General features: G+C 44.8%; 1 protein-coding gene and 1 long non-coding RNA gene across 3 annotated transcripts; one reads left to right on the forward strand and one right to left on the reverse strand.

Annotated features, from left to right (window-relative positions):
- Positions 1 to 13,427: 13,427 nt before the first annotated feature.
- On the reverse strand, positions 13,428 to 219,967 carry RFTN1 (raftlin, lipid raft linker 1). Of its 2 annotated transcripts, none has more exons than XM_059920383.1 (10): positions 219,675 to 219,967; positions 196,260 to 196,412; positions 135,858 to 136,044; positions 108,229 to 108,337; positions 77,536 to 77,881; positions 68,624 to 68,827; positions 58,083 to 58,198; positions 25,785 to 25,888; positions 23,332 to 23,413; positions 13,428 to 14,802 (listed from the first exon to the last, which is right to left on the reverse strand). In XM_059920383.1, the coding sequence occupies exons 2-10, from the start codon at positions 196,402 to 196,404 to the stop codon at positions 14,410 to 14,412; spliced, it is 1,686 nt and encodes a 561-aa protein (XP_059776366.1). In that variant the 5' UTR covers positions 196,405 to 196,412; positions 219,675 to 219,967; the 3' UTR covers positions 13,428 to 14,409. The 2 variants fall into 2 exon arrangements, with proteins under 2 accessions (XP_059776366.1, XP_059776367.1); XM_059920384.1 differs by lacking the exon at positions 219,675 to 219,967 and adding an exon at positions 219,317 to 219,406.
- Positions 72,759 to 74,511, forward strand: LOC132364594 (uncharacterized). Its single transcript, XR_009502846.1, has 3 exons — positions 72,759 to 72,832; positions 73,289 to 73,348; positions 73,925 to 74,511. It is a non-coding gene; the product is annotated as an uncharacterized LOC132364594 (long non-coding RNA).
- Positions 219,968 to 288,358: the final 68,391 nt, after the last annotated feature.

The raw sequence follows: 288,358 nt of genomic DNA on the forward strand, positions 1-288,358 counted from the left end.
GGGCGGAGTGCTCAGAGGAGCAGAGCGTGATGAGATTCAAGGGTGCGGGAGCCCCGAAGGGCTCTTCTGCCCACTGGCCAGGGCAGCTGGTAGGGAGGAGACGCCCCGGTACCAAGAGGGAGTCCGCCCCAGGCCTTTCTGTGTTGGGAGTGGAGGTGCAGGGGGAGTAGCTTCAGTGCAGCATGGGACAGGGGCCTGTGTGCCCGCTGTTGTGTCATAGAGCAAGGGCCACCCGTCCTGGAGATCCCAGCTCTGCCCACCACCCTGCCGGACACTGTCGCCATCTGTAAATCGCTGAGGGACCAGGTCAGACCTTTGCCTAGACTGTAGCTCCTTCCAGCTCTGTGTTTTCTGGTGCTGAGCGCTGAACAGTATTTCTGGTCCACTGGCCAAGGATGTCCTTTTGCCCTTGCTTGCTGGGCCAGTGAGAATCTCTTTGGTCCTCAAATTAAGTCCAGCCACGGTGACTTGGAATTTATAGCATGGTGGCTGAGAATGTCCACTGGAGAGAGCCTGTGAGCCAGGCTGCTTGGGTTCAGATCTCAGCTCTGCCACGTACCGGGTAGATGACCTGGAGCACGTCACTGACCTGCGTGATGCCTCAGTTTGTAATTACACACACGTGGGCACATACGTGCCCCTGCATGTGAAACAGAGGTAATAATACCCCCTCCCTCGTAGGGCTGTTATGGGGATTAAAGGTGATGAAACATACGAAGTGCTCGGTAGAGCAGTGCATGAGTGTGAATATGTTACTACTTTGCTTTTCCTCATCCTATTCAGGAAGGATGTAAGAGGCTGGAGGGCACAGGTTTAGTTCACCTGCCTGTAACCTGCACACGGGTAGGGCTCTGTCTTGTTCAGCGCTCACTTTGGCACATGGTAAGTACTTAGTAGATACTTCTTACATGGGTGAGAGGACCTGCCCAGAGCTGATGGGCTGTTTTAAAGGCATTCTTAAGGATCCTTCCGGCCTTATTATGAGTTTGTGAAAGGATGTTTCTTCTTGGGACATGAGACCCTTTCAGAGCCTACTCAGAAGATAGGTTAAGCTGATGTGTGAGTCTTCCTCAAATTTTGTGTTAGAATGAACGCTAATGCTCACCAGAAAATGGATCAAATACCTGGCCTTTCCCAAATAGTCTGCCGTTGAAAGGGCTTTCTCTGAGGCACGGGCCACTTCCTCATCCACAGGGTGTCTGTAGGTGGACGTGGAGCTCTTAGATAAGGATGTTCCCTGGGACCCTGTTTCTGGTCAGTAGCCCCTACTCTGAAAGAAAAAAAAAAAAAGGTCTTATTATGAAAATGTTCAAAGGTACACCAAAGTAGAGAAGACAGTAGAATTAACTCTTATACATCCATCACCCAGCTTCACTGATTACCAACATTCTGCTGTTTATTTTTGTCTGCCCTCAGCTTCATTGTGTTTTGATGTTTCCGGAGTATTCTGAAGTAAATCCTAGAAATCATATCATGTCACCTGTAAATTCTTCAGCGTATAACAGCCATATCACCTCAATGTGACCACCATGCCATCATCATACTCAGCACAAGTAACAATGATTCCTTAATATCATCATCAAAACAACCTTCCTGCATTGTTTTCTCCTCACTGCCTCAAAGTCCGCCTGTTGCAATTCGGTTGATAGGTCCTTTGAGCTTCTTTCAACCCATGGTCCCCTCTCCCCACCCCACACACATATCCATAGACACTTCATTGAAGAAACTGGCGCATTGGTCCTATAGACTTTCCCACATTGTAAACCCAGCCTACTGTATCCTCAAGGTGTCATTGAACATCACCCTGTATCCTCTGTATGTCACATAAACTGGTAAATAGATCTAGAGCTCATTTAGATTCAGATTCAAGATTTTTTTTTTCTTTTGCAGGACTACATCGTAAGTGGTGTTATGTATTTCTATTGCATCCCAAGGAGGCACCTAATGTCTGTCCCACTAATAGTGTTTTTAAGATTGATCAGTGGGTTCAGCTTTTGTCAGCCTGATCCCCCCAATAAAAAGTTCTCTATCAGCCTTTCACCTAATTATCTTAGTAGCTGTTGATCATTGTCTATACCTACTATTTCATTAAGGATTAATTGCCCATCTCTATCATTTTTCCTGCATTTATTACCCGTGACTCTCTAAAAAGAACTTTCCCTCATTGACTTTGCCCTAAAATGAGTCTGAATTGGAAAGACAGGATCAGTGCTTGATTACCTTTATTCATCAATTAGCCTATTAAGAGTTGGTGTCTGAGCAACCTCCGAAGATCAAAGATGACCAGTGAGATTATTTTTTTTAAGTATCATTATGCACTCTTTGGCTTTTTGTACATTTGATTGTTGGCATCCATTGTGTTCAAAGTTTTCGATGCTTGGCTTGTTTGGGGATGCCCCGGCTGTGTTAGGGGCCCCCACTAAGTCGTGGGGTGTTGATGAGGTTTGGGGCTATTAGAGTTGCAAAAAGTGCTTGAATAAACAGAAAAGAGGAAAAGGAGATGAGTGTGCTGTCAGAAACCCACATGAAGAAAGTGTTTCAAGCAGGATAGACTGGGTCATTCTTCATGCAATAGGAGAGACGTTCTCATGAGCAGCCATTGATGTAGCAACTGGAAGGTCACCAGTGATCTTGATAAGAGGGATGTTAAGAGTGAAACATTGGAGTGGGTGTGGGCACAACTGGGAGGAAAGAAATTGTGATGAGTGTAAATCGTTGTTTCAAAGAATGTTATTGTAAAGGGAAGGGAAAAGATGGGATGGTAACTGGAAAGGGAAATGGGGTCAAGAGAACTCCATTTTTTTAAACTCATTTAAAAAAAATTTTTATTGAAGTATAGTTGATTTACAATGTTGTATTAATTTCTGCTGTACAGCAAAGTGATTCAGTTATACATATATGTATTCTTTTTCACATTCTTTTCCATTATGGCTTATCATAGGATATTGAATATAGTTCCCCGTGCTGTACAGTAGGACCTCATTGTGGATCCATCCTATATATAATAGTTTGCACCTGCTAACCCCAAACTCCCAATCCATCCCTCCCCCACACCCCCCCTTGGCAACCACAGGTCTGTTCTCTATGTCTGTGAGTGTTTCTGTTTCATAGACATGTTCATTTGTGTAGTATTTTAGATTCCACATATAAGTGATATCATATGGTATTTGTCTTTTCCTGTCAACTTCACTTAGTATAATAATCTCTAGGTCCATCCGTGTTGCTGCAAACAACATTCTTTTTTATGGCTGAGTAGTATTCCATTGTATATATGTACCACATCTTCTTTATCCATTCCTCTGTCGATGGACACTTAGGTTGTTTCCATGTCTTGGCTATTGTGAATAGTGCTGCTATGAATATAGGGGTGCATGTATCTTTTTGAATTATGGTTTTCTCCAGATATATTACCAGGAGTGGGATTGCTGGATCATATGGTAACTGTTTTTAGTTTTTTGAAGAACCTCCATATTGTTCTTCATAGTGGCTGCACCAATTTACATTCCCACCAACAGTATAAGAGGGTTCCCTTTTCTCCACACCCTCTCCAGCATTTTTTATTTGTAGACTTTTTAATGATGGCCATTCTGACCAATGTGACATGGTACCTCATTGTAGTTTTGATTAGCAATGACAAGTGCCTTTTCATGTGTCTATTTGCCATCTGTATGTCTTCTTTGGAGAAATGTCTATGTCTTCAGCCCATTTTTCAATTGGATTGTTTGTTTTTTTGTTATTGAATTGTATGAGCTGTTTGTATATTTTGGAAATTAATCACTTGTTGGTAGCATCGTTTGCAAATCTTTTCTCCCAGTCTGTAGGTTGTCTTTTCGTTCTGTTTATGGTTTCCTTTGCTGTGCAAAAGCCTTTAATTTTAATTAGGTCCCGTTTGTTTATTTTTGCTTTTATTTCTATTGCCTTGGGAGACTGACCTAAGAAAACATTGGTACGATTTATGTCAGAGAATGTTTTGCTTATATTCTCTTCTAGGAGTTTTATGGTGTCATGTCTTATATTTAAGTCTAAGCCATTTTGAGTTTTTGTGTATGGTGTGAAGGTGTATTCTAACTTCATTGATTTACATGCAGCTGTCCTACTTTCCCAACACCACTTGCTAAAGGGACTTTTTCCCATTGTATATTCTTGCCTCCTTTGTCGAAGATTAATTAACCGTAGGTGTGTGAGTTTATTTCTGGGCTCTCTGTTCTGTTCCATTGATCCATATGTCTGTTTTTGTGCCAGTACCATGACGTTTTGATTACTGTAGCTTTATAGTGTTGTCTGAAATCAGGTTGTGCCTCCTGATTTGTTCTTTTTCTTCAGGATTGCTTTGTCAGTTCTGGTCTTTAATGGTTCCATATAAATTTTAGGATTATTTGTCCTAGTTTTGTGAAAAATGTCATGGGTAATTTGATAGGGATCGCATTAAATCTGTAGATTGCTTTGGGTAGTATGGCCATTTTAACAATATTGATTCTTCTAATCCAAGAACATTTACTCATTTTTTAATGTTTGTTTTTTAAACTTTATTTTGAAATAAGTTTAGATTTATAGAAGAGTTACAAAGATAGTACAGGGTTCCCATACAACCTTTACCCAGCTTCCCCGAGTGGCTGCATCTTACATATACATGGTATGTTTATCAAAACTAAGGAATCAACAGCACAGTTAAATTGGTACAGTACTATTAACTAAACCAAACTCTGAAAGAATCATTTAGTGGGAGTCCAGGTGGCTTTTTCTAGAGGATGCTAAATTAGTTAACTGTTATTTTCTGAGCACCTACTATGTGCAGTCACTGTCTATAGAAATTCAAGATAAGAAAGTATAAGACAAAGTTTATCTTGAGGAGCAAGTTTAATACTTCGGGAAACTTTTTTTATGATTGAAAGTGGAAATGCTTTGGGGAAAAATGTTTTTTTGCAACTCTGCTTGAAAGAGAGGTGTAGAATGTGGCTGACTGGATGAATCATTGAAGTGATGAGGAGGTGGGAGGGGGCAGTGGGGAAGGTTGTACCCATTCTGGCAACAGTGCTCCGGAGAATTTTTACTACGGGATGCAGAGCTGCAAGTGGGTACATGCACGTGTGCAGGTACCAGTGTGTGGGCACAAGCACTGATTGTCAAACAGCATCCAGTGTCATGTGCCTCCGCCTGAGATTTTGTTTTTAACTTTCTGAATGGAAAACAGCAATTTCCTTCATTCCTGGGTATTGTAGACGATCATGTCCTGATAATTCAACCTGAGAGCTGTTATTTCATTTTATTTTAAATGAAACTCAAGTATACTGCTCTCATCTTAGAGAAGTAGTGAGATGTCTTGTCTTTAATATTACTCATTCCTAATATGCACATATTCAGCAAGCATGGAGATGACATTTAAAGATACCTCCTAACCCACCATCAGATCAAGACGTGCATTTTAAAATGCTTTGTGCTTAGGAACCCAGACTGTCCTGGATGTTGAGCAGCTATCTTGATCCAATCTGAGCTCTTACAAACCCTGCAGGGGCCCGTTAGCCTAAGCTGGTCTCTTCCGTCTCATCCCCGTGTCCCATTTTGCTGTGCTCGCGTGTACCAAGATTCTGTCCATTTCTTTTTAATCAATATGATTGTGAAAAATCAAATAATACAAAAGCATGTAAAATAAAAAGCTGAAGTCCCCACCACCACCACCCCATGCCACTCCCTCACCTAGAACGAACTTCTGTGTAAAAATCTTGCTGGGTATTCTTTTAGACAGTTTACAGTGCGTTAACATGGAATACATATGAAATATGTGTGCTTGTGGATTTCATTCTTTTAACACACTCCAAATTATGAATATATATCAGAATGTACTTTACCGTATCTCTATGAATGACATCTAGATTGTTCCCAGTTTGGGGCTGTTACAATTTGCAGTGAACAAACTTGTTCATTTGGTTTTTGTGCACATAATCCTGTACAATTGCTAGAATTGTCATTTCTGGATCAAAAATTGACTGGTATTGTCAAACTGCTTTATAAAATGCCTGATCGATTTATAGTCTAATGGAGTATGAAAGTACCCATTCCCCTACCTTCTGGCTAATACTAGATATTCTAAGTCTTTCAACTGTTTTTCCTAGTCAGTTGGGTGAAAGTTGCTTTTTTTTTTTTTTTTTAAACTTATTTCCTGATTGCTCTCTAACATTTTTTTTTTTCCTTGAGTGTTTTAGCTACTTCTCTTCTTTGGAAAATGGTGTGTTCACGTTTTCTGTCCATCTTGATATCTGATTTGTAACTCCTTATAGAATGAATGTTAATCCTTTGTTACATGTATTGCAGATATTTTTCCCTGTCTATTAATTGTCCCTGAATTCTGTTTCTTATAATGTATACCAGAATTTTAAATTTATATATAATCAAATATATTTTCAGTCAGTCTTTTCCCTTGGTTTTTATGGATATACTTTCTTCTGATACTTTTGCAGGTCTTTAATCCCCTGGGAATTAATTTTGTGCTGGATGAGGGATAGGGGTCTGACTTTTTCCATATGGCTCTCCAGTTGCTCAGCACCATTTATCACACTTTTCCCCATGATTTGAAATGCCTCCTTTATCACATACTGAGTCCCCTTACTACTGTTTCCTAAGTCTACTTATTTGTTCCTGCTCTGAAATCACACTGTTTTCATTACTCAAGTTTTTAGTATATTCTGTCATTTCTTTACCACATCTTTTTCATCTTCAGGTTATTTAAACACAAAAAGGTCTTATCCATAGCAATATAACTTCAGTTTCACAGGTAAAGTTATAAAGGGGAAGTGACGGGGAATAGAAACTCTGGGGTTAACCTGAATTCTATGGTGGTCTGGATTTTGGTGGGCGCTCCAGTATCAACTGAACACTACAGAAGTACTTGGCATTTGACAAGTAGTTTGTTTTGTCTCAGTAACTTACAACATTTCTGTGAAGTAGGCAGTGTGAACAATGCTGTCCCATTTACCTACAGGGGAAGTGAGGGAGAGTGGTTAGATGGCTTGCCCATGTACACTGGGAGTGTACAAAGCCAGACGTGTGGGACTCAGCCTCCTTCCTCTACTCTTGGAGGACTTTCCTCTCCACAGACTCCGCCTTGGGTTTGTTCCCAAATCCTCCCTGCCGCTAAAGGGTGGGCTCTCCTCCATCTTTTGAGAGAGACTCAATTAACCAGAATACCCCATCACCAGAGCATTCCAATTGGTGAGATTTTTAAATCCCACTACGCCTCTCTGTTGTAAGGAGCCTAGAGAGAAGAAACACAGAATGAGAGTGTGGTTGGCTGTGTGGTCTGATGGAAAGAACATGGTGCCCGGCATCCAGAGACCTTGCTTCCTGCGTGACTCACCCCACCTTTCTCCGTAACCTGCTCTCGTCTGTCAAATAGGTGGGAATGTGCAGCTTAAGTCCCTTTCAGCTTTACCATCTACAATTTCATGATGGAAAAACGGGCCTTAGGGATCAAGGGGCGGTTGAGGTTGGCCGTTGTGATGAGCAATGAGCAAGGAGTGTCTTAACTGTCTTCAGATATTTGATTAATTGTTGCAATGACTATTGTTTGCATCTCCAGTGTTGACAGAAGAAGAAGAAATTGCCTTGGACTGAAGCAAGGGAAAAGTTTGGTTTGATGTAGAGGACTTTTGCACTCTACTGGTGATTAAATTCTGGAGTTGGGGCTCAAGAGAAATGGTGGAATCACCATTAATAAGAAAGAAAACTGACAACATTGGCCTATTGGGGCTCCAGTGGGCTGGACTGAGACAGGGGGTGAATTGATAGTTCCCTAGCTTCAAGAAAGGGAAGTTTTAGACAGTTAGCAACTTAGGCATTTTGTGGATCCAGAAACTGGCAAGCTTGCTGGTTGTCCTTCCTTCCAAGATGAGTTTCTTGTTATTTTCATTGAAAAATCAACAAGATAGATGGTACCTAGCACTGAAGGTTCACAGACACAGAGGTCCATTACAAGAAGCATTTTAATACTCACTCTGAAAAGTGAAGTCTATTTCTTACCGTCATTGAGCCTTTATGTTATTTAGAGGCAGCAGAAAAATCCAAAGCCATATTGGGTTTGATGACTAGCGAGCAACACATTTAACTGCGGAAGTGTAGATTTTACTGCATTAGTTAGAGGGTGGAATACTTTTCTTCTTTCACCAGTCAGCCAACATGGGGTCTGCGTTTTTAAACCATCTTTGGATTGAATGAATCCCTTTACCCCGTTTCTAAGACACAGTTGCCAGCCATGGCTGTAATTGCCAGCATCACCATTAGAATCGTTTCCAGGCAGAACTTAGGCTCTGCCCCCAGACCCAGGATAAATAGTTCCCGTTACACACCCCTCACCTGTGATGTCTCCCCAGCCAGCTGCTTCTGGTTCCCAGCAACTCCTCTCTCCCCAAATTAAAGATGTGTTCTCTGGGTCTTAAGGAAAGGATCAAGATTTACATTTCAATGACTTTGTAGAATAATGTTGAAATTAGTGGTTCAAATCCTGAAAATGAATCCATGAGAGAGGTTCTAGGAAGGTCCTAAACAGGACAGGGCAGGATCACCGGAGTGTTCATTATTCTGAGGAAATGCCTTTGACAAGGACAATACTTGCTTGTTTCCGGCGTGACTGGTAGTTTCAGCACCTCTTCATTCCCCAGTCAATTGCAAAATCTTCAGAGCCCGCCCTCAGCTTCCTCCTCCTCCTCCTCAATTCTTGCTCCTCCTTCTCACTAACATTTATGTAGCACCTACTGTGTGCCAGCCAGTCTCTAAGCACTTGGCATGCATTCATTTGATTCTCACAGCTATCATCCGCATATTACACAGGGGTAAGTAACTTGCCCGAGGCTTCATGCCCGGGACTGGGGTCAGGCTTCTAGCCAGCAGCGTGGCCCCAGCATCCATGCCCTTAGCCACCAGTCACGCTGCCTCCCCGGGGACAGCTCCCCCGACCTTGGCCTTCAGGTCTCAGCCTCAACGCTGACCTCCTCCGCAAAGCCTTCCCAGCCGGCTGCACCCCCCCCCCGTCCCACGCCCGCCTTCACGGCCCCCTGAGCTTCTCCACGGCCCATGTTAGTGCAGTTACCACTCCTGTGCAACTGCTGGGTGTCTGCTGTGAGCTCCAAGGGAGCCGGGATTGGCTCCGTCTCCCCAGCACCTGGCACAGTGGATAGGAGTTAAAGCCGCAGGTCTGGGGAGTGAGAGATCGGACCCCTCGTGCCCATGTGAACGCACAGGGGCTGGGGAAGCCAGCACCTGCCGGGTGCAGGGGCCAGCGGCCTATGGCCCGTTAGCTTTGGTCTGGCCGCAGAAGCGATGCCTGGCAACAGGAACCTGTGGGGAACGCTGCCTTACTTCCTCTTCTGGGGACAGCCACCTCAGAAACCCAGTCGAAGGTTCGTTGGGTCCTGACCTTGGATCTGACGGGATGCTGTCACTCTGGGGCAGGTACGGGAAACCCGGACTCCCCTGGGAGGCCGTCCCGTGCTGCCCACGTGGTGCCAGCACCTCCAGCAGGGCCGCGGGAAGTAGGGGTCATGCCCAGCTGCCTCCAGCCCGTCCCCTCACCAGCCCTCTCATGTCATCTTTAATCCCATCTGCTGCTCTCGACCTGCTCAGGGGAGCCCAGCAGGACAGTTCCCAGGGCCAGCACGGCCCTGCACTGTGTGTGGGTGGTGAGCTTTGCGTCAGCGTATTCCTACTACTAATAATAGCCCACTGATTGCTTTGAGAGCTCGTCCTGAACTAGGATGATTTGTGGTTTAGAATGGGCCGTGATTAAAATGTTTAGATTACAGATAAAACATGCTTCAGGGCTTCCCTGGCGGCGCAGTGGTTGAGAACCCGCCTGCCAATGCAGGGGACACGGGTTCGAGCCCTGGTCTGGGAGTATCCCACATGCCGCGGAGCAACTAGGCCCGTGAGCCACAATTGCTGAGCCTGCGCGTCTGGAGCCTGTGCTCCGCAACGAGAGAGGCCGCAATGATGAGAGGCCCGCGCACCGCGATGAAGAGCGGCCCCCACTTGCCGCAACTGTAGAAAGCCCTTGCACAGAAACGAAGACCCAACACAGCCATAAATAAAATAAATAAATAAATAAAAATTAAAAAAAAAAAACAAACCATGCTTCATAAGAAATGAATTAGAATGTCTCCTTCTAATGTTTTCTTGAAGCTGGTCCCATCAAGCATAACTCTAAAGTATGATCCAGTTAGAAGTCTGAAAAAATTCAGACAAGGATTGGACTGACGGTCAGTGTTTTGTTACTTATAGGCCACTAACTTTAAGACTCTAAATGTTATTACAATGTTTCTGTTAGGATGGGGTCCGCTATACTTTGTAACAGCCCATCGGGCTGCACAGTGGTGGCCACAGTGCCTATGGCAGCTGCTTGGATCCCCACCTCTGTAACCTGATCACCCCTGAAAACGCCCCATTCCTTCCAGACCCACTGTGACAGCTGCAGCCCCAGAGACTAATGACCACATGCACAAGCCTCACGCCAAACCCTGCAAGTCCTCGCAACTTTGGTCACTGGGGCCTTGTCAGTGCCAACGATAGCCTTTTTCCCTGTCGGCAACCACGGCAAAGTAAAATTTCCTTCAGGAATCCCCACACTTAAGAGGGACATGCAGGATGTAGGAACTGGGATTTAGGGGCTTATTTATTTTTTGTTAACAAGCATTTGATTTCACACGGAACAAGCTGTGATTCGACTCATGGCTGTCGTGCGGCCGTGGGTCTCACCCTTGGCTGCACCGTAGAATTCTGGGGTGTTTTACAAATCCCGAGGCCTAGGCCACTCCCTAGGGCAGCCACCCACAGTCTCTGCTTATTGAAAAGTATATCCAACTCTGGGTGATGCAAGGTATCCACCTGAAGGGTGCAGCTGGGCTTCTGTGCTTTTCAGAGTTGAGAGGTGGGTGTGGTTTTTGTCCCAGCCTGCTGCCATATATGGAGCCTATTTTTCAAGAGTCGTGATCCTTTAAGATATGGGCTAAGAGGTAATATTTGTATTAAATCAAAACGCTATATAGATGTTTCTGAGTATAATTGTGGAAAATGTCATTTTAAAATAACTTTAAAAAAAACCATCTTCTTTAAAACTATCTTTATTTAAAAAAAAAACTGTCTTAAAATACCTAGAAATAAACCTGCCTAAGGAGGCAAAAGACCTGTACTTGGAAAACTATAAGATGCTAATGAAAGAAACTAAAAATGACACAAACAGATGGAAAGATATACCGTGTTCTTGGATTGGAAGAATCAATATTGTCAAAATAACCATACTACCCAAGCCAGTCTACAGATTCAATGCAATCCCTATCAAATTACAGAACTGGAACAAAAAATTATTTTAATTTGTATGAAAACATATATACATATTCTTTTACCTTCTCAAAGCAATCTTGAGAAAGAAAAGCAGAGCTGGAGGAACCAGGCTTTCTGACTTCAGACTATACTACAAAGCTACAGTCATCAAAACAGTGTGGTACTGGCACAAAAACAAATATAGATCAATGGAACAGGACTAAAATAAACCCATTCACCTATGGTCAATTAATCTACCACAAAGGAGGCAAGAATATACAATGGAGAAAAGACAGTCTCTTCGATAAGTGGTGCTGGGAAAACTGGACAGCTACATGTAAAAGAATGAAATTAGAACATTCTCTAACACCATGCACAAAAATAAACTCAAAATGGATTAAAGACCTAAATAAGACCAGATACTATAAAACTCCTAGCGGAAAACATAGGCAAGACCCCCTTTGACATAAATCGCAGGAATATCTTTTTGGATCCGTCTCCTAGAGTAATGGAAATAAAAACAAAAATAAACAAATGGGACCTAATTAAACTTAAAAGCTTTTACACAGCAAAGGAAACCATAAACAAAACGAAAAGGCAACCTACAGAATGGGAGAAAATATTTGCAGACTATGCTACTGACAAGGGATTCATTTCCAAAATAAACAGCTCATACAGCTCAATATCAAAAAAGAAAAAACAAAAACCAAACAACCCAACTAAAAAAATGAGCAGACCTAAATAGACAGTTCTCCAAAGAAGACATACAGATGGCCAAACGCACATGAAAAGATGCTCAATGTCGCTAATTATTAGAGAAATCCAAACCCAAACTACAATGAGGTATCACCTCACATCGGTCAGAATGGCCATCATCAAAAAGTCTACAAATAAATTCTGGAGCGGGTGTGGAGAAAAAGGAACCCTCCTACACTGTTCATGGGAAAGTAAATTGGTACAGCCACTATGAGGAACAGTATGGAGGTCCCTTAAAAAACTAAAAATAAGGCTACCATATGATCCTGCAATCCCACTCCTGGCATATATCTGGAGAAAACCATAATACAAAAGGATACATGCACCCCAATGTTCATTGCAGCACTATTTACAATAGCCAGGACATGGAAGCAACCTAAATGTCCACTGACAGATGAACGGATCAAGAAGATATGGTACATATATACAATGGAATACTGCTCAACCATAAAAAAGAATAAAATAATGCCATTTGCAGCAACATGGATGGACCTAGAGATTATCATACTAAATGAGGTAGGTCAGATAGAGAAATACAAATATCATATGATACCGCTTATATGTGGAATCTTTTTAAAAATGATACAAATAAACTTATATACAAAGCAGAAGTAGACCCACGTAGAAAACAAACTTAGGGCTACTGAAGGGTAAGGAGGAAGGGAGGGATCAATTAGGAGTTTGGGATTAACATATACACACTACTATGTATAAAATAGATAACCAACGAGGTCCTACTGTATAGTACAGGGAACTACTCAATATTTTGTAATAATATATAAGGAAAAAGAATCTGAAAAATACATATACATGTATAGCTGGAAAAAAAAAAAACCTATCTTCTCTTCGAACAGAGCCTTCAGCCTTTCTGTAAGCTCGGGGGCTTGGGTGTGACGTTTGCTCAAAAATCCAAAGGAAAACGACTGTACAATGTGGCCGTGTAAGGGTTTTCAATTCTGCCCTATAAAAATATATTAAAATGTGTTTTATTTTAGCAAATTTGCAAGCAGGGAAAAGACTTACCTCATTAAATAATTTCCTTAAAAGCTTGGAGACATGTTTAGAAATTGACGTGGGGCTTCTTGTTTGTTTTAAAAAGGTACTTGTCTCCACCACCCCGGGGTGATGGGAGGTGGCCGTGCCCTGACTTACCTGGTGGCACCTGAATCCCGCTGTCTTCTTTCTACAAATGACGAGAAAACAGAGTATGCTCAGCTGGCTCCGCTGCTTCCACAGAAGCTTCGATCTCTCCTCCAAAGTCATCCAGCTGCTGCCAGGAGTTAGAAACTTAGGAAGCGTGCATGGGGGACACAAGGCTATAGGACTTGTCGCTGCAACACGATAAATACTCAATACTCACAGTGCACTAAACTCATAGATGATTTATTGCTTTAAGTAACTAAACAAGAAAGAGAAGAGACAGGATGTTGGTCAAAACGGTTGACACTCTCTCCAAGGTTTGCCAGCTGCGTCTACTTAAAGCCACATTCTGGACGATATAAACACATCATAGCATACATGGGAAGTGACTTGGCTAATGACATGATTAAAATAGCACGTAACAAGGGCTCGCCGCCAGTCGGTTTGCCTTGAAATGACAGAAAGAACGTGTGTTCATATGATGTGCTGAATACAAAATCTTTAAAAAAATTTTTGGCATTAATACTAACAAAGAATACTTTCTTGGACATTCTGCAGGAGTGGGTACACACACAGAATTACCTCTTCATTTTCAGATTACCAGTATCTATGGGAACACTTGGAGAAAAGCCAGGAGGTGGGGCACCTCCCCTCCCAATGTTATTTTCTTTGCCAAAGCAGTGGGGTCCGGGGTGGGGGGGGTGGTTAGATGGAGAAAGGCAGCCGACTGGGCACCAGGGGTTGTTACAATCACCAAGTAGCTGCAGCAGACAGCACGGGCTGGACACAGCCATCTCGGGGTGTGGGGATGAACAACTCAGCCTTGACTTGTAGGCAGGGAGGCCCGGGGATTGGGCCCGAAGGCCCCCTGGAGGCTCTGGGTGGGGGTGGGCACAGGCACTGGATGGGCCAGCCCCTCCCTGGAGGAGTGGTGTGGAGCCGGGGCTGGGCCTCCAGCCCCCACGTCTGGAAGCAACCTGCCCTCTTGTGTTCTAACACCAGGGCCTTACGGCACATTTCAAATGGATGTGCAGAAACCAACACTGTCAGGGACCCAGCCCTCCGAGGAGGGCTCAGGTAAGCTCACAAGGAGAGGTCAAGCCAAGCCGAAGGGTAACACGTGACACCAGGGCACATCAGCCCCCAGCCCAGCCGGCACTGTGCCCCAGGTCTGCCAGCTCTTCACGCCTCAGCGCCACCTGCCGAGCCTCAGTTGTCCTCTGCTGCTGCGGGCTGTACAGCCGCCTCCTCGGCATCCCCTCTAGGATCAGGACCGGGGTGCCCAACGCAGCCCCCCGCCGGGGCGGGGCTGTGGCCGAAGGGACCATTCTGCACGGCCCCAGCCTCCACCCAGAGCCGGCCGTCAGGACGCAGCTTTTCTCCCGGAACCTCCGCCTGCGCGGGGACCTTCACCTCCGCGGAGGCCCAGTCCTCCTGCTGCAGCCCCGGCACACGGTTTTCCACGTCTCCGGCTTTGGGAAACTGGTCTTCTAGATTCCTCTCATTTTCCTCTGCTTGCTGCTTTCCTCTGGCACCGAGTTTACCTCTGGATTTCCTCATCTGCTTGTTGTGTATTTCGTCTCGGGAGAATCGCCACTGAAACTAGAAATCAGAGAAGATGGGGATAAATACATGCAGCCTCTGTGAATCTAGAGCTTCCCCTGGACGTTTGTTTGCATTCACGCCCACGTCACTTCTGGCAGCAAGATGCAATGCCCGGTATTCCCGGAGCAGGGCATTCCTGGCACTAAACCGAATCACAGCCCAAACGTCACACCCACCAAGAGCCTGTCGATCCTGCCATGGCGTGTATTTTAGATGTGGATTTCAGGGTTTTGTGGGGGGCGAGGGGCATTTCTTTCAACTGGCCCCATACCAAAGGCCTGGGAAAGAAGATGCTGAAATACTATCGTTTGGAGGACCAGGATGGGTGAGGGGACACGGGCCTGTTCTTCCTAAGTGCCAGGGCTCCGGCCACTCCCTTCCACTCTGAGCAGCTGTAGGTACCCCGCGCTGGCCACCCCCTCATCAGATCACCCCAGTCAGAAGGGCACAGAACCCGGGTGCTCAGGTCCCCCTGCAGGACGGGCAGGCTGACAGCCCCCAGCCGAGCCCCTCTCTGAGTCTGGCCACCTCTCCAAAGGTCTCACTGCCTTCCGGGGGAAAGCTACGACCAATGACCGGTCCAGGCACGGACAACGGCCCATCCTCCTGTTTCCAACTCTGGGCAACTCTAAAAGGCCATCCCTGCTCCAGAGCTACCATCACAGCCCAACATCTCCCTCTGCCCACTCCTGCGCCCTCCTTCCCCAACAGGTGTTATTCCCAAGGGCGCTCCCCCTAAAACCACATCCAAATCCATCTCAGATGCCGCTTCCCAGGGAGCCCCACCTGCATTTCCCTGTGGGACAGGGAAGTCTACGGAGCTCAGAGAGGACCAAGCACACGGTCAGTAACAGAGCTGGGCAAGGACGGGGTCACATCGAAGCCATGGAGGGAGACCTCGCACGTGAAGAGTCCACTCCCCCCCCCACTGGCCTGTGTTCTCATCTATACAATGCGGGGAGTAACTCTAACTTAAATCAGGGTCGATAACTTTTTCTGTACAGAGGCAGGTAATAACTATTTTAGGCTTTGCAGGCCTTATGTTCTCTGTTGCAGCCATTCAACTCTGCCATAGCACAAAAGCAGTCATGGGTAACGCGTGAGCAAACGCGCATGACTGTGTTCCAATAAAGCTTTATCTACAAAAACAGGCAGTGGGCCGGATTTGGCCTGAGAGCCGTAGTTTGCCAAACTCTGCCTTAGAGGGTATTTATTTCGGTACAGTGACGCCATATCCACATAGCAGGCTTAGCACTGTGCCCAGCACACAATATACCAGGTGTGTCTGCTGTTACCACTACTGACAAAAGATGTGTTCAGAAGGTCAGGGATGCCATGTGTCCTCTGCGCCCCTGCCTCCCTGGGATACAGCACAGAGCCTGGCACACAGAAGGTGCTCAAAACCTTTTGTGAGATGGATGAATGGAAGGACGGCGGAGCCCGGCCAAGCTAGCCAAGCTCCCTGTTTCAGGGGAGCCGGTCCTGAAATTTTAAGAGTCAAAACACAGCTTGGGGCTTAGTGAGGAGTTACTGGTGCATCCACACATCAGGTCTGGCTGATCTCCAGAAAGAGAAATTAATTTGAGGAAGAAAAGAGGAGGAAAAACTCAAAAAGTCCTGCTGAGTCTGCTGACAGCAGGAGCTGCTCTGGAGGAAGACAGTTTGGGAGCCTGTGTGCTTGGAATAAATCCGGGCGAACGAGCTGGAGCAGACACAGAAACGTGAAGGGTGATAAAGGAAGACTCGGAGAAATGGGTCCCTGTGTTTACAAAAGAGGGATATGCTCCTGGGTAACAACGCAGCGAGGACTGTGGCCTTCTTCCCCTCTCCAAACATAAGGGGTCCCCCAGTCTTCCTGAGCAAAGGCCCCTCTGAGCCCTGCCATCCTGGGGCCCAGGTCCCCTGTGCTCAGAGTCAGAGGCCGGGAGCTGCGTGCTGCACACCTGGGGTGACGCCAGCCACAGGGTCCTGGGGACGTGCCAGGCCCAGCTGTGAGAGGCACGGAGAATAAGAGCGAAGCCCCGAGAGGAGAGCGCTGGGTGCGGGAGGACTGGAGTCAGGAGGCCCCGGGGAGAGACGGGTCTCGCTGGGAAGAGAATCGGGGGCCTGGTCCCCGGGCAAGGGCCTCGGCCACCCCGCAGGTGCAGCTCCGGGCCCCAGGGTCACGCGGTTGTGCTTGAAGTTCCACTTCTTTCTTTCGTTTCATTTCTTTCCACTTGAGTCACAGCACACTGGTTTCACCAAATATGGACTTACATCTAAGCCATTCTATGACTGAAAGAAAAATAAAGGGAGCCATCCGCTCAAATGACTTCTGGCGAGGCTAGAGAGGAGAGCCCAGGAGGGCAGTTGCACCATCAGTGGAGAACCATTTCCTAAGGCTTTACCATGCATAGATAAATCTGAGTACTTTGCTAGGAAGAAGCAAAAATGTGCTATGTAAATTCTTAAAAATCTGCCAACTTTGTGGCGCTTTCGGTGGTAGAAGTCTACTTCCTCAAATAAGACATCTGCCGAAACACACTCAGGGCTCCGAGACTGAACGCATCCTGGGGTTCGTATGTTGAGCCCCTTTTGGACAAGACTGGTAAATTTGAATATTCCATCAAAGAAGAGGAAAAGGAGTGAAGTGCGTGCTGAGGTTAGGGTTTAACATTTATCCTGTCTTCCTCCACCCGCCCTCCCCGCAAATCCCAAATGAGTTCACCTACAATGCTGGCTGGGTTTCCCCAGGGCACTCCTTTTTGGGGGTTCTCTTGTACGATGGCTGATGGACTTCCCTCTGGGGGTAGTTTGAGCTTCTTCCACCCAAGTCATGAGTTTCCAACAATGGACCCCGTCTGCAGGTGAAGTGGTGCCTCAGACCCCCCCCCCCAAAGGCACCCACTTCAGTAGACACTGCGAAGCAGGCATCTTGGGGCCCCCTAACCACCAGTGCAGGACCAGGACCTCTGACCTCAGCACAGATGCTGCAGACTGCAGCGCCAGCCCTGCATGGCTCTTGGGTACCACACAATCATGGTTCATAACTGCTGCCTCGTCGTGTGCAGAAGCTGCTGCATTTTAATTCCAGCCCAAATGGAAGAGCCCTTTTTTTTTTTTTTTAATGGATGTCTCCAAACAGACCCTCTGCATTTTGCATGTTCTTAGAAAAAAGCCAGTCAAACTGGCCTATATACAGCGATCTGAGAGGCAGTCAACTCTCAGAGAAGCTGGAGGAAGTTTTACTTTTGCCAAAAAACTGGGGAGATTGCTCCGGCTGAACGACCCTAAATGCTAAGACACCAAAGCATTACACGTAGTGTGGTGGCTAAAACCCCAGTTCAAACCCCCAGTTCTGGCATTCGTTAGCTGTCTGTCTTTGGGCAAGTTATCAATCTCCAAAAGAGCTGCCCCTGCCCCCAGGTCTGGGTGCACACCCCGGGGGCCAACTCACACCATAGTGGATGGGCACAGCACCCTCTGCGGGTGGGCGATGTATAGCTGTGCCCATTCTACCTGTGCCAGACTCCATCCTGGACCCTGGCTATTTTCTAATGCAAACCCGATGTCCTCTCAGAGGCTGCTCTTGCTATAAATAAACAACAGACTCATGGTTCCTCGGGTGCCTGGCCATATCCAGTTTCCTGTAGAGGATCACACTGCATTGATCTCCTGATATAATACGACAGAAGGACACAGACTGGAAAGGGCCTGTGGCGGGCACACCAGCCACTTTCTCCAGGACCCTGCCTGGGCTGCTGGGAAGAGAAAGATTTGGGACTGTCCAGGCCGAGCTGGATGGGAACTTCTCCAGCCAATGTTTTTCTGTCCTTCGGAGTCATCCCAGAAAAATCTGCCAGGCCAAATGTCTTCGAGCACTGCACCGTTTTCTGTGTCCTCAGATGGGGAGTGGTGATGTCACTGACTCCCCAAGCTGCCCGGGGTCCCCAAGCCACCACAGCTGTCCCCGTGCTGCAGCCAGGTCACCCGGAGGCTCTGGCTGGACTCTTCTCCTTTCCTTCTCTCCTTTTGAAGGGGGCATTCTCATGAAGCAGGGAAGTAGCAGTGGCCAAAACTCAGGGTCTATATAATCTAAAAGCTAAATGTTCTGAGTGTCTCACACGGTGACAAGCTTTCCCATTTCCCTGAATCCCCAAAGCGGTACTCTCATTAGGCATTGTTAGCACCATTATTATGATGAGCATGTAGAGGGTCAGAGGGGTTAAGTAACTTGCCCAAGGTCACACAGCTAGAAAACAGCAGAGCTGAAATTCAAACACAGGTTCTCTGGCTCCACACTAATCTTCCATCTGCTCCTTCTTGGTGGGTGAAAAGGCTTTCGGCTCATGTTCTGGAAGGAAGGGAGGAGAAGGAGCCAGGGGGAGAGGGCACACACCTTCGGAATAGCTCAGCCCGTCCCCTAAGTGCCTCAGCTTTCAGACTTCATGGTGTTAGGATTCATCTGCTAGGTCAGGTGCTTGACTCATGAAGCCAAGTGGTCAGCTAATGGAAGTCCAGCTATAACTGCCATGAAAGACGCTTTGGTTTGTCTTACTAAAAACAAGTATGTACACTGAAGGCTCCCTGACAGGCCCATTTTTTAAAGATCAATAATAATAAAATTTGAATGAAGATCCACAGAGTGAGCCTGGAAGGGGCCCTAAACGATTCAACTCAGACACTGGCTCTCAGACTCGAGCGGGCATCAGAATCACCTGGAGGGCTCCTTCAGACACGGGTCCCCCACCCTGTCTCAGGGGGCCTGGGGAGGAGAGGGAGACTGGCATTTTTAACCAGCTCCTGGGCGATGCTGGTACTGCTGGTTCACGGGCCACAATGTGAGAACCAGTCAGGTAAGAACAACACCTGGGCAGGGCTTCACCGTGTGGAACAGGGTCCCCGGTCCTCGCACAGCCCCAGCCCTGCGTCCCTGGGAGGGCCTCCTCCACCATCGCGCCCGCTTCCCTTCACCAGCAGGCGTCCCTTCCTCCTTTGCTGCGGACAGTCACAGTCTTCACGGAACAACCGAAACTACAGGTGGCCCTTGGACGATGCAGGTCCACTTACACGCGGATGGTTGGCAAGAGTAAAAACTGCAGTGCTGCTCGGTCAGTGGTCGGTGGCATCCTCGGTTCGGGGAACCTTGGATACGGAGGGCCCACTACAAATTACACTCGGATTAACCTCCACGTTGTTCAGGGGTCGACCGTATTTCAGATCCGAGGCGGTAGAGCTTTCCGTGCGCGGGCTCTGAGGGGAGAACTGCAGCATCCACAGCCTGAAGGGTGCATCACATTCTGAGCAGTTCCAGGGCGAGTCTCTGAACCCAACCAGCAGCTGCAAGTTGAACAGGGTGGATGGGCCTTCCTGAGCCGGGTGTGTGTGGCACGTGAGTGTACTGCCGGTACCTAAACTGAGAAAAACCCCGACTAGCTGTCCATGCCAGAAGTAAGTGCAGAAGAGGAAACATCCTCCGCTTTACAGCAGCGTGTGTGTCCAGAGCTCCACGTCAGCAGGGCTGGTGATTTAATTCACACATTAAGAAACTGTCCGTATCTGCCCCTACTTCAAGTAATTTAGTGGGAAGGCAGACTTCTCCCGTGTCGTAGAAATCACCTGCTACCTTCCAAGGAGGTTAATATTTGCTTTGAAAGCCACACTCAGAGGTACACAGAGAGGTTTCTTTCAAACGCTGAAAAGTCTTGACTGGAGGAGTTTGTCCGCTTGGCTGATTAAAGAGGACTACATATGCTGCATCCTTGATGTTTGAATCTTGAAATCTCTTGTCTGAAATTTCAGTGCTAGACAATACTGTGCATGTCCCAGGCTCAGAAGTTTGATTATTCACTCATTGATCCAGCAAGTATTTGTTGAGTACTAACTAAAAGCCAGGCACTGGGCATACAACAGTGAGGACAAAAAGGGTCTGCTCTCACGGAATGAACATCTGATTCTACTGGTGGAGGAGTGATCACAAATAATTAGAAACGGAGAGGAGAGGAACGTGGTTCTTCCCAGTGAATCACAGAGGAGCCTGGCTTGGTCTAAAAGGAGAGAACACCATCCCCCAAAAAATACAAAGGAAGAGAACATCTGGGGCAGAGGAACTGCCCAAGCAAAGGCCCTGTGGCAGCGAGGGGCATGGACGCGCATGAAGGCCAGAGTGGCTGGAATGCAGAAGATGGGGGCCAGATCCCTCAGGGCCGTGTGGACCACCGTACAGGCTTCCATCTTTATCTTAAGAAAAACCCAAAGCTTTAGAACCATTTTAAGCAGTGGGGTGACACGATTCAATTTACTTTTTTTGAAAGTTCACTTTGGCTCTGAGTGGAGAACAAATCTGCAGGGGAAACCTGTCATCAGGAGATTGGAGTAGTCCAGGCAGGTGGTGATGGAGAGAAGAGGGGGTTTCAGAGTGTCTAGGACCTAAAACAGATGTGCCTTAAGGACAGACTGAATATGGTGGGAAGGAGATGGAAGCACCAAGGGCAACCTCTAGGTGGGTGGGAGCCTCTGGGCCATGGAAGCGCTGTTCCTCTAAGGTCAGGGGGTGGGGTGACGGCCGGTGCGGGAAAGGGCAAGGTCACGAGTAGCCGCAGGGCAGGTGGAGCTGGGCTCCCAGGGGAGAAGCCAGGGCTGAACATGCAGAGGTAAGACTCGTTGACACAGAGGTGGTGAGTGAGATTTTCTCACGCTGGGGGTGGATGAGATTTTCTAAGGAAGAGGTGAGAGAAAATGGGGAGAAACGGGGCTAGAAATGAGGAACTAGGTGGGAAACCAGGCGAGAGTGGTGGGACAGCCGAGAGAAAACGGTGCTTCGAGGGATGGAGGGCACGAACAGTGTCAGTGACGCGGGGGGCTAGGGCACGGTGAGGATGGAGCCATGGCCACGGGGCGGGGGGCACGGTCTCCTGGGAGCAGGACGATGACCTGTCAGCTGAGTGAGGAGTGGATGACGGGGGTGATGGGATGGTACAGTCCCCCCATCTGGGGCTCTGACAGTGAGGTGGCCTCCCCAGGTCACACAGAGAACAGTGCTTGTCACCCCAAGCCCTGGAATGAGCAGGGATGAATAATAAGCCCTTTCATGAGAAAGTCTGCCCGGGTTCGTGTAGCTCACTGGGGGTGGACGTCTCTACTGACCAGAAAAGGCTGACTCCCACCTCCCTGGATCTTCCCTGAGGTACGCTGTTCTACTTTCTTACAGCAGCCTTAAAGCTCTACCCCTAACATCTCCCTGCCCTCGGGTTTCCACTGGCTTGTCCCCTCGGTGAGAGGCGCAGGATCAAGCCACCTGTCTGTCCTTTGGGATCTGCTGGCATCACAACCAGGACGCGCTGGCAGGAAAAGGCAGCACCACGTCCTCCTCATCAGGGCAAACGCTGGGCTTTGCCTGGCGTCTGGCGGGAGACCTCGGCGGTGCTGCTAGAATGTCACCGCGTGAATGCACGCGGCTCCGCAGCCCAGGCCAAGCTGTGGCTGGTGGCAGCCCGGGGCCATCCGTCTTCCAGCTGGTGGCTGACTGCTCCTGGTGGGTGATGGTGGCTTCGGTGGCTGCCCTCTGGTCCCCTGCTGCTGTCACCTGTCACACGGGCGTCTCCGGGCTTGGAGAGCTCTTCCTCTGCACCCCACCCCAGCTGCCTCTGGGGCTACTTCCTTGGAGTTCCTCCCACCAGCGGTCCCCCCTTGGATTTGTTGGCTGCTCCAATCTGTTCACTCGCTTGGTGCTCCTGTCCGGGCTCCGTGTCCCAAGAACACGAGGAACCGCGGGTGGGGAGCTCGGGGATGGTGCCAGGCGAGGGGATGGGCGGGTCCGGTGGGCTCTGCCCCACAGTGTGGCCTTGTCCGTCACAGGGGGAGCCAGCGGGCTCCAGGGACTTGGCAGGTTCCCTCGACTCTCTTTCCGAGTGACCGTGAACACCCACGGGAGGAGGACCCAAGGGGGCAAAGCATGGGGGTGTGAAGCCTCGGAATCATGTCACACAAGGGCAGGACTTGGCCTCAATCTCAGGAAACACGGGAAAAACTCTGGGAACGGCCACGTCTCTCAGTGCCACCGTGTTCTGGGACAGTTCACGTGACGTCCAGGGAGAGGGGAAAGGCCCCTGGCCATCCCAGGACAGCTGGCCTGAGGACTCACTCCACAGGGGAGATGCCCTCTGTCTGTACCAGCCGTTGCCACTCAGACCTGCAGGGCGGGGCCTGGGGGGAAGGTGGTCCGGCAGGTTCTCTCTGCCAAGATCCCCAAACTTCTGATGTCCCAAGGGACCCACGGGCAGGGCAGGGCGTCAACCAGCTCGTAAGGAGATTAAGTGATACAGAGAAGCTGGGCGTGAGCTCAGCCGTCCCAGCCGGAGTCAGACTGCAGCTGCCTTCCCACTCCCCCTTCAGCCTCGTGAACGCCGGCGGCCTGAGCGTCTTCGCGGAAGGAAACAAGGCCCTCTGGTGCCCTCACCTGCCCGGATGTGACTCACGTTGCCGAGCGGCTCAGGTGTCCCCGGGCTCTGGTGAGCAAAACCCAGGAGGGCAGCCAAGGTCACTCACCTTTGATTCCTTCTTCTTGATTTTCTGAGGTAGACACGGTCTCTGAAGAAAGACAACCTGCTTGGTCGATACGTTCCCCTCCCTGTAACACAAGCAGAGCTGAGAATGAGTCCTTTATACCCGGAGGAGCCCCGCACCTCACACGGAGGCCGCCGTCCTGAACTTCATCCAGGCCGGCTGCCCGTGGGAAGGAAGGTGGCCGCCGGAGAGTGAGAGGTCGGAGGTCAAGAAGCCCCCCACCTTCCCACCCCCAGGCCACCCACCCTTGCTTGCTATCTCGGGGTCCCAACTAAAGCTTTGTGTGCACCCTTGAAAGGCAGCTTCCTGGCTGAAAACCCCTTTTCCCGTGATGTGAAATGACAGCTGCCATCTTGGCCAAATGATGACAAAGTGGCCTCAGTGACTATCAGAGGGTGGAGGCCTCTTCCAAGTCTGTCTTTGGGGATGAGGCCGAGGAGGGACCTGATTGGCCTGGGATGGGCGGCCAGTGAGGACCTGAGCGGTCACAGGAGCATGGGCAGAGGGCCTGGCTGTGCACGGGTTCCGGCCACCACCCGAGTCACCCGAGTCACCCTTGTGAGCAGCCGGAACTGGCATTAACGAACGGGCTGGGGGCACTATTCATTTTTATGGCACAGGGGGTGCGCCTTCCTCCCAGGAAGGCAGGACCTCAAGGAGCTGCCTTTAAAAAGATGCTAGAAATATTGTGACGGAGATCATTGTTTTCTGGCCACCCCGAACCCCGCGCCTTCGGATCACTTTCTTAAACCTCCATTTGGCAAATGTCTTCTCTGCTGAGGTGATGTGTCACTACATGGGGTGTTGGAGGAAAAGGAGGGAGGGGACTAGCATTTTCTGTTTTGTGCCCGGGCCGGGCTGGGCGATTGCACCCGGCCCTCCCAACAATGGGACCCCTACTTTCACCAACGGGACAGGACAGGACAGCTCAGCTTGGTCAAGGAGCAGGCCGGGGGTCACACAGCGGGGACTGTGCCCCGGCCCACGCACTCTCCACTGCACCGCAAGGGTCACTTAAGGCCAGGAAGGTGGAGGATCACGGAGGCTTATTTAGAAGGTGGGCCTGCTTGAGACAGAGAGACCGTCCCCGCCCTCCGGGCTGCGAGCGCAGAGCCAGCGGGGGCTTCACGTTCAGATACATTCTCAGGGCGGCTCTCGTCCTCTGGAACAGAAGGCAGGCAGCATTCTTAGTTGCACGGACTAGGAAACTGGCTCAAAGCAGCTGCGTGGACTTGACCAAGGTAGACAGCAATTGGCCGACTCGGGACTTGGGTTCAAGCTCTGGGTCACAAATCCGGGGTTCCTTCCCCTCCATGACACCACCCTGTGCCCACAGAAATCTTGGCCAAGAAGCAATACGGAAATCTCCCGGTGGCCCAGGGCCCAAGGGCGGCTGCAGACTGGCTCCTGCAGCTGCACAGACCCCGGGGGTGGGGCACGCGGTGAGGGCCCAGGAGAGGCAGTGATGGGCGCCCACGCTCCCGCCTCCGTCTGTGCTCTGGGGCTGCACCGCCTGCCGTCCCCCAGGTCACTAGCCTTGCCTCAGGCCATCCATCACCTGCGGGCGTGAGCACGCAGCAGGACTCAGGGAGCGCGGGGCTGAGGGCCATGGGAGGGGGCACCCCCAGAGGTCAGCAAAGAGGTGGCCCGTTGTAGACTGAGGGTCTAATCACGGGTTCTGCCACTTCCTGGCTGTGTGGCCTTGGGTATGTGATGGAGCCTCTCTGAGCCTGTTTCTTCATCTGTAAAATGGGAACCATATCTATGCTTACCACCCCACAGGTAGTTAGAAGGACCAGCTTGATAGCAAACCCAAATGACAGATGGAAGGGCTTTTAGGGTTGGTAAGACTAGGATAAGCCCACGGGCTCAAGGGATGGCAGGCAGAGCTGAGGGTGGACAAACGACCATGAACTTGAAATCGTAGGGAGGGCCACAGCCAGGGGTGAGACTCCAGGGCCTCACGTCCCCTTGGTGGGGCTACTGACCAGCGCCATGACCTTGGGCTAGCGCTTCAACCTCCCCGGCCACACTTTCCTCAGCTCTAAAATCGATTAAATACAACCAAAAACATCCCACCTCACCTCACAGGATTTTTTGAGGACTAGATGAGACTTTGCATGCAACGTGCCTGCCTAGCCCAGCACGGGGCACACAGCAGATGCTGAGTTTCTTTTGCATCTGAGAGCCCTGGGTCCCCTCAGCCCAGGTGACAGGCTAGGCAGCAATGGCTCACTGGCCGAGGCTCCCCACGTGGGAAGAGGGGTGCTCCGGGTGGGGGGGTAGTTAAGACTCTGAAATCCTGGCCCTGCCGTTTCCCAGGTGGAGAACTGATGTAACAGCACCAGACTCACAGGGATTCAATAAGTTACGCACGGAAGAGCTTATGGGGAACAGTGCAAGTGTTCAGTAACAGTAATGATGGTTATTGTTACCTTGTTGTCTTGACGACAGGAGTTGGCAGCACACAGGTGAGTTGCCAGCCGTAGGCGGCCAGCGAGTTCAGCAGGGGCACGTAGTCTGTCTGCACCTCGACACCCTGGGGGGAAAGGCCACAGTCAGGGCTGCAGCTGCCTCAAGCCAATGACGTCTGAGGGACGGAGAGGGGACCGTCCAATCCGCCAACCCAACAAAGCAGAAAGGGGCGGAAAGCCCTGTAGCCTGGGGCCCTACCCCAGCTCCGAAGATGCTTCGAGAGCTTGGAGCCCAACTGCCAACATGGGATTTCTTTCCAGCCCCGACTCAGTCTGTGCAGTCGGCAAAGAGATAGAGCCAAAGGGTTGATCCATTCATTTTGTTTTATTCTTGTCTGGACAAATAGCCTCCTGTGAGTTTCACTGAAGAAACACCATCACTTCTTCTCCAAGACGTAGCTAAGCCCATGACAACACCCGCTGCTCGGATGGTTTCAGAGCGTCTTGTGGGGAGTTAAATTACACTTGACAAACGATCGAGTCATCTGCATCCAGCCACAGCGGCAACACACACACACACACACACACACCCTGCACGTGCACACAAACAGGGAGCTCCACCTGTGTTACACATCCTGCCGTCAAGGAGTCGATGAAAGCTGTTTCATTTGAAATCAGGGAGGAGCGGCGGGAGGGGACTGACGCTTGCCTTTCCATTTAAAACCCCAGTCCTGCTCCCACAGGGAGACAATCCCACTGTGAGGCTGCCAGCCCGGGCCTCACACCCTGCTTTCTCGAGAGGCAGGCTAACTTCCGACTCCAGCCCCACCCCTCCCTGCGTAGACTCTGCGCCCACTCTCTGCTCGGTCAGCTCCTGGTCGTGGCTTCAAACACTGCTGACACGTGTGTAGAGTCCTTCCAGCGGAGGCCGCCGCAGGACTCATTCAGCAAGTACCTCGGAGCCGAGGTGGGTCGGAGGTGAACGAAGGCACAGTCCTGCTGCTGGAGTTCAGTCCAGCAGAGGCCACGGCACAAACACGCAGGTGACCGAAATACAAAACAGCCCGCTGGCAGGGCCACGAGGCTGTACTGTTAGCAGAAGGGGGCGGTGCGATCGTGCTCAGGGAGGGCTTCCTGGGGCTCAGGGGCTGGGTGGAGATGGGCAGGCGGAGCTGGGGAAGAGGCCTTCCGGGGGGGGCCCCAGCACAGACAAATGCCAGACCGCGAGGGGCCTGGAGCGCTGAGAAGAGGCTCACCCGGGGAGCGGCGCTGCTCAGAGGGGACCACCCACGGCGAGGGGCTGTCCTGCTGGAGGCCTTTTGGGGACAGAACCCGGGGCCAGAAGAGAGATGAGGGAACAACCAGCCCTGCCTCTCCCAATGGCTTTTAAAACTCCTATCACTGGGCAACCATACCAGCGTCCCGGGCAACCAACGTACCCTCGGGGAGCCTCAACTATATAAAGTAAGTCTTGGCCTGTGTCAGTGGTTCTCAAAGTGTGGTCCCCGAGCCGGCAGCATCACCTGGGAACTTGTTAGGGTCTTGGGACCCCCCCCCCACAACCTGCACAATCAGAAACTCTGGGGGTGGGACCCAGGGCTCTGTTTTTTTTCTTTTCTTAATTGAAGTGCTGTTGAGTTACAATATTATATTAGTTTCAGGTGTACCCCATAGTGATTCAATATTTTTATAGATTATACTCCATATAAAGTTATTATAAAATATATATTCCCTGTGCTGTACATTACATCCTTGTATCTTATCTATTTTATACATAGTAGTTTGTACCTCTTAATCCCCTTTACCTATCTTGCTCCTCCCCCCTTCTTTCTCCCCACTGGTAACCACTAGTTTGTTCTCTATATCTGTGAGTCTGTTTCTGATTTGTTATATTCATTCATTTTATTTTTTAGATTTCACATGTAAGTGGAAACATAAAGTATCTGTCTTTCTCTGTCTGACTTATTTCACTAATAAGCATAATACCCCCCAGGTCCATCCATGTTGCTGCAAATGGCATTATTTCGTTCTTTTTCATGGCTGCATAGTATTCCATTGTATATAGGTACCACATCTTCTTTATCCATTCCTCTATTGATGGACACTTGGGTTTCTTCTGTATCTTAGCAATTATAAATAATGCTGCTATGAACACTGGGGTGCATGTATCTTTTCTAATTAGTGTTTTCTTTTCTTCGGATACATACCCAGGAGTGGAACTGCCCGATAATATGGTAGCTCTATTTTTTTAAAGAGTGCTTCCAGTAGTTGAGATGCAGCTAAGTCTGAAAAGTACTGCCTAGATAATCAATTAGGTTTCTTCAGATGACAGAAAAGAGTCTACAATTTTGTGGCCAGAAACGATCAGCTGTTACTTTCGAATTTCCTCGAAAGGAAAGCTGTTACCTTTCCTTTCATCCTCCACGAGAGGAGAAGTCGGGGGACTTTGAAAGGCTCAGCTCTGTTACTAATACTGGTGCAGCAGAAAGCAATGGAGGGGGGAAGGGGAGAAGGTGGGGGACAAAAGAAGGGGGGTGGGGAAGGGGCAAGAGAAGGAGGAAAGGAAGGGGAGTTAATGAAGGAGGGGGAGCAGGAAGAGACGGAAAGAAGAGAGGAGAGACAGGTACAAATACAACCAACTGACGCGAGAGGGTTAGGAGGCAACCCCACTCTGGCCTCGTCCCTGAAGCCCCCATTCAGGCCAGAGGCGGCAGCGGATGACCCAGCCACCCCTGTCTCTGCTGGCCCCCTGGACACACGGGACCTCCCTTCCAGACCAGTTACGGCCAGTGTCCCTCGTGCTGGGCAGGGCCCTCACCACCTGCTGTGGCAGCTTTATCCTGAGAGCCCGTGCCCCCATCCCTGCATTCCTGATTTAAAGAGAAGAGAGAGAAAATGGTACATCCACACTCAAGCTCTGCAAGGTTAAGATTACTTGGGTCTATCAAAAATAACCTTCCCATTTTATCAAGCACTCTGACAAACCAGCCACAATCAGGCAGTCGCCATGGCAACCAGGACAAGCGTGGTGCTCACAAAGCCTTGAGTGGCAGGATGGAGTCCTATTATTTGTGCCTGTGCCCCGGCCGGGTTTTCTCCTCGGGCACCCAGCGCTGCAGGACAATGGGCACCCCCGAGGCAGCCTGACCCGCCTGCCCAGACAGGCCTCGCAGGGCTGCTTCTGCTTTGCTCTATTTTATTTCCCTCATTCACCATCTTAAAGAGAAAGATGGCAGGATTTCTCACCAACAGCTTTTCCCCTCAAGGTAGGGGATGTCAGCCAGAGGGTACAGAATCATAAAGACTAAAAGGAAAAAGCGAAACCACAGCAAAACATGACCCTGCTTGAGAGAGCTGAGAGTTCAATCACAAGTGTTCCCAGCCGGCTGTCACAGGACGGGTTGAAAAGTAAAATACAAATGGTAGGGGGTGAGGTATTTCATTCTGCCAGACTCTCCCACTCCAACTCTCTGGGCTGGTCTTGATTTAATTAACGGTTAATGTGGTTTTCCACAAGCACCTATCAAAGCCGGTTTGCGTATTATCAACAGAGTCAGAAGACGACATTTCTAAAATATGACATGAGCTCCGTGCAGTCAGTGGAAGAGGCTTTCAAGTCCATTAGCTAGGAAAGGTGGTCGGAAACGCATCGGATGGAAGGCTCTCTTTGATCTCCTTTCCTGTGACACTCCAGTGAGGAGAGAAAAGCACAAACAGCACTCCAAAGCCAGCCCTCTTATCGAACGAAAAGACATTTCTTTCTGGGAACAGGTGCAAAAATTTTAATTAACTCTCCACTCTCCTGTGTGGATACGTAATCTCCGATCACACCTGGAGTGTTAAAAAAAAATGAAGCATGTCCTGTGGTTCTTTGACTTGTATAAAAGGGATTCATTTGTATTTATGGCTCTTTTTCCTTTGTTCCCTGTAATTTCTCCGTGGTTGCAAATCCACTAAAGAAACAGGCATCCGACACAACTTTCCTTTACCCTCCAAAAACAGAACAACACGATGTAGAGTTTACTAAGAAATGCATGTGTCTTTTGATCCTTTCAAAGATCCTTTGTGCAGGGGAATATTAGGAAGTAACACATCGGTCCAGTGAGAAAGTTTGTATCCTGATGTCCGTGTGCTCTTCTCTTCTTCTCCTTGTTTCCATTCTGGAAGAATCTGGGAGAAAAGCAGCTTAAAAGGTGATACTTTGTTCCTTATTCATGACTGTGAATGAAGAGAGGAATTCAATTTCCATGTCTGAAAAGTATGCAGGACTTCTGGGCTGGTCTCCACACCTGAAACAATGATTGGAGAGAGCCACCAGCTGGGTCCTTCTCTTCCCTTCCCTTCCCTTCCCTTCCCTTCCCCGAGAGGGCATGTGAAGCAAGAGGCATGCAAGAGTCTTTTGTAAAATTGCTACCGAAGCACTAATGCCTAACACAAATTGGTAGGGCATGTTTATATACTGTTTCCTTACTTATCAATTTTAGGTATCTTTTGATTTCCTACCATGGGAAATGAAGGCTTAGAGCTCCCATTCCCATTTCTTACTTTCTCTTTCCTGATGCCCCAAATGGTTATAATTTTAATTAAATCAAAAGTCTGTGTTTGTGTTATTGCAAATATTGCTGGGTCAAGTAATGTACTGTGACCACACCTTCTTTTTTTTTTTTTTTTAATATAGTCCTTTATTTTTCCTGGAGTTAACTGTGGCCTCAATTTCTTTCATCTGTGTGGTTGTACGTGAACCCATCACTAATTCATTCCACATGTTCCAACACTTCTTCTTCCTGCCCATCAATAACTATCCCATGTACCTAAATATACTAGTTCTACTTTTTTCCACTCGGAGACATAACCTCTGGAACTTTCTGTACCCTTGCTTCAATCTGGTGTGGATGCTTCCCAGGACTGTGTTCTCCCTCCACTACTGTCTATGGCTGGTGTCTTCTCTTTTTTGATTTCCTCCTCATTTTGCTGGAGCACATCCTCTAGTGGCTCCCTAGGAAACAATGCCCTGGAAGTTATTTGCATCCCTGCACTCCTAAAAATGTCTTTGTCTTCACTTTTAACTAACAGTTTGGGTACAGAGGTCTAGGCTGAAATCTGCTTTTCCTTTAACACTTTAGAAGTATTGCTCCACTAGCTTCTAGATGTCAGTATTGCTATTGTGATATCTATTTGGATTACTAATACTTTGAGTGTAACCTGTTGTGCTGCTTTGGAAGATTTTAGGATATTTTTCCCCATGAAGTTCCAGAATTTCACAACATGTCTTCGTGTGTGTGTGTGTGTGTGTGTGTGTGTGTGTGTGTGTGTGTGTTAAAGGGCTGTACACTCAGTGGTTTTGCCCTCAAAGGATTCTTGGCCTTTGGCTCTGAAAAGTGTTTTGGTTTTTTTTTTTGTTTGTTTTGATCATTTTTCTCTCTTCCATTTCTGTCTTCTTTCTTTCTGGACTTCCTATTAGTCGAAACGTAGGACTGATATTTTAATTTTATTACCTTTCTCTCCCCCTGTTTTCTTACTTTTTAAAAATTTTACCTTCTGAAAGATGTCCTTTATTTTGTTTTCCAGTCTTTCTGTATGTTTTAAAATGTTCTGCTGCCCTATTTTCAGACCCCAAAGCTCTTTCTTCTCTTTTGATCATTTCTTTTTTATAGCATCTTGGTTTTGTTTCACAGATACATATGTTCTATCTCTATAAGTCGTTGCGTCTGATCCTTGAATTATCTCCGCAGTCACCAGGTTGCACAAGACAGAGGTGGGAGCCAGGGATCTTACCACACTGTGTAAGGACTTCACCCCAATGCCCCAGTTTCAGCTCTGCAGTTCACATCCCACCATCCTGCAGTGATTTAGGCTTTGAAGACCAGAGCTTTCCTCAGGATCCCTTCTACATCCAGGTGCGGCTTCCTCTACTTTGCTGAATTAATCCGCCTTCCTCCATGCACCTTCCATCTTCTAAAAATCTGTTGAAATCACACATCTTCCACTTTCTCTTCTTCCAGTCTTTTTGTTCTTGTGGGTATCTATCCATCCATCCATCCATCCATCTACCTACCTGTATATGTCTATCTATCTATCTATCTATCTACCTATCTATCTATCTATCTATCTATTATCTTCCTATCTATCCATCCATCCATCCACCTACCTACATACCTATCTGTCTCTATCTATCCATCTATCTACATATCTATTTATCTATCCATCCATCTACCTACCTATGTCTCTATCCATGTCTCTATCTATCTATCAACTATCTTCCTATCCATCCATCCATCCACCTACCTACTTACCTACCTACCTATGTCTCTATCCATCTATCTGTCTATCATCTAAAGTCATTTTTCATTATTTGTGGGAGTTCTGTTCTATAATGTCGCCACAAACACTGAATTAGCAGATACTGAACCACTGTTCCTGGGGAAATACAGGGTTAGCTTCCTGTTAGCCTCTGGTCAGATTTGTAACTCACGCCTGAACAAAGCTTACCTAACACACGTATTTGCCCCATAAGGCACATCTCAGCCCTCCTGTTCTTAGGAACACAGGACAGCACTGCACCACTATGCTTGGGGGCAACTTTATACAGTGAAATCACCAACAAAAAGCACAAGCATGTGAAAAATGTGGCACTAAGTGAACTGCGAACAGGGCACTTGTTTACAGCATGACAGCTGAAATGAGAAAGCTTAGCTGGGAACATGCATGTCAGCAACATAATTTTTTTTTTGCCACTAGGCATACATCTGCAAGTGACTGTGAAAGCATCAAGAGTACCAATCTGGGGATTACAAATAAATTTACAAATAAATCCATCATTCTTTTAGTATCAGTTCACTGGGATTTTTCAGAAGAGAGAAGAAATAGCTACCTATGTCCAACTCCCCACATTTAACACAATTTTATTAATTTTTAAAGGGCCTACTGGAAGCCATTTCTAAACATCTTAGAATCCAGAAAGCATAAAGAAAAAATAATAAATTTGGTGTCATAAAACTCCTACTGCGTGACAAATGACAAGCTATGCAAAGGCAAGAGACAAATGACAAGATGGGAAACTATTTGTACTCAAATTACAGTCAAAAAAATAGCTCCTAAAAATTGATAAGAAAAGAAATCCAGTAATCCAAATTTTAAGATGGGATGAGGCTAGGAAGAGAGTCACAGAAAAGGAAATTCTAATGGCCGTAAACCAGAGGAAAATATACCAAATCTCACAACAAGAGAAGTGCAAATCAAAACTACCTTGTGATATCATAGTTTCACCTCTCATATTGGAAAAACCCCAAAGTTTGAGAACTACTTAGCTGACAAGGCTGTGGGGAGGCAAGTATTCTCATACATGGCTGGCAGGAGGACAGATTCAACCTCAGGGAGAACAATTTGACAGTATCTCTCAAAATTACAAATACATTTACCCTCTGCCCAACAACCGCACTTCTGGGAATGGATCCTGTATATTAAAAAATGACAAATGTACAGAGTTATTCACTGGAGAACTGTTCACAGTAGCAAACCACTGGACACCACCTGTGTCAATCAATGTTGGGCTTGTTAAATAAATAATGCTGTATAACAACATAATGAGTAATGGCTGCTCATGTACTGAACCAAGGCATATGGGTCAAGGACCACAATGAGAGGGAATGATTCCTATGGTAGGAAGAATAATGCCCACTCACTCCCCCCAAATATGTCTACGTCCTAAATCCTGGGGCCTGGGAAGAGGTTGCCTTCTATGGTAGAAGGGATCTGGCGGATTGATGAAGTTCAGGATCATGTGATGGGGAGATTAACCAGGTGGGTTCAATGTGATCAAAAGGGTCCTTAGATGGGAGGCAGGAGGTGGGTCAGAGTCAGGTAAGGAGACGTGAGGATGGGAGCAGAGGGCAGGGTGCTTGGCCACCAGCAGGTTGGCCTCTAGAAGTTGAAAGCAAGGAACAGATTCTCCCAGAAAGAATGCAACTCTGCCAACCCCTTGATTATAATCCCTTACAACCCATTTTGGATTTTTGGCCTCCAGAACTGTTAAGAGAATAAATTTGTGCTGTTTTCAGTCACTAAGTTTGTAGTAATTTGTTACAGCAGCAATAGGGCACTCATACACAGTCTAAAGCCAGGGAAAGGTTAGATGAAAACGAAGACTTGGAGGCATTGGCCGATATGGGCGGAGAACAACTCAAGGAGGGGTGAGGCTGGCTGAGGCCTGGGTCTCCTGGGGAGGGGAGAGCAGAAGATGATAAAAAGCACTGAACTGGGAGGAACTGGCCGGAGGGCAGCCCAGGGTAGGAAACACGTTTAAGAAGAAAGAGCCACATCATCTAATGTCTTGAGAGGGCAAACAACATGGAGCCTGAAAAACCATCTCTGTATAGACCTTGAGGTCTCAGGAGACCACAGCCAGGATGGTTCAGGAGGGAAGTGGCTGGTATGTAAACATGTTCTCAGGAAATCTGGGGTCTGCCTTGACTTTGCCACGGCCAGCAGAGACCCTGGCCATGATGGCACACAGGGAAGATAAGAGTCATGCCCTCAGGTGATAGAAAGTAGAGATGCAAGGGCAGGGCAGGAGAGGGGAATGCCAAGCTGGAAAGAAGGAACATTTCATCTTCGTCTATCAACTGGAAAGTAGGGGCTGTAACACTGCGGCGGTCTTGCAGAAAACTCCGTGAGTCCTTCAGTATCGCCAAGGGCACGGCTATACCAGGTGTGCCACTATTCACTTATGAATCTCCACATCCAGTCAACCTGGTTCTGTGCCACGCATCTGGGAAGCGAAGATGTGTGAGCCTCTTCTCCTGCTGTAGGAGATCCCGGTCCAGGGGGTGCGGAGAGCAAACGTACAGTCCCGCCCCAGATGCAAGCCACCATGAGGTGTGCTGGAGGGAAGGAGAGAGGAAGGAAGGCTGTGCCACTCGTTCTCTCTGGGGAAAGGGCAAATCCATCTGAGGCCAGTGGCAGCTGCAGCGGCCCTGCCTTCCTGGCCCCCATCCCCCCAAGGCCTCCTGCAGGACCACTGCCTCTGCCAGCCGAGGGAGGGGCAAGGATGCTGGGGCCGGCTGGAGATGTTGTTTTCCTCTTTGTTTTACACACAATGCCCCAGAAAAACATTTTGCTGATATGTAATTAGGCCAACATAATAGAGCCTAAGAAAGCCGTCCGTCTCATTTTAGACAACTTCGGCTTTCATAACGTTCAAAGAGAATACGTTAAAAAAAAAAAAAGCTTAGCTCTCAGATGTAGAAAAGGGGGCAGAGGAAAATACATGCAGTGCGTGGAAAGCTTCCTTTCCAGGACTCTTTACCCACCCCTGCTGGTTAATCCACATCTTTGCCTGATTTTCTCTCCCATGCAAGAAAAGCAACAAACTCTGCAGCCCTTTGAGAGCCCAACAAAATAATAATAATGACTGTTATTATTATTTGAGATACACTGTTTGCAAAAAAATGGCCTCAATGATTACTTCCCTGCCTCTAGGCCTCTTTACGGCATTCTGCAGCTCCTCCCATAAAGAGGCAGAGTCCCCTTCTCCACCCCTTGAGTTCGGGCTGGGCTTGTGACTTGCTCTGACCAACAGATATGGTAGATGTGACATCATAGTTGTTCTAAGCCTAGGCCGCTAGTGACCTTGCTGCTTCTACCTGCTCTCAGGGAACCAAGGACAAGCCCAGGCTGGCCTGTTGGATGATGAGAGTCATGTGGCCCAAGCAACTAGCAGACATGAGAGACGCCATCTTGGACCAGCGAGACGCCAGTCGACCAGCCAGTGACACAGAAGCAGAGTGAGGTTAGAGGAGCTTAGCCCAGATCAGCAGAATCACCCAGCTGACCTGTGCACTCACTACAACCATAAAGGCTGGTTATTTCAATTCACTAAGCTTCGGGGTACCTTATTCCACAGCAGAAGCTGATAGATTATGATTATTCTAGGGAGAGACAAATAACCCAGCAAATCTCTAGGAGGAAAATCGGAGTGAAAGTCACCTTATCTGATTAGAGAGAAATAGAATGTAATAGCTACTACTGAATGGAGCTCGGGGTTGCTCATTTCTCACCACTCTCAGAGCTGGCACACCACGCCCTCATCTCCTACATGCCAGACACATTGTGACCTGGCATGACATCACAGCCATGAAGTCTCATTTATGACAAGCTACCGCGAGGCCCAGCACTGCCACCAGCGTACCCTGGGAGGGAGAGATAAAAACCCACGCAGGGGGAGAGCGTGCTAGCTCGAGATGCTGTCTGGGCTTCTCCCAGAGTACCACGCATGCCCGGCTGGCAGGAAAACCAAACCTGCAGTGCAAGATAACACTCTTCTAGATTCTAGGCCGGGCAGGTGATTTGGTCCTGGGATGTGCAGCTTCGGGAGAGGGGTTAGGGGTTATGGGGCGGAGGGACAGGAGATGCATGCACACATCAGAGCTGCCTGCTGACACGCGCCTGCTCGACACAGAACCACGCCAGGTGAGTGACAGCAAAGGGCTCCCAGATTACGCTGCAGGCAAAGATGCTGGACGTGTCAAGGTTAAGGGGGCACAGCTGGGGCAGACTCTGACCATTAGTAGGAGAAGATGCTGCTGCCGTTCTGAGCGCAAACAGTTAAGTGACTCAAAGCCGTTACATCCTGTGGGCTGCTCTGCGGAACCTCATACTGGGACAGCGCGAGCCTTGCATCCTCCAGAAGCTGACATTTCGCACACACACTGAATGCATCGGGCTGCGTGCATCCTCTCCGGCAGGCGGGCTTGGAAACTGCTTAGTCTGATAACAAACAAGAAACACTTTCTCCATCCAGGGACTTGCCAAGTCCCTTCCACTTGCTTTGAAGAGCGAGAGGAAATTAGGGAATAAGTGGGATCTGTCACTTTACCTTTAGACAACATGAGGTGAATGAGGGATCATAGTTTTAGCCTTTCTTTCTTATTTTTTCACCATATCTACAACCTAGAAAAAAGAGGATTTAAAAAGAGCTTTCCCACAGTATATAATTAAAAGGGATTTATTCTGGAGTGGGGAGGGGGTGGGGACGTGTGTCAGCAAAAACTCTTGAACTTAAAACTACATCAAAGTTATCACCTTCAACTACAGTGGATTCCTGACTGCTTACCAATAATCATAAAGCGTTAGCCCAGATGATGTCCCTGAACAAAGGCTGCTTCAAAATCCTAGCAGTGGTGGCAATGGAAGTTAAGGGTTATTCCACTGTCGCTGGGCAGGCCAGCAGCAGTCGGAGCCACAAAGCACGGTCACTCTGAAAAGACAGTAACGTTGTAGAACATTCAACGCAGCACATTTTCCCTCCCTGACTTTCTCCATCTGGTAAATTCAAGGGGCCACGTTCCCACTTCAGCATTCGGTCAGTATTCTCTCTGGTCAGTATTCTCTCGATGGTGACCCAATTGTTAGCCCCTTGTTGCCATGGTTACCAGGGTGCTAACTGGACCCTGTCTCCTCGTAGTCCCCTCTCCCTCAAGCCAAATTATGTTGCACGAGTCCCCAGCGTGTCCTCTGGGGACCCTGCTCCTGGTAAGGGGACTTCTACTAGGGCTTCCGAGGTGCTGGGAACCACTAGCGGGAATATCCAGCCTTCAGGACACGTCAGACCCCTGACTGTCAGCTCCCCTGTCACCAGAGTTCTTCCATTCTCTCTGGTTTCCTGCTCCACTACAGCCTGGAGATACACGCACCAGAGCCTGTCAGAGACGCACTGTTGGGTTTCCATCAGCATCTGGGTTGTGACCCACCAAAGGAGGAGCTGATGAACTAGAAAACCAAGGTCAAGAAAAGGAAAATGGCCTCAGAGAGATCAGCCAACTCTACGTGGGGTCCTGAAGAAAACCCCCCCATTACCCTCTGTCCCCTGTACTACCACTTCATCATATTGATCACTTCTTAACACCGATTAGCTTATCTATTTACTACTATCTCCTTCACTGGAATGCATTCTCCACAAAGCAAGGGGTTTGTCTTATTCTCAATGAATCCCAAGCAACTAGGGAAGTGTCTGGCACAAAATGAGTGAGTGAATGAATGAATGCACCTTCCCTAGCATTTCTGGGGTAGGTTCTGCCACCGCTGTCTTATATGCTCAAAATCTTATCAAAATTGCTGTAAATCACATCCAACACTAATGAGACGTGAGTTTACCATTAAAAATGGGAGTGAATCTGCCAGGATGTTGTGGTACCATCCTTCTGACCTTTCTGTATGTGGAAGGTGGAAGTATATTCATGTATGAAAATTAAATGCAGAACCACATTGGTCACCAACCACTAAGGCCACTGGATGCTTTAGCAAAGATTGGTAAAATTACTAAACTGGCCACACACAAATCCATCCCCTTTCTGTATCTGTGCCCCTGCACTGTAATGCAGATGGTTCTACCAGGAGATAATATCTATCTCACCACCTCTTGAATCTGAGCTTGGTTTTGTGACTTTCTTTGGCTATCAACAGGATATTCACAAATCAATAGGATATTAACAAATATGATGCAAACCGAAGCATGAAATAAGTAAGCTAGCACACTGGGGCTCTCAGGGACCCTGTGACTTCCCTCCTGTGAAGAAGTCTGGGTGAGCCTACTAGATGTTAAGATACACAGGGCCATCTGGCACCAGTCAACAGCCAGCCAACTGTCAGACACGTGAGTGAGGCCACCCTGGATCCTCTGGCCATCACCTGATGTATGAGAGAGCCCAGGAGAGGTCAGCTAAACTGCTTCAGAGCAGAAGAACTGCTCAGCTGACCCAAAGAATCATGAGCTCAATAAACAGTCATTTGAAGCTGTGAAGTTTGGAATGGTTTGTTATACAGCAAAAACTAACTAATACAGACTGGAAAACAAAACATCTAGCATTTAATAGAGACAAGTCTACCTGCTTCTTTCAGTGTGACTTTGTCTTCCTATGGGAGGGTGACTGCACAATTTTGGAGCCTAAATCGGTTTTAAATAGGGTGATATCTTTGTGATGATCCCGCCCCTTACATTCTTGACCCATGTCCCTTTCTGGACAGCATCAAGCATTTTTAAGGGGAAATCAAAAGTAAAACTTGTCTCCATGGGATACAAAATAGCTAGCTTTAAAAAGTATGCACCTTTAAGCCAAAATGTGATATGAAGCACAATGATAAAGCTAGAGAATATTCATGATGTACAAGAGCAAAAAATGGAAACCATCTAAAATCTACCAATAGAAAACTAATTAAATAAATTAAAATACGATGGCTCATATACCAATATTCTACAGCCATTTAAAATGATGAGATAGAAAGAGTGTGAACAAAATAATCCCATTTTTAAAAAATATATGCAAATGTAGACAGAATATATACTAGAATATACACCAATATGTGACTATCTTCTCAGTTATGATGAAAGTGGGATGATTTTTGCTTTCTTTTCCTTATTTGTATTTTCTAAACTGTCTTCAATTACATGTATCAAATTTTAAAAACACCTTAAGATATAATTGACATATCTAAAAATTCACCTGTTTATAGTACACAATTCAATGGTTTTTAATATACTCACAGAGTTATGCAACCATCATCACAGTACAAATTTAGAACGTTTTCATCACCTCCCCCCAAATTCTTGTCCCCATTAGCAGTCACTCTTTCTCCCCCCACCCTCACCCCTAGGCAACCACCAATCTACTTTCTATAGATGTGCCTAATCTGGATATTTCATATAAATGGAATCATTCAATATGTTGCCTTTTGTACCTGGCTTCTTTCATTTTAACATAATGTTTTCAAGGTTCATCTGTGTTGTAGCATGTATTAGTACTCCACTCCTTTTATTGCTGAATAATATTCCATTGTACATATTTTATTTATTCAGCACTTGATGGGCATTCGGATTGTCTCTACTTTTTGGATATTATGAATAATGCTGCTATTATTTCCCTTGGATATGTGCCTTAGAGTAGAATTACTGGGTTGGTCATATGGTAACTATGCTTAACATTTTGAGGAACTGTCCATGCATCACTTTTGCAATAAGAAAAAAAAGTTATAAAAATTTAAGAACAGATGTCTTGGCCTCATTAGACTAGCTTCTGAGCCTTCTTGTCTAATTTGCCAAGTGAATCCCCCCTTCCACCATAGTTGAAGAGGATGTTTAATAATTTTGCCTCAAAGAGGCCACTGACTTACAAGCAATAGTTGACCCATGCATCCCAGCTTATTAAAGCTGGAAGCAATCAGGGTGTTTCTCCGTTCAGTGGCTCCTGGTTGGATTTTTAACATGCGGATCTCTAATCTCCACCCACAGACCTACTGACTGCCAGGGCTGGTGCTGGGGAATGTGTATTCGTATCAAATCCCCAGGTGATTCTGAGGATCAACAAGGTTTGGGAAGCACTTTTCTAGTGCTTCCTGCCCAGAACAGGAAGGCCACCTCCATCACCCCTGAGAGATGGTAAACTGAACATGTGAATCACCCTGATACCTGGGGGTTGACAGCCTCATGTGCCACCTACTTCCACTGCCAGATGGTTCCACAAAACTCTCCAAAGGATCCTGGTTTTCCCCTTGCAACTAAGGAAAACAGAGTCTATCCCCTTTATCAGAGGTTTGCCCTTCGAAGATGTGGAACCAGCTTCCTGACTGCCCTTGTTTGTTCCTCCTCCAAAATAAACACACCCACTTGTTTTCAACCATTTCCAGGCATGTCCTCCATCGCTGACCACCCCCCAACCCGTCTGTGTTTCTCGTCAAATACAGCAGTGTGGTAGGCATAAGACTCCCAGTCAACCGGTATCACACTGGAAAACAGAAGATAAGCACCTCCTGTGTGCATTTCATAATATGGCCAGTTATCTTTTACCCATAGCAATAATCTCATGTTGTTTCATATCCACCCAACCAGTGTTTGATGAAACTTGTAACACGAAAGGAATTAATTTGGATCCAGGGAACATGAACATTAGAAACAGCTAGTCCCTGACTTGAGGAGTTCACAGAGCAATTAAAAAATTAAATAACTCTATGCCATATGATCCAGCAATGCCACTGCTGGGCATACATCCAGACAAAACTATAATTTGAAAAGATATAGGCACCCCACCGTTCATAGCAGCACTATTTACAATAATTGCCAAGACATGGAAGCAACCTAAATGTCCACTGACAGATTAATGGATAAAGAAGAAGTGAGATATATATAGATACACACACACACACACACACACACACACACACACACAATGGAATATTACTCAGCCATAAAAAAGAATGAAATAATGTCATTTGCAGCACCATGGATGGACCTAGAGATTATCATACTAAGTGCAGTGGGCCAGACATAGAAAGACAAGAATCTAAATTATGAAACAAATGAACTTATCTATGATACAGAAATAGACTCACAGACATAGAGAACAACAGACTTGTGGTTGCCAAGCGGGAGGGGGTGGGAAAGGAGGGATGGATTGGGAGTTTGGGGTTAGCAGATGCAAACTATTATATATAGAATGGATAGACAACAAGGTCCTACTGTATAGCACAGGGAACTATATTCAGTATCCTGTGATAAACCATAATGGAAAAGAATATGAAAAAGAGTAGACATATATATGCATAACTGAATCACTTTGCTGTACAGTAGAAAACCACACAACATTGTAAATCAATTATACTTCAATAAAATAAATTAAAACAAAAAATTAAATAGCTCTAAGGAAGGTGGAACATGGTGCCAAAAGTGCTGAAAGGAAGGGAGCGCAAATCCAGCCGACAGCATCAAAGATGATGTCACAAAGAGTTGGGCCAGGAAGGGCAAGGACCTCAGACGTCGAGGGGGGACTCAGCAGAGGGCAGGAGAGAACACAATTGGAGGGACAAGTAACCAGGGTGTGATCTGGAAAACCCCACTCGGTCACAGCTCAGAGCGTCTGGAGTATTTGGAGAGGAGTAGTGGGTACACTGTTCACCTGAATTAAACTTATTCATTACAATTGCTTTCAAATCAGGTATTCTCCATGCTGTGTTATTGATTTTTTTGCACTTAAATACAATTGATTTTTTTATACTTAAATGTATCCCATTACATTTTATTGGGATGGTTTTGACCTAACATTGATAAACTAGTAGATAATGAGATTGGAAGGAGTTTAAGAAATCAGGGAAACCTACTCAAAAAAGAAGCTGGATTAGATAAGTAATTTTCAAGGTTTCTTGTTTTGTTTCTTTTCCGTTTTTTAAAAAGTAGTGGGAGGCTTTCCACAAACATCAAGGTAATCTAATTTAGAAGCCCCATATGTAAAAGCAGATAGATTCAGAAAAAGCAGCTCTGGTTCCCACTGACATGGGTGGGTTGTCCAGAATCTTCCCCACTCCCCGCTCTCAACGATTCCCTCAATTCTTCCCTCCCCCACCCACTCCGTGCCCAACTGAAATGTTCTTGTGGAGACCAAGGGCATTCCTGTTCTTTGGCTCTTGACAGCCATCCAGTATACTCCACAGCCTCCCACAGGTTCCCCCATCACCTCGGTCTCTACACGAGGCACTGAAAATGACGTGAAACAGGACAAGGCACAGGATGGCATCATAGGGCCCACGAAGAAAGACCCCCATCCAATTAAAGATGTTCATACTGAGTGTAGCCCCTTAAGCAGTTCCAAAGGAAGCAGGCCCTTCCTTTGTATTTCATTTTACTAAAATTCTTGCCAAGTGAATTTAAAAAGGACAAATTCCAAGGAAGGGTGATGAATGATCACTTAATTACAAGAACACCCTCCAACCCTCTATACTCATTAATTTAATATACTAAGTTCTTGCAGAACCATTTGCCCTGTCCTCACCTGTGGCTCCGAGGCTGTCTATGCATTTAAAAAATTATTATAGGGGTCATGAGAAGGAATGCAGGCAGTTCTCAGGAGCAAAGACCAGCCCTTGGCTGGCAGCCAGCAAGGAAGCAAGGACCTCAGTCCTACAACCACGAGGAGCTGGATTTGGTCAACAACCTGGATGAGCTTGGGAGCAGATTCTTCCCCCAGAGCCTCCAATAAGGAACACAGCCCTGCCAAGCCCTGATTTCAGCCTTATGAGACCCAAAGGAGAGGACCCAGTTGAGCTCACCCTGACTTCTGACCTTCAGAAACTGTAAGACAATAAATTGTGTGTGTGTGTTTAAAACTCTTATAGAATCATCTGCCACCCTTCTAATCCCAAACACATTGGGAAAACCTAAAGATAAAGCCCTTCTTATCACATTGAGGGTTGCCTCTTTTTTGTCATGCACTGGATGTTTTAAAGCATACTACTGTTTAAAAAATGCATTTGTCCCATGATTCTGAAAACGTGATGATTTCCTTCACTCTCTCTTCCTCTGCAGCCAGGTTCTAAATTCGCTTTGCCCCATGGTCTTCACCAGACCACACACTTGCCTCTCCCCTCTCATCAGCCTTAAAAGGTTCCCGGTGATTTAGGGCCTCTCACCACCCCTCAGGAAGCCTGACAAGGAAGAGAAGTTATTTATGGGTGTGGAAAGACCAGGGGGTGAGCATTCATTTTTAATGACTGCACTTCTTCCCCCCAGTTAAAAGAATCAATCCTTCCTGCCTGGATTGAATCCATTCATCACATTTTCACAGTGGCTGACACACAGTAGGAACTCAATATTTATTTGTGTTGAATCAATTTTTAAAAGGCCTAACTTACTTATATGACTAAATTTTGCATAGGAAGTGAAATATGGGAATCTGAGAAAACAGGACCATTGAGTTTATGGAAGAAAAAGAGTGCAGATAGAGAGTAAAAGTCAAATTCTTCCTTTGTCATCCCACTCTCCAAGCTGTCACCAAGTCCAAGTTTAGTCTTCTTTAAAATACTTCTAGGAGCATCCCTGCCTTCTGTCCCACTCAGTGGCAAACTGTTGGTTGCCAAGGCCAATAGTCCAGGTCCGCCTTCCTGGCTGACACCCTCTCCAGCCCAGCTCACCATGATCTTGACAGTGACGTGTGTCTGTGACCCAGCCAATGGGACAGAAGGGAAACTCTGCTTGGGAGTTCCTGGGAAAGGTCTTACTTGCTAATAAAAAAGGGCACATGGCAGGAAATGCCCTCTTCTTTCCAACTGTCATCATGTTCCCATGAGATGCTTGGGAACTGCTGCAGCCACCTTGGGATTAGGGTCCTAAGGGGAGACCTAGCAGACAAGCTGAGGACCGGGATGCAGAAGGTGACAGTCCCCGGGTCCCTGATGATGTCCTCAAGCTGCTGAAAAAGATGACGCTGCAACCCCCCACCTTCCTCCAGACTTGCTGCCTGGTGAGATGCGATGACAAATCCCTACTGTTCAAGCCACTGCCAGGTGGATACTCTGCCTTGACAGTGGAAAGCATCCTGATTGATACCCATGACCACCACATATGACATCACTTATATGTGGAATCTAAAAAAAACGATTCAAATGAACTTATTTACAAAACAGAAATAGACCCACAGACGTAGAAAACAAACTTATGGTTACCAAAGGGGAAAGTGGGGAAGGGATAAATTAGGAGTTTGGGATTAGCAGATACACACTACTATATATAAAATGGATAAACATCAAGGGCCTACCGTACAGCACAGGGAACTACATTCAATATCTTGTAATGACCTATAATGGAAAAGACTCTGAAAAAGAAAATATATATAACTGAATCACTTTGCTGTACACCTGAAACATTGTAAATTAACTATACTTCAATAACAAATTATGTTCAAAACAAGAAGTTGTACAAGAAAAAAAAATATGTGGAAGACAACAGAAAGTGGAATTACTCAACTCCTATTTTACTTTCTTTTCCACAAGGAGAAAATAAGCACACCTAAAACCTAAGAGAAGAAAGGCTATGGAGAGACAGAACTAGCTATCATCTAAAAACTAACTTTTACTTACCCAAGTAAAAGGAATATTTCTCTACATAAAAATGAAAATATTCCAGATAAAGCTGCCTTCCACCCTTCCATGCCAAGTCACATGTAGCCACCATCATCAGCTTGGTGGCCGCTCGTCCTGGCCTTTTTCTGCATTTACATATTCCCACACAATATACATCATATTATTCTGTGAAGTGTTTTTCCCCATTAATGGCATCACACTGGTGAGGGTATCTCTGTACTGGTCAGGGTTCTCCTGAGAGACAGAACCAACAGAATGGATAGAGAACAGAGAGACAGACTTTTAGACAGATAGATAGCGACAAAGAGACAGAGACAGAGAGAGATTGATAGATTGATTTGGAGGAATTGGCTCATGTGATTGGGGTGCTGACAAGTTCAAAGCCTGCAGGGCTGGCCCTCTCTTGATGTCTCAGCTGACTGGATGAGGCCCACTCGCATTATGGAGGGTTAGTCATCTGCTTTGCTCAAAGTCTATTGATTTGAATGTTAATCGCATCTAAAAAAACACCTTCACTGCAACATCTAGACTGGTGTTTGACCAAACAACTGGGTACCACAGCCTGGCCAGGTTGTCCCATAAAATTAACCATCACGGTTCTTCTGCAACTTGTTTCCCCACTGGACAACATTTCCTGGAGTTCCTTCCGTGTCAGTCTGTACAGAATGACTGCATGCATAGTAAGGGTGCACCATCCACTATTTAACCCTTCCCCTACTGATGGACGTGCACCTTGTTTCCTTTTTCCTGTTACTAATAATGCTGAAACCATGTCCTGGTATCAGCATTCTTGTGAACAAATGCCTTTGTTTCTCCAAAAGAGATGGATGTGAGGTGTGGACTTGCGTAGGGGTGGGTAGGGGTGGGCATTGAAAATTTTTCATAGAGGTTGGCAACCTGCCCTCCCAAGCAAACCTCAATTTTTTAAATGACGAATTTAAAATTCATCAAGCCGAGAAGAATTCCATTTTAAGGAAAAGGTGCTCAGCACACTGGCATGTCACTATCAAAGGTAGATGCAAGGAACTTGATCAAAGTGAAAGCTGGGAGAATAGACGTTCTGTTGTCCCAGCCACTGGCAGACTCATCTGAGCTGCGGTTTGCTCTGGGTCGGAAGGAGTGGGGTTACCACCTGGGAGGGCGGGCCTGGTCCTTTCACGGCAGTGACCATCCACGGGAAAATCTTCTGTACCACAGAAACAAGGCAGAGACCTGCTATCTTTGGCACTAAAGGCTATGATCTCAGAACCAAAATAATTATCTTGGAGAAATTGTGGCAATGAAAAAAAATGCCAGATGGTTTAAAAGGAACAAATATTGACTCCCTTGTAGGAGCAGAAGGTGGTGAATTCTAGACACCGCAGACACTGACGTTACTCCCTGGCAAATCACAGTGTGGACCGTTACGTGGATGGTCGGGAGCCCTTGGAAACAGAAGATTGATGCCCAGAAGGCTGCGGATGTCCATGCAGAAAAAGGGGGACGTATGAGTTGTTGGATAGGGTTGTGGGACAGGTGGGGTGGAGTGTACCTCAGAGTGGGTTCCAATTACACAGATGCGTCTTATCAAGCCTCTCATGAGTCCTTCAGGGACAAGATGGTGACCGCTGGGTGGAATGACAGGGCCATCTGAAACCTCTGCAGATGGGGCTGGGGCCACATTAGGGCCTGGGGGAGACATTCCCACAGCATGCCAAAGGACCGTGTCCTCCATCCACCTGTTGGACACTGGATCAGACAGGAGTAACCCTACGTAGGAAATGCTCAGAGAAGCCAGGGCTGGGACGATCCCCCAGACGCAAGATGATACTGTCATGATCACAAATGTCTCAGCAGGCTGTAAAAATGGGCAGAAACCAATGGGAGGCGATTCAACAGCAGACTGAACACACAGATGGAGGATGAAGACAAAACCTGACAACAGCGCCTCACGGGATGAGAACTGTGGGTGTTCACAGGCTGTAACAGGTGCCCCCAAAGTCCATTCAATCTCCAGCTGCACTAGCAGAAGCCCAGGTCCAGCTGTAGCGAGACCAGGTCCTTGCAGGTAGTGGGCTGCCCTTCACGATGCCCTTTGGATCCCAGGATGCTGTGCAGGTGAACACTTCCAGGGTAAGTCTTCCATGCTCCCACACCTGTTCAGGTCAGTTAGACCCATGATCACAGCTACGTGTCTTAATTTAAATTATTTAAAACGGATAGGAAGTGCAAAGAAGTTGTTTCTAGGAAAACTAGATAGAATGCTTTGAAGAGACCTGACAAAGGACAGTTGCTTAAAAATAACAACTGTGGCCACTGTCTGGCGGGGCGGAGCGGGCTGGAAAAGACCAGGAAAAAAAATCTTGAAAACAGAAGGATTCTGCAGTCAAATCCCTTTGCTACACTTTAAAGACACTAACGCTGGCCATCAGCGACTGCACACTTTGGTTTATAAAAGAAGAATGAAGTGGGATTCTAATCAACAGACTCCAAACTCAAAAAGATTGGCACACGGATATGTACTTACATATTATATATTAAAATGTGTAAGATGTGAATATGCTTTTTTCTCTTTTAAAAAAATTTAATTGAAGTATAGTTGATGTACAATGTTGTGTTAATTTCTGCTGTATAGCAAAGTGACTCAGTTATACATATATATATTGTTTTCCATTATGGTTTATCACAGGATATTGAACATAGTTCCCTGTGCTATACAGTAGGACCTTGTTGTTTATCCATCCTATATATAATAGTTTGCATCTGAACTTGTGGTGAGGGAGACTTTCAAGATGGTGGAGGAGTGAGACATGGAGATAACCTTCCTCCCCACAAATACATCAGAAATACATCTACATGTGGAACAACTCCTGCAGAACACCTACTGAACGCTGGCAGAAGACCTCAGACTTCCCAAAAGATATATATTTTTTTTTCCTTTTTCTCTTTTTGTGAGTGTGTATGTGTATGCTTCTTTGTGTGATTTTGTCTGTATAGCTTTGCTTTTACCATTTGTCTTAGGGTTCTGTCTGTCCTTTTTTTTTTTTTTTTTTTTTTTTAGTATAGTTTTTAGTGCTTGTTATCATTGGTGGATTTGTTTTTTGGTTTGGTTGCTCTCGTCTTTCTTTTTATTATCACTTTTCAATTTTTTATTTTTAATAATTTCTTTATTTTTTATTTTAATAACTTTATTTTATTTATTTTCTTTCTTTCTTTCTTTTTTTCTCCCTTTTCTTCTGAGCCATGTGGCTGACAGGGTCTTGGTGCTCTGGCTGGGTGTCAGGCCTGTGCCTCTGAGGTGGGAGAGCCGAGTTCAGGACATTGGTCCACCAGAGACCTCCCAGCTCCACGTAATATCAAACGGTGAAAGCTCTCCCAGAGATCTCCATCTCAATGCTATGACCCAGCTCCACTCAACGACCAGCAAGCTACAGTGCTGGATACCCTATGCCAAACAACCAACAAGACAGGAACACAACCCCACCCATTAGCAGAGAGGCTGCCTAAAATCATAATAAGGTCACAGACACCCCAAAACACACCACCGGATGCAGTCCTTCCCACCAGAAAGACAAGACCCAGCCTCATCCACCAGAACACAGGCACCAGTTCCCTCCACCAGGAAGCCTACAAAACCCACTGAACCAACCTTAGCCACTGGGCAGGCACCAAAAACAACGGAAACTACGAACCTGCAGCCTGCGAAAAGGAGACGCCAAACACAGTAAGTTAAGCAAAATGAGAAGACAGAGAAACACACAGCAGACGAAGGAACAGGGTAAAAACCCACCAGGCCAAACAAATGAAGAGGAAATAGGCAGTCTACCTGAAAAAGAATTCAGAGTAATGATAATAAACATGATCCAAAATCTTGGAAACAGAATGGAGAAAATACAAGAAATGTGTAACAAGGACAGAGAAGAACTAAAGAGCAAACAAACAATGATGAACAACACCATAAAGGAAATTAAAAATTCTCTAGAAAGAATAAATAGCAGAATAACTGAGGCAGAAGAACAGATAAGTGACCTGGAAGATAAAATAGTGGAAATAACTACCACAGAGCAGAATAAAGAAAAAAGAATGAAAAGAATTGAGGACAGTCTCAGTGACCTCTGGGACAACATTAAACACACCAACATTCGAATTATAGGGGTCCCAGAAGAGGAAGAGAAAAAGAAAGGGACTGAGAAAATATTTGAAGAGATTATAGTTGAAAACTTCCCTAATATGGGAAAGGAAATAGTCAAGTCCAGGAGGCGCAGAGAATCCCATACAGCATAAATCCAGTTAGAAACACGCCAAGACACATATTGATCAAACTATCAAAAATTAAATACAAAGAAAAAATATTAAAAGCAGCAAGGGAAAAACAACAAATAACATACAAGGGAATCCCCATAAGGTTAACAGCTGATCTTTCAGCAGAAAATCTGCAAGCCAGAAGGGAGTGGCAGGACATATTTAAAGTGATGAAAGGGAAAAACCTACAACCAAGATTACTCTACCCAGCAAAGATCTCATTCAGATTCTACGGACAAATTAAAACCTTTACAGACAAGCAAAAGTTAAGAGAATTCAGCACCACCAAACCAGCTTTACAACAAATGTTACAGGAACGTCTCTAGGCAGGAAACACAAGAGAAGGAAAAGACCTACAATAACAAACCCAAAACAATTAAGAAAATGGGAATAGGAACATACATATCCATAACTACCTTAAATGTAAATGGATTAAATGCTCCAATCAAAAGACATAGACTGGCTGAATGGATACAAAAACAAGACCCATATATTTGCTGTCTACAAGAGACCCACTTCAGACCTAGGGACACATACAGACTGAAAGTGAGGGGATGGAAAAAGATATTCCATGCAAATGGAAATCAAAAGAAAGCTGGAGGAGCAATTCTCATATTAGACAAAATAGACTTTAAACTAAAGACTATTACAAGAGACAAAGAAGGACACTACATAATGATCAAGGGATCAATCCAAGAAGAAGATTTAACAACTGTAAATATTTATGCATGCAACATAGGAGCACCTCAATACATAAGGCAAATGCTAACAGCCATAAAAGGGGAAATCGACAGTAACACAATCATAGTAGGGGACTTTAACATCCCACTTTCACCAAAGAACAGATCATCCAAAATGAAATAAATAAGGAAACACAAGCTTTAAATGATACTTTAAACAAGATGGACTTAAATGATATTTATAGGACATTCCATCCAAAAACAACAGAATACACTTTCTTCTCCAGTGCTCATGGAACATTCTCCAGGATATATCATATCTTGGGTCACAAATCAAGCCTTGGTAAATTTAAGAAAACTGAAATCGTATCAAGTATCTTTTCTGACCACAACGCTATGAGACTAGATATCAATTACAGGAAAAAATCTGCAAAAAATACAAAAACATGGAGGCTAAACAATACACTACTTAATAACCAAGAGATCACTAAAGAAATCAAAAAATGCCTAGAAACAAATGACAATGAAAACATGATGACCCAAAACCTATGGGATGCAGCAAAAGCAGTTCTAAGAGGGAAGTTCATAGCAATACAATCCTATCTCAAGAAACAAGAAATATCTCAAATAAACAACCTAACCTTACACCTAAAGCAATTAGAGAGAGGAGAACAAAAAAAAACCCGAAGTTAGCAGAAGGAAAGAAATCATAAAGTTTAGATGGGAAATCAATGAAAAAGAAATGAAGGAAACAAAAGCCAAGATTAATAAAACTAAAACCTGGTTCTTTGAGAAGATAAACAAAATTGATAATCCATTAGCCAGACACATCAAGAAAAAGAAAGAGGAGACTCAAATCAATAGAATTAGAAATGAAAAAGGAGAAGTAACAACTGACACTGCAGAAATACAAAGTATCATGAGAGATTACTACAAACAATTATATGCCAATAAAATAGACAACCTGGAAGAAATGGACAAATTCTTAGAAAAGCACAACCTTCCAAGACTGAACCTTGAAGAAATAGAAAACATAAACAGACCAATCACAAGCACTAAAATTGAAACTGTGATTAAAAATCTTCCAACAAACAAAAGCCCAGGATCAGATGGCTTCACAGGCGAATTCTATAAGACATTTAGAGAAGAGCTAACACCTTTCCTTCTTAAACTCTTCCAAAATATAGCAGAGGGAGGAACACTCCCAAAATCATTCTAGGAGGCCACCAAAACCAGACAAAGATGTCATAAAAAAAGAAAACTACAGGCCAATATCGCTGATGAACATAGATGCAAAAATACTAGCAAACAGAATCCAACAGCACATTAAAAGGATCATACACCATGATCAAGTGGGGTTTATCCCAGGAATGCAAGGATTCTTCAATATATGCAGATGAATCAATGTGATAAACCATATTAACAAACTGAAGGAGAAAAACTATATGGTCATCTCAATAGATGCAGAAAAAGCTTTTGACAAAACTCAACACCCATTTATGATAAAAACTCTGCAGAAAGTAGGCATAGAGGGAACTTTCCTCAACATAATAAAGGCCATATATGACAAACCCACAGCCAACATCGTTCTCAATGGTGAAAAACTGAAACCATTTCCTCTAAGATCAGGAACAAGACAAGGTTGTGCACTCTCACCACTATTATTCAACATAGTTTTGGAAGTTTTAGCCACAATAATCAGAGAAGAAAAAGAAATAAAAGGAATCCAAATCAGAAAAGAAGAAGTAAAACTGTCACTGTTTGCAGATGACATGATATTATACATAGAGAATCCTAAAGATGCTACCAGAAAACTACTAGAGCTAATCAATGAATTTGGTAAAGTAGCAGGATACAAAATGAATGCACAGAAATCTCTTGCATTCCTATACACTAATGATGAAAAATCTGAAAGAGAAATTAAGGAAACACTCCCATTTACCACTGAAACAAAAAGAATAAGATACCTAGGAATAAAGCTACTGAAGGAGACAAAAGACCTGTATGCAGAAAACTGTAAGACACTGATGAAAGAAATTAAAGATGACACAAACAGATGGAGAGATGTACCATGTTCTTGGATTGGAAGAATCAACATCATGAAAATGACTATACTACCCAAAGCAATCTACAGATTCAATGCAATCCCTATCAAACTACCAATGGCATTTTTCACAGAACTAGAAAAAAAAAAAAAAAACATATGACCCAGCAATCCCACTACTGGGCATATACCCAAAAAAATTTCACAAGTTGTATGGAAACACAAAAGACCCCGAATAGCCAAAGCAATCTTGAGAAAGAAAAACGGAGCTGGAGGAATCAGGCTCCTGGACTTCAGACTATACTACAAAGCTACAGTAACCAAGACAGTATGGTACTGGCACAAAAACAGAAGTACAGATCAATGGAACAGGATAGAAAGCCCAGAGATAAACCCATGCACATATGGTCACCTTATTTTTGATAAAGGAGGCAAGAATATACAGTGGAGAAAAGACAGTCTCTTCAATAAGTGGTGCTGGGAAAACTGGACAGCTACATGTAAAAGAATGAAATTAGAACATCCCCTAACACCATACACAAAAATAAACTCAAAATGGATTAAAGACTTAAATGTAAGGCCAGACACTATAAAACTCTTAGAGGAAAACATAGGCAGAACACTCTATGACATAAATCACAGCAAGATCCTTTTTGACCCAGCTCCTAGAGAAATGGAAATAAAAACAAAAATAAACAAATGGGACCTAATGAAACTTAAAAGCTTTTGCACAGCAAAGGAAGGCAGAAACAAGACGAAAAGACAGCCCTTGAAATGGGAGAAAATATTTGCAAATGAAGCAACTGACAGAGGATTAATCTCCAAAATTTACAAGCAGCTCATGCAGTTCAATATCAAAAAAACAAACAACCCAATCCAAAAATGGGCAGAAGACCTAAATAGACATTTCTCCAAAGGAGATACACAGATTGCCAACAAACACATGAAAGGATGCTCAACATCACTAATCATTAGAGAAATGAAAATGAAAACTACAATGAGATATCATCTCACACCAGTCAGAATGGCCATCATCAAAAAATCTACAAACAATAAATGCTGGAGAGGGTGTGGAGGAAAGGGAACCCTCTTGCACTGTTGGTGGGAATGTAAATTGATACAGCCACTATGGAGAACAGTATGGAGGTTCCTTAAAAAACTAAAAATAGAACTACCATATGACCCAGCAATCCCACTACTGGGCATATACCCTGAGAAAACCATAATTCAAAAAGTGTCATGTACCACAATGTTCATTGCAGCTCTATTTACAATAGCCAGGACATGGAAGCAACCTAAGTGTCCATTGACAGATGAATGGATAAAGAAGATGTGGCACATATATACAATGGAATATTATGCAGCCATAAAAAGAAATGAAATTGAGTTATTTGTAGTGAGGTGGATGGACTTAGAGACTGTCATACAGAGTGAAGTAAGTCAGAAAGAGAAAAACAAATACTGTATGCTAACACATATATATGGAATCTAAAAAAAAAAAAAAAAGGTTCTGAAGAACCTAGGGGCAGGACAGGAATAAAGATGCAGACGTAGAGAATGGACTTGAGGACACGGGGAGGGGGAAGGGTAAGCTGGGACGAAGTGAGAGAGTGGCATGGACAAATATACACTACCAAATGTGAAATAGATAGCTGGTGGGAAGCAGCCACATAGCACAGGGAGATCAGCTCGGTGCTTTGTGACCACCTAGAGGGGCGAGATAGGGAGGGTGGGAGGGAGATGCAAGAGGGAGGAGATATGGGGATATATATATATATACGTATAGCTGATTCACTTTGTTATAGAGGAGAAACTAACAAAAAAAAGTCTTTGGAGACTTGGAAAAATTATATATGTATTTGAAATTAAAAAAAAAAAAGTTTGCATCTGCTAATCCCAAACTCCCAATCCTTCACTCTGAATATGATTTTCTTGGGTTCTTTTTCAGTGACTTTTTCAGTTAACCCACCAGCTCCCAAGACAACCGCATCAACTCAAAGCACTTTCCCTACTGTCTTATGTTCAGTTCTGATGGCAAATTTCACAAGAAGCACTTGTGAGCTAGAAGACACTCCAGGGAGCAGGATGAGGACGGAGAGGCTCTATGGCTCACCAGCTCCTGGTGGTCCTCCACGTCCACTGGGCGGTCAGGCTGAAGGATGTGCAGACAGAGAGAAGACGATGGTCCCTTTCTCTGCCTCTCTCTTCCTCTTCACCTATTTGTCTATGTAGCTTCCCCCTTTCCTTTCAAAGAATCACCGTTTCTGCTCACACTCTAGACTGTAAACTCATAGAGCATAAGCCAAATACATGTTATAAATGCCCTATGGATGGACTTTCATCCCATTCACAACTGCCTTTAATTTTAGGCCATAGCTTTCCAACTGAGAAAAATGCAATTATTTGCGTTTGACTCCACATGTTCCCTAGCCCAGCCTCCTCTGTGCTTTTAGAACAAGATCAATGCAATAGGCAGACGATCTTTCTAATTGATGATCCCGGGTGACCGATACAAGAAAACAGTATTTACTTACTCTATGCCAAGTACGACGTTCACAACTTTTAAATACGTTATCTCTTTTCCTTCTCATCGACTTCGAGAGGTTGTTACCCGTGTCTCCATTTATACAATTGAAAAATGGAAAAGCAAAGAGGGGGTGGTTTCCTTTTCATACACTCAGCAAGAAATAAGAGAGCAGGAAGCCTACCCGGGCCAGACTCGAGAATCCACATTCTCTTTCCAACATACCGCACTGTCTGCAGAGCTGCAAAGAGCCAGGTAGGTTGTCTTGCGAAAGTGTGTGTGTCTGTGTGTGTGTGTGGTCTGGGGTGCGGGGGAGAGGAAAGCCAGGAAGATGTGGCCGAATTAGACTGGCACATCTGCACACGGAGCTTGAGGATATTAACGGGCAGAGGAGTAAAGGGGCAGGAAAGGGACACGTCAGTCCCAATTGTGAGAAAAGAGAAAAAGCTGGTTAGAGATACTTTGTGGTCAGAGTCCTGGGAGGCTCCGGGAGGAGAGTGGCTGCCAGAAAAGCAGGATCAACCACAAGCCAAGAGGGACCTGCCCAGGGCTTGAACAGGAAAGGCCTTCCCCAGAGGCCATAAGGGTGGGGAGGAGAGGAAGGGGATGGTCTCGAGGATAGAGGTAAGGGAGCTGGACTCCCCCCCCCGCCCCCCCGCACAGCCAGAGGCACGTGCAGAGGAGCAGCTGTCTGTGGGTCGGACAGAGCTCTTCCAATTGCTGGGCCAGGGGCAAGCCCACCCCAGACTGGACCCTGCTGGGCTGTGCTGGTAACAGCTGCATACACGTGGCTCCTCTAAGGCAGGGATTGATTCTCACAGTGGGCTGAATAGGAAACTCGGGGGCAGAGCCTGGACGTGTGTCTTTTAAAAAGCTTTCCAGATAGACACAAGCTCAATTTTGAGAAACACTGGTCTACCCTTGGGCTGAACCAAAAGGCTTTCAACCCGATTCAGGAAGCATTTACTGGATGCCTTGGGAAACAAAGATGAACATCCATCGACAGAGGAATGGATAAAGAAGACGTGGTGTATATACACAATGGAATATTACTCAGCCATAAAAAAGGATGAAGTAATGCCATCTGCAGCAACATGGATGGACCGAGAGATCATCATAGTAAGTGAGACAGACAGAGAAAGACAAATATCATATGATATCACTTACATGTAGAATCCTAAAAAAAGATATAATTAACTTTAAATATAAAACAGAAATAGACCCACAGACATAGACAACAAATTTATGGTTATCAAAGGGGAAAGGTGGGGAGGGATAAATTAGTCGTTTGGGATTAACATATACACACTACTATATATAAAATAAGTAACCAACAAGGACCTATGTGTAGCACAGGGAACTATACGCAGTATTCTGTAGTAGCCTATAAGGGAGAAGAATATGAAAAAGAATATATAAGTATGTAGAATATATATATATATATACTTTATATATTCCACATACTTTATATATACATAAAAAACGGAATCACTTTGATGTACACCTGAAACTAACACAACACTGTAAATCAACTATACTTCAGTTTTAAAAAAATAACAATTTAAAAAATTGACAGGGGCAAAAAATGACAACCGTGTCCTTACTTGAGTTTGTAACCATTATCTCCCTCCTGCAGACATTTTATTTTTTAAAATATTTATTTGTTTGGCTGTGCCGGGTCTTAGTTGCAGCACGCGGGATCTTTTTAGTTGCGGCATGCATGTGGGATCTAGTTCCCCAACCAGGGATGGAACCCGGGCCCCCTGCACTGGGAGTGCAGAGTCTTAGCCACTGGACTACCCAGGAATTCCCTCCCACAGACTTTTTAGATAGTAGGCGTTCCCTCCAGTTACATATCAAGGTCACATGTTAAAATTTCAATATTTCAAAGGCTGAAGAAAGACGAATCATTGGGGTGCTTTTCCTATCACCCTTTTCATCAAATATCACACGACCATAGACATCTGGGCAAAGTGGCATCTGTACCGTTCTTTCAGACACTAGTTCCTAAAACTGAGGAAGCTTCAGAACCACCTAGAGAGCCTGTTAAAACCCAGATGGCTGGGCCCACCCGCAGGGCTTCCCATTCAGTAGGTCCAGGGTGGGGCCCAAGCATCTGCATGTCTAACAACTTCCAGGTGCTGCTGATACTGGTCCTGGGACCACACTTTGAGAACCACTTTCCTAGGCAATTTTGGATCACTGCCATCAAACCATCTTTATTGAGGAAACCACAAAGCCTGCCTTTCACAGCCACTTTAATGTGCAGACAGCAAGGGATTTTATACACGTCCCCATGGCCCTGTGGCCGATCACACGTGCAAAATCACGCAACGTGTTTCTGGTGCAGCCACGCATCGCTTGCTGATACAGCCCTGTGTCACAGAGCAAACCGAGTGCTGCAGCTCGTGGGTACAGGGCAGCCAGCATGGGCTTGTCCGGACGGGGTCCTTGAGACCCTGCATCTACCACACGTGGCAGGCTGGGTGAACGGACCGCCCCATCTTACAGTTGTGGAAGTTTAAGGTCCCCAGGGGGGACATGACGTGCCCACACTGGACTCTGCATTTTCGACAGAGCCTCACTTCCTCTGCACCCCGTTTCCAGTTAGGGGTACGGAGGCTCACTGGGACCAACGGTGGGCGGAAGTCACTGGCGGAGCCTGACGGCAAAGCAGGTCATCACCTACCTCCTTACCTTCCTCACTACTTATGCCTGCAGGACCCCTGGCCTCCAACCTAACTGGCCCTGGATGCTGTGATTTTGGAATTCCTGTTTCTGATTATTACAGTTTTTCTGTGGCCTCTGTTCTGTCACATTTGCAAGCAGCTGTTTCCCATCCCTACTCAGATGCAGGCTGCCCCCCCGCACCCCTGCTCCCCACATCAGGCCTCCTCGGAACGGCTGCAGGCTCAAAGGCTAAGCAACGGTGCCCGTGGGGCGCTCCACCCCAGCTCCAGGCGGGGGACTGGCCACAGGCTGCAGTGCCAAAGGGCACAAGGGTGTGGCGGGTCCCAGTGCCCCGCACTCTGCACCAAGAGCTGCTTCCTCATCTGTCCTCCTCTGGCACAGAGACCCCCCTGTCTGGCAGGGCCCCTCGGAGCGACGCCAACCCTGTGTCCTTCTAGGGCCAACTTGAGAGCATTCAGAAATCAGTCCCCTATCTTCAAACATCCCAGATGCTGCGTGGACAAGAGACTGGTCTATAAAGTCCACGTTTCAACAGTTGCAGAAATGCCTTTAAAATACACACCAGCAAACCTCAGAAAGAAATCAGCTCTCCCCTTCCCAAATCCCAGCGGAACACAGCTTGAGGAATTCCTCTGCCCACAGCAATCTGGTGGCCTTGCGGGTCAACGTTTCTCAAAGACCGCCTTCTACACTTAATGGGCCAGGGTTCTAACCTCCCTGTGCCTCAGTTTCCTCATCTGTAAAATGGGAGCAATCACAGTACTCAGACTTATTGTGAAGGTTAAGAGCGCAGGTGCATATAAATTTCTTCTGGCATATAAATTTCCATGGCCCCCTGTCAGAGGGGGCCATAGAGTCTAGCTCCAGTAACGATGATGCTCTAATTATTATGGGGGCCGCAAACTATGCGTTTGCCTCACTTATGTCACTTAGCGCTTTCAAATTAATGAAAGAAGAATCTTTTCTACCCGGCTCACACAATGTGTTTTTTCTACAGAAAGGGAAAAGTGGGGCCCATCCCCCAACTGGGGGTGGCATAGGAGGGGCACCAAAGGACGAAAGGGGTCCTCACAGGGTGTATGGAGGTCCAACTGCCGCTCAGAGGAAAGCGACATCCAGCAGCAGCCACGCTCAGAGGAGCGAGCGGGTAAAACAATCACTGTCCAAACAAGAAAAGCACCACTGCCAATCCCAACACTTACGTCCAGAACCGTCCATTGTTCCACTACAATAGCATCGTAGCCCTGCATGGTTTTGCTATCTTCTGTGGAAACAGCTTCAAAGATGAATACTCCATCTGTCAAGCCGCGTAAGGAATCTGTGGAAAAAGAAAAGGCGGGGCGGGGTGGAGGGAGGTTGCTGTAAACCGTCTGTGGCAGAAGCCTTACAAGCAGCAAAAATTTTCACTGCATTCATTAATAATCCCAATCAGAACATCTTTTCAGCATGTTAATTAAAGAAGGCATACACAACCATAGAGTCTAGCCCCATCAGAATGAATGAGACTAATTTACCTCGCAGTTTTGAATAATATCCTTGATTTTATGAGCCCAAATTTCATTGTTAGCAATCACCATTTGATTTCACGCGTTTACCTTCCTTTTCATGCTCCAACGTCAGGATGCACTGGGGAGAACTTATTCGGGGGAAATGCAGTCATTTAGAGACAGTTTTTAGAAGAAAACTATATTGAGGTGAGAGAAATTATTTTGAAGTGGGGATAGATGCAACGCAGCAGCTCTGGGCTTGCAGACGCAGTCCAGATGCGCTGATTCCTCGACATTTGTGTGACGTGGGTGCAGTACATGGGACACTTCACGCAGCTCTTGTCAGGAGGTGAAATTTGGGGGAAGGGGGAATTTTTCAAAATGATTTACCATTGAAAATGTTTCCCTGGGCACTGCTATAGTTAATGGTAAAGTTCTGAGTTCCGTATAATTCAACAAACCTACATCAAACATAGCATGATTCAGAACTGTCTCAGGCCGTGAGGATGTCAAGAAAAACACAACAGGCTCCTTGCCCCTGAAGAAGACTTTCAATGAGGCACTTTCTAAGTTAATGGGTCCTAAATACCCTAGATTCACTTAGATGAGGGACTGTGGAACAGAGGAATGGACTCAGAAGCAGGTGGTTTGGGCCCATGCTCTATCGGAAAAGGGATCTGACCCTTTGAGGGGTTTGGTTTCTTGTCTGTGAAAGGGGGTTGTAGACAGAGAATTCCTCCTGGTCAGTATCCTACAAATCACTGCTCAGTCGCACTGTTCTGGACTGAACTCTGTCCCCACCCACCACCCCCGATTCATGTGTTGAAGCTCTATCCTCCAAAGTGAGTACATTTGGAAACACATCCTTTCCGGGGGTAATTAAGGTTCAATGAGGTCATAAGGGTGGGCCCTAGTCCAACAGGACTGATGTCCTTACAAGAAGAGGAAGAGACACCAGAGCACCACCCACCCCAACCCCCTAACCTTGCACAGAGGAAAGCCCATAGGAGGACACAGAGAAGGTGGCCATCTGCAAGTCAGGAAAGGAGGCCTCACCAGAAACCGAATTTGCCAACTCCCTGATCATGGACGTCCAGCCTCCTGATCTATGAGAAAATAAATGTCTATTGTTCAAGCCAACCAGTCTGTGGTGTTTTGTTATGGCAACAGACATAAAAATATGTTTAGTGATGTAAAGGACAATTCACACAATAATGTGATCTTTTCTTCATCAGTAAGGGAAGGGAGACAAACACAGAAAGCCCCCTGAGTCACACTGGAGTTCAGGAACTGCCAGCACTTTCCAGAAGTCACAAAAGGACAGACAGATGGAAACATATAGCAACCTTCAGCTTCTGTCTTCCAACAGACCTCACAAGCACAGTCAAAAAGCCCTCAGAATGAGAAAATTATTTGCAACAACAAAAATAAGTAATAAATAAATGGCTACGCTTAACACCCTTTATTGTATGTAAAAAGTTTCCAGGACTTCCCTGGTGGCGCAGTGGTTAAGAATCCGCCTGCCAATGCAGGGGACACGGGTTTGAGCCCTGGTCTGGGAAGATCCCACATGCCGCGGAGCAACTAAGCCTGTGTGCCACAACTGCTGAGCCTGTGCTCTAGAGCCCAAGAGCCACAACTACTGAGCCCACGTGCCACAACTACTGAAGCCCGCGTGCCTAGAGCCCGTGCTCCACAGCAAGAGAAGCCACCGCAATGAGAAGTCCGCGCACCACAACGAAGAGTAGCCCCCGCTCACCGCAACTAGAGAAAGCCCATGCACAGCAACGAAGACCCAACATAGCCATAAATTAATTAATTAATTAACTAATTAATTAATTAATTTTAAAAAAAAGCTTCCAGGGCTGAAGGGAATTTTAGCTGCACAACCTTTCCAGAGAACAACTTAACAACATCTCAAAAGACTGAAACACAAAAGTCCATCCTCTTTGACTCAGAAACCCTACTGTTTTCAGTCCATTCTGAGCACCCATTATGTGCCAGGTACTCTCGTGATCACTGGTGACAAATGAAGACCCCGCCCCCATGGAGCTTCCCCTGCCCTGCAGGGGGAGAAAACATAATGTCCCAGGGGATAAATGCTATGAGAATATAAAGTGGGCTGGGGTGGGGGTGGGCGGGGTGTTGCATGGAGGTAGAGGCAATGGCACGGCTGTTTCTGAAAGAAGTGCTCAGGGTAGGTCCCCCCACTTTGAGTAGAGATATGAACTAACTGCAAGCCAGGCATATGGATCTGCGGGGTTTGAGAGTTCAAGGTAGAGGACACAGCTTGAATAGAAATGCAGAGTGAATGAGGGGCCACCAAGGACCAGACAAGCAGCAGAATCATGAGAAGAAATTCAAGACTAAGACAATGGTGGGGAGATAAGCCAACCAGGGGCTTATCCACGTGACTCGCTTGGCCAGTGGGATCTTAGTGGGGGTGACACAAGCAGGGGCTTGCGAAGCACTGGCGTGGTTGAACTTGATCTCACATCTGTGCCACCACTTCGAGAGCACATGCCCCAGCTAGCCTGTTGGAACAGAGCTGCCCCAGTGGAGCTTAGCCTAGATCAGCTGATCCACAGACCTGAGAGTGGGCCCAGCTGCCTCAAAGAAGCTGCTCCAGGCAACCTACAAATATGAGAGAATAAATTATTACTGTTTTAAGCCAGTGAGCTCTGGAGTGGTTTGTTACACAGCATCATCCTGGCAATATCTGACTGTTACAATGCCCAATTGAAACTTAAGAAATCTGAGACCAGTGTACTTCACTTAGCCTGGGGAATATTCCTGATTGTTCCAGAATGATAGAGGGGCCTGACCAACTCAACAAACCACAGCTCTGAGTGGAATTCCTGGAGTACAGCAGCCTCATCCTAATATTCTTCCTACTGGACAAGACAATACTCCATTTCAAATAAGATCCCTGTGGGTTAATCAATACTATGCTCCATTTTTGTATTTGTTTCCTATACCGAGAGTCTGTTACCAATCAGCCTTAGCAAAAGTGCTAAGCTTGCCTCTCTCATCCGCTCTGCTAAAAAGTTCCCCCCAAGTGTTTGTTCAATGTCCTCCTAAAAGACATTTTACTAAGGTGACCGAGGAAGGACAGAACTGCTCTTTGGCTGAACCACATTTAAATATTTTGGGCTCCAGGACAAGTACGGACCATAGTCCAGCTCACTTAGCAAGTTCTGGGTAACACAGGTCCAGCTGGAGCCCCTGCCACAGTAGGGATGCCCTACGGAAACCCTTTGAATAAAGCTTTCCCAAGTCCTGACCTGGTGATGCTTGGGACACAGAAGATACTCACTGATCCTTCAGTAGCATATGATCCCAGCACACATTTCTTCAAGGCTTCTACAAAAATATGTTATACCCAATTTCCAAAGTCTCTGCCTACACATCTCCTGACTGGAAAGCCTCCAAGCCCTTTAAATGCGCCTACCGCATGCTCTAAGTATTAGAGTACTCAGCATGATATAGAGAGAGTTGAGGTCCACCTGGGGAAGGAGACGGCGCAGCCCATCCAGAATTTCTTTCCTACCCCCTGCCTGGCATCCCCTCCTTCGCTCCAAGTCACAAGCCTGGGAGGAGGGCTGTGTGGCCCAGGCTTGGGGCCGTGAAGCAGGAACAAACCAGGTCCTTATTTACCACCTTCCTCATTCAGTCCTGCCTGCAGCATCTAGGCCCGCTGCTCTGCTCTTCTGAATCCAGAGTGCTGATTCACCCACTTAACTACACAGCAAGTTCAGAATGGCTGTCAAAATGTGGTCATCTGTAACAGCAAAAAAAAGTCAATGAACCACAGACAGCAGACAGCTGGGCTTTTAAAGAGCCCCTTGTTTTGACGGCCTCATCCACCACCCGTCTCTTCATCACCTTCCTGGCTCAACCTCGCTGTAGTGTGCTCCGAGCTGGTATACATAGGTCTCTCTCAGAGTGCAGCTCTCCATGCAAAAAGGTTAAATCGTCCTCCATCTATGGAAAACATTCCATTATCACTGCATTTTTTTATTAAAGTAAAGATGCTTCCCTACTGTGCACAGAAAGCTATTTGCCCTGGCATTGTATAAATATTTGATGCCGGTCTTTTGGCAAAAGGCCACCTTAACTTTCCAAGCTTATGCTTTACAAGAAGGATGTGAGAAAAGGAGATTTGCCCTATTATCCCAAGAGGTAAATTCTATGAGAAAACTGCTCTTCCCCTGCAGCCTCTGGGACACGAAGACTCCACCTAGCAAGCTACCCTTCAGGCTCACCCTAGGTGCTGGTCCTCTCCCAAGTCCAGCGTGAAATGCACACGCCATAGCAAGGGGTCGATGCATGTGGTCTACTAGAAAACGTTACTGTTCTCCTTTTAACGAGCTAGGATGGTTTAAATGCCCACACTGGGGTCACTGGCATAACAGATGTCCTTGGCCCCCTGAAACCCCTTTTCCCCACCAGCATGGCACTCACGGCACCACCTTGGTTCCAGGAGTGGCCTGTACCAACTGCATAGCCATAATCGCCCGTGTTACAGGGACGCGCAGCCGCACTCAATCAATCGGACAATGGTGTGTGCAGCTCCCCCATCACCCCACAGCTAATCTGCTGACATTATCAAGAGTGGAGCAGGCCTGCTGCTTCTCTTGCTTCTGCAGCCCTCACTTCTGCTCTCGGCCTGCCTGCCTTCCTGCAGTCCCTGTTTGAAGCGGTGAATAAGTTACAGTTAGGGGCAACCTGCAACTTCAGTGTCATTTATCTGACCAGATGACCAGATGGGGAGGAAACGCCCTGATTCGGTGCTTGCCGGCTATGAGGCCCTCTGCCAGGCACGTTCATGGCTTCTCATTGAACCCCTCCCTCCGCCGCAAGTTCTGCAAGGTTATCATTCCCTCTAAGTGGTGAGAAGATGGAAGGAAGCTGTAGGCGTGAAACCATGTGTCCACATTCAAGTGCATACAAGGGCCTATCTCAGTCTGAAATGTAGTTTGTGTGACTCCAAAGCCTATGCTCTTTCAACAGGTGACAGATATTTTATTTTGCTACCACGAGCATGTGCCAGGGGCCGTGCTCCAGCCGGGGGATAAGCGGCCTAGGCGCCCAGCCTCACCGAGCAGGCGTGCTCTGACCACTAGGCTGCTCTCCCTGCCCTCGTGTTTTGGGTGCATCTCAGTGGGGTTGCAGTGAGATGGCCTTACGGCTTCTGTTTGGGGCCAAATCCGTGCAGAGGCCATGCCTTCCTGCATGGGGCAAAGAAAGAACAAAAATATGTGTGCAAATGGATAAGCTGTATCTATCAACACAAGGGACAGCATACAGCAGTGAGAAAAAATGACCTGCAGTGACGTGTAAAAATGTGGATGAATCTCACAAAGAGAAGCCAAACACAAGGGCAGACTCCACCCACATAAAGCTCACGCCCCACCTGTGACGCTTCCAGTCAGGACTGCGGCCGCCCCGGGGGAGAGGCATTGTGAGGCCGTGAGTGGGACTCTGATGGAGCCGGGATGCTGTTTCTTGATCTGGTGCTGGTTACACCGGTGTGCTCGCCTTGTGAAAACCCACTGAGCTGGACCCTTAGGCTCTGTCTTGGTTTCTGTACGTGGGCTGTACTGCAGGAAAAAATTTACTTAAAAGATGTGCCATGGAGAGAAGAGAAAATGCATTTCATGGTGTAAGTGAAATTTACCCCTTATGCTATTCAGCGGCTCCTCTGAAATAGAAGCTACGCCTGCAACCACTAGGCCAACATGCCTGGAGCCTGCGGTCAGACAAGGGAGTGGCCGTGAACTTCCTGCAATCTCATCCTCCCTTGCTCCCCCAGTCTGCAGGGGCCTGGTGACGCACACCCCAACAGCAGCTCCCCCCAGCACTACGCATTACTGAGCGGCGTCCGGAAACCTTTATTGGTCGCCTCCTGTATACAGTGCACGGTGGACGTCCACACTGGGACACTAAGAAGCATAGGAAGCAGGCCCTGCCCGGGGGCCTGCAAACACGTCTGCCTAAAATATGTGTCCCTACGTGTATTCTATTTAAAATACGTACATGTTTTTTACCTATGTATTTTGCAAATACAAGGTAATCTGGTTTATGCCAGGCATCAAAAATGCGGTCTAAATACCAAATGTTATTTGGATTGACGTGAAGCTGGGGCATCAGAGAGAGTCTTAAGGAAAAGCTAATCTTTAAAGAGGTAGGAAAGGAGGGACTTCTAGGTACAATGTGTCTCCTGATGTGACACAGCTCGTCAAACACAATAGCATCTGGAATGTATCCTAGACCGAAGGGCTTAATTTATCGAGGCCTTAGAACTAAATTCCAGTTTATAGGAAACAGAGGCTGGAGAAATAAGATAACATTAGGAGGCCCTGGCCGGACAAATCCAGAATGCAGGGCATTCTAAGAGGCTAGGTTTATTTCAAGCAGTCAGGGTCATGAAGAACGACTCTTCCAGGTAAAGGAGCAGTAAGGACGTGGTCATTGTATGCAGTGCCTGTTGCTGGACTGGATTCTGGTTTGCACTACTTGCTGCAAAGGACATTTCGGAAACAATGGAAGACCTGTGAACATGGGCTGAATAGAGATGATGCTGCCAGAGGCGGAAAGACTGCCCGGCTAGGAGAGGGTGAGGGTGGGGCGAGGGGAGGGTGAGGGCCAGGGGGCAGGGAGAGGGACGGGGAGGGCTAGGACAGGGCCAAGGGCAAGGCCAAGGGCAGAGCAAGGTGGGGAAAGGAGGGGAGGGCAAAGGGCAGACCAAGAGGGATGCAGAACAAGGACGGGGCCAGGGGGACAAGTGGGGTGAGAGCAGGGCAAGGACAGCTGGCGGTGGCCAGTGATGGCAGCAGGGACCCTGCCGGCCTGGAAGCCCTTGGTGGGAAAACAAGCTTCAGAAGGTGGGCAGCCAGCTCCGCCTCGCCCTTACCCCAGACTCCTGGCACCCACCCGAGTGCTCGAGCAACCAGCTCAGCAGAGGGTCTCCCTGCCCGGCCTTTCCCACCCTTGGGAAGCGTAGGTTCTGGCCTTTGTCTCACTGGCTGCAGTGTTTCCGTGCGTCCATCCGTCCTGCTGTCTGAGCATCCCCTGGGCTCGTCCACGCTGCTGGCTGCCACCAGGTCCTGCTACTTCCCTAAGGGTGACTTTCAGCTCTCCCCTCCCCAGGGGCCCAGCCGGGGGCCTCAACCTCTTGCCAGGAGGCCACCTCTTTTCTCTCCTCGAGTCCCTTTTCCCCACGCACACCCTTCTTTCTTCCACCCGCTTTCTTGCTACTTAGCAGCTGGGCACCGTGGCAATGACTTCAGTGCTCTGTGTCTCGGTCTCCACAGACGTAACGACAGAACCCACCTCACTCAGCCTTGGGGATCAGATGAGTTGCTGTGTGAGCTGCTTGGCCGAGGACCAGCACACAGGAGCCGCTAGGGGCGTGTTACCATCATTCTGCTGCCCTTTCACCTATGCCTGAAGTTTACCAGACCCCAAGGCCGCAGCCTGCCCAGCCCAGGACACCTGGGCATTCTCAGGAAAGAAGCCCAGGAGGCCACAAGCAGAAAGAAGCCCAACTCGAGGATGGTACAAGCCTTTCCATGTCCTGGGAGGTAAAGACTCGGAAACATAAGATGGAGTCTTAACTGGATTCTTCGGGCTAAACATCACCTTGTTTATGCGACAAAGTTCTCATGCATTTTATGACCCTGTGGAAAATATTCAGAAGCACAAATGTCTAGTTAAGAAGACTGATGCTTTTCCAGATGTCAAACAGCTTAAAGATGTGCTCCTAGCTCTGCCAGGTTTATTTGGAAGGACACTAATTATCCTACTAGAAATAGGTTCTTTTTATACTGATGATTAGCTTGCTTTTTTTTTTTCCTTTTTTAAATTCTGGGAAAAGAACATATGCATGTTTTCTCCCTGGCCAACGGAAAGCCTGGGCTTTCCTAGAGCAGAAACGCGTTAACCCAGTAAGCCCTTCTCCCAGGTCACACGCTCCCTTTTATCAGAAACGTCAGGGTGAAATCGCATTTGAATTTTGAGTGGGTTCAGATGCATTTTGTTCTGAGAATTTTGCAGCCGTCACCGGGACAGGGATGTACAGCTACGGTAGAGCCCGACGTGTGGGCAGGCCTGCTGCGGGGACGTCACAGGCTCAGCGCAGGCTGCTCGGCTGCACTTGCCAGGGAAAATTTCATGTTCTGTCTTCAAGGCAGGAAGGCTGGATTTCATGCAGCTTAAAGCCAAGGGAGGCTATAACAGCATTTCCAACACTCTAGTCAAATCTGAAGCAAGACTGTATACATTATCTGTGTTTTTGGACTCAAGGTTGGAGAACGGGGTTGGGGGAGGAGTGGAGGTGGTAACAGAGCCTTGGTGGCCAAAGGCAGAATGGCTAGACAGACAACGAATGGCAGCGTGAACTTTCAAGTTCAAGGTGTCCTCCCTTGGGGCTCAGCTCGCCTCTGACACGCGCAGGCAAGAGAGAAAACTTCCCCTTTGAAACCCCAGTTCTCCCAAGGTGGGGACGTGACCCGTGGCTGGCTCGGTGGCTGCCATGTCCAGCGCCTCCCTACCTGTCTTTAAGATGTTAGTGCAACTAACATCAGTTTCCCAGGGAGATATGCAGTCACAGGGAGCCCCTCTGGGCCCAAGAGGAGATAAAAGGAGCTGCTGTTGCCACAGCTGAAGACGGGCGACAGGGTGTCCCTGCAGGAAGCAGGGGGCGAAGGGTTCCTCCCTGGCCCCCCCCCCCAATGCTAATGACGAGGGCTGTAAACATCTGCCCCTAGCACACACCCTGGTGCTGGATGGTGCATCTTCAATAGTCCGGGACGACCCCTGGCTTCCAGGAACTCTGCAGGCACCCAGGGAAGGCCTCCTGGAGCAGGGGGAGTTTACTGACCTTGACGCCAGGGAATGGAACTGACTCTTCCTTAGTTGTATTAATGAAAATATACTCTAGAACTGCACTGTCCAACACACTAGCTATGAGCCGCATGTGGCTATTGATATTTAAATTAATGAAAATTAAATAAAATAAAAATTAAGCTCCTCAGTCGTACTTACCACATCTCCAGTGGTCAGTGGCCACCGATGGCTGGTGGCTACCATACTAGACGGCACACATACAGAACAGCCCCATCGACACAGCGAGTTCTACCAGACCGCCCATCACCTTTCTTATGTCCTTCACCCATCCACAAATAGTCGTGACCCACGATACCGTACAATGCCTGCTGCTACTATATGAACATATTAACATTAGATATCGCTACTAAGATAGGGACAAGGGACTTGTACTGTACAATGTTCTAAGGTTTTGGATGATTTCATGTATGTACATTCAGAATGAAGACTGATGTCTCTTCCAAGGATGTTTGCTAGCATGTCAAGGGTCACAAGTCATATAGCATCCAAACTCTGTTCCTGACTCTGCTAATTTTTAGAGAGAAAACTGCTCAACGACCAAGACGCAGGGCTGTCAGTGCCCCCTGCCATGTTTTGCTGGGATCATCGGATTTGGTGTTACTTTACGGTTCACTTACTTCGGGATCTTGCTGACTGGCAGCCCTCAGCGTCCACACATGCTGGCAGGTTGGCCCTACTCCCCACATTGTCTCCCGGTTTCGACGCCCCTAGCAACCCAACTTGCCTTTGTGTTAACTTGAAAACCCTTTCTTTGCCTGTGACACGTGTCCCCACTTCGGGCAAACTTTCTGCCTTAGAAAAGCTGACACTAATAGTGCTACCCATGCAGCAACCCCCCAGAGAGAACCCATTACTGACAGGGTCACTGGGTGCCGAGAGACCCAGGAGCAGTGTGTATCCCCAGGGAGCTTACAGAAACCAATTCACTTCTCTGCAGTTAATTCCAAGGTGCTGCTATTGTTACTTCAAACTGTAATGGTGTCTACAAACAATTTGCACTTTTGGAGTGGCATGATCCTAGGGGGTAATTAACAAACCCTGGGGAAAATCTTTTTAAAAGTTTTTAAAAGCAACCTAGATCGAGGCCACCATCAATGAAACAGAATTGCTCCCCCTTCTCTGTCATGTTAGAATAGACCTGGCTGACTCCTGCAGGGGTTGGGAGAACATGGGTGGTGAGCTTTATGGAAGATTCTTCCAGATGTGTTACTCAGAAATCACACGCAGCATGTTGATCCGCCGCAGAGCTTTCTGAACAGGGCAGGCTCTGAAGACGGGCTGAGAGGACGAGAGTAGGCAGCAGGGTTCAGAAGGGCCCCCCTAGGGGTGGGCTGTGCCTTCCCTACCGTTGACCAAGCCGAGGGAGAAGACCGAGTTGACCAGGACGCCGCCCTTCCGGAAGTGGTCGCTCATGTGCTCCAGCCAGTTGGCATCCAAACTGCTCACCGTCTGGCCGTTCCTGGAGACCCGGAGGGGAATGGTGACAGGATAGTATTGCCGGCACTTCTGATGGCTCTTCGGTTTGTTGAAAAGGGCGAAAATCTCCATTTCTGTTGGGATTTGTAAAGAGAGTAGGGAGAGAAGAGGTCAAACGGTGACATACTGCCTCACTGGGCCTGACGGGATCTCTCAGGAGCCTGAAGAAACGCTATCAAAGGCCAAAGTTCTGTTAGGTGGCACTGTTACCTAATAATAAAACCTGAATCCAGGGACTTCCCTGGTGGTCCAGTGGTTAAGACTCCGTGCTTCCACTGCAGGGGGCGCGGGTTTGACCCCTGGCCGGGGAACTACGATCCCACGTGACACGTGGTGCGGCCAAAAAAAATTTCTTTTAATTTAAAAAAAAAAAAAAAAACCAATTCTAAGCAGTAAGTTAGGGTGCCTTAAAAGTGACATGGACCTCAAAGGTTGAGTCCTAAGGTGACTGCCAACAAAAAAGGTGGCACTTGCCATCTGCCTCTACAAGGATGAGGTCACTAGCCACTGCAGCCACCGACCTCAACGCACCCTGAGAGGCGTTCAGGGTGGAGATCAGGAAGGAGGTCCTCTGTGCTCTGAGAAAAACTGGCAGATCAAGCCCTTAGATAGTCAGATATTTTCAGGAGAAGACATTATGAGCCCAATTCTTGCATCTCCTTGTATCTAGAAAAGCACTGAAATCATTAACAGTGACACCCGTTCCTCGTGACTGGCAGCCACCTTCTGCCAACATGTGTGCTCCAGTGCACGTCCCCCCTTCACTAACATCATGTGTAACACTGCCCTTCTCCCCACCTGTCTGGAGCAGTTTCCAGAGCTATCTGAGACGCTGTCTCCCAGGCTAGAGTCCTCATTTTGCCCCAAATAAAACTAACTAGCAACTCTCACGTTGTGCATTTTTTAGTCGACAGGACTTAGGTTTTGAATCTGGCATATGATGAATAACTGGGATTCATTTGTACGGTTAGGTGTTTGAGAGAAGGACATAGTAGACAGTTCTAGAAATTCATACAAAGGTGTGTTTTAGAAGAAAAAGCAGACATATTTTGGGGCGAGAGCTGGTCTTAAAAAAAAAAGTAAATGCACAGAGGCACATCAAGACAAAAATACTGCTGTAATTCCTGGAAGCTTGTTCATCCCTGAACTGACTATTTATAAACTGCAGTGGTGTTTCCTGGGGCCAGACTCATAACACTTAATCAAGTACATCAAAAGTACATCATTGATATGTAAAAATAAATATGTTCCAGTAAGTGCAGGTTCCTGCCTGGAGTGGTAGGTCGCTCAAATAGCCAAGCAGGCCCTGAGAGTGAGGCGCTGCTTCCCGTGCCTTCATTTATAGCTCAGTTCTTTAAAAATCAATACTCACTACACCCGGCAGCTGACCCTCGCCCTCCTGCCACACACGCTACTGGCCGGGAGTGAGCAGTGTCAGCTTCCGGAAGCAAATACCTGGAATTTCAATCGAAGTCTGGAGGTCTATTTTGGTGTTACTCATTTAGTCAAGCAATCAGAGTTCACCCAGCTTAAAAAGCTTTGCTTACACGGGCTAGTCAGGAATATGCTTTGGTTTCCAAAAATATCTAATTGGATAATAAGAAAATCCCCACCCTTCTTCCACAGAAATATTTTAAAGGTCACAAACAATGGTTGACATTAGCAAAAAGGACAAAGGACATCCACGCTCCCTGCAGGAGATACCTCGCCTAGACTCACATTCTGGGACACTGCATCCCATATTTCAGTATTTCACAATTCTTCCCGTATCCGAATACATTACTTTTTAAAATGGACTCACTCTGCTTTATCTAAATAAGTGCACTTAAACAGGAAACTCTGCTTCACGACCATAAGGGAAACCACTACCATTTGCTGTAAACAGGAGCGAATGATGAGGCACGTTCGCACCAAAAACGTCCATCCACGTAGCACCTCAAATTATCTCACAGGGCGACTGTATTCTGGGACAAAGGAAGGCTTTCCACAGCCCCATCTGAGCAAGCACCAGCAGAGACCTCCCGGGAGCAATGCTGGGCCACAGACTTTGTCGTCAGCAATGATGAAGCCGACAGGGAGGCCATTTCAAGCTATCCATGGGGTAGAGCCAATTAGGAAGGAGGGGTCCCCATCTTCACAAACGGCCACCTGGGTCTTCAACAACCATCGCTGGCCTGTTCATCGTCCCCAGCCCAAATTACCTTTCTGGGTCCGCTTACCTGACTCAGGAAGCCATCTACAATCCAGCCAGTAAGTGCTTTCGCAGGAGAAATTAGGTCTTGGTATATGGAGCTAGCAACCCCTAGACTATTTCGTGACTTTCAGATACACACTTTAGGAATGGAGTCATGCAGACAGCACAGAAGGTTTGTGAAGGAGGGAAATCAAGCAACGGATTAGAGCTGGGGGGTGGGACAGGAAGTGATTGGGCGTTTTCCAGTCCAAGGTGCCAGTGGTTCAAATAAGACCTGCAGCTACTAAAGGCAAGAGGGTAGGTAAGTCATGCTTTAGCGAGTCCTTGACTTCATTTCAATTTCTCCAAAAGCAGACCCTGTAAGCTTTTGGGTGCAAGTCGTTCATTTGGGAAGTAATCCCAGGAAACAGAACGAGAGAGCAGGGACGAGAAACAGAGAAGAGCTGAAAGCCAAGGAAGGCTGCATTGATGAGCGGGACTGTCACGGCACCTGGGGACCTGAGACACCATATACGCACACCCCACATTGCTCTATGAGGGGCCAGGAAGCCGGGCATTTGTCCTCAGGGATGGAGGCCACTCCTGAGGCATTAATTCCCTGGGACATCTGCCCATTCCAGAGAACAGCTGCAGGCAGAGGCTAGGAAAGCTGTCCTCAGGTGACCCCAAGGTGGGCCAGAGCACCAGTCCCCATGGTCTGCTACGGTCAAGCACAAATGCATACAAATTATCAACAGAAAGAAAAAGAAATCACAGCCTCTGCACGGGAGGATGAGTGGGGAACTCAGAAGTGGCCCAAGTCCAAAAATACATGACAACACTTGATCACACAGGAGGATCTCCAGTCACATGGCAAGACAAAACCACAACTTTCCCACACGCGTGATGAAACAGAAAAAGGGAAGGCAGAAGGAGAAGGAGCAGGCTTGGGGGCAGGGCAGGGGGAGACAGAGCGGGGAGACGAAGGTGGATGGTGGGGTGCTGACAGGGAGGAGGGCCAAAGCCAGGGCCAGAAATAAATTTTTCAGGAAGGAAAAGGAAAGGCTGTTGGAATCGAGAGCCTCCAGAGCATGAGCAGCGATGAAGTATTGGAAGAAACCTGCTTCCAGATGCCCAAGCCTTCAGTAAACTCCTCTGTCCCGCTGCCTCCTTGGCCGCAATCCTCTTTCTACTCACCTGGAAACCAGCCAAGAAAAACTGTCCCCAAACGATGCCCTTTGATGTTTTAATATTCCGACTCTCCAATACATATCCTCACAGGAGCAGTCACCAGGGATTCCAAAAAGAAGACCAAGTTTGTTTACATTTTCTCAGCTGCTCTGTGACTCTGCCATGACCCCAGCTGGAAGATTTTTCCAGACATGGGACAGAAAGTCCCAAAGGAGGGGGAAGGCATTGTTTCTGAGAATGTTCTGAGAATGGCCGCAGGACTGGCCTGGCAGGGCACCCAAGGAGCTTCGAGACTGTTCTGTCTTGCACTTCTATTTCTGTCTCGTCTTGCTGTGTTCCCCTGACGTGGGCGGGGGGGGGGGGGGGTGCTGTCTTGTGTTATTTAGATCCTTTGTATCCAGAAAATGTGGTAGTCCAGAAAACATGGCAGGTGCCATACCTGTGTCTGCTGGATTGACCTGAGCCAGACAAGGGCAAGGAGCTAGGTGGGGAGGGGGAGGAGGGGACGTGGGCCTGGAGCTGGGGCCAGCTGGGCGCTGACGGCCTGCCAGCCAGGTCCACTCAGGCCTTGCCAAGCTCCTCGGGAACAAGGAGGAAGAAGGCAGATGCCCGGTTCTGAGGCAGGTGCCAGGCAGTAGGGACTTAGGCACGGGACGGAAGCCTGCAGTCTGTCTGCAGCTGCGGCCCCAGAGAGGTGGTAACTTGCAGGTAGCAGGTGGGTCCTGGCATCCCAGGGGACCTCCAGGCTGCAGGAAAGAAAGGGTTCAGAGTCTGGCTGAAAGCATGGGGCTCCCAGGGCCAGAGTGGGAGAAGGAGGCTGGCAAGTTGGCTGGGTTGGATGGGACAAGTGGGCGTCAGACTTGGCCTGGGAGCCGGGCTGGGTGGGACCTCGGGTCTGCTGAGGTCACGGCAGGGGAGCTAAGGTGAAAGGTGTCATTGCGAAGGCGAGGCTGTGGCTGTCTCTGGAGGAAGAGAGGGCAGAAGGGCCTCAGGCCCAGCCAGATCCCTGCATCTGGGAGGAGGCCTGCTTGCCAGGCAAAGTGTGGGCCCCGCTGCCTGCACAGCAATCCATGGGGCCCACCTGTAAGGATGTCAGCGGCCCACAGGACGGGAATGTATTAACGAGGGCCATCACCACCGCCATCATCCCACATGACTCCAACCTCCACAGGTGAACGGTGTCCCTTCTATGCCCAGAAGCCTCAAGTGGATCCCCCAGAATCACAAGCTGGTAAGTGGCAAAGCCAAGACTCTTCCAAACCCCCAGTGCTGGGCTGTTTCCCAAATCTAACAAGAGGCTAATTTCATCGGCACGCGGAGAGCGGGAGCTGACAATGACGATGTGTGTGTGTGTGTGTGTGTGCGTGCGCGCGCGCGTGTGTGTGTAATGTGTGTGTGTACGTGTGTGTGTGCGTGTGTGTGTGTGTTTGTGGCCCAGGGAGGTGTTCAATAGCTATTTGTTAATGGACTGAGTGAAAGGCCAGGAAGATGGTGGCAGCTTGGGGGTGGGGGACAGAACCACAGGGTAGAACTATTCTGGGGGCTCCGGGAGGGGAGGACAAGGCCCATGGAGTATCCCCCCAGAAGAAGCTGCCTGCCAAGGAGGCCTGCTGAATAGAATCCCCCTCCAGAAAAGGACACTGCAATTCCTGGCTCAGGTTCCTGGCTGCATCTGTAGGCATTTTAAGTGAGTAGGTGCAGGGAGGAAGGGTAACTCTTGGAAGATTTTGCATTATTATTTCTGTGCCAGTGAGAACAAGTTGACTTTGCGTGAACCTGTGTGGCCTCCTTGTTTCTCCTGCTCAAGTTTCAGCGACAGAGACAAGATGGGAATGCTGGAGGCCGGGAGAGAAGTGCCAGGGGTCCGTCCTGCGACACCTCCCTAACCTTGCCGTGCACTGGCCTTCCTCACTGGCCTGTTTGCGGTGAATGAAGGAAGCTGCCCCCCCAGCACAGAAATGCATGGAGAACGTGGCATGGCAACGCGGTCCCGTTCTTCCCAGGTGCTCTGTGTTTCACCAGGAGGCCGGGGCAAGCTAGATGTGAGAAGGGAAGCAGCCTGCAGCAAGGCTCAGGTGGTGTCTGCACGGCCTGACATCAAACCTACAGGAAATTCCCCAGGACGAGCAGGAAGAAAGCCGGGTGGGCATGGGGAGCAGAACCCCTGGACCAGAGCGGTCCCCGCCGCCCGCGGGGAGCAGGAGGGGCTGCCTGCCCTGTTTCCAGACGAGAGCTCCCTGGCAGCCCTGAGCAGCCTCTGCCTGACCGGCTCCCCCAGGCTCCTATAAAGGAAACAAATTAAAGGAGGAAAAGGGAGGGGCAAGGAGGGAGGCTCCCTCTGGATCTTTTTTTAATTGTCTTGCTGTGATTGCCTATTTAAGCCCACCTGGCAGAAAGAGGAGTAAAAACACTTCACCCTCCTTAGGGGGCCCTGAGAGAAAGGGAGGTGAAAGCTGAGTGAGCAGCGGGGAGGGGGCGTTGGGGACGGGGTGGGTGATGGTGCATGGACTTCCCAGGGAAGGAAAGGAAAGACTTCCCCGGAAAACGATTAGGAGAGAAGCTGGGGTCAGGTGAGGGCCGTGAATGGGGACAGGGTCCCTGGACAGCCGGCCGGCCTTCTGGGAGGCTGAAACTATGCTCAACTAATGCTCAGACTAGGAGATAACATTTAACTCTATGAGGGCACGCGGGCGACTGTCCTTATCTGTGATACGGGTGTAATAATAGCATCTTCTGTCACAAAGCTGTTGTGAAGCTCAGTCAAGACACATAGGAAGAGCTCAGAACAGTTCACTCAGGGGGCTGTCACCATGATGACTTGTCTGTCCGTCCCCTGCAAGGCCACGCCTGTGCACGCGTAACCCCTGTGTGTTCACTGACTGATGAAAAAGATCCAAAGATTCATTTATTCCACCAAAAGAGAAATAAAGGGTAACAGTGAGACCTGTGGCCTCCTGCGCAGAGAGATCAGTGCCAGGCACACGAGCAGACGACAGACACACACAGCTGCCTACCGAGCAAGACTGGGGGGGTGGGTGGTACCATAAGCCCCTCACAGCTGGAGTTCTCATGCATTGTTGGGCTGACCACTTCCAGACACACCCTAACCTGCTATTCCTCAGCAGGCACTGATTTTCTCATAGAGAACAGGGACTTGAGCAAGTGAGATGCAGGCCAAGACACTTGGGGTATCATGGGGTCGGGGAAGGGTGGTCTCTGTGTGCCCAGCGATGGTGGGGGAGTGTCTGAGTGAGGGACGGAACAGTCACAGGACAGCAGGAGGGACCTGGGGCGGAGGGTCCCAGGACAAGTCTCCCCAGTTAACTCAACCCCAGGAGGCACGAAGTCTGGAAGGAATCTTGCAGAAAAGTGGATGCTGGAACAAGGAATATCTGAAAACTCCTGACGGGACCCTCAGTATCAAGAGCCCCCTTTCTCCAAGGCAGGGTTCTGCGCAGAGATGGGGTCATGGTCAGGACGACAGAGCCTGTACCCCAGTCATAAGAACCGCCGCTTAGGAGTGCTTTAAATGCATCTCTCCTTTCACCTTTCTACAAGAAACTATTTTTTTTTAATCCCTATTTTACAGGGTAAGGAGCTGAGGCACAGGAGGATATCTTGCTCAAGAGGTCTGGTTCTTAACCCCTGTGCTCCCTGCCCTCTCTCCTGGGGCCTGTGATGCCCTGATCCCTCACCCTCCCAGGGCCTGAGATGGTACAGAGGGGCTCCGAGGAGGCCGGTCCTCCTTCTCGGGATTCAGCCCAACAGCCATGTAGAAATGGGGGATTCTGAAATAAGACTGGGATGTTCCTTGGGAGGCACCCACGGGATCCAAACGTGCTCTCAGCTACTCTGTGGGAGCAGAAGTCCCACGAATGAGCCTCCACTTCAGCACATATCAAGACTTTCATGAAACGGTCCCAATCTCTCCCAGAACTGAGGCTGCTGCCAACTCCCCCTCCAAGGTCAAGTTTGCAAACAAGCCCCAGAACTAACCAGCTCACAGTTTTCTTTTCAGGAACTACTGACATAATGAGAAAAACTATTTCACCCTCTTTTCTTCTCTGGCCGCACCGTGCGGCCTGCGGGATCTCAGTTCCCCGACCAGGGATCGAACCCGCACCCCCTGGAGCGGAAGCGCCGTATCTTAACCACTGGACCGCCAGGGAAGCCCCTCACCCTCTTTTCTATTCTCAAAGTATAAATGGTTCCTCGTCATTTCTAAGAGGCTAACTTCCAGAATTAGTACGTAAATAGTAACATTAACCAGGGAGATGATCCAGGAAGGCCTAAAGAGAAAGGCTTCGTAAGACCTGTGGCCACCTCCTGTCAGTCTTGTCACTTGTCACCTCCCAAAGGCTAGAAGAGGCCACGCAGCTCATACAAGGGCCTGGCTCTCAGGAAATGGCTCGAGGCTAGATTTCCTGGAGAAGGAAGACGAAAGGGAATCACGGGGAAATGAAGAGAAACTTAGCTCCCTGTAGACTGAGGGCCTCAGAGAGGCCCTGAGAGGCCTCAGTTCGTCTGTCTGAGTGTCACACAGGAAAGATCAGGCAGAGAGCCGGCCTGGGCTCACACATCAGATCTATTTCCAGCCTGGGCAACAGATGGACTCTCTGAACCTCAGTTTACTCAGCTGTAAAATGGGCAATGATGCAAGAGCTCACCCACATCATAGGAAAAATGAAGAGGTAGTCATAGGAAAGCTTGCTGGCCCAGCGCCCGGTTCACAGGAAGTATTAATAAACGTTGGCTATTATCATCCTTGTTGTGTTGCTATTTGAAATCCCCAACCTAAAGGGCATGCTCCGACGGCCGTTACAATGTGATTCAGAGGAGTCGCTTACTGGTGGCCTCTCCTTGGCAGCGTTCTTTCCACGGTGCTGATCTGTCAACTATACAACTCCCTGAAATCTGGCTGTTTACAGCTGCGTGAGCTGAATCACCAGCTTCCTGCACAAGTTGTCCTCAGCTGGCTTTCTTGATTTCCTTCTTTAGGCAGATATTCAAAACAAGGGGTCCAAAAGTGGAGGCTGCTTTCTGCACTGGTGCCCAGCAAAGTTCACACTTCCTGTGTTCACACGGGGTAATTCAGGGGCAGTGCAAGAGCGTGCGGGAGAAACGACCTCCCGTTCTAGAATCTGCTTCACACGTGACAATTTGGAGCAACTACGAGTCAACGTCACGTGGTTCTGCCCCCCTGCCCCGCACGCCCTTCCCCTCCGCACCCCTGGAAGTCACAGCTTCAGGCAGGAAACAGTCAGGAGGCCCAGAAAACTGCCTGACAGTTTCTCCTGTTTGATGGACTGCTCTCTCTACACTCTAGTTCCATTCGTTATCCTAAAATGCCAAGGGGATTACTGACAAGCTAGCAGCCTCTCTCCCAGCGGGTCAGAGTCCCAGCGCTGACATACTTACTTCCCGAGAGTGGCTCTCCATGCCCTTCCAGCGGGTCCCCATCCGGTCCATCCAGAGTCTCGCTCACCCCGCGTGGAGGGGATTCTGTGCCAACCCCGGCTCCCGAGGGCGAGCCGGGCTGCTGGGCGGTGGGCGCCTCCCCTCTCGGGCCCTGGCCGGGCTCTGGGCTTCCGTCCGTCCCCACCGGAGCGTCGGCAGCCCCCAGGTTCTCCGTAGCCGCACACCTGCCAGGCTCTGTCGCATCCCGGGCATCCGCTGGGGGGCTGCCACCTGCCGAGTGCCCAGGGCAGTGGTACTGAGGTATGACCCCGACGAATTTCAGGCCCCGACTCGCAGCCTCCTGGATCTGTGAGGCAAACAGAATGAAGGGAAACAAGTGAATGGGATGTTCCAGCAAAGGGGGAACGAAATACCTCAGGGAGGCCTTGGAGGGTGTTTCTGTTTGAACGTGAAGTCTCTCGAGCTGGCAAAGGCTCCGGGTCCTCAAGGCAGCGCCCACACCCCAACCCTGGCCCAGCTGGGGACAGAGAGTGTGGGGCTTATTTTTTTTTAAACTATGGAAAAATAATGCATTTGGCTATGAAGGGCTGCGACGGCCTCTCCTTGAAACACTGTGTTAGTCCCGATTAGCAATTGTTTTCTAAGAAGCTGGAAGAAGGTTCTAAAAGAATGAGCTGGAACAAAGAGTGGCTGAAGGAGGAAGTTCATTTTGGTAAGAGCTTATTTTCTTGTTATTTTTTTTTTCTGATGAATCACCTACTTCCTGCTCATCAGGCTACTATATAACTCAATACGTCTATATAACCATATACTAACTACCAGATGACATTTTATGACCCAAAGAGCTTCCTCTCTGAAACAATTGTTTTGGCAGAGAAGGGCAGAGGTGGGGAAAATCACCACCACGCCAAAGCTGAAGCACGCAGCCCCGCAAGAGGGGACATCTGAGGACATCAGTCCACACACCCAGCCCACGGGCATCACTTTGGGCTGACCCATGACTCTCCATCCACCATCCAGTCCAGGTCACAGGTGGCACCTTCTCAACTCCTGAGCCTCAAGATGGGGGACGGATGGCCACACTGAGTTCTGTGCCCCGTGAAGGCTCCCCTCCCTAAAAAATACCCCAGGCAATTGAATGTAATAGTCATAAGTGAAAAACAAACTGAAAGTAATAGCCGAATAAAATCAGGCAAGAGCTGGCCAAAACCAGAAGATGGGCTTTAGGGGACTTTCTGGGCAAGAATGCTCAAGTCACTTTACAAATAAATCAGGAGGTGGAGACCTCAGAGCTCTGTGAGTCTTAGTCACCAACCCACAAGTGGATGACCTCAGAAAATCTCGAGGCTTCTGCAGTGATCATCTCCTGTCATTTGAGAATTAGTAAGAAATACCAGCACAGAGCTACTCTCTAAAGGAGAAGCAAGCCTTGGCAGCCTTCCCCGGATGACCCACCCTAACTTAAAGCAAGAGGTCATTTTAGGTCAACACTGGCCATTCTAGAGAATGGCCTGGAGCAGCTACACGAATGTACAGCCCAGTCTTTCTATAAGGTCTAGCCTGTGCTAGATGTAATGATAACAACAGTATTAACTGCCATCTATCACAGAGCTACTGTGTGTCAAGCCCTACACTGTGCGTTTTATGTAAATTGTTTTGCTTAACCCTTGAATGACCCTGCATGGTATCATGATCTTCATTTCAGATGAGGACACTAAGGCCCAGAGACAATAAAGTCATAAAGCAAGTTGTGGGTAGCCAGGTTCAAAGCCAGGTCTGGCTTGGGCCCAAGTTCATTCTCTTAAGTACAAGGTCAAGTGGATACATGTCAAAGCATCAAGTTCTTGGATATGTATGTGCCCACACAAACGCCCATGGTTGGCTCAATTCATGCTTCAAAACTTTAAAAAAAAACTTAAAGTCATCCTTTCCATCCTGAAAATTCATTTTTTACCCATTAATCTGTGATATCTATCTACTCTTAGAAATTGTTTTGGAAAGCTTCTAAAACAACACACAGGTCACAAAAGTTTTAAAAGAAGACTGAGGAGATAATTATACCAAAGAGCCTTAGGTTGAGGGAAGGTAATGTGTACAAAGCATAGCTCTGAGCTTCCTGGCAGCACAAGCAAAAAGAGAAATGCAATGGATTTCACAGTCCCAAACGAAATAAGGAAAGACTCCTGGTCAAGAAGAGAGAAGCACAACGTGCTAGTAATTCGTTATGACATATAGGAGGTGATCAATAAGTATCTGTTGAATGAATGAATGAATACATTACATACTGAGTGGATATGTGTCTCCTCTCCCAGAATGAGCTCCTAGAAGGTAGGGATGGAGACCAATTGATTTTTCAGCCCTAGACTCCAACAAACATTTATTAAGTCCCTATACTGGCTCAAACCAACGTCACACTTAGGTTCTGGGGGATACAAAATAGGAGTCCTGACTCTCAAAAGATTCAGCCAATTATTGTAAACAGACTTTAAAAATATTATACTAACATGGCACAATAATGCTTATATTATAATGTTATATAAAAAAATCAAGATTCTAAACTTCTTAGACACAGTATTATGACAGCTATATAATATTTGTGTGTAATTTTTCAAAATTTATCTAATAAGCATGCATATTACCTTTATAATTGAAAAAAGTAAATATTACAGAAATTTCTCATAGAGGGTGCTAAGCGCAATAATGGATATAAAGGTATAGAAAGGTATAGATTATTTCTGCCTGAAGGAGACACTGAGACGTTTCTCACAGAAGGTCAGGGCTGTAATAAACGAAATGGAGTAAGACTGCGATACAACTGGAAGAGGTGAGGGGTGTGGCAGAGCTGGAATGTGCATGCCTCACCGACAACATTCAAATTCAATTTTTTCCCCAAAATATCGTGCTAAACAAATCCTATTTGGGGACCCAATCTGCAGGAGGCTTTGAAGGATGAATAGGAGTTCACCAGATGGGTGAAAAAAGGGACAGGGCAGTGCAGGTAAAGAGATGGATGGATCATCATGGGCAAAGGCTTGATGGTATGCAACAGCCTGAGTATTGAAGAAATTTCTAGAAACATTTCTGGAACATGACATGAGAAGCCAGGAGTGCGCAGAAATGAGGCTGGACTGGAATTTACAAGGGCCACACCATCGATGTCACAGAATACCAAGCCAACAAAGGCTCTGACTTCACCCCACAGCAACAGGTCCCTAACTTTCGCACCATAGTAACTCTTGAGACAGAGGAGGTGAGGGGTGAGGGTCTGAGGGCAAAGTACAAGATTTCTTTGAATGCTCATCTTTTATCTTAAACATTAATGAAAATGTGGTATCCTGCACCTAGTACTGCATAGTATCAAAACTTTAAAAAGATGCTCAAGTTAAATGGTAAAGATGCTCCCCCCTCCCCATTGCAAACCTTCCAGGGAAAGTGTGTCTCAAGAATATGAAACACCTTCATGCACAAATCTTTGTCTGCAGCTCTATTTACTTCCTTGGGGTGGATTCCTGGAAGTGGAATTAATGGGTCAAGGGATATCAGGTTTTTAAAGGCTTGGTACAGGCTGCCAAATTGTTTACCAGAAAGGGTGAGTAGTCTTTTTTAACTAGAAGACCCGCATTTAGGTTTTATAAAGATCAATATTTGGCTAGACCCTAGGGGCCCTGACGCCTTTGGTTTTCTACCTTATCCTAGAACGGGCACTTTCTTTTCTCTTTTTCATAATGTCCCTTGACTGTGTTTGTCAAACTGAATCCTGTTTGTTTCTCATTCACTCATGTATTCATTTGTTCATTCCTAACCTTCATTAAGCAAGTCTCACGCACATCAGAAAGGTGGGCACTAGATGGTGTTCATCAGGGTTCATCCCTGGCCACCAGCTCTCCTCACCCCAAACTCCCCATGGGAACCTCCTCTACTCACCTGAACTTAGCCACTAGTCATATGTTAATAATTCCCAAATTTGGACTCTCCAGTCCTGACTTTCCTCTGGGGCTCAGACCTACATGACCAATGATCACAGCTGATGGGTCTACTGTGGACCTTGTCCCTCAAACTGGAGTAAAGGCATCTTTTCAGTTCCTCCCTTTCTGTAACCCTGCGTAACCCGCTCACCGCATCCTGCCAGATTTATCCCACGATGTTTCTGGAATCCCTCCCCCGTTCTCCAGACATCTCAGATGCCTTTACTTTCAGGGGCTCATCAGCTGCTGGACACCACCATGACTTCAAGCTACACCAGGTCTTCAAGATCGTGGAATCAAATCCATACAGAAGATCAAATCCTGAATATCCAAGCCACTTTGGGTAAGGAATTCCCCACAGACTGTCACACGCATGCCCAAAGAGTTTCTCTAACATCTGTGATTAGATCATGGCAAAGCCCAGATCTGACTCTGAGTGTCTTAATGCAAACTGGTGCGCCTTCAGGACAGCACTCTTCCACGTTACACAATCCAACCTGTGCCAAGATGCCCAGTCGGATACGAGTTTAAACTGAAATACACCCTCATCCACCTTTTTCTCATGTCTGTTGCATTTAAAAAACCATCCCACCCCTAACACTTAAAGGAGTAACAATTGCTGGTTTAGGCATCAAAAATTAACGTTTTCAACTGACCCAAGACTTCATTCAACTGATCTATGATGAGTGAGAACAAATTCAATGGTAACTATATTTTCCCAACCTAAAACCAGAGATCATGATGTGAAAAAGATTTATTTTTTCTTTTTTAAAAATTTATTTCTATAAAGGCTCAATGCATTGGCAAATGATGTCATCTTTGGTTATATATTTCAAGAATCATTTTGATTAAAGATAACATCATGACATTGGGATAGTCCCTGATACTCTAGGATGTACTGTCTGTTACTCTACTTTCAAAATGAATTCCATGCTGCTGCGTCTTAGTGCAAATATATACTTTGTCTGGTCTTATACACATATTTGTTTAGAGTACATTTATCAACTAGGGTAAAACCAGTTAGGGAGAAATGGGACATGGGTTGAGTTTGGGAAAAATGAAAGACATAGGTAACACAAGAAAGGGAGCAGAAAAGACTCCTGCTGACGGGTCAGTAGAAACTGGAGTACCCACAGGCCATATGAGATGGCACAGGTGAAGGGTTAGAGGGAGTCCAGGACAATTTGGTCTGACTCTAATGAAGAAGGTGTCATGGTTCATTTTATGTGTCAACCTGGATAAACTACGGTGACCAGTTGTCAACACTGGCCTAGAAATGGCTGTAAAGATATTTTTAGATGTGATTAACATCTACAGTCCATTGACTCTAAGTAAAGCAAATCACCCTCTATAATGTGGATCGTCTGCCTCCAGACGATCTGCCTGAGTTTTCAACCTTCAGACTCAAGGCTGCAACATCACTCTCACCCAAACCTCTAGCCTGCCAAGTGGCCCTGCAGATTTGGGACTGGCCAGCTCTCACAATCACATGAGCCAATTCCTTAAAATAAATCAATCTCAATTCCAGTCTCATGATATAGACAGACAGATAGACAGATAGATAACCCTATGAGTTGTTTCTCTGGAGAAATGTCATACTGGAGAAAAGCAGATGAAGGGAGTGAGGGGAAGAAGACCGCACAGGGCAGGCTGCTAGAGGTCTCCAAATTCCAACCGGACTGGGTGTGAAAGGAAGGCATGGCTAAGAGCTCCCAAAAGGCAGGGAGAGAAATGTGCTCCAAACAGGAACAAAGAAGGACTCAATCTGGTGTTGATTAAAGGTCTCAGGGAGAAGCTGAAGTGTACAAGAAGGTGGACAGCAGTCACCATTGCCCAGGTGAATGAAATCTCCCTGCCATTTTTTTAAAAAATTAATTAATTTATTTATTTTTGGCTGTGTTGGGTCCTCGTCTCTGTGCGAGGGCGTCCCCTAGTTGTGGCGAGCGGGGGCCACTCTTCATCCTGGTGTGCGGGCCTCTCACTGTCGCGGCCTCTCCTGTTGCGGAGCACAAGCTCCAGACACGCAGGCTCAGTAGTTGTGGCCCATGGGCCCAGTTGCTCTGCGGCATGTGGGATCCTCCCGGACCAGGGCTCGAACCAGCGTCCCCTGCATTTGCAGGCAGACTCTCAACCACTGCATCACCAGGGAAGCCCACCCCGCCATATTTTGAGGTAAAAGAATTAAATCTCTGTTAGATTTAATTTCTAAAAGTTATAAGCAGTTTCTAACTTTAGGATGAACTTACTGGAATCCCTATAACTAATGAGCTAATTAGTGCCAGGAATCAGAAACTTACTGACCTCTTAAAAATATGGAGCTGTACTATCCAACATGGTAGCCACTAGCCAAGTGTGACTATTTAAACTTAAATTAATTCAAATAAAATTAAAAATTCAATTCCTCAGTCACACCAGCCACACTTCAAGTATTCAGTAGCCTCTGTGGCTGGTGACTCCAGTATTGGATGCAAATATAGAACATTTGGTGCAAATATAGAACATTTCCATCGTCACAGAAAGTTCTACTGGATAGACAGTGCTGCTGTGGGGCACAATAAACCATATGAAATACTGAGCAATAGAAACAGAGCTTTCAGTAATGACTGCAGACGCATATAATATAAGGTAAAGACCAAGACACACACACAAACATCCCAAATGGACCCTAGACCAGACCAATGCCCACTGTGACCCTCCTCATAACTCACGGGCCACCATTTCGTGACAGCTGACATTTTAAAGTCTTTGGGGATCCATGACATACATAGGGAACCTACAAACAGAGGCATGTACCGTATGTCAAGAACAGGCGCAAAGATGCTGTTCTGGGTTGCACGGTTACACATGAGTCTTTACGGTGAATATTTTATCACACACACACACAACCCTTCTCATCTTCTGTCGCCTAAACTCTTGTACCAGCTTTCTGAAAATGGAGGTTCAAAAATAACACGGGTTTTAGCTCAAGTCTGAAGCTGCCTTTAGTTCTGACGTGTTAACACTTCGCTTCAGGAATTGAAACTTTGACCAAGTGCTGCTGTGTGTTTAGCTCCGTTATGAGGCCACAAGGAAAGATCGGGTAGACCTCTGGTGTTGTGGTTTTCTCTTTCAGTGACTGAGAGGTCTCAGAATGAGCTCTAGACAAGGAGTCTGAGACCTAAATCTTTGGATTCAACCCTGCCATTCACTAGCTATGTTACTGGTCAACTCAGTTGATTTATCTGAGCCTCAGTTTCCTAATCTATAAAATGGGGATAATAATACCCATTTATTCATTCACTAACTACTTACTCAATATTTACCATGTGCTGGGCACTAGGTGCTGGGGAGGCAAATAGGCACTATCCCTGACCTCTTGAGTTTAATATGTGTTGATCTAACTCAAGGGGCAACTCAGAGACTCTGAAGAGTCCATGTGATCTCTCCTTCTCAACCTGCCTGTGCTCAATTTGAGGGACCACTGCTTGCTCCCTTAAGTCCCTGGCAAGGCTGAGGTTGAAGGAAGAGGTACTATTTTATTCTCCTCTGCTATTAGGAGTGATTTGGTGGGAAGCTTGGGAAATGATGGAAGAACTTGGAAAACTGTAAACTCCCTTAAAAGCAAAAGGAAGAGATGGGGTCCAACACTGGGGTAGGAGCAGAGAACAAATCCATCCTTTGGTGGTTCAGGGAAGGTATTCCTGACAAAAGGAGTTTTACTGGCCTTCCTTACCTGTGTTAACTGATTCGGTTCTTTCACTTAGATTGTGCCTATAATTTCACTGTTCACTGAAAATGTAGTTCATGGGAAATCAGTAGAACTGAGCGGGGGTGTGCTGTTAAGCTCCCTCAAAGATCTTCAACTAGTTTTTAAAGCCCCGTGAAAACCAACCCACCAGAAGATCCCAACCTAATGTCAAAAGTCTAAATCAGAGATGCAAAAGAGAGGTGAACAAGGAGAGACCTATCTGTGGGGAGCAATCCAATGGTGTCTCAAAGAGCAAGCGCCAGCAGGGTAGGGCCAGAGCAGGATCTTAGGAAGACCTGGGGCCAGCATCTCCAGCACTGTCAGGAAACTTGCTCCAGGTTTTGTCCCTACTTTTCTTTATTTGTTAGCATCATTCTTCTTTCTCTTCCAGGACCAATTTTCTCCATGTGGCAGAAACTATGGCCATTGCCAACTTCTGAGTTTTTCTGCTTATAGCTTAGCCACTGGAGATAGAATGTCTAAACTTCCTGGCTACACACAAGTAAAAGATCTCAGGGAAGGGCTCTGATTGGCTCAGCTTAGGTCAGGGGTCCACTTCTGGGCCAATCAGCTCTGGCCATTGTTAGGGTAGCTCCTATGGAATTCACATAGCTGGATTGTGGGAATAAAGTAGCTTTCAGAAGAAAAGGAATTTCAGGGCAGAAAAAATACATATTTAGTATCTGTCATGTAGATACATCATCTGATGGGAAATAAAATTTGAAATTTGTTCAGTACCCACGTGTACTAATGTGAAGAAGAGAATATAAGGCAACCGATACTTAAGCTGAACAAAACTGAGCAAGTAAGGCCATACCGATCACAACAGTGTTGATATGTTTTGGTCAAAGTGGAACCTGTGTCAGTGCTCTAGGTTATTTTGTCTGCAGAGATGCAGCATTCTTCTCCTTTTCTCGGGCTATTTTTATCTCCATCAGGTCTGCTCAAGATTTCTTTTCTCAGCTTTACTGAGGTAGAATTGAAGACTATTTCTTAGGAATATTTTCTGGAGTCAATGTTCAACCCCCAAGCTTTCCCCTTCACAGAGCAGAGGCACCCAGATCATGAGGGCATAACAGAGAGTCATGTGCTGGGGCAGACGGGGGTCACCTCTGGCAGATTTGCATGATCCCTGCAAATCCCTAATCTCCCTCAATGTCTGCCCATCAGCAGAACTTTGCGTGGACGTGCTCAGACCAGGATTTTGGAGCAAAAGCAAAGACCGTGGCATCATCCAGGCAGGAAAACTGAGGGACCTTCAAGTCACAGGACCTCAGAAGGATCTGCATCTCCCACCAAGGCTACAAGATGCCCCCAGGCTTCTGCTAAGGCCAGTGCACACCCACAAAGAAAATGGAGAAATCAACCTCGAAAGCTTATGTCAGCAAAGCATTTAAAGAGACTTTCATCAGAGTCGCATGGGAAAGTCAAAGGATGTGCAACAGACTTCACGGTTTGTCAGTTTTGTGGCTGCTGAAATCCATGGTTGGTAAAATAACCTGACCCACAGGTAGAATATGTGCATACGGAATGGTTTGGGGGAAAGAATCCAAGAAGGAACAAGGCTAGCAAAGGCAAAGAGGTAAGAAAGTGTCCTAAGTTATGCAGAGAAGGACAAACGTCCTGCACCAAAAATCCATAGTAACAGCACTTTCCATCTACCGAGAGCTTACCATGTGCCAAAAGCTGTTCTAAGGGCTTTACGTGGATTAACTCATTTCATCCTTTTGTAACAATAACAGTAGATTTTCTTTTTTATCCCCATGTTACAGATCAGAAAACTGAGACACAGAGAGGTTGCACAGCTTGCCCAAGGGCACACAGCTAGCAAACGGCAGGTAGGATTCAAACCTAGTCAGCCTGGCTTCAGAGTCCATATTCCCACCTGTTACACAGCGTGTGTTTACTATAGCATGTCCTACACTCTAAGCTATACTGTGAAATACCAGGGCTTGATCTTGGAGAGTGCTGAATCTTTAGAGTCTGGACTTCTTTTCTGGAAGCAAAGAGATGCCATCATGGTTTCTGGCAGCAGTGACATAATCAGGCCTTTCCCAAGCAAAATTAATCTTTCCACAGGATGTGGTATGGATGGGGGAGGAGGGTAAAAGGAGGGAGGCAAAGAGAGTGGCTGGGGGCCCGGGAGTCACCGCAGGGCTCGTGGGAGAGGCCAGAAGAGCTTACACTTGCCATGGGGAAGGATGGGCGAGGTAGACGGGAGACCCAAAGTAGACACGGCAGTCCAGGACTAAAAGGTGATACACCACGAGCCTCCGGTGTGTTGAACCATTGGTAAACTATCGTGCAAACTTTTAAACAGTTTGACACTTTTGAAAGCAAAAGGTGAAGCTATTAACAATTAGTCTGTGACGACAGGCATGAGCTAGGACTGTCCAAGCTTACTCAGACACAGGGTCACTTCGTTACACGTGACCAGCAGTGAGGACCCAGAAAGCTGCTTTCAAAAAGTACCAAACACACGGGTGACAGCTCTCCTCACCCCTCCCTGTCCAGCATGGGACCCGCTTCCTCCGCCAGCCATCCCTCCTGCCCTTACACCCTTGGCTTTCTCTGGCTGGCCCCTCCCACAAAGGTCAAGTCTCTCTAGTCCACTCACGGTCACAAAAAGAACAGCTCAGGGTCTTCCACCTAGACCGGCAGTGGACTCTGCTGTCCTGCAGTCCTTCCGCCACCTCTGGCAGCTCTCCTGTCCTGTCTTTCCCCGTGGGGCCTACCCCACGCCTCCTTCACTTCCTCCACCTTCGCTATTTTACACTCCAAGTCCGTTCCCATCCGAGGCCTCAGCATCTGCAGCTTCCTCTGCTTGGGAGGCTGTTTCCCTCCCCTCCCCACGACTGGTTTCTCCTTGTCACCAGGGTACCCTCTTCCCATATGGCCTTCACTGACATCCCAGCCTAAAAAATGGTCACCCGGTCACTCTTCAGCGCATCTCTTTGTTTAACTTTCATCGTATCACTTATTTCCACATTTTAAAACTATTGTCTGTCTTTCCCAGTTGAATGAGAGCTCCGTGAGGGCAGGAGTGTTGTCTGTTTTGTCCCCCACTTTGTCCCCAGCGTCTGAAACAGTTCCTGGTCCCTGGTAAGTACTCAGTAAATGTTTATGCAAGGAATGAACAGTCAGGAGATCAAATTTGCAGAATCTGAGGTTACTTCTAAATGGAAACTTCTATGAGTCTACAATTTCAGGAAATATCCATCTGGGGCCAATAATGTTTTACAAATACACTCATTTGAGATTGTGAAAATGTGCACATTGTTCGCTACTTGCATCATTTTTAACAGTGAAGAAAACTGAGGCTGCAGGTACCGGGCTACATCTCCAGAAAGCAACACTTAAACTTATTGGCAGTCCTTGGGTTTCCAGTTCCTCTCCTAACAAACCAGGTCAATCTTCCCCTCAGGAGAAGGAAAATATGCAGAGACAAACAATTCGTTAATATCAGTACTTGTCATCACAGTAAAAAAATGCCTCATAACTGGGCATTCCACTGGGCCTTCTTTCAAAAGGCACTGCCTAAGACAGTGCATTTCCAGAAAAGAAAGAAAAGAAAAGAAAAGAAAAAAGAAAAAGAAAAGAAAAGAAAGAAAAGAAAAGGGGAGGAGAAGGGAGGGGAGAGGAAGGGAGGGAAGGGGAGGGGAGGGGAGGGAAGGGAAGGAAAAGAAAAGAAAAAAGAAAAGAAAAGAAAAGAAAAGAGAAAAAGAACCAGCTAGAATCTAGAATCCTGGAACTGCAGATGCTGACAGCCCCAATTTTATCCTTTGGTAACAGCAGTGACCCTGGAATTATAAGCTTGGGGGCAAAGAACCTCAAGGGCTTATTAAGACTCCTGGGAATGTTCTGGAAAACGTGTTTGAGAGTCTTCATGGAACTCAAATCTCAGCACCACAGTTAAGTGACTGAGGCAAAAGAACCTGAGTTTCAAGAAGTTTAACCAAGAGCAGATGTTTCCCTTCACACCACATTGCTGCTTTAACATCCAGAATTCATGACTTTTTTTTTTCCCCACCACTGCCTGATTTACATAGGCCTCCAGAACATTAACGAAAGGCACTTTAACAAAATGTTGGGCTGGCGCTGTTGGACCAATGCTGGCCTAGTTTTAACCCTTAATTTAAAAAAAAAACCCTTTTCTGTCCCCATGACTCCAGACCAGCAAAAATATAACACAGTCCTAATGGCATTTGAAACCCTCACAGTAAACAAAGCAGTGAAACTAAGTACTTGGGGATGGTTTCCATTACAGTGTGCTGAAGAAATGAAGGTTTTATTGTTCTTTTTGTAAATACCCTGGAGAACCCTGGATGGTTTTTCTAGAAGATGAAAATGATCTGAGAGTTTCAGATCTCATGAAGATATGTGATCTCTTTGCGTAACAAATAGGGTGGTTGTTTTTGGGGGGAGAGGACTTTCCATTTACAACTGTTGAGAATTACACTTAAAGATGATTTCCAATGCCCAATAACCCTTATATTCAATACTCAATTCCTTATTTCCACTTCTTGCCTTCATTTTTATTTTTTCTGTATTCCATACGGGCCCCGAATGGTCTCAAAGTTCTCCCCTAGTAAATGAACATAGCATGTCTGAATTCATGTCTGTGGCAGGTTGTATTTTCCAAAGATATCTCTCATCCCACATGACAGGCTGGAACCTTGTCACTCCCCCGACAAGAGGTGGAATCTATATGTGTCTCCTTGGACCAGTATGGCCCTTGACCAATGAGTAAAGTGAAAAGGAGACTATGCAACTTTTGAGGCCTGGCCATAAAATTACCACGAACTTCCACCTTGTTTTGGGGGAAGAACACAGCCATATGTTTTGAGGAAACCCAAGCAGTCTGTGGAGAGGCCTGTAGCCAGCAACTACTCGCCAGCGGTGTGGGTGCACCATCTTGAAAGTGGATTCCCCAGCCACTGACCAGAGGATACCATGTGGAGCAAAGATTAGCTGCCTTGCCAAGTCCTGCCCAAGTTGCACATTTGTGAGCAAAATCAATGAATGGTGTCACTGTAAACCACTATGTTTTGGGGTGGTTTGTTACACAGCAATAGACATTCTCTTAAAATACAGTAATCCTCCCTAATTCATACCTACGGGAAGATATCAGACTGCAGTAGTTTCTTAAAGTAAAATCCACAGTCTTTATAAAGAATGCTGTTAGGAGCACTCTCAAACATGCGGAAATGTAAACAAGGATAACACGAACCCTTCCAAGGAGTGGGCCTCTAGGGACCTGCTTCAATAAAGAGGTAAGAGTAATTTGTAATTAGCCTCTCAGTCTGTGATGATGTATCTGAATGGGTGGCACAGGCGGGCCTCCGGAGGTAAGCACGGCCCCTGCAGCGTGCCTTACATTATTAATTGGCTGAGCAAAACTGTAGGCACATGGAGGCTCGGTTCTTGTTTATCACATGTTACAAACGCGCAGCACATGAATTAGTGATGATGTCTTACTATTTAGGGACGCCACAGGACGATGCCCACATTCCCAGGCACCATCAGACTCAGAAAGAGTCACCGAGAAACCCTGTGCTTGAGGCTTCAGAAAAAAATCCATCTGTATTCTTAAGGTGTCATAAAGAGAATCTTCCCTTGCCGTCTGGGGAGTGTCTCAGAGGTCAGAGTGGCAACTGCATCTCTCATTCAAAATGGGAAGTCTTTGAAATAAAGTTTCCACCCCAACTGAACGATGAAGAGTTCCATCAAAAGCTAAATTTATTTCTACCAAGAATATATTTAAACACTTTCTTTTAAAGTTTTTCCATCTCTTCAGGTATACTGCGCTCAATAACATCCTTATCACCCCACCAATAATATCCTTACTATCCCCACCAATAGCATCCTTACTAATCACTGCCAACGATAACGGCCCTACTTAAAGGAAAGGTGGTATGTGTGTACAATGGAACATTATTCAACCATGAAAAAGAAGACGATCCTGCCATTTGCAACAACATGGATGGACCTGGAAGGCATCGTGCTAAGTGAAATAAGTCAGACAAAGAAAGGCAAATACTGGATGATATCACTCATATGTAGAATCTAAAAACGTCAAACTCAAAGAAATGTAGAGTAGAATGGTGGTTACCAGGAGCTAGGGGGGTAGGGGAAATGGGGACATGTTGGTCAAAGGGTACAAACTTCCAGTTATAAGATGAACACATTCTGAGGATGTAATGGACACCATGATGACTGTAGTTAACAATACTGTATGTGTTGTATAATTGAAATTTGCTAAGGGAGTAGATGTTAATATTTTCAGCACACATGGGAAATGGTAACTTTGGATTAACGTGGTAGTCATTTAACAATATCTCAAATCATCACGTTGTACACCTTAAACTTACACAATGTTATTTGTCAATTATACCTCAATAAAGCTGGAAGAAAGCAAGCTCTCTACTACCCCACCAATAACATCCCTGCTATCCCAAACAATAACATTCCTACTAGCCGTCCTCCACAGCGACCTTTTCAGTACCTAGGAATGCTGCTATAAGGCTAACAGAATGGAGACATAGACTGGGAAGTAATTAATTAGATGGGAAACCTTGGTTTAGCCTATTTTCTCTTATTGCTTAGGCTAGCTTTATAATTGTTATTAGAATATGTGGGCCATTTGTCCAAACATACTTCTACAGATTACAGCACCACTCACAAAATGGTCATCTATCTTATTTTTCAGTCTTTTAAACACTTAAGTCATAAGTGAATCATTTAGATTTTCCTTACAACAGATTTTTTTTCCCCCCATTGGAGTGTTAAAAGGCAATATTTACTTTTAGCTTTAAAAAAAGAAAATAATGGCTCTTGTACTGAACTCCAATCACAGTTATTAGTTAAGGGGGAAGACAAAAATCATTGTCAGTCAACAAACATTGATTTACTAGATGAAGGGCACAGGGAATACTAAGATGTGCCCAGCAAGATTCACAAAATGAGGGCATGTGGCACTGAAATTCAGCACGCCACCATTAAAAACCAGAATTAATCAATAAATTTTTTTTGATAATGAGGGAGAAATAATTTAAAAGTCAGGTTGACCACACAATCACAGAATATTCAAGATGACTGATGTGCAAAAACTCATTTGACAGATAAGAGAACCAAGAATTTGAGAAAATGATGTGTCCCTCCTAAATGCCGGCCCATGATTCGTTAAGCAGTAGGTTTCCTTTAGTGGAATCAGGAGACAATTCTGGAACTGGGCTTTTAAAGTTCCAGATTTCTCCTGGAAGCTGCAAGTTGGTTTCAGGAATTGAGTACTTGGTATGCAGCCCCTCCCTACCCCCTCCCCAAGCCATCCTCAACACCGCTGACTGGTCCTAATGGGATCCGGCTCTTTGAATGGGAATTCTCCCAAAAGCAGAAGAGGGGAAAACCTTACATGGGTTGTAACCCTGTCACACCGGCTCTCAAAACCCTCCGAAAAGATTCCACGTAATCTCCAGCAATAAAATTGAAACCTTCCAGTTCGGGGGAAAGAGCCACCCGCCAGGATAAACTCCATCTCTCAGACGAGACACTCCACCCTCCACATGCCAAGAGGTTAGGCCAAATTCCCACACTCGTTATCTGTGCTGGATCCCAGAAAAATGGGCAGACAGGAGGTCTCACTGAGCAGGGATTCTCAGCACCTCCAAACAACCCAGATGGGAAAGTTCAACCGGGCTGTAAACCCGTCAGCTACCACGTGTGTTCACTGACAGCACATAATTAGCACTCACAACATGTTCCCCTCCCATAAAAGATATATATTTTTTGCATGCCATACATGCCACTTTGGAAACTTCCCTGGTGAGAACAGCAAATTCCATATTTGTAAACACGTCTGGTGGGAAGAATGAAGGGGAACCGGGTGACATTATAACCCTCCCAAGTCACTTCCAGGGAGGGCTGACTCAACAAGTTTCAACCACCCCCAAGCACAGACAAAAGTGACCGCAAGTGACAGGAAGGAGAAAACACATGAGTGTCCATCACCTTGGTGTCCCCTGCCTCACCTCCAAAAGCCTCTGTCCCTGTACAGTTCTGACACCTTTCAAGCCTCGGGAATCCACGGGGTCTCACTCTGTCATTCCATAAATATTCATTGCGCATCTACTGTATCAGCGGTCCCCAACCTTTCTGGCACCAGGGGCAGGTTTCATGGCGGGGGCGGGGGGAGGGATGGCTCAGGCGGTAATGCGAGCAATGGGGGGCAATGGGGAGCGGCAGATGAGGCTTCGCTCACTCGCCCAGGCGCTCACTTCCTGCTGTTCGGCCCGGTTCCTAACCGGCCGCTGCCCCGGGGGGTTGGGGACCCCTGTACTATACGACCCCCGCTCTTCCTGGCACGGAAAAAAAGAGATGGGAAATAATAAACATAATAATTAAGTAAAAATAGTAAAGTATCTTCAGAGGCAAAAGAGGTACAGATACAAGAGAGATAGAGTGAAGGGAATCACTAGGGTGGGGAGGGGCAGGGGCTAAGGTGCTCTTTTTTTTTTTTTCCGGGATCTTAGTTCCCTGACCAGGGATTGAACCTGGGCTCCGGCAGTGAAAGCACTGAGTTCTAACCACTGGACCACCAGGGAATTCTCTAAGGTGCTCTTTAAACAGATACACACTGCTATATATAAAATAGATACACACTGCTATATATAAAATAGATAACCAACAAGGACCTACTGAATAGCACAGGGAACTATACTCAATATTTTGTAATAACCTATATGGGAAAAAGAATCTGAAAAAGAATATATATATATCTACATATATATATAACTGAATCACTTTTGTTGTACACCTGAAACGAGCACAATACTGTAAATCAACTATACTTCAATAATAAATAAATAAAATGATGGGCAGGGTGCTGAGAAAGTGAACTCAAGCGAAGGTTTGAAGGAAGGGAGGGAGTGGCCACGCAGGTATCTCGGGGGGAAGAAGGTTCATAAAAGTGATGTGCCCTGCCAAGAGTTAGACCTAATTCAATAACCACAACTTGGTGACCCGATTCACAGTGAGGTGAAGGGGGAAATACACAGTCCATACATAATCACACGCTGCATCTCCAGGATGTAACCTGGATATCCCCTGGGTTTTACCCCCCAAATGTTATTTCTCAGTAAAGAGGGAATTAGTTCACACATTTACAGACTTTTGCAAAGTCTCTCACAAGACAAGGACTCTCTGTCACTTTATTTTGAACAACAAATACTGACTGGGGAAAGCACACTAGTCAAAGCTGATTTGGGACGTTTACTGAAGTCATCCGATGGATTTGATTTTTTAAAAGGAGGTAAATACATTCAACAAAAGCTTAAAATAATTCCTATAGCATGAAACAAAATCTGGGGGGAGCTATAGTAAGCATGCTTCTTAAAGATCGCTTTTCAAAACAATGCAAGGAATTCTATACACGAATGCAAATGAACTACTGGGACGTGGATGAATGTCACAGACAGAGTGTTGAGCAAAAGATGCCATTTATAAAGGTTACACTCATATAAAGTTCAAAACCCGGCTAAGCTAACCTTTGGTGTTAGAAGCTAGATGGAGGCTACCTTTGGGGAGGAGAAGGAGGGAGGGGGGGGTGATGGCAGTGGCCATTGGAGGTTCCCTGAGCTGTTCTGTTTCTTGACCCGGGTGCTGGTTACCCACGTGAGTACATTTTGTGCAAACTCACTGAGCGGTACACTTAACGATTTATGCACTCTCCTGTATTTATAATAAAGAGACTTTTTTTTTTTTTTTTTTTTTTTTTTATGGCTGTGTTGGGTCTTCGTTTCTGTGCAAGGGCTTTCTCTAGTTGCGGCAAGTGGGGGCCACTCTTCATCGCGGTGCGCGGGCCTCTCACTATCGCGGCCTCTCTTTTTGCGGAGCACAGGCTCCAGACGCGCAGGCTCAGTAATTGTGGCTCACGGGCCTAGTTGCTCCGTGGCATGTGGGATCTTCCCAGACCAGGGCTCGAACCTGTGTCCCCTGCATTGGCAGGCAGATTCTCAACCACTGCGCCACCAGGGAAGCCCAATAAAGAGACTTTTCAAAGAGCTATGCAGAGTAAGTGGTTGCATTATGGTGATTTCTCATTCATGTATGAGCTGGATAAGAAAAAACAACTATCCTAATGTTAAATGAATGGGCACTTAGGACAGGATAGAGTTTCCAGTGATAGCATCATTCGTGAATTTTAAAAGTGCCGAATTCCACACAATATGGATGAAAGTAAACACGATGAGCTTGAAACCTGTGTTAGAAGCTCCCAGAAGTCCCTCTGGTGATGACAGAGACCCTGAGGGCAAAGATGCATGAAAAGGGTTGGAACAAAATTGTTTCACGAAATGTAAACATGGGGCGGGGAAAGCACGATTTCCAAATTTATGTGTTTTTAGATAATTTAAAATATGCATGAAGAACTAAATTAATAATTAATATTCTAAAAGGAAATGTAATTATTTCAAATATATTCCTCAAAGGTTATATAGTAAAGTTGACCCCAACGTATTTTTTGGATCTTTCCATGAGGAAAATTTTCTTCAGTTGTCTAATAAACGCTTCTTGTGGCTGACAAGACTCATAATCACAAATATTTTGTGTCAATTTAGAAAACACGGAGAACTGAAAATTGTTTAAGTAAATGAATCCTGCAGAATTATGCTGTCTCAGACAGTAGCCACCAGCCACAGATGGCCATCAAGCATGGGCAATGTGGGTGGTGCGACTAAGGAGCTGAATTCTTAATTGCATTGAATTTTAATGAATTTAAACTAAATTTAAAAACCGAGGCTGCATAAACTATTTTTCTGTTAAACACAACTTTATTTTGTAGGCCACTTCACTTTACTGAAAATTTAGCATCCAAATCGAGATGTGATACAAGTATAAAATATATACCGCATTTCCAAGATTTCGTTGGTAAAAAAATAAAATAAAATATCTCATTACACATTGAGAACATAATATTTTGGATCCATCGGGTGAAACGAAATACATTACTAAAATTAATTTCACCTTTGTTTTTATTTTTTTAACAGGGCTACTAGAGAATTTGAAATGACACAGGGGCTCAAATTATATTTTTATTGGACCGCGCAACTAAGGAATAAAACGCCACTTTTTAAAAGATTTTATTGAAGGATAGTTGATTTACAATGTTGTGTTAATTTCTGCTGTATAGCAGAGTGATTCAGTTATATACACATATACATTCTTTTTATGTTCTTTTCCATTATGGTTTATCACAAGATACTGAACATAGTTCCCTATGCTCTACAGTAGGACCTTGTTGTGTACCCATTCTATATATAATAGTTCGAAAACGCCACTTTTGATCAGGGACCAAAGGGAAGAGATAAAAGAATGAGAATCAAAGCTGGAAAAGCCAATATATTTGAAGGTCTGATTAACAACTATGGTAGAAGAAGTCCAGGGCCTGGGTGGGGGAGTGGGGAAAAGTAGAAAAGGGGAGAAAAAGTCCAAGAGACCGAGGTCAGATAAGCTGGAACTGACCCAGACAGCAGAGCAAACGCTATCGACGATTCCACAGCTGTCACCAGACCCAAGGACCTAGTTTTTGCTGACGATGTGTTAGGAGATTGCTATGTCTGTTATTAAAGGAGCAGAGGGATGACAGAGGCGCCAAGCACGTATCTTTCTGGGGTGACAAAAGCGAGGAGGGAGTTTTAATTGCCCTGCTTCAAATCGCCCTCCATTGGAGGTCTGGGTGAGGATTAGGAAACACAGCTACACCAAGAGTCTGGACCGAAAGACTTGAGTGGAACCAAGAAAATACAATCAAGTACTCCACTCATATGGGCTTATGGCAGTTCTGTGTGGTGGGGAGGCAATCAGTATTAGGGACCCACTGTAAAAAGAGAGAAGACGGCCCCTGCCACCTGCTGACCACCTGTGATTGTCCATGGTTTGTAAGTGTTCCATGAGCTCCTCGTTGACTTGGTGCATTTTCCCCAGTATGCTCCACGATACAAACAGGTGTTTGGGGAGGAGAAGAGACAAGGGGAAAGTTCTTAAATGACCTTTGAGAAACACTGAGTTAAGCTAACTAAGCAGGTTTCTTACTGCAGACCTTGTCAGAGCCTTGACTCTTCTAAGGAGCATCATGACCCTCAAGAGAACTTGCACCCTGCCTGTTTCCCAAACATTCTGGACTGCAGAACCTATTTTTATTTATTTGTTTGTTTATTTGTTTGTTTATTTATTTATTTATGGCTGCATTGCATCTTCATTGCTACACGCATGCTTTCTCTAGTCGTGGCGAGCGGCAGCTACTCTTTGTTGCAGTGCACGGGCTTCTCATTGCAGTGGCTTCTCTTGTTGCGGAGCACGGGCTCTAGGCGCATGGGCTTCAGTAGTTGTGGCACGTGGGCTCAGTAGTTGTGGCTCGCGGGCTCTAGAGCGCAGGCTCAGTAGTTGTGGCGCACGGGCTTAGTTGCTCCGCAGCATGTGGGACCTTCCCAGACCAGGGATTGAACCTGTGTCCCCTGCATTGGAGGGCGGTTTCTTAACCAAGTCCCCAGAACCTCTCTTTCCAAGGAACATTGCAGGAAGAGCACACATCAAGAAGTGCTGGCTTAGCAGGAAATCACTCAGATCTTCAGCCCTTTTGGCTTCACCCTCAGCCCAAAAGGAATACAACTGTCTGCTGTAAGCGCGGTTCAGAGACAACGGGAGCCACAACCTGCTGGTTATCCCACATTGTCCGTCGCAGACTCCCTCTGGCGCCTATTTCCGCAGCTATGAAAGCCAAGTACATCTCAGGTGCCCCCAGGCCACAGTGCTGTCCTGGAGAAGCAGACATCTGTCCCTCACCTACAGGAGCTCCCAGGCTGGCCTACAGCCCACCCAAACACCTGGCCTCAGGTGAAGTCACGTGAGCCCTGGCACCTCCAACCTCCCGCCAACAAGTGGGGATGGAGGAGAGAGTAGCCTTCCCAAGGTGCCAAAAGCAACCCAGGAGGCATCCTGAGAGGACAGCCTGATGCCCAGGCCTAATTTCTCTCTAGGACAAAGTGTTCTTGGGCACAGACCTGCCACCTCGCTCCGGTTTACTTTCTGTTTCCCCTCCAGTGTTTTGTCTTCTCCACCAGCCTGCAGAAGAGTTTCTGATTCCTTGGATTTGGGGCAATTTCTCTGCAGAGACCACAAAGGAAGGCAGGCTGGCGGGCACAGGCTGCCCACAGACTCAGCAACAGGCCACTCTGTTCTGTGCACATCTAAATGCCACTTTTAGAAATCCCAAGTTGATTTTTCCCCTGAGTTAACTACAAGTTCTGTTATTTTATTTTATGTGACATGTGCTCCAAATGCTAAAAATTACATAAAATCGCAATGCTTTACATGGTCAAGTTCTAATCCTCAAGTCAGATATTAAAATTCAGTGAGTTAACTACAAGTTCTGTTATTTTATTTTATGTGATATGTGCTCCAAATGCTAAAAATTACATAAAATCGCAATGCTTTACATGGTCAAGTTCTAATCCTCAAGTCAGATATTAAAATTCAGTTCCTTAATAAAAATTTACATTAAGGAGAACAATGAAGATAATTCAGCAAGCCCATGGAAAGAAAGAAAGAACATCTTAAATTTAAAAGTAAAACAAGCAAACAAAACAAAAATCTCAGAACCATCCTGGGAATAACACAGGAACACACATGAGTTCTACAGGGTATAGGGCAGTGGTTTTTAATTATGACCCAAAGACTTTTTGGATCAGGCCTTGTAAAGTATGTACCGGGAGGGGAGGGGCCACAGCAATAGCTTCCATGGAGATCACCAATGACCTCATGGCCATCCCACCAATGGCTATTTCTGATTTTTGGTCTTACAAGCACCGACAGTGTTGACAAGCCCTCCCCTGCTGAAGCACCCTCAGCCCCCATCACCCGCCCTCCCCGAGTTTCCTCTGGACCTCTCCAGCCACTCGCTTTCTGCCTCTTTTCTCTGCCCAGCAGTGAATGCTGGAATTACCCCGGGTTCCGATGGAGGCCCTCTTCCTTCACACCCTCCCTTCCTTCCTAAGTGATTTCATCATGGCCATGGCATCATTCACCATCTGCCAGCCGGTATCTCCAGCCCAGACCACTGCCCTGAGCTCCTGGACCACAGAAACGATGGCCTGTCCCACAGGCTTTCTTATCTCAGCAGAGGCCTCCATTCCTTCAGCTGCACAGACCAAACCAGCCTGGTCCCTCCTTCCCTACCATGCCGTTATTCGATCCGTAAACAGCCCTGGTGATCTCCCAGGCTCCGCAGTCCTCAAATCCATCCACATCTCCACCATGATGCTGTTCTGACTGTAAGCTAAGCTACAACCTAACCATCTACAAAGAGACACTCCAACAGGATCCTAACCGCATCCACCCCTGCCCCCCATCCAGTCTCTACCCCGTAGCTGTTCTGATCTTTCCAAAATGTAAATCTGGTATCATTCTCTAGCTCCTCCTAAAAGCCCGCCCCACCCAGTGGCTTTCCACTGCATCTGGGAGAAAAACCCAATCTTGCGGCTGGCCTGTGGGCCCTGCACACGTGAGTCCTGACTCTCCAGCCTCACCCTCCAATCTCTGCGGTCAAGTCAAAACGGCCTCCGTCCTGTTCCTCTGACCAAACATGCTTCTCCCCACCTCCTGGCCTTTTCCAAGTCCTTCCACTCCACACTACCTCCACTGTCTCTCACCTGTTTACCCCTCAGATCTCAGTGCAAACCCACTTCTTAGTGGACCACCCTCTCCTCCAACCGCCTGCCTGGGTCAGGGCCCCTCACCATGTTCTACTCCAGAGCACATACCCTTTGTGATGAGACCTCCACCCTGTGACTACCTGCTCTCAGCTGGGCTGTAAGCCTCCTGTGTCCAGGGACGGTACCTGGACTGGCTAAGGCCTCCCCAGACACCACCTCAAAGGTCTGGTCACAGAAACATGGGTGAACCCTGGCCACCGGTACCGGGTCTTGGGTTCACGCACAGGGCAAAAAGTGAAGCATAAGAGTTTTGTCTCGTTTTGGGGGTAGTGATCAAGACACGCACACATCGCCCTCCCTCCCCTCAGGATCAAATTAACTTCAGCTAACCTCCCAGGACAGAACAGGGAGCTCGCAGGCCAGTGAAAAGAGCAGAAAAGGAACTTTAGAAGCAAACAGGCCTCCAGGCAGCAGCTCCTGCATTGTTCCCGCCACTGTGAGCATCTAAGCCTGTGAGGCCCTCCTGCCTCCTACCCCGGCCTCAAGGGAGAGGGTGTCCCATCCCACGTGTGCCGATCACCCCACCCTGGACCTGCCTCTGCTTTTTATCACCTCTAACTTCCATTAACTTTTCCTTCTCTACCTTTCAGCTTTTAAAGATGCTCAGTTCTCCTATTCAAAACCAGCTAACAAGAATTCCTTCGACCTGTACCCTGTCTTAGCCTCTCTCTATACTTACATATTCTTAAACCCAGAAAGTGAGGGGTCTCTGCCTGCCCCATCCCTTAAAAATTGCTCTTGTGAGATTTATCAGTGGCCTCCGGTGGTCAAACCCAGTGGGCGACCCCCCACCCGCAGTGGGTTCCAACTGGACCTCTTTGCTGCTGTTACAGTATTCCCTGGTCTCTTCCCGCAGATTCTGGAACAGCACACTCTTCCCTTTCTCCCCCTGCTTCATTTAAAAGCCATTTCTTTTTCTCCTTCTCCGGATCCTCCCCAGAGCTCTCTCCTCTCTCCCTCTGCAGGAATGAGGGAGCTCTCCCATCATGAGTTCATCCCGTCCACGTCTCTGCCATCTTAGCCGGGGGCTACTCAAAATGTGGTCCTGGGCCCACTGCTGGCCCCCCAACTTTCTGGTACCAGTTTGTGACAAGATAGGTACACAAAGCAAGAGAAAGCATTTATATACTTTTCTAGCTCTTCAACATTGCCGCCATGTTTCACTGTATTTTACAAAAGCATCCCTCCTTAATGAACTGGAAAAGAACAAAACAAACAAAACCTGGTCCTTCACCACAGAGAATCAATCAGAGAATCTGGTCTAGGTCTTGCAGTTCTTTGGTGGATCTATCTGCTTACATTGAGAAACCAAGACTTCCCAATAAGGAAATAAAAAACATTACCCACTTCTCTAAAACAAAGCCAACCAACGAGCCAGCCAAGCAACAGAAGACCTTAGGGTCCTGGGTCTGTATCTTCCACGAGGCAGCAATGGGCTGAGGCTATGTGGTGCCTGCCCCCTTGAGATGGGCATGAGCCCCCCAGACAACCCCCTGAGCCACTTCCCCACTGTCTCACCTGCCCCTCAACTACGTCCCCATTCCCCGCCCCCTCCCAAGCTCCAGTGTAACCATACCTGCCTTCTGGAATGTTTCCCAGAGGGTCCCGAACACGCCCACCACCAGCCTCATTACCTCTCGCCCCCAAATGGCTCCTCGGGCTGTGTGTTCCTCCTCATCCTCGCAAATGACCCCGCCTGACACTTCAGTCCCCTGAGTGTCATGTCAGGCTCCCCTCCCTCCTCTATGACGCAAAGTCTTAATGATTCTTCCTCTGCATTTCTCTTTTAATTTGTTCAATCACTCGACAAATATGTATTAAGTTCTGGAGACACAACAGGGAACAGGACACCCCATCCCCCAGCAGTGCCTCAGCCCCTCCTCTGTCCAGCCCTAGCCCTGAGCCACTTCCCTGCACGCCAAGGGCACGGTCACTGCTAGAACCACACTCCAGTTTCCCTTAACCTCTTCCCCAGCCCTACCAAGTCAGCCTTTTAAAAAATGTCACGATTCCCTTGGTTTGAGAGTAGATGAGGGCGCAGTGAGGAAAGGGAAGCCTTTTTAATATAATTTCCCTTTCACTCTGAGTCGGCATCTCGCACTAATTAAAATTAGACCCTGCACAGCACTTGTAGAAATGAAGCCCCGAATACTCAACAATTAGCCAGAATAAACGATGAGTCATTTAGATACCACAGGCAAAGTTTCATAATCCTGGGGATTTGAGATATTCTGTTTCATTAAAAGGAGCCATTGAGATTTGAAATACCTGTCGGGTTCTCTTATTTAGGACAAGATGTAAGCAGCATCGTTTGGTTTTCTGAAGGGCAAATGCCTGTAGTTTAATCCAGGCCACCGAGTTTCTGAGCTTCTCCACACAGAACCTCGCAGGGGTCTGCCTTGTTTCCCCTCAATGTCTTCATTCCAAAGGCTCCGTGGTCCAGTGAAAACCGAAACCTAGTTCTAAGTAGGTCCTTCAGGTCCATCATAAAAGGAGTTAATATGAGAAAGTGAGAGCCCAGCGCTGAGGGTCTGAAGGTGAGGCCCTGAAGTCTTGCCCGGACAATGGCAGGGGGTGTGGCTTTCTCCCCTGGGCAACCAGGCCTGCAGCCCCAGACTCCACTCAGGGGAGGCCTTGCACTTGCTCCGAAATCTGTCTCCACGTACCAGACACGGTTACACCCAACTGCCTCCCATGCCCAACCCGGCCTTCTGGCTTGGATGGCTCCTTCCCAGGTCCTGAGGGCTCCGCAGAAGCGGCGGCAGGGCCCAGTGGTCAGGAGTGTGGCCCCTGGACCAGACAGGCTGGGTTCCAACCCCAGTCCTCCCTTTCCCAGGTGTAATTTTGGGCAAACTGCATAGCTTCTCTGTGCCTCAGTTTCTTCACCTGTAAAATGGGGATAAGGCTTCAGAAGGGAGAGATGAGGGTTAAGCGTATAGTGCTTGTAACAGCCCTTCGGCACAGGGTCTGCCTGGCATCTAGGGGGATTCCCTCTGTGCAGTAAAATCCCATTTAAAATTCAAATTAACCTATATATGCATAAATAGGAGCCAGCAGCACATAATACAGACAGAGAGACCAATTCATCTTTTTTTTTTTCCCTTGTATTCCTGCCCCAGGGGAATTCTTGCTCCTGGAGCCTGAGACCCCAGGTCATTTCCTGCATCTTTAGAGGAAGGAACCCTCTCTCCCCACCCCCAATTCACCTGAGCTGGCTTGAGCAGGGCTCCCTTTTACGTAACCAAAAGAACGGTGCCCAGAACAGCCTTCCTCCTCCCATTGTCCCTCCTAAACTCCAGCCAATCAGGACGTGGCTCTTTCTCAGCCTTGAGCCTTTCCTCCACGCTCCCGTCCACACCAGGAACAGCAATGTCCACCAGGCCCCTCCACCTCCGCCAGCGCCCATCACTTGCTGTTCAGAGCCCCCATCCTCTAGCTCACGTCTCCACAGCCTTCCCAGGCCACCCGGCCACAGACCCTCCTGCTCCTCCCCAGCTCCACGGGCACCCGCTGGGTCCAACCCGCGCCACCCCCCCCCCCATGGCAGGCCAGGCCAGGCCCCATCGCTCTGCAGTCCCAGCCCCTGGCAAAGCCCCCGTCCTCTCTGAGCTGTCTCCTCCGGTCTAGAAGGGAGACATCACTGCCAGCGTGGCCCCCGGAACAGAAATACTGTGCAGCACCAACCAGAAAACGTGTGCCATGACTCGGCAAACTTTAAAGTGCTTTCGAAACATCCAGACACTTTCCCAAGAAGCTCCAAAGAATGCAAAGTCATTCGAAGATGAACGTGTAGACTCTTCATTCCGTATCACCCTGTCTTCTTTACAATCCTCTGGGAACTCTGGAGAACAGAAATTCCAAAGGGTCCCACAAACACACCAGCCACACGAAACAGGCTCTCTGGGAGTTCCCTGGCAGGCTGAACCTTTGTCTCAAAGGAACAGAGGCAGCACCGGAGTTCTCCCAGCCTTGCAGCTGTCTCTCGGGCGTTCGGTTCTAGGGCTTTGGAAAATGTATTCTCTCCCAGTCTGCCCATAAAACTGTATCTTAAATGTTCCGTGGGCCATAATAAATAATTTACATAAAGGGTCAGTTGGATGGAGCACAGCAGGGTACCAGAGGGAAAAACACAGTGCAGTAGCCCAGGCTTAATTTGATCAGGCAAATTGCTCAGAGCATCATTAGGCCACACGGAAAGGAAGAGAGTCAACTTTCTTATACAGCTCCCTTCACCCTCCGTGTGAAATCGTGACGGAGGGGGGCTGTGAATTACGGCATCTTCAGCTAATTTTACATGACACAGATACAAATGACTTTATTTTTCCTCATTGTGGAAAATAATGAAATCTCCTTTCCCTCCCTCCATCCATGTCCTCTATCCAAAGGTTCTGCTAATTTAAAACATTTGGTGGAAAAACAACACTGAGGCATTGTTCTGAAGAAAAGAAAAATTCTAATCACTCTGAGTTTAATTCTACTGTGCAGAGAAGAATATGAGCTTATCCTGGATGATGGCACAGTGACAAAATGAGTTAATTACCCTCTCATCGTAAGATGGATCTACTTGTCATAGGGACAGGAGCCATTATTTCACACAAAATAATGACCCAGATAAAAAAGGAATGGCTGTAGGCAGTAGCTGCCAGTGACACAGCTTCATCTTGGCCTAAGTGAATGGCAATTAGCAAGTGTCACCACTTGTTATACACACACACACACACACACACACGTATACATATATAGGGACCAAGCTATTCATTAAATATTTACTAAAAATACACAAAATAATTTTTACTGTCTTTCTTCCCAGGGAACTCCTGCAGTCTTCTACCCGTGTGATGACAGAAAAATGTACACACGTGTGCAATTCAGCCATCAGCTGCAACAGCTGTTGACCTTGCAGAGAGGCCCCCATTCCTCTCCTCTTTGCACCAGAGGTGGGGTTTTCTCCAGAAATCATGTCCAACAACAGAAAAGGGGAGCAAAGGGAAGGGGGCCCAGTCCCAACATTTTGTACCTCTTCTTCTGGTTGTCATGGCCACTGGCCTAGAACTAGAGCCACAGCCAGCAGTGACAGCCAGAAACACTAGATCCTCCCAGGTGGAGCCCCCGGCCACGGACCGACAGGGCAGGGCCAAATGGCTGGGCCACCTCAACACCTGGGCTCTCCAGAGTGGGGAACTTCCCTTCCACTTTGCTGACCGCAACCATGAACTGTGTCTCTATCGAGAGAAAAAGAGGTGAGAGACTCCGAGATACACATCTGGAGACCAATTCTGGCTCAGAAATCTCAGTGCTACCCGAGTGTGCAAGTTGTCTAGTCTTCCTGAACTCAGTCATTTGTATTTGAAAACCAGGGGTACAGGTAAGGCAGGGGCAGGAGGGTACAGTGGGCTTTAAAGTGTATCATCTTCAGGGCTTCCCTGGTGGCGCAGTGGTTGAGAGTCTGCCTGCCAATGCAGGGGACACAGGTTCGAGCCCTGGTCTGGGAAGATCCCACATGCCGCGGAGCAACTAGGCCCGTGAGCCACAATTACTGAGCCTGCGCGTCTGGAGCCTGTGCTCCGCAACAAGAGAGGCCGCGACAGTGAGAAGCCCGCGCACCGCGATGAAGAGTGGACCCCGCTTGCCACAACTAGAGAAAGCCCTCGCGCGGAAATGAAGACCCAACACAGCCATAAATAAATAAATAAGTAAATAAAGTGTATCATCTTCAAAATGTTAAAAACAGAATCGCATGGAGATTATCATACTAAGTGAAGTCAGCCAGACAGAGAAAGATAAATATCATGTGTCACTTATATGCGGAATCTAACCAAAGGATACGGGTGAACTTATTTCCAAAACAGAAATAGACCCACAGACACAGAAAACAAACTTATGGTTACCAAAGGCAAAGAGAGGTTGGGGGAGGGATAAATTAGGAGTTTGGGAATAACATAAACACACTACTATATATGAAACAGATAAACAACAAGGACCAACTGTAGAGCACAGGGAACGATACTCAATATTTTGTAATAATGTATAAAGGAAAAGCATATGAAAAAGAATATATGTGTGTGTATATATGTATGCATGTATATATATACATATACATATTTATAACTGAATTGCTGTGCTGTACACCTGAAACTAACATGACATTGTAAATCAACTATACTTCAATAAAAAAAATAATTTTTTTAATGTTAAAAACAGAATTCTTATACAAACATAGCATGAGCAGGTGTCAATGATCGATTTAACCAATTATTGAATAAATCATGAGATACTGCCATGTGTACACACACACACACACACAATCAGTGGGGGGAAAAGAATGTTGGGATAAAAGTAAAAGTTAACACAAAAGTGGCTGATGTCCTTCAGGGCATATAAACCGTAACTCTGAGGTTCTGTCCTCTTGGGACAGACGCCCACCTGCACCACAGGCACTGCAAACACACGGCATCTGAGTGTCCGTCCACTCAGCAGGCTGTTTACGACCTGAGATGGCCACAAGGCAACGGGTCAGTCCCGCAGTGATCTGGTTTGGTTAAGACGAAAGCGCCAAATCACATGTTTTTAAAAGAGCCTGTTGGACAGTATGGCCAGAGCCGATGCCCTCGTCTTACCAACCCGCCCCTCAAATATTCCAAGCATCTGAGTCTAATTACAAAACCATTTCTACAACTATTTTTCCCCAGTGCTCAGATCACCGGGTAAATCCCATCTCTAGAATGCCCCTACCAAGTTTATGAGAACATTTTATTTGCAGCAATCCAAAGAAGATGGCCCTATTTATACAGACATCTCTCTGAGTTATGAAAGCACCCATTTTCTCAGGCTTAGGCATGCGTGAACTAAAACTGCTTTTCCTCCCACTTCTTAAAAATGATCTGAATTCTACCATAGCAGAAAGAGTCTCCATCGTCCTAGTAAAATTACCCAAATGTCTGACCTAAGAGGTCATCCGATTCCTGGGCTACGGGTCTCGGCTCCCATCATACCCAAGTGGTTATTCCCAGGGCCTTGTAGAGCCTGAACACTCCACAAACGTTGAAGAGAGGGAGGCAGAGAGTGAACCAAAACAAAAGAATCACTGGTTGTTTAAAGGGACCATCCAATTATTCCACTTTTCTGCAGAACTTCTCTCCACGGCCTCCTGTTGCTTTCACAGCCGAGTCCTGGCCCTTCCTTCCACCCCTCATGGCCCCCTTCTTGCCAAAGGTCCTCTGATCTTCTTTTCATTCCCCTCAGGCCCTCACACACGCTGCTCCCTCTGTTCGGAGGGACCCCAACCCGCCCACTGCGGCCCCATCAGGCCTAATCCTACTGTCTCAGCCCGAGGCGCGCCCCCCCCCCCACCCCCGATTCCCACACCACACCCTGTCTGTCTGCTGCTTCCCTCCTGGTCATGGTCATCTCTCGGGTTCAGAAGAGCCTTCACTGTGAGGACACGAGGGCAGGGACCACAGCTATTTTGTTCTCTGCGTGCCAGCACCTAGTACTATTTCTGGCCTGACAACAGCCAACGATATTTATTAAAGAATTCACTAATTGATTGACTGGATCTCAGACAAACCACAACCACCTCTACATGATGGGGAACTGCCAATTATTTTGGGAGACTGGGAAGGGGAGGACAAGGCAAGCATGAAGCGATGAACTTAGCCCCGGTTTGGGCAAGGACATTCCTCCTGCAGTAAACGTCAGCGTATTGAAACTCAGCGCACCCTGCAATTAGGCAGGAAACCTCATATGGCTCAAAGAGAAGTTCAAAACCAGACATATTTCAGGGCAGAAAATGAACCCCCTGCAATGAGGCAATTTTCCCTGGAATGATCGCATGCCAGTGGTCACCAGACTGTGGCACGCTCCCGCTCTAGGAAAGAAAGGGGGCTCGTGACAATGAAGACCCACAGGGGGAATTGAAGGTGGGATCTGGGGGGCTCACACCACCCTGAGGATTTGAAGGGGGTCCTGGCAGTGGGCCGGCAGGCCTGTCAGCTGTTAACGCCACTCCAGCCCTAAAAACACAGGGTCTGCCATCCTGGGAGGAGGGGAAGCCACCTTTTTCCAGAGCCAAGGCCAGCCTGAGTGGGAGTGGACTGCCCCCCATGAGGCCACCCAAAGTCCCGGGTCAGAACAGGCCTGGGGAGTGCAGCCCACCTGCTCTCAGCCAACCCCCAGCCATTCACTCAGGCAAGCGCTCGGCCAGCCCTTTCAATTGCACCCTGACTGCAGCACTCACCTTCTTAATGAACTCTGGGATGATTTTTTCGTCTGTCAGGTGGTCTAGGGAAGAACAGCAATCTAATTCCAAGATGTAGCCTTCGTTGTGAAGATCAGGGTTCTGAGATCTGAAAAGAGAAACACACACACACGTACAAGTTAAGATTTTGCACAATATATATATTAAAAAAAAAGAATCACTGGGTGTTGAATGAAATCCTAATTTCTTTCCTGAAAGTAACTGTCAAAAAGGCAGTTCTGAAAAAATAATTTATGGTTAACAACTCAAATAATATAGAGGGACCTATTAATACTTCATGGAAAGACCTCCAAGACATATCATCAAGGAAAACACATCATTATAGAATGGTGGGTTTAGTACAATATGGTTTATACCTTAAACAACACACACACACACACACACACACACACACACACACACTCCAGTAATGTATATTTCCCCTTGGCAAACCAATAATAGCAGTGACCTCTGGGGGGATGGTGAGGGCCAGTGTGGGAATCGGGCAGGGATGGTGCTAGTGATCAAAAGTGACTTTGGCTGTATCTCTAATTTTTTCACTTTTTTGGAAGAGAATATATTCACGTATCACTTAGAAAATTAAAAATTAATTTTTAAAAGACTTTTAAAGGGTTCAACCCCTACAGAGGGCAATCCGGCAAAATCTAGCAAAACTAAAGATGCATGAAGAAAAGAATATAAGGCAACTGAAGTAGAAATCCTGGGACAAAAGAGGACGTGAAGGGCTGTCTGAAGCAAACACCGAACACCTTGCGGTCGAGACGGAGGCGTCCAGCGTGCCCTGCCCCCCATCACCGCCCCCCCCCCCACCAGGTGGTGGGGTGCTTCCCCATCCCCCTCATATAGATGTGCACGTGACCCAATGCTGGGTGCACTTGGGACAAACAGCAGCAAGTGGTCACCAGAAGGAAATCCCACCACTCCGTGTCACTCCTTTGAGGGACCCCTGGGTGACACTATGGGGCTGAGGGACTCCTGGGAGCCACATGGTTGTCAGAAACTGAAGGTGACTGGCTGGCCCTGACGGACGTCAGACAACAGGAAGTGAACATCAGTCAAGGGTCAGCAGACCGTGCCCTTTCCTCGTGGGAAGGGGGACTTGGAGACCAGGGCCGGGCTCTCCAGGGCTCACACCACGTGTACAGCAACTCTCTACTGCCAAGGGCAGAGCAGGTCCCTCCCAGCCGGCTTAGGAGGGTCCCTACCAAGGAGGGGCCCCTGCAGCCCCTGTGAGAGCAGGTGTAGCCAGGACGGGCGTCTTCATACTGAATTCCTGAGACACATATATCCCACCAAATAAACAGTTTCTGAATGCCTATTTGCTATAATATTTTAAAGATGAATTTCTAGGAGTCTTATATATCATTCAAAGCAATTTATGCTGACATTAACCATCTGAATATGATTCACACGAAATTCAAAAGTGGAAAAATTAAAGAGGATTTGGTTTTCCCCAGGTGCGCAACTGTGATTGGGTAAGCAAATGTCAATAATTTATTTTATTTTTCTCTCTAACATATCCTTTCAGGGGTAGGGACTGAGGTGCATACTTTTGAAATGTAAAAGAATCAACTGATTCCAAACGGGCCAAACTGGAATAAACTAATTGCAAAAGAATCAACCAATTCTTTTTTTTTTTAACATCTTTATTGGAGTATAATTGCTTTACAATGGTGTGTTAGTTTCTGCTTTATAACAAAGTGAATCAGTTATACATATACATATGTCCCCATATCTCCTCCCTCTTGCATCTCCCTACCTCCCACCCTCCCTATCTCACCCCTCTAGGTGGTCACAAAGCACTGAGCTGATCTCCCTGTGCTATGCGGTTGCTTCCCACTAGCTATCTATTTTACATTTGGTAGTGTATATATGTCCATGCCACTCTCTCACTTTGTCACAGCTTACCCTTCCCCCTCCCCATATCCTCAAGTCCATTCTCTAGTACCCAGCAATCCCACTACTGGGAATATACCCTGAGAAAACCATAATTCAAAAAGAGTCATGTACCAAAATGTTCATTGCAGCTCTATTTACAATAGCCAGGACATGGAAGCAACCTAAGTGTCCATCAAAGATGAATGGATAAAGAAGATGTGGCACATATATACAATGGAATATTACTCAGCCATAAAAAGAAACGAAATGGAGTTATTTGTAGTGAGGTAGATGGACCTAGAGTCTGTCATACAGAGTGAAGTAAGTCAGAAAGAGAAAAACAAATACCATATGCTAACACATATATATATGGAATCTAAGGAAAAAAAAAAAAAAAGGTCATGAAGAACCTAGGGGCAAGACAGGAATAAAGAATCAACCAATTCTGAACCCCAGCCTTCTCGCCTAAAAACTTCATCAGAGATTAGACTCATGTTCTCCCTTTTTCCCCCATGTTCTTACTCTCTCCCCACCCTAAACAAAAGACATGCTAAGATGAACTAAAGCAGAAGATTCCAGACTTTTGAAAGCGAAGACTTAGTCAAGATACTGTCATATGCATCGTGTGGGATCTCAAACAACAAAGACAGGAATAGGAGGAGGAAAATAGGATGTGAAATCCCCGCTGCTGTCACACAGGGACTAACACCAGACTGTACAAGGTTATTTATAAATACCCACGGATATTTTATTTTATTTTTTTTGTTTTGTTTTTTTATAAATGTATTTATTTTTATTTATTTATATTTGGCTGTGTTGGGTCTTCGTTGCTGCGCACAGGCTTTCTCTATTTGCAGTGAGCGGGGGCTACTCTTCGTTGCGGTGTGCGGGCTCTAGGTATGCGGGCTTCAGTAGTTGTGGCTCACAGGCTCAGTAGTTGTGGCTTGCTGGCTCTAGATGGCTCTAGAGTGCAGGCTCAGTAGTTGTGGCGCATGGGCTTAGTTGCTCCGGGGCACGTGGGATCTTCACAGACCAGGGATCGAACCCATGTCCCCTGTATTGGCAGGCAGATTCTTAACCACTGCACCACCAGGCAAGTCCCCCCACTAACATTTTAAATGACTAGGGTGAAAAATAGTAAACATTGAAAATAAGTCAAATAGACAGTTTTCCAAAGAAGACATCCAGATGGCCAACAGGCACATGAAAAGATGTTCAACATTACCAATTATTAGAGAAATGCAAATCAAACTACCTCACACTGGTCGGAATGGCCATAATCAAAAAATCTAAAAATAACAAATGCCAGAGAGGGTTTGGAGAAAAGGGAACCCTCCTACACGTTGGTGGGAATGTAAACTGGTGCAGTCGCTAAGGAAAACAGTATGGAGGTTCCTCAGAAAACTAAAAATAGAATTACCATATGATCCAGCAATCCCACTCCTGGGCATGTACCCAGACAAAACTATAATTCAAAAAGATACATGCACCCCTATGTTCACAGCAGCACTGTTCACAATAGCCAAAGCATGGAAACAACATAAATGTCCATCAACAGATGAATAGATAAAGAGGATGTGGTACATATATACAATGGAATATTACTCAGCCATTAAAAAGAATGAATAATGCCATTTGCAGCAACATGGATGGACCTAGAGATTATCATACTAACTGAGGTAAGCTAGACAAAGACAAATACCATATGATATCATTTATATGTGGAATCTAAAAAATGATACAAAGGAACTTATTTACAAAACAGAATAGACATAGAAAACAAACTTATGGTTACCAAAGGGGGAAGGGAGAGAGGTATAAATTAGGAGTTTGGGATTAACATATACACACTACTATATATAAAATAGATAAACAACAAAGGACCTACTGTATAGCAGAGGGAACTATACTCAATATCTTATATTTTCTATAAAGGAAAAGAATCTGAAAAAGAATATATATATATATATATATATATAAAACTGAATATATATATATATGACTGAATCACTTTGCTGTACACCTGAAACCAACACAACATTATAAATCAACTGTACTTCAATTAAAAAAAAGAATCCTTCAATAAGAAACCAAAACAATAAAATAAAATAAGTCAACACTGTATCCACTCTGTAAAACACCCATAAAATGAATGGAGGGAAGACGGGTCTGTCTTTAAACAACTCACAGGCCCGACTCACTAGACTCACAAGGGATAATTGTTAGTACAGGATCTAATAACTCTCAGCTTTGCTTCTAGAACAAGAAGTACTCTGAGGAGGAAAGCAGCTCTGGTTCATTTCATCAGATAATTAACTCAGTTATATCTGAACTGAAAGAAGCACAAAAGGTGGACAAAAATAGGCATTATTATAAATTTTCTAGATGAAACATGAAAACTCACATCTCGGCCTATGGTCACTTGAAAACAAAGCCATGCATATTGGAGGAATAGGTGAGTAACTAAAGGTCTCCCCTGCCTTACAGGAATTACCTCCACAGTTTAAAATGAAAGGGTTGGAACATTGAAGAGTGGCTGCAGGGGAGAGGGGTGGCAAGGACCCCTGACTACTACGAGGACAGATGCCCAAGCCCTCAAGTCAGCACTCTGTGAGGGGCGAGGCCAGAGCTGGGTGGGTGGCACAGTCACACAGAAAGCCCCTCCCTGCCAGAAGCCCTGTGAAAAACTGTATCAAATCCACAAAAGCTTGAAGCTTGCCTACAGGGCTGCCAGTGGGAGCATCTGGGCTCCTCACCACTGGGAGGGAGGTTGGGTGGAGGGAGGGCAGTGACCGTGGTTGCTCTAAGGTGACCCCCAATGACCTTCCTTTTCTGGTGTTCATGCCTTTGTAGAGTCCCTCCCCCTGAGTGGGGGCAGGGCCTGTGATGTGCTTCTAATCAAAAGAACCAGGCAAAGGGATAGGAGATCCCTCTCATGATGACATGACGCCATAAGATTCCACCTTAGCAGATGAGAGCTAGACCCTGCCCTTGCTGGCTGCCAGGGCACCGTGTGGGCAGTCCCTGGATGACAGCCATCAAGAGATCTCAGCCCTAGGAGATGAATTCTGCCCACAACCGAATGGAGCTTGGGAGCAGACCTTTCCCCAGTCAAGCCCCTGATGAGACTGCAGCCCCAGCCAATACTTCCACTGCAGCCTGATGAGACCTGAAGCAGAGAGCTCAGAAAAGCTACAGAAACTGAGATCATAAATGTATGTTGTTGGAACCACTAAACTTGTGGTAATTTATTACAGAGTGTAGAAAACTCATGCAGTTGCCAAGCAGGAAGACACGGCAGCTTCATGCTCAGACCAGGCTTCCTACTGGTGGCTGGGTCTAGGCTCAGGCCCCAAGATCCAGCCAGACACCTGAGAAGAGCCTCTGACAGGTGATGAGTGTTTCATGTCCCAGAGGGCAAGGACCACCCTGGCATCAAGAAGCAGACATGCCCTAGAAGTGAGTCCAGGAACCATGGCCTGGCCCCCGAGGGACCACAGCACAGGGGAGTAGATGTCCTGCAGTCAGTCAAGTTCCTAAGAATCCTTAAGATGCATCACTGGCTGAGCAGGGATCTGCACCCCCCTGTGGGGGAGGGGAATCACCACTTATGTTTCCCCAAAGGACGTGTCCTTGTGTTGTCCTGGAAAAGGATACTGGAAACCACCAAACGTCCGCCTGGACTGAAGCCCACTGGCTTCCACTTCCAGAAGGGACAGAAAGATCTGGGTCTAAACAATAAAAAAAAAGAGGGACACAGAATGCACTTCTGGAGGTGTAGGATTAACTACCTGCCAAAGCCTCCCTTATCTAAAAATTAGCAGTAAATACACTGAGATTAAATGCAGACACTCTGAGAAGAGCATTGCTAACAATGAAATATGCTTCCCTGTCTCCCTGCATACCTCCCCACCATAATTTCCTCTAGATTTATTAGTTAGAGGCTGCAGGTCCTAAAGCTAACTAGAGGTGGATCATTTCCCAGCTGTGTGCCTTTGGACAATTTATTTAAACATTCTATGCCTCAGTTTCTTTCACTGTCAAATGGGAATATTATGAGTAGCTATCTCTTGGCATCCTTGTAAGGATTAAATAAGACAAAAGCATGTAAAGCCCTTAGCATTGGGTATGGCAAGAAGTCCGGGTTCAACAAATATTAGCAGCTGCTGATCTACTTCTGTCATCTGTAAGTGCATTCCTAGCCCTTTTCATAGTTCCTAATTACTCATTCATTCAACGAATATTGATCACACTACTACTTTGTGCCAGACACTCTTCTTTAGCATCAACAGACAAAAGAGACAAAATCTCTGCCCTCACGGAGCTCACAACCTGATGGAGGGAGACATGCAACAAACAAGAAATACTCATGAGCACAGAGAGTATGTTCAACAGTGGTAAGCGTTAAAGAAAAAAGAAACAGCAAGGTGTAGAGAATCACGAGCGGTGGGAAGCTGCAGTTTTTATGAGGGTTGTCAGGGCAGCCTCAATGAGAAGGTGACACTTGGAATAAAGATCTATGGGAGGTGACCGTGCTGACAGCCAGGAAAGAAGCTTCCAGGCAGAGGAACAGCCAGGGCAAAGGCCCTAAGGTGAGCTCGTACAAAAAAGCCCTGTGGCTGGAGCTCAGTGAACCAGGGGCAGAAGAGGAAGAGGAGATGAGGTCGGAGAGCCAAAGGGGAGTCAGAGGGTGTAGAACTTACAGGCCACGGTGAAGACAGTGGCTTTTACTCAGAACGACAGGGGAAGTCCTTGTTGAACAGAGAAGTGACACCATCTGATTTATTTTATTTTTATAGTATAGTTGATTTACAATATCGTGTTAGTTTCAGGTGTACAGCACAGTGATTCAGTTATATATTATATATATATATATAAATAACTTTTTCAGATTCTTTTCCCTTATAGGTTACTACAAAATATTGTGTAGAGTTCCCTGTGCTCTACAGTAGGTCCTTGTTGGTTATCCGTTTTATATATAGAAGTGGGTACATGTTTATTTGAAAAGGATCCTTCTGGCTGTAGGGGGCAGCTAAGAGACTAACCCAGTGGTCCAGGCGGGAGGTGATGGTGACCCCAAGGGGGCTGGTGGCAGTGCTGGGAAGTGGTGGATTCTGGATATACTTTCAAGGTAGAACCTTCAAGACTTCCTCATGAACAGAATAGGTTGTGAGGTGTGAAAGGAAGAAAGCAGATGAGGATGGCTCCAAGGATTTTTGCTCCAGCCACCGAGAGAGTGGATGATGCTGCCACAGCTATGATGGGGAAGGCTGGGGCGGGAGTGGTCACAGGCTTGGGGAGAAGATCAATAATTCGGCTTCCTAGGTACTGAATTTGACATTATCCAGCAGACGGCCAAGGAGAGATATCTGGTAGAGAGCTGAATACATATTCGAGTCTGGACTTCAGGAGAGAGGGCTGGAGATGTGAATCTGGGAGTCATCAGCTTCTACATGGTATTCAAAGCATGAGACTGAATGAGATCTCAATTAATATACAGAGAGAAGAGTCAAGGACTGAGCTTGGGGACCCTCCACCATGAAGAGGGTGGGGAGAAAAGAGGAGAAAGCAGCCAAGGAGACAAAGAAAGAGCAACCATGGGGGAAGAGAGAAAACCAAGGGAACATGCAGTCCTGGATCAAATCAAGGAAGCACGTCTAGGGGAGGGTAGGAGCCACTCTGTCCATTGCTTCAATTAACATATTTACAATCTTCCCTTCAATTTACTTATCCTCTTGAAATCCCAAGAGAGAAACTGGATTTAATCCACCCTACAGAAAAAGGTGCGAAGAAATCAGTTCACATTTAATATTATATATGACTATCCTGTTACATGGGCTGACTGTCAAATCAGTCTGCCGATTTGGGTTCCGAGTAGCTTGGCTCCTTGAAAAAAAAACCATCTCCGTGCTGCTGGGTCATTTCTCAGAAATGGCCTGGAGGGAGCATTAACTAAGAAGAGCTCTGACCCATCTCATGTCTTGGGGTCCCCACCTGTACACACTGGAGAGTTGAGAGGGGTTTATTTCCAGCCATTCCAAAGGGAGTTTCTGAAAGGAAGAGGGAATGAAAGCATATCCTGGCGCAGATATGCAAGGTCCTGAAAGCCAAGAATGAGTAAGACAAAATGAATTCAGATTCTCAGAGCACAGCAACATCAACAAGGCACATAAGCAGAGCACTCCTGACCAGTTAAGACACTGGAGAAGCAGCTAAGACCTCACAGTCCAGGGAAGTCTTCAAAAACCATCGTAACATGACAACAAAATGCTGTGGTACCCTAGACTGGGTCCCAGAACTGGAAAAGGACATTAATAGAAAAATTGATGAAATCCAAATAAAATCCACAACTTAGTTATTAGTAATATACCAAAGTCAATTTCTTAGTTTTGACAAATGTACCACAGTAATGTAAGATATTAATGATGGAGGAAACTCGGTGAAGGGCCTAAGGGCTGTGACTTTTCTGTTAAATCTAAAATATCCCCAAATAAAAGTTATTGAAAAAAAAAAAACGAAAGAAAGCCATCAGACACTCTGGGGGATGTGTATGTTTGTTTGTTTTGATTCTGTAATATTTATTCTCACAGTCAGTGTTTCTAGTCCTAAACTACACCAACACCCCGGCCTGACTATACTGTTTATGTAAGAGACCCCTCAAGTCACATGAAGGCTGAAATAATTGGGTTTGGGGGACAAAAGAATAATCTCCGTTGATGTGCCCTAACTTTAGGCACTGGACCAAGCCAGCAAGCAAACCCTGGGCTCTGTGCATCAGACCGAGTGTCCCGTCGGGCAGGCATTCTCCACCCTGGCTGCATTCAACCTTGGAATCACTCAGTGAGCTCCCACAAATTTTGATTTAATTGGTCTGTGGTACGGCCTGGGCCAAGGGGCTCTAGAAACTCCCCAGTGATTCTAATGGGCAACCAGAGTGGAGAACGATGATCTAGGTGGGCTGTGTTACAGTGGCTGCTCTCCTGGAGATTTTCCTTGGCCGTAACTGAGCAAGTCCATGGAAAAGAGGAAACACAGAAAGAAGGACTTGTAGAGACCAACAATGTAGACTCCTAGCCCCTCAGAAGAAGACAAACCTCCCAGAAAAAGGACCAGACCTTAAGGAAATATAAGAATGGACAACTCTATCTGTGCCTCTTTCAGTTAGAGAAACTCAAAAATACTTCCCACTTCTTGCTTTCCTCACTCTTCTTATGTTTTATTGTGCTAAAATACATATAACATACCATTGACCATTTTAGCCATTTCTAAGCATACAGTCAGTGTCATTAAGTACATTCACAATGTTGTGCAACCGTCACCACCAACCATTTCCGGAACTTCTTCATCATCCCAAACAGTCCTTGCTCCTTTGACACCATATAAATGGGACTTGGGCCAAAACTGAACATGAACATGTAGGAAAATTTAGATAAATGCTTCTCAAACAAACACACGAGAGCAGATCCAGACGCTGCGCATTTGTGCACAAACCTTTCCTAACCGTAGGGCAGGGCAGCAAAGAGCCCACATGCCGAAGCACCTCAGAGGTCAACACGATTGGCCCCAGACATCAGAGCTGTTTAAGACCATAATAAAACACCACCTATTCCGTGTCACGTCGCCCTCATTACTCAGACACAAACATCAGCTGTCATAAAAACTGTGCACAAACTCCTCATGTCACCACTGCCACATCTGCCAAGGGTTGTGTGGTCATTCCCCAGGCAGCTGGAGAGTCAGAAGGTCAAACCAAGGGAAGCAAACTCAAAGGTCCACAAACACTGAGTGAAAGAGGATATTTTTTGACCAAAAGACATAACCCAATCACTTTGTTCTCATATAAAAGATACAGAAATGGTCTTCATGTCCACCAAGAAATACGCTCTCTCCTATTTTTCTCCAAACACAGAGTCCTGTCTGACTCCCTTCCACATTCCCATTTCTGAGAGCGACGTGGCTACAGAGAAACTTGACCCACCAGGGGAAAAGTCCCAGTGCACGGGTGATGTCAAGTGGCACGACCGAGTCACCGCCGTACTGGGGAGCCGATGGGAGCAGTGGAAATCATGGTGAGCTGGGCAGTTTCTATCCCAACCATTACTAGGAACTCCAGGCGGGGGTTGCCAAATCTTCTAACTTTTTTAAAGGAGTCATTACATCATGTTTTTTGGTGGCCACAAATGTCAAATTTTGGCTCCAAACGATGTTTATCACTATTATGTAATCCAACATCTTTGGGACTGAATCTGACCTCTGGGCCATCAGTCCCTGGCCTCTGGGTTCCATACACAATGCTCCAATGTGAGTCACGGAGGCTCGATGCCAGGCAAGAGATAAGAGCAAACAGATTATCCAACTGTATCATTGTCAGAATAACTAACCCTAAACCCAAGTCCGATATTTCACCCATTGTAATGACCTGGCAGATTCTTCCCCTCCCCACTCCCCATGACCGTGGTCAGGACATCAACACTGACCCTGCCTCATCTCCCAAGGGCTGGGACAGAACCCTTTTCTAAGCCATTAAAAAAACATATTTGCAAGCAAAGACTGTAACGCTTTATGAGTTACAGTCATAAAGGGTTAATCCTCAAATTATTCAGATGAAATGTCAAGCAGTAAGCTGAATACCTATTTTGGTCTCATGGACAGAGCTGAAATCAGGCCACTAAAAAGCAGATGCCTGTTTATAGTCTACTATAAACTATCCTTTTAAACAATAAACATGTTAATAAAAACTATCATACACACTTCTTTTAAATAATAAACATGTAACAGATCTCACTTCAACTAATTAATCCCTTAGATAGCTTCAAAGATCATGAGTTGAAGCAACATCTTCTTTTTCCCAGGACACAAAGCACAGTTTGAAATTGAGTTATGAAAAGAAACGAGAGAGAATGTGCAGTTCATCAGTAGGGCTATTTTTGCTTCATTGAGGAACAATCAGAAAGAAATGGTGACAAACACAAACTTAGATTACTAGGCACTTCTCCAATGAGAGAAAAAAAAAAATCACTAAATGTCAGTTGACAGAAGCAAATTCTCTATCTCTGGGAAACAGGACAGAATTTTCAGATTTTTCCCTCAAGGCATTGCCAGGTTCAAGTAGAATGATCAGAATGGTGTGTTGTTGTTTTTTTTTTAAATTAATTTATTTATTTATTCATTTATCTTTAGCTGTGTTGGGTCTTCGTTTCTGCGCGAGGGCTTTCTCCAGTTGTGGCAAGCGGGGGCCGCTCTTCATCGCGGTGCGCGGGCCTCTCACTATCGCGGCCTCTCTTGTTGCGGAGCACAGGCTCCAGACGTGCAGGCTCAGTAGTTGTGGCTCACGGGCCCAGTTGCTCCACGGCATGTGGGATCTTCCCAGACCAGGGCTCGAACCCGTGTCCCCTGCATTGGCAGGCAGACTCTCAACCACTGCGCCACCAGGGAAGCCCGTGTTGTTGTTTTTGTTGTTTTAAAGGCGTAGTAGGCAGGAAAATGAACTACACATCTGAGAAAGATCTATCCGCGAAAGGAAAAGAAGGCTTTTTCTAGTTTCATGAGCTTATCACTTGCTTGACCACTGACCACAGGAAGGGCTGGAGTTACATCCTCTCAAGAAACTTACAGTCTCATATTTTGCTTAGTGAAATGTCAAAGAAAAATACTGCATGTTATCGCTTAAACGTGGACTCTAAAAAATAAAACAAATTGGTGAATGTAACAAAAAAGAAACAGACTCCCAGATATGGAGAACAAACTAGTGATTACCAGTGGGGAGAGGGAAAGGGGGAGGGGCGACATAGGCAGAGGGGCTTCAGAGGTACAAACTATTGGGTACAAAATAAGCTACAAGGAAATATGGTACAACACAGGGAATATAGCCAATATTTTATAATAACTATAAATGGAGCATAACCTTTAAATAAAAATTGTGAATCACTACACTGTACACCTGAAACATATAATTTTGTAAATCAACTACACTTCAATAATAAAAAAAAAAAGAAACTTAGAGTCTATGGGCATCTAACTACCCAATACTGCTATTTATTCTAACCATAGAGAAGAGCTATGAAAGTTCAGTTGCTTCCACAGTCAGGGATCAGGGAGTTTTAAAAAGCAAAGAGCACGTAAGCAGAGTCTTTGAAGCTGTGTGAAAATTAGTCATGGGACAATGGATAAAATGACATTCCAGGCAATGAGAACAGAAATTAGGAAGGATATAGATGGAAAAAAAAGCATGAGTTACATGGTGGAAATAATAAATAGGTCAGTTTGGTAAAAGATACGTGAAGGCGAGGTTTGTTTATGCTAATTCGGCTGGATCAGTAAACACGAGCCTCGCGAATGTATGGGTGAATTTGCTGTTGAAATAGATCGGTGATGTGGGCCCTGCAGTGCTGGCTGGAGCAGAAAGTGAGAAACGGGATTGGAAAGAAAGGACAGGGGTGTGTCGCTACAGGACGGGACTGGCCTTCATTCTGAGGTAAAGGGGAGTCATGGATGGTCTTAGATAAAAGAAGATAGAGAAGTACAGATTTTAGGAAGATTAAGCAAGCAGCATTGCGTATGATGGAGGAAGAGTTGGAAGAACATTTTAGGAGAGCAGAAATGAGAGCTAAAATTTCTGTAGAGGAAGTGGATGGATGGGAGAGAGAGTTCAGGTGTGTCTTGTCCCTGCAGGTGCTGGTGATTGGGTTGGGGGAGGGGAATAAACTTCTGCTCCCCAAAGATGCTCTCAGATCAACGGGGAAAAGGTTCCAATAATCTCTGTGACCTCCTCTTCGCAAAGTGAACCAAATCTACAAAAACAAAATGAGGCTGCTGGAGTCAAAAGTTTCCCCTAACAGTGAAGCTTGAGAAATGCTGGAAGAAGAAAAAAGCCAAGTAAACAAATCCTAGTGAATCTTTCAATAAAGCACCTAATTACAGAGTTTATCAGGGGAGTGCTGAAGTAGGAAGCAGAGAGAAGGAAACAACTCGTAGATGGATCACTGGTCTTTCTTCTCCCTTGTTTTTTTTCACCAACAGACATGCACCCCATCTGTGGAAAAGGGTTTGGTATCCCCTGGAACATTCCAGAGATGACGGGGGAGATGTGCACATGATACCCTAACCACACACTCTCCCAGGCAGCTGTGCACTGCCAAGCGGGTGCAAGGCATCATGGGCCCCTAACGAGCCACGGCTGCTATTTATTCTAGAGAAATCTTGCCACATCCTGCCTCACTCTTTACTGCTCGAGCCGGCTCTCTGGTAGATAAGCCATCAGTGACTGCACAACACAAGGAGTTCACCTTTAACCTTAAAAGGCAAGAAAAACAAGTTTTACCCCCAGTGGTCCCTGTATAATGTAGCTGTGGGAGAAATTCAATCCCCACCACACCAGACTACAGCAAAGAGGACCACCGCCACACGGGATCGGACTTGGGGCAGGGTCCTGCTTTCTCATGAACCCTGCAAGGCTCCTCGCTGACTCTGAAACATGTGGAAATGACGACTGGTAGTACTGATGCATAAATATTATTTTTTCACAAAGATAACACTGAATAAAGGCAGGTCTGCCTGGTACTTACTGGTTCAGAAAAGTCACATTATCTGCAAACAAAAATAACAGCAGTAGCTACACACGTGAATGCCCTTCCTAAGACTCTCATCAGCCACGTCCAGCTGAGTGACAGGAAGTCTCTTCTTTATTTATGGTTAATGCACACATCCCAATTCAAGTTTGCTCATCGTTTCCTTCTTTTCTGGGTCTTCCTACCCGCACCCTCCAACCTGCTGAGTTAGACGATGGACGTGTTCCATCTCTGCACTGCCCAATACAGTAGCCACTACCCAGATGTTTCTCCTGAGCACCTAAAAATGTGGCGAGTGCCACTGAGGGAATGAATGCTTAATTTTATTTAATTTTAATTAATTTTCAATGATAATATGTGCCTAGTGGCTCCCTAATAGAAAAGCCCAGCTTAGCTCCGTTCTGAAACTTTGATGTGCACATTGATCCCCTGGGATCCTGTTAAAATGCAAATTCGGAGTCCGCAGATGTGGGTGGGGCCTGGGATCTGCATTTCGAAGAGGCTGCCAGGTGATGCTGAGGCTGCCGGTGCACAGACCAAGGTAAAGACTGGAACTGCTTCGGGAACCACCAGTGTGACCTGGAAGCCTCGTGAATGGGTGGTCCCAAAGCTTTTGATCGTAAAACCCTCAAGTAAGAGTCTCCTGAGTACTACTGTACCAACATCTTACATATGTTAGCAAACAATACACACAAAACATTTAGAAGATGAGAAACAGATGAAATAAGCAATATTTAAAAAGTGTAGTCGCAATAGGTTCCTATTATTAGTAATTAATATTCCAAGGCATAATAATACACTTGAAATTAGATTCACTGTTAACAAGAGTGGAAGTAAATCCACATTGCAAAATGTCTTCTTGATGGGTCTAAAATTCTTTGGCCATCTTTTGTCAGATTGGAATAGGTAGGCATTGATTTTTTTATGTCACCAAGAAAGCTCTTACACACAGTGAAAGAAGGATCGATGTGGCCATTTGTGTGTGTTTGTGTGTGTGTGTGAGAGAGAGAGAGAGAGAGAAAGAGAGAGAGAGAGGGAGAGAGGCGTGGTGCTCCAAGGAGAAAGAACAAGATAAGGGAGGGGCAAGGGAGGAGAATTTCACATTTACATTACTGGTATTCTGTGTTCTCTTCAATCTACAATGAATTTACAGGAATTTTTTAAGCCATGTGTATATTTCATCAGGGCTAACTTAGTTAAAACTACAAAAAATAATCCACAAATCCACTTCCCTGGGTTCTCAGCTGCAAATGTTCCTCTGACCCCAGTCTTCTCCAGGATCCACCCCGTCACACCCTGCTTGGTACAGACAGGGGCCCTCTGATATCTACATCCAGCCAGAGCATCACCTTCAACCTGAATGCTAAATATTGGTAATGCATAATTTCTCTCCTAATTTTTCAGTATAAATAAACATACACAGAAGCTTCAATCCTCTTTCAACATAGGTATGTGATATGTCTACCACCTTTGGTAACCACTGGTCTAGACAGTGCATAGAATTTTCAGAATAATCACAAAGCTCTAGAATAAAAAATGTACTTCCAACAATAATATTGAACTCTATGATCTTAAAAACACTTGGTAGAAATTCTTCTCAGATTAGTATGTAAATGAAATTACAATTTCAACAGGGTTTACTGGGAAATGAAGAAAATAACTTTAGACTATAGACTATATATGGAAAAATCAATATGACAAAGTTGCCAAGATCCTGAAAAAAATAGTGCTTGGCTAGATATTAATATACACTACAAATTTATTATAATTTATTGTAATCAAAATAGCATGGGATTAGCACAAAAACCAATCAATAGATCAAAGGAACAATAAAGAATCGGGAATAAATTAGGGTGTATGCAGAAATCCAACCTATGATAAAGGTGGCATTTCATTCACCAAGTTAGGTTCATACAATAAATGCTGTTGACAAAGGTAGAAGAAAATACAGTTAGACCCCTTACCTCACACCCTAACGCTAATCCAGTGGTTCTCAGCTAGGGGCAGCAGTTTTACCTGTTCAGGGGCATTTCATAACATCCGGAAACATTTCCGATTGTGATAACTGCAAGGGCGGGAAGTGGGGGGTGTTTGCTATTGGCATCAAGTGGGCAGAGGCCAGGAATGCTGCCAAATATCCTACAACTCACAGGACGGTCCCTGGCCCAAAGTGTCAACAGTTGAGAAACTACGTAGGCTGAGAAATCCTACCCAAACCCTAACTCTAATGATTACAAAGTTAAAGAGGAACAGTGTTAGAAGAAGAAAGATCCTGATGAGAAAGCTGGCTCCTCCATGCCATCAGAAGGGTGACTCTTAAGAAAGTACCATTTTCTTCATCTTGGCTTTCAAGAGGAAAGACAAGGTACACCATGAAGCAAAGAGCAGGGACTCTGGCCACAGCAACAAATAAATGGTAGCTATGATGGCCGATAACATAAATGGTAAATCATATTAAGAAGTGCCTGTGAGTCTAAAATGTCAATATGACACTAATGAACTTATCTACAAAACAGAGCAGACTCACAGACATAGAGAACAGACTTGTGGTTGCCAAGGGGGAGGGGGGTGGGGGAAGGATGGAGTGGGAGTTTGGGATTAGCAGATGCAAACTATTATATACAGAATGGATAGAAAACAAGGTCCCATGGTATAGCACAGGGAACTATATTCAATATCCTGTGATAAACCATAATGGAAAAGAACATGAAAAAAAGAATGTATATCTATGTATAACTGAATCACTTTGCTGTACAGCAGAAATTAATAAAATATTGTAAATCAACTATACTTCAACAAAATAATTTTTTTTAAAAAAAGAAGTGCCTGCAAACATATAAATGTTCTTCACAAGAAAAATGGGCTCTTTGTTGCCTTTTTGTTAAGATCCAGGTTGCCTGACAGAGCAATTTCGGGGACCTAAACTATAGAAGTCGAGGATGAAAATTTCAAGTTGTTATAAATCCCCCCTGAGCACAGATTGTTCTCACCTCATTCTTTCTTACAAGGGTCACTACCTTAGAAGACACAGACACCTAATACATTTTGCTTTTGCTTTTAGGGAACAGAGGGAAATAGTGCACTAATGGCCTTAGAACCGTCATTGGCATACAACAGTTCAGTGCAGAAACTGACAAGGCCCAGCTAGCCTGCTGAATGGAGCCATTTGGGGGGCTCCAGCTGGTTTGCAGTGGCAGCCCTATGTCCTGAAACCAGCTTGGGGGTAACCAGGCCTGTGGTCCCATAGCCTTGGTATGGGGACCCTTGATACTGCGAAGCCCAGAGGATTCTGGGAATTCTCTGAGGACCCTTCCATAAGCTCTGGGCCCCTGAGCTGAAAGATGGTGTATTTCTGGAGCCTGAGCCTCAAGATGGAACATAAGTTCCATCCCCACCACACCCTCCCACTCACCTGCCCCACACTTCAGTACTGAGAAGTCATTAGTAACTTCTTCAGTCTAATTTTCTTAGGATATAAAATGGAAGCAAGGAATAACAGAAGATAATAGTACCTTTTAGCTATAAAGTAGAGGAAGTCTAAAACCTTGGCTGAACGCGTAATAATGTTTTCAACAAATATTAACGACAAAAAACAACCATCATGAGGACATAGTGAGACAAAACTATAACACTTAACACACACAGGAATGAAGCAAAAGTGCTCTCAGGCCCTCAGAAACAGGTGTTGTATGAATACGAGTTACTAATTTGGTTTTTAAAGTCTTTGTAGCCATTTTAAGTTCCATCCTGTGGTCGCCGAATAGGAAGCAAATGAAATGATGTATTCCACTAAATCACATTACAGCATTTACCTCTTTGTAAAATGGTTCCATCTTTCAACCATTTAAAAAATTATAGAAAACAGCTAGATAGATCATAGAGATAATCATTACATCAAGATCTCAAGAATGCTGCAATCACTAACAATGTACTTATATGGATCTGGAAGTTATTTCTCACCTGCCGCTGCATTCATAGCTAAAAATGCAAAATTGAATGAGTACTAGTCTTTTCCAGGCCCCAACACTGGTAATGCCCACTGCATCTTTCTTAGCTTGAGAAACAGACACAATCTAAGTTACCTCTGATTGACAAAGAGTAAAGACAAAAAAGACTTTGCCAGGAAGACAATCTGAGTTCTTAAAACTAATATGGAATAGGTGTGCAAATACAAAAATCTAACACAAGTAAAATTGTATGCAACCAAATGACCTATATTGTGTGCACATGGCCTTCATAACAGTAAGTGTCCCTATAACCCACCTGCAATGTCACATAATAAACCTTCCTAGAGTCCATTTTAATTTAAAGATTGTGTGTACAGTGTGGGAGGAGAGGGCTATTATTTACCTTATTTTAAAACAAATACAGAACGTCATGGTACCGTAGTATTCGCGCAGGTTTTAAGATCAACGGGAAATTTCAAAGAAATGTAGTGTTTGTGCTGCTGCGTTTTGGATATCTGCTCGCTGTTCTCTGCCATTCCAAACGACTTCTGAGAAAGACTGGAAATCACTAGTATGCTAATTCTCTCTCTCAGAGGAGGCAAAAAAATAAATAAAATATAAAACGTGGGGAAAGACACAGGCAATCAACGACAGCGATCAAACCGGGGAGGGAAATGAGGTCGCACACGAACCACGCACGGCTTTCCTGTTCTCTCCGCTGGGATAAAGACCGACACTTGGAGAGACAGAAGAAGAATAGGTAGGCAAGCCATTTAGGGGTGTGGATGGGAAAAAAACTCTCTTTCCCCAAGAGAATGTGGCTTTGCACCGGCATATTAGATTGGAAAGTGCAAACACAATAATTAACAGTGAATCCTGAAACTTCAACACGCCAGAAAAGGGTGTCACTCAGGAGTGAGACGGGAAAATAGGAGGGATACATTAAGGTAATCTTCAGTGAGGCTGGACAGCTCCTCAGGGGGCGGACGGCAGCCCTGGAGAGCTAATCAAGTTCTCCCGACACCTCGGGAAGCTTGAGAAAGCTGATGAAGGATGCTCCCACGCCAGCAGCGAGGGGCAGCCGTGGGCAAAGAGCGGGGCCCTTCCCAAATCCGAACCCCAAACAACAACCTCCACGCTAAACAAACACCTTTATTCCCCTCCTGATTTAAGAAAAGAACTTTGAGTCCCCCTTCCTCAGTTTCTGCTCTCTGGGAATAAACCAGCCGCTGCGGTTTTTCCACCACAGTAACACGTGTCCAGCACCACTAGGCCCAGCGTTACTTTTCCTCCCCACGTGTGATTCCACCAATCAGATGCCCCAGGCTGAAGCCCAGCCTCACGTGTGAGCGTTTTCTAGGGCACATCCCAGAAGGCGCCCCCAGCCCCTGTGTATTTCATTTAATTATGAAACCTCTTTCTAGAAGCCCCATAATTCTCCCAAGAGTCAAAGTAATTGGTAGAAATGAGACATGAAGAGACACGAGGCCTCTTAAAGAGGACACTCTCGACTATAATTTTTAAAAGAATTTTCTGTTCAGTTCCAATATAATTTTGTACTTTCCCAATTCTGCCCTTTTCAAATGCCAAAGAAAAGGTTCATGTTATCTTGTGGGCTATAAAAAAAAAAGGCAATCGTTGGGCTGCATCCCGCAGGCCTACAAGGCCTGCACTTGCCCGGCTTTAAGACCTTAAGACCGAAGAAAGAGCCCTGAGTCACCAACAGAGACATCAGTGGTTTCATGGATGGGGGAGCTTACACGTCTGAAGCAAGGTCTTGGAGGGACACCACACCTTGTGTGGCCAAAGGCAGGCAGAACCTGAAGGCAGGCTTCATGCCCAGCGAGAGGGGAGGTTACCAGTTATAGGGGGGATTACATCAGGCTGCCTCATCAGTTACCAGGGTAACCAGCAGAGGGGCACCCCCTTACTGTCCCTTGATAAGAACCACCACGAGCTGGGGTCTGGGGCAAGTACTTAAGAAGGTCACTCCTGTGAGTAAGGTATAGGTGAAGCAGGTACTGGTCAAGCAGGGGATGTACAAAGAGCGAGAGAATAGCCATCTTTACTGGCCTGACCATACAGCAAGGTAATGCATTTGTACTCCACTTAAGGTCCACAAAGATTTCCCTTCCTTTGAAGGCCATCCTTTGGATGGTTTTTAAAAAGAAAAAAAAAAAAAAAAAAGAGTGAAAAATAACGTACATGACTCTTGTGGCAAATCACTGCTGTTTGGCAATGAAAGGATCTTCTGTGTGTGTCTGTGTGTGTGTGTGTGTGTGTGTGTGTGTTCCATTACTTGGGGTCCATGCTGTTGTGTGGCTACATTAACAAGATGCACTTTGGGTACTGGTTAGATATGTAAACCAAAGACAGATCCATCTTTCAATGGATTTATGGTCGTTTAGTGAAAGCTGGTAGCAAAATTCCACGGCACGGTTTTATTCCACTCAATTCAGGAAAATTCTATTGACCCACACTTACTCAGCACCTGGCACTCTAAGTAAGTAATGGGAATCCAAAGACGAAAGAAGATTTAGCAAGGGGGAGGGGAGGTGGACAGACGTACGAAAAACAGTAACAAGAGAGTCAGAAGTCTGATGATTGCTGTGTGTGAAAGGAGAACAGGCAGCTCAAAGCGTGGGTGATGAACTCCCCCAAAGCAAGCACCACACAGAAATCTTAAAGGTTACAAGATGGCAGCCAGTGGGGTGGGTCAGGGATACACAATGTTATTTTGAAAAAGCGAGGCAACGGTTAAAAAAGAGAAGTTTTCACATAAAAATCCAGATTTCTGGCTTTTCTTTAAAAAAGTACAAGATCTGGCAACACTTGGCAACAACGGAGCAGAGATAGGCATGGGCTCTCCAATACCCGAGAGTCCTCACTCAAGGAGCCTGGCCCCTGTAGGCATCTGCGTTGTAAGCCCCCGTCTTAGGACAAAGGCAGAGTCGTCAAGATTTCAGAATCCTACCCTAAGAAGGGAAACAAGGGGGAAAGCTGAACACTCTGAGATTTGCTTTCCTAGAAATAAAACAGCAAAAAGTCAACAGAATTGTCTCTCTCTGCATCACTTGACACTGAGCAGCCAGAGTTGACTCAGTTAAGCCTCTGTGCTGCTCGTAAGTACTTGTGAGAACAGCTTGCTGGTGCAGTCGGAGAGGAAAAACTTCTCAGGCTCCAAGCATATGGTCAGTTTGGAAGAGAGCAAGTCAGCACAGCTCTCAGCAAGCCACTGCATCCCTTCTAAGAATCACTGGAAACATCTGGTACGGAAAATGAGGACCACAGCAGCTGGGGCTCGGTCAGCAGCACAGAAGTGGGCTCATCCCGGCCTCACGTGGCTTTCCACAGCCTCCCCCAGCTCGGCCTTCCCTCCTGGCTCCCGGCTCCCCGGGGGACACCTCCCAGGGGCATGTGCCATCAGCAACAGCCAAAACACGATGCGACCAAACTGATGCCATTCATCTCCTCCTACGGTGGATGCTTTCCATTTTCCACCCAGGTCCCTCCCATCCCCCCCTCCCGGTTCTGTGTGTCCCCCCAGCTTCTGCGCGATTTGCAGTCATCTTTGGCTATTGGAGCTGCTTCACCTGGATGTGCCCCAGACCTGGAAGTGTCCGGGTAATGTCACGGCCAACAGCTCCTGGATGCAGGAGTGTGAGAACCAGCTCCCCAGCCTCAGGGTGGACTCACGGCTCCCCAGAGGACCAGCCACCCTTGCTGGCTACCTCCCCTTCCCTGCCCCACGACCCTGCTCCTGATTCCTCCTGGGAGCACTTTCTTAATAATCACTTGCATGTGAAGCCTCTTCTGGGGTCTGCTCCTGGGAAAACCCCACCCAGACACATCCCCTCCCCTCCCCACCCCTGCCCCCTCCAGTTACCCCTCCCAGCCCCTCGGAGTCAAAAGCTCACTTAGACTTCGATTCTCCCTCTTGCTCCATGCTGTCCCTTTCTAGCTAAATATTAAATCCAATATTTCCTCCTATGGGACACATACCCTCACCTTCTCACTACAACCGACTTTAGCTACCCATCACCTCCCACCATGACAGGTGCCATGTTTTCTTAGCTTCCGTTTTCCTCCCCTCTTAGGCTTTTGGAAACTCAGCACTTCCAAGGGTTGTTCCTCTAAAACAAAACAAAAATATTGCAGTGGTTCCCCACTGACTTCAGGATAAAGTTCAAACTCCTTAGCCCGGCCATCAGAGGCCTCCTGATCCAGGCCCTCACCCTTCTCACGCCTTTTCTCCCCGTCTCCCTCTGGACCTCACGCTCCAGTCACCCCACATCATCCGTGGTCTGCTTTTCCAGGCTCCATGCTCCCCTGGGCCAGTCCCCCTGCCTGGGAGGCCCTTCCCACCCCTGGTGCCCCTGTTCAAATCTACCCATCAGTCCAGACCCAGAGCCCATGGGAGTCACGGAGCCTCCCTTTCTGAAGCCCCCCCCCCCCATTAACACATTCCAGGTGAGAGGCAAAAACCAAGACCCATAGATTAAGCTGGGCATTCACATAATTCACATATGCATAATTCACATAATTGCATATAGACTTTACATCTTCCTAGCAGATAAGTTTCTTGAGAGCTGGGAGCTCTTTAGAGCGATCTTTGCTCATTTATCTTAGAAAAATCTAACTGAAAGGGCGGAAACGTTTACCACTTAAAGGGGTGTTAGTTATTCTAGTCTCAGGCAGATGTGTTCCAGAATGGATGTGAGACAGCGGTGGGCGGGGCAGGGTGAGGGGGGAGATCCTCTTCTCTCTATCTTAGTTCCCACAGACGCCTCTCTGGGTGCAAGCATCTCACCACCCTAGGTGTGATTCTAATGAACACTCACTCTAAACCCAAACCGACTTACTCCCCACGGGGCTCATTGTTGGAAACACCAATCTGATCTAGTCCTGAAGGAAAGCCTGCATCATCGGGTAGAGAGATGCTACAGGATTACATTTCACGGGCAATTAAAGAGATTTTCAAGGGCAGCTTTGATTATATGCGTTTTTCACCCTCCACCAGGGTTTCGGAATCCCACCCCCTGCATTAGCTGCAGCTCCTCTGTGTGCCCCACTCCCTGACCCTAAGCCAAAAGGCACCTGATGAATGTCGACAGAGGGCACAAATGTCCTGGTTCCCTGTACCATATAAGGCATTATTCCAGGGGACCTGGACCCAAATGGCTTCAACCCATTAGTGATGAAAAAACACATCAATGACACCCTGAACTAGCTCTGTGTGTGAACAACGACAGTTTGTAACAGCTGAAAAATGGAGCGGCACAATGCATTTCTGTACTTATGTCTACAGCCATAAAGCGACCTAGAATTAAACCCACACTCATGAAACATCAGAGTGACATCTTAATAACTGACTTCTCTTAGCCATCATGTTTTAAGATCTTTGGCAACTCGTTCTAAGGAAAACTGCCCGAAGAAAATGAAGGACAACTTAAATGTACTTAGAAATCAGAGTGAATGCAACTACATTGTCTGTTGCAAATCACTCTGTGTTCCCAAGAAAGACCTGAGAGAAGGAAGTACAATCGCCCTTTTACTTACTCACCAAATATCTCATATTCGGCTATTCATTCTTGAGTCAGTTTTCAAAGCCACTGACTGACTCAATTGAACACACTTAGGATCAAGAACAACTGAGTCAGATGTGTGGTTTGGCCTGCCATCTTAAAATGGAATGGCAGTTATCAAAATTTTCAGAAGAAAGGATCAGGCAATTTTTCATGGATTGAAGTGACATTTATCAAAATGGCAGAGGCCTCAGAGGAACATTGCTGCTCTGTGCTTTGGGAATAACTGATGATACAGTTAGACTGTCCATGATGCTCTCAAATTACTCAAAATTCACTAGAAAACATTTCATTATGAGACTTGAATAAACTCTTCCCACTTCAGACATATTACTCCTACGCCTATCCGAAAGAAATGTTTCCTCCTGAAACATTTCCCAGTTTTTCTTTCCAGCAGGAGGTGACTTCTCCTTTTTCCAAACTCCCATGGCGTGAGGGATGTCTTATTTTCTCAGGTAAACTGCAGGTACCTGGAAGGCAGGTTCCGCGGGCAGCTGAGTCTTGCACCTGCATCCTCTCCCTTTCCACCAGGTAGAGTCCCTAGCACGATACCTTACAAAGAGCACAAGCTAAATGTCTGCAAATGACTCAATGAGTGAGTGAGTGAATGCAAGCTTGTATGGTTCTGGGGGTTTTTTTCCTGCTCTTACTGCAGACCCCAAAGGCTAATTATTTGCTACAAACTTTATGTTCACCTTTCAAACACATTAAGGTTGATATCCAAGTTTCAAGTAGTCATTCCATGATGATTCTTGCTAATGAACTTGATTTAAACTGATAGTAATCTAAAAAGTTTATGTACAGCTCTTTCAATACTGTCTACTTAGACAATATTAACCAAGGCATTTACCTCCTCTTTGAGAGCTAATCATTTCATTTACCAGCATCTATAGCTGTCAGAACTTTGGCAGACTTGGTGAAAAATACCATTAACTGCCCATATTAAAAATTAATCACACAAGATTTCCTTTGTTTCATTTTTTACCACTTAAACTCCCTACTGGACTTCCCTGGTGGTGCAGTGGTTAAGAATTCACCTGCCAATGCAGGGGACACGGGTTCAAGCCCTGGTCCGGGAAGATCCCAAATGCCGCGGAGCAACTAAGGCTGCGTGCCACAACTACTGAGCCTGCGCTCTAGAGCCACAACTCCTGAAGCCCGGGCGCGTACAGCCCATGCTCCGCAACAAAGAGAAGCCACCGCAATGAGAAGCCCGCGCACCACAACGGAGAGTAGTCCCCGCTCGCTGCAACTAGAGCAAGCCTGTGCACAGCAACGAAGACCCAACGCAGCCAAAAATAAATTAATTAAATAAATAATTTTTTAAAAAAAAGACCAGGTAGTGAGCTTCTAAAGGCTGCCTTATGAACATTAGATTAAAATCAATACTTAAAAAAAAAAAACCAAACAACTCCCTACTGATACAGAAAATGTTCTGCTGGGTTTTGTTTGTTTATTTTTCATAGCATGGGGTCTTTTCCTCATGATGCAAAAACACAGTTATTGCATTTGCTAGGGGAGAAAATGCCTGAACTTTAAAATTGTATAATGCAATACTAAACAGAAGTGGGGGAAATTCTCTTGGTCATTTTTGTCACGAGAATGGCAAATTACCATTCTCATTACCATACTTGGCAAATTACCAAGCTTTTGCAACTTCCTTTAAAAGGGTGGGGGCCAGTTTCAAAGATCTGGCACCAAGTTATCCAAGCAATTCTTCCTCTGTATCTGCTTATTAAGGAGCTGGAATGTTCATTAAAATCATCCAGGCAGGTGGTCCAGACACTCTGGATAGAGTGAACTCAAACTCAAGGACAATGTCATCTTCCCTTTCTTGAAAACCCTCCATGCCTCCTTCTTCTTAATAGCTTGACCCATTTTCTCTTCTGGAAAGTAAGTTCATTAGCTCAGGGCCTGTCCTCAGTGGGAGGAAAGAACCCCTACTGAACGCCCCAGCTCCACCGCTGGCTTGTAATGAACTATTCCTAAAATGGGATCGTTTATTTCTTATTCCTGCAGAGAAGCTTTCTTGCCCACTTCATCCAATCAGACTACAATATAGAGTTGGCTCAGGTCCTGCAAATCATTTAGTACAAATCCCACATCGTACCAACTAGAAAATGGAGGCCCAGAAAAATCTACTGATGTGCCCCTTACACGACATCACCTGCTAGGAGCCAAGTGCAGCACAGAACACAGGCCCTCCAATCAGGCGCCCTATGTGCTTTCTCCCCTCTCCTGGTGCTCAAAACTCTCCCTGGGAGTCAAGTGGTGTTGGTGAGTGTCAGGCACTGAGCCAGACAGAAGCAGACAGGTCCTTATGCCCTTGCGACTCTAAGTGTGGTCCGCGGACCACCAGCAACGGCATCACCTGGGAACGTGTTAGAAATGTAGAGTACCAGGCCCCACCCCAGACCTTCTGAATCAGACTCTGCATTTGAACAATATCCCCAGGAGATTCAAAGAAGGCACATCAAAGTTTGAGAAGTGCTGCTCCAGAGCAGGGGGAAAAAAGACACCTTCACATTTAGAATCAAGTTCATTTATGATCTGCTGACTTCATGGCAAGTCCTGTGCTAGCGTCACCTACAGTGGCATTATACAGAGGGATACTCCTGTGTCCTGACCAGAGCGGACTTTTGTCCCCTCCACATACCAAGGCCAATGGAATGGCCTACGGAACAGAAAGACTGGAGCCCAATGAATGTCTTAGGTAACTAGGAAGGCACATGGCAAGTTGGTCTTATTTTGTCTCTTTTCTGAAATTCTGATTTATTTGAAGACTGGTAAGTGGTAAAATGGAGGAAAGGTAGAGTACAGAAATTACCACCTTATCTAAAAATCAAATATGCACTCTCCCACTTCTTTTCATAAAGTGGTCATCCACAGAATCATGGGTGCAGGAACACATCAGGTGCTTCACATCAGGGCTCAGATGCAGGTACAGGAGTTCAGCCTGCCGGGGAGGATGCTTGCTGCCATGTCTGCCACCTTGATAACTAACTCCGTGTCTGGGCCTCAGCTTCCTCGTCTTTAAGATGGAAATAAAAGCAGTACCTACCTCATAGGCTGATTATAAGGATGCTGTGATACTTACAAAGCCTGGCACACAGTGAGCGCTCAATAAATGAGACCTATTGTCATACGTCCCATGTGTCAGTGGGACCTAAAACCACTAGGGTTCCCAGAACAATTTCCTCTTGTGATTGACCAGACATTGACCCACTGCCACTCAACATAAAGAAACCAATGTGCAAAAAAGGCAGACATTGAGAAAAGTTTCACTCTGCAAAAAACTATGGTAATTCTGGACGTTACCAAAGGCGGACGCCACCTTTCACTTCAAATTCTAACGTAAATTAACATGGACTGAGCGCCCCAGAGCTCGATCAGCCGTGAAGAAGTGAAGAACTCTGCTGGCCAGGAGAGAGGGGTCCGTCTTCGTCACACAGCCTCACGTCCCACAGCTGTCCCTCCTGAGATCACCAGCCAAACGTCTGTTCAGCGGGCAAAGCAAGCGAGGAAGACGGGCAGTTGTTCTACTCTCTCTCTTTTTGAAATACAGCACATGTTGTCATTTCTCCCACGATAACTGGCCAAAAGACAGATCTGATTTCCTTTGCCAGGCTTTCCATTTTTATTTTTACAAGAGCAGCAGAAACATAATGTGCTTTCTATCCCACCTTCATTGTTTTTATTTATTTATTCATTCATTTATTTTTATTGGAGTATAGTTGATTTAAAATGTTGTATTAGTTTCAGGTGTACAGCAAAGTGATTCAGACTTATATACATATATATGTATATTCTCTTACAGATTCTTTTCCCTTATAGGTTATTACAAAATATTTAGTTCCCTGTGCTACACAGTAAGTAGGTCCTTGTTGGTTATCCATTTTATACTGATATATAGTAGTATGTATATGTTAATCCCAAGGTCCTAGTTTATCCCTCTGCGCCCCTTCATCGTTTTTTTAAAAAGCATTTAAAATTAATATTGCTCTTTTTGAAAAACCAATCTCTACCTCTCTTTTCCTAATTAGACCCAATAAAAATATAAGAGTAAGCATTCTTGGGAAAGCCATATTGAAAAACATCATCCAAGCCCTGAAAATCAAAATCAAGACCAAATCAATTACAGGACTTGATTCAAGTGAATTTTGTTTTTCCTCCCAAGTGATTGACAGAAAGTATGATGGGTTCAAAATATTCAAGTATTTCTGGAGTTTGGGGGAAGATATGAAGTTTGTAGACAGCCTCTAACCAAAGTGTGTCTTCCAGCCATGCTTTGCAGATTAATAGTAGTATACTTTCACTAGCTGCTCTCTTCTGGGAGTACAGCTCAAGGAGACAGTTTTCTAGCTGAGTGTAATCCAGCAAATTAAAGGAGGAAAGGATGTAACGTGGATTCTCTACTTATGCCGTCTGGTGTGGACAGTTGCAAGACGCTATGAAACTCTTTGGTTGTCTAATGTTTGGCCTTACCTGTCAGAGGGCAGAGGCCCTGGGAACAGATGCAAACTCCACACACACACTCCCACAAACCCTAATCCTTTCCCCTCCCTTCTTCATTCAACACATATTAGGCACCTCATGATGCTAAGCTAACCGCCCACCCTCAGAGGCCTTACCTGTCGGCTTTCTTGATCAGGATGGCCCTGAAGATGTGCTCGAGGGGCGTCTTCTCCCGCTCATGGGTTGGCTGCACGAAGGGGTGCAGGGCCACCAGCGAGAAGCCCTGCTGGTACAGCTCCAGCAGCTGGGCGGGCAGGTCACGAAGGGAGGCCAGCCTCACGGCCGAGGCCCGTGGGAGCTCGGCTGGGAGTGGAGAGAGGGGAGGCTCATCAGAGACCCACCCAGACCGGCCACCCCACCCCATCCACATCCCTCTCCCCTCAGCTCAGCAGAAAATCTCCAGGTCGCCTCTCAGTCACATGAGTCTTGTTCCCATCTTAACCACTGTCTTCAAGGAAACCGACAAAACAGCTGGTTAATTTCCAACTCATCCCTAAGTACTGATGATTGGATGGCTTAAAATTAGAGCCAGTTTCTCAGAGATCACACTGGAAAAGTCACTTCCACCCCCTCAGAAAATAAAAAAGAAAGAAATGAAGAAGGAGGAGGATCCCAAGACGATGACAGCTGCACACAAACGTAAAATTGCCGGGTGGCAAAAAGCAGCAGCAAAACACAGTCCAAAGACAGACCGGAACAACATTTCTGTGCCACTTAAGACAAAAGGGTAATTTCTTTAACAGGCAAAAAACAGAAACAAGAACAAAAACAAAAAAAAAAAGAAATATGGGCCAAATATACAAACAGGCAATTGCCTGAAAAGCATAAAAGGGTAATCAATACTTGAAAGGACACTCAAATTAACTCAACATTAGAACTATGCACAACCAAACAAATAAATGTTTTCCCCCTATTGAATTATTTTAAAATTGGGGTTTAAAAAAACCTTTTTGAGAAGGGCAGACAAGATTTCAGAAGTCAACAGATTCAAGTGACAAGTCTTCCAGCCCAATCCCCCGCCCCTCAGGCTCTTTGCCTAGAGGCAATCAGTATTATCCATTTTCTTTTGTATATATGTTAATAACCACTGAATCTGTACACAAATAAGTCTATATATCTATCTCACTTTTTTTACACAAATGGTAGGAAAATGTTACAACCCAGCTTTTTATCCATTTTTATCAATTAACAGTATCCTTTTCTTGGAGATCATTCCATGGCAGCACACAGAGCTCTTCCTCATTCTTTTTACAGCTGCACAAGTGCTCCATTGTGTGAGGTACCACAGATTATTCAAACTTTTGCTTTCATAAGTTATACTGCAATGAAAAACATCACTCCTACATGATTTCACATGCATTCATGTACAGTATACCTAAAAAAGTTAATTCCTAGGTGTGGAATTGCTGGGCTCAAGATAAATGCATTGTAATTTTTTTAGAGACTGCCAAATCTCCTCCACAGTGCAGTAAGGGTTTACGTTTATCAGTGAGGTACAAAGATATTTCTTTTCCCACGCCCTGGCTAATCTCACAGCGAAAAAAATGATCCCTGTGAGGTGGTAATTTATATTTCTCATTATGTAATTTCTACTTTTTCTTATTAAACATCTCATGTTTAAATGCTATTTATGTTGCCTTTTCTGTTAACTGTTCAAAATCTTTGCCTAGTTTTCTACTGGGTTATCGGTCTTTTTTCTATTGATTTGTAGGTACTCTTTATATATTAGAAAATTCAGTTCTTATTTGTAATAACAGTTGTAAATATCTTTCCCAAATTATTGTCTTTTGACTTTGCATGACATGGGTTTTGCCATGAAGAATTTTTTTTAATAAAGTTGAATTTATCAATCTTGCCTTCAATGGCTTCTGAGTTTTATGTCATAGCAGACAGACCTGGAATAGAAAACAATTCTCTTGTGATTTCCTGTAGTAATATTTCAGTTTTTGCATGTAAATCTTTGCTCCATTTGGAATTTATGCAATATGAATTCAACCTTTCCCACCCACCCCCAGTTTATCCATTTTTCTGCATTGATTTGAGATGTCACCTTTATCATATGTTATATTCTTAAGTATATTTAAGTCTATGACTGTGATCTATTAATCTATTCTAACAATTTTAGTTTCATATTATGCTTTAAAATCTGGTCAGGCTATTTCCTGAATCTTCCTATCTTCCTGTTTATTTTCTGAATCTTCCTGTTTCTTCTCAATTATTTGTTTTTCCAAATGGTCTTTAAAATCAGCTCATCAAACTGTCCCTCAAAAAAAAAATCTTGTTGATACTTTTATCAGATCATGTTCAAATTATAGCTGAACTGAGAGAGAATGGATTTTTTTTCTTTTTAACCATTTTTTAAATTGAAGTATAGTTAATTTACTATGTTGTGTTAGTTTCAGGTGTACAGCAAAGTGATTCAGTTATACATATCTATATATGTCTATTTTTCTTCAGATTCTTTTCCATTATAGGTTATTACAAGATATTGAATATAGTTCCCTGTGCTGTACAGTAGGTCCTTGTTGGTTATCTATTTTATATATAGTAGTGTGGATATGTTAATCCCAAACTCTTAATTTATTGCTCCCCCTCACACTATTTGATTATATTTTTAATCCACAGGAATTGGAAATTGAAGCCAAACAATATTTTACAGAAAGTTAACAACATCAACCTCCCGAGAATGGATATTTTCATCACGCTACAAGTTTCCATCCAAGAACATTGCATGATTTTCGCTTATTCAAGACTCTTTTGGGGTCCCTCGAGTGCATATTAAAATTTTTTCACATAGATACTGCACACTTGTGAAGTTTATTCCTAGTTATTTTATATTTTATTGCTATTTGAATTGATTTTTTTTCTCCTTTTACTTCTGTGATCTCCATCGTGGGCAAGAATGTTGGAGAAACAGTCATGCTCATGGCGGTTGATAGTGGTGAACCTTTCTGGAGGGCCGTGTGGTATTTTCCCTCAATCCTAAAAGTGCATTTGCACTTTGTCCAGCAACCTCGCCACTGAGTATCATGCCTATGGCTGGACTCCTAAATGTTTCTCAAGCTATACGGACAAAGATATTCACTACAGGGTCATCACAACAGCAGAAACCTAGAACGAAGGAGTTCTTCATTGAAGGGCTAGCTCAACACTGGGACACCCCAATGATGAATCCTCTGAACCATTAATATGTGTTACATGTGGATGAAAATGTGCCCAAGATCCATGACTAAGTTAAGAGACAAGGTGTCTAACAGTGTTTATCGTAGGATACTTTAGTATAAAAAAATTAGAAGGATAGATAGACATGAATAAAATTTTTTTCTGGAAGAAATGACAAAAACATCAATATTGGAGGGACTGGAGTAGGGAGGTGAGGATGAGAAAGTAGTTTTTACTTTATTTTGTACTTTCAATACTATTACCGTCAATACAGCAATCATCTGGGTGGAGGGTTTATGAGACATTTTAATTTTCTTCTTTACATGTGAAAAATATTTAAAATTTTAATGTACTTTTAAAAATATTGTGTTACTTTAAAACAAACTTAAAAACAAAATCTAGGGGTACTTAAGAACACTCTTAACATCAGCCACTGTAGTCCTCACTTCCAGACATCAGGCAAGAAATTTACAGGAAGAAAAATCTACAGCAATGATTCATTCTAAAGCAAGTGTCCAGCATCCTGGAGAAATCGCCATGAATAACAGTGACAAAGATAAGGCTGGCCGGGAAAGCTGGAAAGCATGCAGTCTTTCCCTTGAAGAGTACATTCTACATATGCCGCCAGGTAGAAAAAAATCTTGAAGGTAAGTCTGGAAAGAACGCTGAGCCCGTCCACACTCCTAGGCACAGCAACCCGGCGGGCCAGAGGGGCGGCCTCTCCAAGCCTGCCCCACCGTCCAGCAGCAGAGGCAACACCCAAAATCCTTGGAAATGGAGACCCTTGGGCGCCACCCCAGACCTACTGAATCGGAATCGGAGCCACCTATGTCTTCACAAGCCCTCGAGGAGATTAAGAGGCTGAGAACTACCTTCTAGAGGGTTTCCCTTTGGCACTCCTCCAAAGGGCAGGGAACCTTTGGATCTAAGGGCACACATCCACCTGTGACCTGCACCCCAACTCCACACAGCCAGGACCCTGGCTGTCCCCACTGTGGCAGCCCCAGGCCCACTGCGGGGGTCTGCACAGGCTTCTCCCCCAGTCTGTGTGCACCCCCAGGCCCCAGGCGGCACAGAGACTAGGGCGAGGCGAGTGGGCAGACACTGCTGCGGGGGCAACATTTAAGGAGCACCAAAAACTCAGTAACCAGGACGAATCAACATTAAATGCAATATGTTAAAAAGTGAACATGAATGCCCAAAGTCCATAATGAACAAACTATCAAAAATTTTACTAAAGACAGCATCCGTATTATTGATTTTTCTTTCGCCTCAAGCTCGGCACAGCCCCGTTACTGATCTCCTCTTTTTAAAAGACGTTGCCTCACTTGCCTCACCCTAGTGCCGGCCCAGCCCAACATCTCTTGCCCTCTTGTCCGGGGCCCTGCGAATGACAGGAGTGGGCCTGTATGTAGGTTGTTCCAGGGGAACCAGGGGCAGGTCTCCTGCGCTGTCAGGAGATGACGAAGCAACAGAAGCGTGTGTGGCACAGACACTGGTTGTTTTATTTAAAAAACTGAATGGACTTTTGGTAGGAGTGTAAGCCCTTCTGGAGGGTAATTTTATAATATCCATCAGACCTAAAAATACCACACGGCACAAAGATCCCCTCTTCTTTCATAAAACTGTACATAAAGAGCATCTGTGAGTCATCAAACATGAGACCTTAAAATCAGCCTCTACAGGTCGGTATTTTGTAAATGTTTCGAGTATTTCAGACTCTTTCTGCTACAGTAAAATAAACCTGTGCCAAGATTTTGATAATTTGTATGTTTCTTTCCTCTTATGCATGATCCTATAATTTAAAAAATGAATAAAGGCAGTTGACATGTTTAGAAGACTTGGGATTCTAGGACCAGCTATGCTCCACACTGGCGTCCATCCCGGGCCTGTGAACAGTCAGTTTCCGTGTATAAAACGGAGATGACAACGTGGGCCTGTCTTCCATCAGAGAGTGGTTGTAAGGATCACATGGGATCCTTACATGTGTAAGGATGCATGCGTAATCGATGGAGCTCCGAACAACGGAGTTCAGTGGTGCTGGGAGTGGCGATGGACTGGCCCGCTGCAGCGGCTGATGACAATTCGGTGCTGGGACATTAAATCCTCCCCATCCCCATCCACAGCCCTTCACCTCCACGCGCCAAATCAGTGCCCTAAAAATATTAGTCAATCAACCACTTTATAGCTAAATGCTTCCTGAATGAAACATAATACCTTTAAAATTTTTATCTTCAAATCTAAAAATGTTATCTCCTGTCAAAACTCAGCAACTTTATAGCTTTCATATTTGGTATGCATGCTGTAAAAGTTGAGCTTCATGGTTAAAAAAACAAATAAAAATGAATCTCAACTATCCTATAATAAAAAAAAAAAAAAACAGCGCCAACTGTAAACGTGATTAAAGGCCTAATTTCATGTTTCTTTTTGAACCTTAACCTTAAAAAGAAACCCAGGTTCTTGTAAAGTGACCAATCCCCCAGTATTACTACTAGGAAAACAAACAAGGGAATGACTTATCTGTTTGGATGAACATACCAATTGTGGGCTCTTGGTCTATTTCTCACCCCACCCATCAGAATGACCTCTCCACTATTTTTGTTTTGCAATATTTGCCTGATTTCGTTTACAAATTACATAACCTTGGGCAAGTCACGTAATTCCCACCCCATCTCTTGGGTCCCTCATTTTTAAAATGAAGACCCCGGACAGGCAATTCCAAAAGGAGCTTCCAACTTTAAAACGCAATGATGTTATCATTTCAATTTGGAGACTAAGGTACAAGTTTCTAACTAAAAAGTGACATTGGAGAATACAATAAATGTTTCCAACGTGAACTGAAAGAGTCCTCCCAAACCAGAGCCAAAATGAGAATAAGGAACAACCACATGTTCGGGTGGGTAGAGAGACGGAGAGAGAGGCAGGAAAAGAATCTGCTGCTGGTGCAGCAGGATAAAAGTCAGCACTGAAGATGAGGGCACTGATGGGCCAGTGTTACCCTCCAGTCTGAGGAAGTGTCACCATTAGGGCCCAACACCCATTTGAAGGTCACACTTTTCTCTCCACTTTCTAAACTGTCTTGTTCCACACACTTGGTTCACAGCAATCAGCCTGCAAGCCGGGGTCCAGGCTGGACATCCCCGTGCTCCCGCTCAGGGAGCTGTCTTCTTCCCATACGGGGACTCATGCTGCTGCTGTGCAAAGCCCGGTTCTCCAGCCTGGCAGGGGCTGGGTCTCATCCTATGACCTGTAGCAGGTCTGGGATGGATCCCAAGGCCAGGAACTGGGGCCCCAGGGCCCAGACTGATAAAGTAAGCAAGAGACAGAGCCAGGGGATGAGCAGTGAACACGGAGGGCCCACCTCCCCAAGGGGGTGGCATCTTGTCCTTCTAGCCTGGTTACTGCCAATGGGCACGTGGGCCCATTGGTGCCAGAACGTCTAATTCTTACCTTCAAGAAGTCAGAAATCTTGATCCTCATAGAAACTCTCCTAATCTTTAGATTTGGCAAGTAAGTCCTATTTTATTTTCAACCCCGTATGGCCCAAAGCCAAGACCTGGTAGGTCGCAGTATCTGGCTGGGGCATTTGATAAACGTGGGAGGATGGATGCCCCACGCCCTTGCCATCCCTGATGGTGGCACTGCCAAGGGATGGTGTGACTGCCAGTCAGGCAATGACCAGCTTACCAGTGTGCTCATTCCCACATCATCACGACTTAACCAAGTCTTCAAGGACATGTCCGCAGGTATTTGACACATGCCTCTATTTCCTTTCTACTTTCTGTCTCCATGAATTTGACTACTGGAGGTACCTCATCCCAGGGAAATCATATATTTGTCCTTTTGTGACTGGCTTATTTCACTTAGCATAATTTCTTCAAAGTTCGTCTATGTTGCAGCATGCGTCAGGATTTCTTTCTTTTTTAAGGCTGAATAATAGTCCATTGTATGTATATATCACATTTTTTAAAAACTGAAGTCAGTTGATTTACAATGTTGTGTTAGTTTCAGGTGTACAGCAAAGTGATGTAGTTATACATACATATATGTATATTCTTTTTCAGATTCTTTTCCCTTTTAGGTTATTACAAAGTATTAAGTATAGTTCCTTGTGCCATACAGTAGGTCCTTGTTGGTTACCGATTTTATAGATAGTAGTGTGTATATGTTAATCCCAAATCCCTCCCTTTTCTATACTGATGTAGACATGAACAAAGAGGTTAGAACCACATAACTATATTTCAAATCCCTTGAAAATCTTTTTTTCCCTCATTCAATTACCAATAAGAGGCTTTTTTTTAAATCAAAACACAGAAAGTACTGTTAGAAAGGTATTGTGGGTAACATGAGAGTCCAAAGGTTTTGTTTTGAAATAAGTGGGGTTTTTTTCTTTCAGAAAATAACTCCGTATAAATAAATAAACCATTATTCCAGGAGTTGAAAAAGAAAGGAAAGAAAACAGAGGAAAAAGCATAATCCACAAAACCACATATTTCTTAACACTCCTGGGATAAAGGAGATTGTGTTTTTGCTATGACTATGTTTGTTTAGCAGAAACATTCTGCAGCCCTGTTTACTCCCTGGAAACGAAGCCCTTCAGACATCTGCAGAAGAGCCAAAGCGATGTTTCTGCTACTTCAAACTTCATTACAGGGAAGGTACCAGCTTCCAACACAAGAAAGAAAGCGCTGTGCACAATGACCTCACATCTCACTCAAGTCTCTACAGCAGGCAACACACGCTGACCCGCAACAGCTCCTATGATTTTGCCCAGCAATCATTTGTGACTTTAACCTAATTATTCAAAGTCCAACTTTGCTTTTCTAATTACATCCACTAATGGATCTGTCAATACCAGGGCGCCCAACAGGAGAGAAAGACACCATCTCCCCCGGGTCATTTCCTTCTCAGGTGAAGCTGATAATGACACTGTTCAAACAAATCCTTTTTTCTCTAATTTCCTTGAAGGCCACCATTTCTATAATGTCAATCTGGCTGGACTTTGCAGGAGATCCAATTTAGCAAAAAACTAAAGTCAATCACTTTTCGATGTGGGGTTTTTCACTGTATAAGTAAAAAATAGGAATTCAATTTTTTTTTTTTTTTTGGCCACACCGCGCAGCATACGGGATCTTAGTTCCCCAATCAGGGATCGAAACTGCGGCCCCTGCAGTGGAAACGCGGAGTCTTAACCACTGGGCCGCCAGGGAAGTCTCAGGAATTCGATTTTTTAAATAATGTTTGCAGCCCGTGTCTTCTGTGTTATTTTTAAATCTGTGGCATAAACCTTTCATTTTAGGATTTTCAAATTCAGACTTCCGTCATCTTTTTATCAAATAAACTCATGTTTCTGAAACTTAAAAAAAAACACACATCCAGGCTCAGGAGACCACACCATTAAAACACTATTTATTCTTTCATATTTTGTTAATTGGAGTGAAATTCACTTAACATAAAAATCAGTCATTTAAAAGTGAACGATTCAGTGGCATTTAATACATTTGCAATGCTATATAACCATCACCTTTGTCTAGTTCTAAAATGAGGAAACTGCATATTCATTAAGCAGTTATTCCCCACTCCTCTCTCCCCCAGCCCCTGGCAACCACCAATCTGCTTTCATAAAACACAATTCTTAACACCTTAACTAAATCATGGATAAACTCAAGAGGGAAATCTAAAGCACTTCTTTAAGCTTCCATAAACCTAGGATTCTACAGGCCAATCAGGCAGTAATTGACAAAGCAACAGATGCTCATCAGATGAGTTCCTAAGATGCAGGCCACTGGTCCACAGATGCTTGTTAAACATCAGACTATCAGACTCTGTGACAAAAAGGGGGGCTATAAAGGGGAGCAGGGAGTCAAGTTGTTATTGGTTTGCTTGTCATTCCAAAGAGTCTCACACAGTCATTGAATTACACACACACACAATATTGTACTATAAAAAATTCAATGTCTAGGTGTTCGTAAGGAGAGGGCCGGAATAATTCCTGTTGACGATACCCATTGATCAAACTCCGAAGATGGCATGATTGCTCATCTCACCTCACCAGTCCATTTTGTCAGAGAAGACACAGGCTAAGATTCATCAGGAAAGCTTTTCAAGAAACACCAGGCACCGCGCTGCTTAGATCTCACAGTGGGAGTATTCAAATATTAAAAGCAACCAGCTAGCAACTGAACCCAGAGTATTAATAAAATATTTCACACACTTAAAAGTACTTTTTATAGAGAAGAGAGGACATGAAGGATTACCAAGTCTTCAGAATTTCTAACCAAACTCATCCACACCAGATCCAAGAAGAGCTTGGCCTGAGTCAGAAGGGAAGCTAGTTATCCGTATTTTATGCCATTTTCCTAACTGAGCATGGTAGCAGTATAGCTGACACTCCTGAAGTTCCCTTTTGATTTTGAGAATACAATAAACTGATTGCATCAAAGACCAGCCACTAATGACTATGTACAAACAATATGGAAATGAAACTATTTAGAATGTAAATGTGACCCTATATGGATTTCCATGATAAAGTCTCAAGACTTTGCATAAAAGTAATCAGCACTGAAAATCTTCAGCGCTGGAAATGTGGCTAGTCCAAACTGAGTGTGCCATACGTGTAAAATGTCCATGAGATTTCAAAGACTTAGCACGAAAACAAGAATGTAAAATACCTAAGTAAAGAAGTTTTTTTTATATTGGTAACACACTGAAATGACAATATTTGGGATATTTGAGGATTAAATAAAATATATTAAAATGAATTTCTACCTGTTTTAAATGTGGCTACAGGAAAATTTAAACTTACATATGGGGCTCACATATATTTCCACTAGACAGCACTGCTCTTACGATTACTTACCAATCATTTGTTGTAACATTTATCACTATTTTTAATTATACAAATTATTCATTTAATTTTTTTTCTGTCCTTCCCAATAAATAAGTTCTGCCAGGCCAGAGCCCAGGCCAGGTTTATTCGCCAACAAGCTGGCCAACCCAGAGTGCCTGGAGAAAGCTCATTAACAATCATCGTTAAATGAAGAAATTCTCCATTGATTGGTACGGCCACACGTCATGACCGCGCCAGTACTTTTTCCATCAAAGAAAGGCCAATGCAAAACTGCCACCTGCAGCTACTCGGGGGGGTAGTTAACTCTGAGGTCCCCCCTCCGGGCTCCAAAGTAAATTAGCCACGATACCAAGATGAAAGAAACCATAAATAGTCCTAGAAAACCATCACCCAGTGATGAACTTTTTTTCTTAATCATAGTAAAATATACATAAAAATGTACCATTTTAACCATATTTAAGTGTACAATTCAATGGCCTAAAGTACATTTACACTGTTGTGCAACCATCACCACCAGGCACTTCCAGGAAACCTTCTTTTAAACCAACAGTGTCACCTGCACCTCCCACCCAACCCTTCACCTCAGCCACCCAAGGAGAAAGGACACCTCACCTCCACCGTGCCACCCTTCCTTCCTCTCTCCCCTCTGGTATGAGCAGGAGATACAAGAGCAGCAAGGAGAAAAAAGAAGCTGCTATGAGGCATAATAATTCCCAAATGTGAAAATCTGCCACTGGAAAAAACTCAAATTTGATATGACAATGGAAGCGAAGGAAGAATGTAAAAAATTTCACTTTGCAGAGGCGCCCAAATGACAGCACAAAGATTATGCATCTTAACCCCAAACAGCATAAAATGGAAAAAAAAAAAGGAATTTCCCCAAAAGTCTGGTGCCCCAATGGCATAAGTGCACTTCAGTTTGGCATTTACACAGGACACAAGAGAATATTACTATTTCTTTTTATCCTGAGTCATTATCATAAGGGTCTCCACTCTATAACAGAGTTTTACATTGGTATGTCAATAAAGTCTTTACTTAGGAGAGTATTTTTTATTTCAGAGTATAATAAGATAAAATAATACACTATGGAAACTGTTGGAAAGCAAAAAAATTCACCATGCACAAGACTAGTTTTAAGTGCTTATGACAGAATAAATCCCACTCTCTCCAGGCTTAGTACAACTTCTACCCACAAAGGAAGCCCACCCGTAGGTTCAAAGGCACGATCCTCAGACACATCAACAAATGCACATCAGTGGATTCTCCTTTCCTTGCTGTAGTGGAGACACACCACGTATTCTGTGGCACAGTCAATAAACCATTCACAAACTTACCAGAAGTTCCATATATTGCAAATGCGTTTTAATAAATAAAATTCTTATGTGTATGACATCACAAAAGATTCAACAGAACTCAAATGAGGACAGGACCAGACAGGTCTCATGCTCTAAAAAAGGTTTCGAGCACCTGCATTTTCAGCTTTGCATGAACAATTACCACGTTCACGCACAAACTCCCAAATTGGTGCATGGAAATAGAAAATCGTACACACGGGCTCCGCTAACCAATTTGCATGCAAAATTGTCATCAGCACTCTCCAGTTTATTTTTTGCCATATAAGATATGGGGGGGGTCTGTGATGCCTCGGGAGACTGATTTTAAGAGGCATTTTGGTTCCCGCTATTAAAAGGGGGGCCCCTGATGGTATCCGGGGTCTGTGCATGCATATAAGTCCCTCCCAGCTGCCTTCTCATGTAGTTCAGTGAAAGAGCGGAAAAGCTTGAGAATGAGATTAAGTAGAATAATGGGCAACGGATATTCTTCAGAATAATAAAACAGAGAAGAAACATGGTAAAAAAAAATAATTTGTATTGACACCCAGAAAAATGCCATCTATCAATGACAGTTTGCACAAGAAGGGAAAGATGGATATTACCCAGGCAGGAAAAAGGACTTCCCTGATTCGGCCAGTGATACATACTGAAATGGACCACCCGGAAGCTTGGCCGTGGAGATTGCCAGTGAGGATCTGATAGGCATCTATGTGCTCATAAGGCGTCTTAAGTTTTCTCAAACAGTTCCTCTCTTCCACTTGAAATGCAGTTAGTGTGAACTGAGATATGCTGGAAGTGTGAAAAACACACAAGATTTCAAAGACTTCGTGGAAAAAAAAGAATGTGAAATATCTCAGAGTGTTTTACTGATCACATGTTGAAATGATAGTATTCTGAATGTACTGGGTTACATAAAATATATCGTTAAAATTAATCTACATATTTTAATTTTTTTAATGTGGCTACTAGAACATTTTAAATTAGATTCATGCCTCACGCTATATTTCTATTGGACAAGATCTGTTCTAGAACCTCTTGTTTTAAATTTATTTATTTAGTTAGTTACTTACTTAAATTTTTTATTTTAAACTAATTTCAGTCCAAAAAACATGATCCCTTCTCTAATTTTATTTTAAATTAGATCTATGGCTCACATTATATTTCAATTGGATAGGCTTCATCTAGAACCCTTTGTTTTAAATTAATTAATTATTTTATTTATTTATTTATTTTAAACTTATTTCAGTCCGAAAAACATGATCCCTGCTCTACTTTTATTAAACTGCCAATTTAACTCCTTACTAAGCATCCGTTAGCCACAGCCATCAGTAAGGTCACTTCTCTTCCCAAAATAAACCTGTAACACCAAGGAATGGGGCAAAGCTGCCAGAATATTGACAGTGTGGGATCAGTGAGTCACCTGCCTTCAAGCACATTAAATCTTTTCTTCTTACTCATTGTCACTACTCCAAATTGGAGGGAAAAAGCAAAACTTCCTACAATCTTCGCATTCGATGTTTTGGTCCCTGAGCCCTTGAATATCTGCTCTTGGAGACTTCCTAGTATCACAATCACACCAGCTCCTAAAGTGTTCGCTTCTCTGGAGCAAGTGGGTTTGCAGCCTTTTTCTGTCCCTACTCCATCGGCAGCTCCAAACACCCTCCCGAATCTCACCTCTCCCCCCCACGTGGGGAATCTCAAACTGAGCATCTCACCTGCAAATCACTGCTCTGGCAAAACCGCAAACAGCTGCAGAGGCCACCAGCCAGCCAGCATCATGGCTGAGGTTATTCATATCAGAAATATCAATAGACCTTCCAGTCTATTTTAAGTCCTTGGAAGTGCTTTGGACTGGATTTTTTGGATGATTTATGTTACACTCCAGAAATGCAAATTCTCCCTCACGCACTTAATAAACATCCCTGTGGTCACGTTTCTACTTAACAGAGCCGTCTCCCTTCTTGGATTTCCCTGCCTGGTTCCTTTGAGGGTAGGATGAAGGCTTCATGATATTCTGAATTCCCACATATTAGTAAGAAGTGAGTATTATTATTACTTTGTTACCATTGCAGTTCAGTCTGTCTTAATTCTAAACAATGTATGCAAATAGAGAACAGAAACCTGGAATTGAATTATAGGGTAGAAAGTTGGTGATGTCTCAAAGCTGGCTAAGGCAGAGATGGGTGGTGTAGCGACCAAGGTTGCACTTCTGTGGTGTAGTGGAAAGAGCGCTGGGTTGGGGTCCAGGAGTCTTTTAGAGTCCTGATTCTGCTGCTAGCTCTGTGTCCATAGCCAGTCGTTTAATCCCTAGGGACATCATGTTATGATCTGTAAAATGAGGGGACTGGCTTAGGTAATGAGAGAGACTTCACAGTGTTGAGGTTAAAGGCATAGGCTCTGAATGCCTGGGTTTGAATCTTGGGTCCACCACTTACCAGCTGTGCAACCTTGGGAAAGTTACTGAACCTCTCTGATCCAGAGGTTCCTCATTTTTAAAATGGAGATAATAATAACACATAGCTCAGGGGTTACCTGAGTTGAAATCTCAGTGCCACCCCTCACTAGCTGAATGACCTGAAGTCTGCCAGCAGCCTGGTCAGGTATGAATGTCTCTCATACCTGTACTGCATCCAGGGACTTCCGTAGGCAATTAGTTTCATCAAACAACACCAGGTAGACATCAACCTGTCTCTGACTGCTCCTGAGACCGGACAGGTACTCTGAAACCAGGATTAACAAACACTAAAAAAACTAACCTAGTATCTGTTCCCCTTCTTAGGAGACCCTATTTTCAAGTCTCTTTCTTTCTTCTTTTTTTTTCCCCCGTAAGAAAACAAAACCAAAGAAATGGCTGGGAGATGAGGGAGAGCGAAATGGCTAACACAGCTCCTGGAGCTCCAGTCTGCAGGGACTGAATGGATGGCGGTGATAGGCACTGCTGGGTGTTGGTCACGGTGGCTGCAAGGAGCTCTGTGGCATCTGAAAGGAAACGGTAAGCAGGCCACTGGCTGTGAGGTCTGCAGCTCAGAAGAAGGAGAACTCTGAGTTGGGGATACAAGTCCAAGAATCATCTACTAAGCATAAACGCTCACGGAGGGCCTGGGCTCAGATAAGCTCCTGTGACGAGAGACCACACAGAGGGAACAGCAGGCCTACAGCCGAGATGGCCAAACGCTCCACATTCAGTGGCCAAGCGAAGATGGACAGATCTGCAAAGGAGGCAGAGGAGCAGCCAGAGAGGTAGGGAGAAAACCAGGAGAGCGTGGGAGAGAAGCCAAGAAGGAGGGAAGAAGAAGAAGCAGGAGAAAGCATCATAAGCGACCCCCTTCTGACCCAGGGCCCCGGGTCAGCCAAAGCCCTCCTGCCTTCTAGGACGCCCGGCCTGGCAGACTGTACCATACACCTGCGACCTTCCGCTGCATCAGCTGGGCCCAGTCCCAAGCCTGCCGATGCCACTTATACTGGTTATAAAGGGGAAGTTTAATCAATCATTACACAAACCAAAATAGAGTGAACGGGAGTTGTTTCTTAGGATTCCATAAGAGAAAGCTGCTAAGAGAAATGGCTGTCAAAGTGGATGAGAGAGAGGAAATAATAAGAGAGGAAGGAAGAAGTAACTTTTAAGTGTACAATGTTATGCTCCGATTGCTTTGTGTGCATCGAAGGTCTCCCCCTATGTCAAAAAAAATATTTAATTGAAAAGTTTAGATGGTATATTGAGGGTTTACACAAAAAGATAATGTAGATCTTTAATCAGAAACATGATCAAAGACCACATCCCCACAACTAAGAGACAGGCACATGAATGTACATTTTTGTGTTTGATGCTAAATTAAATGTTTAAGGCATATTATATATAATATATATATATATATATATATATATATATATATATATATATATGAATGATTCTCTGTACAAACCGACTTTTTTGATTTACTAACCAATATTGGTCTCAGCTGTGACAATGAGGGAGCGGCCAGCATTGCCAAGCCCTTCAGTAAGACAAGGAATAGGAAACATCCATCCCGGGGTTTAGAGACAGCTGTGAGTGGAGAAACGTAGCTAAAGTCAGGCTGGGGACAAGTCAACTGTCATCTGACGACCCTGCAGCCTGTTCTTCCCCAGCCATCATATTCTTTTCCACTTAGTGCTTTAGTGCTTTCTAACCTGCTTTCCTGAGAACCATGGTTTCCAAGGAATTTATAGCTAAAAGAGCCCTTAAAGACGATGATGACGATGATGATGGTTGTGGCAACGATAGAAGTATTTCAGAAATAATACTAACAACCGTGATAACAATGATAGCTAACTTCCACTGAACATATATCTTATGCCAGACATCGTTTTATTTGCTTTACATGCATCCTCATTTAATTATCAAACCACCCCGGAGCTATGTATTATTATTATCTCCATTTTAAAAATGAGGAAACTCTGGATCAGAGAGGTTGAGTAACTTTCCCAACGTTGCACAGCTGGTAAGTGGTGGACCTGAGATTCAAACCCAGGCATTCAGAGCCTATGCCTTTAACCTTGACACTACGAAGTCTCCCTAATTGCCCAAGCCAGTCAGTCCCCTCATTTTACAGATCATAACTTGATGTCCCCTGGGATTAAACAACTGGCCATAGACACACAGCTAACAGCAGAATCAGGACTCTGAAAGACCCCTGGACTACACATCATGCTCTTTTCACTGTACCGCAGAACGGTAACGGGTGCGGCACGATCAGAACAAAAGGACTCCTAGAAACCAACGGGCACCGTCTCCTTCCTTCTGCAGAACTGTGGTCTCCATGGTGCTCCTTCCAAGGTTCTGCATTTTGTTTCCGTTCCATCAAGAGTCAACTCTTTGGATCCGTGTTTCCCTTGAAAGGCTGATCACAACAAAGCCTTTCTTTGAAATGCAGCGTTTATTTCTTCAATGAATTTGGCAGTGTAATCACGATGGAAAAAAAAAAAAGTACAGCATGGATATGTGCACCATGTTCACAGCCAGGAAATCTACAATTCGGGAACCAGAAGAATAAGAATGGCTACCTAGTGATGATAAGTAACCATCAGAAACCAGACTTGCTTCATTTCAGGGTATGGCACACGAAAATAAAGCAACTGTTTAAAAGCAAATCCAATATTAAAATTTAAATTTTCACAGTGACATTCGAAGACATTTATAAAGTGGGCACTGACGTGATTCAGGTGAGCAAATGCAAATAACATGTTGCTGATCTTCTCCACGTCCCTGGGCTCCTGCCCACAGTGCAGAGGGGCAGGCAGAGGACAAAGGTCAAGGCCAGGAGGTCACCAGGTGCCTTGGCGGACCTCTACAAAGAGTTTGAGCAATACCTGGTTTGAGCATCCCCTGGTATGGGGCGGGGGGGGGGGGGCACTGTAACGAGGTTTCCCCATTCACCTCTGCTCTCCTCGTGTCATTACTGTTAATGCTTTTCTAAAAACCCATGTTCATATATCTTTACAGGCTCAAGATTTGATAGGAATTCCCGAAATGCCCTATGAAACGGTCTGACCAATTCAACAGTCCAATCGATGCCTATTTCCCCACATTACTAATCCAATAGGTGAAAAACGATTTTGTTGTTTTATTCTGAATTTCTATGACTGGTAACGAGGTGAGACTCTTTTTATATATAATTATATATGTCATACTCTTCAGTTAAGATTCCTGCTGCCCATTTTTCCATAACCCGGCTTATCTTTTTCTTACTGATTTGCAGTAAGATTTTTCTCTAAGATGGGTACTAGTCCTTTATCTGTTATGCATACGGGCATACCTCATTTTGTTGTCCTTCACAGATACTACATTTTTGACAAATTGAAGGTTTGTGGCAACCCCGCATGGTTAGATGATGGTTAACACTTTTTTGGCAATAAAGCTTTGTTTTGTTTTGTTTTGCCACACCGTGCAGCTTACGGGATCTTAGTTCCCCAACCAGGGATTGAACCCAGGCCCACGGCAGTGAAAACCACTTGGACCACTGGACCACCAGGGAATTCCCAGCAATAAAGTATTTTTTAATTAAGGGATGTACACAGTGTCTAGATATAATGCTTTTGCACACTTAACAGACTACAGTATAAACATAACTTTTATATACACTGGGAAAACAAAATATTTCTGTGACTTGCTTTATTGTGATATTCACTTTATTGTAGCGTCTGGAACTGAGCCCGCAGTACCTCTGAGATGTGCCTGTATTGCAATTTTGTTTGTCTTTTCCTGACATAAAAGTTTTAAAAGTGTACATGATCAAAACTTTTAAAACTTTAAGGCTTCTGGGTTACATAGCATCCTTTCTAAATGAAAGGATTGGGTTAACATCTTAAAACCCCATTTATAGTTAAAGGTGATGCCACTAACCCCTAAGATAAATGAGTGCCTGGAACTGGGTTTCTGCTACGGTGCTAGGCAGTGCTTGGCCTCCAGAACAGTCCTGTACACACGTACTGAGGTCCAGGAATAGAGAGTTTGAGCAGGGCCAACAGCCCCGCAAGAGAATGAGTTAAATATCCAGGACCCTCTTTCTTCTGAAGCTACTGAGATACCTTTCTTCTCCGCCCACTCAATACTATTCAAATTTAGATTGCAGATTCCTTGTGTTCATGCCTAGTAACATATTCTTCTCGACAATTCAAAAAACACACACACTGTCGGAAAAGACTCTCATTTTGCAAAAGGGGAAACTGAGGCTTCTCCCCCACTCTCACCCATGGACCCACACTATTTGGGGACTGCTGGAGAGAGTCATAACACAGAGTCGTGGTCTCCAATACCAGCAGGACCATCGCTGCCCATGTCCCCGTGACCCCCTTTCCTAACTGGCCAGGAGCAATTACACACCTGAACCACACCTCATCCACTCCTTGGCTCCAACCACTATTTCCTTCCTGACGATTCCGTGTGGTCCACACTCCTAAGTCTCCGTCTCCTGAGCTCCAGACCCACATCTGCAGTTGGTCCAGAAAAATCTCTATCGGCAAATCCCACAAGGCATCAAAATTCAACATGTTCAAAACAAAACCCATCCATGTTCCCAGCACTTGCCCTGCCTCCTGCATTTTCTCATTTGGTTTACAGCATCACAGCCGAGGGTGACAGAGACCGAAATCTGAAGCAACACAGATGCCTCCATCTACCTCTCGCTCTTCTCTACATCCAATCGGCCGCTGCATCCTATCAAGCCTCTCTTGAACTCTCCTTTATGAGGCCCCCTCCTCTGCATTGCCACCGCCTCAGCCTTCCTGATCTCCACGATGCCTCCAGGCTGCCCTCCATACACTGTCTACACCAACTGTCTGGGTAAAAAAACACAGGCGGGCACGCCTTCCCCCCACAAAAACCCCATGGCCCCAACATTTGGTCCAGTGGTCCTCACAGGGGATGGCTGTCTCCTAAGGAATATTTTAGAAATGGGGGGAGCTCATCACCGCTTTGGCTGAAGGCCAAGCAAGCTGGACAGCTACGGTGCACGGGGCAGCCCCACTAAGAACTGTCCTGATTCCCACACATTTTTTTGAAAATCCCACTGGATATTCTTTGTAGATGAAAAGCCTGGCTCTAATTACCAAAGCCTGGAATTTCACTTTGCTTTACCTATCAACAAAAATAAGTTTGCACGGTTTACTATACACTGAATCTTTTAGGCATGTACTCCTGTGTAAACCCAGGGAGATCAAGGGCCTACTTCTCAACACAGCTGCTGAGCACACCTGCATCAGGATCACCTGGGGGCGGGGCGGAGGAGGCTTGCTTACGAATGCAGACTCCCGGGCCTTTTCCCGATCTACTGAGTCGGATGTGCATCTGGACAACCAGGGCCATTTACTTCCTTTGCTCCCTCACGTTTGAGAAGGAATGTGCGAGAGGCTTCAGGAGCCATGTTCTGGAAAAGACTGTGGGCAAAGGGTGAGCTCGCCAGGAGATAGTTCCCAGTGGATCAGTGACGCCTGCGTGGTGGCAGAAGTGGGAATCCACGCAGACAGACGAGATCCCAGCCCACCTTCTCTCCTCTCCCCGTCTGTCCCTGTCTGCCTAGAGAACCCCTATCATCTTTCACGGCTCTTTCTAGAAGAAGCTTCCTCAGCCTACCCCTCAGCCTTCCTCCAGACATCCCCGGAGCTCTCACAGTTTCTAAGCGCCTCCCCCAGAGAGGCTGGGACTTTGTCTTGCCCATTTTGTCTCCTCACAACTGGCCTCCTCTTTGCCTAGCTGATAGCCAGAATTTAATAAATACTCAGCAAACAAATAAACAACTAACTAGGAGAGAACGAATACAGAGTCAGTTACTGGGAAGGACAAATGGGTAAAACTGCCTCTTCCTCTGTACCATGTCACCTCCCCCAAGATCCCTGGTCCTACAAAGAGGTGGCAAGACAGGCTGACAAATGAGGGCTGGCAGCCAGCGAAGTCCCCGCTCCGGTACCCGGCCTTGTCTGGGCGAGTGATGGAGACTCCAGGCGGGTGGTCGGGTACCAATGGGGTTAGGGAGCAGCTGCAGAAGCGTTTGCAGAGCCACCCCGGTTTGTTCAGGTGGTGTGTGGTTGTGAGAAAAACTTGCTCTGTGATGATTTTCTGTAACTGTCACTTGGAGGAATGATGTTATTTTTAGGGGGCAGGGGACACCAAGGAGGCTTATTTGGCCAATGAACACAATTTGTTTGCCTGAGCTTTGCGTATGGGTGTGAAAATCCTCACGCTAGAAACTGGGCGTTTTCAAACCCACAGAGAAGATGCTCCATAAACAGGTCAGGGGCGGGAAAATAAAAACCTCAGGATGACAAGCGTGCAAATTAACCCTGGAACCAGGCGAGGGGCCAGTGATGACAGGCAGGAAACTGAAGCTGGCCGTATGTAAAGATGAGGAAAATTCTGAAGAAGGGACATTCTGCCCAAAAGTTTTATTAGGAGAGGACATTCACAACAGGCATTTATGGTCCCCAAAGCCCAATCTATTAGCACTGGGGGAGAAGGTGTCCACTATGTTCAAAGGACCAGTGACACTGAAAATTCAGGACCCAGAGAGGTCCACTCTCCTCTGAGCTCACTCCCCCAGCTCTCAGATAATCAACTAATAGAGTCCAAATAATCTAATCACGAAGTAATAAATGCACATGGCAAAAACACAACGGATATCCTACTCAACAGAATTAGACATCAGCTGTTCTGTCAAGATGATAATGAAACATCAGACAATCTGTGAGAATACCATGCCAAGAAGGAGAAAGACAGATTGGGCTCCTCCACTGCTCATGGAAATTAGAAGGTTCTAAACTAATCAATTAGCCCGACATCCCCACGATCTCCACCCCATCTCTGCATTATCATTCCTCTTCATGAAATTTCCCGGGAATCCACTTACTATTCTGTGATCGCACATATCAAAGGAAAATCAAGTTCTCTGCTGAACAGGAGAGAAACTTCACATGGTAATGTAAGATAAACTGATTAAGGGCACTTAATCTACGAACAGCTAATTCTCAAAACCTCAAAGTGGAGTGGAGCAAAGGTCAGGAAGGAGGGATGCATTTTAGTTTTGATCACACAGAAAAATGGGTTCTGCCACTCAGCAGGCTGCCTTATTAACAATTACAGTAATGAGGGCTGTGTGCTCTGTACGTTAGAACGAGGACCCAATCTTTGGAGAACGAAGATAGAAAGAATACCCTTCCTTTCAGGAAATAAGTTACTCAGGGCTTTGAGGATATTCTAAAAGATGTGAGGTAGCTCAAAGAGAAGAATAGCTTGTCTTTCTCAGGCAAATTTCATTTTGCCCAACTGCTTACACATTGCAAAGGGATTGCAAACTCAGGTATATTTGGAATAAATTTATTAATAAATAAATTATATTTATTGACCAAATTCTAAGAAAAAAAGAATCTTTCTTTCAGTCTTAAAAATTCTGGGAAACTCCCTAAGAGCTTTTGTTTATGTGGATTATATCTAGTGAAATTTATTATATTAGAAAATTTTAAACCAAGATTTTTTTTTTTTTTTTTTTTATGGCTGTGTTGGGTCTTCGTTTCTGTGCGAGGGCTCTCCCCAGTTGTGGCAAGCGGAGGCCACCCTTCATCGCGGTGCGCGGGCCTCTCACCATCACGGCCTTTCTTGTTGCGGAGCACAGGCTCCAGACGCGCAGGCTCAGTAATTGTGGCTCACGGGCCCAGCTGCTCCGCGGCATGTGGGATCCTCCCAGACCAGGGCTCGAACCCGTGTCTCCTGCATTGCCAGGCAGATTCTCAACCACTGCGCCACCAGGGAAGCCCCCAGATATTTTTAAAACAATAATATCCAAGCACATGTTAATTAGCGATGATGCTAATTATTTCATGTAGCCTCTAGAAAATTCTACCGTGGACTCGTGACAGAATAAAAGTGACGTGACAGAATAAGAGTGAAAAAAGGCAAATAAAGATCTCACTATTATTTTGAAAATAGTTTTGTCCTGAGGAACTCCCAGGGGTTTCCAGACCACACTCTGAGAACTGCTGGCCTCTGGCTGACACAGAGATGCCAACTGTTTCAAGAATCATTTCTGTCGTAAAATCTAAAGACTCCTTGTGTCCAACACGTCCATAAAAAGTTTACAGAATGACAGATGCCAGCTCTAGGAGAACTTCAACAAGTAAATGTGCAACTTTCTGTGACAAGAAAACTGGCGCTTTAATCTTTTATAGCTCAGCACATTTGTTTTATGGCCTCTGCTGGTACAGATGACTTACTACTTCTACACAGGCTGTGCAATGTCTCCACTAAGGGACAGGCCTGCCCGGGTAAATGAAGTCCCTTCAACAAATACCACATTCAGGCCAGTCACTCCCCAGAGGCAGGTTCCCTTAGCGGTTAGGAGTGTAGCCTCTACAGTGAGATGTCCTGGGTTCAAATCCTGGCTTGGCCACTTGCTGGGTGGCATTGGGTGAGTTATTTAATCTCTTGGTGCCTTTGCTTCCCCAAGCATAAAAAGGGACAGCAACAGTATTTACGTGTCAAGATCTTTATAGAAATCAAAAGGGTTAGCTACCTGAGACATAGTAAGTACACACCAAATACCAGTTATTAGTAAACCTTCTTTGACAATATACAAGGTACCCCAAAAGTCTCAAGGCAGTTTTAAGCTCAAACTTCAGAAGTATAAGCATTACAAACTTACCAAAGAAGTTACTGAATTCTATGAATTTGAACTAATAAAATTCTCATTTTTTGTTTCAGTTCCTTTGACTGAAAATGGTAAATGCTACCTGAAGCAAAAATTAAACTACGACTCTCATCGTAGGATAGGGAATAAGATGAATACATAAATTATTCCTACAAAAAGAAGAAGATTTTTTGCCATCAAGACGTATTAATTCAATAGACATTTACTGAGCACCTGCTATGTGCCAGGCTTGTACTAGGTGCCAGGGAGATAAAAAGAAATCAGACGAGGTGTCTGGTCAATGGGGACTTACACAGTCTAGTGGGCAGGGATGGAAACAGATCCACAGAGCACCTGTCTGCTGTACTATTAGGGTCCAGTTATGCTCAGGGTGGGTCCTGGGGCCTCAGGTAGTAGAGCCTTTAGCCCAGGCGAGGGCAGAGGAAAGCGGAGAGTACCGTTCTTGCTGACATTTGGAAAACGTCTTTCTACCAGAGAAGTCAACTTTTCCTCTCAATTGTCATTAATTCTGTTCATTCGCAAGAAGCCCATCTATCTACAGCTTTCCTATTGCACCAGCTCTTCCATACGGATCTTTATTGAGCTTTTCCATCTTTGTAAATCGTAAATTGTCCTTTCAACATTCATAATGACAAGTATCTCAACCCGTACATTCTATTTACATATCATAGTAACAGCCTTTTATTTAGATGTCAAATTCCAGCAACTAAAAACTCAGAGGCATATAAAACAAACCCAAAGCACAAAGAAGCCAAAAGAATTCTCAAAACCATGGCAACTTTCCATAAACTTCAGTCCCTTTTGAAGAGTGTCTCAGGCTATAGTTACTTTTATTTTACACACAAAGAGAGTTTGTTCATCTTTTTTTTTTCTGGAGGATTGCAAGTACAAAAATCTGCAGAGTAAATTGAAAATATGATGCTCGGCTTCATGGATTCTACAAAGGTACAAACCAGTACACCTCGATTTTTACTGAATGAAATTAGTCTTAACAGAACCAAAAAGGACTAAGTAATGTCCAAAAAGTATTTCAGACATCTAAACTCTTACATGAAGAGTCTTTTGCCCTAGTGAAAGACCATTTTTCATTTCCCATATGTCAAAAGACTGAAAACTCAAACTCAAATCTACACTCAAAATTTTCTTAAAAATTCTAGTTTTTCTAGAATTCACTTGCCTGACTAGCTATCACTTCTATCTATAATGACCTAGTCAGTATCCTGACATAGAAAAAAGATGAAAAAGAACATATTATTACAGAAATGTTGACCACTATTATTTGTTTAAATGCTAGAAAAAAGTAAACTCTAATACTTATATACATTCAGTTCATCTCTTTTTCTTTCTATAACTTTGAGCTATTTGACATTTGCAGACTAAAACAGAAAACTAAGAAAATTAAATGTGACGTTTTCTTCTCAGATAACTAAAACCAAGAGGTTTTTAAAAGCATGAATTTTCCACATGATTGGCTGATTTCAACATTGTATGTGGACATAGGTTTGGTTTGAATTTTTCTGAGTTTTAGCGGTGATCCAGACCCACATGAATATTACATACAATCAGATAATGTAGTACAGTATGTAAAATAGACACTGCAGAAGAAGTAAATTACATGGAATTTTCTGGCCCTGTAAAACACCGAAATTGTCTCAATTTCTCTTTTGCATTGTGATTTTTTTCTATTGTGTGTTATTTTGATATTTGTACGTTTATTGGAGGCTGGTGGCGAGTTGCACGTGGGGAGGTTTATAGGAACTATATTTGGTTTTCATTTTAGGAGACGCCTCCTCTCCCCCCTTCTCCTTCCCCCGAGGCCCATCAAGTTATAAATAAACTCACAGCCCACAGGGAAGACCTCAGGAAGCCCAGGTGGACATTTCATCTGAAGGTACTGAGCCCAGTTTTGTCTGAACAGCCCTCTTAACTCTTTGGACCACATCTGGGCAAGCAAAGTGAAGCAGGGAATGGAACACTCGGATCAATGGAGTCAATCGCCCACACCATCGGCCAAGACCCAAGCTGCACCTTTCAGTCAAAGGCTGGGTGGTGAATATTTCGTTTTAACTGACATTTTCCTCCCAGTTGTCTCCTTTTTTTGACTAAGGTAGAAGTATCCTATCAGAGGCCTGTTATGCAAACGAGAGACGTGAACAGACATCACGTGAGCCTCATTTTCCAAGCCAAAATTCAGGATGGAAGGTCTGAAACCAGGAAGAATCTTCTAGAACCAGATGACTTCAGAACATCTGAGACAGGTGGCCTCCGCGGCTGGGACATGGCCCGCTCCCTCCCACCTCCAAGCCCCCCCCACCCCGCCAAAGAATTTCACCCTTCCTAAGGCAGCCCCTACCCTTGAATGACCAGACTTCCTCAACAAAATGATAGGCAAAGCAGGCTCAGCCCCAATATAAAATGGAACCATCTCAGAAGACACCAGTCATTTTGGAAAGGGAGATATATAAAGGCCCACGGAGGCTCCCGCGGCAGCCCAGCTGCTGTGACAGCAGGGGCCAGCACCAGGCATAGGAAGGATGGAGAAAAAAGGTCGTGACCCAATAGCAAAACCACAACACAGACCCCATTGGGCGAAGGTTAGGTAGCAGCTAACGGACCGAACCTAATTTTCCTTTGACCATCTTTGACAAGGCCTAATCTCTGCTACATTCAGATACAGACATTCTGGTAGGGAGTCAAAGAAAAAGCCTCTTACAAAGAGGAGCCAATCTCCTCACATAGACTCAGGCGGTTTGCCTTGGAAGCAAATATTTCTTTAAAATTCTTACATGAATTATCAGCAATAGTCAAACTTCAAAATACCCCCTATATTCTCATTTTTAATTTAAAAATATACATATACATGCACACACGTGTATAAACACATACACATATATGTATGTATTTCTCATTAGGAAAGCCAAGCTAAATACTGGGGTTTGTCTGTAATAATCTAACACGCTGTAACCCAGGGGCCAGGCCACAGACAATAGCAGACGCTTCAAGAGAAAGAATAGAGCCCTTTCAGCCAATTATGCAATTACACACTAGGACCATGTTTACATTATCAAAGGAGGCAGGCCCAATTGCCTAGCTACTTCAAATTAATAAGCCCATTTCCCTCCATTATCTGGCAGGCAGGGTCTAAATAATCTGAGTAATTACCTCAATTTACTCAGATGGTATAGATTTGGCCAGTGACTCCAGAACGCCCCCACCATCAGCAAATATCAAAACGTGCAACAGTAAATTCACATCAGCTTCGTTTGTAAGCAGTGTAAGCAAATTCTTCTCCAGTACCTGGCAGATTAAAATTTGTTATATTCTTAATAATCCAGGCTTGGAGTATTTTGTTTTTGTTTTTTGTTTTTCCTGATAAAAACTCATAGGATCATAGAAATTTAGAGCTAAAAAGTACCACCCGGGGCCCAAGCTCTAAAAGCCAGCTGCCACCAGCAGTCCAACCAGAAATCCAGCTTACCGGGAAGGCTAGGGAAGGAGTTCCAAAGCCTAAATGCGTGGGTTCAAATCCTGGCTCTACCACTTACTAGCTGCAAGGTGACCTTAGCAAGTACTTACCTCTCTGAGCTTGAGAGTTTTCACTTGTACAAAGGTGGTAATGATGGCCCCTATCTTAGATGGTTCAAGAACTAAATGAGATGATGCATGTAATGCCCTTAGTACAGTTCTAGACACATACTACCTTTTTAAGCAATTACTATTATTATTACAACATCATCACCTTTAATGGGCTCAGTGGTAGCCCCCAAAAAGAGATGTCCACCACCTAGTCCCCAGAACCTGTAAATATTACCTTAGGTGGAAAAAGAGGTGATTAAGTTAAGGATTCTGAGAGGAGGAGTTTATTTTTCCTGGATGGTCCAGGTGGACCCTAAATGCCATCACGTGCAACCTTAGAAAAAGAGGCAGAGGGAGTTTTAAGACAGACACACAGAAAAGGACACAGACACACAGAGCAGACGGCAATGTGAAGACAGAGCCCAGAGAGGTACAGCCACAAGCCAAGGGTTGCCGTCAGCCCCCAGAAGCTGAAAGTAGTATGAAACAGATGCCCCCCCAGAGACTCCAGAGGGAGTATGGCCCTGCTCGACCTTGATTTCAGACTTCCGGCTTCTGGAACTGTGAGAGAATAAATTTCTGTTGCTTTCAGCCTCCATGTTTGGGGTAGTTTGTTACAGCAGCCTTAGGAACCTAATAGAGCACCTTAATGCATACAGCTCTCACTTGACCTCATACGTGCCTTGAGGACATTAACTGTGACAATGATAAGGCCAAAGGTAAGGGTGCCTGGAAGTGGGAGGTGCCAAGGGCTGGTGTCACGGGTTGAGCTTGACAAAAGCAGAGAGCGGGAAAATTCAAGAGATTGTGAGTAGACGGGTTCGGTTGGAGGAGGAGGGGGTCAGGGAGGTAAAGACATAAGCCTGAGGCTGGCGTCTCATCCTGTGATGGGTCTCACCCACCAGTAACAGAAACCTAAAATGCCAGGGTGTTGTGTGTTTTTAATAACATCTTTATCCATTCAGCACTCTATATTTTTTCTTTATATTTATCATGCTTGGGAGTTTGCACAGGTTCTTGAATCTGTGGGTTGATATTTCTCACAAGTTTAGGGAAATTCTTAGCCATGAGCTCTTCAAATACTGCTTCTGTCCCATTCTGTCCTTGCGTTCTCCTTCTGAGACTCCAATTATACATATCTTAGATTTTTTTCATTGTGGCCCACTTGTCTCTCAAGTTCTTTTTTGTATGCTCCATTTTTAACTCTCTGTACTTCAGTCTGAATAACTTCCAATTTACTCTTTGTCTTCGACCATATGTGATCTTCTGTTCTTAAGTTCAGATATTTTTGCCAGGAATAGATTATAGATTTGACTGATTCTTTGATTCCATTTGATTCTTTATCGATTCCAATTCTCTGATGAAATTTTCCATCTTTTCATCTGCTTTCTCCATTAAAAAGGTTTTTATATAATTTTATTTATTTTTTAAAATTTATTGATTGATTGATTGATTTCTGGCTGCATTGGGTCTTCATTGCTGCGTGCGGACTTTCTCTAGTTGCTGTGAGCGCAGGCTACTCTTCGTTGCGGTGCCTGGGCTTCTCATTGTGGTGGCTTCTCTTGTTGCAGAGCACGGGCTCTAGGCGCGTGGGCTTCAGTAGTTGCAGTGCATGGGCTCAGTAGTTGTGGTGCATGGGCTCAGTAGTTGTGGTGCATGGGCTCAGTAGTTGTGGCATGCAGCCTCAGTAGTTGTGGTGCACAGGCTCAGTAGTTGTGGCGCACAGGCTTAGTTGCTCCACAGCACGTGGGATCTTCCCACACTAGAGCTCGAACCCATGTCCCCTGTATTGGCAGGCGGATTCTTAACCACTGCGTCACCAGGGAAGTCCCCAAAATTTTTTTTCTTGAACATATCAATCATAGTTATTTAAATTTTTTTTTTTTTAATTCTGGATCACCTATGAGTCTGTTTCTATTATCTGTTTCTCTCTTGGCTTTTTCAGTGACAATGGCATGACTAATAACTTCTGATTAATATCAGACATCACATATAAAAAAATTAAAGAGCCTTCTGATGAATCTTCCTCAGGAGATGGCTCTCCCTTTCTTCTGCTAGGCAGACGGAGCTGGGGTGGGGTGGGGCTGATCCCCTGAACCAGTGAGGGACTGGTTTACCTCTCTCCCTATGGCTCTCAGCTGAGGGTCTTGTGTGTTCACTGTGCCCTCACTCCTCCCAACCTCCCCAAACGGGTCCTGAACTCTAATCTTTATCTTCTCAGCACCAAGACGCAGCACCCTTCCCCCACCTCCGCCAGGTCCTCACTGTTTCAACACCTCTCAGATCCCTTTAAACACAATGATTTTTTAAAATACATTTTATATGGCTTTTCTTGTTGTTCTTGGGATCATTAGTTTGCCTCAGACTACTCAATCTTACCCAGAAACAGAAATCTCTCCTTTAAATTTTTCAAAGTGTTTTCATTACAACATTTAATCTTCCCCTTGTAAACCTATAAGAAAAAATAGAGCAACGTTCATTCCTCTAATCTTTGAAACCAGAGGTTGGCAAACTATGGCCCACAGGCCAAGTCCAGCCCATTGCCAGGTTTTGTGCATTTTTATTGGAACACTGCCACACCTATTCGTCTACATATTGTGTAGGGCTGCTTTTGCAATTTGTAACTCTACAAGGGCAGAGTTGAACAGCTGTGAGAGAGACCATATTGCCCCCAAAAAACAAAATATTTAGTATCTTTTCCTTTCCAGAAAATGTTTGCCAGCCTGTTTTATATGGATCCAGGAAACTGGGGCTCAGTTTAGTGACTTAACAGTCAACTTTAAGAGAAGATTGCATACATCCATCCCCTGGTTTTTAGTCCAGCTGCCTCCCCATTTTTCTAAGTTGCTTCCTATCACAATGATTTATTATAATCATTTTTAAAGATTAACACAAGAAGGAGAGAGGGATGATTTTAAACCAGACAGACCCAATATGGAAAAAGAAGGAGTCCCAGCAAACACAATGAAGGGCGCTTTTATCTTTGGAAGATTCAGGGAATTTCAGCAGTCACCTTGGAAATCTGCTGAAACAAATAAAAGAAGGCAAGTAGTCAAGGATGCCACTCTGAGGTAAGAAAGTCAATATTTCACAGGACTTTTTTATTGTGTTGTTCACAAAATAAACATATAAGGAAGAACAATGAAAAGAATCCTTTACGAATGTGTTCAATTTTTATCCATTTGATTGCTGAAAGCTTTCATCAAGACAGTCCCTGAGCCGGGGGGAAAAATGTCCCCAAGAGAAGATGGCAACTAAGAAGAACAAGGACACACACACACACACACACACACACACACACACACACACAGTGCGTGATTAAACAAAACAGAAAAAAATCTGATACAGTTCCAAACTTAATAATGACTTAAAAGAAAGGCCATCTTCCTTTTCCCCTGCTCTGCTTAATACAAGTACAAGGTAATTTGCTTCTTTTTAATAAAATTGTACAATCTAATGAGTGGTGCAACTTAGCACCCCATGTCAATTATGGATGCTAAAAATTTCAGAATCATAGGATCGCCAAAATTATCTCACACACATATACACACGTACACATACACACACGTACACATACACACACACCCCTATACATACACACACACACCTACACATACATACACCTACACACATACACATAAACACCTACACATACACACATCTACACACATACACACACACACCTACACGCACACACACCTACCCAACACACATACACACCTACACGTACACACACCTGCATACATACACATGCACACACATACACACCTACACATACACACATCTACACACATATGCACACACGCACATACCTGTTGGGGGCAGCTAGCCTTTTTTGTTTCACTGCATCTTATGCAGGCGGCTGATCTGAGCGTGTCTGCCTCTTGCCAACTACAGAGCCCCATTTTCCCAGGAAAAATGCACTTATGGCTGGAGAGTGTAAAGTAAGGTGTAAGAGAGGAAAAAGATTAATATATAAAAGTAATGGAATCACGTCCTTATAAAGAAACACGAACTCCTCTAAGAGGTGAGGAAAGCAGAGTCGGGAGAAAGGAAGGGCCCTCAAGGCCACCCTGACAGGATCCCAAAGTTGGTTCTCCCAGTGCTTAGAATGTTCTGGAGATAGAAAGGCAAAGGCAGAACTTAGCTCGCATTTCCACGGGTGAGCCCAGCATTCCGTGACGCTCATGCTGTGAATTCTTCAATGGCTCCCCTGCGCCCAGTTCTGGAGCCCCAGCCCCTGGGCAGAGCATACACGGGGCTCCACACTCCTGTGTCTCTCCCCGAACTTACTTTCCAGCCTCTCTGCCTTGTCTGTTCTGCTCCTGCAGTGAGGAACCCCTTCAAAGCACATCATCCCGCCATCCGAACCAGCAAAGGAATAAAGCTCTACTCGAGGACCACATTCTTACTTCAGAATTTGTCATGAAAAAAGTTAGAGTATTTCACTCTATTTTCAAGATGTACTATCTATAAAAATCTCTATAGTCATTTACTTATGATAGTAAAAGTACTGCCAAAATGACTGAATCACAAAGCCTGTAGAGACCTCTGACAGCATCGACTCTCATTTTCCCCACTGGTGGTTCAGGAAGCCCACGAAAGAATGTAGTGGATTCTTCCTTTCTGCTCACTGATCATCACCATCAAGAAGGCAGTTTCTAGGGGACCAGCCATCCCCTCCTCTCCTTCTGAGCTGGACCTCAAGCCCATGCCCGATTTTCAAATAAAACACCAACCGCCTTCAGAACCCAGGAGGATGAGAGCTGTTCACAGCCATCAGAGCAGGGACTGACCCACAGGAAAGGGCTGTAAAGCATCTCGCCCCTCAGCCCTCTCCCTGCCCGCAGGTCAGCAGCACTTCGGGGCAAGAGGCTGGGGGAAGCAGGCTCACTCTTACCAACGCCCAATTAATCCCTCAGCAAACCTTTTCCATTCATGATCGTCATCATTTCTTCATAAATCAAACCCGCCAGACTTAGAGACTGGAACATTCAGGAAGTGCTTACTTGAAACACAGAAACATCAATATGGAGACTCCAGCCCCCAGAATGGTAATGGTGTGAGATGTACTTTACGCCACAGTGGGTGATGCCTCAGCACACTTTTCGTTTTCTAGACATTCTGTCAGCTGAATGTATGTGGCTCATACCTCATTCCCTTTCAGGCGACAAGCTTTTTATCTTTTTCATTTGGAAACTTATCTTCAGGATTTTCCAAATCCTCGCTGGTGTTAATTTCTGATGTATGGAGTTCTCATAGACAAGCAGGGCTCCTTTAGATGCTGTCTGTCTACACCCCATGGCTGTTGAATGTATTCCCCACGCCCCGTCACAGTGTTTTCTTTTCCAATCCACAGAAACCTTTTCAGATGTTTTTTGTATCTTTACTATCTTTCGATTAGATGCTCAATGCCAGAGTCAGCCCAAGTAGAGTGATGGGTCAGAGAAAAAGGCTGAAGCATTGCTTCACGTACAACCCAGCATTTGAGGTTTAAAAACAAAACAAAACTTGACTCACAAAAAAGATAAGGCTAAAATAAGATCTCAGATTCAAAATGGTAAGGAAATTGCGACTAGCTGAAGCCAATTCCAGCTGAGCCAATTTTCACCAATCGTAAAAGATGACTTAGAAGAGGCCCCGAAGCCCCAGTACAATGGAGCAATTATATCTTTATAACGGAGACAGAAAATGCCACATAATCAGACGCAGCCAGAAAAGGGTACACGAGCTTCCCTTTCCTGTGGCTGACCTGCGAGGCCGGCCCATCCTCCCACCCCGCAGCCTGCCTGAACCACATCCGACGGCAGGCCGCTGCGGGGGGGTTTCCTTTGGCAACAGGCCCGCTCAGAATCCTTGCGTTCCTTGCCTACTCCAGGTCCAAGTAAGTAAAAGATTAGTAGGGTCCCTACCCCCGAGGTACCCGCCGGCTACATGTAAAAAAAAAAAAAACTCTGTTTAGCAAAGCGGCCAAGGGCACAGCTTCTGGAGCTGGGTACCTGAGTTCAAATCCCAGCTGTGTTACTCCCTAGCAGTTTTCTCATCTGTAAAATGGGTATAACCATAGTACAAGGCTGATGGAGTGTTATGAGGCTTAAATGAGCTAATATACGTGAAGGGTTTCAATCAGTGCCTGGCAAGCAGTAAATGCCATCGAAGCCGGCAGTCGCCGTTGTGATGTTGTTGTTAAGTATTCCACGACAGTATCATTATTACTAAGCATTTCACAATAGCAGGGGTTGCCAGCAGCAGCCAGTTGCAAGGCTGTTACACTTATCCAAGCAGGACAAACACCAGGCACAGGTCATAGGGATAGCGAAACAAGCCAACGCTGAGAGGCCCTGCAAAGGCACATCTACAGCCTTCAACACAAGCCCAGCCCAGGGACTGAGGGATGGAAGCCTGACTCCAGGGAGAGTGGGGGATCAGGGTCCATGGAGGGGAGCTCAGGGCAGACCCCTGAGTCTGGGAACCCCACCCCTGCCAACACTTCCTGGGAGGATGGCCTTGGGCCTGCCAGGTGCTTGCTCACCTTGAACATGAAGCTTTTCCTTCTTGCCCCCTCTCACATCACCAATGCGTGGACTGCAGAGCCAAGGGCAGCCCCATGGGGAGAAGGGACGATGAATCACAGAAAATACACCCCAAGGACTCTTTCTGTCGACACAGAGACATTTCCTGAAGGTCTACTCTGTACCAGGCCCTCCAGATGTGGCATCTCATTTCCCCCTGACAGCGACCCCATGTTGCTGTGCACTCAGAGAGGTGAGCTAACCTGCTCAAGGTCATGGGGCTAGCAAGCAGCAGAGAGAAATTGGAACCTGGATCCCTCAGAGACCCTAAAACACGCCTTGTCCACCACACACCACAGTGCCTGCCCTCCACGAACGATCAGTTTATCAGAATCAGCAGGAGGGCCGCCGGTATCTTTCCAATGGCACTGAAGTAGAAAACTTCAGTGGACAACTGCTAAGCCAATCCTCAGGAGGAGACAAGTAGATGGGAAGTGACAGAAAAGAAGAAAGAGGACCAGGCTACAGACCCAAGAACTTGTATTCAGTCATTATTAACAAGCTCGGAGATGGAACCCCTCAGTGCCTTCATCTGTCCATCTTAAAATGGGGATGTTGACATTTGCCCTTCCAGCTCCTCTTCTGTTTGACTGAGGAAGCTCCTATCAGATCGACTCTCCTGCAGATGACAACCAAAAGCAATGGACAAAACCCAAAAACCAAAAAACCCTATCTGAGGGCACTGGAGAGTGAGCCAAGGCAGGTAGGTACTGAAGGGGAGTCGGTATTTGGAAGAAAGGTAGTGCACCAAGTTTTTGTTATTTACGGCTCCTAGCCCAAGGTCAAGTTCTGGTCTATACCACAGGGGCAACTAAAACTCAGGAACCCACAGTCTTACTGGCTTGGAGAAACAGAAGACAGAATCCAGGGGTACCTCTGCTGCTGGAATATGAAGGGGGAATTCCAGAAAAGAGAGAGCCAAACAGAGGAAGTCTCAAATTCTGAGTATAAACTGTGTCCATGTCTCTGGCTGACCCCTGGACCACGCACACATCAAGTACTCTCCAACCAGCCCAATTAAGGCTGAAAGAACAAACTGAGACTTGAAGCCACCACCCAAGAAACAGAGTTCACAGTTGAAGTCCAATCAGGTAAACTGCCTGCTAAAACAAACAAACAGAAAAATCAATACTCATCAGACGAATATAACAGAATCTAGTGTCTCCATGACATAACAGTTACAGTGTCCAGGATACAATCCAAAGTTACTTCAAAATCAATTGAGTATGTGGCTTATGCTCAAGAAAGAAGACAATCAATGAAAACTGATCCCATACTGATCTGGAAGTTGGACAAGAATTTTAAAGCAGCTTTATAAATACACTCAGTATTTGCTGAACCTACGTCACAGCTGAGAGTAAAGTCAGGCAAGAAAAAGAGCTTTGAAAAGTTTCGCATATGCTACACCTAACATTACGAGTTCAGGTGGCCCCCAATTTTCACATCTGTTCCCAGAAACCATACATTAAAGCAAACCATTTTAATAGGCACAGCCTTTCTTCAAGGAACAAGTTATACTCAAGGACTGAATTTATGATCAAAACTCTGTTTTTAAATAAATCACAAGGACAAATAATAATGTGTTATAAATCAAAGCCTGTAATGCCCATATACCACCACAAATCCTTTTAAAAAGCAAAACTGAGCCACATGTCATACATAGCCTATTTTGTGCAGAAGGCGGGGACAGTGTGCATAGTGGTTTACCTTTGTCGGCTTAGAAGTCAGACAGCCTGGGCTCAAATGTCAGCCTCATGACATAAAAGCTGTGTCTCCCTCCACGACTTATGTAGCCTCTTTGCACCTCACTTTCCAACTGGAAAATGTTTTTTTTGTTTTGTTTTAACTTTTTATTTTACATTGGAGTATAGTTGATTAACAGTGTTGTGATAGTTGCAGGTGTACAGCAAAGTGATTCAGCTGTGCATTTTCCCATTTAGGTTGTTACATAATATTGAGCAGAGTTCCCTGTGCTCTACAGTAGGTCCTTCTCGGTTATCCATTTTAAATACAGCAGTGGGTACATGTCGATCCCAAACTACCTAACTATCCCTTCCCCCCACCCTTCCCCCCTGGTAACCATAACTTAGTTCTGTAAGTCTGGGAGTCTGTTTCTGTTTTGTAAATAAATTCATTTGTATCATTTCTTTTTAGTGGAAACTGTTGATTGTAAAAGTACCTGCCTCACAGGATTAGTGTAATTATTCACATTCAGGGACTTACGTGGCACAGGGTCAAGTGCTCAATAAACAGGAGGTGAAACAGGGGAGGTGACTTGACCAGCATCGCCCAGGAGCAGATTACAGACCTGGGAGTAGCACCTGGATCCATGCTTCCATTTTAAATCACTTCTTCATAAAAGTTCTTCAGACAGGCACAAATGCACAGTAAACTGGTTATCCCAAGTTCCTTCAGAATTCTAAAATGTGCAAAACACATAAAAAGCACAACTCTGCCATGTCACAAGTTCAATCCAAAAATTATATCTAAAAAGTAGAATATTTGACTTTTAAACATTTTCTTTTCTTCCTTTGAATTTGAAAGGTCTTAAGATATGAGCCTAGGAAACTTACATGAATGCCTTTAAAAATTTGTTTCTTTAAATTTTTTTTAAATTTATTTATTTTTGGCTGCATTGGGTCTTTGTTGTTGCGTGCGGGCTTTCTCTAGTTGAGGCGAGCAGGGGCTATTCTTTGTTGTGGTGCACGGGCTTCTCATTGTGGTGGCTTCTCTTATTGCAGCACATGGGCTCTAGGAGTGCGGGCTTCAGTAGCTGTGGCTCGCGGGCTCTAGAGCGCAAACTCAGCAGTTGTGGCCCAAGGGCTTAGCTGCTCCGTGGCATGTGGGATCCCCCGGACCAGGGCTTGAACCCGCGTCCCCTGCATTGCCAGGCAGACTCTTAACCACTGCGCCACCAGGGAAGACCTCTTTAAATTTTTAAAAATTTTTTATTGAAGTATAGTTGATTTACAATGTTGTGTTAGTTTCTGCTGTACAGCAAAGTGACTCAGTTATACATATATATATTCTTTTTCATATTCTTTTCCATTATGGCTTACTACAGGATATTGTGTAGAGTTCCCTGTGCCATACAGTAGGACCTTATTGCTTATCTATTTTATATATAGTAGCTCATAAGTGCCCTTTTTTTTCAATTATTTCCATCAGCGCCCACACGGAGCCTCAGAATTCGCCTCACACATGATCACCGACAGCATCTTTCTCGAGCATCTCATTGCAGACTCTGGTGTGGGGAGAACAAGCACCCCATGCTTATGGTTCTTGCACTCACTGTTTTTCTTTTCCTTCCCATTTTCCCAACAGCTGGCACAGCATGAAGAAGTTTAAGCTGTAAAAAAACAACTGTCTAGGAGTTGAGGAAGGAAAGTCACTTTTTTTTTTTTTTTTTTTTTTTTGCCTGACATGAGAAGTGTTATAATTCTTCATGAAACTTGGGATTTTGCCTTTAAAAAAAAAAAACAAACAGGTGTTGGGACAGAGAGCCAAGGAGAGAGGCGACACCCTTCCCCACATAGCCCTCCGCCTCCCTGTGAGATGAAACCCAAGAATTCATTACACACTGATTATGTGGAAGTGGCGGGGAGCATCTACGCGGGCGGTAACAACCCAGAGCCAGAGCCTCCATGCCGTCCTCATTTTGTGAGGAGAAGAAATTAGCTCCTTAAAAAGCTCTCAGAACAAGACCCAAAACCACTGAGGCCAGAAAGGAGAGGGAGAACTTGGAGAAGCCCAGAGGGTTCCAGGAATTTCTGACAAGGGTATGGCAGGAGGCATGGATGAGACTCGGCTGGAACGTTCTGGAATTGCAACGACACCCGGCCCGACTCGGTGAGGAAGCTCGGCAAGGCAGAGGCAAATTGTGTCGTGTCCAACTCCAGGTGAATGTGACTTCCTGTCTGAATCAGAGGTGGGCTTTGTCCCAACACATGATGACCTTCGCAGGCCCACGGTCTGCTCTCCTAATTACATGGGAGGGGCCATCTGAAGCCAAAGTAATGAACACAATGTTCAGTGACCAAAAGCTGAGGAATGTGGCCAGCGTGGGCCGTGGTGAGACTAGGAGCTGCCAAGAAGCCTGGCGCCACCAGCTTGACTGGCCGTGGGCGAGCTCTCTCCACCAATGGCCTCGGTTTCCTTATCCGCACAGGGGTCACCCTGGGGCGGGGTGACCTCAGAGGCTCCTCTCCCTCCTAAACGTTCCCGGGAAATCACTGTCGGCCATGAATGTCCTCGTCGATCACACCCATTTCCCATCACCTGTGTGCACACACGCACACACACGCGCACACACGTTATAACTTCAGATGCAATCCCCCGGTCTGTTCCTTCAGCAAAGCTAGTTCAACACCACTGGTCAGAGTAAAAGACCTCAGCTCCCCAAACTGGGCAAGATGCCATGATACTGGGTCGACGTGGGGGTGTTGCAAGGCACCAGATTTCTAAAAATTGATCATCTGCTTATCACACCTATTGATAAACCCAGTAAGACTCCAGCTGCTAATTATCAAACAACTAAATAAGATAAGGTCCACAAAGGCACTCTGTATTCCTGCAAGCACTCTACTAATATCAAACATCACTAGTTTCTCCCACCCAGAGGCTTCTACCTCAGAGGGGGAGCTTCTCCTCGGAAGCCCGTGGTCCTCGTGGCCTAGGCTACACCACAACCAACCTGTTCTGTCTTGCAGTTTCCCACCCGAGGTGGTGAAGCACCACCTGCCATCATCCTAAAGGTGGATCAACAAGGACCACCTCGTTTTGCAGATAAGGGAAGGAAGGCCCCCCAAAATCATTTTATCCTTTCCGTCTTGGGCAGTAAATCCTGTCAGGTTCTCCCGGACACTATTCTTAATGGACTCTTCTTTGCATTGATGTGATAAAAAACGGCTGCCATTTCCTGAGCCTTATCTATGGGGCTACCCAGTGCTTTATCTGATGACTCTAATCAATTCTAACAGCCCTGGGGAATATATCACCATTTTACAGATAAGAAAGTAAGACCCTGAGGGGCTTAAGGAACCCACTCGGGGCACAGAGCGAATGAGAGAGACAGCTCTCCCACTAGGTCTGCAGTGTCAGGCTCAGATCTGTGCTCCACCAAAGCCCACGCTTTTAATCACTCCGCCAGCGCTATTCCCCAACGTGCAGGGTGACGGACTGATAAACAGTGTCTGATTAATTAGTTAATGCTGCTGCTACTTGTCCCCCTTCCTCCAAGATAAACACAGGCTGATCCTGGGGCCATGAGAAAGATGCCAGCACACCCCCAGGAAGGCGGCCAGCCCTGCAGTGATGAGTGATGCTGGACTGCACATCTATAAGCGTCTGATGGTCACTTTAAAGCACTCGAGGAGAGGGGAGGGAAAAAAACAGGCTTCCATCCAGTGCAATTTTTAAACCACTGATTCACCATGCGATGCAGTGCTATCCAAAGAGCCGCAGCCACCACTGTGTTTGCAAAATGCTGTACATCGTTAAAAAACAACCACCGTGTATTGGTCCAACATTCCCCGTGGAGCCAGGTGGGAGACATCCAGACAAGTTGGAATTCACTCCTGCAGGATGAGGAATCTAAATTGAATCAGTTCGACTTCCAGCAATCAAGGCTGGGAGTAGGGATGGCTCCTCTCCTCTTAAACCTAATAGATGGGGACTTCCCTGGCGGCCCAGTGGTTGAGACTTCGCCTTCCAATGCAGGGGGTTCGGGTTCGATCCCTGGTCAGGGAGATCCCACATGCATCGCGGCCAAAAAAACCAAAACATAAAACAGAAGCAATATTGTAACAAAGTCAACAAAGACTTTAAAAAAAATGGTCCACATCAAAAAAAAAAAAAAAAAATCTTAAAAAAAAAAAAAAGAAAACCTAATGGATGTAGAACTTTTGCTTCCTGGTCCCACAGCTTTGGATCTGCTGGTTTGGAGGTCTTGGTTCCCAAGGGAAAGCTGCCACCAGACAACACAGCAATGGTTTCACTGAGCTGGAAGTAAAGACTGTCCCTAGGCCATTCTGGATGACCAATGCCACAGAACCCAGAGGCTAAGGAGATAGTTATTCCACCGACTGGGATGAGTGATCCCGATTTCCAAGGGGAAATTGGACGTTGCCATAAAATGGAACCCAGGGAAGTCTCTGGAGTTTCTCTTGGTACTTTCATGTCCAAGAGTAAATATTAATGGAAAACTAAAGCAACTGGGGGGGAGAGGGGGTGGGGAGGGGATAACCAGTAAGGATGTCGATTCCTAGATCATTCCACCAGGCCATGAACCCCAGCCAGGTGAGGTGTTCGCTGAGGGCAAAAGCCAAGACCCCACAGTCACGGTATCCATATCTGAGCAATGCTGACTCCTTTTCAGGTTCCACTAGTCCCACCTGAACATTCCGTACCCTGCAGACTGAACGAGAAAAATAATTCCCATCACCCAGAGAAGGACACCCCCCGTGCCCCTGGGGCTTTGTGTCTCCTCTTTATGATGAAACAGGGAGATCACTTGTATGAAGAGCCGTGGCATCTCGTTACACAGAAACAGAGTTGTTGTGTCATTATGTGGAGTTAAAAATGTGCAGAAGGATGCACGGATGCCGAGAAGGCGAACGGGTGGACGGTGCTGGTCATTTCGTTGCTGTCTCTCGGTCCACATCCCCCTTCTAGACCCCGATCTTTGCTGTGAACTACAAGTCTGCAAACAGCATTTCTCCTGTGCCGGCCGACTTCCTATCAGGGTCCGTCAGTGCAGGCTCTAGATGGAGACTGGACGGCAGGCGAGGGGAGAAGGGACCTCCCTCTTCTGTTTGCAGCACTTCACCTGGAGGCGGCAGCTGGTTCCAACCCCTCCCCACCCACCCCGTCCCGTGTCATCTCTCACTACTTCCCACGGCAGCCTCAGGGAGCTCAGTGGTTAGGTGCTGAAGACAGAGCAGTTAATGAGGTGGAAATGGCCCCGATCCTCAAGGCGCTTAAAACCCAGCAAGGAGAAGCCACTGAACAAATAAGGAAGTGTGATCACTGCCATGAAGATGTACAGGTTCCTCTGAGAGCACGTCCCAGAAGGTCTTGGGAATGATGTCGATGGCATGGTTACATTCTGGGACTTCTGGCTATTGGCAGAGATATACAAGAATAATGGCACCAAACCACATTCAGAGGATCAGCTCAGACTGTGTTATCTTCCTGGAATCAATACACCTTTAAGGAAGGCTGCTGTGCACAGTCAAGAGTTTTTAAATTATTCTGCATTCCTGGAATTTTTACATTAATCATTCATTCAGTCATTCAGTCATTCAACAAGTGCCCTCAGCAGGAAAGCTCTGAGGCTTAGCAATGAACAAGGCAATGCCATGCCGCTGGGGGAGCCTACATTAGGGTTGGGGGACCCCATAAATAACAACAAACAATACAAGAGTATGACTTCAGATGGTGACAAGTTCCTCAAAGGAGATAAAGCAGGTGATGGAGCAGGTGAAAGTGAATGGGGCAAGGGGAAGGGCCGTTTTAGGCAAGACGGTAAGAGAAGGTCCCTCGGAGAAGGTGGCATTTAGCAGAGAGTTGGATGAGGGAAGGAATGAGCCCTAAGAAGATGTGGGAGCCAGCCCCCGAGGCAGAAAGCTCCAGAACGCCATCAGCGGTATGGGAGCTGTGGATGGAGATGGTCCATCACGGGGGAAGCTGTCCTCTTTTCTCCAGCGAACCCTACAAGTTGGACCTTATTCAGTGGCCGAGTTTACATCCCCACTCCGGCGTGTGGTTATTTTTCCTTACTTTCAATTTACATCGCAAGCTACAGAGAAATGAATTACGTCCCCCTGGGTTTCTCTGTTCCGTACAATTAAGAAAAGCTATTTCTTAGTCACAAGGCGGATGACGACACCAAGATTTGCCATTTTCTCTCTGCAGGAAGGCTGTCATCACTCAATATTAATTGATCCTACTTTTCATCCATAAAGCAGGGGTTGAAACAAATTTCTGGTCACAAAAATGGCAACTATTACATTATAAAAGAAAATTATTAATGGCATCTCCATTAAAGCACACTCATCTTCCCAGGGCACGAGCTGCTTCAACTCTTTGAAGCAGTGTTTCTTTAATGGGGAAAATAATGAGTAAATTATATTCCTTCCTGATATTGGATAAACTGCCAGCGCCTATCTCGTCTAAGGTTGCCAGAGATTTTCCACCGTTTCATCACAACCAGGAGCACACAAAAATGGGGTAATAGATCTTGGGTTCCCAGCAGGACAGCATGTCAATCGAATGCAATTTTATTTTCCTGCTAGAGAGCAGAGAAAGTGAAAACAGCAAGAAAACATGAGAGGGGCTTCCCTGGTGGCGCAGTGGTTGAGAGTCCGCCTGCCAATGCAGGGGACACGGGTTCGAGCCCTGGTCCGGGATGATCCCACATGCCGCGGAGCAACTAAGCCCGTGAGCCACAACTGCTGAGCCTGCGCTCTGGAGCCCATGAGCCACAACTACTGAGCCCACGTGCCACAACTACTGAAGCCTGCACGCCTAGAGCCCGTGCTCCACAGCAGGAGAGACCACCACAGTGGGAAGCCCGCGCACCGCAACGAAGAGCAGCCCCCGCTCGCCGCAACCAGAGAAAGCCCGTGCTCAGCAACGAAGACCCAACGCAGCCAAAAATAAAATAAATAAATAAATTTTAAAAAAAGGAAGACACGAGAAACTCAAAAACTGAGGAGAGCTAGTCTCATTTATATATATATTTGTCTTTCCCTAGACAAAAAATTGATGCTTATTTTTAGAGTAGGGATGAAGGAAGGAGGGAAGGAAGGAAGGGAGAGAGGAAGGAAGGAAGGAAGGAAAAGAGAAACAAAGAAAAAAGGGAGAAAAAATCCAGTTGTATCTACAAGTAAACAGCCTACAGTGAACTGGGGCCCTTTGGGAAGACTGAACCTCATTACTACTGACCAGAAGGCATGGTCACTAGGGTGACCAGATGCCAGCAGCAGTGAGGAACAATTCTCAAGTTCATGGCTTTGGATACCCGTCCGTGTCTTCCAACTCCTTCTCAGTCATTAATTTCTCTAAGTGCTAGGGCCCTGAAGGGTAACCACAGGGCATTTGCATTTCATCAATAGGCTCAACTGTCACAAATCTTGACTTTCACAGCTGCAAGCCAGGCTTAACGACTGATTTACATCTAGACTGGTGAATAACTGTGGGCAAAGCAGAACGCTTTTCTTAAACATAGAATTTAGTCTTGAGAAGAGATGCACTCTGCTCAACAAGTCCCACAGCATGAAATTAGAGATGCTGCGGAGACAGCTCATGGCATCAAAGAAAAGACAAGGATGGAAAAATGAACAGTGGTCCTTTGCTTCCGGACTAGCAGGTCACTCACTGTAGGGGATCACTCCTGCTGATGGCCATTATATTCTTTTAATATTTATTTATTTACTTACTTATTTATTTATTTACTTGGCTGCACCGGGCTCTTAGTTGTGGCAGGTGGGATCTAGTTCTCTGGCCAGGGATTGAACCCGAGCCCCCTGCCCTGGGAGTGCAGAGTCTTAACCGATGGACCACCAGGGAAGTCCCGATGGCCATTATTTAAGGGACCCGTGCTCCCATCCCCCGGTGCTGTGTGTTGGCCGCCCCCTCCTCTGGAAAACTGCCCTCAGCCCAATGGGAGCCACCCAAGAGGCTTGAGAGAGTCACAGGAGCTATGAAAGTGGTCCCTTCTTTCTACTCATTGTGGCAGAAAGTGTGGACTGTGTCAGTTAAAACTCATCCACCCGCTTCAAGCTAGTCTTCCTAGAACACAGAGGCTAGAAGACAAAAACTACATTTCCCTTTTCCGATGAGGAAACCGTAACAGAGGGGTTAAGGGACTTTCCCAAAGTCACACAGCTAATCAGTGGCAGAACCAGAATTTGAAGCCTGGCTCAAGAGTCTGTGCTCTCAACCACTCACAAGGCTGCCTCTCATTCAGGAGCAAGACTTATAACATAAACTTCCTGTGTTAGTTAACAGTAAGTCCCCTACATACGAACCTCCAAGTTGCACGCTTTCAAAGATGCAAACATAAGCTCACCAGGCTATAAAGCAGCAAAGGATAGGCTAACTCTGTTGTTTGGTGGCAATGCTTCCGGCGATATGAAGCTGAAGTCTCTCTTAGTTTATCATTAAGAGAGCCCAAGAGCCCTTAAAAACACAGCCAAGGGCTTTCTTCCTGTTGTGTGGAAGAGTAACCGCAAAGCCTGGGTTACACAGGCCATTTCCAGTACTGGTTTTTCCACCGCTTTACCCCGGAGGTGAAGAAATATTGCTTGTAGAAGGACGTCCCATTCAACGTTCTTTTGCTGCTCGACAGTGCTCCGGGCCACCCCCCATTCATGGACGACTTTCATCCCAACGTCAAAGTAGTGCATCTGCCACCGAATACTACGTTGCTCATCCAACCTATGGACCAGGGAGTTAGAGCGACTTTCAAGAAATATTATTTACATCACACTTTTCGTCAGGCAGTAAAGGCGAGTGACGAATCAGGAACAGCCTTGCGACAGTTTTGGCAGGAATATAACATGAACAAGATCATAAAAAACACTGACTTTGCTTGGCGTGAGGTTACAGCCGTCACCGTGAATGGGGTTTGGAAGAACCATGGCCCGCAGTTTGTTCACGATTTTTGTGGATTTGAGAAGGTGGATGAGGAGTCCGAAGAGGTCTCCAGTGACTTAGTGACCCTGAGCAAGAAGCTGGAGCTAGATCTGCAAGAGGACGACTTCATCGAACTCCTTGCTGTGCAACACGAGGAGCTTACTAATGAAGACCTGATAGAATTGGAGGCCCAGAGAAAGGACGAAGAGAGGCAAGAGGAAGAAGAAGTAACTGAAGAACTGAAGGGATTCACGATGCAGGAAATGGCAGGGGATTTTCTTTATCTGAGGAGGCACTGTTAGTTCTTGAGGCACAGGACCCGAACGTAGAACGGTACACGAAGGTTGCAGCAGCTGCTCAGAATGCACTCCAGTGCTACCGTGTCATCTATGACGAGAAAAAAAGAGCTACTACCCAGACATCGCTGGATCGTTTTTTCAAGAGGGTGGATACAATTGAATCCAGCAAGGAACCAGAACCTGTGCCATCAACGTCAGGCATGAGTGACATTGCAGCTTGCCCTCCATCTCCTATTGCTGACAATCCTTCAGCTCTACCATCTCCCACGTCCTCCAACCAGCAACTCTTCTTGCCTGTTCGCTCGATGCCAGCCCCTGTATGCCAGCTGTCGTACTGTACTATTGTACTTTACAAGGTACCAAACTGTAAGATTAAAAATGTTTCATTTTTTTATGTATTATTTGTGTGAAAAGTATTATAAACCTGTTACAGTACAGTACTACATAGCCAATTGTGTTAGCTGGGTACCTAGGCTAACTTTGTTGTACTTACGAACACGACGCTCTCAGAACGGAACTCGTTCGTATGTAGGGGACTTAACTGTATTTAATGACGTGCAGCAAATTACCCCAAAACATAGCAGCCTAAAACAACAAACATTTATTACCTCAGTTTCTGTGGGTCAGGAATCCAGGTGCAGCTTAGCTGGGTGCCTCTGGCTCAAGGACTCTCATGAGGTGGCATGAGGGCATCAGCTCAGGTGGAAGGGACCTCGAGGTCTGTTGGGGGACCAACCCCCAAGCTCATGTACACGGGTGTTGGTGGGATTCAGGTCCTCCAGGGCTGCTGGACAAGGTTTCTCGCTGGCTGTTAGCAGGAGGCCTCCCTATGTTCCCCACCACATAAGCCTCTGCACTGGGCAACGTACAACATGGCAGCTGGCTTCCCTCAGAAGGAGTGAGCAAGGGAGCAGGAGAGACCAAGGTGCAAGCCACCATCTTTTTATAACCCAATCTCGGAAGTGCCAGCCCATCACTTTCACTAGAAGCAAGTCGCTCGGTCCTCCCACACCCAAGGGAAGGGGGTTATACAAGGGCATGAACGCTGGGAGGCAGGGGTCACTGGGGGCCACCTTGGAGGGCACCTACCATGATGCCCAACATCACACAACCAGTAATCAGAAAGGTTGAGTTTAAAGCTGTTTTTACCTCCGTTAACTTGCCTCCCAGCTCCAAGCTCTGTCCAGGACTCTAAGATTCTGCCCTGCTCGAGGACACAGTCATGTTTGGCTCACCTCTCTGGGGCACTAGCCCCCATCACCTGCCTTTTAAGCCACCTCTGGCTTCTCATGTACAGCAAAGAAAGTAAAGGGTATTAGGAGAAAAGTTGTCTTAGATTTTAGCTATTTTGGTCTAATCCATTTATATGAAGTCCACAGTGAGAAACCAGCCGGTAGAAAGAAGAATAAGTTTTTGTTCGAATTTACAGTCTCCAGATGGGCAAGAAACAGTGGTTAGACAAGGAGAGTTGGGTCACCCGTCTGGGGGATAAAGCAAGGCCATCCAGAAAACCCTCCCTGAGTCTAGTCATGTTTCCGGCATTATCTCAGCCCAGGCTATTGGAAGAAGCAGCAGTAATTTTTCTTTCCCAAGGTTCCTCTCACTCTAGACCAACATACCATTTCTTACCAAGAAAGCATGACGGACTGAAAGCCTGGAGCGTGCACCCAGGGCATCCTGGATGCACCTGTTAAGTCTCCCAAAGCTCAGCCTGCAGGCACGAACAGCCCAGATGAGTCCCTCAGCCCTGGGAAGCTGGTTTGATTGAGGCACTGACCCAGGGGTTTTCCAAGCTTCAGGTTGGTGGGTCCAGGGATCAGACCTGGTCTAAGATGTCCAGGGCTTTCCTGTGCCCACCAAACAGCAGACAAAGCTCCAGCCACGCAGGGCCTGCCAGGTCAAAGATAAATCGTGGTAAGTCAAGGAAAATGCTTTTCCAAGATAACACACAGACTCTGTTAAGGCTACGGCCACGCTGGACTGGTTTCCAGATCTGGGAAAACAGACACTGGGCTAGGACATTAATAACATAGAATTGGATGGGGATGATTTAGACACTGCTTCCTATGTTGAGAGGTCTCGCCATCTTGTTCACCTTTGCATGCCCAGTCTGGAGCCGGAGAAAGAGCAGGTAGGTAATCAATAAATATCCAATGAATTGGTGTTGTTGAATAACCCTGTCAGAAGGGACTGCTTTCTGCATTAAAGAAAGTCCACCCACCAAGCATGCCAGATCCCTTAGGAATATATTACCAATCCTGCATCAACAGTAACACACATTCCATATGGCGCCATACTGTGTTCATGCTTACCAAGCAACTCTGAATTTACACCCAAGATGCCCAACTGAAATAATCCCCTTCCTCTTTTAAGAGGGCCCAATAAGGCTGTTCAAATGAATGTATCCTCCTCCTAATGAATCATATATATATGCACCTGACAAGCATGTTTATGCAACAAAATGCGGAAAAATCTCAGCTGCTGATGACTCCAGCAAGTACCGACTGTTTAGCTCACTTTTATTTACCAGGATATCCGACCCGACCCGTAAACAAAGAAAAGCTTAAGGCATGTCTGAAACGCAGAACTGAGGAAAAGACTCTCTACAATTAATGACAGTGACAAGCAACCTGAAGGCAGAATCACCTACCTTTTTACACTATTTGAAAATATTTCATTGAAAAAATTCGACAGGCCTCCTTTCTTCTGAAGCATCAGTGAAAGCTAGTCCAAACACTGGCTAAAGCCTCTTTATAAAAATTCTTTGAGGCAATATCACTAATAACCATAATTAGTAGGGTGCATAGAACATTAACTTGTTTTCTGTTCTGTTTTAACCAAATTAGATAAAAATTGTTACCACAACAACAGTGCTGCTTTTATGAATCCTTACAGAAAAAGAATTTGGTTTTGCTTTGACAGATAACAGTCATCACCAAGGAACTTCATTTTACTGAAGGAAGGCTTGAGTTGCTGAAATTTACTGCTTGCACACACACACACACACACACACACACACACACACCTCTGAGCCCATTTTCACCCAAGACTGAGTGTTGTTTCTTGGTCTGGATTTGGAGTCGCTGGGAAAAGAGCACGAAGAGTTTTTACATTAAGGAAGGAATGCAAAGAATGCCTTCCTTCCTCTTAAATCTAATCTTATTACCTCCATTAGTGAATATTTAACAATAACATTAATACTAATAGCAGACTTGGCTGCGTTCTCAAAAGCAACAATACGGAAGACGAATTTGGTAGTTTTGCTCAGGAAAGCTTAAAGCCATGTCACACATATTATCTCATTTATCTTTAAAAAACCCCGCAGACTCTGTAAAAGTGTACTTATCTGCGATAAGGCATGTTTAATGGGAACCGATTTCCTTACCACTCCTTGTATCTTCTGTTTAAAAACATAAGGGTCTGTTTTTAGCGCACCTCCCAACCAGAACCTCAACTCCCAACTCATGCAGCTGACTTCCTTTCATGAGTCTCAGAAACAAACGAAAAAAAGCAACCAACTCTTAGCAATTACAGAAACTAAAAACAAAACTGAAACACGGGTAGGAAATTAAATAAATTCACAGGGCCCAACAACTGCCACTGCCCAAACTGAAATTAAATAAACATACAGGCACCCTGTCCATGAAAACTCTGCCACACAATTTATTAATGAACAGCCAAAGGAAACAGAAGCTGAATGTGGGGCAGGAGAAACTGTTTGATCTAATAGTCTGGAAATTACATCGGAAGGAACAGACGGTTTCACAGAAGTCAGTGCAGCCTAGAGGCACAGGCAGCGATTTTCTAGGAAAGAAAAATGTTCCCCTACCTACTGCCCATACTATTTTCAGCAAAGGAGGCGCCTATATTCAGCACGGGAGAAGCTCCGAGCCCGGCACGCTGACAAAACCAGGACGGCGTGGCAGCCATCCACAGCTACTTGGCCTCCAAATCTGAGCCAGAGGTCAAACAGCCCGATTTTAAAAGCAGCAACAAATGGACGGCAACACTCCACTCCAGTGGGTTATTACCCCGCATTCGCGATCGTGGCAAATAAGAACAGTGGTGATTCTAATAGGTTACGGGCAGCGTGATCTTAACGTGGTTTCTGACCCCCAGATCCTGAGGGTCCCGGGCAGCAGGGAGACCAACATTCTGGCACAGGACCGCCCTGTGACTGAGCCTCCCCGTCTATACACAGGACTGAAAGTCACCTCCAGGGCTGCGTTACTTGAGCCGAAGTCGACGAACCTGTCTGTACTGCAACGAATACAGCATCACCCTCACTTGCTATTTTCATCCCCACCAGCTATGAGTCACCAAACCATATGCGTAAGTTCTCCCTGGAGCAGGGCTCAGTCAAAGGAAGGGCCATCGCAGCTGGGGTCTTTGAATGACGGATCGGAGCCTACCGAGCCTCAAAGCTGTACCTGAGAGGCCTGTGGTACAGCCAACACCGCTTAAAAGAAAAGGATTTGAAGAAGGCAAGTCTGAGTTCTGATTCTAGCCCCATCACATATTTGCTGTGTGACCGTGGGCATGCTGGGTAACCTCTCTGGGCCTCATTTCCTCATCTCTAAAATCAGGATCCCCTGAGGATTAACTTACACCAAGCATGGTGCGCGGCTCATTAGCTGTCATTACCGTTGTTACTGTTACCAATAATAATAATATCATCATCATCATCATCCTATGAGGCTCCTGGCACACCTCATCATCTGCAGGCATCCTCAGCAAACCTAGAGAGGGCACAGAAGCAGAAAGCCTTTCCGCCATTAAGATTAAGGGCTGCAGCAGGAGGACCCTCCCTCAGGGATGAGCTTAATGTTTGGGGGTGTAAAAAATCATCCCTCCAACTCAGACGGGGGACCCCTCCCTGCTTTATGCTGTACCATCAAGGGCTGCCTTGGGCCTTCCTTCTATCCATCCACCTCCCCTCCTTCCTGGCTTCTGACATTTTGCTTCAAGGTTTGTTTGTTTGTTTTCCCTGCAAAAATGTGCCATCAACATCAGTGACTTTATGTTCGATTCTGCTGAAGAGCTGCAAATGTTATAGATGAACTTGTTATGTTCTAAAGCTGCAGGTACCATATTTAGCGCGGTAATAAATACCTCATTCTGGATGGCAAAACAAACACTTCAGGGCACTCGAGGCTCCACTAAAGGAACCCCATGGTGAAACCCACTTTAAACCAAGACTCCTCCTGTAATGCAAATAACCACCCATCCCCCAATCCTCTTCCTTCCTTTCCAGAGCTTCCTACCAAGGACTTCCCCGAAAAGGGAGATTCACACCTGCAGGCACCTGCAGCCAGGTGTCACTCCTCCCTCGCCAACGCCCTGATCCCTCGCAGTCTCAAGCTCAGTCCATCAACACTCGTTCTAGGTTGTCAACTCTAAGTCATTTCTTTTTTTTTTTTATTGAGGTATAGTTGATTTACAACGTCATGTTAGTTTCAGGTATACAGCACAGTGATTCAGTTATATATATGTACATATATTCTTTTTCAGATTCTTTTCCCTTATTGGTTATTACAAAATATTGAGTATAGTTCCCTGTGCTATACAAGTAGGTCCTTATTGGTTATTCATTTTATATATAATAGTGTGTAGATGTTAATCCCAAATTACCAATTTATTCCTCCCCCATGCTCTTTCCCCTTTGGTAACCATAAGTTAGTTTTCTACATCTGTGAGTCTCTTTCTGTTTTGTAAATAAGTTCATTTGTGTCTTTTTTTAAGATTCCACATACAAGCGACATCATATGATATTTGTCTTTCTCTGTCTGACTTACTTCACCTTAGTATGATAATCTCTAGGTCCATCCATGTTGCTGCAAATGGCATTATTTCGTTCTTTTTTTATGGCTGAGTAGTATTCCATTGTATATATGTACCACATCTTCTTTATCCATTCCTCTGTCAATGGACATTTAGGTTGTTTCCATGTCTTGGCTATTGTAAATAGTGCTGCAATGAACACAGGGGTGCAAGTATCTTTTCGAATTATAGTTGTCTCTGGATATATGCCCAGGATCTAGGTCATTTCTATGGGACCTGGTCAGACAGGCAAGGGCAGCAAAGGAGTAGAAAAGGGGTGCAGGGAATAGAAGGGGTAGAGACCTAATCAAGGCAAAGCCTTCCAGAAAAGCGCCAAGGAGAAGGCTGTACCATGCGGCCACTGGGGCCCAAGAGCAACCTACAGACCTGCTTCTAAGGTGCAGCGTTTCGAGCTAGACGTGATGAGCCGTGTAAATGAAAAGAAAGGCCTATCCAGATGTTGGAGGTGTAACAGGCCCCTAATATGCCCAGCGTGGGCTGGTCAAACCACAGTACACTGACTGTCCCCCAGGTGGACTACACCTCCTCCTCCACCTTGGACGAGAGGGAAGGATACAGACACCCAGTGGTCAAGGCCCCTGGGCCAAGAAGGGGCTGTCCGCAGACCCCAGACCACTGGGAACACACCTGTTAGCCAGCACGAAACTGCTCCCTAAACCCACCTCTCACTCCTCTTCCTTCAGCCGAGCCCAGCACCCTCCCTGCAAACACTCATTTCCAACTACACAGCCTCTCATCCCCAAACCCATCCTGCTCCTGGCCCCCTCCACAGCGGCTGGTAACCCCCAAGGCCTGGGCTCTCGGGGAAGAGAGCCTGGAGGAGGTGAAGCTTTTCTAGGACCTTGAAGAAGAGAGAGGACCCCAGTTAGCCTCGGGGCTGTAGCGGGGGAGGGCGGCGCTCCACATGGGACGCGGTTCACACAGGGGCAGATGGGAGGGCCGTATGGTCCCACATCAGGACCAGCGGGGAGGTTCCCAGGGTGACTGCTCGGGGAAGAGGGAGCCAGTTTAGAAGGGCTGGCTTTTCTGACGGACAAGCATTTAAGGTTTTAGGGTACCCTGGGGAGGCAGGGTATCCGCCGGGGACAGCTGGGATTCAGTTGCAGCGGAGATGTGGAGGACTCAGGTCAGGAGGATGACTGTGGCTGCTGGTCGAAATCTACTGCCCACGGTCTAGCCCACTGGTTTTCAATGTGGTCCCCTGTAGGAGCAACAGCAAACAGCAGCACCACCTGGGAACCTGCTAGAAGTGCAAAATCTTGAGCCCCACCCTAGACATGCAGACGACAAATTCCACAGGTAGGGGCTCAGCAATCCGGTCTAACGAGCCCACCAGGTGATTCTGGTGTTGCTACAGTTTGAGAACAACTGTTTGTACCTGGGCTTCCCAACTACACCGTGTCACACGCTTGCTCAGTGCTCTGGAGAAAGAAACCAGGCTTCAGGGAACTGGAAGTGACCTGCAGGAGATTCAAACAGCTCCAAGGGCTGAAGGGAAACAAAGTCTCAGTACATGTGACCCACCTGAGGGTAACCAGCTGGGGTACCCAGGCTTGTACTGACCACCTGGCCCTTCACAAATGCCCACGGGTGCACCACAGCTGCACACGGCATCAACTATAAGTTTCAAAAAACCCAGAGGTCTGGCTCGCTTTCCCAAGATGGACTTCACTGGTCTGGGGTGCAGCCTGGCCATGGGGATCTTTTAAGCAAAAAGTTTGAGAATCATTGTGTCCAACTGGTAGCATTTTTGTTTTAGGTGTATGGCCTGTCCTTCTAAACATACTGCAAGCTACTTCAAGGAAATAAAGTATGAGCGGTCATTATGTACGTGTGTATTTATTGAATTTATTTTATACTTAAAGATCACACCAGCACCATTTCTCTCTGCCATCTCCACTCAGATCAAAGAAATCTGCAGTCCATCTGGTTCTGGAAGGTTCTCAGTGTGGTCCCCAGACCAGCAGTATTAGCGTCACCTGGGAACTTGCTACCAATGCATTCCCAGGCCTTGCCCCAGACCTAATGCATCAGAAATTCTGGAGCTTAGGATTCTGGGTTTCAAAGAGCTCTTCAGGTGATTCTGACCCACCATCAAGTTGGAGAACCACTACTTTAAGGAAAGGATTAGTTCTAAAGGCCTACAGTCCTTCTCTGGAGGTTAACATTATTTTGGATGGTATTTCAGAATTTGCTTATCACCTCCCTTGACGATCCATGAAATCAGACAGGCTAACAGTACCAGGATTTATAATGAGCCATTAGGCACCCAAGCTCTTAGCCCCAAAACACTTTAACCTGTTAGTTTTTAGACCTTAAATTGTGATCCATCTTTTTAGAGGAGTCTTTTTCGCAGTTGGGAAGAGAGATTAAAAGGACAATTTAAAGAGACAAAGATTATCAGCTGCTTCTGCAGTCGTGTTTAGGGATAAGGTTACCCAGACTGGAAGTGAAGTAAAAACTGGACCTTTAAATGATTCATTGCACAATACACATGTTTTGAATAATGAATGTCACCCTGTGTTATTCTCATAACCACCCAAAATTTATATACAGGGCTTAAGGCTAAAATGCTGGCAGCCAAAATCCAAGTATGAGCCTGGTCAGCATAATGGCGAAGAAAAAAATCCCAAAGGTCGGCTCTCAAAGACCTCTTAGACAGGAAAACCACATAGACGGGAATTTTAAAAATGTGGCAGTGTGAACTGATGCTAGATATTTTAATGTGTGTCATGGGAATGTTTTACAAGCAAGAATTTAAGAGGAGACGCAGAAGACGAGCTTGAAGAAGACATGCGATGGACCATGAGGTACTTTTCAATTTTTTCATGTTGAAGCCCTTCAGTTTAGTTGAAACCCACCACAGCATGCAGGCGATTCAGGAATCAAGACAGCCTAAAGTGAACGCTCTACCGTTCAGTAAGATGATGGAGTTTGCTACAAACATCCAGCAGCTTGGTGGCCTAGGGCAAGTCACTTGTATGACCTCTCCAAACTCAAGATCTCAATTATCCTTCTATACCACCCACCTCATAAGACTGTCATTAGTTTGTTTAAAATTGATTAACACAACACTAGGTGCTTAATAAATAGCAGCTGTAATTATCACATGTAAAAAAATGAAGCTCCCAACCCTCATATACTGTTGTTGGAAATGTAAAATGGTACAACCACTTTGGAAAACAGCTGGGCAGTTTCTTATAAAGGTAAACATACATTTACCCAACAACCCAGAAATTCCACTCTTACGTATTTACCCAATAGAAATGAAAACATATGTCCACACAAGACTTGTTTACAAATGTTCACAGCAGCTTTTCCGATAATAGCCCCAAACTGGAAACAGACCAAGCGTTCAACAGGAAAATGATTTAAAAATTGTGGCACATCCAAACAGTGGAATATTACTCAGAAACACAAAGGAATGAGCTCTTGATATATACAATGGCGTGGATGAATCCCAAAAGCATTATGCTGAGTTAAAGAAGTCAGACACAAAAGTATTACATTGCTATGTTACTCGAGAAGAAGCAGGATGAACCTACAGTGACAGAAGGCAAATCAGCAGTTGTCTGGGGCGGGCGTTGGGGGCAGGGAATCTTCCAGAGTGATGGAAAAGTTCCACATCTTGAGTGTGGTGGTAATTACACGGGTGTTTACATTTACCAAAACTCATCAAGCCATACACTTCATATGGGTGTATTTTATGGTACATAAGTTATACCCCAATAAAGTTATTTTTTATACTGCTATGCCATTCGGGAGGCCTGAGCTCTCCTTCACGTGCAGTAGAAAAATGCTGTGTGACGAGAGTACAAGCACTAGATACTGGTCCCACTTACTACCTACTACATATCAAGGCAATTTCCTCATCTGAAAAAAGAAAGAGAGAAAAATTGCCTTTGCTTTGGCTCTCAGGGCCACTTGGATGATCGAGTGAGATCATTATTTGAAAATGCTTTTTGGACTTCCCTGGTGGCGCAGTGGTTAAGAATCCGCCTGCCAATGCAGGGGACACGGGTTTGAGCCCTGGTCTGGGAAGATCCCACATGCCGTGGAGCGACTAAGCTCGTGCACCACAACTACTGAGCCCACGCGCCACAACTACTGAAGTCCACGCACCTAGAGCCCGTGCTCCGCAGCAAGAGAAGCCACCACAGTGAGAAGCCCGTGCACTGCAACAAAGAGTAGCCCCAGCTCGCCACAACTAGAGAAAGCCCACGCGCAGCAATGAAGACCCGACACAGCCAAAATAAATAAATAAATAAATTTATTAAAAAAAAAAAAAAAAAAAAGAAACTGCTTTAAAGCAGAATCAGAGCATCCAGCCATGTGGCCCCCATGCCAGCCATCCAGGTGCCCAGTGAACTACCTCCTCCTCTACTCCCCACTCCGTCACCTGCCAGTCAGTCCCTGGGATCACCTCCTGATCTCTCTTGACCATCCCCTGCTCACTTCCCTCGTCCCTACTGCCACCCCTTCAGCTGAGGCCACCTTTACCCCTTGCCTGATGATTGCAATGGTTTCCAAATGCTCTCCTCTCCCCCAGTTTTATCTCTTCCATCCTTTTTCATTCTAAACCCAGAGCAGGCTTTCCAGAACGTAAATTTGATCACGTCACCTACCCTCGCCCCACCTTAAAATCCTTCAGGGCTCTTGAGAGAGCCTAGACTCCTCAGTCCAAGACCTAAGACCTTTAGTCATCTGGCCCCTGAAAGGCCACACTCCAACCGACTTGAACCACCTACAGCTTCCCATACATGCAATGTTATCTCCATGTTCTGGCCCCTCCCATAGGTTGTCCCCTTTGCCTGAAAAGATCGCCTGCTCCCAGCCTCATTCTCCTGCCTGGCTAACTCCAAATCCACCTGCGGATCTCAAACCTTCCTTGACACACACATCTTCCAACAAGGGAACCTTCCACCACATCCCCTCTATCACCAGCACTCTAGCCTCAAGTACTACAGTCACTTGGTTCTTCATCTGTAAGATGCTGAAGCCACGTAGACCAGTGGGCTAGACCAGTGCTATGGACTGAATTGTCCCTTCAGTATTCAACTGTTGAAGCCCCAACCCCCAATGTGACTGTATTTGGAGTAAGGAAGCAACTAAGGTTAAATGAGGTCATAAGGGTGCAGCTCTACTCCAATAAGACTAATGTCCTTATAAGAAGAGGCATGAGAAGGGACACTCTCTGTCTCTCTCAGACGTGAAGACGCAGCAAGAAGGCGGCCGTCTGCAAGCCAGGAAGAGAGCTCTCACCAGAACCCAACCCTGCTGGCCCCCTGATCTTGGATTTTCAGCCTCCAGATCCATGAGAAAATAAAAATCTGTGGTTTAAGCCGCCCAGTCTGGAGCATTTTGTTACAGCAGCCCAGCTGACTAAGACAAGGGAGCACCTCCCGTCTGGTTCACTCTTAGGTGCTCAGGACACAACATCTGCCTCCGGTCAACATTCAATAAATGTCTGTGAAATCAATGAGTTGTCATCCTACAGTCCCTGGTGAACCCAAGGGCAAACTTTCATAATAACATGGTACGTTCATGTGCATTAGGGATACAGAGTCAGACCTGCAACCGAGTTGTCCTCCCTTGAAAACCAACTAGAACAGCAGTGCCCAACAGACCCTTCTGCGATGGCAGGCGTGCCCTCCATCTGCGATGTCCAGTATGGTAGCCACCAGCCACACGTGGATGCTGAGCACTTGAAGTGTGGCCAGGGTGACAGAGGAACTGAACTTTTAATTTTATTCAGTGGTAATCAATGATTATATTTCAGTAACCATGTGGCTGGTGGCTTCTGTACTAGACAGTGCAGGACTAGACAGTTCAAGCAAGGATCACGCCCCGGGCACTAACTTCATCCTACAGGTCGCTGACTGCCAACTGTCCCCGCACCAAGCATGTTATAAACACAGTGGATTCTCACAGAGCTGACACAGGTAGCTTCTGAGTGGTGTCACAGTGGCCTGGCACAGAGAAGCTGGCAAAACACACACATAAAAGGGATAATGAGGCACCGTTTTGCAGAAATTATGATGCTTTATGGGCCTCCGTCTGCGATGAAACCCATCAAAGGGCAGGTTCATCCCTCGGTGACCAGAGTTAATTGAAAATTTAAGAGCCAATCGAATCACCCAGAATTGAGATTTTTGGCAGCTTACATGCTTCACTGTGAGTTTCCCGCTGCTTTTCGCCTCCGCCAGCCCTACAAGCGAGGCTGCATGTTCCCGTATCATCCACAAAAGCACCGAGCTCTAAGCAAGGGACAGATAGAACAATGTTGGCTCTGACCTTGATTGTTTTAAAGTGCACATGGTCCCCTTCCTGCCTAAGCCAGCAGGTGGAAGTGGACAACACCCTTTCCCCAACTTGAAATTCATTAAAGTGTCAGATGACCACCTTCTCTATGAAAAATAAGCATGTCAAGTGCTCCTCAAAAATCTCCTATGGCCAAAACCCTATAGAAGAGGAGTACTCCTATGTGTCTCTACACTATAACACAAGCTTTCTAGCAAGAATGTTCTGACTGGTGTCAATGCCTATTTCTCTGGCACCTTGCAGTTTACAAGGCACAAGAGCTCGGATGCCCAAGAGATCCAGATGCAAATTCCACCCTAATCACTTCCTAGCACTGCATCTTTAGAAAAGTTACTTAACCCCTCTGAGGGTCCATTTCCTCTTCTGCAAAAAAGGAATGAGTGTCCCCATACACCTCACTGGGTTACTGTGGCGATAAGATGACATAAGAAACCACACAAAGACGAATGGTCATAGCAACTTAATTTGTAATAGCCCAAAACTGGAAATGACCCAAATGTCCATCAGCAGGTGAATGGAAAAACACACTGTGGTAAATCCATATTATAGAATATTACTCAGTGACGAAATAGGAATGAGCCACTGACACACCAAACAACATAAATGAATCTCAAAATAAGTAAGCTGAGTGGAAGAAGCCAGACCAAATGACTACACACCATGATTCCATTTATAGAAAATTCTAGAAAATAAAATCAGTGATAGAAAGCAGATCACTGGCTGTCTGGGGACAGAGGGTTGGAAAAAAGGAGGGACTCCAAAGGAGCATGAGGACACTTTGGGGGCAATGGAAACGTTCTACATCTTGATGAGGTGACGGCTTCATGGGTTTGAACATTTTAAAGATGTGCGGTGTGGTACGCTTAAATAATACTTTGGCGAAGTTGAAAAGTTTAAAAAAAATGAGATCAGGGATCTAATGCCCCATCACAGGACCTGGCACACAGTAGGCTCTTAACAAATGTTGGCTCCACTCTAGAGCAATAATGAGTGATCCCATTAGAACTTCTGGAAAAGAAACTTGACAGGCTGCCAGGGAACTGCATCAGCAGGTGTAACAGTGACTTTGAAGATGTACTAGAACCCAACTATTTAGGACACGCTGTTCTCGGCCAGAAAGCATAAACAAGAAAGATGAACAGAAAGATGGGAAAGGCTTGGTCTCTGCCCTCAAGGAAACACAAATGAGTTTAATATATGATGGAATAAAAGTGCAGAAAGGGGCTTCCCTGGTGGCGCAGTGGTTGAGAATCTGCCTGCCAATGCAGGGGACACGGGTTCGAGCCCTGGTCTGGGAAGATCCCACATGCCGCGGAGCAACTGGGTCCGTGAGCCACAACTACTGAACCCACGCGTCTGGAGCCTGTGCTCCGCAACAAGAGAGGCCGCGATAGTGAGAGGCCCGCGCACCGCGATGAAGAGTGGCCCCCACTTGCCGCAACTGGAGAAAGCCCTCGCACAGAAACGAAGACCCAACACAGCCAAAAATAAATTAATTAATTAATTAAAAAAAAAAAAAAGTGCAGAAAGATGATAGTGACAAACTACAGCTGTGCAGAAAAGAGTATTCTGATGGGATGGATGTCCAGAAGGAACAATTTCAGGTAGGGGAGATTCTGGCAATAGGGAGGGTGGGGCAGGCCCTGTGCAGAAGGTGGTCTGACTGCGCCAGAGCGGGGAAGCGGGAAGGGAGGGTCCTGCTGGGGGCAGCTGGCAAGGCCAAGGGCCCAGGCCCACGGTCCTCCAGAGATGAGGACCTCCTGAGCGCTAGCTGCAACCCTCCCATCATTTATCCGGGGAACCAGCCAAAGGGTTCAGCATGATCAGATTTGGGCTTTACAACAGCAGGTCCCATCCAGGGGGCAGTGTGGCAATTTATCATGTGTCCCGACAACCATATCTTTCATCTCAGTCATTCCTGAGGAAATAATCAGAAATACACGCAAAGATTTAGGTACAACGTTGCTTATCACAGCATTATTTATAATAGCCCGAAGCCCCAAATAACTTAAATGTCCAATAAAAGGGGACCCTAAATAAATTATGGCACCCTGAGTGATTCAAGCATATAGAGGCCATTAAATCATATTTTCAGAACATATGGAACCACGAGGTGTGTGCCTCACGGTACAATGTTAAGCTGCAAGAAAGCAGGATACAAAAATATACATCAAGGATTCATTCAACAAACATTATTGATTATCTATTATGTGCCAGACACTGTTCTTTTTTTTTCTTTTTTTTAAAGCACCGACAATACAGCAAAGGATAAAATAGACACAATCCTGCTCCCATTAGAAGGAATTCCACCTTCTGAAGGAAGGCAAACAACAAACAAGGAAATGAATAACAACAAGCAAAATATAAAGCATGTTGACGGCAGGATATGCTATGAGGAAAATCAAGAGGGGAAAGGGATGGGGTGTCAGGGGAGGTGAAATTTTAAATAGGCAGTCAGAGAGGTTTCCCAGAGAAGGGGGTTAAGGGTTTGAACCCAGGGTATATATGAGAAAACTTCCAGGCAGAGGGAACAGGTAGTGCAAAGGCCCTGAGGAGGCCTGGGGGATTTGAGAAACAGCAAGGCCGCAGTGGCAGAACACGCAGGACAGTGGGAGATTGAGGCAGAGGGAAGCTGGTATCTCAGGGTCAGGGAGCCATGGCAGGGCTTTGAGCAGAGGAGTGACGTGATCTGAGGGTGGTGGGAACAAGGGGAGAGAAGCAGGGAGACCAGCTAGAATTTTTCCAGTGTTTTCCTAACTTTTTTTTTTAAGTCTTTATTGAATTTGTTACAATATTGCTTTATTTTTTATGTTTTGGTTTTTTGGCTGCGAGGCATGTGGGATCTTAGCTCCCTGACCAGGGATGGAACCCGCACCCCCGGCATTGGAGGGCGAAGTCCTAACCCCTGGACCACCAGGGAAGTCCCTCCTAACTTTTTATTATGAACATATATCCACTTTATAATCGGAAAACAAAAGGTAATTCAATGAAAACAAGCCATGTAGGTGCTGTGACTGGAGCAGAAGGCAGCAGAGAAACACACTAGGAGGTCAGGGAAATAGCTCAGGGAATGAGCGATGAATCAGTGGGGGGCAGGGGGCAGGACATATTCCTGGAAATTATTACTAAGAAAAGCAAAAGGCACAAATCACTCCTCTTAGTAATAAAAGAAATGTAACCATGATGCACAAAGATATGAAAAAGAGAAAAAGAATTCCCCCACCATCTCAGCACCCTAACAATCAATATTGACCATCTTGTTATACTTCCTTTGGATCTTTTTTCCTACGCATGCTCTGGTTTTCTCCTTGACCATCCTACAAGGCCCAGCACACTGAAAGCGCTCAAATACTCATTGAGCAAATACTGGATGACGAAATACTGCAAATGCTTCTAGGTTCAGATTTGTCCATGTTACATCAGCTACATCATTAGCATTTCTGGAAGTAGTTTTAAGAGGCTTGGGTGACAGAATGGAAATTGTGGGGGAGGGGGAGGGATGGTCACAATGACTAAGGTGTCAAGTCTGGCCGTTTAGGACAATGGTGACATTATATTCATCAATGGCGCCAGCAGGAAGCAGTCTGCTGAGGAAGAGGCCAGGTTCAGTTTGGGGGATGTGAGGGGCGCCCAAGCCCACCCCTGCAGAGACGCCCAGCTGCCCATCCCTCTCGGGGCTCAGGAAGCATCTGGAACTTCAGCACGAAGGTGGTCGGGCAGAAGCAGTGGAGGAGGAGGGAGCTGGGGTAGTGATGCCAGCAACCCAACTGGAGCTGGACATGCTAAGAGCTTCAGAACACCTGTCACCTCTCCTGATCCTCGGCACTGCCCTGCGAGCTGGTCTGTGTGTGCCCACTTCACAGACGAGGACACTGCAGGCCCAGCTGCCCCACAGCAGAGCCAGGGCTCAAATCCACGACTCGGAGGGCTTTTCCCATGAATTCTCTTCTCTTACTAGAAGATTAACATATTCACAGAAGCCCGGGGAGAAAGTTAGTCTTAACATGTCTCTATTAGGAAGCTCCTGGTTTGGGCTCATGGCTTCCAGGGGTCCCCCACAAGGAAGAACGTTCTCTTCCTCTTCCGAAAACATAGTTTACATGTTTCCGACTTACAGTTAGAGCCTGCTGAGTTTTTCAGTGTGTATGAGTCTTGGAAACCAGGACGGGCCGCGTGCTTTTCCCACAGCACCACCCCAACTCTCTGTATACAGTTGGTGCTCAGCAAATGCTCGGGATGAAAACACTGACCCTCACTCGTCAGTCACCCGGGGGCCACTGGGACACCGGGGTGAGGCAGGGCCAAGCCCGCTGGACGAGCAGTCTGGAAAGACGCCAGCGGACAAGGGGCGGGGAGACCTGGGTGGGTGGGCAGACGACCACGCGGACAGACGGCGACTGTCCTCTTCCGCGCTTCTTGTCATAAAACAGTTTGCAAAGGAGCGGGCCCAGGGCCAAATGCAACCCACCCACGTGTACTCTTTGGCTCACACCCGGTTTTAATTTGTTACAATTTAAATTAGTTGCTAGCTTTCAACACAATGAAAGATTTCACCTAAAAATCTGGATTTCTGAGCACAGGCCCTTCTCAACAGGCCCACCCTTTGCAGTTCGCCTCCCAACGCCCCCCACCCCGGCCCCCGGCCCCCGTTCCCCCCCACCAGCGTGTCCTGAGCAGCCCCTCCAGCGCTGATTGGGCCGAAGCCCTGTCAAGCCCCCCACCCCTGGGTTGGGCTGAGCCCCGTCCTCACCGGCGCTCAGGGTGGTGAACTCCAGAAAGCGGTACTCATAGGACACGTCTATCTTGGTTTCCACCTGGGGTCTCTTCAACGTCGAATAGATATTTCCAGGCCGTTTGTCATCGCGTTTCTCTAACTTGTTCAATCCGCAACCCATTTCAGCAGCTGCCAGCAAAAGGAGAAAAACGGGGGGATGATTTTCTTCTTCCTGAGATGTTTTTACACACCGTAGTATAAACGACCCCATCATTTCCCTGAAGAACACATACAGGACCTCAGCCTGGCTGAAATCTAGAGCACAGTTCAACCCATGAACACCGGAGGCTCTACACTCAGGCTGCCTTCTCTCGCTGATAAGATACCATTACCAGCCAGCCTGTGATTCTGAAATGACATCCAAAACATACTGTTTTACAGAACGAAAAGACAATCCTCCGAATGGGAGAAAATATTTGCAAACGAAGCAACTGACAAAGGATTAATCTCCAAAATATACAAGCAGCTCATGCAGCTCAATATCAAAAAAACAAACAACCTAATCCAAAAATGGGCAGAAGACCTAAACAGACATTTCTCCAAAGAAGATATACAGATTGCCAACAAACACATGAAAGGATGCTCAGTATCACTAATCATTAGAGAAACGCACATCAAAACTACAATGAGGTATCACCTCACATCAGTCAGAATGGCCATCATCAAAATATCTACAAACAGTAAATGCTGGAGAGGGTGTGGAGAAAAGGGAACCCTCTTGCACTGTTGGTGGGAATGTAAATTGATACAGCCACTATGGAGAACAGTATGGAGGTTCCTTAAAAAACTAAAAATAGAATTACCATATGACCCAGCAATCCCACTACTGGGCATATACCCTGAGAAAACCATAATTCAAAAAGAGTCATGCACCACAATGTTCATTGCAGCACTATTTACAATAACCAGGACATGGGAGCAACCTAAGTGTCCATCGACAGATGAATGGATAAAGAAGATGTGGCACATATATACAATGGAATACTACTCAGCCATAAAAAGAAACGAAATTGAGTTATTTGTAGTGAGGTGGATGGACTTAGAGACTGTCATACAGAGTGAAGTAAGTCAGAAAGAGAAAAATAAATACCGTATGCTAACACATATATATGGAATCTAAAAAAAAAAGGTTCTGAAGAAACTAGGGGTAGGACAGGAATAAAGACGCAGATGTAGAGAATGTAGAGAATGGACTTGAGGACACGGGGAGGGGGAAGGGTAAGCTGGGACGAAGTGAGAGAGTGGCATGGACATATATACACTACCAAATGTGAAATGATAGCTAGGGGGAAGCAGCCGCATAGCACAGGGAGATCAGCTCGGTGCTTTGTGACCACCTAGAGGGGTGGGATAGGGAGGGTGGGAGGGAGGGAGACGCAAGGGTATATGGGGATATATGTATACGTCTAGCTGATTCACTTTGTTATAAAGCAGAAACTAACACACCATTGTAAAGCAATTATACTCCAATAAAGATGTTAAAAAAAAATACTGTTTTATATCATTTTTCTCCCCATCTGAGGAAAATAACACCTCAGAGTGCCTCAGTTCCACTATACTCTGTATACATGATTTAAAATGGGATCTAAAAAGCAATACAAGTGCATCATGGTATCAGCCCATCTGAAAAAAAGACAAGAGAGGTGTCGCTCCGCTGTGGTTTCTAAGAGGGGATAATAAGTTGTTACGATTTCCAAAGTCCTTTCTACCCTCAACAGTAATTGTTTAGACAGGATTTTACATTCAAAAAAACACCTCTCAAAGTAGATGGTGGTACTTTTACAGGCCTCATCTAAAAAGTCCCTGTTTATTTCTTTTTTAGACCAAACCACAGGAACAGAGCGATTCTTCCAGACTCAGAGTCATTTGAGACCAAAATGAAAACTGGCTGAACACTAAGAGAGGGCCGCAGAAATTGGAAGCAGAATCCACGTGTATCGGAGCAAAGATCCGTGGCTGCGGTTTGGAAAGAAAACGGAGAAATGTTAATACGATGTGCATACGAGGGAGGGTCGGCTGAGCTTCCAGGGGATTAAAAACAATGAATGTTCTCTGTTTATTTAGGCAGAATGACATTCATGAAACGACTTTTTATCCACTCCCCAGACTTCAGCGGGAGATATTTTCCCTTTTGTGACTGAGCCTGGCTAAGTTCCCTCCTCTCTGGGGCACCGGTGCTGCCATCAGAACGTATTTCACAAATATATTAACTGGTCAAGAATATCACAAACAGAAACGTGGTGGCCACTTCCTTTTTGAGATAAGAATTTCCGTTGGCTCAATCCATTCACAAGGTACCCAGCTTCCTCCGGCAACTTGGCCAGCTCCAAAAAAACAAGATGAACCGCACAAAAGCAACGAGGCTGGGGAGGGAGGGAACAGGCTGATGAAGTGACAACCAGGCTATATTTGCAGTAATTAAAAAAAGTCTGGAAGGATGGATGAGAACAGGAAGGCTTACTTATGCCTTAATAAGGGAACATTAGTGTCCAAAGGGCCAGAGCAGACATGATTTATGTGCAATCTGCATGAACTGATTACTTGTAAAATACTCTGCAGTTCTGCAGATATAATAGCTGATAGGCACAGAGGCTGCATATTTAACTGCTAAAAAGCAAGCCGCCTGGCATCCGCTGGGGCAAAGCAGAAGCAGACAGGGAGGCCCCTAGGTACTGGGGAACAGGTAACCTGGTGAGATAAGTACTATCACTGCCAGAACAGAACTGGAAATAACCCAAAGGCTTACCAGTCACTCACTCGTCTTCCTCCCTACAAAGGACTGAGCATTTGCGGACCTCCAAGAAAAAAAAACCCTTCCTCAAAAATCTTCCCATTCTTGCTATCCTATTAGTTAAATTCTAGCATTAGAGAGTCATTCCTTTGAGAACACCCTACCTCAGCATCGCCTTTGAAACCGCAAATATCTCCCTGGGACGGGCAACAAACCAAGCTCCTGGTAGCCACTAACACTTTAGTATGATTTAATTTCTTCTCTCAAGGACAGGTTCCCGCACAGCATAAAAAAAGGAGGAGAGGATTATCAGGATGAGTAAGATAGTCTCAGACAAATTTGGGGCTGCAGGGAGGCATGCCAGGAAGTATCAGAAAAACTCCCAATTCATAACTTTGAATTTAAGGTTTTAATCAGACTATCCCAAACCAGAGGTCCAAGTTCACTCCAAAGGGCACTGTGCTTGTCTCACAGGACACAGCGAGACCCTGGGAAATCATCTATGTGATCAGACACTGTACCAGCCAGGTGCAAAACTGTACTATCAGTGAATCCTTGAGGTCTCAAATTTTAGGGCATGCAACCCTGGTTAAGCAACTGCTTCTAAAGCACAGTTCTCTCTGGGAAGGGAATCATGGTGAAGCCGTTGCCAGCCACCAAAAGCTTCGTGTGAATTTGTTCCTCTTACTCGTTCGTGTTAGGGCCCTACCTTGCTTGCTACTGGCACATTTGCTTTCCTCCTAGTTCCTTCCTGCATTCTTCCACCAACCCCACCCCCTGTCAAAATAGGAAAGACTTTTACATCACTCCAAAAATGTCTCTTCCCGTCCCTACTGTGCTCAAACAAGTCACAAAATCTAGCTTACAAAAAGAAGGAAAACTAAGATATAAGAGTGCCTTTCATGATTATCTACATTTTGTAAACTTCACTGTTTCCAATGCGAGGTTCCCAAATCCTGGTTGTATTAGAATCCCACAAGAAGCTGGGGCAGAGGCTGGATTATGGGCCTTGGAGGGCAGTGAGAGGTGGAGGAGGAGGAAGGAGTGAAGGGCACAGCCTCACCGGATGCCGGCAGATGGGGCTGGCGTAGCTGCACATCCCCCTCACAGACAATCAGGGAGGGTGTCAGGGGTCAAGGTAGGGCAGAAGGTAAACGGTAAGTGTGATGGTTTTTTTTTTTTTTTTTAAACATCTTTATTGAAGTATAATTGCCTTACAATGGTGTGTTAGCTTCTGCTTTATAACAAAGTGAATCAGTTATACACATACAATATGTTCCCATATCTCTTCCCTCTTGCATCTCCCTCCCTCCCACCCTCCCCACCCCACCCCTCTAGGTGGTCACAAAGCACCGAGCTGATCTCCCTGTGCTATGTGGCTGCTTCCCACTAGCTATCTATTTTACATTTGGTAGTGTATATATGTCCATGACACTCTCTTACCCTGTCACATCTCACCCCACCCCCTCCCCATATCCTCAAGTCCATTCTCTAGTAGGTCTGTGTCTTTATTCCCGTCTTGCCACTAGGTTCTTCATGGCTTTTTTTCGTTTTTGTCCGTAGATTCCGTATATATGTGTTAGCATACTGTATTTGTTTTTCTCTTTCTGACTTACTTCACTCTGTATGACAGACTCTAACTCCATCCACCTCATTATAAATACCTCCATTTCATTTCTTTTTATGGCTGAGTAATATTCCATTGTATATATGTGCCACATCTTCTTTATCCATTCATCTGTCGATGGACATTTAGGTTGCTTCCATGTCCTGGCTATTGTAAATAGAGCTGCAATGAACATTTTGGTACATGACTCTTTTTGAATTATGGTTTTCTCAGGGTATATGCCCAGTAGTGGGATTGCTGGGTCGTATGGTAGTTCTATTTGTAGTTTTTTAAGGAACCTCCATACTGTTCTCCATAGTGGCTGTATCAATTTACATTCCCACCAACAGTGCAAGAGTGTTCCCTTTCCTCCACACCCTCTCCAGCATTTATTGTTTCTAGATTTTTTCATGATGGCCATTCTGACCGGTGTGAGATGATATCTCATTGTAGTTTTGATTTGCATTTCTCTAATGATTAATGATGTTGAGCATTCTTTCATGTGTCTGTTGGCAATCTGTATATCTTCTTTGGAGAAATGTCTATTTAGGTCTTCTGCCCATTTTTGGATTGGGTTGTTCGTTTTTTTGTTATTGAGCTGCATGAGCTGCTTGTAAATCTTGGAGATTAATCCTTTGTCAGTTGCTTCATTTGCAAATATTTTCTCCCATTCTGAGGGTTGTCTTTTGGTCTTGTTTATGGTTTCCTTTGCTGTGCAAAAGCTTTTAAGTTTCATTAGGTCCCATTTGTTTATTTGTGTTCTTATTTCCATTTCTCTGGGAGCTGGGTCAAAAACAATCTTGCTGTGATGTATGTCATAGAGTGTTCTGCCTATGTTTTCCTCTAAGGGTTTGATGGTGTCTGGCCTTACACTTAGGTCTTTAATCCATTTTGAGTTTATTTTTGTGTATGGTGTCAGGGAGTGTTCTAATTTCATACTTTTACATGTATCTGTCCAATTTTCCCAGCACCACTTATTGAAGAGGCTGTCTTTTCTCCACTGTATATTCTTGCCTCCTTTATCAAAGATAAGGTGACCATATGTGTGTGGGTTTATCTCTGGGCTTTCTATCCTGTTCCATTGATCTATATTTCTGTTTTTGTGCCAGTACCAAACTGTCTTGATTACTGTAGCTTTGTAATATACTCTGAAGTCAGGGAGCCTGATTCCCCCAGCTCCATTTTTCGTTCTCAAGATTGCTTTGGCTATTCGGGGTCTTTTGTGTTTCCATACAAATTGTGAAATTCTTTGTTCTAGTTCTGTGAAAAATGCCAGTGGTAGTTTGATAGGGATTGCATTGAATCTGTAGATTGCTTTGGGTAGTAGAGTCATTTTCACAATGTTGATTCTTCCAATCCAGGGACATGGTATATCTCTCCATCTATTTGTATCATCTTTAATTTCTTTCATCAGTGTCCTATAATTTTCTGCATACAGGTCTTTTGTCTCCTTAGGTAGGTTTATTCCTAGATATTTTATTCTTTTTGTTGCAATGGTAAACGGGAGTGTTTTCTTAATTTCACTTTCAGATTTTTCGTCATTAGTGTATAGAAATGCAAGAGATTTCTGTGCATTAATTTTGTATCCTGCTCCTTTACCAAATTCATTGATTAGCTCTAGGAGTTTTCTGGTAGCATCTTTAGGATTCTCTATGTATAGTATCATGTCATCTGCAAATAGTGACAGCTTTACTTCTTCTTTTCTGATTTGGATTCCTTTTATTTCTTTGTCTTCTCTGATTGCTGTGGCTAACACTTCCAAAACTATGTTGAATAATAGTGGTGAGAGTGGGCAACCTTGTCTTGTTCCTGATCTTAGTGGAAATGGTTTCACTTTTTCACCATTGAGGACAATGTTGGCTGTGGGTTTGTCATATATGACCTTTATTATGTTGAGGAAAGTTCCCTCTATGCCTACTTTCTGCAGGGCTTTTATCATAAATGGGTGTTGAATTTTGTCGAAAGCTTTCTCTGCATCTATTGAGATGATCATATGGTTTTTCTCCTTCAATTTGTTAATATGGTGTATCACATTGATTGATTTGCGTATATTGAAGAATCCTTGCATTCCTGGGATAAACCCCACTTGATCATGGTGTATGATCCTTTTAATGTGCTGTTGGATTCTGTTTGCTAGTATTTTGTTGAGGATTTTTGCATCTATGTTCATCAGTGATATTGGCCTGTAGTTTTCTTTCTTTGTGGCATCTTTGTCTGGTTTTGGTATCAGGGTGATGGTGGCCTCGTAGAATGAGTTTGGGAGTGTTCCTCCCTCTGCAATACTTTGGAAGAGTTTGAGAAGGATAGGTGTTAGCTCTTCTCTAAATGTTTGATAGAATTCACCTGTGAAGCCATCTGGTCCTGGGCTTTTGTTTGTTGGAAGGTTTTTAATCACTGTTTCAATTTCAGTGCTTGTGATTGGTCTGTTCATATTTTCTATTTCTTCCTGGTTCAGTCTCGGCAGGTTGTGCATTTCTAAGAATCTGTCCATTTCTTCCAGGTTGTCCAATTTATTGGCATAGAGTTGCTTGTAGTAATCTCTCATGATCTTTTGTATTTCTGCAGTGTCAGTGGTTACTTCTCCTTTTTCATTTCTAATTCTATTGATTTGAGTCTTCTCCCTTTTTCTCTTGATGAGTCTGGCTAATGGTTTATCAATTTTGTTTATCTTCTCAAAGAACCAGCTTTTAGTTTCATTGATTTTTGCTATTGTTCCCTTCATTTCTTTTTCATTTATTTCTGACCTGATCTTTATAATTTCTTTCCTTCTGCTGGCTTTGGGGTTTTTTTGTTCTTCTTCCTCTAATTGCTTTAGGTGCAAGGTTAGGTTGTTTATTCGAGATGTTTCCTGTTTCTTGAGGTAGGCTTGTATTGCTATAAACTTCCCTCTTAGCACTGCTTTTGCTGCGTCCCATAGGCTTTGGGTCGTCGTATCTCCATTGTCATTTGTTTCTAGGTATTTTTTGATTTCCCCTTTGATTTCTTCAGTGATCACTTCGTTATTAAGCAGTGTATTGTGTAGCCTCCATGTGTTTGTATTTTTTACAGATCTTTTCCTGTAATTGATATCTAGTCTCATAGCGTTGTGGTCGGAAAAGATACTTGATACGATTTCAATTTTCTTAAATTGACCAAGGCTTCATTTGTGACCCAAGATATGATCTATCCTGGAGAATGTTCCATGAGCACTTGAGAAAAATGTGTATTCTGTTGTTTTTGGGTGGAATGTCCTATAAATATCAATTAAGTCCATCTTGTTTAATGTATCATTTAAAGCTTGTGTTTCCTTATTTATTTTCATTTTGGATGATCTGTCCATTGGTGAAAGTGGGGTGTTAAAGTCCCCTACTATGATTGTGTTGCTGTCGATTTCCCCATTTATGGCTGTTAGTATTTGCCTTATGTATTGAGGTGCTCCTATGTTGGGTGCATAGATATTTACAATTGTTATACCTTCCTCTTGGATCGATCCCTTGATCACTATATAGTGTCCTTCTTTGTCTCTTGTAATAGTCTTTATTTTAAAGTCTATTTTGTCTGATATGAGAATTGCTACTCCAGCTTTCTTTTGATTTCCATTTGCATGGAATATCTTTTTCCATCCCCTCACTTTCAGTCTATATGTGTCTCTAGGTCTGAAGTGGGTCTCTTGTAGACAGCATATATATGGGTCTTGTTTTAGTATCCATTCAGCCAGCCTGTGTCTTTTGGTGGGAGCATTTAATCCATTTACATTCAAGGTAATTATCGATATGTATGTTCCTATTCCCATTTTCTTAAATGTTTTGGGTTTGTTATTGTAGGTGTTTTCCTTCTCTTGTGTTTCTTGCCTAGAGAAGTTCCCTTAGCATTTGTTGTAAAGCTGGTTTGGTGGTGCTGACCTCTCTCAGCTTTTGCTTGTCTGTAAAGGTTTTAATTTCTCCATCACATCTGAATGAGATCCTTGCTGGGTAGAGTAATCTTGGTTGTAGGTTTTTCTCCTTCATCACTTTAAGTATATCCTGCCACTCCCTTCTGGCTTGCAGAGTTTCTGCTGAAAGATCAGATGTTAACCTTATGGGGATTCCCTTGTGTGTTATTTGCTGTCTTTCCCTTGCTGCTTTTAATATGTTTTCCTTATATTTAATTTTTGACAGTTTGATTAATATGTGTCTTGGCGTGTTTCTCCTTGGGTTTATCCTGTATGGGACTCTCTGTGCTTCCAGGACTTGATTAACTATTTCCTTTCCCATATTAGGGAAGTTTTCAACTATAATCTCTTCAAATATTTTCTCAGTCCCTTTCTTTTTCTCTTCTTCTTCTGGGACCCCTATAATTCGAATGTTGGTGTGTTTAATGTTGTCCCAGAGGTCTCTGAGACTGTCCTCAGTTCTTTTCATTCTTTTTTCTTTATCCTGCTCTGCAGTAGTTATTTCCACCATTTTATCTTCCAGGTCACTTATCCTTTCTTCTGCCTCAGTTATTCTGCTATTGATCCCATCTAGAGTATTTTTAACTTCATTTATTGTGTTTTTCATCATTGCTTGGTTCCTCTTTAGTTCTTCTACGTCCTTGTTAAATGTTTCTTGCATTTTGTCTATTCTATTTCCAAGATTTTGGATCATCCTTACTATCATTATTCTGAATTCTTTTTCAGGTAGACTACCTATTTCCTCTTCATTTGTTAAATCTGGCGTGTTTTGACCCTGCTCCTTCATCTGCTGTGTGTTTTTCTGTCGTCTCATTTTGCTTATCTTACTGTGTTTGGGGTCTCCTTTTCACAGGCTGCAGGTTCGTAGTTCCCGTTGTTTTTGGTATCTGTCCCCAGTGGCTAAGGTTGGTTCAGTGGGTTGTGTAGGCTTCCTGGTGGAGGGAACTAGTGCCTGAGTTCTGGTGGATGAGGCTGGATCTTGTCTTTCTGGTGGGCACGTCCACGTCTGGTGGTGTATTTTGGGGTGTCTGTGGCCTTATTATGATTTTAGGCAGCCTCTCTGCTAATGGATGGGGCTGTGTTCCTGTCTTGCTAGTTGTTTGGCATAGGGTGTCCAGCACTGTAGCTTGCTGGTCGTTGAGTGAAGCTGGGTCTTGATGTTGAGATGGAGATCTCTGAGAGATTTTCGCCGTTTGGTATTATGTGGAGCTGGGAGGTCTCTTGTGGACCAGTGTCCTGAAGTTGGCTCTCCCACCTCAGAGGCACAGCCCTGATGCCTGGCTGGAGCACCAAGAGCCTTTCGTCCACACGGCTCAGAGTAAAAGGGAGAAAAAATAGAAAGAAAGAAAGAAAGAAAGAGGCTATAATATAGTGAAGTAAAATAAAGCTATTATAAAGCAGAGCTATACAGACAAAATCTCCCCCAGAAGCATATACATATACACTCACAAAAAAAAGGAAAAGGGGAAAAATTAATATATCCTGCTCTGAAAGTCCACCTCCTGAATTTGGGATGATTCGTTGTCTATTCAGGTATTCAACAGATGCAGGCACATCAAGTTGTTTGTGGAGTTTTAATCCGCTTCTTCTGAGGCTGCTGGGAGAGATTTCCCCTCCTCGTCTCTGTTCGCACAGCTCCTGGGGATCAGCTTTGGATTTGGACCCGCCTCTGCGTGTAGGTCACCTGAGGGCGTCTGTTCCCCGCCCAGACAGGACGGGGTTAAAGGAGCAGCTGCTTCGGGGGCTCTGGCTCACCCAGCACGCGGGGAGGGAGGGGTACGGAGGAGGCGGGGCGAGCCTGCAGCGGCAGAGGCCGGCGTGACGTTGCAGCAGCCTGAGGCGCGCAGTGCGTTCTCCCGGGGAAGTTGTCCCTGGATCACGGGACCCTGGCAGTGGCGGGCTGCATGGGCTCCCGGGAGGGGCGGTGTGGAGAGTGACCTGTGCTCACACACAGGCTTTTTGGAGGCGGCAGCAGCAGCCCCAGCGTCTCACGCCCGTCTCTGGGGTCCGCGCTGATAGCCGCGGCTCGCGCCCGTCTGTGGAGCTTGTTTAGGCGGCGCTCTGAATCCCCTCTCCCCGCGCGCCGTGAAACAAAGAGGCAAGAAAAAGTCTCTTGCCTCTTCGGCAGCTGCAGACTTTTTCCCGGACTCCCTCCCAGCCAGCTGTGGTGCGCTAACCCCTTCAGGCTGTGTTCACGCCGCCAACCCCAGTCCTCTCCCTGCGATCCGACCGAAGCCGAGCCTCCGCTCCCAGCCCCGCCCGCCCCGGCGGCTGAGCAGACAAGCCTCTCGGGCTGGTGAGCGCTGCTCGGCGCCGAGCCTCTGTGCGGGAGTCTCTCCGTTTTTCCCTCTGCGCCCCTGTTGCTGTGGGATCCGCGCTGTTAGCCGCGGCTCGCGCCCGTCTCTGGAGTTCGTTTAGGCGGCGCTCTGAATCCCCTATCCTCGCGCACCAGGAAACAAAGAGGGAAGAAAAAGTCTCTTGCCTCTTCGGCAGCTGCAGACTTTTTCCCGGACTCCCTCCCGGCTAGCTGTGGTGCACTAACCCCTTCAGGCTGTGTTCACGCCGACAACCCCAGTCCTCTCCCTGCGATCCGACCAAAGCCCAAGCCTCAGCTCCCAGCCCCGCCCGCCCTGGCGGGGGAGCAGACAAGCTTTTCGGGCTGGTGAGTGCTGCTCGTTGCCGAGCCTCTGTGCAGGAATCTCTCCGCTTTGCCCTCCGCACCCCTGTGGCTGCGCTCTCTTCCGTGGCTCCGAAGCTTCCCCCCTCTGAGTGTGATGGTTTTTTAATGTGACCCCCAAATCCTTTGACACTCCTGCCATCGAGAGGTGGGGCCTATGTCACCTCCCCTGAATCTGGGCTCCGTGACTGCTTGCTATAGAAAGTGTCAGATGATGCGGTGCCAGCTTCTGGACCTGAGCCTTAAGAAACTGGGAGCATCCACTGCCTGACTCTTGGGACCCAGCCACCATGCCATGAGGAAGCTCAAGCAGCCCCGAAGAGAGTCCCATGTACGGAGGAATCCACAGCCAGCACCAACTTGCCAGCCATCGTGCCAGGGAGCTGCCTTGGAAGACAAGCCTCTGCCTCAGTCAAGGCACTGATACCACGTGGAGCAGAAATGAGCTGTTTCCACCAAGACCTGCCACATCGGCAGATTCCTGAGCAAACTACACCATTGTTGCTGTTTTAGGCCTCTAAGTTTTGGCGTGATTCATCATACAATAGGTAACCTCTACACCAAGTTTGCTCCAAACAACCACAGCCAGCTGCCTCCTTGGCCAAGCCTGCAGTCAGGGGCCTGCTTCAGCCACTCACGCTGGGAGGACATCTGGGGTGTTTCCAGTTTGGGTCGATTCTAAAAAAAGTGGCTGTAAACATTCACGTAGAAGTTCTGATGTGGACATAAGTTTTCATTTCTCTAGGGCAATACCTAGGGGTGGGATTGCTGGGTTACACGGTAAGTACAGGATCCTGTTAATGAATAACACACTCAGGGTGGCCAGATGCTGACCCACGAGAGGCACGGTGGAAGGTGAGACCCTCTGAGATTCCACGGATTTAGCCCCTCCACCCCCTGCTCACCCTGGGGCATCAGCTCACTGGGAGGGAATCATGACCAGCAGTGCTATTCATGCCTATTTCTCCTTTCGCTATTGTCTGCTTTTGTAAAGGACACTTGCTAAAAATCACCTGTTTGTGATGACATTTTTCCAGTACTTTCCTATGGCCCATCCAACCCCCATTGCTCTGCCCTTCCAAATTCCTATAGTCACTTCACATTGACACCTATGGAAACCAGGTTACTTGTTTTATGTGTGAGTTGATGGTTGGATCAGCTTTGATTATTTGACAGTCACACAGGAGGGTTTTTTCTTCTTTTTACGTCTTTATCTTCCCAAAAGACATCCCTGCACCCACGTGCATGGGTCTCTCTAGCATCAAGGCACCAAGAAAAACCATCCAAGAGGTCTTCACAGGTAGAAGAAAGAGAGGAGGTCTTTCCCCGCTCCTATGGTGAGACAGTGGGAAAAGAGCCAAAATATCCTTATAGTTCTTCAGCAGAAACTGGCTAAACGTTATTAGGACTGGAGACAAACTGTGGAAGAAAATAAGGTAACCACCGGGGGTTTCTGAGACCCACTACAAGGAGAGGCCATTTGCAAATGACCTGGAAGCAAAGATCCCTCAACTGGTGACACTCTGGAAAAATCAATTCTTTCTGAATCAAGCCTAGAAGGAGGTGCGTCTTTGGTATATGTGGGCCCAGTTTCATGCAGGAACTGTCAGCTCCATGAGGGAGAGAATTCATGTTCCAAGTTCATGCATTCATTCATCCAATGCACATTTATTATGGCCTCTTTTGAGTCACGCCCTCAATTAGGAAATACAAAAATGGAAAGACCAGGTCCTATCCTCAAGGCGATCACAGGTGAAGGAGAAGGAAGACAATGAAGAAATACACGAGGTACAGTGAGGCTGGTTGTTCTAGAAGTCTGGGCGGGGTGCAAGGCATTCGGAGAAAACTGCTGTGATATAAAACAGAGGGCACATCCCCATAGACTTGGTTCCAGAAAAAGCTGATCAGCCATGGGGCACGATGTTCTGTGTCATTTTAAATGTTGAAATGTTTGAATTTTTATTTTAAAGTAGTTCTAATTGGGTTTTGAAATACTTCCCCAGATGCAGGTAAAACACTGGAAAACCACTTCAAAAAGGATCACCTCCTTAAACAATTATTTTTCAGCTGGGGTTTAAAAAAATCCCTCAGTTTAAAGGTTGATTTTCACTATCAACTAGCATGCACACATTTAAATAATGGGGGCAATAAATGTAGTTATATTTTCAAATACAAATTAGTTTCATTAAGAGTGAGCCCTCATTTACCACACTTGCTGCTAATCTGAGGCAGACTGTAAAGCTAATTTTAACAACTGCCAACAGCTCATGACAAGCAACCAGAGATGGGGCAATTATACGCAATGATGCTGGATCAGCTGGCAAACTCATCCTTTATTTCTCCACTCAAATCCTATATTTAAAGACTCGAGTGTGTTTATTACATCATTCAGGCACCCAAAGTAGGAACTGATGATCCAAATTAAGAAGTTTTTACATGATAAGAACATCTCTCTCCACCCAGAAATGTAAATGAAAACTTGAAAATCCAATCAGCTGTACGGATGGTGTCAAATCTTGATATCCTACAAACTAAGACAGAAACCCAAGGATAACTAAAATGGACCCATTGAAAGTATTCCTGATTCAATGCCAAGGAAAAGCACAATCTGTATGAAACGGGGTTATTTCACGGTGCTACTTTTTTTAAAGTGTCTATGTGTGTATCTGTATATGAAAATCCACGTTTGTTTTTTTTTTAACTGGCAGGTTAAATAAAGATATTCACAGAACTTTCCTCTGGGTCACGAGGTGATGGGAGACATTCTCTTTATGGTTTTCTATACTTTCAAGTTTTCTGTGTTGCATATGCATTACGATTCCTAGTTGAAGACCACAAGATGTATCACGGCCAGCCTGCAAGATATCCCTCAATAATCCTCCCGTTCACCAGTGGTCCCCTCCTCTACTGAACAGGGCTGACCTGTGTAGTCAGTAGGATATGTCCCTGGGGGAAGCCTGCTGCCACATTGTAAGAACACTCTATTAACCCCGTGGAGAAGCCCCCAGGGCAGGGAACTGAGGCCTCCAACCAACAGCCACGACGAACTCAACACTCAAGTGGGAGCATCCCTCAGCTCCAGAACAGCCTTCAGCCCAGCCAGCATCTTGACCACAATCTCGTGAGAGACCCTGAGTCAGAACCACCCAGCTCAGCTGCTTCTGGATTTCTAACTCACAGAAGCCCCGCGAGATAATAAACGTTCATTACTATTTTCGGTTGCCAAGTTTGGGGGTAATATGTTACACAGCAGGAGATAAGGCATACGAGGGGTATTTACATTATCAAAGGAAAACACTCGGTGGAGACTGATCCAGACCACCTTTCTTCTCTCCCACTAGCCTCCATCACAACCACCCTTAAATAAAACAGCCTCCCCTCAGAAGAACTTGCTACTCAAAGTGTGGTCCTCAGACCAGGAGCAATGGCACTCCTGGGATCAGCCCACCCAGGCCTGCTTAACCAGAATCCACTTTTTCACACACGATTCATCGAAGTCTGAATCACAGTAAAGCTTGAGAAAGCCTGGACCATGGCGGTGGTTCTCAATCTTGGCTGCACGCTGGAATCACCTGGACAGCTATTTTGATGTCCAGATGCCCAGGCATTTGGGGTGGGGCCCAAGCATCATTTTTAAGACACCCCCCAAGTGATTCTAGCTGACATCCAGGATTGAGAATCAATGCCCTCAGAGCAAACCCTGTCTTTTCCCACTCCTGACCCTCTCCAATGTCCTAACACCCAGGCCACAGGGGCCCAGGGTCTCTCTTAGGCCGCTTAGCCAGGGCTGAGGACCACAGTCTAGAAGAACGTGGTCTTGCTGACCCCCTTGGTTCCACCCCTGCATCACCTGAATCTCTCTGGACCTCATACCCTCCCTTCCCAGGCTCTCTGTTGTTGTCCCAAACACAAGTGCACCCCCAAATTTCTATCTCCAGCCTCCATCTGTCTCTCTCTTCAAATTACTTTCACTACCAACCACCGCAAACATATGGATAAGGATAAAAAAATGAGACATCTCTGTACCCACTACCCTGATTTAAAAAATGTTTTTATTTTATTTGCTCACATCTTTTGTTTTTGTAGAAATACAACTTTTGGGGTGCAGCCCTCATTCCTGTCCCTTTGTCCCGTCTTTCTGTCCCTGCTCCTTATCCTGTACACACTACATATAATACCCAGAACAATACAGGGCAAAGGTTCTGACACTTTCCAGGTCATGGCACCCCCAGTGTCCCTATACGTTTTTTCACAGCACCCCCAGGCTAAAAGCAATACCCACAGCTCGATTTATTAAGTAGTCAGGTCCAAACAAATTGATAGTTATGTATAAACAACTTAGCAGCCTTTTGAAAGAACAGAATACACAAACTGAAAAAAAAATTTTTCCTGCATCCTTAAATTACCATAATTACTTACTACTGGGATGTGTGCATCCATTTGGCACTGGGAAACTTCTCGAACCTCAGAATCACACTGGACACCACCACCCTCATCTCCTGTTCAACAATGATCTTCTTAGCAACCACCCCAAATGCAGCTTTGCAAAGATATGACGTCATCAAAAGGAAGTGGTGGCCTTTGATGTTGATCCTGTGAACTATCTCAGGCTAGTAGTGAGGGTGGCGTCCAACATGCAAGTACCACTTGCTGCGGTGCCTTGGGGTGCCTTAGTACAGAGTTTGGGAACCTCCAATACAGGGAGGCATGTAGGCTCAAAAAAGTTCCATAACTGCATCATCTCCCCCTTAGCTGTCAGATTCCCCTCCCAGCCTGACTGCTCTCCAGCTCCAGCAGACATGCCCACAGACCCGTTCCAACATCTTCACCTGGAACTTTCCCGGCACTTCTAGATGAATATGCCCCAAAGAGAACACAACACCCTGCCCCAAAAACCTGTTCTTCCTCCTGGGTTTCTTGTGTGTATGTGTGTCCTTATGTAGATATCTACAGAGAGAGAAGTTGGGGCCGATTTGTTTTAAAGGACTTGTCTTTGGACTTGGAGGTTGGCAAGTCCAAAATCTATAGCACAGGCCAGAAGGCCAAAGGCCCAGGGAAGAGGTGATGGTGCAGAGCTGAGCCCCAGGCCCATCTGGAGGCAGAACTCCTTCCTCCTCGGGAGACCTCAGTCTTCTAAGGCCTCGGACTAGTTGGATGAGGCCCGCCCATATTATGGAGGGTGATTCAAATGTTAATCACATCTTTAAAAATACCCCATGGCAACACCTAGACTGCTGTTTGACAAAAAACTGGGTACCCCCGCAGTAGCCAATTTGATACATAAAATTAACCATCACGCCCTCCTTCACTGAGCACTTAGTAGGTGCAAGGCACTGTTCCAAGTGCCAGGGATACCGAAGTGAAACAGAGACAAAGACCAAAACAAAACAAGACAAGAACAACCCCGCCCTCGTGGACCTTACTTTCAGGAGCAGAGAGACAGGCACTAGACACATAAAAATAATGAATGAAGTTCAAGTTTAAAAGTATGTCCCATAAAGACAAGTAAGGCAGAGAGGAGCATTAGCAAGTACAGGGGAGGGCACAATTTTAAAAAAAAACAGCGTGATCAGGGAAGACCTCCCCCAGAAGGTGACGGCGAGCAGAGTCCTGAGGAAGGTGACAGGGCGAGCACTGGGATGAGGGAGCAGGTGGCCACAAGTGCAAACAGGCCGGGATGTCCTGGACCTGCCCGGGGAGGTGGGGCAGCCTGGGCGGCCGTGGTCAGGACGCTGGCTTTGTCCCCAGTGAGATGGGAGCCCTAGGAGGGTTTCGAGCCCCGAGGGAGACACGATCACTCTGACCCTGGGAACAGGGAGACCAGGTGGTGATGAGGTGTGAGCAGAGGTCAAATTCTGGATACGTTTTGAAGGTAGGAAGTGAGATTTCTTAGTGGTTTGGAGACAGGGCATGAGAAAAAGAGGGCATGCAAGACCCCTCTCAGGTTTGTGGCCTGAGCACCTGTAAAGCTGCAGTGGCCACCTCCCAAGACAGGGACGCCGTGGAAGGAGCAGTTGGGCCAGAGGAGACCGGAGTTTGTTCTGGATGCGTTAACTCCATCCAAGGGGAGGTGGGGTGGACAGCCCGATGGGCCAGTCCACAGCTCAAGGGAGAGAGCTCTGGAGCTTTGGGTACCACCCCATCTTCCCACGGGACAGCAAACTTCTCGAAGGCAGTTACCTCTTCATCCTCAACAACAACTACCCCAATGCCCTGCCCCAAGAGATGCAGAGTAACACCTACTCCGTCAACAGACTTCCGGAGAAGGAAAGGTGCCTATTATCTGGAAAAGGATGGAAAGGGCCTTTGGAATATTTGCCTGTTGCTCTCAAGTTCGCCTTTTTAAAAGCACAGCACAGGGGCTGGTGAGGTTCTGGAGCCAGAGCGCCTGGTTAAAGTTCCAGGGCCCCTACTTCCTAGCCGAGTGACGTCAAGGAAGCCACTTAACCTCAGGGTTCTCAACTATAAAATCGGGATGACCGCAGAATCCACTTGCAGGGTGAGGACTAAATAAGTTAATTTAACAGGGCTTGGAAGAGCTCAGGCACCTAGAAATGGCTGTCTAAATGTTAACCATTATTAGTACTATTACTAGTACTACTTGTTATCGATGATAAAGATCCCTGTTAACCTGCTATAATTACACCACACTGAAAGGGTGCTTATAAAGTGTCCCAAGACACTGGAAAAATCCCCAAAGACCTCTCTAAATTAAAGAAGTGTTTAAATGAACAGTCTGATTTCTTGTACTCTGCATTTCCAAAATCTTATAATACACGATATGGTCACGTTCCATCAACCAGAGTCTGTGATTAACCTAATCTCTTCTCATCCGACTTTAATGGATAAGGTCTATTACAAAAATGTCTCCAAATCTGAGTAATTTGGGAGTTATTCCATAAAACTTGAAGGATCCTCAGAAGTGTTTCCTCGGGGTGAAATACTCATTAGGGACTTCCAACACACAAACACACACACACAAACAACACAAACACACACGCACAAATGGAAGCTGATAATCCTTTGCAAAGAATAAATGCTGCCCATGCAGGGGGTCTGCCTATGGAACAGCACAATGGGACAGTTTAGTTTTAAAAGCCAAAGAACGTTGTCAGTGAAGTGCAGCTGGCTTCCTGGTTGAAAAAGTGTGGAAACATCCAATACAGCTTCATAAAGTAGCACGAGAGTTGGTGAGCATCAAACAAGCTGAGCAAACATAGCTGATGTTGACTTCCCAGCTCTGGGGGCTCTGGGTTCCCCACTGACCCCTGTGGGCTGGCGTCCCTCTCCTTTGAACCGAGCCTGAGTAGCGGACACCCCCTAAAGGGGACGTCCCTCCGCCACCATCCTGCACCATCAGACACGATGCCGTGGCCCCTCCACTGCTCCCTACACCACAGGGGCAGGCCCGACCCAGAAAAACCCCCTAACGAAGCCCCCAGCTACCCCAAAGGATGTCTGTTCCACCTCAGTCTTGGCAGGTAGCCACCACACATAGAACGTGACCTGATTTTCTAGCTCTTTGGTTCTGGCCCCGCTGAGAGCGCTTTTTCTTCCTGAATTCAGCCCAGGTAGGGAGTAAGTCGCACAAATGCATATTTAAAAGCTGAACTGAATTCTTTGGAGAGCAAGGAAATTAACAGGGCCTCAAGCAGTGGCCATCGCTTGCCCGCTGTACCGATCTTTTCAGAGAAAGCATCTTGGTAAAATACACAACGATAATAACGAGAGCCCCTTTGGGGGCCCAGGAGAAAAGGGAAACTCAAATTTACGTCAAAAACTGAATGTGAGTGGGAGGAAAGATCACACACACACACACAAACCTTTTTATAAACATAAAAGAAATGTCTGGCTAAATTTATCTCTTTGTCAGTGAAAAACAGCCTAAGCTTTAGCCAAGAGTGTGGCCAGTTCTTAAACTGAAGGACAAAAGAGAAATGCTTAGTATAGAGTAGCCCCATCAAACAGAACTTTCAACGAGGATGAAAATACATCTGCTCTGTCCAATTCGCTCGCCAATAACCACGTGTGGCTCTAGGGCTCTTCTTGAAAGGTGGCCGGTGAGACTGGAACTGCATTTTAAATTTTATTTTCTTTTAATTCATTGACATTTAAATGTAAATAGCCACATGTAGCCAGTGGCTACTGTAGTGGACGACTCAGCAACAGACACTCAAACCAAACAGCTGGCAACGTCTTTCTTTCCCTACGATAAAATTACAATCATCACAACCAATAATATCTTAAATTGTCACCAAATTAGTACCTCTACCCAGGCTCCAGGTGCCCCAAATATCAGAAAGCCTGAAACAAAAAGGCAAAAGACTTAAGAAAGTGATTCCAGTGTGTCATTTGTTCCAACTTCCATCCCCCATCCAGCTTACATTTCTCTTCTACGACGGCTTTGTGTATTTGGAAATCTATGCTTGCAGCTGGAATCTGCACTTGCGAAACCAGAAGGTCACAGCCTCTTCCCTTAATGTCCAGGAAACATGAAAATGTGAACTTGGGGCAAGCTCCCTAACCTCTCTAAGCTTCAGTTTCCTCAAGGCCAAAGTGCAGATAATAATAGTATTTGCCTCTCACGAGGATTAGATTCAGAGCACGCATGTAAAGAGCCTAACCGTGCCTGGCAAAGAATGGGCGCCTGGCAAGGGGTAGCTATAATGATAATTTTGTTAACAGCAATAGTAAAATCTGCAATAAAATAAAAACGGTGCTACTAGAATGGAAGTTTACAGCTGGCAAAGTTTTCCTAACACTTTGAACCTGTTTCACGGGCTATAGTAAAGTGGCCTCTAGTAAAATACGTCTTGGTGTCCTGACATCTTGGCCATCCCTGTCAACCTCCAGACAGGCAGTCACCCAGATGGGTACCATGAGAATTATTCTGAGCCTCTACCCTGTGGCAGGCGGATGAAGGGAACAGTCCCCAAACATAGTCCAATGTCTTAAGACTCTGTACCACTTGTCAGCTGACCTCAATGAGACACCTCGGCGAGAAGACACCAAGCTTCATCCTGGGTCTCACATAAGCAGGAGGCTCCACTCCTACTTCCTGGATCAGCCAAGACCAGGTTTGGCTGCAGGCCCACAGACGGGGACGAAGGTGCAAGGGGACCTGAGAGTGAACGGCCCATTTTCTCAGCCAGGACAATAAGAGGGGTGTTGACAGGCCATGTTTCTCACTGACAGGCCACATCACTTTAACAGGAAAGCTGTTCGCGCAGCCTTCAAAAAGCCAAATCTGACCTGACTCACAAAGCAAACACAACCGCTTTCAACAGCCAGCTGCCTCAGCCGGTGAAATCCAACGGGAATCTCCACCAGATTCAGAGCAACCAGACCAATATGCCAGAAATCCCCCAGGAGTTTCGAAGCAGAAGTTTAGTGGAACTCTTTGGGGTTTGGGGTTTATTTTTCTTTATATAGAAAGCAGTCGATCTTCTTTCACAACCAAGGGGACGTTCCCCTATGGAATTCCCTTCTCCGAAGATCTCTAAAAATAAAATATTTGTCTGACTGTCTGCAATAATTTAAGAGTAAACCCATTTACTGGCAGAGTCAGAGATTTCTCTCAGCTCCTCCATCTATGAAAACAACATGGTCCAGACTGTCTCAGATGTTCCAATTTCTGGCTCACTCAGGCCCCAGAAGAACACTGGTCTACCATGCTCTTGACTTTGGGCTAGGAAAATGAGTTGTTGTATCTGGACTCTCACATTTGTATTCTTTGCTGGCGGGAGTGTAAAATGGTATAACCATGTTGGGAGAAGGTCTGGCAGTCTCTTATAAGGTTCACATACATCTCTTTTATGACCCAGCAATTCCACTCCATTTACCCACAAGACATGACAACATATGTCCCTAGGAAGACTTGTATACAAATATTCACAGCAGCTTCATTCACAATACCCCCCCCCCCCAAACCTGGAAATAACTCATGTGTCCATCAACAGGGGAATACATAAAAAAACTGCGTTATAAATAAATACTGGACTTTAACTCAGCAATAAAAAAGACCAAATTACTGGTACATAAAACATGGGTGAACCTAAAAAACATGCTGAGTGAAAGAAACTTTACACAATACTGTGGAATTCCACTTATATGAAGTTCAAGACCAGGCTAAACTAACTTTGAGTGAGAAACAAAGGGTGAGGACAGGGACTGACTGGGAATGGGGATGAAGGAACTTTCTGGGGGTGACGGCAACATTACTTGATAGAGATGAGGGTTACACAGGTGTAGGCATCTGTCGAAACATTATGCAAATGTTACCCTCAAGGTCTGTGCATTTCACTATATGGAGATATGTATGTATGTATAAATTCACCATATGTATAAGTTTTACCTTAAGAAAATCATGAACATATATTGAACTCTAAATAATGAAATGTGTGCTGAAACGTTTAGAGGTGACCTGTACCAATGTCTGCCATTTAATTTAAAATGCATAAAACAATAAGTTGAACTGATGGATGGATAGAGGGATGACTAGATGGACGGATGTGTAATAAAGCCAATATCGTAAAATTATAGACTCTAGATACGGGTATTTGGGTGGTCACCGTTCTTGCAACTTTTCTATATTTTTTAAAAGGAGGTGGGTGGGAGAAAGAGTCACAGGGCCCTCTCCCTAGTCCACCAACTTAGAAATTTAGCAAGACACCCATGCCCACCAAGCCATGGGCCCACATAATTTCGATTCTGCTGAAAAGTTAAGACTGGAAGAACACAAGTAGCTTTACAGGAACTCACATCACTCATGCCAAAGATTTTCTGCCTGTTTCCCTACAGACAAAGCAATTATTTGAATGGAAGCCAAAAATTCCTGCTCAAGAGGGAGAAAAAGAACTCACTGACTCGTATTCCCAATTAATTCTCTTTCAGTTCCTGCACCAAATCTATTAGCTAACGGCACAACACCTCTCTTCCATTTGCCCCACGTCCATGCAGCCAAAAGACAAACAAAGAAAAACCGACCCAGCTGCAGCCAGAGGGGTGTCCTCCCAGCTGTCAGGCCAGAAACCCCACTTAAGGCAAAAGAGGATGCAGAGCTCCCTCTGAGGTTAAAGTGATTTCACTGAGGTTAGCACACACACGCACCAAAGAGCCCCAAACAGCTTGTTGCTTAACCCCTCTGTGGGGTTTGGTGACATCTGGGGTCACTTGAACCTGGCAGGGAATTCAGCTGCTCAGAGGTACAAATTAGGAATCCCTGTGGCCAGGGACACGTGGGGTGCAGAGCACGCCCTACGCACGGGCCCAGAGGTGGCTCACATTACGCCTGCCTTCCTTCCTGGCAGGGCCTCACTTATCCTGAGATGACACACGATGGCAGGGGCTGGAAGACGCCTCGCCTGACTGCGCCCACCATCTGAAAACAGCTGTACCAATTACAAGAAGGAAACCAGGTTGCTGGAAACCGGGGCAGTCACTCAAACATAGGAACTGGTGCCAGACTTTTTTTTTTTTTTTTTAATACTTTTTTGTTCTTAAACCCCCTAACAAACTCACTGACACCACCCAGCGTCCCTGGGGACCACCCACAACGACACAGGGCAGCCAGGCGCAAGCACCAGGGAGGCAGGGCGCCTGGGTTACTGCACCTTGGCCTCCACGAGGTTCTCGCTGCCAAAGACAGCGGCAGTCTAGGTGAAGGGCATGAGCCCTGGCGCAGGAGGGGGTGTGCATGCCTGACAACGGGGCTTCCTGAAATAAACGCCGCCACCACCCCGCCCTCACCCAGGTCCACCCTGGTGTCCCTTGGGCCTAGGAAAGTGGTGAGGACGAGGGAAGAAGCCCCCTTTACAGAAGGGGAGATGCCCGTTTTCAGTGCCGGGGACTCCCCGCGCCCCGAGGCTCTGAGTCTCCCTTGGCCGCGGCGCTTCCTCTGAACGCGCGGCACGTCTGCTCCCGCCCGTCCACACCGCTGCCCCGGGAACAAACGCACCTCCCGGGGCGCACGCAGAAGGGCAGCGGGAGCCGCCTCCACCCCACCCCACCCCAGCCCACCCCGGCCTCGCGCTCTCCTGAACCTGGATTCCGGGGCCAGCTCCCGCCTGATCTTTGCCGAGGACGCCCTGCAGCACTGTCCTACACCCACCTGTAGCCTCGAAGCTTCCCCTCTGCTTCCTTCCTAGGCGCCCCGAGCATGCGGAGCCCACGACCCTCAACAGACTGCTCTGGGCTGCCTCTCCCCATGGCTCGCCAGGGATGATTTTTTTTTCCCCCCAAAAAAGTTGGCCCAAGACCGCTGCGTCCCATGGATCCTGTCCCCGGCCCCATCCAATCCGGGCCGGGGTGCAGGGGACGGGGATGGCCCTCTGGCAGCCCCGGCGCCTGGGAAGCACGCCCAGCCTCGGCAACCTGCAGGGAGGCGCCCCGCCAGGCTCCCCTTGCCCGCCGGGTTCCCGCCCCGCCTGCGCCCGCCTCCATCCCGAATCCTGCAGGCGCCCACCTACCGTTCTGGACTAAGCCGAGGAGAAGGCGCGGGCGCGGGCTCCCGGAGACAGCGTGTTCCGTCCCGGGAGGAAAGTTTGTGCCATATACAGGAGGCGGCGCGGGGAAGGCGTGGGCGCCAGGGGGTGGGGACGGGGCAGGCGGCGCGGCGTGCTCGTGTGTCCGTCCCTCCTGCGATCCGTGCGTCTGTCCCTCAGCGGAGCCCGCGGCCGCCGCGCTCCCGCTCGCTGCGTGCGCCCTGAGCCCGGCGCGCTCCGGCTCCAGCCCCGACGCGCCCCCGTCGCCGCCGCGCGTCCGCCGGCTACACTTCCTCTTCCTCTGAACTCATGTGCAAAATATGCTGCGCTGCGTCTTCGCGGGAGCCGCAGCGGGAGCAGCTGGCCCGCCCCGCGCCGCCTCCGCGCCCCGCGCCCCGCGCCGCCGCCTCCAGGCGGCCAGCAACCTGCCCGCTGCACACGGCTTCCCCCCAGCCAGTGACCCTCGCCGCTCCACGGCGCAGAGGCCCGTGGCTCCTCCGCCCACCCTCTCGACCCCTTGTAACCAAGGTTGCGTGCGTCAGGAGCGCGCGTGGGGGACTCGGAACCCTCAAAATTTGGGCTTGGGTGCTGGAGGGAGGGGGCGCCTCCCTCCAGGGAGGACCATTAACAGTGGACCATTCCTCCTCCCCATTCCACAGGTGGGGCCATCCCCAGGCTCTACGTTATTGCTTGGGAGTTAGTGCTTAAGGAGGGGGATAACGCCACTGTCCTCATGCCACACCCTAGCCCACCTACTTCAGGCGCCCAGAAGGTTTGAGAAGATCTGGGGAACCATCTTGGCCTGCAGCTTTAGGCCGGCCAAGGAGACAATTCTATAAATGAAAAGCCAGGCCAGGGCTGCGTTAGTGACGGGAAAATGGGAGGCAGTGAGCCCATTGTAAGTCTTTCTTCCTGGAGCTTTTTAAACAAAGCACAATCACAGTGTAAGGGTTAATAGCGGGAACCCTAGAGCCAAATCATCAGGGTGGGCCTTGGGCTCTCATCCATATCCACCTTCTGTGTGATTTGGTTAAGTGACTTAACGGTTCTGTTCCTATTTCCTTCTCTGTTAAGTAGCACTTTTTCTGGTGGGTTTTATAAGTGAAGTGTTTAGGAAAGCACTCTATAACTTAGCTATTATCCTGTTGTTGTTGATATTATTATTATCATTACTATTATTATTAGGGGACTGCAATAAGACAACTGACATAATCTAATTATCTACATTTTCTGCTTGGCCAAAGAGGGGACCTTAAGCATTGGAGCCCACAGAATGGAGGGCTGGTGTAGGCCCCAGCAGTGTTTTAATGATGTCCTTCCGGTACTAATAACTGCCCCCCGGGGGTAAGGAGGCACTGTTTTGTTTGCAGGAATTCCTGTAACCACAGTTTCTCAGAGATTTTCTTCCTTGTTTGCTTGTTCCGTAGCCATCCCAGTTCTGTGTTCCTCCCCTCTCCCCCCACTACCATTTTGTTTTTGTTTTTGTTTTTTGCCCCTTTCCCTTTCCACCCTGCCACTTGCTGGTATCACTCACCACCACCGCCTCCAATCTCCCCCACTCTCTCCCCTGCTTGGCTTGCCATCTGGGAGAAAATAACAAGATCAGGTGACAGCCCAAGTCCAGATGCAAACAGTATTATGTGGAGACAAGTGTCGAAAGGCCCCAGTGATGGTTTTGAACACCCACCTAATGAGGCCAAAAGGAGGGATCTTTGTTATTTATATGCCCAAGGCCTTGAGTTATCGAAAGCTCATCTGAAATCTTTCTGATCCTTACCTGGGAGAAAGAAAATAACATTTATAGGTATTAACCAGTAGTTCAAAAGTAAACACGGAGTATTTAAAAGAAGATAAAGGGAAAAGCGGGGAATGCAGCATAACTTGGTGTGTTTGGAGGAGGAGGTTGACTTCTTTTAAGCAAATAATTTCCACTCTATACAATTTTTGCACATGTTTTTTTTAACACCAGGTCCTTGGGGTTAATAAGTTATTCTGATTGTTTTTATTTTCGTCCACTCAACCTTTTCCTGAGTAGTAATGGTGTGTAAATGTCTTAAATGTCTTTTTTCCCTGCTTGGACGTGCATTTTCTTAGGTTTTCTAGAACTCCCAACCTTTCTGCCTAGATATTCTGACGCTTCCTATCTGGTACATAGTAGGTGTTTAATCAACATATATGGAATGAATGGGTGAGTCATTCATATCCGGACCTTTTTCAGCTCTGTGTAACCTACATTGAACAATTGCCTGGAGTATTCTGATTCTCTTTCACCTGGAATAGCCAATGAGGAGACAAGGTTGGGTTCATTCGTGTTGTGTAAAGGTCAGCCTTGATTTTCCACTTGACTGCCATGGACCGGCCAGCCAAGGGACACACCCTGAGCAGCTGGGCCTCACCTCTGACTGACCTCGCCTACCCAGCATCAACCCCAAAGATGCTGGAACTGTATCCTGGTGGGTTACCTTGGCAACCTCACAATGTCATCTGTTAGAATGTCCTAGGGCAGCAGCTTTTAATTCTATCACAGCGGTCTCATCGGGGGTCATGTAATAGTGCTGTTTTTCCTCTGCTCACACTTCCTCCCCCTATGATTTAACACTAAGTACTCGGGGAGGGAGCTGAACACGGGGAAAACCAAGCTATTACAGCACAACAGGTCACAGATGGCTCCAGAACTGGGATCCCAAGTGTTCGCAATCAACAAAACGCAAGCCCCAACTTAATGGGGAAGCTGGTTCTCTTCACAGCCCCTGTAGAAAGGAGAGCAGTTAAGCCGGCCCAGGCAAGTGTAAGAAGCAGCCGTGGCCAGACTGTACAATTCCTATAGGAGCTGGGTTAAAGGAGCCCCCCTGCTGGAGCAATTCTCTCCCTTGGCCTCTGTAGCATCACCCCACCCTGGAGATGATTAAGGCCGTGGGTACCAGCAGCCGTGGCAGTTGTGCTGCATCCCAGCTTCGCTGAGGCTTGGAGAGAAGGAGAACCCCAGCTAACCTTCTGTTCTGCCCACCTCCTTCCCACCCTCTCACCACCACCCCACCCCACTCAACCCCTCTCTCCCAACTTAGCTCAGAAACACTCAGTGCCTGTTATTCTGCAGAGAGCAGTAACAACTTCTGCAGAAAACAAACCCATCAAAAGCTACAGAACCTGAGGAGCTACTGACCTAATTGTTCATTTGCAGGACCACGAAAACCAGATCATCTCCCGGGCAGCTGAACAGCAACATTTCAGGGCTGACAGGAGAGATAAGCAAACACATATATGCCCTGGAGGTACAGGAATTATTCATCTTTATCATCACTGTTAATATTTTAAGTGGGTTTGCAGCCACAGTGAGATCACAGTTTGGCCAGCTGCTCTGTAATAAACGGCTGCAGAAAGCTGGCCCCGTGTAGGGTAACATTCATTCCCGTAAGAGTTCCTATAAGGTGCCCCAGAGCCAGTGGTTTCAGAGGAGCCCTCTGCCCTGCGTGCACTGTGACGGTCACAGCCTCACAGACACGCCACTGGCAAGTCCAGAATGGAGCAGGGCACCTTCATGCCAGTGTCCAAACATGCCCTGTGACCCCCTCAGCCGTGTGGGAGTGTGAATTGGGGTGGAGCAGGGAGCTTGTCAGGATATTTTGTATGTTAGCATTGATGGGCCAAGGCCAGGGACTTTTGTCCAAAGTGTAGTCAAACTAATACTTTGCATATGCCACCCACAGGCATCACCAATTTGAGGAAATGTTCGGATGATTGCCAAATGTTCCATTCACCCCAATACAAAAAAAAAAAAAAAAAAAAAGATTGTTATTCTGCTCCTGAATCCACTCTTCATTTTACCTCTGAATTCCCAATCTGTCTGACAGGCAGTTCAGGGGAGCAGGGGCCCTCCTGTGGCTGAGATAGAATTTGCTCTCTGGAGCAAAGAGCCGCGAGAGACTAAATTGCAGGAATATAGTATGAAGCACACTGCTGCTGGCAGCTTGAGGAAGCCTCTGGCTTTACCAAAAGCCGTCCACATCCATACCCCTTCACTGGTTATTCCATTCATGGGACACACCTATCAACTCGCATTTGTGAACAAACTTTATTACCAGAGATAGAAAAAAAATATGTATATATATATATATATATATATATATATATATATATATATATATATAAAAGAATATGTAGGAAGCCTATGTATTCCACAGATGTAAAAAAATAAAGGAGATTGTGGAAATAACTCACTAAATAAATGATGGGATAATATTTTGATATATTAACTGATCTGATTTCCCTTCCCCCTCTGTATTTCTTTTTTCTTAACCTTTTTTTTTTTAATTGACGTATAGTTGATTTACAATGTCACGTTAGTTTCAGGTGTACAGCACAGTGATTCAGTTATATACATATTCTTTTTCAGATTCTTTTCCCTTATAGATTATTACAAGATGTTGAGTATAGTTCCCTGTGCTATTCAGCAGGTCCTTGTTGTTTATCTATTTTATATATAGTAGTGTGTATATGTTAATTCCAACCTCCTAATTTATCCCTCCCCCACCCCCTTTCCCCTTTGGTAACCATAAGTTTGTTTTCTATGTCTGTGAATCTGTTTCTGTTTGTAAATAAATTCATTTGTATCATTTTTTTAGATTCCACATATAAGCAATAACATATGATATTTGTCTTTCTCTGTCTGACTTCACTTAGTATGATAATCTCTAGGTCCATCCATGTTGCTGCAAATGGTATTATTTCATTCTTTTTTATGGCTGAGTAATATTCTATTGGGCCCCATTGTATTTCCTGTTACACTGTACCAACCCTCTTCCCACCAATTTAGACAGCTAGAGAAGGCATCATTTGCCACCAGGGAGAATTACCATGACAATACCAGGAAAAAAAAAGCCAAATTCTTGGTTTTGAGGTTTCCAAAGTCAAGGTCCAAATATGAAATGAAAAAGATATGGAAAAATATGAAATCAAGTAAAAGCATTGTCCCCTGTCATATCTCCTTTCCTTCTCCTACCCACCACCATCCCATACACACACATGCACACACACCTTTCAGGAATAGGTCGAAGTTGCCAGACTGGAGCAAGGGAAGGAGGGAGAGACAGAGGGGCTGTGTCAATAGGGTGCAATTCACAGGACTCAGGGACTGATCAGAGTCAGAATTCAGAATCCCAGCTCCCTCTACTCAAATGAGAACCATCCATCCATAACAACTTGGGAACCTTGTATACAACCAGACAATAACTCTTGGAGCTTGACATTTGGAAATGAACTCCCATCAGTAGCAGCCAGAGCACAACCTGTGGGTCATGCAGAAAGACTAACTCTTATTCCTTGAGTTCAATCCTCATTTGATAGCCTAGGGTGCTGTGAAGCACCTGAGACAGAGAGTAGGGCCCTGCCACCCTGAGGGAAGTGAGAAGACCCAGGAGTATGAGAGATACTCCCACTTATTTCCCATCAGACCTGTCCTTAGAAGAGCCTGAGTGAACCAGCTCTGGATCTTCCTTGCAAGGCAGGACTGTGGTGATCATCAATGCTGTTCCTCCAATATTTCTGGTCCTTTCCTTCTGGTCCCATGGTAGAATTGCTCTTCCTGGCTCCTTGTGGTTGGGAGAGGCTCTATGGCTAGTTCTGGCCCATGAATTGTGAGCAGAAGTGACGTATGTCACTCCACAGCAATTGCTTAATTGTTAGGAAAAGACCTTCCAGAGCTCTCTCTTTCCTCTAGCAAGGCCACTGGCAACATTCCATATGGTGGCTGATCCCCAGTCTAGGTCCATGATTGGTTGTGAGAAGCTGAGCCCTCCATCGAACCCGTAATGATCACGGAACACGAACAAGAAATGACCTGTTGTAAGCCACTGAGACTACAAGTCGTTTGTTTCTGCAGCACAGTATCCTAATTGATTATTACCTATTACAATCCATCACATGTTCTGGAAGGCATCACAAGCATATCTGGGAGCTGGAAGAACAAAGGAGGGACCCAATTAGAGGAGCATTTCCCATGTTAACCTGGAATCCTGGTAGTTCTCAAGATGTCCAGCTAGAAATGTCCATATCGAAAAAGCAATAAGAGTTATTATTTACTTGCTCATTTAATGTTTAAGTATTTATTGAGAACCTAATATGTGCCGACACTATGCTAAGATACAGCGGGGCAGGAACAGGTACTGTTGGGAGAAAGCTTTCAGTCTAGCAACATTCAGCAGTTAATAATGATTGAAAATGAATGTAGGGCCCAGAGAAATTGAGAGATTGGCCCAAAGTAATACAATTACTAAATGGTAAACTGGGACTTAAACTTCAGTTTTTTGAATCCAAATTTTGTGCTATCTTCACTATCCCAAATGACTTTAAAGTAATAGCATCTGTATTCCTTCAAGTCTGCTCGATAGAGCCGGCGAGACTTAATTCTAGGCTGCCTTATGCCTTTCCCCTTAATGTTTGCTGATACCTGAAATGTCTTTCACAAATACAACTTTTTATTCCATAATTAGTACCTAGCACAAGGCCTAACAAATAATAGGCACTCTCTAAATGTCTTTTTAATGAGTGAAGCATGTTTGAATGAATAAATGAATGAAATAAGAAGGCTTAAATACTTACAACTATTGATCTAAATATCAGATACACTCAGTCTCACTTGTACTAAACCACAGCCAAATAATCACTCCACATAGGTGTCATTCCTGATATGGAGGAATAATTTTTTTTTAAATACTGATGTGCTTTCCAATCCCAATACTTCCTGTTATCTTATCCCTTTTCTTTGATTTGGGAACCAAACATACATATAGCATCTATAGCCCAAGGAATGGTAGTTTCAGCAAAAGGGCAAAGAAAAGCTTTTGAGGTCTTGAAAGCTTGGACTTTTGAGTTTCAAATATCCAAGGGGACTCAAAATTTAGAAAGAAAAAAAAAGAGGCAGAAAAAAATCTCCCCAACTTCTCAGAGTGCATAACATAACCCTAGGCTGCAGGCAGGGAGAAAAATGTGAGGAGGAGTGGGAGTGAATGGACATTATAGGTCCCTGAGAAGGGGAGACACAATATCCTGCCCCTACAGTTTAACCAGAAGGAAGGGCAGCAAATTCCACTCCACATGGTACAGTAGCTTGTATTGAACCAACTCTCCTACAGATAAACTCTAGACAAACTCTAAAAAATAACTCTCTGAAGGCAGTGGGAAGCAACTAAAAATAGGCATAAGCTGGAAGGGAGTCCACATTTGAAAAATGGAAACATCCGTGGGTGGGTTTTCCATTCTTTTATGGCTTTTCACCTGAGGCCAGGCCCCTTTAGTCTCTGAGAGGGCAGCCAAAACTTTGACAGAAACCCACAGTCATAGCAGCTAAGGAATCAGAGGACAGAGTTCAGAGTGATCACAGCAGCTGGAGAAGGAGAGGCAGAATCCCCAAAATGAGAGAGCCACAGATGGGAAATACCAGACTGTATAACCACTGGCTGACCCCTGAAGTAGACTCCAAGCAGTGCCCATTGCAAAGGTGACCAAGTTTGGAATTTTAGTTCAGCAAAGTTAACTGCCTGCTAACATTTTTAAAAAATAATATTCTTGAGAGTAACATAGCAGAATCCAGAGTCTTGACAATATATCATTCACAGACGTCCACAATACAATCCAAAATTACTGGGCATTTTAAAAAAGGAAAATGTAACCCATATCCAAGAGAAAAATTAAGTAATGGAAGCCAACCTCAAGATGAGCCAGGTGTTGAAATAAGATTAGGATGTTAAAGCAGCTGTTGTAACTATACTCGGGATATAAAGGAAAATATGTTTGTAATGAAGGAACAGATAGGAAATTGCAGCAGAGAGCTAGAAACTACAAAAAAAGGAACCAAATGGAAATTCTAAAACTGAATACTTGAAATAAAAGTGAATAATAGTGGTGGGTGGTATAATAGAAACCTGAGGTGTGTTTGGAAGAACCCAAGTACAGAAGGGACTCATGGCTCCTTCCCCGAGTAGAGCTCAGGGTGGTACCCAGCATGGTGTGTCTGGACAGGTGGATCTGAAGAAGACCATGACCCTACCATACTGTGGAAGAAATAAAATGACTCCTGAGGACCTGAGGGAAGCACGGAAGTCATAAAATAGTCCCACAAAGATTCCTGTAGTGAGTGAAGGCACAAAAGCAGCAAAAATGCTCTCATGTACTGAAAGAAGCTGAGAGATCTGAACCAACAGGAGCCTTATGACAAATCTTAGGGATAATACAGCAGAGAGCAGTACAAAACAATAGGCAACCAGAGGATGCGAAGATGTCCCAACAGAAGCCATCCTGAATGTAGATGGCACCGATCGGTTTTGCTAATCCTGCTAAGGGTTTGGTACAATACAAGCCCCCCAGAACTTATGCGCAAGTCTAGGGGAGCTGGGGCCGATCCTGAAACTGACAGGGAGTTAGTTTCCACCACCTCTGCTCCCCTGAAATGTTGTTATAGGAACATAAGTTTTATTCTTAGTATATCTTAGGACCTACTATGCTAATAGATAAGTGTCTGTCTGATATGAGAGGGGAGATTAGACACTTGAAGGATGACATTGACGATTAGCAAACAAACATAAGGTCCTCCTCCCACCCCTCCCCGTGCCGTATAGAAGGAAACTCTTAACAGTTAGCATATGGCTCAGGCTCTACACTGTGAGCACAGCTTCTCAAGGTACCTGCTTTTTAAAAAAACCTTTCCAAAAATGATTTCCTATAAAAGGGGTTTCCTTCAAGAGGTTTTGTTAACTGAGATTTAACTGCCTTGCCTGCTATGTAACCACTTACTCCTCTCCTATTTCCCCAGCTGCAGGAGGGATCTCATGGTTCTGATCTAGTCATTTCTCCATTTCCTGGGATGCTCTGGCTTATAAACTCATACGATGAATGAATGAATAAACAAAGGAATGAATAAGTGAATAAACAGGATAAACAGGTGAATACCATTTGTCTTAGACAGTCTAGGCTCCTATAATTAAACACCATAGACCAGGTAGCTTACAAACAACAAACATTGATTTCTTATAGTTCAGGAAGCTTGAGAAGTCCATAATCATTCCCTGTCCCCCATCAGATTCATTGTCTGATGAGGGCCCACTTCCTAGATAACCAACCATCTTTTGATATATCGTCACATGGTGGAAAGGACCAGGGGCCTCTGGGTCCTCTTTTTCTTTTCTACCTTTTGGCTGCACCGCATGTGAGATCTTAGTTCCCCAACCAGAGATCGAACCCGTGCCCCCTGTAGTGGAAGCGTGATGTCTTAACCACTGGACTGCCAGAGAAGTCCCTGGGGCCTCTTTTATAAGGGCACTAATCCCATTCATGAAGGCTCCACCATCATGACCTAATCACCTCCCTAAGGCCCTACCTTCTACTACCATCACCTTGGGGATTAGTGTTTCAAATATGAATTTTGAGGGGATGCACACATTAAGACCATAGCACCATTCATACCAGGAGCTAATACAGAGCTTATATGTTGGATTAATAATGTCTCTTGAAAAGCCCACGCTTTCCCTCCTCCTAACTAATTCTGTTCTACCTGTCCCTTTGTGAAACACATTTAGAGGGTTTAAATGCCAGTGGCTCCAGGCCCACTTTCCTCCCTCCCAATGTCTGTTGTCTCTCTACTCAGTTGAAATGGGAGTTTTGGAATAGAGCTCTCCGTTAGTCACCACTGAGGCCTTTTCTCTCAGCTCTAGTGTTCCCAGGCCCAAGTATCAAGAGTCAGGCTGACAGCCCTGGCAGCTTGGGGAAAGAGCATGAGAGACTTTTTAACAGGCCTAAGGCCTGGTTTTGGCATGCAGCCTCTGCTAAGGAACAGCTGGACCACAGTAGGCCAGCTTCAAACATCTGCCTTCTTCTCCAAGCATTAGTATAAGCTTCTTTGCTAATGCTATTATTAAGGAATTACCAATATTTTTCAAGTGTTACCAGTTCCTGAAAAGACAGCTGGTAAAGTCATGCAGGACAAGACCTTGGTGGTCAAGACACCGCAAGGCAAGGTCTTATTCTCACCTCTCCTGTCCTTTTAAGGTCATTATACTGATCTGATTATCTTAAGGAGGGAAACTCTGGCTCCAAAAGCCACCTCTCTCTGTCTTTGCTCTAATGCCAGTTAGAGGTTCTAACCAAGAATCTATAAGTAAACTTCATTTTAAATAATCGACAGGGTGCCAGGAAGGGTTCTTGTTGCACACCAGAGACCTGGGCTCTGATTACCTTAAAGTGTAAAGAAAATCAGAAAAAGCTTTTGGGTAGCTCACAAAATCAATGGGAACACTGAGGAACCAGGCTTGGGCAGTGTAGCTAGTTGTATCTTCCAAAAATGGCCTGCAACAATATCAACTGCTCCGTGTTCTCTTCCAGAACCTTGCCATTCCTCCATCAAAAGAGGGGGTGTCTAATTTCCCTCTCCCTAATCTGAGCAGTTTGTGATGCACTTGTAACCAGTAGAATGTGGCATAAGTGAAGCTGTGTGACTTCTGTAGCTAGAAGGTAATGCAACTTCCACTTAGATAGCTGGAATTCACTCACGAAACATATTGATAGCTACTGTGCAAGCAGTCCAACAGCTTTGAGGTCGCCATGTTGTGGGGAAGCCCAAACTAGCCTGCACAGAGACCACATGGAGAGGACCTGAGAGCACGTGACATGAGGAAGAGATGCCCAGTCAGTCCCAGGCCACTCCGGCCCCTCACTGACACACCGCCAGAACCACCTAGCCTTGACTTCCACAAATCCTGACAAAAATCATGATAAAAACTAAATGGCTGTTGTTTTAGTCACTAGGTTTGGGGGTTATTTGTTATGCAGCAATAGCTAACCAGAACAGTCAGGAACAGAGGAGTGTAAGAAAAAGATCAGAAACAGTTTGTTCAAGCAGGACCCTCTCACCAGATTGATTTCCTCCACCTGCCCCAGACTTTATATTGCTGAGTTCCTGGTGTTAGAGAGACATATGAGAAAATGAGCAATGAATGAATGGAAACCTTGAAATTTCAGTGGCATACAGATTGTTTTCTTAAGTGTAAAGCTAATAACCTGAAGCAAACCCCCCAACAGTCTCCTCATCGCCCCCATGCCTTTCCTCCTCATCCCTACTACAAAACAAACCTAAGCCAAAGATATCAGGTGGTGTTTTATCTGTGGAGGCACTTGTTTTTGTGACTCTATCTTCTTTGGGGTTATATTTTTTAGATGCTCATTTTCCTATTTAAAAACACTGGTTAGAATATGCAAGAAAAATTCTGCTAAGCTTTTCAAAACACACACATACGTGCACACCTTGTGTGGACTCATCCAATCTTCAGATCATTTGGATAGAGAGCCCTTTGGCTCACAAGGACTCACAATGACAATAAGCATTCCTGTTACTTTCAGAGAATGCCAAGTTTACCTCACCTTTGAGTTCCTATTTTTGGTTCTCCTTTTAACACTCAGAAGAAACTTTCATTAGCATTTTTACTTAAGCAAAACCAAGACACAATGAACTGCTGCTTTAAGATTTTCAAACCTTGACGTCTGGGAATTTCCCAGAAAGCATTATTAATATTACAAGTAAAATGTGTTCAGGAGGGAAAGTACAGCCCCTGACTCATCTGCCTGACCACACAACAAGTAGTGCATCATCTATTCCTGATACATAAACCCTCCTGGGTGTTGGAATGACAACGATAACCGGCAAATGACAGCATTGTCTCCAAGATGGTGGAATCCTGGAAAGCCACAGCTTTTCCAGGCGTGTTTGCCAGGAGGACTACCAACAGATGTTTCCAGAACTTGGCTTGTCTGGGCTGCCAAACAGGACCAGGAAAGATGAGGCCATCATGCACACTTGCATAAAGGCTAAGGATTCATGATGTCTTAGGGCTCCAGACTCTGTCACTGAACAACAAATCACACCAAAACACCAATGCTCCACCGCCTGTTATGACCTAAACTGGGAATCACAGAGTAACATTTTCACCATACTCTGTTATTCAAAACAGTCACATCCGCCCAGATTCGAGGGGAGGGACATAGACACCCTCCTCCAATGAAAGAAGTTGAGTTGTAAGAAGAGCACGTAGGGTGAGAGACATTGTGGCCGCCATCTTTGGAAATTACAAGTTGCCACAGGTCAGGTTCTCTAGAAGCAGAACTTGAAATAGGGATTCTTGTGTAGTCACTTATGAAGGAACAGGGAAGGAGGAGACGCTAAGTGAAATGTGGTTTCAACTGAGCTCTAGCCTCAGCCCCATCTCGGGGGGAGCTCTGGAGCATATATTGTTATGTAGCATCTGTCCTGCATTGAGGCAAAGAAGTAGGGCTCTTGTACACTGACATTAGTCAACCACTAGCTCAAAGAAGCCCCAGGTGAGGGTTTGTAACTCCCAGGTACGTCAGAGAGAGTCAACTCCTGTTTCCCAAGGGCACTTCTCAGGTAAGGATTGCCATGGGAGCCATTAGCAGCAGCCAGTAGAAGAACCACTGGGAATCTGGGTGAGGTGCAAGGGCCTCTGAGGGCATATTCAGGGGCTAATTTCTATAGGGGCCAGCAGGTAAGGACCTGAGTCTCAGGTAAGTCCAGGAGGTCCATCCTTAGGATGGGAGATGCTAACGTGCTGAGTGGGAGGTGCATTCATGGCACATCAAGGTGTCTAATCCAAATGGGATTTGGGGACCCACTCAGAAGACAGGTAGGGTTCAGGGCCAAAAAGTCTTTACAATTTTATTCTCCAGATAATCCAGAGATCCTAAGTGACCACACAAATATTTAAAAACTCTAACTGTACATTTTGTTTGATCAAATTTCATATAAAGATTAGAGGTTTGAAAAATAAGACCTATGAAGAAAGTCAAAAAAATTCTTGTTAATTAACCAGGGAAAACAAACTGAAACACACACATGCGCATGCGTGCGCACACACGCACATCACAGAGATGGAAGTGTATTTTTAATTAAGTCATCTTCCTTATTTAAAAATATGGTAACTAGCCATTCTTGAGCTCTACTGAGGATGAAATAAAAATCAAATGGGCTTAATTGCAGCATTGGGGAATTAAACATGAGAAGGAATTCTTTGTTCAACACTGGCCTAAATTTTAAGCTCTATTTAATTGTAAGCTTCCTCTGGGTAAAAGGACTGTGTCTTCTTCATCTTCCCCAAAGTTTGAAACTGAAAACTCAGAGTAAAACAAAGAGAGACATAGACCTGTACAAGATTCTATAACTTCTAAGATTTTATGTATGGCTGCAAAGGAATCTCATTTATCCGTTTTATCAGTTAGGAATATTTTGGCTGCAAGTATCTGACAAACTGACTTGAGTGATTTAAACAAATAGGGGATTGTTTTTCTTATACAACAAAAAGTCTCAAGGCAACAGCTTGCTGGCCCTGGTTTGCAGCTTATGATTCTTTTGGCCTTTCCCTCATGTTTGCAAGATGGTTGCTGCAACTCCAGGTATCACACCCACCTTCCATGAGAAAAAGGAAGAAGGAAGAAAGAGCACCTACTTGGGGGAAGTGTTTGCTTTTCCAAAAACCACAAAGAAAACACAAACTTGTGTCTTATTGGTCAGAAGTACATAATTTGGCCACCTCCAGCTAAAAAGTAGCTATAGTTGAAGGGTTGAGAATGGGAGTTAGATCAGCCAGATCCATGGTGTTGCATTATTTTTACAAATACATACCTGTGAACATGGTGTGGACAAGTAAATATTTGCCCCAGGCAAGGACTTCATTCCTGGAATTTAGGCAGACCATATGTCTTTCGTATACGATCTCAGCTTTCTAAGTCAACTAACCATTCGTATTTGGCTCTGTATCTTGGTGTGGGGAATGCACCTCCTAGACTTAATCATCAGATTCTAGTGGGACTGTTGTTCCAAGGATAAGGATGTCCTGGCCACAGGTGTGTAGGCACGTGACCTGAGCCCAGCCATTCATCATAACCCAACCACTTGGTCCCAGTGATTGGTCTACAAGTGGTCATGTGACCCTAGCAGGACCAGTCAGACTTATCCCCCAGGATTGTTTATTTAGAGGTACAGAAAAAAAAATCATCATTTTTGGTGGTAGAACTGGAAATGGGCTGCTGGCAAACATCTTCCCCACGTGGAGAAAGCATGTCTTTAGAAGGAGAAAAGGAGGCCACAACCACACAGGGACGTGCAGAATTTAGAATGCATGTGAGAGCAAGGGAAAAAGAGCTAACTACAATCTTGTTTAAGTCTCTGAATTTCATTGTGAGTGGACTTCCACTTATGTGAGCCATAAATCTGTCTTTTTATCAAACTGATTTAGTTGAATTTCTGTCCACTGTACCTGAGATTCTTGATTAATCAAGAACTTAGACAAACACACCCAATAAGGTAAATGTCATTTATTTGTAATTAAGGAAGAAGTTTGCCAAGGGGAAATGGGAGAAATGCTTCATGAACTTATATTGAGCTTAGAAGACTTTTAAAAGCACTTAGACATATCATAGTATGCAAATACTGCGGTTAAACAATGACGGTTTCTATAATTGTTTCTTGGGGGTTTTTTTAGAGGCCATTTAAAAATCTCTCAGATGAGCTGTGTGCCATCTGCCCCTCTACTATGATTACTTTATATATTGGAAAATACTTGGAAGGGGCCTTAGGATGACAGGCTGGTCAGATGGGAATGGACTGAAATAGGAGTCAGACATCTGAGTTCCCACCTGTGCTGTGTGGCCTCGTAAACGTTACTTGGCCTCTCTGGGCTTCAGTTTCTTCGTCTGTTCACCCAAAAACATGAACTGAGGCCTTCTGAGGCCCACTTTGCCTCTACTGTTCTGTGTCAATGCGATCACTGAGACCGACACCTGATTTTACCCATAAGGCCCAGGGGCTTACCTAGGCTCCACAACAAAGACATAGTCCAGAACTGAGACCTCCCGACTCCCAGACTGTCCTCAAAGTCAGACTAACCTCCTTGCCAATTATAGGAGAGCAGCGGGGGCCGGTGGGCTGATAGAACCTACTTTCATTTGTTGGAGAGCACCTGACTATTTAACTCCGTATCACCAAGCATGGGGAATGAGGCTCAGGTCACAGCTCAGTCCCCAGGTGGACCGCCTAACTTCCCTCTCTTCATGCCCCAGGGGTTACCCCAGTGACAGGCCACTGTCGTGCAAATGCATGCACTTGGCACAGAAGAGTGCAAATGTATCCTGGGGGCCTATGGGGAATAATGGGAAAAGCCATTTGATGTCCACCACCCCTGAGTGGGTCTCTGAGTGTATGAAGAAGCTGCATACAAAATTATCATCCAAGTGGGAGGTCAGATGCCAAAGGGTGAGGGTCAGTCCCCCGTGCTACTAACAAGGACAGCGTGGTGAGGAATCCATGGAGCAGGGCATGAGCTGGGTCAGTGTCTCTCCACGGTCGCATCTAGGGAGAGATGATGCAGACGCAGTCTTTAACATCCTTAACTCCTGTGAACCTCCCAGCAGGCAGAGATCGCCTGAGCAGATTTTCTCTCTGTGAGTCAGCGGTTTGCTCCCAGTTGTCCTACCAATTTGCCTAGGAAATCCCTTTCGAAAGGATCACTTGGGTTGATAAATGTGTCCTGGAGCAATGCTGAACTAGACGATGCCAGTAGATCAGCGTTTTCTAAACATTTTTGACCATGACTCACCACCATTAAGAAATACATTTCAGCCCACGACCTGTTACAAACCCACCTATCTGTAAAAACTGAAAGCATTCAGGACACAAAACTGGCCCCTTCTTTCTGTGACAGATCCTGATACTTACACTTGGCTCTGTTCTACTCTGTTTCAGTTTCCTTTTTTTTTTTTTAATGGTGGTTGAGACTCACTCAATTGACCCAGTAATGGGTCACAGGCTACAATTTGGAAAATGGTGCTTCTCATCCTTTGAATGGCTATTTGTTGAGTGCCTAGGACTTTGCTTCCTCTGTGTACAAGGTGCCTTGGGGCCTGCTTTCCTGTTCTGGAAAAGGCAGAAATTGCATGAAGCACACCAGCCATTCCTTTCCCCTTCAGGAAGCTAATGGTGGAGGCAAGGCACTGAGGAAACTCCGAGCTGCAACACAGAGCGACGTAAAAGTCAGCAGCTAGGAGGTGCCGTCTTCATGAAGCATTCAGGGTGTGACTGGGGGCTGAGCCAGGGCTGGATCCCTTCCTCACTCCTTCATTCCCTCCCTCTCTGTGAGTCTGGATCTTCTGAGAAGCAGATGCCAAGACGGGATGCACCTTGCAAGGCTTCCATCAGAGGAAATTCCTGCTGGAGACGGGCGAGGAAGGACTGGGAGACTCTTCGCATGGGGAGGCAGGTCTGGCCCGGGTGGAGGAGTGAGGGAAGGAGGATTGGGTGGGAGCGTTCTAGACTGTTGTGAGGTTTGGCCGGTTCTGTTAGAGAGGCCTCGAGCCAAAGCTGGCCATCCAGGGGTCCCATGTCTCCCAGGAACAGGACTGCCTCAGGGTTCTGCTGTGTTTGGTCCCTGGTTGTGGTGTGGCCTCCACCTCTGAGCACAGTCACAGGGCCCTGATGACCTGTGCTCCCCATGCCTGGAGGTCAGCTGGGTGGGTCCTCATGGCCGCCACCCCCTCCTTCTCCTCCTTCTTCCAATGAACACTAAGTGTCTCTGCCCTAAGCCAGCTACTGTGCTAGGGGCTGGGGAGACGGTGGTGAGCCAAACCTCGTCCCTGCCTCCTGGGACCCACAGATAGGAGGACAGAATTCCACCAGATGTGCAGAATAACCACTGTAAGAAGCGCTCCCAAGTGGAGGACCCTGGAACATTCCAGAACGTTCCCTCAAATCCCTTCTCAGTCACTCCCAGCCGCCACCCTCCAGAGGCAACCACTATTCTGTTTTTATTTCCACCGCAGATTAATTTTGCCACAAAGATGTGGAATCATATATTAGGTACTTTTTTGGAGCTGGCTTCTTTTCACGCAGCACAATGGTTTGAGACTCATCCAGTGGCTGTGGAGAGTTGCTCTTTCCTTTTGTTTGCTGAGCAGTGTGCCTTTGTAAGAACAGGCAAACTTTGTTTATCCGCTCTTATGTTGATGCACTGGGCTGTTTCCAGTTTGGGGCTATTGTGAATAAATCTGCTATGAACAATCTTGTTAAGTACTTGCTTTTTATTATAACAAAAGCTAAAATGTCATGAACTTGAAGCCTCAGTAAAAATCTCCAACTAAGCCTGATAGTCTTTCAAATAGAAAAATAAGCAAGTAACAGTTATCCTTTGTGGTGGGTGTACAATGTGCCAGGTGTCTGTGGAGAGTTTTTCTCCCATCAATCCTTCCATTTCATCCTCACAGTCTTGTCTTCCAGATCAGCAAACTGAGGCTTAGAGCAGGAACTGACTTGCCCAAGTTCTAAGAGCTTATATGTGGCAGACCTTATTCGTCTTTTGGAAAGTGGCATGAATATCAATAATGATCTCAAGGCCAAGAAAAGATGAGTATGGTGCTTTACTTTTTCAGTTATCACACTTTATTATGACACTGACATCATTTTTATTTGCCTTCTGTGATGGGCCTTAATTACAATAAGGGAAAGTAGAGAGCCAAGGATTACAGCATTAGAAAAAAAAAAAAGAGCATTCCTTTACTAAGAAATCTTCAAGAACAGCAAGGAACTTAAAAAATTAATGGTGCATTAAAAAAAAAAAACTTTCCTGTAACAAAATTGGAAAAGAATAAAAGCTCCAAAAGACAAGTGTTTGATCGGTGTTTGGTTTATATCTAAAAGCAGATATGACCAAACTGGAATGGTTTGCAGGAATGTTTTATAGGGAACCTGTAAAGGAAGGAAAGAAAGATTCACAACTAGTGTTTCTCTAGTATACCCTAAGTGCCAGGAAGGTCCTCTGCTGGATAAGTTACCTACATTTAACTAATTTCATCCTCCCAGCAACCTCAATATCCATTCCCCTCCTTCTTTTTTAGTAATGGAACTCCTGATTTGTAGCTAGACAAGTGTCCTCACAGCTTCCTTTGCAGCTAGATTTAGCATTTGCTGAGTTCTGACCAATGGGATGTAAGCAGAAGGGGCATGTGCAACTTCCAGGAAGAGAATGACCTTAAAGAGAAGTGCTCTCCTTTGCCCCTTCCTCCTTCCCAATGAATGGAAACAGATGTGATGGTTGGAGCTAGAGCAGCCATTTAGGACTATGAAGTGGAAGAAATGGAGTGAGAATGGCAGAACAAATATATAGAAAGCCTGGGTATTTGATTACCATGAAGCCACCATATGAGTTCTGGACTGTACATCTCCAGAATTTGTTTATGTGAGAGAAAAATACACTTCTCTTGTTTAAGCTACTGCTAGTCTGTATTTTCTGTCATTCTAACTGAAGCTAATTCTGAAATAGGAGGTATTGCCATCCCCATTTTACAGATGAAGAGACTGAGCCTCAAGTTTACATAGCTGGGGTACACTCTGGTTCCTTGAGAATAATGCCTCACCCTTGAGGTTGGTTGATACCCTGACTCCCAGAGCTGATAACATTGAGGTGCAAAGTGTCCTCTTTGGGTTTCACTCACTGGAGCCAGGCTGTGTGCCCACAAATTCGGGGAACAGGCCACACCTTCCTTAAAGGTTAGCCCTGGAGAGGCTTCCAATCACTGTGGGAGTGAAGCCAGGGCTCCAAGAGCAACAGACCTGGGTATGTGACTCTGAGAAAGTTACTTAACATCCCAAATCTCAGTTTCTTCTCTTTAAGATGAGATGATAGTAATTGTTTCCACGACAGAGTCCTTGTGAGGATTAAATGAGGGATACACTGTGCCTGCCACTGACTAAGCAATCAATAAATGCTGGCTTTTATTATTAATCCCTGGGACTGGGCTGGAGTCACACCCTAATTATTTCTTTTTCCGTGTCTCCCTCTCTTCCATTTTGTGGTTGTCAACCTAAGTACTATAATAGCCGGTTATGTTACCATCTAAAGCGAGTTTATTTGGGAATAGCCAGAGTAATTGCAATTCAGGATGGAGAAAAATGGTGGACCATCAAATCCAGAGAACCAGGAAGGGGAACTTGCCTTTTTTTTTTTTTTTTTTTTTTTGGCTGCATTGGGTCTTTGTTGCTGCACGCAGGCTTTCTCTAGTTGCAGCGAGCGGGGGCTACTCTTTGTTGCGGTGTGCTGGCTTCTTATTGTGGTGGCTTCTCTTGTTGCGGAGCACGGGCTCTAGGTGCGCGGGCTTCAGTAGCTGTGGCACACTGGCTTAGTTGCTCCCCGGCATGTGGGATCTTCCCAGACCAGGGCTTGAACCCATGTCCCCTGCATTGTCAGGCGGAATCATAACCACTGCACCACCAGGGAAGCCCCGGAACTTGCCTTTATAGAAGAAAAGAGGGGTCTTTCCTGGTGGCGCAGTGGTTTAAGAATCCGCCTGCCAATGCAGGGGACACGGGTTCAAGCCCTGGTCCGGGAAGATCCCACATGCCGGGGAGCAACTAAGTCTGTGTGCCGCAACTACTGAGCCCGCGTGCCACAACTGCTGAAGTCCATGCACCTAGAGCCCGTGCTCTGCAACGAAGAGCAGCCCCTGCTCGCCGCAACTAGAGAAAGCCCGCGTGCAGCAATGAAGACCCAGTGCAGCCAAAAATAAAATTGATTAATTAATTTAAAAAAGAAAAAAGGGGGAGTTGGCAGGGCTGTGATAACCAAAAACGTCCATTGAAGGAGCTAGTGTTCCAAAGCATGGAGGCTTCTCATTGGTTGGGCTGCTACAGTCTCTGATTGGCTGGGCTGCCCTGGGCAGAGGGCAGTTTTCTTCCTGCTGGATAGTAAGTAGAGGTACCTTCTGATGGAGTCCTAGACCTAAGTCTCTTCCTGTTCAGAGTAATTGATGATGCATGGTGGGGCGTGAAAGCTCCCCCTCTGGGCCTGGCTCCAACTTTAGCTGAGGTTTCTTTAATCGATTCCACAGGGTCTATCCTCAAACAAGATTAAACAAACATCCCTTTTCTCCTTGCAGACTGGGCTCCCCACCCTCCCATAACCCCTGCCCACACAAATCCCTCATACAACCAACAGCACCTTAGACTCAGCCGGAAAACACGCAGGGGATGGTTGCCAAACCCCAGCTGTGGGCCCAGGTTTTCAAGCACAAGGCAATTTTAGCAAGAAATTTGGTGTTCCTAAAATCAGGACTTGTACTTACTACATTTCCACCAGTCATTCTCAAAGAGAGTTGGCTCAAAGAAACCCAAACAAACCATAAAGCAGCAAAAATTGTCTTTAAAGCCACCCCTGCCCCCTGCCAAGTCCAACATCCTCTCAAAGGTGCCTGCAGAACCCATATCCTCTACAGGTCTGTCTGGCAAGGCGATGCCAGCACAACTTTGTCTGGGTGCTGTTCCCCGTGACCTCTGCTCTCTGATGAATGAATCCTTCTGATGTGATAACAAATACTGCAGGGATTATTGGGCTGGTTCCCCACCTACAGGACATGAGGCTTTTGGGGATGGGGGCACACAGTTTGTGCAAGGAGACCCCCAAATCCACCTGCATGCTTTACTGTCTATGAACTCAATCTCTTATGTGTCTTGCATAGGGTTATACCACTATGATTCAGATGTATACATGCAATATTGTGATGAATAATATTTCATTCAAAAGCATTATATAAGCATTAGGTAATCAGTAGATGCTGAATACACACCTACTATCATGTAAGAGTTAAACCCCTAGCTTAATGCTATTCAACGAGAACTTTCAGAAACAGTCCCACAGCCAGTGGTTCTCATGGTGGAGTTTCAGACACAGATGCAGTTTGGGGATGGATACGTGGAGGCCACCAGACTATTTGGTCACCTTCAAATCACACTGAGATGGCAGCTCAGCTTGTATACAGTGCAGCTGTACTGAGAAACACAAACCCACGGCCTTGAACTGGGGCAGCTGTGCCCAGGGAGCAGAGTACGCACCGCCTCCTTCACTCTCCTAGTGTGGAAGAGAGGGTCAGGCCCGCATGCATCACACACCCAGTGCACGGAAATCATAACCACAGGCAGTAAGGAGAGGAAGCAGAAAGACTGAGGCAACAAGAAGTGGGAACGTGTGCAGGCAAGCTACTGACTCTTGTTTCAGCCAAGACTATCTGATTGCAAGCAACAGAAACCGACTCTGGACAACTTAGGCCAGAAAGGAAGTAATAGAGGAAAAGTTGAAGAACCAGGCTTTAGAAAGGCTAGAAGGGAGACCATGGGAGCAGATACTTTAGGAGAACTCCAACCATTTTCCATCCATGGTACTTTACCAAGACTGGGATTCTTTGGCAAGAGCATAAGATTGGCTAGAAGAGAGCAGGATACCATGGGTGGTAGCCTCCCCTCAACTCTCACCAAGACTGGGCGAGGCATGTCCCTCAAAGAAAACCAGAAACAAAGGGGAAGGATACTGAGCATGGAGGAAACAGCAGGTGTCTATTCTCTTTCTAAGATTCTATCTCTCCATCTTTAAAGTGGGAATAACCTTAACTACATTATGAAATTCAGACCATCGTGTGGTTCATGGGAAGTGCCTAATTAAGTAATAGTCTCCAAACGTTTCCTCCAGAAAATAAAGGTGTTGTCATTGGCTTTCTAAAGAATGTATCCCCAGCACAGATGGAAGATTTTTCATGGCCAACCCTGCCATTTTATAGATCTCCTAAACCTCAACCTACAGCAAGCAGTGGATCTCTGCAGGTTGATCCATCACTTCTCACCAGGGGAATAAAAACCAGAGTTTTGCATGAGTCCTTTCTCGTAGGCAGGCTGGGGCTGCCATTGAGGAAGCCACCCAATGACCGACTCACCTGAAGTCAGGGGCTATGAGAGCTGTTCCTTTCTGACATTAAATAGCTCCCTCTGGCTCCCCGCATTCTTATGATATATGCGCACTGAGGAAGTTGTTGCAACCTGAACAATTTCATTGTAAAATCTTATCATATTGTTATATTTTCCACTGATACACACACACACACACACACACACACACACACACATTTCCCTTAAAGAAAAGTAACACTAGGTCAAAGGTGCGTTTTGTCCACATATTTTTCAACTTTTGGGATTGCCTGTTCCAGTCTGGATGTGGGCACTTCCCAGGCATTGCCTGATGGATGGGCTCGCCTGTTTTCTCCACTTTTTCTTGGCTCTAATTTTTGCCAACTTAAACATTTTTGCTCAGTTTCAACATCTTCTTTTCATTGAACCAGGCATTTCTGTTGCTTCACTATTTCAGGGTTTTTTTTCCTTGTCAAAAGTATGAAATTTGACAGATTTAATTTACTGATAAAGGGTTATTGAAAGATGAGGCCATTGCAAGTTATGAATTTTTAAAAATCCAGCTCTGGTGAATTTGTTTGCAAATTATGAACTATAAGACCCTTTCATCTTCCGGGTTTTATTTATTTATTTATTTATTTATTTATTTATTTATTTATTTATTTAAACATCTTTATTGGAGTATAATTGCTTTACAATGGTGTGTTAGTTTCTGCTTTATAACAAAGTGAATCAGTTATACATATACATATGTTCCCATATCTCTCCCCTCTTGCGTCTCCCTCCCTCCCACCCTCCCTATCCCACCTCTCTAGGTGATCACAAAGCACCGAGCTGATCTCCCTGTGCTATGCGGCTGCTTCCCACTAGCTATCTATTTTACATTTGATCGTGTATATATGTCCATGCCACTCTCTCACCCTGTCACATCTTACCCCTCCCCCTCCCCATATCCTCAAGTCGATTCTGTAGTAGGTCTGTGTCTTTATTCCCGTCTTGCCACTAGGTTCTTCATGACCTTTTTTTTTTTTTCCCTTAGATTCCATATATATGTGTTAGCATACTGTATTTGTTTTTCTCTTTCTGACTTACTTCACTCTGTATGACAGACTCTAACTCCATCCACCTCACTACAAATACCTCCATTTCATTTCTTTTTATGGCTGAGTAATATTCCATTGTATATATGTGCCACATCTTCTTTATCCATTCATCCAATGATGGACACTTAGGTTGCTTCCATGTCCTGGCTATTGTAAATAGAGCTGCAATGAACATTTTGGTACATGACTCTTTTTGAATTATGGTTTTCTCAGGGTATATGCCCAGTAGTGGGATTGCCGGGTCGTATGGTCGTTCTATTTTTAGTTTTTTAAGGAAACTCCATACTGTTCTCCATAGTGGCTGTATCAATTTACATTCCCACCAACAGTGCAACAGTGTTCCCTTTTCTCCACACCCTCTCCAGCATTTATTGTTTGTAGATTTTTTGATGATGGCCATTCTGACCGGTGTGAGATGATATCCCATTGTAGTTTTGATTTGCATTTCTCTAATGATTAATGATGTTGAGCATTCTTTCATGCGTCTGTTGGCAATCTGTATATCTTCTTTGGAGAAATGTCTATTTAGGTCTTCTGCCCATTTTTGGATTGGGTTGTTTGTTTTTTTGATATTGAGCTGCATGAGCTGCTTGTAAATCTTGGAGATTAATCCTTTGTCAGTTGCTTCATTTGCAAATATTTTCTCCCATTCTGAGGGTTGTCTTTTCATCTTGTTTATGGTTTCCTTTGCTGTGCAAAAGCTTTTAAGTTTCATTAGGTCCCATTTGTTTATTTGTGTTTTTATTTCCATTTCTCTAGGAGCTGGGTCAAAAAGGATCTTGCTGTGATTTATGTCATAGAGTGTTCTGCCTATGTTTTCCTCTAAGAGTTTGATAGTGTCTGGCCTTACACTTAGGTCTTTAATCCATTTTGAGTTTATTTTTGTGTATGGTGTCAGGGAGTGTTCTAATTTCATACTTTTACATGTACCTGTCCAGTTTTCCCAGCACCACTTATTGAAGAGGCTGACTTTTCTCTACTGCATATGCTTGCCTCCTTTATGAAAGATAAGGTGACCATATGTGCGTGGGTTTTTCTCTGGGCTTTCTATCCTGTTCCATTGATCTATGTTTCTGTTTTTGTGCCAGTACCAAACTGTCTTGATTACTGTAGCTTTGTAATATAGTCTGAAGTCAGGGAGCCTCATTCCTCCAGCTCCATTTTTCGTTCTCAAGATTGCTTTGGCTATTCGGGGTCTTCTGTGTTTCCATACAAATTGTGAGACTTTTTGTTCTAGTTCTGTGAAAAATGCCAGTGGTAGTTTGATAGGGATTGCATTGAATCTGTAGATGGCTTTGGGTAGTAGAGTCATTTTCACAATGTTGATTCTTCCAATCCAAGAACATGGTATATCTCTCCATCTATTTGTATCATCTTTAATTTCTTTCACAGTGTCTTATAATTTTCTGCATACAGGTCTTTTGTCTCCTTAGGTAGGTTTATTCCTAGATATTTTATTCTTTTTGTTGCAATGGTAAACGGGAGTGTTTTCTTAATTTCACTTTCAGATTTTTCGTCATTAGTGTATAGGAATGCCAGAGATTTCTGTGCATTAATTTTGTATCCTGCTCCTTTACCAAATTCATTGATTAGCTCTAGGAGTTTTCTGGTAGCATCTTTAGGATTCTCTATGTATAGTATCATGTCATCTGCAAATAGTGACAGCTTTACTTCTTCTTTTCTGATTTGGATTCCTTTTATTTCTTTTTCTTCTCTGATTGCTGTGGCTAACACTTCCAAAACTATGTTGAATAATAGTGGTGAGAGTGGGCAACCTTGTCTTGTTCCTGATCTTAGTGGAAATGGTTTCAATTTTTCACCATTGAGGACAATGTTGGCTGTGGGTTTGTCATATATGGCCTTTATTATGTTGAGGAAAGTTCCCTCTATGCCTACTTTCTGCAAGGTTTTTATCATAAATGGGTGTTGACTTTTGTCGAAAGCTTTCTCTGCGTCGATTGAGATGATCATATGGATTTTCTCCTTCAATTTGTTAATATGATGTATCACGTTGATTGATTTGCATATATTGAAGAATCTTTGCATTCCTGGAATAAACCCCACTTGATCATGGTGTATGATCCTTTTAATGTGCTGTTGGATTCTGTTTGCTAGTATTTTGTTGAGGATTTTTGCGTCTATGTTCATCAGTGATATTGGCCTGTAGTTTTCTTTCTTTGTGACATCTTTGTCTGGTTTTGGTATCAGGGTGATGGTGGCCTCGTAGAATGAGTTGGGAAGTGTTCCTCCCTCTGCAATATTTTGGAAGACTTTGAGAAGGATAGGTGTTAGCTCTTCTCTAAATGTTTGATAGAATTCACCTGTGAAGCCATCTGGTCCTGGGCTTTTGTTTGTTGGAAGATTTTTAATCACAGTTTCAATTTCAGTGCTTGTGGTTTGTCTGTTCATATTTTCTATTTCTTCCTGGTTCAGTCTCAGAAGGTTGTGCATTTCTAAGAATCTGTCCATTTCTTCCAGGTTGTCCATTTTATTGGCATAGAGTTGCTTGTAGTAATCTCTCATGATCTTTTGTATTTCTGCAGTGTCAGTGGTTACTTCTCCTTTTTCATTTCTAATTCTATTGATTCGAGTCTTCTCCCTTTTTCTCTTGATGAGTCTGGCTAATCGTTTATCAATTTTGTTTATCTTCTCAAAGAACCAGCTTTTAGTTTTATTGATCTTTGCTATTGTTTCCTTCATTTCTTTTTCATTTATTTCTGATCTGATCTTTATGATTTCTTTCCTTCTGCTGGCTTTGGGGTTTTTTTGTTCTTCTTCCTCTAATTGCTTTAGGTGCAAAGTTAGGTTGTTTATTCGAGATGTTTCCTGTTTCTTGATGTAGGCTTGTATTGCTATAAACTTCCCTCTTAGAACTGCTTTTGCTGCATTCCATAGGTTTTGGGTCGTCGTGTTTCCATTGTCATTTGTTTCTAGGTATTTTTTGATTTCCCCTTTGATTTCTTCAGTGATCACTTCGTTATTAAGTAGTGTATTGTGTAGCCTCCATGTTTTTGTATTTTTTACAGATCTTTTCCTGTAATTGATATCTAGTCTCATAGCGTTGTGGTCGGAAAAGATACTTGATACGATTTCAATTTTCTTAAATTGACCAAGGCTTCATTTGTGACCCAAGATATGATCTATCCTGGAGAATGTTCCATGAGCACTTGAGAAAAATGTGTATTCTGTTGTTTTTGGGTGGAATGTCCTATAAATATCAATTAAGTCCATCTTGTTTAATGTATCATTTAAAGCTTGTGTTTCCTTATTTATTTTCATTTTGGATGATCTGTCCATTGGTGAAAGTGGGGTGTTAAAGTCCCCTACTATGATTGTGTTGCTGTCGATTTCCCCATTTATGGCTGTTAGTATTTGCCTTATGTATTGAGGTGCTCCTATGTTGGGTGCATAGATATTTACAATTGTTATACCTTCCTCTTGGATCGATCCCTTGATCACTATATAGTGTCCTTCTTTGTCTCTTGTAATAGTCTTTATTTTAAAGTCTATTTTGTCTGATATGAGAATTGCTACTCCAGCTTTCTTTTGATTTCCATTTGCATGGAATATCTTTTTCCATCCCCTCACTTTCAGTCTATATGTGTCTCTAGGTCTGAAGTGGGTCTCTTGTAGACAGCATATATATGGGTCTTGTTTTTGTATCCATTCAGCCAGTCTGTGTCTTTTGGTGGGAGCATTTAATCCATTTACATTTAAGGTAATTATCAATATGTATGTTCCTATTCCCATTTTCTTCAATGTTTTGGGTTTGTTATTGCAGGTGTTTTCCTTCTCTTGTGTTTTCTGCCTAGAGAAGTTCCTTTAGCATTTGTTGTAAAGCTGGTTTGGTGGTGCTGAACTCTCTCAGCTTTTGCTTGTCTGTAAAGGTTTTAATTTCTGCATCAAATTTGAATGAGATCCTTGCTGGGTAGAGTAATCTTGGTTGTAGGTTTTTCTCCTTCATCACTTTAAGTATATCCTGCCACTCCCTTCTGGCTTGCAGAGTTTTTGCTGAAAGATCAGCTGTTAACCTCATGGGGATTTCCTTGTGTGTTATTTGTTGTTTTTCCCTTGCTGCTTTTAATATGTTTTCTTTATATTTAATTTTTGATAGTTTAATTAATATGTGTCTTGGTGTGTTTCTCCTTGGATTTATCCTGTATGGGACTCTCTGTGCTTCCAGGACTTGATTAACTATTTCCTTTCCCATATTAGGGAAGTTTTCAACTATAATCTCTTCAAATATTTTCTCAGTCCCTTTCTTTTCCTCTTCTTCTTCTGGAACCCCTATAATTCGAATGTTGGTGTGTTTAATGCTGTCCCAGAGGTCTCTGAGACTGTCCTCAGTTCTTTTCATTCTTTTTTCTTTATTCTGCTCTGCAATAGTTATTTCCACTATTTTATCTTCCAGGTCACTTATCCGTTCTTCTGCCTCAGTTATTCTGCTATTGATCCCATCTAGAGTATTTTTAACTTCATTTATTGTGTTTTTCATCGTTGCTTGGTTCCTCTTTAGTTCTTCTACATCCTTGTTAAATGTTTCTTGCATTTTGTCTATTCTATTTCCAAGATTTTGGATCATGTTTACTATCATTATTCTGAATTATTTTTCAGGTAGACTGCCTATTTCCTCTTCATTTGTTAGGTCTGGTGTGTTTTGACCCTGCTCCTTCGTCTGCTGTGTGTTTTTCTGTCTTCTCATTTTGCTTATCTTACTGTGTTTGGGGTCTCCTTTTCACAGGCTGCAGGTTCGTAATTCCCGTTGTTTTTGGTATCTGTCCCCAGTGGCTAAGGTTGGTTCAGTGGGTTGTGTAGGCTTCCTGGTGGAGGGGACTAGTGCCTGTGTTCTGGTGGATGAGGCTGGATCTTGTCTTTCTGGTGGGCACGTCCACGTCTGGTGGTGTGTTCTGGGGTGTCTGTGGCCTTATTATGATTTTAGGCAGCCTCTCTGCTAATGGATGGGGCTGTGTTCCTGTCTTGCTAGTTGTTTGGCATAGGGTGTCCAGCACTGTAGCTTGCTGGTCGTTAAGTGGAGTTGGGTCTTGATGTTGAGATAGAGATCTCTGAGAGGTTTTCACCGTTTGGTATTACGTGGAGCTGGGAGGTCTCTTGTGGACCAGTGTCCTGAAGTTGGCTCTCCCACCTGAGAGGCACAGACCTGATGCCTGGCCAGAGCACCAAAAGCCTTTCATCCACACGGCTCAGAATAAAAGGGAGAAAAAATAGAAAGAAAGAAAGAGGATAAAATAAAATAAAATAAAGCTATTATAATAAAAAATAAGAAAAAAATTATTAAGAAAAAAATTTTTTTTTATTTTTTTAAAATAAATTTATTAATGTTTATAATAAAAAATAAGAAAAATTTTTTCAATTTTTTAAAATAAAAAATATGGGAAAACTTATTAAGAAAAATTTTTTTTTTAATTTTTAAAAATAGAAAATAAGGAAAAAATTATTAAGAAAACATTTATTAAGAAAAAATTTTTTAAGTTTAAAAATAAAGCAAACAAAATGAAACGGATGGACCGAACCCTAGGACAAATGGTGAAAGCAAAGCTATACAGACAAAATCTCTCCCCGAAGCATACACATATACACTCACACAAAAAAGGAAAAGGGGAAAAATTAATATATCCTGATCCCAAAGTCCACCTCCTGAATTTGGGATGATTCATTGTGTATTCAGGTATTCAACAGATGCAAGTACATCAAGTGAATTGTGGAACTTTAATCCGCTGCTTCTGAGGCTGCTGGGAGATATTTCCCTTTCTCTTCTTTGTTCGTACAGCTCCCGGGGTTCAGCTTTGGATTTGGACCCGCCTCTGTGTGTAGGTCGCCTGAGGGTGTCTGTTCTTCACTCACACAGGACAGGGTTAAAGGAGCAGCTGCTTCGGGGGCTCTGGCTCACTCAGGCCAGGTGGAGGGAGGGGTACGGATGCGGGGCGAGCCTGCGGCGGCAGAGGCCAGTGGGACATTGCAGCAGCCTGAGGCGCGCAGTGCGTTCTCCCGGGGAAGTTGTCCCTGGATCACGGGAGCCTGGCCGTGGCGGGCTGCACCGGCTCCCGGGAGGGGCGGTGTGGAGAGTGACCTGTGCTCACACACAGGCTTCTTGGTGGCGGCAGCAGCAGCCTTAGCGTCTCATGCCCGTCTCTGGGGTCCGCGCTGATAGCCACGGCTCGTGCCCGTCTCTGCAGCTCCTTTAAGCAGCGCTCTGAATCCCCTCTCCTCGCGCACCAGGAAACAAGGAGGGAAGAAAAAGTCTCTTGCCTCTTCGGCAGCTGCAGACTTTTTCCCAGACTCCCTCCCGGCTAGGCGCACTAGCCCCTTCAGGCTGTGTTCACGCCGCCAACCCCAGTCCTCTCCTTGGGATCCGACCTCCGAAGCCCGAGCCTCAGCTCCCAGCCCCCGCCCGCCCCCGCGGGTGAGCAGACAAGCCTCCCGGGCTGGTGAGTGCTGCTCAGCGCTGAGCCTCTGTGCGGAAGTCTCTCCGCTTTGCCCTCCGCACCCCTGTGGCTGCGCTCTCCTCCGTGGCTCCGAAGCTTCCCCCCTCCGCCACCCGCAGTCTCCGCCCGCGAAGGGGCTTCCTAGTGCATGGAAACCTTTCCTCCTTCACAGCTCCCTCCCACTGGTGCAGGTCCCGTCCCTATTCTTTTGTCTCTGTTGTTTCTTTTTTCTTTTGCCCTACCCAAGTATGTGAGGAGTTTCTTGCCTTTTGGGAGGTCTGACGTCTTCTGCCAGCATTCAGTGGGTGTTCTGTAGGAGCAGTTCCACGTGTAGATGTATTTCTAATGTATCTGTGGGAAGGAAGGTGATCTCCGCGTCTTACTCTTCTGCCATCTTGCCCAGACCAATCACAGCCATTTGACCTAATTTATTTTTTAACTTATTTATTTTTGGCTGCACTGGGTCTTTGTCGCGGCGTGCAGGTTTTCTCTAGTTGCAGCGAGCAGGGGCTACTTTTTGTTGCAGTGCACGGGCTTCTCATTGAGGTGGCTTCTCTTGTTTTGGAGCACGGGCTCTAGTTGTGCAGGCTTCAGTAGTTGTGGCATGTGGGCTCAGTAGTTGTGGCTCGCGGGCTCTCGAGCACAGGCTCTGTATTTGTGGCGCACAGGCTTAGTTGTTCCACAGCACGTGGGATTTTCCCGGACCAGGGCTTGAACCTGTGTCCCCTGCATTGGCAGGTGGATTCTTAACCACTGCACCACCAGGGAAGCCCTCAGGGTTTTTTTTTTTTTTAATGCTAAAAATACAGTGATACTGTTGGCCTTCTCAGTCTGTTAAGGATTTTGTTTTTCATCCTAAGAACAATGAGGAGACATTGAATGATATTTGACAGAGGATAAAATGACCAGATTTGTGTGTTTAGCAGATTTCTCTAGCTCTTGAAAATGGAATGGGGATTGGAAGTGGAAGGTGAGAATAGAGGCAATGAAGGCAGATAAAAGGCGTTAATATAGGTGGAAGGTGGCGGCAACCTGGACCAAGATGGTGGCCGTGGAATTGGAGAGAAGTAGATAAAGAGGGAAGTGATTGAATTGGGTGATCAGGACAGACAGAGCTGAATCAAAAATGAAGAAGGTAAGGTAAATAATTCCATACACAAAAAGGCAGACTTGCATTCCTAATTAGAGTCTCTTCTTCGGAGGAAATATCTCAGCCAAAACATAGCTATTGGTGTTATATCCATTTCCTTTGAATATAACACCAACATCAAGAAAGTCAACCTCCAAACACCTAAATTCTTAATAATTTTAGATAATAAATGTTATTTAAAATAGACAATGTTGAATAACTAGCCTCTCAAAAGTTTCAGGAAAAATCCATCCTCCCCCTTCTCCACTATATACACACTTTAAATTGAACGGTAAGCATATTTGGAAAGAAACATTCTTTTTATGTTTTTTCTCCCAAGGTGGATGGTGTTCTTACTCAGAGTCATAAGTGTCAGAATAAAGAGTGCCCATGCGGTTTTAGTAAAGTGAGATAAACATTCTCAGAAGTATGGTTGTGGCTTTTAAAAAAAAAACACCAGTTTTCCATAGAGGAGTTCTCCTTTGGGAAGATAAACTTTTCTTTATAATTTTTGCAGCCACACAGAGATGAAGAATATGAAAAAGGTATATCAATTATGGAAACATGGCTACGTTTTAAGAGCACATAGACTTCTTCCAGATTAAATCTTCAACTCAGGAATTCTCCATCAAAACAGGATTGAGTGCTCTTGTTTCTAAAATCACTCTGATTTCCTTCTTGTTAAACACTTAGCAACAATAACACCCTAAATCAGCTCAAAAAGTGTTTGCGGATGAAAAACTGTTCAGAAAAAGACATTGTAGTGGTTAGGCTATCTGTATTTATCCGTATTTATTTACAAAGAAAAAAACTGATTCTGGCTCTCTTGGACAGAGCGGGGTGTAATTGGAAGGACATTTGGGGTTCACTGACTTGACGGTAGGTTAGGATCCCAGAACCAAGGGGGTTGTGAAAAGGACCACGTCCCAGGAATGACCTGCACATCCCTCCTTAGCCTGCGAAGAACCGGGACCACCACTGCCCCATGGTTTTCAGATTTTCAGAGCCTGGAAGGGAGGCTGAGCCCAAATGGCAAAGCCTTATCCCCTGACTATATTCCTACCTCTAAGGCCACACACGATGGAAAACCCCTCAAGAGGGGACAAGAGGGGACAGTCACAGAGGGGAGTGGATGCCAGACAACATGGCACCCCTCCCCCCTCCAGGGCCACCTCTCAAATCGTTCTTTCCTGGGTTCCTTGGATCTGATTGATTTATCCCAAACTGTTATAAAATCAGGTCCTACTAATTTGATATTATAAGAACTCATACAGGGGGTGGAGTGGGGTTTAACAATGGCATTGACAAAGACAAGAAAGATTTTTAATAAATGGAAGGTATCAATAAAACAGAAGATTGCTTAACTACTTAAGAGAATTAAATGTTTTGGGACCCTGATGAATTTATCGGTAGTCATACCACATAAATAGGTAAGCTACTGGGGCTGGAATTTTACTTTCAAGGGATAAATGATTCTTTACCTGTTAAAACTTAGCCTCTAAATGGCAGCGCTTAACTGCTTTTGAGCAAATAAAATTTGATTTAAAAAAAGAAGAAGAAACTTGATTATTTAGACTCTCCACTAATTCAGGCTTTCCTTCTTATGGACACGCCCCTTTGAAGATAATCCTTGAGTCATTAGTATTTTCATAAATATTACAATAATTAAGACTACTTCTATTTGTATAATACTCCTCAAAATATTTTCATGATTATTATCTTATCCAGTTTCGACTACCATAAGTTATACAAGGTAGATAAATTATTCCCATTTTGCAGATGAGGAGCCTGACATTCCAGGAACTTACCGCAGGTCAAGTGACCAGTGAGTATCCAATCTTCTTTCCTTTATACTTCCCATGGCCCCTTGTTGTTTTATATATATATATATATATTTTTTCATAACCCACTTCTTATTACTGTTCCATAAGCAAATCCAGAATAAGAAACTATAGAGGAAATCAATGCCAAGTCTATTCACCAACAGACATTTACTGAGCACTACTGTATCAGTGAGGAAACAAGCTAAGCTGCTGTAACAAAGAGCCCCCAAGTACAATGGCTCAAACAAAATAGAGTTTGTTTCTCTCTCATAAGACCATCTAGGGTAGTGGGCAATGCAGGGTGGTTCATCCAGGGGCCCAGGTTCATTTTAGCTTGCCCACCTCCTAGGGCAGAGATGCCCCAGTTTTCTTGGTTCACGGCTCCCTTAGCATCTCAGGAATTTTTCATGGCACCTATAGGTCAAAAGAAATACCCCAAAGATTTGTTTATTAATTAGTTTCAAATAATTTAATAATTATGTCTGTCTTAATGGCTTAGTACCTATGTGAAAAAAATATAAATAGATCAAAATAAGCAATAATATTTTAATTTCATTTTTAATACCACAATTTCTTAATAATAGTGTTGGGCACTGCACGACTTGGACTCAGATTGGATACCAACATCATTATTTCCTATTCCACATTGATATTTGCAGAGTGCATGCTTTTTATCAAAGCAACCATCTGAAACCCAGCTTCACAAAGACATGACGTCATGACCTAATGTTCAAACATAAGCTATCTCGAGCTAGTAGTTTTATTCAGTATCTGAGAAGTTAACGCATTTCCCTCAGAAATCTAAACTATCCTGCAGTGCTCCTATGTGTTCAGTGAGGCCCCTCAGGGTGCCTCGACACACAGTTTGAGAACCACTGCCCTAGAGAGTTGTCCTTGTCCCCCCGGCTGCATGAGTCACTGCACTACACCAACATATGGCTTCTTCTGGAGGGGCAACGCCTTCCGACCTCTCTGGCAATCACTTCCTCAGCTCTTCCAAGACTCCCCACATTACGTATCACACTAAGTGTTCACACAAGTGTCACACCAGGAGGCGTGAGTGCTGATGAGTTTCCCAGAAATGTCCTTGCTACCAGTCCTCAGCCAGCGGGGACTAAGCTTCCCCACCCGGCCTGCCTTACCCCAGTAAGAAGCCTACAGCAAAACTCACCCCGTTTACAAAGTCACGGTGAGGATTTGTAGGCGCCCCCTTGTACTCTGAAATGACCTACATCTCTCTAACCCTGTACTCACATGCGACACAGGCAAGACTTTAAACTGGATTGAATTGTAAGGAGAGAACGAGTTCTCCCTGCTTCGTGCATCGTCCATCAAAATACAGGAAATGGTGTGTAGGTCTGAAATGGCAGGTTGTGGAGCAGAATCCATTCTAATTAGGGCCGAATGTCTTGGAAACGTCCCAGGCGCCCCCTGGAGAAGGAGATCTGAACCACTGGGCATTCCAAGAACTGCTTGGTGTCAGTGTGTGAGCAGTGTGGCCCCCAAGCAGGGGGCAGGAAGTCCAAGTGTCTGTTTGACTGCCACTGAATTTGATTTCCATTTCAAACTCCCGTTCTGCTGGGTGATAGAAACTAAATTGCAGCCAGTTCTGGGGTTCCTATGACATTACGCTGAACAGTATGAAATGGCTGCGGTTTGATCATTTCTAAGTAAAAATTGGCAGCTGTGTATGGTTCCAGAATATTTCAGCTCCATTGCTCCCAGGGCTGTGCCTACACTTCAGGGGCTGACGTGGCGACGGGGCGTGCGGGGAAGGGCAGTCATGTGCGGGAGCCACCTGGTCCCTGGTCACTGAACGGTCTGCCGTGCCCCTGAGGTGTCCTCGCTGTTCTAGGCTTTCGTCCCTGGTCCACAAAGCGCTCCTTCTGTCCCCTTGCTCCATCTCCAAGCCTGCTGTGAGGCATGCAATCCTCACATCCCCCTTGGGTGCCTGTGAAATGTATGTGCCACGCCCCCTTTCTCAGTGAGGTGTGTGAACACCGACACTCCTGGTCCCTAAGCCTCTCTCTTCTCCGCTCTCTATAGTTTCTGGCATAAACTTAGGGCTTTAATTCCTTTAGAGCTCCGAGTTTTAAGCTCTTGCGTCTCTAAAGCCCTGGTGTGGAAGACAGAAAACATTTGCTTCTGCTTTTATTTCTGAGCATCCCTCCTCTGAGCCAGCAGGTGCCTCCATTGTACTTTGAGTGAGAGAATGCCCTTGTGGTGAAATAATCATAAAAGTTAGTATCGATGTATTTATCCTGCTCTGTAGTGGGGTGCCTGGCCCCCTTCATGCCCTGTCTTATCCAGGTGCGCAGAAAGACACCTGTTGAGGGGTCAGGAGACTGGGCGAGAGTCGCGGCTTCACATTTCCAAACTGTGCAGCCCTGGGCAAGTCACTTAACCTCTCTCTGAACATCAATTTCCCCAGGCCCTCAGAGTCAGAAAACCTACTGCCAACAGACCCAAACGTCATACCACGTGGTCAAAGATATTTAGTCAGAGGGAAAAAATTCTTTCCAGATTCATTGAAAATGGAACTACTTCCTGGTGCATTAGGAGTATCAAGACTGGATATATATATATTTTTTAACCCAGAGCTATTATATTTGAAGCAATCTGTATATACTTTATTCCCCCTCATTTATCCCCACTGGCCAACCCAAATGAAAAGAGATACAAAGCGTGGCTTGACTCTTGCCTGTTTAGACACAAGGTGTGGTGAAACGCCCACTTTCCCAGTCTGCTGTATTCCTGTTTATTCCTGTGAACACATGATCTCTAAAATTGGCAATGACTTTCTCTTTGTTACGTTTACCTTCCTTTCGGGGGCCAGCCCAGACTCCTGGGTGGATTCATTTCCCATTGAATTACCAGAATAGGGCAAAATCTGATAGGAAGAACAGCGTGGCAGAAAGCTCGGTTCCCAGGCCCTCACACAAGGGGATTTGCCCTCCCATCAACCGGGGCCTGGGGGCTGCGGGGGGCTGATGCGGATATCCTGTCCCCTCCCCCGGCATTCTTTCCCCACCAAGCAGTGGCATTGTCCTTTGTGCTCTCACAATCCGGGCTAGGTGGAGTGGCCAGGGTGGCACGGCTGGAAAGACCCCATGGGGCAGAAATACCCCCTCCTCCCATGCCGAGGGCCGCCCTGACAGCCCCCTTCTTAGGGTGACTCTGCCCGTGGTGCTTTTAAAGAGGAAATACCCCAGGAATGGGCTGAAACACCGAGCAAGTTTAAACCATGGGCTTCACAAACTCCACTTCTGAGGAGACAGGAAGTTCCACACTATAGTAACCGACAGAGTCTATAAGAGGCCCTGAGGACACACAGGTCCTTCGCCGAGGACCAGCCTGAGGGCGTAGGAGAAAGGGATGGTCCAGACCAGATATGTCTCTGGGCCTCAGTGTGGCTGCCCAAAGTCGATGCCTCAGTGACGGGCCGGCCTCAGGCCAACCCCTTGTCCTGAGAGTGGCCATATCTCTGACCCCGATGTCCTAAGACCATCCACTTCCCAAAAGTGTGAGGCTGGAAAAATTGCTTAACCTCTATTTGAACCTTGATTTCTCCATCTCTAAAATGAAAGTAATAAACCCACCCACGTGACAGAGTTGTTTTGAAGCTTAAATGAGATAAAACATGTGTCTAAGGGCTTTATGATTTGTAAAGCACCATATGAATATAGAGTTTTTTCTGACTCATCTTAGAATCCTTTGGAAGAGATCTTAAATAAATTCTTTATGTTCAACCTCTCCAAATTCAAGAATCCTGGACAAAAGGTCAACTACCCTCTGCTTGAATCCTTCCTGTGATAGGAAACTCCCTACCTTTCTCTAAGAAGAAATGAACTCCCACAAGCTTTCCCACTTGAGCTGGCTTTTTGTGAAATCACAGCCACCTTGCAGAAGCTCCAGAGTAATTGCAGAAGGATCATCGTGTAGATTCAGCGACCAGATGCTTACAGATATTTGTCTCAGATTCTGAAGTGACTGGCATTCATTTGCCTTTTTGAAGGTTAAGTGTGTTTGTTTTTGTTTTCATTATCAGAAATACATTAAATTTGGCTTGGGGCAGGGTGCAGAAAAATAAAAGGAAAAGGTAAATTCACAGATGTTCCAGGCAGTGTATCCGCCGTATGAACATGGAGTAAAATGATTTGTCCCAGGATTACTTCATTTTGGTCGTTTGGAGAGGTAGCCTGTGACCCTTGTACATGTGGAAGAAAGCTTTGTCCATTTCTCTTTAGCCAGGGCAGTTCAATGACACTTAAAATATCAGGGAGACCCCTAACTTAAATCCCTGCTACGAGGTGTTGCCCAAGACACCAGTGTGTGTCCCCAAAGCCAAGAGCTTTGTTTAGCTTTAGTTTCAGCACAAAGGTAAATCAGCTTCTGCTTCTGGATTTAGGATTTGGCAAGCATGTGAAATTAAGCACTACTTTGGGGAATTTTTACATAGGGAAGCTAGGATTTTATGAGTGTTGGTATTTACAGTTTAAATCTGTAATCAGCGTGAGCTCACAAAGGTCAGCCTAAGGGAGCCCCTGTGGTCCACAGAGGGAAACAGAGGCAGGAGAGAAGTCGGCAAACGGGGTTTTGCAAATAGTTGTGCGAAAGAATTTCAAATTCTCCTGCATGCATTGCATCCGTGGCCTACAAGGAATCAGAGAGAGGACTTAGGAGAAATCAAGGGTGAGGAATCACCAGCCCATGGAGGAAACATCACTGACCTTGAGCTTTGCAGAGGCAAATGGCAATGTGGCAGAAGCTGTTCCTCACCAACCCAGCAGCCACGCCCTAGTCCTTGGTTAACAGAAAAGCGATTCTGTTCAGGAATCGAGCAGCAGGTGGTTCTGGGAAGGTGGACCCCGCTGGAGTGTCAGGGTGCAAATCTTGATTCATCTCTGTCCCAAACTGTAGTTCTGCTCCCCTTGTCAGTGACTGGTTGAATGTGGGGCATGTGACACAATTCTGGCCAATGAGAAGTGGGCCAGAAAGACTTCTAGGAAAGTTTTCCTCATTCTTTAAGAAGAAGAAACCAAAGAGACCTTCTGCTTCTGGCATTTGGATGTTGCTGGGAAAGAATGTGATGCTTAGAGCTGTTGTAGCCGTTTTGTGACCATGAGGGAACAATCTCGAGGCAAAGGCAGCATGCTTAGGATGAACTTTTTCATGTTAGGAAGATAGAAAAATCCTGATTCATGAATTATATTTCACTCCTAACCCAATCAATGCTGGTAATGCCTCCCTAAGTACTTATTATTAGGTAAGAAAATAAATCTTTCTTATTTACTGAGTCACACAGTGATGAGAGAGTCAGATATCCCAGGTTCAAATTCTTTTTTTAAAATTTTACTGAAGTATAGTTGATTTACAATGTTGTGTTAATTTCTTCTGTATAGCAAAGTGATTCAGTTATATATATATATATATATATATATATATATATATATATATATATATACACACATTCTTTTTCATATTCTTTTCCACTATGGTTTATCACAGGATATTGAATATAGTTCCCAGGTTCAAATTCTAATTTTACCAGTTATGTGAATTTGAACTTCTCTGTGCCTCTTGTTTCTGATTTGTGAAGTGGAGATACTGATTAGAGTACCTACCCTGTAGCGTTGTTAAATTTAAATAAATTAATACGTGGAAAATGCTAGAACAATACCTGGCATATAGTAACCACTCAAACATTTAAAAAAAGTTTTATCATTTAAGTCATTTTGTATTGCCTCTAGTTTTTGCTTTTGAAAGTATTCTATATGAAATGGCAACTTTCAATTAGCTGTTTCTTCCTGTCAAAAAGTTAGGAAATCAACAACAAAAAGATACACAATTCCTTAAAAAATGGACAAAGGAATTCAACAGACATTTCTCCAAAGGAGATATAGAATAGCCCATAAACACATGAAAAGATGCTCAGCATCATTAGTCATTAAAGAAATGCAAGTTAAAACCACAATGAGATACCACTTCAATACCCACTAAGATGGCAATTTAAAAAAAATAACCAGCATTGGTGAGGATGTAGACAAATTGGATCTTGTACATTGCTGGTGGGAATGCAAAATGGTTCAGTTGCTGTGGAAAACAGTTTGGAGTTCCTCAAAAAGTAAACACAGAATTACCATATGACCCTGCAATTCCACTCCCCAGGTACACACCCAAAAGAACTGAAGGCAGGGAGTCACACGAGCACAGGCACGCACATGTTCACAGTAGCACGATTCACAAAAGGTGGAAACAGCCCAAATGTCCACCAACAACGAATGGATAAATAAATGGTGGTACACACATACAATGGAATAATGTTCAGTCATAAAAATTGGAAAATAGAATGAGAAAAATATCCCATTCACAGAAGCAACAAAAATGATCCTATACTTAGGACCAAATACAGCAGAAATATACAACTTGGACAGAAAGAAGGCTGAACAGTGCAGAGAAACACCATGCATCTGAATGAGAAGGCTAGGGCTGCCGACTTTACTTTTTCTAACTTGACAAATTGATTTTTAAATTCCACTGGAAGAATATATTTGTGAGTAACTAATATTTTAAAATTAAAGGGGACAGGCTCTACCAGATGGTAAGACATATTTCCAAATACTCTAATTTAAGAAGTTTCTTACCAATGTAGGAATGAAAAGATAGATTCCTGGACCAGAAATCCAGAAATCAGAATTTATCATATATTAGATTGGCAATTGCAATAGGTGGGGAAAAGATAGACTAATTACATAGTCTGTGAACAACTGGTTAAAAACTAATATACCAGAATAAATTCCAAGGGGATTAAATGTTCAAATGGAAAGATGAGACCACAAAAGAACTAGGAGAAAATATGAGCATATATTTATGTCATATTAGGATGGGGAAGGCCTGGTTAAGCATGATTCCAGGGCAGAAATTACAAAAAAAAAAAAAAAAAAAAGATTGCTAAGTACATTTGATGTTATAAAATTTAAGAGATGTCTGTATATAAAAAATTAAAAAGCAAATGAAAAATTGGGGAAATATTTGCAATATACATGATAAGAAGGAATTAACCTCCAAAATATGTAAAAGCTGTTACAAGTAAAAACAAAACAGTAATACCTTAACAGAAAAATAGAACAAACATATGAACAAAAAATTATTAGAATAAACATATGAGAAAAAGCTTTACTAATAGCTTTACTAGTAATTTAAAAATACAAATTATTATTGTAATTTGGTAAAACAATGAGTTTTACCAAGTTGGAAATATTTTAAGATACAATACTCGGCAGGGAAATGGGCACTTATGTTCTCTAATCTGGCAGAAACTTTCTGGAAGGCAATTTGACACTATGTATCAAAAGTCTTTAAGATGTGCCTTTTCATTGACCCAGAAATTCCATGTTTGGGGATTTATCTTAAGAAAATAACAAAGGAGGGACTTCCCTGGTGGTCCAGCAGTTAAGACTCCGTGCTCCAAATGCAGGGGGGCCGGGTTCGATCCCTGGTCAGGGAACTAGATCTCACATGCCGCAACGAAAGATCTCACGTGCGGCAACGAAGATCCCGTGTGCCGCAACGAAGACCCGGAGCAGCCAAATAAATATTTTAAAAGAAATTAACAAAGGATACAATTCAGACAAAGATCTGGTAGATGTTTATGATATTTAACATGTATAGAAAAAAATGTTTAAATGATCAAATAGTCACAGAATGAACTACTGTGTAGCCATTGAAATAGTGTTATAGAAATATGTTTACCAAAATGAAAAGATGTACTTCAATGAAAAAAATCTGATTTAAAAATATATATAATGTGATACAATTTTGTAAAAATCATACTATCTTTATAGCCACACAGTAAGATATGAACCACGTTTTTCTCTGGGCATGGGGATTGTAGGCACTTTTTTCCCTCTTTGGCCCAGATGTAGTTTCTGATTATTCTTTAATAAGTACATCATGCTTTTGAAATAAGAAAGCCATTATTAAACTTGAAGACATTTTCCTGAATAAAAGAAACAAAAATTAAATACTTACATGTATTTCATTTGTACATTTTTACCAATTCGTATAAGACAAGAGAAGAAAAATTCGAAAAGAAGAGTTATTTATCAGAAAAAAGAAGAATGATTCCAGGAGAGAGAAATGGCTTATGTTAAGCAGACGTCTTAGTTGAAAATGGCAAGCCCCAATTCAAACTAACTGATCAGAAAGGAGAGTTTATTCATGGATACTGAAGTATTTCAAATAATCTAAGGGAAGACTGTCCAAATGAGTTGTGTTCAACAAGCATTTCTTTCCCTCGACTCCTTACTGAGGGCTCAAGGCTCCAGTGATCAAAGGCACAGTCCTACCTTCTTGGATGGGACAGGTTATGCTGAAAAAACAAATTAAGCCCAAATCTCAATGGCTTAACACACCAAAAAAGTTATTACATGTCCAATACAGTCAGTGAAGGGGGCTTTGCTTCCTATTCCCACATTTATCAAAAAAATTTCAATACCCAAATATCCCATTCCACAACTGTAATATTTGGTTTTATAGGCAAGGCCTCACTTTCTCATTTGATGGTCTTAGGACATCTTCAAAAGGCCAGATTGTTGACTGATACTTAAGCTGCATATTGGAATTATGTCTGCTCTCATTCTCTTTTTAATAATGAAGCTTGAATAATAGGAAGGGCTAACTTTGGAGGGATTGGTTCCAGATTCCTTGCTAGTGTGAAATACAAAAGAACAAATGTCTATCGGTTTAAGAATAGATTTCACCATAAAATATGCTGATGGTTAAAACTGACCTGGCTGCTCTGAAATTCCTCACACTTTCTTACACTTTGCAAAAAAAGGAGCAGGTGAGGAAGGCGAGGCCTTCTGGGCAGAAGCAGGTCATCCCTGCTGTGCGGGCAGATTTGCCTGAACGCAGGTGCTAACCTCTCTCAGAGCCCAGGTCCATCCGCCCTCCGCCTTTTTCCTCACTGGGGCTTTCAGCCGGGCATGCTGGAGAAGAAAAGGTGCTTGTTTTATTTCTAATTGTACAGAACAGCTGAGCAGTGTCTGCACAACTTCTTGAACAAAGAATGTGTTTCAGACCTTCTTATTGCTTGCTTACTTCATTTTAAAATTTAACAGATGTCAATTGTGACATATAAACACTTTCTCCCTAGGGGATGGATTAAAGCAAATTTCATTTTACGCCTGGCACGAAAGCCATGCTCTATTTTGTGCTGAAAGACCTTTTTTTTTTTTTCCTTAGAGAAAGTGGAAAAACCATTCTGGCTTAAAATTCAGTAATAATGGAAGAAAACCAATTTACACAAAGGCATTGTCCCGGAAAGCTTTGTTGGCTTAGGGCGCCACCTAATGGGCACGCGGAAGATTACACAGGGCTGTTCCGTCAGGTTGAACCCACTGTCCTACAGTGGACACAAAGGCAGCGTATGGCTGCAAAGGCAATTTATGCAGATTTCCGTGCCGGGTGAGATGTTGTCTTCAAGTTTTATGTCTGCTTCCAATTAGTTATAAAGCCTTGGGTAAGCCCCTCAACCTCTGAACCCCAGGATCCTCTCCTAAATGGTGGTTCTCCAAGCCTTCTTTGTGGGATTGTTGAGAGGGTGTATTTGAAAGCAGATGTAAATCAAGGCGCTCAGACTCAGATGACTACCTGTCATGATGTAATAAAATCATGAGGTCCTACATGTTTTGTGTTCCTCCTTTTGTTAGCAATATGGGTTCCGAGGTATGTTTCTCAACAATAAGAATAAACAATGTGAGGGTGAAAGTAAACAGCAGGTGATGGCTGTCCTCGAGGTTGGAGAAGTGCTAGGAAATGGTGGGGACTGTAGTGACCTGGACAACACTTATCTGGTCTCAGGGGGCATCCAGAAGGGACTGTGGGCCTGGGTGGCCAGATTTCCCTCTTTGCCAAAAGAAATCAACTACCCACGTGGAGTCTCCCGCTCTGTAAATTGGCCCACATTTTAAAACCCTGCAGGTACTAAATAAGTCATACATGGGGACTGAATTCAGCTTGTGGGTCTCCAGCTTTCAGTCTCTGCTGTTCATTTTTATAGACATGTAAGAAGACGCGGATGCTAGGAGTAAGCCTGCTCTCTGGGGGAAGCTGGGTCTGGGGGAGGGGGCCGTGAACGTCCAGCGACAGGAATGGGGTGGGGGGTCTGATGTCACCACTGTGTTGGCCCTGAGGTGAGAGTCACAGCCTGGTAGTGGCCCAGGTAGGCCTTCCCCTGGTATCAGCTGCCCCTTCCCACTCTCCCTCTGTTGCCTTCCTATTCCTTGGGACAACTCTCCCTGAAGCCGCCAGCCTTCCCTGCTGAGATCCCCCCAGAGCCAGGTGGTCACTGGCAGCCTTGGGGAAGAGTCCCAAACCTGGAGTCAGACCCTGCAGATTATGTCATTTGTGGTGTGACCTGGGGTGGGCACCTCCACCTTTCTGGGTCTTTGTTTCCTTACCTGTGAAGTGGGGAGGGGAACACCTTGTCTGGCTGCTTCTCAGGATGGTGCCCAGGTTGTATGAGATGACATGTGAGGTAGTGCTTTGCAAACTTGAAAGTGCTAAACAGTATTTGGTTATTTTAAAACTATGTCATTTTCGCACACTGATGTTCATAGCAGCATTATTTACAATAGCCAAGATATAGAAACAACCTAAATATCCATTGACAGATAAACGGATAAAGAAGATGTGGTATATATATGCAATGGAATATTAGTCATAAAAGAGAATGAAATTTTGCCATTTGCAGCAACACGAATGGACTTGGAGGGCATTATGCTAAGTGAAACAAATCAGACAGAGAAAGACAAATACTGTATAACATCACTTATATGTGGAATCTAAAAAATACAACAGACTAGTGAATATAACAAAAAAGAAGCAGACTCATAGAGAACAAACTAGTGGTTACCAATGAGGAGAGGGAGGAGGGGCAATATAGGGGTCAGGGAGTGGGAGGTACAAACTACTGGGTGTAAGATAAGCTTAAGGATGTATTGTACAACACGGGAAATATAACCAATATTTGGTAATAACTGTAAATGTAAAGTAACATTTAAAAATTGTATAACAATTCTTTTAAAAGTTAAAAAAAATATGCCATCTACTTTGAACAGTTATTAAATGCTGGAAGTACAGCATTAAAAATGGGTCATTCATTCATTCATTCAACAAATATTTACTGAGCATCTATTGTGTGTCTGACACTTCTAAGCAATGACTAAGACAAACATTTGGATCTTCCTGTCATGGAATGCAAATTCTGGAGAAGGAAGGGGGCAGAGAATAAGAAAAGGGAGGGAGGAAAAACTAAAAGAAGGGAGAGGGAAAAAGGAATGAAAGAGGGATGGGGAAAGAGAGGAAGGAAGGAAGGAGAGAAGGAAGGAGGAAAGAAAGAAGCTTGAAATCAGCCACCATGAGAGTATTTACACCACTGATAAACTACAAGCAGGGTCCTTCCTGAGGGCTGATTGTTGAACATTTACATCAGGTATTGACAAAAGAGATCAATGAAAAGGAACAGAGAGCCTAGAAAGAGACTCACACATATGTGGACATTGATTTTTCCCCCAAAGGTACAAAAGCAAGCAATGGAGAAAGGATGGTCTTTTCAACAAATGGTGCTAGAACAATTGGATATTCAAATTAAAAAATAATAATTCATACTTTACACCATATATAAAAATGAACTGAAAATGGGTCATGGACCTAAATGTAAAACCTAAAATGTTAAAACTTCTAGAAGAAAACATAGGAGAAAATCTTTATGACCTTGGCTAGGCAAAGATTTCTTAGATATGACACCAAAAATACAATTCATAAAAGAACAAACTGATGAACTGGATTTCATCAAAATTTAAAACTTCTGGTCTTTCAGATGACACTGTTAAGAGAATGAGAAAACAAGCTAGAGATTGGGAGAAAATATTTCCACAGAACATATTTGATAAGAGACTTGCATCTAGAATACAGAAAGAACTCTCAAATTTCAGTGATTAAAAAAACAAATGATTTAATAAAACAATGGGCAAATGATTTGAATAGACACTTCCACAAAGAAGTCATATGGATGACAAATACATGAAAAGATGTCCAAAATCATTAGTCATTAGGGAAATGCAAATTAAAACAACTACACATCTATTTAAAAAGCAAAATCAAAAGGACTGAGTACACCAAGTGTTGGCAAAGATGTGGAGGAACTGGAACTCTCCTACACTGCTAGTGGGAATGCAAAATGGAATACAGTCTGGCATTTACTTAGAGTCAAACATCCACTTACCATATGATCCAGCCATTGCAGTCCAAGGTATCTACATGAGAAATGAAAACACATGTCCATACAAAGACTTATACAGGAATATCTGTAGCAACATTTAACATTTGTTTGTAAAAGTCCCAAACTGGAAACAACCCAAATGTTGATCAACAGGTGAAGAGATTAAGAAATTTTGATATGGGGGACCTTCAAGATGTTGGCAGAAGACCTCAGACTTCCCAAAAGGCAAGAAAATCCCCACGTACTTGGGTAGGGCAAAAGAAAAAAGAAAAAACAGAGACAAAAGAATAGGGATGGGACCTGCACTTCAGGGAGGGAGCTGTGAAGGAGGAAAAGTTTCCACACACTAGGAAGCCCCTTTGCGGGCGGAGACTGCGGGTGGCAGAGTGGGGGAGCTTCGGAGCCACGGAGGAGAGTGCAGCAACAGGGGTGCGGAGGGCAAAGCAGAGAGATTCTCGCACAGAGGATCAGTGCCGACCAGCACTCACCAGCCCGAGAGGCTTGTCTGCTCACCCGCTGGGGTGGGTGGGGGCTGGGAGCTGAGGCTCCAGCTTCGGAGGTCAGACCCGAGGGACAGGACTGGGGTTGGCGGCATGAACACAGCCTGAAGGGGGCTAGTGCGCCACAGCTAGCCGGGAGGGAGTCCGGGAAAAAGTCTGGACCTATCGAAGAGGCAAGAGACCATTGTCTCAGCTGGTCCTTTAACCACATCCTGTCTGGGCGGGAACAGACGCCCTCAGGCGACCTACACGCATAGGCGGGTCCAAATCCAAAGCTGAACCCCAGGAGCTGTGCGAACAAAGAAGAGAAAAGGAAATTTCTCCCAGCAGCCTCAGGGGCAGCGGATTAAATGTCCACAATCAACTTGATGTACCCTGCATCTGTGGAATACCTGAATAGACAACGGATCATCCCAAAATTGAGGCGGTGGACTTTGGGAGCAGCTGTAGACTTGGGGTTTGCTTTCTGCATCTGATTTGTTTCTGGTTTTATGTTTATCTTAGTTTAGTATTTAGAGATTATTATAATTGGTAGATTTGTTTATTAATTTGGTTGCTCTCTTCTTTTTATATATATATATATATTTTTTTTCCTTTTTCTCTTTTTGTGAGTGTCTATGTGTAGGCTTCTTTGTGTAATTTTGTCTGTATAGCATTGTTTTTGCCTTAGGGTTCTGTCCAGTTTTTTTTTTGTTGTTTTTTTTCTTAGTATAGTTTTTAGCACTTGTTATCATTGGTGGATTTGTTTATTGATTTGGTTGCTCTCTTCTTTCTTTCTTCTTTATTACTTTTTTCTTTGTTTTATTTTAAAAAATTTTTTAAAATTTTTAATAACTTTATTTTATTTTATTTATTTGTTTATTTTTCTTTCTTTCTTTTTTTTCTCCCTTTTCTTCTGAGCCATGTGGCTGACAGGGTCTTGGAGCTCCGGCTGGTGTCAGGCTTGAGCCTCTTAGGTGGGAGAGTCAAGTTCAGGACATTGGTCCATCAGAGACCTCCTGGTCCCACGTAATATCAAACAGCAAAAGCTCTCCCAGAGATCTCCATCTTAACGCTAAGACCCAGCTCCACTCAACGATCAGCAAGCTACAGTGCTGGACGCCCCATGCCAGACAACTAGAAAGACAGGAACACAACCCCAACCATTAGCAGAGAGGCTGCCTAAAACCATAATAGGTTCACAGACACCCCAAAACACACCACTGGATGTGGTCCTGCCCATCAGAAAGACAAGATCCAGCCTCATCCACCAGAACACAGGCACCAGTCTCCTCCACCAGGAAGCCTACACAACCCACTAAACCAACCTTACCAACTGGGGGCAGACACCAAAAACAATAGGAACTACGAACCTGTAGCCTGTAAAAAGGAGACCTCAACCGCAGTAAGTTAAGCAAAATGAGAAGACAGAGAAACACATAGCAGATGAAGGAGCAAAGTAAAAACCCACCAGACCAAACAAATGAAGAGGAATTAGGCAGTCTATCTGAAAAAGAATTTAGAGTAATGATAGAAAAGATGACCCAATATCTTGGAAATAGAATGGGGAAAATAGAAGAAATATTTAACAAGGACCTAGAAGAAGTAAAGAGCAAACAAATAATGATGAACAACATAATAAAGGAAACTAAAAATTCTCTAGAAGGAATAAATAGCAGAATAACTGAGGCAGAAGAACGGATAAGTGACCTGGAAGATAAAATAGTGGAAATAACTATCACAGAGCAGAATAAAGAAAAAAGAATGAAAAGAATGGAGGACAGTCTCAGAGACCTCTGGGACCACATTAAATGCACCAATATTCGAATTATAGGGGTCCCAGAAGAAGAAGAGAAAAAGAAAGGGACTGAGAAAATACTTGAAGAGATTATAGTTGAAAACTTCCCTAATATGGGAAAGGAAATAGTCAATCAAGTCCAGGAAGCACAGAGAGTCCCATACAGGATAAATCCAAAGAGAAACATGCCAAGACACATTTAATCAAACTACCACAAATTAAATACAAAGAAAAAATATTAAAAGCAGCAAGGGAAAAACAACAAATAACATACAAGGGAATCCCCATAAGGTTAACAGCTGATCTTTCAGCAGAAACTCTGCAAGCCAGAAGGGAGTGGTAGGACATATTTAAAGTGATGAAAGGGAAGAACCTACAACCAAGATTACTCTACCCAGCAAGGATCTCATTCATATTTGATGGAGAAGTTAAAACCTTTACACACAAGCAAAAGCTAAGAGAATTCAGCACCACCAAACCAGCTTTACAACAAATGTTACAGGAACTTCTCTAGGCAGGAAACACAAGAGAAGGAAAAGACTTACAATAACAAACCCAAAACAATTCAGAAAATGGTAATAGGAGCATACATATCGATAATTACCTTAAATGTAAATGGATTAAATGCTCCAACCAAAAGACACAGACTGGATGAATGGATCCAAAAACAAGACCCGTATATATGCTGTCTACAAGAGACCCACTTCAGACCTAGGGACACATACAGACTGAAAGTGAGGGGTTGGAAAAAGATATTCCATGCAAATGGAAATCAAAAAAAGCTGGAGTAGCAATACTGGTATCAGATAAAATAGACTTTAAAATAAATACTGTTACAAGAGATAAGGAAGGACACTACATAACGATCAAGGGATCAATCCAAGAAGAAGATATAACAATTATAAATATATATGCACCCAACATAGGAGCACCTCAATACATAAGGCAAATGCTAACAGCCATGAAAGGGGAAATCAACAGTAACACAATAATAGTAGGGGACTTTAACACCCCACTTTCACCAATAGACAGACCATCAAAACAGAAAATAAATATGGAAACACAAGCTCTAAATGACACAATAGACTAGATAGATTTAACTGATATTTATAGAACATTCCACCCAAAAGTGGCAGAATACTTTCTTCTCAAGTGCACATGGAAATTTCTCCAGGATAGATCACATCTTGGGTCACAAATCAAACCTCGGAAAATTAAGAAAATAGAAATCATATAAAGCAGCTTTTCTGACAACAACATTATGAGATTGGAAATCAGTTAAAGGAAAAAAACTGTAAAAAACACAAATACATGGAAGCTAAACAGTGCGCTACTAAATAACCAAGAGATCACTGAGGAGATCAAAGAAAAAATTAAAAAATACATAGAAACAAATGACAATGAAAACACGACAACCAAAAACCTATGGGACACACCAAAGCAGTTCTAAGAGGGAAGTTTATAGCAATTCAATCTCACTCAAGAAACAAGAAATATATCAGATAAACAATCTAGCCCTACACCTAAAGCAACTAGAGAAAGAAGAACAAAGAAAACCCAAAGTCAGTAGAAGAAAAGAAATCATAAAGATCAGAGCAGAAATAAATGAAATAGAAATGAAGAAAACAATAGCAAAGATAAATAAAACTAAAAGCTGGTTCTTTGAGAAGATAAATAAACAAAATTGATAAAGCCTTAGCCAGCCTCATCAAGAAAAAATGGGAGAGGATGCAAATCAATAAAATCAGAAATGAAAAAGGAGAAATAACAACTGACACCACAGAAATACAATGGATTATGAGACTATTACAAACAACTATATGCCAATAAAATGGACAACCATGAAGAAATGGATAAGTTCTTGGAAAGGTACAGTTTTCCAGACTGAACCAGGAAGAATTAGAAAATATAAACAGACCTATCACAAGTAATGAAATTCACACTGTAATTAAAAATCTTTCAACAAAGTCCAGTACCAGATGGCTTCACGGGTGAATTGTACCAAACATTTAGAGAAGATCTAACGCCGATCCTCCTCAAACTCTTCCAAAAAATTGCAGAGGGAGGAACACTCCCAAATTCATTCTACGAAGCCACCATGACCCTGATACCAAAACCAGAAAGAGATAGCACAAAAAAGAAAATTATAGACCAATACCACTGATGAACATAGATGAAAAAATCCTGAACAAAATACTGGCAAACAGAATCCAACAACATATTAACAGGATCATACACCATGATCAAGTGGGATTTATCCCAGGGATGCGAGGATTCCTCAATATACACATTTCAATCAATGTGATACACCATATTAACAAATTAAGGAATAAAGACCATATGATCATCTCAATAGTAGCAGAAAAAGCTTTTGACAAAATTCAACACCCATTTATGATAAAAACTCTCCAGAAAATGGGCATAGAGGGAACCTACCTCAACATAATAAAGGCCATATATGACAAACCCACAGCAAACATCATACTCAATGGTGAAAAACTGAAAGCATTTCCACTGAGATCAGGAACAAGACAAGGATGTCCACTCTCGCCACTCTTATTCAACATAGTTTTGGAAGTTCTAGTCACGGCAATCAGAGAAGAAAAAGAAATAAAAGGAATACAGATTGGAAAAGAAGAAGTAAAACTGTCACTGTTTGCAGATGACATGATACTATACATAGAGAATCCTAAAGATGCCACCAGAAAACTACTAGAACTAAGCAATGAATTTGGTAAGGTTGTATGATACAGAATTAATGCACAGGAATCTCTGGCATTCCTATACATTAACAAGGAAAAATCAGAAAGAGAAATGAAGGAAACACTCCCATTTACCATTGCAACAAAAAGAATAAAATACCTAGGAATAAGCCTACCTAAGGAGGCAAAAGACCTGTACTCAGAAAACTATAAAACACTGATGAAAGAAATCAAAGATGACATAAACAGATGGAGAAATATACCATATTCTTGGATTGAAAGAATCAATATTGTGAAAATGACTATACTACCCAAAGCAATCTACAGGTTCAATGCAATCCCTATCAAACTACCAATGGCATTCTTCACAGAATTAGAACAAAAAATTTTACAATTCGTATAGAAACACAAAAGACCCTGAATAGCCAAAGCAATCTTGAGAAAGAAAAATGGAGGAATCAGGTTCCCCAACCTCAAACTATACTACAAAGCTACAGTAATCAAGACAGTATGGTACTGGCACAGAAACAGAATTATAGATCAATGGTACAGGATAGAAAGCCCAGAGATAAACCCACGCACATATGGTCACCTAATTTATGACAAAGGAGGAACGAACATACAGTGGAGAAAAGACAGCCTCTTCAATAACTGGTGCTGGGAAAACTGGACAGCTACATGTAAAAGAATGAAATTAGAACATTCCATAACACCATACACAAAAATAAACTCAAAATGGATTAAAGACCTAAATGTAAGGCCGGACACTATAAAACTTTTAGAGGAAAGCATAGGCAGAACACTCTTTGACATAAATCACAGCAAGATCTTTTTTGACCCACCTCCTAGAGTAATGAAAATAAAAACAAAAATTAATGAATGGAACCTAATTAAACTTAAAAGCTTTTGCACAGCAAAGAAAACCATAAACAAAATGAAAAGACAATCCTCAGAATTGGAGAAAATATTTGCAAATGAAGCAACCAACAAGGGATTAATCTCCAAAATATACAAACAGCTCATGCAGCTCAATATCAAAAAAACAAACAACCCAATCCAAAAATGGGCAGAAGACCTACATAGACATGTCTCCAGAGAAGAGCACATGAAAACACATGAAAATAATGCTCAACATCACTAATAATTAGAGAAATGCAAATTAAAACTACAATGAGGTCTCACCTCACACTGGTCAGAATGGCCATCACCAAAAAGTCTAGAAACAATAAATGTTGGAAAGGGTGTGGTGAAAAGGGAACCCTCCTGCCCTGTTGGTGGGAAAGTAAATTGATACAACCACTGTGGAGAACATTATGGAGGTTCCTTAAAAAACTAAAAACAGAACTACCATATGACCCAGCAATCCCACTACTGGGCATATACCCTGAGAAAACCATAATTCAAAAAGAGACATGTACCACAACGTTCACTGCAGCACTATTTACAATAGCCAGGACATGGAACCAACCTAAATGTCCATTGACAGAAGAATGCATAAAGAATATGTGAAGTAAAGCAATTATACTCCAATAAAGATGTTAAAAAAAAGAAAAAGAAAGAAGATGTGGCACATATATACAATGGAATATTACACAGCCATAAAAAGAAACGAAACTGTGTTATTTGTGGTGAGGTGAATGGACCTAGAGTCTGTCATACTGAGTGAAGTAAGTCAGAAAAACAAATATCGTATGCTAACACATATACGTGGAATCAAAAAAAAAAAAAAGGTACTGATGAACCTAGTGTCAGGGCAGGAATAAAGACGTAGACATAGAGAATGGAACTGAGGACATGGTGGGAGGGGGGAAGCTGGGATGAAGCGAGAGTAGCATCAACATATATACACTACCAAATGTAAAATGGATAGCTAGTGGGAAGCAGCAGTTGCACAGGGAGATTAGCTCGGTGCTTTGCAATGATCTAGAAGGGTGGGATAGGGAGGGTGTGAGGGAGGCTCAAGAGGAAGGGGATATGGGATATATGTATGCATATGGCTGATTCACTTTGTTGTACAATAGAAACTAACATAGTAATGTGAAGCAATTATACTCCAATAAAGATGTATTAAAAATTTTTTTTAATTAAAAAAAATTAAAAAATAAAAGAAGGCTTTCCTGGGAATTCCCTGGCTGTCCAGTGGTTAGGACTTGGCACTTTCACTGCCATGGGCCCGGGTTCAATCCCTAGTCTGGGAACTAAGATCCTGCAAGCCATCATAGCACAGCCAGAAAATTTTAAAAAATAAAACTAAAAGAAGGCTTTCCTGAGCATGATGTAACCCAACACAGATGGCAACTGTCTTTAAAACCCAAAAGCTAGATTGAAATGCGATCAGAGTAAACGTTGCCACATCACTGATTCTTTGCTAAAACTCTTCCATTTAAAAACTTAAGGGACTTCCCTGGTGGTGCAATGGTTAAGAATCCACCTGCCAATGCAGGGGACATGAGTTTGATCCCTGGTCCGGGAAGATCCCAGATGCCAGGGAGCAACTAAGCCCGTGCACTACAGCTACTGAGCCTGTACTCTGGAGTCTGAGAGCCACAACTACTGAGCCCACGCGCCGCAACTACTGAAGCCCATGCACTTTAGGGCAGGCGTGTCGCAACTACTAAGCCCGTGTGCCTAGAGCCCGTGCTCCGCAACAACAGAAGCCACCGCAATGAGAAGCCCACACACCTCAATGAAGAGTAGCTCCTGCTTGCCTAGAGAAAGCCCGCGCACAGCAACGAAGACGCAATGCAGCCGAAAAAAGAAAAAAGAAAAACTTAATTTTTGCTGAGTGTGAAGGTGGGACCTGAGACCAGGCATCACAAATCTGTAAATTTACCATTTAGGCTTCTTACAAGGATTTCTGGTCTCCTGAGTGCCAGGGCCATGCCAATCAGGAAAGAGATGCAACTCCTTCCATGTAAAACAGAAAACTATAGGATACTGATGAAAGAAATCAAAGAAGAAACAAACAGATGGAGAAATATACCATGTTCTTGGAATGGGAGAATCAAAATTGTGAAAATGACTATACTACCCAAAGCAATCTACAGATTCAATGCAATCCCTATCAAATTACCAATGGCATTTTTCACTGAATTAGAACAAAAATTTTACAATTCATATGGAAACACACAAGAACCCGCATAGCCAAAGCAATCTTGAGAAAGAAAAATGGAGCTGGAGGAATCAGGCTCCCTGACTTCAGACTACACTACAAAACTACAGTAATCAAGACAGTATGGTACTGGCACAAAAACAGAATTATAGATCAATGGTACAGGATAGAAAGCCCAGAGATAAACCCATGCATATATGGTCACCTAATCTATGACAAAAGAGGCAAGAATATATTACAATGGAGAAAAGACAGTCTCTTCAATAAGTGGTGCTGGGAAAACTGGACAGCTACATGTAAAAGAATGAAATTAGAACATTCCCTAACACCATACACAAAAATAAACTCAAAATGGATTAAAGACCTAAATGTAAGGCTGGACACTATAAAACTCTTAAAGGAAAGCATAGGCAGAACACTCTTTGACATGAATCACAGCAAGATCTTTTTTGACCCACCTCCTAGAGTAATGAAAATAAAAACAAAATTAACAAATGGAACCTAATTAAACTTAAAAGCTTTTGCACAGCAAAGAAAACCATAAACAAAATGAAAAGACAACCCTCAGAATGGGAGAAAATATTTGCAAATGAAGCAACCAACAAGGGATTAATCTCCAAAATATACAAACAGCTCATGCAGCTCAATATCAAAAAAAAACCTAATCCATAAATGGGCAAAAGACCTAAATAGACATTTCTCCAGAGAAGACATACAGATGGCTAAAAAGCACATGAAAATAATGCTCAACATCACTAATAATTAGAGAAATGCAAATCAAAACTACAATGAGGTCTCACCTCACACCAGTCAGAATGGTCATCATCAAAAAATCTACAAACAATAAATGCTGGAGAGGATGTGGAGAAAAGAGAACCTTCCTACACTGTTGGTGGGAATGTAATTTGATACAGCCACTTTGGAGAACAGTATGGAGGTTCCTCAAAAAACTAAAAATAAAACTACCATATGACCCAGCAATCCCACTACTGGGCATATACCCTGAAAAAACCGTAAGTCAAAAAGATACATGCACTCCAATGTTCATTGCAGCACTATTTACAGTAGTCAGGACATGGAAGCAATCTAAATGTCTATCAACAGAGGAATGGATAAAGAAGATGTGGTACATATATACAATGGAATATTACTCAGCCATAAAAAGGAATGAAATAGTGCCATTTGCAGAGATGTGGATAGACCTAGAGACTGTCATACAGAGTGAAGTAAGTCATAAAGTGAAAAACAAATATCGTGTAATATTGCTTATATGTGGAATCTAGAAAAATGGTATAGATGAACTTATTTGCAAAGCAGAAATAGAGACACAGATGTAGAGAACTTGTGGATGCCAAGTGGGGAAGGGGGGTGGGGTGGGATGAACTGGGAGATTGGGATTGACATATATATACTACTATGTATGAAATAGATAACTGATGAGAACGTACTGTATATCACAGGGAATGCTATTCAATGCTCTGTGGTGACCTAAATGGGAAGGAAATCTAAAAAAGAGGGAATATATGTATATGTATAACTGATTCACTTTGCTGTACAGCAGAAACTAACACGACACTGTAAAGCAACTATACTCCAATAAAAATTAAAAAAAAAAACAAAACCTGTGTTCACGTCATTCCTGAGCCCCTCCGCCTCCCAGGGGTCTACTGAAGATTACATGAACTACAGTTCCCAGAGGCACTTTGATTCATTCCACATGCCCTACTGAACACCTATTTGTGGCAGGCTTTGCACTCAAGGCATCCAACAGTGAATAAAACCGTGCCTGCCCTGGAAGAATCTACAAAGGAACATGCGTAACAAAGGTGCTGTGAAACTGCAAAGGGCATGTAAATGTTGGCTTAGTGATATCTTTTTAACATCAAAAATTTTAAGTTGATTTCTTCTGTCTCACGTTCTTATTGTAGAAAATTCAAACAATTGAGAAAAGAATAAAGAAGAAAATAAAAACTCCCTTGAGGAGATCAGCTCGGTGCTTTGTGACCACCTAGAGGGGTGGGATGGGGAGGGTGGGAGGGAGGGAGATGCAAGAGGGAAGAGAAATGGGAACATATTGTATATGTATAACTGATTCACTTTGTTATAAAGCAGAAGCTAACACACCATTGTAAGGCAATTATACTTCAATAAAGATGTTTAAAAAAAAAAAAAAAGAAAGATAATGTAAAAAAAAAAAAAAAAACAACTAATATTCATCCAGGAAAAAATAAGCTATTCTTATTAAGAGATTAATTTTCAGTAATATTTTGCTTTTTGCATTTAATAAGTATTAAAATTTATCGTATGATTTTTTTTGATCAGTTGGGTAGTAATAATAATTTTCATGAAATTCAGTCTAGAAGAATTTTTTTTAACACTTAGAGCTTTATGGTCAGAAAAATAAAAAACAATTAAATTTTAATTTATACAGACAAATTTGTTTGTTGCAGAGAAATATGATAGGCGACAAATAAAAGACTTTCAGAAGTATAAAAGTACATTATATTAGAGTAAGAAATATAATGGAAATATGAGATCAAAGAAAAAAATATACATTTTTAAACTGTTAAGAGTTTGTTTATGTATTCTTAAATAAATGTGCCTTGAATCACAGAAAAAAAAAAAAAAAAAACTCCCTTGAAATCCTACCCTCAGGAAATAAGCATCACTAACATCTGGTGAACATCCTTCCTCTTATGCGTTCATGTATTAGATACATGGAAATTAAACTCTATTTTTTAAAATAAACTTATTTATTTTTTGCTGCGCTGGGTCTTCATTGCTGCGCGTGGGCTTTCTCTAGTTGCGGCCAGCGGGGGCTACTTTTCATTGCGGTGCGCGGGCTTCTCATTGCAGTGGCTTCTCTTGTTTCGGAGCACAGGCTCTAGGCACGCAGGCTTCAGTAGTTGTGGCTCGTGGGCTCAGTAGTTGTGGCTCGCGGGTTCTAGAGCACAGGCTCAGTAGTTGTGACGCAGGGGCTTAGTTACTCCGCAGCATGTGGGATCTTCCCAGACCAGGGCTTGAACCTGTGTCTCCTGCATTGGCAGGCAGATTCTTAACCACTGCCACACTAGGGAAGTCCCTAAACTCTAAATGCTATTTTTCAACCTGCCTTTTCAAATCAGCAATGTGCAGTGGATCTCCTACCAGGTAAGTATATGTCATCATTTTTTTAATATGTTAGCTATTATCATTATCACTGTATGAAATCAAAATGCCTTGGCTTCTCATAAATGTCTGCAGAATCTAACTCAGGACTTCTTTTCACCAACTCCACTGAATCTTTTTTTTTTTTTTGGCTGCACCAGAGGTTCGTGGGATCTTAGTTCCCTGACCAGGGGACCAGGGATCAAACTCATGCCCCATGCAGTGGAAGCTCAACTCCACTGAATCTTGTAAGTATGTCTGTCTTTTGTCCCAAGTTCTTAGGAACCCTGACCTTGGACTCAAAAGGGCTTTGGTTCTGGTACTGACCCTGTTTTGACTCTGGGCAATCACTTAAACTTCCTTAAGTTCCAATTTTTCCCTTCTGTAGAACAAGAGTAGTAAGTATGTGTCCTACCTGCCTTATTTCACTTAGTAAAGGAGCCTCAGGACCTTTGCACTAGTTATTCCCTCTGCCAGAAAGTGTGTTAGGAACAGAGGAGACCACAAACCACTCCTTGACCTCCAGGATTCCATAGGCCACTGGGGAGGAGAGAGAGAAAAAAGCAATTACCAAACACTGTGTCAAGGGCTACCTCTACCCTGGTATCCTGACAATCTATTCTCAACCCAGCATTCAGAGTGGCCCTGTAAATGCATCAATTAAATCATGTCACTGCTCTACTCAAAAACACGTAAGTGGCTCTGACCTACAGGGGCTTCTGTGATCTGGCCACCCATTACCCATCTGTCCTCATCCCCTACTGCTCCCCGCCCCGCCCTTCACCGCAGCAACACTGGCCCCCTTGCTGTTCCTCACACCTCCAGGCACGCTTTTCCCTCAGGGCCTTTGCACTGGCTTGTCCCCTCCATCTAGAATGCTCTCTCCAAGATAGCAACACGGCTTCCTCCTTGACCTCTTTCGAGTCTGCTCAATTGCGACTTCCTGAGTAAGGTCAGTTCTGACCATCCTATTGTGGATGAAGAATGTCACCTGCCATGTCAGTAAGCAAAGGATATTGGGGCCATCGAGCCAGCAGCCACTGTAGCCACCCCCCATGATGCACCCTGACAGAATTCATGATGGAGAGAAGCAGGATACTGGCCCCAGGTAGCTGAGGTGCATATCAAAGGAATAATTTCAGTAAGCTCAGACTCTTGCTTCTTCCCATATGTAGAGAAGCAAGCTCAATTCATGAACTTGAGATGTCTGATTTTCTTTAATTAACAGTAATCTTTTGATGTTCCAACTACTTGGGTTTTGTTGCAAAAAATCTTATATATCCTGGCTCCTTCCTTACCTCTTTGGAACAGTCCCTCAGAGCTTATCTGAGACTCTCTCTTCCAGGCTTAAGTCCTCAGTTTTGTCCGCCAAATAAAACGTAATTCTCAACTTTTAGGTTATGCTTTTTTTTTCAGCTGAAACTATTTAAAATTAAAACCCCATCCCTCCTGCAGCATCCTGGGTGCCCCTTATCACTCTGCTTTATTGCCGCTTCTAACACACTTCAATCTTTATTCTGCTTATTACCTTTCTCCCCCACTAGAGTGTAAGCACTGCAAGGGCAGAATTTTTTGTCTACTTTTTGTTGATATTTCCGTAGTGCCTAGAACGATGTTTGGCATAGTAGATGCCAAGTAAATGTTTGTTGAAATAACTGGACAGGGCTGAACAGAGAATGGGAGATAGGAGGGCTGCTCCGTAACACAACTCCAGGGGGCAATCCTTCACGCTGTAGTCAATGTGAATGGCATCTTCTAAAATTGTGCAGTGCACAGGCTGCACAACTATATGTGGTGACCCTAACAACAACCATGGAATTACTTTGTCAGAGTGTACATTACTAAATGAAAGTATTTTTCTGATAATAAAAATATATAAAAACATAAAGAAGAAACCTAGAGATAATACTTAGCATTTGCTCATCGTCCTTTTAGATCCTTCTCTAGGCATATGTACACAAATAAACCTTCATTTTACACGAGTGGCATCAGAATAACAAAATCTGTTGTTTTTTTACCCAGTAGTATATTATGATGAACTCTCCATGTCAATAAACGCAAATCCATATTTTCTCTTTAAACCAGGAGTCTGTAAATTAAGGCCCAGAAACCAAATCTACCCTTTTTTTTTTTTTAATAAATAGAGTTTTACTGGAACACAGCCATGTCCATTCCTTTACATATTGTCTATGGCTGCTTTCATGCTACAGTGGCAGAGTTGATTATTTGTGACAGAAACCATACACAAAGCCTTCAGTATGTACTATCTATTCTTTAACAGAGGAATTTGCCAACCCTTGCTTTGTGGCTGAGTACTAAATAGTATGAAAATACCCTGAGTGAATTATTCCCCTATTGGTACCTATTGAGTTTATTGCCACTTTTTGTTGATGAACAAGTTTATATATACATCTTGGGACACGGGTGCAATATATCAGCTTAGGATAAACTCCTAGAAGTGGATTGGCTGTGTCAGCACAAGCTCTGTAAACTTTCACGTGTACCTGTAACGCATACACCAGATTAAAATGTCCAAAGCACAGCTGTTCTGGAGTGAACGAATCTGCTGTTTACACCAGTACTGAAACACTGGCCCCTGACCTCATCCACCTACATGCTGTTGTATTTTCTTCATGTAGCTTGGTTGTGTTTAGTTGACTCAAGTAAAATTCGTTCCTTTTGAAGAAGTTCAACTTGTGATCAGCTCAGTTAAGGGGATTAGGAATTTCTGTCCACATCCAGGTCATTGGCTTCTCAGCCAGGAGAGCTCATGGCCAGGCAGCCCCAAAGAGAAGAGGACAGGGATGTGGTGGGGAATGGAGAAGAATGAAGGTGACCTGACTTCAGAGAGAGTGGCCAGGAGCTGACGCAGGGTACTTGGACTCTGCCCTTGGAGCTGCCCTTTTGACGGTGGATGTTTCCACTATGCATTTTTTTAAAAAAAATTTTTATTGGATTCTAGTCGATTTATAATGCTTTGTTAGTTTCTGCTGTACAGTAAAGTGAATCAGTTATACATCTATATATATCCACTCTTTTTTAGATTCTTTTCCCATACAGGTCATTACAGGGTATTGAGTAGAGCTCCCTGTGCTATTCAGTAGGTCCTTATCAGTTACCTATTTTATATATAGTAGTGTGTATATGTCAATCCCAATCTCCTAATTTATCCCTTCCCCCCTTCCCGCCTGGTAACCATAAGTTTGTTTTCTACCTCTATGATTGTTTTTGTTTTGTAAATAAGTTCATTTGTACCTTTTTTTTTTTTTTAGATTCCACATATAAGCAATATCATATGATATTTGTCTTTCTCTGTCTGACTTCATTCTGTATGACAATCTCTAGGTCCATCCATGTTGCTGCAAATGGCATTATTTCATTCTTTTTTATGGCTGAGTAATATTCCATGGTATATATGTACTATATTTTCTTTACCCATTCATCTGTCAATGGACATTTAGGTTGCTTCCATGTCTTGGCTATTGTAAATAGTGCTGCAGTGAATATTGGGGTGCATGCATCTTTTCAAATTGTGGTTTTTGCTGGAAAAAACTAAATATAGAACTACTGTATGATCCAGCAATCCCACTCCACTCTGTACTTTGATCCCACCCAGTAACTGAGAGTTCAGCCATGTATACACAGCTGTACCCCTTCCTCTCTTTCTGTGCGTCTACATCTCTGTCTCACTAAATGACCCCGAATTTTCTCATTGATTATCTAGGAAATAAATACAATCAACTTTTGCTTAATTCTTAATTGTTACTACTGGCAGACATAATCAACACAAAATCAAACTGACAACAAATGAAACCGCACATGGCAAAAAAATGCTATTGACTAAAACTGGACAGAAGGATTACATTTTCTTGACAAAATTTAGATACACAAAATTTGACCTTGGGGAATTCTGGATTTGGAAAAGCAAAACAAAAATCACAATGGTTGAAACTAAATGAGGAAAAATTGATGTGGTTCAAGAAACTAATCTATTCCCAAAAAGACAAGAGATAACACGTGTTGGCGAGGATGTGGAGAAAAGGGAACCCTGGTACACTGTTGGTGGGAATGTAAAGTGGTGCAGCCACTAACGGAAAATAGTACAGAGTTTCCTCAAAAAATTAAAAATAGATCTACCATATGATCCCGCAATTCCACGTCTGGGTATTTATCCAAAGGAAATGAAATCAATACCTTAAAGAGATATCTGCCCTCCCATGTTCACTGCAGCATTATTCATAATAGCTGAGATATGGAAACAATGTAAGTGTACACTGATGGATGAATGAATAAAAAACATGTGGGGTATATGTATATACACACACTCAATGGAGTATTATTCAACCATAAAAAGAAGAAAATTCTACCATTTGTGACAACATGGAAGAACCTAGAGGACATTATGCTAAGTGAAATAAGCCAGACACAGAAAGACAAATACTGCATAATCTCACTTATATATGGAATCTAAAAAAGTCAAACTCATAGTACCAGAGTAGACTGGTGGTTGCCAGGGGTCGGGGGTCAGAGGAAATGGGGAGATGTTGGTCAAAGGCTATAAACTCTCAGTTATAAGATGAGTAAGTTCTGAAGATCCAATGTACACCATGGTGACTAGAGTTAATGATACCATATTGTATATTTGAAATATGCTAAGAGAATAGATCTTAACTGTTCTGAGCACACACACAAAAAGTAACTATGTGAGGTGATGGATGTGTTCATTAACTTGATTGTGGTAACCATTTCACAATATATATGTATAGTAAATCATCACATTGTATACTTTAAAAAATCACATTGTACAACCTAAATATATACAATTTTTATTTGTCAATCATACCTTAATAATCTGGAAAAAACTGATAATGAATCCAATTTGTGTAAAAACAATACACATAGAAAAAGAACCCAACAAGGACCTACTGTATAGCACAGGGAACTATACTCAATATCATGTAATAACCTATAATGGAAAAGAATCTTAAAAAGAATAGATAGATACGTATACCTGAACCACTCTGCTGTACACCTGAAACTAACACAACATTGTAAATCAACTATATTTCAATAAAAATTTTTAAAAAGAATGGAATTTTCCATGGCTGAAAAAAAAGAACAATTGCAGTGAAAAGTTTCAATGAAATAAAAAGAAACACAGCAAATATTGAAAATGGCTTCATTCCATTGTATAGAATATCAATCAAGGGATTAAACTGGCTTGAGATTGCTCTGGAAAATATTTTCTTGATGAAAATTTATCCATGTTAGAGATGAGGTTTCTTTAGGCCCAAAGGTAGACTAATAGCTTTCTACTCTTTGTCAGAATTTTTTCATTAGCCACGTTTCCATAAGATTTCTGGGGTCTCTGGAACCACTAAGGCCCCAAGGAAAAGGAAAATGGAATCTATTTTATATCAGTTGCTCTTGCAAGAAGGGGCAATATTAACAATCCTGACACTGACCTCTACCCTAGAAGATAAAAAAATTTCTGCATAGACTCTGCTTCAGTTTTATACCTCTTTCTAACAGTTCCAGGGAGGCAGACTTTGTTGTATCATTTCAAAATCTTTGTATAGCGTAAGTTTAATAGCAAATAAGAAAATAGTTTACTATTTAATGACACAATTTTACATGTGAGTCTTGTTCGGTTTACATGCCATCTTATTTTCACCCATCTACTATATTTCTTTACTAGGTTTTTGGTGACAGTTTTATAATATTATGCCAATTGGTCTTATTTTTAATAGAATATTCTGTTAATTGAAGATTTTCTCTATTAAAGAAACAAACCAGGGAGAGAAATAAAATACAAAGATCAGAAACCAGCCGTGATACTCTGTGCAGGCACCAATGTGATTACCAGGGGTAAAATATGTTCATTTTATATTTATTGTTATAACCCCCTGCCACCTCATTTAAAGACATTGTTCCAGTGGTTGACTCTCCGCGCTTCCACTGCTGGGGACGCGGGTTTGTTCCTTGGTCGGGGAATTAGGGTCCCACAGGCCACGCAGTGTGGCCAAAAAAAAAAAACAACACATGGTCCCCAAAGTTAAATATGTACATAAGAAAGTACTGGTGGTAAGGAAGCAGGGAAGGAAAAGTGCAAAACCAACAAAGCAACATCTCAAACACCATGAATGACTCCCTTGCCTCCCCTCACCAGGACTGAATGTAGGCCAGAGCTGCAAAGTTCCAAGATCAGTAAAAAAAAAAAATCAAACTCTCTGAAATGACTGTGGTCATACATGTGAAACTGGTTTTCTTACGAGAGAAAAAAGAAAATTACTTGACACTGAGATTCTTGAGGGCAGGCAGGGGTGTTGTGTTATCTCTACATTCTCTATGCTTAGTAAAGAGCTGGTGCAGCTCTTTTTGGGTAAATAAGTGGGTGAGTGGGGAAAAAAACAACCATGAATGCATAATTAAAGATATTTGGAACTTGTCTAGTCTGGCTTGGCAGTTCTCAACCTAGAATCATTTAGGGAGTTGTTTTTTTCTTAACCTTTTATTGATGTATACAGAAAAGTATATGTATCTTGGGGAGCTTTTAAAAACTGCTATGCTTGAGAATGGTTAAAATTAAGAACACTGACAATACCTAGTGCTGTGGACAAAATGCAGTACAAGCGAGCACTCACAGATTGCTAGTGGGGATGCAAATAATACAACTACTTTGGGAAACAGTTTGGAAGTTTCTTATACAGTTAAACAGACACTCAGCATAGGAACAGAAATTCCACTCCTAGGTATTTCCCCAAGAGAATGAAAACACATATCCACACAAAAACCTTTTACATGAATGTTGATAGAAGCGTTATTCATAATGCTTGTTAACTGGAAACAGCCCAGATGTCCATCAACAACAGGTGAGTGTAAAGAAAACGTGGTGAGGGACTTCCCTGGTGGTCCAGTGGTTAAGACTCCACGCTTGCAATGCAGGGGGCCTGGGTTCAATCCCTGGTGGGGGAACTAAGAGCCCACATGCCCAGTGCCCTGGCCAAAAAAAAAAAAAAAAAAAAAGACAAACCAAAACATGGTGCCTCCACACAACGGAATACTAATCAGCAGTAAAAAAGAAAAAAAAAAAATGGGGGCGGACTCAAGATGGCAGACTAGGACGCAGAAATCGCATCTTCTCACAACTAGGGCACCTACCAGGCACCGGTGGGGGACTATGGACACCCAAGGGGACGGGAGGAACCTCCAGTGACCAGGTAGGACGTGGGGTGTGGGGGGAGTGAGGGGGGAGGAGAAGTGGAGGAGGGAGGGGACTGGCACCCCTGAGGGGCAGCTGGGGAGGGGAAGGGATCCCACACCAGAAGGGGGAAGTTGGGGAACCATTGGGAGGGCAGAGGATCAAAAGGGAGTGTGGCCAGGTTTCCCCTGCCCACTTCGGCCCCCGGAAGTCTGCTGAGATCCTGGGCCTGATCCTCTACCCATCTAGGCCCCCTCCAGCTGCGCAGGTACTGAGGGAGTGGGAGGGAGGGAAGGGGGAGCAAAAGTAAAGGCCAGACGTCCAGGACCAGCACCCCTGAGGGGTGGTTGGGGGAGGGGAGGAGTTCCTACACCCAGGGGGACCCACCCAGGGTTAGGGGTCCAGCAGCGACTGGGGAGACCCTGAGGGAGGTGGGGGGGAGGGGCACAGAGGAACGGAAGGGAACAGGGCCAGCGCTTTCCCTGTCCACTTAGGCACTGGGGAGCCTGTTGGGCTCCCAGGCCTAATCCTCTGCCCTCAGAGCCTCCCTCCTGCTGCACAGAACCCAAGTCCCACCCCTACACCCCCACCCAGGGCCCCACCTCTGCATTCGGAGACCCCCTCCCTTCAGCTGCACTTTGCCTAAGCCCCACCCACACACCCTCAGTCAGGGCCCTGCCTCCAAGCTTGAACGTAGCCCCGCCTAGGCCCCGCCCCACGCTCAAACACCCCCCCACTTGCCTAGGTCCCGCCCCACCCTAAACCCCGCCCCTGCCAAAGTTCCACCCCCCACCTAAACTCCACCCCCATAGCCAAGGCTTTTTTTTTTTCTTTTCTTTTTTCCTCTTTTAGATTGGGGTTCTGTTTTACCTTGTTGATTCATTGTTGTTGATTCTTTTATATTTTTATTTTTCCTAATAAATTTTTTATGTTTCTAATTTTATTTTATTCTTTATACTTTGTTAGTGATCTCTCCTTTTGGATTGTTCCCCACCCCCCCTTTTTATTTCTTTTTTCTGTTGTGGTTTTATTTTACATTGTTGCAGTTGTTTCAATTATAGTCTTATTGTTTCTAATATATTTTTTATCTTTCTAATTTTATCTTGTTTTTTATTCTTTGATATTGTACTGCTCCTTCTTTTTCTTTCTTTCTTCCTTTTTTTTTTTTTCCACGCCATGAAGCTTGCAGGATCTTGGTTCCCGGGCCAGAGGTCAGTACCGAGCTCCTGGGGTGGGAGCTCCAAGCCCAAACCACTGGACTAACAGAGAACCTCAGACCCCAGGGAATATCAATTGGAGTGAGGCCTCCTGGAGGTCCTCATCTCAGCATCAAGACCCAGCTCTATCCAACTGACTGCAAACTCCAGTGCTGGACGTCTCAGGCCAAACAACCAGTAAGACAGGAATACAGCACCACCCATCAAAAAAACAAAAAACAAAAAAACAACCAAAAAATATGTTACAGAAGAAGGAGCAAGGTAAAAACCTACAACACCAAATAAATGAAGAAAATAGGCAACCTCCCTGAAAAAGAATTCAGAGTAATGATAGTAAAGATGATCCAAAATCTCAGAAACAGAATGGAGAAAATACAAGAAACATTTAACAAGGATCTAGAAGAACTAGAGAGCAAACAAACAGTGAACAACACAGTTACTGAAATTAAAAATACTCTAGAAGGAAACAATAACAGAACAACTGAGGCAGAAGAACAGATAAGTGACCTGGAAGATAAAATGGTGGAAATAACTGCCAGGGAGCAGAATAAAGAAAAAACAATGAAAAGAATTGAGGACAGTCTCAGAGACCTCTGGGACAACATTAAATGCACCAACATTCAAATTATAGGGGTTCCAGAAGAAGAGAAAAATAAAGGGTCTGAGAAAATATTTGAAGAGATTATAGTTGAAAACTTCCCTAATATGAGAAAGGAAATAGTCAAGTCCAGGAAGCACAGAGAGTGCCATACAGGATAAACCCAAGGAGAAACACACCGAGACACATATTAATCAAACTATCAAAAATTAAATACAAAGAAAAAATATTAAAACAAGGGAAAAGCAACAAATAACATACAAGGGAATCCCCATAAGGTTAACAGCTGATCTTTCAGCAGAAACTCTAGCCAGAAGGGAGTGGCAGGACATATTTAAAGTGATGAAAGGGAAGAACCTACAACCAAGATTACTCTACCCAGCAAGGATCTCATTCAGATTCGATGAAGAAATTAAAACCTTTACAGACAAGCAAAAGCTAAGAGAATTCAGCACCACCAAACCAGCTTTACAACAAATGCTAAGGGAACTTCTCTAGGCAGGAAACACAAGAGAAGGAAAAGACATATAATAACAAACCCAAAACAATTAAGAAAATGGTAATAGGAGAATGGACTTGAGGACACGGGGAGGGGGAAGGGTAAACTGGGACAAAGTGAGAGAGTAGCATTGACATATATACACTACCAAATGTAAAATAGATAGTTAGTGGGAAGCAGCTGCATGGCACAGGGAGATCAGCTCAGGTGCTTTGAGACCACCTAGAGGGGTGGGATAGGGAGGGTGGGAGGGAGATGCAAGAGGGAGGGGTATGAGGATATATGTATGCATATAGCTGATTCACTTTGTTTTACAGCAGAAACTAACACTGTAAAGCAATTATACTCTAATAAAGATGTTAAAAAATACTTATAAGAAAAAAATAAAATGAACTGCTGAAACATGTAGCAACATGATGACTCTCATAAACATGATGCAGTGACAGAAGCCAGACTGCTTGATTCTGTTTACACGAAATTCTAGTGCTTACAGAGTCACAATTACAGTGACCAGCCAGATCAGTGGTTACATGGTGATAGAACAGGGATTATTTTGGGGATGACAGAAATGGTCTATACTTGATTATAGTGTTTATAAGGGGATATACATTTGTCAAAACTGGATCTGTTCACCTAAAATAGATGCATTTTATTGTATGTAAATTACACATCAAAAAAGTTGATTGAAAACTGTTGACACCCAGACTCCACCTTAGACCAATTAAATTAGAATCTCTGGGATGGAACCCAGACATTGGACCTACCCAGATAAGAGCTCTATCTTATCTGTTTGGGCAGCTATAACAAAATACAATAGACCAGTTGACTTATAAACTTATAAACAGAAATTTATTTCTCACGGTTCTGCAGGATGGGAAGTCTGAGGTCAAGTCCTGGCAGATTCAGGTGTCTGGTGAGGGCCCTCTTCCTAGATGGCCATCTTTTTGCTGTAACCTCACATGGCAGAAGGGGCAAGAGAACTTCTCTCAGGCCCTTCATAAGGGAGTTAATCCCACTCATGAGGGCTTCAGTCCATTGCAAGCTCCCTGGGTGATTTTATGTGTAGCTAGAGTTGAGAACCACTGGCCCTAACTTTAAGAGTATATTGGGAAAACAGAACAGCAATAAAATATTTTTTTAAAGAGGGAATGGGAAGGATCACAGGTGACTTATTTTCTCCTTTAATCTATTTTGTATTTTCTGATTCTTCCATAATGAATTACTTGCATAATTTTTAAAAGACAGTGTTATTTACTTACCTATTTTATTTTACCTATTTTATTTATTTTACCTATTTCTCGATCTCTCAAATTTTGCTCTGTCATTCATTTTGGTGCTTAAATCATCATCACATTTGTTCAGATAAACCATTACCTGATATTCATTCATCCAAGGTGGATTAAACATCCGCCTTATACAAAGCACTGTTTTAGGAACTACAGGAGGAAAAAAGAAGAAATCTCCAGGCAATCAGAGGCACAGGTGAAACAGATGCTCTCATTTAATTTTATAAGAACCTTCAAACATCACTGTAGAACATAACAGGAGAGATGACGATGCTACCTTATCCTTGCGCGTTTCTGGAAAACAGTCTGGAAGTTTCCTTATGAATTTAAAATGAACCTATCATGGGACCCAGCTCTTCAATTCCTAGATGTTTATAGAAAAGAAATGAAAGCATATGTCCATACAAAGACTTGTATACAAAAGTTCATAGCAGCTTTATTGCAATAGCCAAAAATTGGAAACAATCCAATTGTCCATCAACAGAAGAATGGATAAACAAATGGTGGTAAATTTATATTATGGAATACAACACAGCAATAAATAGGAAGAAATTATTGATACATGCAACAACATGGATGAATCTAAAAATGACTGTGCTGAGTGAAAATGCCAGACATAAAAGAATATATACACTGTATGATTCCATTATATAAAATTCTAGAAAGTGCAAAACAAATCTATAGTGACAAAAAGAAGGTTAGTAGTTGAGGGTGAGTTGCGAATGAATTACAAAGAGGTGATGGAAATGCTACTTGTCTTGATTGTTGTGATGGTTGTGTATATTTATATATTATATATATGTCTATGTCAAAACTCATCAAATTGTTCAATTTAAATATATGTAGTTTAATGTACACCAATTATACAACTTTAATGTAGCTGTTAAAATGAAAGGAAGGAAGGAAGGAAGGAAGGAAGGAAGGAAGAAAAGAAAAACTAGAAAAGGAAAAACGAAATCATGGAATAAAATATAGAGCCCAGACAGAGACTCATGTTAAGTATGTAGTCAACTGATTTTTAACAAAGGTGCAAAGACAATGCAATGGAGCAAAGATGGTCTTTTCAACAAATGGTGCTGGAACAACTAGACATCCACATGCAAAAAAAAAAAGAATCTAGACACCCTTCACAAAAATTAACTCAAAATGGATCATATAACTAAATGTAGAATGCAAAACTATAAAAATCCTATAAGATGACATAGGAGAAAACCTAGATGACCTTAGGTATGGAGATGACTTTTTATATGCAACACCATGATCCATGAAAGAAATAATAAGCTAGACGTTGTTAAAATTAAAAATTTCTGCTCTGCAAAAGACAATTTCAAGGGAACAAGAATACAAGCCACAGACTTGTAGAAAATATTTTCAAAAGGTACATCTGAAACATCCTGGAGGAGAAAGTAAAAATAAACAATACATCTGATAAACACCTGTTTTCCAAAATATACGAGGAACTCTTAAAACTCAGAAATAAGAAAACAAACAACTCAATTAAAAAATGGGCCAAAGACCTTAACAGATACTTCTCCAGAGAAAATACACAGATGGCAAATAAGCATATGAAAAGATGCTCCATATCATATATCATCAAGGAAATGCAAACTAAAACAATAAGATACCACTACACACCTACTAGAATGGCCAGAATCTGGAACGTTGACACCACCAAATGCTGACAAGGATGTGGAGCAGCAGGAACTCTCATTCACTGCTGGTGAGAATGAATGCAAAATGGTGCAGCCACTTTGGAAGACACTTCGGTGGTTCCTTACAAAACTAAACATACTCTTACCATATGATTCAGCAACTGTACTCTGGGAATTTACCCAACGATTTGAAAACTGCCCAAAAACCTGTACATGGGGGCTTCCCTGGTGGCGCAGTGGTTAAGAATCCACCTGCCAAAGCAGGGGACAGGGTTCAAGCCCTGGTTCGGGAAGATCCCACATGCCGCGGAGCAACTAAGCCTGTGCTCCACAACTACTGAGCCTGTGCTCTAGAGCCCACGAGCAACAACTACCGAGCCCATGTGCCACAACTACTGAAGCCACAAGCCTAGAGCCAGTGC

Source organism: Balaenoptera ricei, chromosome 4 (assembly GCF_028023285.1).
Source record: "Balaenoptera ricei isolate mBalRic1 chromosome 4, mBalRic1.hap2, whole genome shotgun sequence".
Taxonomy (NCBI): domain Eukaryota; kingdom Metazoa; phylum Chordata; class Mammalia; order Artiodactyla; family Balaenopteridae; genus Balaenoptera; species Balaenoptera ricei.

Coding starts and splice junctions, on each gene's coding strand:
- RFTN1 (XM_059920383.1), bottom strand. CDS start 196,404: ATGGGTTGCGGATTGAACAAGTTAGAGAAACGCGATGACAAACGGCCT. Junction 136,045..196,259: donor GTTCACCACCCTGAGCGCCG/GTGAGGACGGGG, acceptor CTCCACTCCCAG/CCGAGCTCCCACGGGCCTCG. Junction 68,828..77,535: donor TGGAGAGCCACTCTCGGGAA/GTAAGTATGTCA, acceptor AAATCCCAACAG/AAATGGAGATTTTCGCCCTT.